Genomic DNA, 288,358 nt, shown 5'->3' with positions numbered 1-288,358 from the left:
ACTGCTTGGGTGACATTTGCAAAGTAGTTGCTTATAATGTCACCATGCACCAAATTCTTTCAGAATTTCCCCCAAATGTGTTTGTATATATGTATGTGTGTGTGTATCTATTATATATGTGTGTGTGTATATATATATATAGTGCTCATTGACATAGATGGATTATTATTATAATTGTTATATTGCTTTTATCACTTAAAATTATAGCCTAGGTATTTACCTGTATTAATATTCTTTAAGGTTAAATTTTTTAATTTAAATTTACATTTTTGTGCTTTAAATGGAATGAAGAGATTAAAAAATTAAGAAAGAATGGTAAAGAGAAAGGAAGGAAGAGAGGGAGGGAGGGAAGTTGGGAGGAAGGAAAACAGGAAAGATCCTTGTCCTTTAAAGAATCCATATAGTAAAATAAGAAAACACTATTGAAGTCTGACATGGTTACTGTATTATGAAGGTATAAGCTACAAGCTATTATTAGGAAGCTACAAGCTATTAGAAAAGTATACGCTATAAGCTACTGTATTAGGAAGGTATATAACAGGGCTTCCCTGTTAGCTCAGTTGGTAAAGAATCTGCCTGCAGTGCAGGAGACCCCTGTTTGATTCCTGGGTGGGAAAGATCCACTGGAGAAGTGATAGGCTACCCATTCCAGTGTACTTGGGCTTCCCATGTGTCTCAGCTGGTAAAGAATCTGCCTGCAATACAAGAGACCTGGGTTCAACCCCTGGGTTGGAAAGATCCCCTGGAGAAGGGAACAGCTCCAGTATTCTGGCCTGGAGAATTCCATGGACTAGAGTTGGACACGACTGAGCAACTTTCACTTCACTGGCAAGTTGTGACAACCAAAAGCATCTCTAGACATTGCCAATAATCCCTGTTTGAGAACTACTTAATGGCTAAAAGTCTGTATGCTTTATCTCTGGATGAAGTGAAGATACAGCAATTGTACGTACAGAATACTGCTACTCTTACAGCGATGGCTCCAAAATATTTTCCCCTGTGTAATAATTTCCTTACGACCAAGTCCATGGCCTTGTCACATCATAGCAATCACCACCTGTGTGCTTAATATTCCTGATGCCTAAGTCACCTCCTTCATGCATTAGATGCATGTGTGGCTTCTTTTCCTACCCATGTACTGTATGTGCTGTGCTGCGCGAAGTTGTTTCAGTCCTGTCTGGCTCTGTGTGATCCTATGGAGTAGCCCACCAGGCTCCTCTGTGCATGGGATTCTCCAGGCAAGAATACTGGGGTGGGTTGCCATCGAAGATCCTCCAGGGGATCTTCCCGACCCAGGGATCAAACCTGTGTATCTCACATCTCCTGCATTGGCAGGAGGTTTCTTTACCACTAGCACCACCTGGAAATTCCTATATATTGTATGTACTGTGGCACAACAAATCTATTAGTTTCAATCTGCTTTTGTAGTACAAGTACAGTCTTTTATAATATGAGTTATAATTACATCTTTATTCTACTTTAAAAAAAATGTTATCTCTGATATGCCCACATATTCATTTACTGTCATGGCATTTCCATTTTTTTTTTTAGCTCCTAGTTTGTACTAGTCCTGAAGGAGAGTTAGAAATGATCATCACTTATAGTCTCGTAAGCTCCTTCCAGGGGTTAGCTGGTAAATCACAGCCAGGCCCCAGACCGAGCTCTGCTAATAGTGTGATGATGGGACTGGAATTCACAGCCACTTCCTACCCCTATTATGAGATATGCTTTTTTCTTTCAAAAGATGAGAGGGAGAGCCCTTTACTGACTTAACAACCCCACAGCACATCTTTAGATGAGACCAGCTATAGGGAATACATTAATAGTAATTAATTGCCTTAACTCTTTTACCTAAAACCCTATCATTTTTGTACCTTCTGGTGGGTTTCTTTTTCAGGTGGACAGTGTGATGGTTCTGTTGAGAGATTTTTTGATGTGCTCTACTAGGGCTTATGGAATAATATATTTCTGGCCGAAAGCTAAATCTATCTTACTTGTTTATGTCGTACAAACTGATATCTATGTGATGATGGTTCATGTTGAAACAAAACATTAACATAAATGTTTCCTAACACAGACATTCTTAGAAACACTCATTGTTTATGGAAGACATTATTTAGTAAAAAATTAGTTTGTCTTTTATATTCAAATAATAAAATTTCAGATTTAGGTTTAAACAACTAGTAAAATATGGTTACAATTAAACTAACATTTGTCACACAGGATTTTAAAACTGTGCAAACTGGAAAACTTGTTAATTCAAAATTTTTTGTACCACTCTACAGTCATATTCTGGATTTTGTTACATACCAAAAGTCTTAACCCTTTTCACAACTCGGTCTATGCAATGTTCTACTTCCCTCAGTTCAATATAAGAATATGTTCTTTTAGGGATTTATTAACAAGTTAACCTTTTTCAGATTTAAATCCAGAAAAATATCCTATTGCACAATTTTTGAGGGGATAAAAATACTACAGTAAGCAAATATTTTGAGAGTCTACTATGTGCAAGAAAGCAAACCTAAACAAAAACCTGTGGACGTTTAAGAAGTATAGGACTATGTCTTACAAAGAATGATGTCCTTCAAAGCGTTTACAGTTTGATTGAAGAGGTGAGATACATATATATGTAATTCATAATTCCCAAGTATGCATCATAAAGCATCTTAGTAATCAGCATAGAAAGTGTTTAAGTCAAGGAAGGACTAGATGACCATACAGTATTGTGTTTTGTATTCGCTCAATTGATTAACTGTGATAGAAGCTTTATGAAAGAGGTAGACTGTGTCTGTACCTTAAGCATGGAAAGGACCTGGAAAAATGGAAAGGACTTGATAGAGCTTCCCAGATGAAGGGAATAATGTGAGCCACGATAGGGGTGGGTACAGCATATTCTTTAGGTAGTGATGCTGTATTAATATCTGGCCTGATGAAGTTAAATGTTTACACTGGGGAGTAGTGGAATAAAGCTTTGTAAGTAGGATTTGGCCAATTTATGGACAGATTTGTAAGCTAATCAGTGGAGTCTGAATTTCTTCCAGGTACCTCTTAGGAGCAAGTAAAGGGAAGTGATGTCAAGAAAGTTGTGTTCAGGTGGTATGAAAGGTAATGTACAGCTTGGGAGGAAAAGGAAGAGATGACACAGAAAAGTCTTGCAGTAAGTCAAGGTAGAAGTGATAAAGACCTCCTAAGCATGCTGTGAGTGAGAAGGAAAATGAAGAGATATACAAACCAGATGCAGCCTTCCCTAGTGGCTCAGTGGTAGAGAATCTGCCTGCCAAGGCAGTAGACACGGGCTTAACCCCTGATCTGTGAAGAGCCCACACGCTGCGAAGCAACTAAGCCCACACACCACAACTACCGAGCTGTAGAGCCCAGAAGGCACAGCTATTGCAACCCATATGCTTTCAACAAGGGAAGCCATTGGAATGAGAAGCCGGAGCCCTGCAGCTAGGGAGCAGCCTCTGCTCTCCATAGTAGAGAGAAGCCCACGTGCAGCAATGAAGACCCAGCACAGCCAAACACAAATTCATGCATTAATTAAAAAATAAGCCGGATGCTTTGAATTTGAAAATTAAAAAAAGAACGAAACTTTTAGATCATGTTCTGCAGGAAGGCAGTGTCTGTGGATTGTCATTTATATAATTTCTTGAAGAACTCTGAGCCCTGAGCAAGTTTTTAAAGCAAATTCTGAAAGTCTGTCTTATAATCTGCTCATATTTTCACTCCTTTAAAAAATCTTTAATAGAGTGCCTGTTATGTGGCAGACACTGTTTTAGGAATACTAGAATGAATGGGGGATATACAGTGAGCAAAACATAAAATCACTGCTTTCATGGAGTTTATGTTCTAGTGGGAGAAATCTCACAACAAACTAAAAAATATGCAAAATATATGATACCATCGATGGTAATAAGGATTATGAATTAAAGCTGGGAAGGGGAATAGGAAATAACAGGTAGGATGTGGAGATAATTTTAAATAGGTTGGTAAAAAAAAAAAAAAAGGCCTTGTTGGGAAGTTGATATTTGAGCAAAAAATCCAGTAGAGGTGAGTGACCAGGTCATATAGTATTTTTGGGTAAAAAGCTGGGCAGGCGAAAGGAACACCTAGCAGTGAGACCCTGAGGCAACCCATTCCTGGTGAGGGGAGAAGCTGGGCTGGGTAAGGGGGTGCTGGAGATCCTTGTAAGTACTTTGATTTTTACTAAATGAAATAGAGAATCATTGGACAGTTTTAATCTGTGACTTAGGAGAGTATCAGTCTATTTGGGTTGATTTGAGCCAGTGCTCTTACTTTTTCTGGGTCCCCGCTGGCTCAGATGGCAAAGAATCTGCTGCAGTGTGGGAGACCTGGGTTTGATCCCTGGGTAGGGAAGATCCCCTGGATAAGGGAAAGGCTACCCACTCCAGTATTCTTGCCTGGAGAATTCTAAGGACAGAGGAGCCTGACGGGCTATGTAGTCCATGGGGTCCCAGAGAGACAGACACGACTGTGTGACTAACACTTTCAGCCAGAAGAATGGCTTCCCTGGTGGCTCAGACTGTAAAGTTCCACCTGTGGTAGGAGACCTGAGTTCAGTCCCTGCATCAAGAAGTTCCCCTGGAGAAGGGAATGGCAACCCACTCGAGTATTCTTGCCTGGAGAATCCCAGAAGATTTGAGTTTCTATTGCTTTTCCTGTTTGAAAAAGATCCTAGTTTATTATCTTCTGCCATGTATTAATTTTATCTGAAATTTAGCTTTACCTGTGGCACTGGGACTATATATGATAGATAGAGTGCGTGAGGAACTATGGATGGAGGTTCCTGACATTGTACAGGAGACAGGGATCAAGACCATCCCCAAGATAAAGAAATGCAAAAACGCAAAATGGCTGTCTGGGGGGGCCTTACAAATACCTGTGAAAAGAAGAGAAGTGAAAGCAAAGGGGAAAAGGAAAGATATAAGTATCTGAATGCAGAGTTCCAAAGAATAGCAAGAAGAGATAAGAAAGCCTTCTTCAGCGATCAATGCAAAGAAATAGAGGAAAACAACAGAATGGGAAAGACTAGAGATCTCTTCAAGAAAATTAGAGATACCAAGGGAATATTTCATGCAAAGATGGGCTCGATAAAGGACAGAAATGGTATGGACCTAACAGAAGCAGAAGAGATTAAGAAGATGTGGCAAGAATACACAGAAGAACTGTATAAAAAGGATCTTCACGACCCAGATAATCATGATGGTGTGATCACCCACCTAGAGCCAGATATCCTGGAATGTGAAGTCAAGTGGGCCTTAGAAAGCATCACTATGAACAAAGCTAGTGGAGGTGATGGAATTCCAGTTGAGCTGTTTCAAATCCTGGAAGATGATGCTGTGAAAGTGCTGCACTCAACATGCCAGCAAAGTTGGAAGACTCAGCAGTGGCCACAGGACTGGAAAAGGTCAGTTTTCATTCCAATCCCAAAGAAAGGCAATGCCAAAGAATGCTCAAACTACTGCACAATGGCACTCATCTCACGTGCTAGTCAAGTAATGCTCAAAATTCTCCAAGCCAGGCTTCAGCAATACGTGAACGTGAACTTCCAGATGTTCAAGCTGGTTTTAGAAAAGGCAGAGGAACCAGAGATCAAATTGCCAGCATCCACTGGATCATGGAAAAAGCAAGAGTTCCAGAAAAACATCTATTTCTGCTTTATTGACTATGCCAAAGCCTTTGACTGTGTGGATCACAAGAAACTGTGGAAAATTCTGAAAGAGATGGGAATACCAGACCACCTGACCTGCCTCTTGAGAAATCTGTATGCAGGTCAGGAAGCAACAGTTAGAACTGGAGATAGAACAACAGACTGGTTCTAAATAGGAAAAGGAGTATGTCAAGGCTGTATATTGTCACCCTGCTTATTTATCTTATATGCAGAGTACATCATGAGAAACGCTGGACTGGAAGAAACACAAGCTGGAATCAAGATTGCCAGGAGAAATATCAATAACCTCAGATATGCAGATGACACCACCCTTATGGCAGAAAGTGAAGAGGAACCAAAGAACCTCTTGATGAAAGTGAAAGAGGAGAGTGAAAAAATTGGCTTAAAGCTCAATATTCAGAAAACTTAAGATCATGGCATCTGGTCCCATCGCTTCACAGGAAATAGATGGGAAAACAGTGGAAACCGTGTCAGACTTTATTTGGGGGGGCTCCAAAATCACTGCAGATGGTGACTGCAGCCATGAAATTAAAAGATGCTAACTCCTTGAAAGGAAAGTTATGACCAGCCTAGATAACACATTGAAAAGCAGAGACATTACTTTGCCAACAAAGGTCCGTCTAGTCAAGGCTATGGTTTTTCCTGTGGTCATGTATGGATGTGAGAGTTGGACTGTGAAGAAAGCTGAGCACCGAAGAATTGATGCTTTTGAACTGCGGTGTTGGAGAAGACTTGAGAGTCCCTTGGACTGCAAGGAGATCCAACTAGTCCGTTCTAAAGGAGATCAGTCCTGGGATTTCTTTGGAAGTAATGATGCTAAAGCTGAAACTCCAATACTTTGGCCACCTCATGTGAAGAGTTGACTCACTGGAAAAGACTCTGATGCTGGGAGGGATTGGGGGCAGGAGCAGAAGGGGACGACAGAGGATGAGATGGCTGGATGGCATCACTGACTCGATGGATGTGAGTCTGAGTGAATTCCAGGAGTTAGTGATGGACAGAGAGGCCTGGCATGCTGCAATTCATGGGGTTGCAAAGAGTCAGATACAACTGAGCGACTGAACTGAACTGAACTGTGGCACCCAAAAACATTTCCTCAGTGAACCACTATCTTTTAAATGACCCTCCTTCAAAGAGTAGTAAGCTAGTTTCTATTTTGAGAATGAACCAGTGGTCTTTCATATGTTTTTTGAACAAGTACCCCAAAAGTAACATATGGACTCACTTCCACATTTTAAGATAGATATTGAAAACTTTTCATTATAAGTTGAAACATTTTCCAAGGTTATAATTTCTAGAATATTATAAATAGTGACTTTTTAGTAGGCTTTAAAATAATACTTTAAAATCTATTTAGTGAAAGCTAACTATAATTATTTGAAACTTACCATAATTCCTTTAAAAATACGTAAACAAGTTGTTCTTTAACAGTGGGAAATTTTTATCTTATTCTTTTTAAAGATTTATTGTTTATTTTTGGCTGTGGTGGGCCTTGGTTGCTGCATGCAGGCTCTCTCTTGTTGTGGCAAGGGGGGCTATTTTTCATTGTGGTGTGTGGGCTTTTCACTGCAGTAGCTTCTCTTTTTTGGGGGCAGTCTTCAATAGTGGCAGCTTGCAGGCTCTCGAGTGCTAAGTAATCATGGTGCACAGGCTTAGTGGCTCCAAGGCATGTGGGGTCTTCCCAGACCGGAAATCGAACTGGTATCCCTTGCATTGCCAGGTGAATTCTTATCCAATGGACCGTCAGAGAAGCCCTCTTTTTTTTTTTTTTTTCTCAAGCTCATATTTCTATTCCACTTCTCCCAGAGAATGTTGTCCTACTGAAAATATAGGCAGTCCTCATATGAAAATTTGCAAAGTTATCATCCAAAATAATCTTTATAATCAGTAACAACAACTGTGATTGTCCTGTGACCTCTAGGTTTTTTTGTCAGAATATTAAAAACTGACTTGTATAGGAAGACAGTTTCTATACATTTCCTATAAATGTATAGGAAAATGAAAAACAGTAAGACCAGTATTTACTTGGTACACTTCCCTGGTGTCTCAGACAGTAAAGAGTCAGCCTGCAATGCAGGAGACCCGGGTTCAGTTCCTTCTCCTGGAAAGATCCCCTGGAGAAGGAAATGGCAACCCACTCCAGTATTCTTGCCTGGAGAATTCCATGGACAGAGAAGCCTAGTGGGCTACAATCCATGGGTAGAAAGAACCGGACACTGACTGAGCAACTGACACATACACACTGCAATTAGAAACATTGGAAATAAAAGTGTGATTTTTTTTTGGTAAAACATTTATTAAGAATAAAGTGTTTTCACCACCTTGTTTTTGTCCTATAACTTACAATAGAGAGTGATCATGTTTCTATGCCTTAGTGAATTGTCATACTTCTAAATTTGGATCAGCTTCTAACATTTTTTTTAAATTACCGAAACATAAAAAAGTTTATTCTAGTTCAATGAAAAAAACAGTTAACTAAAATTTTTATTTATTTATTTTTTTTAGAGATTGACTTTTTAATTAATTTATTTTACTTTACAATACTGTATTGGTTTTGCCATACATTGACATGAATCTGCCATGGGTGTACATGAGTTCCCAATCCTGAACCCCCCTCCCTCCTCCCTCCCCATACCATATCTCTGGGTTATCCCAGTGCAGCATCCCCCAGCATCCTGTATCCTGTATCAAACCTAGACTGGCGATTCGTTTCTTACATGATAGTATACATGTTTCAATGCCATTATCCCATATCATCCCACCCTCTCCCTCTCCCACAGTGTCCAAAAGTCTGTTCTATACATCTGTGTCTCTTTTGCTGTCTCTCATACGGGGTTATCATTACCATCTTTCTAAATTCCATATATATGTGTTAGTATACTGTATTGGTGTTTTTCTTTCTGGCTTACTTCACTCTGTATAATCAGCTCCACTTTCATCCACCTCATTAGAATGGATTCAAATGTACTCTTTTTGATGGCTGAGTAATACTCCATTGTGTATATGGACCACAGCTTTCTTATCCATTCGTCTGCTGACATTTTATCCTTTGCACTTGCAATGTTGTGACATGTCTCCAAGAGTTCTTTTGAAAGTGGAAATTTTTACCAGCGTTACTTCTTCTAGGACACTGTTACCCTTTTTGTCAACAACAACCACTTTCCTCTTTAAGTCAAAAGGTTCACCTGCACCAAGTTCAGCTGGCTGCCATCTAGTCTTCACTGGTGGCACTGTCAGCGTTCCCATGCTCAGCTCTCTCTCCTAGAACTTCATTCTGCTAAATTCAAGCTCTACTTTTGGCAATATCACTTTTAGTTCTTTGCTACATTTTCATTTTCGTTGTCCAGTGCCCTCTTTCAATCATCTATTTTTGTAAAATACTGTGCAGACTTATCACAGACAGGAGGCAAGACAACTAGAAGCTTTGTCGTCTGTCTGTGAACTGAATAACAGATGCACAGTGACCAATCACCATGGACTTTGAAAGAAGAGACGTGATTGGTCATCAACCATGGTGCTCATCTGTTATTTAGGCAGTGATTTGTGGACTGAAGAGCTAGAGGACAAAATTTCTATTTTATGCAGTTAAAGTTATTAAAAATACACAAGAGTAATTAAAATTTGAACCCTGTTTGATGGATTGGTGTTATTTAACAAAATGGTGGTAACTGAAATTTATGCATATTGGAAACATTCAAAGAAAGGATCATCTATATATTTTTTTACTTGAAAATCTTAGTACCGTTTAAGCTTCTCTGAAACAAAAATTAGAATTAGCATTTAAAAAATTAGAATTTAGTACATAAATTAGAATTTTAACTATTTTAACTATTTTATGTTCTTGATTCTCAAGTAGTAAAAAAGTTTCTAGGCTGATTAAAAGTCGGACACGACTGAGCGACTGAACTGAACTGAACTGATTATTATATTTAACCAAACAATGCTTAAATGTGCTTAAATTAAATCAAAAGTAAAAATTTATCAAAAATTATTTCAGTCTGATGAGTTGGGCTATTTTCCTTTCATTTAGACCATGTATCTTGGCTAAGTATTGCTTCCTGCTGGCATGAGACAGACTTTAGGATCAGTGATATTCCTGTTTTTCATTTCTATAGATATAGTCCCTGAGAAAATGTGTTCACACAGACAACTAGATAGGAATGAGAGGAATTTTATTATAGCAGTGCTATTCATTTCATGGATTCTTTCCAAGTTATTTGTCAAAAATGCTCTTTGACTTTTGTTGAAAACAAGGAACTGGAAACCTTCTGACTTGTGAAAGCACTTGTTGCCCAGTCATCAGAATGTTTATTTTCCAGGAAGCATACCAAAAAGGCTTTGCCAAGACATAGCAACTCCAGGGCAGCCCCATGTACCTGTGCTGGTTTTATACCGTACAATTCCTGAGACTGTTTACATAGCAATCTGAGTGGAATGAGTGGGAATTGTGCAGTGCACAACTTATACAGCTGTATTCAGTGGCTTTATAAATTATACCTTTTTTTTTTTACACTTAACATCAACTCATCCTAACGAGTAGCTTAAATGAAGTACACAAAATTTTCTGTATACATTGGCACGTTTACATGTATTGATAATGCTATCACAATTAGCATACCAAACATTTAAGGATGTAGCAACATTTAGTGGAAAGATGTACTAATAAGGTAAAAGCAACAAACAAAATTGTTATTTTTAGAAACTAAGTGTCTTTTGAACAGTACAGTGTGATGTCCAAAGGATTCCAAGTCCATGCCAATCTCAGGGTCTGCCACGAGTCTTTCATGTCTCATCTTATGGCGGCTCTTTATTTCCCTAAGACTTGGATTCACAGACAGCATGGTTGTTTTCTTGAAGAGTGTCATTAATTTATTTGATTTATGAACGCTAATTATATATTTCTGAGTGCATCGCATCTATTAGCATTTGCAGTGGATTTCTGATAAAGCGAGGAACTGCTCCCGCCCATACCCTTCTGCTGGCAGGTTGCTCTTCTTCTGGCAGGTTAAAGCAGTCTACTCTATACTGATATGCACTTTTTTGGGTCTTTTCGTTTAGTTATAGTAGACATGTAGCTGATATATACTTTAAGCAATAATTCAAAACCAATGAATGTCAGGCAATGAAAGCAAAAGTATTAACTGGGCTCTGCAGCCATCTGAAATAACTACACAAATGACAATATAGTAGTGAATTCGGTTATTCAAGAATCATTTGTTACATGTTTACAAGCTATTATGATTCTAGAAGCCCTTCTTTGAGTTAGATAGAGCCTATACTTACTGTACAACAAACAGCATCATGCCACAAACAGCCACACTTCCGTCTTCAATCAATCACAATTATGTCCTCGAATGACAACACCAACAATGACATCACTTCTCATTATGAAGGACAAACTGTAATTACAATTAACTACAAAGTTTGTCATTTTGGAAGAAATGTTAATAAGATACTAATTTTCAAATTGAGGTTGTGATAGAGGAGTGTAAATATCCTTTCATTGTGGGCTTCTCTGGTGGCTCAGATGGTAAAAAATCTGCCTGCAATGCAGGAGACCTGAGTTTGATCACTGGATTGGGACGAGCCTCTGGAGAAAGGAATGGCAACCCACTCCAGTATTCTTGGCTGGAGAATTCTATGGTCAGAGGAGTCTGGCGGGCTACAGTTCATGGAGTTGCAAAGAGTTGGACACGACTGAGCGACTAACACACATACTCACAGTCTTTCATTATAATAGTTAATATTTATATACCATATCCTAAGTACTTTCATGGTCATTTGATTAGTTGCTAAGTCATGTCTGATGCTTTGCACCCTGTAGACTGCAGCGCACCAGACTTCCCTGTCTTTCACCATTTCCCGTAGTTTGCTTAAACTCATGTTCGAGTCGGTGATGCTATTCAACCATCTCATCCTTGGTCTTACCCTTTTCCTCCTGCCCTCAATCTTTCCCAGCATCAGGGTCTTTTCCAATCAGTTGGCTCTTCGCATTAGGCAGCCAAAGTATTGGAGCTTCAGTTTCAGCATCAGTCATAATTTTGCTTTATCTTTCCAGTAACTTTATGTTAGTTGAGAAAGTACTGATATTTTCTTTTACAAGACAGAAAATTAAGGATCGGAGAAGCTCAGTTAAGCTACATGATGGATAAGTGACACAGGAGAATACTAAGCCTGAAAAAGATCTCATGTACTTTTCTTCTCTACTAAACTGTTTACCAAATGTTGAGATAGTAAATCTTTCATCTTTCTCCCATTTTAGGTCCGAGATTCTAATTGTGCAAAAGAATCATCTGATGCCCTTGATTAAAATGCAGATTCTAGCATCCCACATAATTGAATTGAGATGGTCTGACTTGTGGAATTAAACTAAAATCACTCAAATGAGAACAGGGGCCATTTATTCAGATCTTGCTATAGCCAGAGAGTCAGAGGGTCATTTGCCTTTGATAGAAGCTCAAAGGCAGGTAGGGGAGTGGACAAGCTTTGTAAAAGAGGAAGAAGAGGAAGGTCTCCAGTATGCTTTATTGGAGGTTGTTGGCCTGGCAAATAAAGCTCCTGGCCAACTACTAGAATCAAGGAATATTTTATGCGATTGGTATGAGGAACAAATTGGCTTTCTCTGGTTGGTCCTGAGTTGGAAGTAGGGGTAAAAATCGGTAAGCTGGCTGTCACTGACCACTTCCTGGGTCAGAAAGATCCCCTGGAGAAGGAAATGGCAACCCACGCCAGTAATCTGGGCTAATTGCTGGTCTAATTATTCTAGTCTAATTGCTGCAGAAGTTGTGGTTTGGCTTCTTGGGCTTTTTGGGTGGTTCAGAGTTCTGTTGTCATATACAGTCTGGTCATTGTCTGTTTGTATATGGTCTCTCAGACCATATTCTGAGAAACACACTGGGCTCTGGTGTTCTTTCATCCTGGTCTCCTTCCTCCCTTAAGCTGGCTACACTGTTGTTGCTGCTCCTGCTGCTGCTAAGTTGATTCAATCATGTCCAACTCTTTGCAACCCCATAGATGGCAGCCCACTAGGTCCCTTTGTCCCTGCGATTCTCCAGGCAAGAATACTGGCGTGGGTTGCCATTTCCTTCTCCAATGCATGAAAGCGACAAGTGAAAGTGAAATCGCTCAGTCGTGCCTGACTCCTAGCGACCCCATGGACCGCAGCCTACCAGGCTCCTCTGTCCATGGGAGTCTCCAGGTAAGAGTACTGGAGTGGGTCGCCATTGCCTTCTCCGCCTGAGCCACTAGGGAAGCCCATTAAGTATACTAGAGGGCTTTAGCTTCAGAATCCTCAAGGCTAGTGGGAAATTAACAGTGCTTAGGCATTTACCCATCACCATAGTCAAAATTCTCCAAGCCAGGCTTCAACAGTATATGAACCGTGAAATTCCAGATATTCAAGCTGGATTTAGAAAAAGCAAAGGAACCAGAGACCAAATTGCCAACATCTGTTGGATCATCGAAAAAGCAACAGAGTTCCAGAAAAACATATACTTCACTGTTGTTATTATTGTTCAGTTGCTAAGTCATATCCCATTCTTTGCGACCCCATGGACCGCAGCACACCAGGCTTCTCTGTCCTTCACCATCTCCCAGAGTTTGTTCAAGCTTGTGTCCATTGAGTTGGTGATGCTATCGAGCCATCTCACCCTCTGTCATCCCCTTTTCCTCCTGTCTTCAATCTTTCCAAGCATCAAAGTCTTTTCCCAATGAGTTGGCTGCTTGCATCAGGTGGCTGGAGCTTCAGCTCCAGCAGCAGTCCTTCCAATGAATATTCAGGACTGATTTCCTTTAGGACTGACTGATTTGATCTCCTCGAAGTCCAAGGGACTCTCAAGAGTCTTCTCCAGCACCACAGTTCAAAGGCATCAGTTCTTCTGCACTCAACCTTCTTTATGGTCCAACTCTCACATCTGTACATGACTACTGGAAAAACCATAGCTTTGACTAGATGGACCTTTGTTGGCAAAGTGATGTCTCTGCTTTTTAACACAGTCTACGTTTGTTATAGCTTTTCTTCCAAGAAGCAACTGTCTTAATTTCATGGCTGCAGTCACCGTCCACAGTGATTTTGGAGCCCGAGAAAATGGTCTGTCACTGTTTCCATTGTTTCTCCATCTATTTGCCTTGAAGCAATGGACTACACTGTAAATTCCATGAAAGTTATGGACCATCTTTTACTACATCGTTAACCAGTGCCTATGCCTAAGCAGGCACTCAATACACTCTTGCAAATGAATGAATAAATGGAAATATTTGATATTAGGTTTTGTTGGAACAAGAAAATGAACTTTCTGGTATAGCATATAAACACCTTTCCGTGATTGGACTGGCTGCCACCAGAAGAAAGACTGGAGGCTGCTCCTTCCAGCTACTCTAAATACTGGAAACGGAATCTTTGGCCCTGGCTGCTTTCAGTGTTTCTCAAAGCTCCAAGTTAACCCACACTGAACAAATTAGTGCCCGGGGCTCCAGAGTACTCTCCTAAGGGTGGGATGGAGTACATGGGAAAACAGCCCCTACTTCTGGCATTTGGAAGGTAACCTCAAAATGAACCCCAGACCTTCAGCTTTGTTGCTTCTCTCCAACATGCACCCGCAATTCCACTCCACAATTAGGTCCTGGGCTGGGGAGAGCTACTGAAGGAGGGAGAAAGGAGGTCCCCAATCCCTATATCTGGTTCTAATTCGGGACTTAGAGAGTTTGTCTAGAGAGAATACTCTCGGGAGTGTCTGCGTGGGGGTGGGGCTAGGGAGACAGGTCTAAGGAAAGAGGGAAAAGCGGCCCGGGCGGTCTCCTCGCAGAAGCCTCCCCACCTGCGGCAGGGGGAGCCTCGGGTAGGAGTGCAGCCGCGCGCCCGCGCGCCCACCCCGCTCCTGCCCGCAGCGCGGCCCCGCCACCCGTGAGTTCCCGCGAGTGGCCCCGCGCCCCAGCCGCGTGGGGGGCTGTTCGGTTGGAGGCGGGGAGCAGCCGGGGCACCAAAATAGGAGCCGCTTGTGGGCTGGAGCTGCGCTAGCAGGCAGCCGCCGCCGCGCCTCTTCCAAAGATGGTCAGAGGGTCCGGAGGCGCCCCCGCCCCCGCTCGCCGCTAGCCCGCAGGTCCGCACCGCGTCCCGGAGCCACTGCCGGAGGTAGGTGCGGAACGGACCCGCCGCCCGAGGCCAGCCGGCGGGGAGCGAGCGGGGCCGGACGCGGGGAGCGAGGCCACGCCGCCTTCCGAGCCCGCCTGCGGCAGCGGCGCGGAGACAATGGCCGCGCGGGCGGCGGGCCGGGCCGGGCGCGGGGCCGTCCGCGACGCCCTCCCCACACCTGTGCCGCGGCCCGGGACAGAGGGACGCGGCACCCGGCCCAGTGGACGGCACGCGGCGCCCTCGGAGCGAGTCCCCGCGCCGGCCCCCGGGCGGGGCGGTCCCCGGGCGGGAACGCCGGCTCCGGGCCCAGGCGCGCGGCGCGCGGAAACCCCTGCGGCAGTCCGCGGAGCTGGCGCGGGGATAGAGGGGCCGCCGTCCGGCCGCTTTCCTGTCTGTCCTTCCTTGAGCAGAAAGGCACAGGGTTTCCCTTTTCCGAGATTTCTTCTAATCTGTTACATTTCTATCATCCCTTTCCTGGCAATCGATGCGACTTGAAGACGGAGCTCGGGGGAAAGGTTGAATTGGGGCCGGCCAAGGTCCAGCCTCGAGTGAGGTGATCTCTTGGACGCTTGGATTGTCAAATGTGAGCTCTCTCTAGGACCGCTAACTCGGGGCAGATTGAAGACATTGGGTGAATGGGGTAGCAAATCAGTATCTCTTCTTGAGAGGACCACTGAACAATCTGGGGGCCTCATATCAGACTACGAGCTACCCTGAAATTAAATTGACCGTCATATAAATTATGAAATAGTCTATCCACGTTTTGCATTTGTGACTTAGACTGCTAAACTTAGCCTATCTAGTTTTGTATATTCGATGTTAATCAATCATTGTAATGACAGGAATATTGGGCACTGATTACCTGGGATAATATACAAAATTGAAAACACGTTTGTTTCATGTTTATTGCAGCCATGGCGCTAAAAGGACAAGAAGATTATATTTACCTTTTCAAGGATACCACGCATCCAGTGGATTTTCTGGATGCATTCAGAACATTTTACTTGGATGGATTATTTACTGATATTACCCTTCAGTGTCCTTCAGGCATAATCTTCCGTTGTCACCGAGCTGTTTTAGCTGCTTGCAGCAATTATTTTAAGGCAATGTTCACAGCTGACATGAAAGAAAAATTTAAAAATAAAATAAAGATCTCTGGCATCCACCATGATATCTTGGAAGGCCTTGTAAATTATGCGTACACTTCCCAAATTGAGATAACTAAAAGAAATGTTCAAAGCCTGCTTGAAGCAGCTGATCTGCTACAGTTCCTTTCAGTGAAGAAAGCATGTGAGCAGTTTTTGGTAAGGCACTTGGATATTGATAATTGTATTGGAATGCACTCCTTTGCAGAATTTCATGTGTGTCCGGAACTAGAGAAGGAATCTCGAAGAATTCTGTGCTCAAGGTTTAAGGAAGTATGGCAACAAGAAGAATTTCTGGAAATCAGCCTTGAAAAGTTTCTCTTTATCTTGTCCAGAAAGAATCTCAGTGTTTGGAGAGAAGAAGCTGTCATAGAGCCAGTTATTAAGTGGACTGCTCATGATGTAGAAAATCGAATTGAATGCCTATATAATCTATTAAGCTATATCAACATAGATATAGATCCAGTGTATTTAAAAACAGCTTTAGGCCTTCAAAGAAGCTGCCTATTAACTGAAAATAAGATCCGATCTCTAATATACAATGCTTTGAATCCCATGCATAAAGAGATTTCTCAGCGATCCACAGCCACAATGTATATCATTGGAGGCTATTACTGGCACCCTTTATCAGAGGTACACATATGGGATCCTTTGACAAATGTTTGGATCCAAGGGGCAGAAATACCAGATTATACTAGGGAGAGTTATGGTGTTACATGTTTGGGACCCAATATTTATGTAACCGGAGGTTACAGAACTGATAACATTGAAGCTCTTGATACAGTGTGGATCTATAACAGTGAAGGTGATGAATGGACAGAAGGTTTGCCAATGCTCAATGCCAGGTATTACCACTGTGCAGTCACCTTGGGTGGCTGTGTCTATGCTTTAGGTGGTTACAGAAAAGGGGCTCCAGCAGAAGAGGCTGAGTTCTATGATCCATTGAAAGAGAAGTGGATTCCTATTGCAAACATGATTAAAGGTAAGTGCAGACCGTGTTTATTCTGTATTTTTTAGGTGTTTGAGATTAGACAAAGGGTCTTTCACAGATAACATTATAAAAAATTTATCACTTTGGAATGCTACCTTGGAGCTATAGTTGGATTATACAAATCAAGTAATGCTACCTAGAATGTTCTAAGTAAAAATATAATACAGCAGTCCTCAACTTGACTGAGAGTTATTTGGTCAGAGTATGCTACCCAGGCTGGAAAAGAAATGTTATTTTTATAAGAAAACAATCTAATTCATTGTACCTACTCTAGAGCCTCTTTGAATCTACATCTTGCTTTCAGTCAAGAATTTATATTTAAATCAAAGGCTAAATGAAGAGAAAAGCTGGGTAGTTTTATTCATGTTTATTTATTATTATTATTATTTTGTTTGCTCTTGAAATCAAAGCTTTTTGAGTCTTGCTTTTAAATATTCACCTTTTTTTTTTTTTCTCATTTGATCGTCTGTCTTTTAAAAGGTCTTTCATTAAAACCTTGAAAGGTTTGGTCCCTGTAGGGTATAACAAATTACATTCTTTCAAAAACTAGAGGACACATAGCCTCTGCTCTTTGTGATTCCAGTCATATCTTAGAGGGTAGAGGAGAGGGGCAGATCCCCTGTCTTCTGCACGCGGCCCACACAGCGATGCACACAATTGGGTCTCAGTATTTGTCTGATAGGCACTGTATTTTTCGCTGTGTTTGGTACCAGATTAGCCTTGTTGTTGTTCCCTCCTACTGGAAGAAAAGTTAAGCTGTAATCTCATTTATTTCATTACATATATTCATCGGTGCTGGGGAGTTGCACACAAACTGGTAGGTTGTAACTAAATTTGAGTCATTTTATCCCAGATGTTTCTTCCCAGGCCTTTCTGTTTCTTTTTTAATGCTAGCGAGGGTGTGGGAATCTGACCTGGCCTGGGAATCTGACCCGGTGTGATCCTTGGATGAGAACAGGAAGCCTGAGACACAAAATGGTCTTGTGACCAGGCACACTGCTTCTGAGGCCAAGCTGCCTGGGTCTAAATCTTAACCTCTCACTTACTTGCTGGTGAGCTTAGGCAAATGGTTTAATCTCCCTGTGCCCCAGTTTTGCCATCTGTACAATGGGGGTAACAACATTACATGGTTTAGGGTTTGAGAGGATTAGTTTAATTTATGCATGTGAATCACTTAGAGCAGTGACAGGCATAGAGTAAGCACTCAGTAAGGGTTAGGCATGATGGTCATGAACACTTTAAGATGCTTATTTATTTGGCGTGCTGGGTCGTAGTTGTGGCACGTGGAATCTTTGACCTTTATTGCAGCATTGGGATCTAGTTGCCTGACCAAGGACTGAACCTGTGTCCCTGCACTGGGAACACAGAGTCTTAACCACTGGACCACTAGGGAAGTCCTGTCATGACCATCCTTATAGAAGAACATGTCAGCTTTGATAGGGCAGAAGTATCTTTCATATTCAATTCCAGCCTCTCTCCTGCATGCCCAAAGTTTCCGCAGTAGTTGGCAGCATGGGAGACGTGGCTTCAAGCTCAGTGCTGTTGCTGCTCTGGTTTTCACTCTGCCTGAGCTTGACTCCCCCATTTACTAATTCTCCTCCCTAGAGTGGCTCTAAATATCCTAACTCCTTTCCTATGAAAGAAACAAAGAAAGTTCAGATTATTTTAGCAGCTGTTGTAAACCTAGCTATATTTCTGCCTCTGCTTCTTAATGATAAGATCACAGATTCAGTGGTTTTGTAGTTTAGAGTATATTTCTTTGAGGGTTGAAATGTATTACTTTATGAAATGTTGTTAAACCTTATTTGAAACCATGTTTCTGGAAAGAAAAATGCAGCAAGGGTGTCTACACCGTAAAGAAAGCCGCAAGTGTTCTCACCTTAGCCTTGAGTGGAATGGAAGATCCTCTTACACTGAAGTCCTCCCCTACCTCCTAGCTGGGTCTGAAATTCCAGAGTTTTATATATATATTTTTTTTAATTTTTCTTTTTACTTTATTTTACTTTACTTTACTTTTTATTTTTACTTTACTTTATTTTACTTTATATTTTTTAACTTAAATTTTGATTCTTGATTATATCTGACCATCCCCGGGAAGGGTAACACTTTTGTCAGTTATGTGCACTTTTCGCAAGTGCTGGTTCTGATGGGTGGACTCGTGCTGAACTTTAAGTTTCCCATTTGTCTCTAGGAAGAATAGCACTATGTTCCCCAACTTGTTTTATTTTGTAGTCATGAAGTGAACTAGCAGCTTTCCCCAGTCAGGAGCACCGAAATTGGGCAGAGTCAAATTTCAAATTCATTTCCTTTTTTAGTTTAGTCATGTACAGAGAAGAGATAAATACTTGACTGTTTAGGACTTCCCTGGCGGTCCAGCGGTTAAGACTGCAAGCTTCCAGTGCACGGGAGGTGGGTTCAGTACCTGGTGGGGGAAGTAAGATCCCATGTGGGACTCGGTACAGCCAAAAAGATTCATTAAAAACAAATACTTGGCTGTTTAGAAAATCCTAACTTTTTTCTCCTTCATCATAACTGCACTGCTTACAAACTCGCTTTTGTTTTGGAGTAGAAATGTACAGGCAGATTGAACTGCACCTTGCTCAGAATGGGCTACGTAAAATGTTGCTTAAAAGACTAACCTGGCGTTTTCAACTAAAATGAGCCTCCTCATCTTTCTCCCTTGGAGAAGGAAATGGCAACCCACTCCAGCACTCTTGCCTGGAAAATCCCATGGACGGAGGAGCCTGGTAGGCTACAGTCCATGGGGTCGCAAAGAGTTGGACATGACTGAGCACTTTCTTTTCACTTTTTTCTTGCTCGTGTCTTCTTCCCCTGATGAATCCACTTCCTCTTTGTTTTTCTGTGGCATCGATGTTTCCCAGTTTTCTGCGCTCAGGACCTCAGAATGAGTCTTAGATGCAGTCAGTCTTTGAGGCCCATCTGTTCCTCTGTGTCTCTTACCTCGGTATCCTTCCCGCATACTCAAGGCCCAGTCTAAGTCAGACCCTCAGTACTTTGCACCTGCGCCAATACCTCTCTCTTTCTGACTCTTGCCCTTCTATTTCTGTAGTCCCTCTCTTCCTCTGTTTAAAATGTCCTGCCGAATTAATTGTATGTTTCTTAGTCAGGCATGAGGACCTTTTGCCGTGTCAGCTTCAATTTACCACGTCAGCTTTAATTCCCACACGACAGCACCAGAGTGCCACCTACCTGCTCAAGTGCTGGCAATCAATCCGGGCTACATGACATTGCCCAATGAGTCTTTATGTTCTCCTTTCCCTCCTCTTCGGATGGCTTTCTCTTACCTCTACCTGCCAAAGGCTACCTACCAAGGCCCAGGTCAAATTCTGCCGTGATTCCCCTAGACAAAGCAATGTCTCCTTGCTCTGAACACTCACAGGAGTTCTTTACCCTGCATTCTAATTATTTGTATTAATGTCTCACCTCTCCCTTAAAAAAAAAAAAAAAAACTGAGGAAGCTTTAAAAAAATTTTTTTTCTATCCTTCATAACTCCTAGGCTAATGCCTTGTGTCTAATGTCCATATTAACAAAAGCAATAATAAACTTAGTCCAATATTCATTGCAAAACAAAAAGACCAATCTGAAGACGTGATTTTAATTTAACACACAGGTGTGGGAAATGCTACTGCTTGTGTCTTGCATGAAGTTATCTACGTCATTGGCGGCCACTGCGGGTACAGAGGCAGCTGCACCTATGACAAGGTCCAGAGCTACAATTCAGATATCAATGAATGGAGCCTCATCACCTCCAGCCCGCATCCAGGTAACAAATTACTGTCTCAAATTGCACATGTTGTGATGCCGCTTATCAGCATAAAAGATGGCTAAGAATATGCTGGAAGTAGACGGGGGAGCCTGGTGGGCGGCAGTCCATGGGGTCGCCGGGAGTCGGACCCGACTGAGTGACTTCGCTTTCACTTTTCACTTTCATGCATTGGAGAAGGAAATGGCAACCCACTCTGGTGTTCTTGCCTGGAGAATCCCAGGGACTGGGGAGCCTGGTGGGCTGCTGTCTATGGGGTCGCACAGAGTTGGACACGACTGAAGTGACTTAGCAGCAGCAGCAGCAGACAGTGCTAAATTTATAGTAGACTACACTTGGGTATAATTAAAAAGCCCCAAATAGTCACATGTTATCTGATAACAATCATAATTAACTTATTCCAATTTGAGGACATCTACAGATACTTTCCCTGATGTCTTTACATGACAAATATTTTAAGCCTGTGTGGTTAAAAGTATTAGTTCTTTAAAAAAATTTTTTAACAAAGCTTCTTTTCTTCTGTTTCCTATTCCTTAGTTGTATTTTTTTTTCATTTAATACATGTGTTACAGAAAACAGAATTTTTATGGACAGGTAAAAACACTAGTCTGTCAAATAGTTGGAAAGGATATCTGTTAATTCCTTTTAGGAGATGATTTTTTTTTTTTCTTAAAGAAGCATGTCCTTTCTGGGTTTCAATAGGTGTGAAGCACTTACTCCTGTGATGAGCAGGGCTGTCTGTCGGCCTTAACAGTCATCCCAGGATCTTGTCTGCCCACAAAGAATGGCCTGCCTTCTGTGGTGTCCTTTGTTCTTTGGCTTGTCTCTTTGGGTAAGGCTCAGGGGAAAGCATAAACTTGTTACAGTTATACCATCTGGTTAAGATTCTTTTCATTAGGAAAGTTTCATGTCACCGTATCACTTTACTACTTTGAATCATTTTCCATATGGCATCAGGCTGCTATGTCAGTCACTGGAGAGCATAATCAAAATTCACAAGCTTGACCCATCCGAGAATAATAGTAATAGCTAACATTCTTGAGCACTTTCCATAGGTCAAGTACTGCCTAAGCACTTGGCATGAAATACTACCTTAAATTCTAACTACAACCCTGTGAGTTGGTATTGTTTACCCGTTTTACATATTTGAAAATGGAGGCTTAGAAGGGGTAAGCAGCTTTGCCAAGGTCACGGTTTGGAAGTGGTGGGTCAGGATTTAAAGTCAGGAAGTTTGAGCGCATTAACCTGTGGCATAACCAGTAAGTGGTCTGCCTCTCTGGAAGGGAGCAAGCTCTCCTGCTCTTAACCAATGCAGCTAGTTCGACCGTGCATCATGTGCGTCACCTCACAGTTCAGGGCGAGCACACCTGAATCTGGGGCTGTGTCTCCATGTACAGGAGGACTTTCGCAACAATCAGCCAGACGCTGTCCTGGCTCTTGAAGACATCGTGGAGGTGGTGATCCATCTCCTAGTAGTTCAGATATATTATCCTAGAATCCCCACAACTTTCTGTGATAACTAGTGAAATTATAGTAGAGAATAACATCATATTGAATACAGGCATGCCTTGTTTTTGTGTGCTTGGTAGATATTGCATTTTGTACACATTGAAGGTCTGTGGCAACCCTGCCTTGGGAATTCTGTCAGTGGCATTTTCCCAGCAGCCTTTGCTCACTGTGTCCTGTCACATTTTGGTAATTCTCACCATGTTTTCAAACTTTTTTGTAATTATTATATTTGTTCTGGTGATCTTTGATATTCTATTCTAATTGAATTGGCATTTTTAGCAATAAAACATTTAAAAATTAACATACATTTATTGTTTTTCTAGACATAAAACATTATGCTATTGCACGCTTAATAGACTACAGTATAGTGTAACCATAACTTTTTATGCCCTGGGAAACCAAAAAATACATGTGGACCCTTTATTGCGATGCTCACTTTATTACTATGTTCTGACTGAACTTCAGTTTCTTCAAGGTATGCCTGTAATAGCTAAGTTTAGATGCTTTACCCTCTGAGCCACCAGGGAAGCCCAAGTATGTGTCAGGCACTAACTTTTCTGGTACTTTCACATGTATTAATCCAGTGAAAGTGTTAATCACTGAGTCATGTCCAACTCTGTGCAAACCCGCGGACTGTAGCCCATCAAGCTCCTCTGTCCATGGGAGTCTCCAGGCAAGAATACTGGAGTGGGTTGCCATGCCCTCTCCAGGGGATCTTCCCAACCCAGGGCTCAAACCCAGGTCTCGTGCATTGCAGGCATATTCCTCACCATCTGAGCCACAGCAGTCCTGTGAACTAGATACAACTTACTGTTTTATAGGTCCCTGAGGCACACAGACAGTGAATAGGTTGCCCATGGTCAGCTAGCTCAGGCTGTTGTGAGTTTCAGATCCAGGCAGCCTGGCTGGGAGCCCATGCTCTGCACAACTACACTGTTACTTCATTTGATCCTCATGTTAACCTTATAAGTTAGATATTATTCTGACTTACCTTTACAAAGAAAATCCAACATATGAAAAGTCAGATCAACAAATCAGAGGGCAGTTGTCTAAATTAGAAGCTTAATTTATATTTCATAAAGGGATTCCTTTAAAAATAAATCTTCCATAACACAGTTAAACTGGATATGGCTGTTGACTGATGGAGAGCCACTCCAGGTGGCTTAGTAAGACTTAAGCTAAAGGATGTAAAGCCATGGCAAATTGAAAAATCAGTCAGAAATGAATATTAAATTACAGTATCAATTCCTGGGAACATAGAATTCCACATGGAGCATTTTAATTCATGTTGAACATAAAATGAGAAATGAAGATATCATATTATCACCTATGTTGTATATCTTCTGTTTGGCTCTCACAGTGTTCAAAATATTTTTTAACTGGCTTGTTATCAATATTTAAAATTTAGGAGATTTCAAATAAAAATCATTATTTCTGGCCTTTAGGAAAATTGCAAGATCTGTCAACCTTGGATCTTATTCCTTCCTGGCAGCAATCACTGGGGCCAGGTAGTGGCTATTCCCTTCAGATGAGGCTTCCATTTCACCAGAGTCTATTCCATGCTTATCACATCATAGACCTTGCGGGGGTGGGGGGGCTGCTGTATTTCTTACCCCTAGCCTGCTTCATTCGGCTAACCTGTTATCTCCTTGGCCCTGGGAAGCGTTTGGATCTACATCCTCTGAATTATAGCAACTCATGCTTCCTATGGGGCTTCCCAGGTGGCTCAGTGGTAAAGAATCTGCCTGCCAATGTAGGAAACGCAGTTCCATCCCTGGGTTGGGAAGATCTCCAGGAAAAGGAAATGGCAACCCACCCCAGTATTCTTGACTGGGAAATCTCATGGACAGAGGAGGACTATGGGGTCGCAAGAGTCAGACGTGATTTAGTAACTGAACAACAATAACATGCTTCCCATACATTTTAGGAGCACCTCCTGAGGACTGTAAAATGCCAGTCATGAGTCTACCTAATAGATATGTAGCATAGACTGCAACTAAATGACTGTTATTATTTTTAAAAGGTAATATAAATGTTATCTTTTTTCTTAATGCTTTTAAGTGTGATTGCTTTGTATAGTTGAAAGACAGGGGAGTATAATTCCATCAAATTCAAGATAACATTCCCTGGTGGCTCAGAGGATAAAGCGTCTGCCTGCAATGCAGGAGACCCAGGTTCGATCCCTGGGTTGGGAAGATCCCCTGGAGAAGGAAATGGCAGCCCACTCCAGTGTTCTTGCCTGGAGAATCCCATGGGCAGAGGAGCCTGAGCAGGCTACAGTCCATGGGGTCGCAAAGAGTCGGACACGACTGAGTGACTTCACTTCACTTCACTTCACTACCTTGGGAAAGATACCATTCTATTGATAGTTATTACGTGAGATATTAAAGATGATTAATTTTACTGCCACAGAAAGTCAGAATATAGTAGTAAATACACATACGTAACAGGAACACAAGACAATCTTACAAATGAGTGCTTTGAGATTGAGGGTAGAGAGAGCGTCAGTCTGGTTAAGGGGAATCTGACAATCTTAGAAGGCTTCCAGGAGTAGGTTCTTATGAGTTAGGCTTTCTGGCAGAAAGTTAGCCAATGAAGGAATGCTGGTGGGAAATTTCCAGGTTTACTCCAGTTCTTGGGAGTAGAGGTGTGCGTGAGGTGCAAGAGGGAAGAGTGAGAGACTGAGTGACAAAGTTCATTTGAAAATCATGTCACGGAGGGCTTTGAGTGGCCTCCGTAAACTTTATTTATTTATTTATTTTAACATTTTCAAAGATTTATTTATTTATTTTTTTTACTATAGTAACATTTCCTTCTAAAACACACTGCATGTATATCTCTACAAGTGATCTTTTTTTTTTTTAATTTTTATTTTTACTTTATTTTACTTTACAATACTGTATTGGTTTTGCCATACATTGACACGAATCCACCACGGGTGTACATGCGATCCCAAACATGAACCCCCCTCCCACCTCCCTCCCCACAACATCCCTCTGGGTCATCCCCGTGCACCAGCACCAAGCATGCTGTATCCTGCATCAGACATAGACTGGTGATTCGATTCTTACATGATAGTATACATGTTTCAGTGCCATTCTCCCAAATCATCCCACCCTCTCCCTCTCCCTCTGAGTCCAAAAGTCCGCTATACACATCTGTGTCTTTTTGGCTGTCTTGCATACAGGGTCATCATTGCCATCTTTCTAAATTCCATATATATGTGTTAGTATACTGTATTGGTGTTTTTCTTTCTGGCTTACTTCACTCTGTATAATTGGCTCCAGTTTCATCCATCTCAACAGAACTGATTCAAATGTATTCTTTTTAACGGCTGAGTAATACTCCATTGTGTATATGTACCACAGCTTTCTTATCCATTCATCTGCTGATGGACATCTAGGTTGTTTCCATGTCCTGGCTGTTATAAACAGTGCTGCGATGAACATTGGGGCGTAAACTTTAAAAATAGAGAACTGCCCAAGTTTCAGAGCAAGAGAAGGCTGCACTGTCAGTTTTAGTTTTAAGAAAAGAGTTCCTTTGAGAGTAGACTGGGAGAAAGATGGCAGGGAGGCCTACTAAAGCTATAATAGGCCAGGGGAGAAGTACTGAGAGCCTGCAGTGGTAGGAGTGGAAAACAGGCAGGTGTGAGGAATAGTACAGGTTCACCACTGATTGAATGGTAGTGATCACCCCCCTTGGGTGATTGGACATTGGAGATAAGGGCAAGACTGTCTGGCTCATTGACTGGCAGCACTGAAGTAGCAACCAATGGGAGGGGAGAAGTGGAGGGATGACGAGCTCAGTTTTGAGTGAAATGTCAAGAACTAGTTACTCAGACAGTAAAGAATCTGCCTGCAGTGCAGATCAAGGTTCAATCCCTGGGTTGGGAAGATCCCCTGGAGAAGGGAATGGCAACCCACTCCAGCACTCTTGCCTGAAGAACTCCATGGACAGAGGAGCCTGCTGGGCTAGAGTCTATGGGGTTGCAAAGAGTTGGGCACGACTGGACAACTAACACAACTTAGAAGAGCTGTCCAGAAAGCAATGAGAAGTGTGGTTCTGCAGTAGGAGGAAGAACGTGGGTAAATACAGAGACCTGGGCATTGTTTGCTTAGAGATGATGGCCAGGTGTGGAGGTGAATAAGATGCCTTGGGAGGTTGGGACTAACAACACATAAATGAGCAGAATCTTGAGAAACAGCGTTAGTTAAAGGGTGAGCTGAGAAAGAAAGAAGAATGTGTGAAGAACCCAGGAGAAGCAGTAAGAGATAGGGAAGAAAAATCCGTGGAGAGCTGTGTCCAGTGGGGAGAATGTTCTCTCTTGGCTCTGCCGGTTATTTACTTGTCTAATCTTGGGCAGCAGCTTAAGCTCTTGGGTCTTACTTTCCAGCAAAATAAGGAAGTTAGATTAGATAAGCTTTACAGTTCTTTTCAGTGAGAAAAAAAATCTTAGGTAAAATTTTTAAAGCATTTTTTTTTAAGTGGATATTGAATACCTGAAAATATTATGGTTGTTTCCAGATGCCTGCGTGGCTTTGTTCCGATCACTCTTGTAAAACTGAATATCGACTGCCATGTTTTTATAGTGAACATTTGTGTGTAAACTCTGAGCTATTTTCATACTGGGTTTGAAATTGCTCATTCATTCGTTTGTCCAACAGATATTTGCTGAGTGCTTTCTAATACTGTGTATAGTGCTAGGAGCTCGATAAACAAGATACAGTACCTTAGCCTCAGTAGCTTCATAGAGTAACCAATAAGAAAAAAGTCAGTTACAGCTGAGCAGGTCTCCACCAACTATAATAGAACATTATGTTGCATTTGGGTAATGGGAAAAAATACCAGGAATCACTTTATTTTTATACTTTTTAAAAACTGAGATGTAGTTTATGCACAATATAAGTTCTAGATGTACAACAGTGATTTATAATTAAAAAATTTTTATACTCTAGAGTTATTATAAAATATTGGCTGTATCCCCTGTGTTTTACAATATATCCTTCTAGCTATTTATTTTATACATAATAGTTGGCACTTTCTTAGTCTCCCGCCCCATCTTGCTCCTCCCCCACTCCCTTTCCCCACTGGTAGCCACCAGTTTCTTCTCTAGTCTGCGAGTCTAGCTCTTTTTTGTTGTAGTCGCTAGCTTGTTTTATATTTTAGACTCCACATATAAGTGATTCGTGCAGTATTTGTCTTTGTCTGCCTTGTTTCACTTAGCATAATATTCTCCATGTGTGCTAAGTTGCTTCGGTCCTATCTGACTCTTTGGGACCCTATGGACCATAGCCCACCAGGCTCCTCCGTCCAAGGGATTCTCCAGGCAAGAATACTGGTGTGAGTTGCCATACCCGCCTCCAGGGGATCTTCCCAACTCAGGGATAGAACCTGCATCTCTTACATTTACCTGCATTGGCAGGAGAGTTCCTTACTGTTAGTGCTACCTGGGAAGCCCGAATACTTTCCAAATCCATCCATTGTTGCCAATGGCAAAATTTCATTCTTTTTTATTGTGGAATAGTATTCCTTTATATATATATATATATATATATATATATATATATGTATATATATATATATATATATATACACACACACACCATATCTTTTTTATCTGTTCATCCATTGTGTTTTTGGCTTTGTCATTTAAAAAATGTTTATTTGTTCATGTTTAATGAAGTTTAATTGATTTACAATATTGTGTTAGTTTCAGGTATACAGCACAGTGAACCAGTTATATACATGTATGTCTCCACTCTCATTTAGATTCTTTCCCCACATAGACCATTCACAGAGTATTGAGTAGAGTTACCTGTGCTATCCAATAAGGTCCTGTTGTTCACCTGTTTTATATATGGTAGTATGTATATGTTCATCCCCAAACTCCTACTTATCTCCCCACTACACTACCCGCTTTGGTAACCATAGTGTGTTTTCTGTGTCTGTGAGTCTATTTCTATTTTGTAAATGAGTTCATTTGTATCATTTTTTTAGATTCTACGTGTAAGTGATATCACATGGTATTTGTCTTTGTCTATTTTCCTTCACTTAATATGATTATCTCTAGATCTACCTATGTTCCATTATTTTATTCCTTTTTATGGCTGAGTAATATTCAATTGTATAAATATATCACCTTTATCCATTCATGTCTCCATAGACAGTAAGTTGCTTCTATGTCTTGGCTATTGTAAATAGTGCTACAGTGAACATTGGGGTGCATGTATCTTTTCAAAGCATGGTTTTCTCCAGATGTATGCTTAGGAATGGGATTTCTGGAAGATATGGTAGTTCTATGATTAGTTTTTTAAGGACCCTCCATGCTGTTTTCCCTAGTGGCTATACCACTTTGCATTCCCACCAACAATATAGGAAGGTTCTATTTTTTCCACATCTTCATCAGCATTTATTGTTTATAGATTTTTTGATGATAGCTATGCTGACCAGTGTGAGGTAATACTGCATTGTGGTTTTGATTTGCATGTCTCTAATAATTGGTGATAATGAACATCTTTTCATATGCTTTTTAGCCATATGTCTTCTTTGGAGAAATGTCTGTTTAGATCTTCTGCCCATTTTTTGATTGGGTTGTTTGTTTGTTTGATATTGAGTCACATGAGCTCCTTGTGTATTTTGGAGATTAATCTTTTGTCAGTTGCTTCATTTGCATATACTTTCTCCCATTCTGAGGGTTGTCTTTTCATTTTGTTTATGCTTCCTTTGCTGTGCAAAAGCTTTTAAGTTTCGTTAGGTCCCATTTGCTTATTTTTGTTTTTATTTTCATTACTCTAAGTGGTTGCAAAGAGTCGGACATGACTGAGCGACTGAACTGAACTCTTTAAGTGGTGGATTGAAAAAGATCTTGATGCAATTTATGTTAAAGAGTGTTCTGCTTATGTTTTAAGAGTTTTATAGTAAATAGCCTTACATTTAAGTCTTCACTGTATTTTGAGTTTATTTTTGTATATGGTGTGAGCCAACCTTCTGATTTCATTCTTTTCCATGTAGCTGTCCAGTTTTCCCAGCACACCACTTATTGAAGAGACTTTTTTTTTCTCCATTGTATATTCTTGCCTCATCTGATGTAGAGTAATTGCTCATAAGGATACAGGATTAACATATAGAAATCTATTGCATTTCTATACACTAACAATGAAAGAGAAATTAAATAAACAATCTCATTTACCATTGCATCAAAAAATAAAATAAAATGGCTGGGAATAAACCTGCCTAAGAGGTAAAGACCTGTGCTCAGAAAACGGAAGCACTGATGAAAACAATTGAAGATGACGCAAACAGATGGAAAGATATACTGTGTTCATGGATTGGAAGAATTAATATTGTTAAGATGACCACATTTATCCTGAGGCAGTCTACAGATTCAGTGCAATCCCTATCAGAACACCAAGGGTATTTTTCATAGAACTAGAATAAATAATGTTAAAATTTGTATGGAAAAACAGAAGACCCTGAATAGCCAAAACACTCTTGAAAAAGAACAGAGTTGGAGGAATCAGTGACTTCAGTCTATACTACAAAACTGCATTAATCAAAAGAGTATGGTACTGGCACAAAACCAGATACATACATCAATGACTCAGAATAGAGAGCCCAGGAGTCACTTTATTTTGGACATTTTTGTTGCTATGGAAAGATTGAGAGTCTTCTTTAACCTGAGTCACAAAATGATGATTTTTTTTGGCAAGATCTGAATAGTTTAAAAATAGCCTACTAAGCTCACTGTTGAATCATTTATACCAACTGATAAAATTTTTGTATCATCATTAATTTTCACAGTAACCATTTAACAGAATGACTCATAATTTATATAAATAATATGTCACAAGTACTCAAAAACTAATGAAGTCCTATAAAAATTCTACATTTATTTAACTGAAAAGGAATAAATGGGTTTTCAGAAGTGGGAGAATTCTTGGATGTCAGAAACTGGAGAACATCAGCACGTGGACTCAAAGCAGAAATACCAATCTTCTCAGACTTATCCTTATGGTTTGAAGCCTAAATAGCAACAGCTTTACTGATAAGAACCTGTCTTCCCTACTTACAGGGGAAATCAAAGAATGGTTGTGCATTCTTTCTTTTTAAAGAAGGCCTTATAAGTTTTTTTTCCATGAAGTATTGGGAGTGCATATTTGGGCACAGAGGGTACAAGGTACAATTCATTCATTGATCCAACAAGCGTTTACTGAGTCCTTACAAGGTGCCAGACATTTGCCATCCTCCAAATAGGATGGAGCATTGGGCAGGACACAGTTCCTGCACTGCTGGAAGGAAGAGAGAGACTGTAAACAGGAACCACATCAGATCGTGGGACATACTACAGAGAGAATTAAAGTAGGGTGATGTGGTAGAGACAGCTGACTGGTTCCTGCAGGTTGGATGACAGGGGAAAGCCCAGTGAGGAGTTGACAGTAAGATGAGAACTGCATGACGAGAAGCAGGCAGCTATGCAAAGGAAAGACTTCCAGACAGAAGAAACAGCTCAGCAGTGGAAAGCTAACTCTTCATTTGTTTGCTATAATATTCATCCCACTGACAACTCCTGCTCTTCCTTCAGGTCTGTAGTTGACATTCCACAGAATGAACTCCCAGGCTGGGAGAGATGTGAGCACTAAGGGCTGGGATGTTAGAAACAGGGCTGGGACTAGCGTCAGGCAAGTGAGACACCTGAGGCCCAAAACGGAAGGAGTCACTCGGAGAGGAAGCACCTCGTCATGGTTTGTGCTCTAGGCACATCACTTGCCTCATCCTAGACACAGCCCTGGAAGAAGGGAGAGGAAGTGAGGTTGCCAGAGATCCCAGGGCCTTGAACAGCCAGCAGGTTTGAATATGGAGGGGGAGATAAAATGAAGAAATTGAAACAGCCTGGAAGGCTCAGCCCCAAGAAGTGGACTCCCAGCTCCAGGAGACAGACTTCACACAGCAGCCTTCTGCCTTTGAGCACCTTCCACAGCTTCTCAAGGTCACAGACTGTAGTTCCCCTAGCAAACTGGCTTGTGTTTCTCTAACTTCTTGTGTCCTAAACTTAACCAGCAGTATGAAAGAGGCAAGCATCTGTGGCAGCACGTACCAGTTGAGGGTTAGCTGCTAAGGCCCGAACGATCCTACACCGGTTACCTAGGACATGTTCATGGCAGAGGGACTCTGCTGCTACACCTTTTACACACAGGCATAGAGAAAAGGTGCCTGTGCTGGGAAGTTCCCAGAAGGGTAGTGGTCTGAGGATGAGTTCTTCCCAGCACCCTGAGAAGCCAGTTTAAGGATAATCTGAAAGACAGTGGCAGGAACTAGTCATCTGAACCTGGGAGCAGATTTTAAGGGTCCATGTTGCAGTAGTGTGTGCTGGAATCAAAATGTCACAACTACTCTATTTTTGTAAGCCAAATTGTAAAGCATTATTACATCACTACCCTGAGGTATCTCTTCTGTTTGTTTACCCTAATAAAAATGTGCTTTCTTTTTTCTTTTTAATAGAATATGGACTGTGTTCAGTCCCATTTGAAAATAAGCTCTATCTAGTTGGTGGACAAACTACAATCGCAGAATGCTATGACCCTGAACAGAATGAGTGGAGAGAGATCGCGCCCATGATGGAAAGGAGGATGGAGTGTGGTGCCGTCATCATGAATGGATGCATTTACGTCACTGGGGGCTATTCCTACTCAAAGGGGACGTATCTTCAGAGCATTGAGAAATATGATCCAGATCTTAATAAGTGGGAAATTGTGGGTAATCTTCCAAGTGCCATGAGGTCCCATGGGTGTGTGTGTGTGTATAATGTCTGATCACGTCCAAAGAAATGACCAAGTAGTCACTGTTTCATGGGGTAGTAAGAAAAGAATGTAGGGTTTGGAGTCTCTTACTTGTTACTGTGGCCTGGCACATAATAGGTAAATTCTTATTCCTAACCCCCACTCTACACCTCAACCTAGTGATTAATGGTCAAGAAAAATCTTTTGTATATTTACAGTTGAATAAATCAATGGAGTCAACACCTATAATCTTTGCTCATCAAAGGTGATTTGGAATGCTGGACACTTGGTCAAAGGTGAAATGCCTTTGTAGCAAATTTTTTCTCCTGGTAGCAGCAACACTGGGTGTAGGTCAAAATCATTCTGTGGAATGAGGTATCTCTTACGATCCTGTAATGTAATAGTGTACATTGTTTCCACTTAGCTAGCAAGGAATTTGAAATACAAGGAGGAATATTCTCTACCTCTACAAAATCAACACTTAAGCTTTTTTTTCACCTTTAGAATTATTTAGAATGGACTTTAGTGTTTTTCTTTCATAGTATGTATTATTTATTGTTATGATTATTTACTGACAACAGAGATATACAAGATACTGTGCAGAAGATTATTACTATTCATAGAGTTTATAAACTAAAAGAATGAAAATACGAAAAACTGCAGAGAAAGTAGTTGAATATCTGCTGATCCTAAGAACTATTTTTAATTTTCAGCTTTGATGTAAATTGCTAGTTTAGGTATCTTTAATTTAAGCATGTTAGAAAATGCTCTTTGTTCATAAGTATAGATATGTGTCTGCATATGAAATTGAACTTTGAGCTGGAAAGCTTGTAGAACATTGTAATATAGTAGAAAATACATTAATGAAAAGAAATTTGAATTCATTTTCCACTAACTAGATTTTGTGAACTGGATTGAGTCACTTAACCCACTGTCAGTTAGAGCTTCCCTTCCCAGGCACACTGGTACTTTGGGTGACAGAGGTGCCTAGACATGGATCCCACATCTCTTGGGGTTGCCTGAGGTGGTCTGGGTGGCTGCAGCTTCTGGGCCAGAAGCATCTTGGTCCATTTTCTCCATCATACCCACCATATCACTTTCCAAGTGTGCCATGACTTGAGAAAAGTTTGGAAGGAAGCATTGCTTAACTCACCTAAACTTAGTAAAATCTGTTAGATCATCTACCCACACTCATCATTTTTTAAGAGGCAATACTTATTTTTAACCTTAAATATGTAACTGTAAAACTACCTAATTCTTCTGACTTATTTTTAAATTTTAGAAGGAACCTGTTTAATGTATTCATTTCAAAAGGCATTTTAAAAAGATATAACCCTTTGGGAATAAATATGGTACTACATAAAAAGGGCCATAATAATGACCATATCTTTTCCTCATAAATTTTACTCCTTGATATTGTAACCTAAAGCATAACAAACAAACAGAAAGATAAATGCATGAGGCTGCTTACGTCTGCATTATTTTCAATAACAAAAAATTGGAAATAATCTAAATGTCAAAGAAGAAAGTTGGGTTAATAAAAAGAGTGAAGTCTTATACTGCCATTAAAATAATTGTTCAGAATACTGTATAGAAACGTGGACATGTCTGTGATATGATAAGTAAAGTAAACACAATATAAAATGATATGTACACTATCATTATGACTATAAAATCTTCATGCATGTGGAAAGTAATATGCAGAACTGAAATTCACTGTGTTAGTGTAGGGGATATGGAATGATTTTTAAATTATTTAAATACTTTTCTTTAATATTACTTTGTATTTTCAATAAAAATAAATAAATCACTGTATATATGGTAAAGCTGCTTGAATTGGGGCCAGTTGAATTGAAGAACAATTAAGCTTCTGAATTAATGAAACAACTGAATTATAGACTATTTCATCCTGTAACTGAATTATAGACAATTTTATTGCCTTTAAGAATATCTGCATTTAATGCTGAACCAATATTTTTTTTTATCCAGTAGTACTTTAGAGAGCTCTTTTATGAACAGATGAGAACAGTTAGGATCATCTTTACCTCCCTTTTCAGCTTGTCCAGGTCTTATAAAATCCTGACTTAAGCCTAACCACTGGAAATTCTTTCCTAACGGTTTCAGCCGCAGTACAACTCCCATTGTCACATTTAAAGAATTTAACATTTATATGTGCATATTATGTCTCTCGGCTAATTTTGAGATCATGAATCCCATCTTAGTCTTCTCAGGGTCTAACATTTCTGGAGGATGATGGTATCAGTTTTACAGAAAAGTATCTGGAGGTGCATGAAGGATCTTGAAAAATAGTTTGTGATCTGAGATGTTTTATTTCCAGCTCCTGTTTTCTGCAAAATTTCTTTTTTTTTTTTTTTTTTTTGCTCTTGATATATGTACCAAGAATGGATTAAGAAGGATAAACATTTCAGCTGGAATGGTTCCAAGTTCCAAATCACTGTTGTATGACTGAGAAATATTTTATTGTAATTAAATGTAAGCCATTGCTTTTGAGGGGGCGGCAAACACTATTTTACAAAATAATTAAAGTTGTGGAGATGATTTTAAGTATGACTTAATTAAGACTCTAAATATCAAAATTTTGAAAGTTGCTGTTTCTCACAAATCTTATTTTTAAACTGCAAGTGAAATAGGATCAAGATCTAGGCTACTTGCTTAAGGGCACATTAACCTTTATTTTCACATGCATGAAAAACTTTTTAAGGTCTCTTCATCTATAAGTTCCCCAGCTAGCTCTTCTTTCTTTATTTTTTTAAATTAATTAATTTATTTATTTATTTTAACTTTTTTACTTTATTTTACTTTATAATACTGTATTGGTTTTGCCATACATTGACATGAATCCACCACGGGTGTACATGCGATCCCAAACATGAACCCCCCTCCCACTTCCCTCCCCACAACATCCCTCCGGGTCATCCCCGTGCACCAGCCCCAAGCATGCTGTATCCTGCATCGGACATAGACTGGTGATTCGATTCTTACATGATAGTATACATGTTTCAATGCCATTCTCCCAAATCATCCCACCCTCTCCCTCTCCCTCTGAGTCCAAAAGTCCGCTATACACATCTGTGTCTTTTTGGCTGTCTTGCATACAGGGTCATCATTGCTATCTTTCTAAATTCCATATATATGTGTTAGTATACTGTATTGGTGTTTTTCTTTCTGGCTTACTTCACTCTGTATAATCGGCTCCAGTTTCATCCATCTCATCAGAACTGATTCAAATGTATTCTTTTTAACGGCTGAGTAATACTCCATTGTGTATATATACCACAGCTTTCTTATCCATTCATCTGCTGATGGACATCTAGGTTGTTTCCATGTCCTGGCTATTATAAACAGTGCTGCGATGAACATTGGGGTACACGTGTCTCTTTCAATTCTGGTTTCCTCGGTGTGTATGCCCAGCAGTGGGATTGCTGGGTCATATGGCAGTTCTATTTGCAATTTTTTAAGGTATCTCCACACTGTTCTCCATAGTGGCTGTACTAGTTTGCATTCCCACCAACAGTGTAGGAGGGTTCCCTTTTCTCCACACCCTCTCCAGCATTTATTGCTTGCAGATTTTTGGATTGCAGACATTCTGACTAGTGTGAAGTGGTACCTCATTGTGGTTTTGATTTGCATTTCTCTAATAATGAGTGAGGTTGAGCATCTTTTCATGTGTTTGTTAGCCATCTGTATGTCTTCTTTGGAGAAATGTCTATTTAGTTCTTTGGCCCATTTTTTGATTGGGTCGTTTATTTTTCTGGAATTGAGCTGCATAAGTTGCTTGTATATTTTTGAGATTAGTTGTTTGTCAGTTGCTTCATTTGCTATTATTTTCTCCCATTCAGAAGGCTGTCTTTTCACCTTGCTTATATTTTCCTTTGTTGTGCAGAAGCTTTTAATTTTAATTAGATCCCATTTGTTTATTTTTGCTTTTATTTCCAGAATTCTGGGAGGTGGATCATAGAGGATCCTGCTGTGGTTTATGTCGGAGAGTGTTTTGCCTATGTTCTCCTCTAGGAGTTTTATAGTTTCTGGTCTTACATTTAGATTTTTAATCCATTTTGAGTTTATTTTCGTGTGCGGTGTTAGGAAGTGATCTAGTTTCATTCTTTTACAAGTGGTTGACCAGTTTTCCCAGCACCACTTGTTAAAGAGATTGTCTTTACTCCATTGTATATTCTTGCCTCCTTTGTCAAAGATAAGGTGTCCATATGTGTGTGGATTTATCTCTGGGCTTTCTATTTTGTTCCATTGATCTATATTTCTGTCTTTGTGCCAGTACCATACTGTCTTGATGACTGTGGCTTTGTAGTAGAGCCTGAAGTCAGGCAAGTTGATTCCTCCAGTTCCATTCTTCTTTCTCAAGATTGCTTTGGAAAACCTGACAAAGATACTACAAAAAAAGAAAACTACAGGCCAGTATCACTGATGAACATAGATGCAAAAATACTCAATAAAATTCTAGCAATCAGAATCCAACAACACATTAAAAAGATCATACACCATGACCAAGTGGGCTTTATCCCAGGGATGCAAGGATTCTTCAATATCTGCAAATAAATCAATGTAATTCACCACATTAACAAATTGAAAAATAAAAACCATATGATTATCTCAATAGATGCAGAGAAGGCCTTTGATAAAATTCAACATCCATTTATGATAAAAACTCTTGAGAAAGCAGGAATAGAAGGAACATACCTCAACATAATAAAAGCTATATATGACAAACCCACAGCAAACATTATCCTCAATGGTGAAAAATTGAAAGCATTTCCCCTAAAGTCAGGAACAAGACAAGGGTGCCCAGTTTCACTGCTACTATTCAACATAGTTCTGGAAGTTTTGGCCACAGCAATCAGAGCAGAAAAAGAAATAAAAGGAATCCAAATTAGAAAAGAAGAAGTAAAACTCTCACTGTTTGCAGTAAAGACTCCACCAGAAAATTACAGAGCTGATCAATGAATATAGTAAAGTTGCAGGCTATAAAATCAACACACAGAAATCTCTTGCATTCCTATACACTAATAATGAGAAAGTAGAAAAAGAAATTAAGGAAACAATTCCATTCACCATTGCAACAAAAAGAATAAAATACTTAGGAATATATCTACCTAAAGAAACTAAAGACCTATATATAGAAAACTATAAAACACTGATGAAAGAAATCAAAGAGGACACTAATAGATGGAGAAATATACCATGTTCATGGATTGGAAGAATCAATATAGTGAAAATGAGTATACTACCCAAAGCAATTTACAAATTCAATGCAATCCCTATCAAGCTACCAGCGATATTTTTCACAGAACTAGAACAAATAATTTATTTCTTTAACTCCTTGCAATTTATTTGTTGAAGAAGCTAGATCATTTATTCCATTTTTCCAGGGTTGAGATTGTACTGATTGTGTTCCTATTGTGTAGTTTAGCATATTCCTCTGTCCTCCATGTTTCCTGTAAGTCTGTAGTTAAATCCAAAAGCTTAATCAGATTCAGATTTCATTTTTCTTTTGTTTTGGTCAAAACTGCTTCACAGGTGGTGGTGTGTTCCTTCATCAAAAGACATAATTGTCTCAGATGTTAGCAGCCACAGATGCTCAATACGCAATCCTTAATTCATTAGGGGTTGCAAAATGGTGATTTCCAGTGCTCTCTCTTCTTGGTGTATTTGTTGAAATATTTCTATAAAGAGAAATCTTCCTTCACTTACTAGTTGTTTATCTGGAGGTATAGTTTGTATGGGAAAGGTAGAAGAAATGGCTTGATTCCTAACTTTATGTATCTGTTTGCAAAATGAATAGTTGTTAGCATCCTTCAAAGGTGATTTATTAGATTTATTGGTTTTTTAAATCATTATGAACTCATGGATTTAAATACACTTAGCATCTTTCAGTCCATTGCAGTTACTCTTATTGATGCTCTGTTTATCATCATGGGCCAGTGAAAGGCTCTGAAGATAGCTTCCCAGTTCCTTTTGGCACAACTCCAGTAGTTTTTGATGATTCCTTTGCTGTCTGGTGTGACAAGATTCTCCTGATTCATCTTGAACATTTCCTTCCTCAAACCTTTAATCAGCCATTTCTCCAAGCAGCCCTGATTTCTTGCAGTGAAAACTGGTATTTCAAGACCATAGTCTGGATACTACGGATGCTTATTGCTACTAGATTGTCCCATGTTTCTAGGCCTAAAATTAAAATGCATAATAATAAAAATACTAAATGCAGGAGAGAAATAATTACAGTTAAAAATTTCTAAGGTCCCAGCATTGTCAGGAAGTGGTAAAAGCTCCACAGGGTATTTACCTAGTCTTTTTTAGCCCAATATCTATATCCCTTTTTTTCACAGAAAGTATCCTGGTTTTCAAAGTCACCTGGCATAACAGGATTAAAAAAATCACTTTATAATTCGTTTTATTCCACTTCTTTCTCTCTCTCTCTCTCTCACACACACACACCCCATTCTCAGAATAATAATACTGACAAGCATTTTGGGTATAAATTTTCAATAATTTTGGACCTCTTCAAAATTCCAGATAGTAAATGGGGAGGTGAGGTTGAAACTGACTAACTACCACCTGAGACTTTACATCAGACAGAAGAAAAGAATGGTAAATAATCCCACTCGGGAATTTTAAACATACATTGAAAGTGAAGTTTTAGAGCACTTTGTTCTTCATAATTTTTAAAAGTTTCTGAAATACAGTCCTTATTAGAGCTTCTTTCTGCTTTTATATCCTCTAATTTCTAGTAAAAGACATTTATTTTTGGAGGCTCAGCCAAGAACTTATAAGACTTTTTTGGATAACATTTCCCACTCGGCCTAACAGCAGGTCCAGAAAACACAGAGTTCAGTTCAGTCACTCAGTCGTGTCCGACTCTCTGTGACCCCATGGACTGCAGCACGCCAGGTCTCCCTGTCCATCACCAACTCCTGGAGCTTGAGTAAGCTCATGTCCATTAAGTTGGTGATGTCATCCAACCATCTCATCCTCTGTCGTCCCCTTCTCCTCCCACCTTCAATCTTTCCCAGCATCAGGGCCTTTTCCAATGAGTCACTTCTTTGCATCAGGTGGCCAAAGTATTGGAGCTTCAGCTTCAGCATCAGTCCTTCCCATGAATATTCAGGACTGATTTCCTTTAGAATTGACTGGTTGGATCTCCTTGCAGTCCAAGGCACTCTCAAGAGTCTTCTCCAGCACCACAAAGGACACATACAATTATTTTCCAGTGGTCGTTAAATAGGAATGGAAACCCAAAGTTACTGGTTTAACAATGTATCCTTTTTTTTTTTTTTTTAATCTTTGCTTTTAAAAGAAGTTAGAAAGGCAACACGACAGTGTCCATAACCTTGGTCTCTTAAACAAGAAGGAAGCTCTCTTAGAAGGTTTGGGGCTGAAACTGCCCACTGTTTAGAAGCCCCACTGTGTCCAAACATTTCCTCAACTCCACCAAAATCACAGCACACACTTAGTTCACGGAACTGTTAGAAAGTTTAAATCAAAATTGTGCCCATATAAATTATCATTATTCTCTTGGCTGGACACAACTTCAGTCTTTCAGTGCATTTTGTGGCTTTGTATTTCCTATTTGTGTTTTTCATCAGTGCACCTGTAATGTTTTAAAAAGTAGTTCTAACTGGGCATCTTTCCATAATGACATCCGCCTTCTGTGAACCTACTTTTTAAAAAATGTATTTATTTTTGAACCTGTGTTTTTACTCATAAGTAATAAATAAAGATGTTCCTGGCCATTGCAGTAGATGAGCTGAAGCTTTGAAATCTTTTTCAATGAGGAAGCTCAAAGTTTTATGAGAAAACAACTGCCAGAAAGTAAAACAACATCTCTGGAAGCAGCATAGCATCCTGTCTCATAAATCTAAGATCCAAAACTCTCATCAGGCTCCTTCCCTTTCCATTCCCCTTCCCTTTCTGTAAAACCCAAACGTTTAGAAGAACCGGAGTGAAGCGAAGGGAGAGCCACCCACTCAGTTCTCTGTCATCCTAGTCTCAACCTGTAGAGCAGCTTTAGTTCTGATCTGGTTCTATTTGAGAAATGCCTTGCGTTGTACTCACCAGGTTTTGCTGATGAGCAAATAAATCCCTGCTGACAACAGAAATAGCCCGATCATGTTACTCCTCTGTGCAAATCCCTGTGATGACTCTCCATTTTATTTGGAATAGAGTCTATGTCCTTCCAGTAGTACACATGTGTGCTGTTGTAGGTGGACACAAAGATGGAGAGTCACATGCTCAGGTAGAAGCTTAGAGTCTTGTTATAGACGGAAAGAAGGGGGTAACAGATACTGGAACCATTAACAGTCTCTGCCAGATACTAAAATGCTATAAAGCTATTGTAAGCTACTATAATTAAAATCTGGTGTGCTATATTTCAAGATAAAGAAGCAAGGTTAAAACCTCAGGTACTGAAACGTGAGTAGAAAACCAGATAATTGGAAAACTTTTATAGTACATTTTCATGTGTGTCTGGGCCTATACTGGTGCTCACCCAGAAGGAGTTTTGTCGTTGTTCAGTCTCTCAGTCGTGTCCAGCTCTGCAATGTCATGGACTGCAGCACACCAGGATTCTTGGTCCTTCACTATTTCCAGGAGTTTGCTCAAACCCATGTCCATTGAGTCAGTGATGCCATCCAACCATCTTGTCCTCTTTTGTCCCCTTCTCCTGCCTTCAGTTTTTCCCAGCATCGGGGGTGTCTTTTCCAATGAGTCATCTCTTCACATCAGGTGGCCAAAGTATTGGAGCTTCAGCTTCAGCGTCAGTCCTTCCAGTGAATATTCAGGGTTGATTTCCTTTAGGATTGACTGTTTGGATCTCCTTGCAGTCCAAGGGACTCTCAAGAGTCTTCTCCAACACCACAGTTTGAAGGCATCAATTCTTTGGCACTCAGCCTTTTTTATGGTCCACCTCTCACATTGGTACCTGACTACTGGAAAAACCATAGCTTTGACTATATGGACAGCAAAGTCAGGAAATAATGTCTCTGCTTTTTTAATGTGCTGTCTAGGTTTGTCATAGCTTCCAACAAGCAAGCGCCTTTTAATTTCCTGGCTGCAGTCACCATCCACATCGATTGTGGATAAGGCAAAAATAAAGCCTGTCACTGTCATTGTTTCCCCATCTATTTGCCATGAAGTGATGGACCTGGATGCCACGATGTTTGTTTATTGAATGTTGAGTTTTAAGCCAGCTTTTGCATTGTCTTCTTTCACCTTCATCAAGAGGCTCTTTAATTTCTCTTCTCTTTCTGCCATTAGAGTGGTATCATCTGCATATCTGAGGTTATTGATATTTCTCCCAGCAATCTTTGTTTAAAATTTATTTATTTTTAATTGAAGGATAATTGCTTTACAAAATTTTGTTGTTTCCTGTCAAACATCAAAAATATGGAATGCTTTATGAATTTGCATTCTTGGGCAGGGGCCTTGCTAATCTTCCCTGTATCCCTCCAATTTTAGTATATGTGCTTGGAAGCAAGCACTCAGCAACCTTGATTCAGACTTGTGCTTCATCCAGTCTGGAATTTCGCATGATATTCTCTGTATATAAGTTAAATAAGCATGATAACAATATACAGCCTTGATGTATTCCTTTCCCAATTTTGAACCAGGCCATTTAACCTTTCTTAAAAAGCAGAGACATTACTTTGTCTACAAAGGTCCGTCCAGTCAAGGCTATGGTTTTTCCAGTAGTCATTTATGGATGTGAAAGTTGAACTATAAAGAAAGCTGAGCGCCGAAGAATTAATGCTTTTGAACTGTGGTGTTGGAGAAGACTCTTGAGAGTCCCTTGGGCTGCAAAGAGATCCAACCAGTCCATCCTAAAGGAGATCAGTCCTGGGTGTTCATTGGAAGAACTGATGATGAAGCTGAATCGCCAATACTTTGGCCACCTGATGCAAAGAGCTGACTCATTTGAAAAGACACTGATGCTGGGACAGATTGAGAGGAGGAGGAGAAGGGGACGACAGAGGATGAGATGGTTGGATGACATCACCGACTCAATGGACATGGGTTTGGGTAGACTCTGGCAGTTGGTGATGGACAGGGAGGCCTGGCGTGCTGTGGTTCATGGGGTCGCAAAGAGACATGACTGAGTGACTGAACTGAACTGAACTGAACCTGAAGTATGTTTAATTTACTATGTGCTATTATCAAGTGTACTGCAAAGTGATTTAGGATTCCCTGGTGGCTCAGATGGTAAAGAGTCTGCCTGCAATGCGGGAAACCTGAGTTCGATCCCTGGGTCCGGAAGATCCTATGGAGAAGGAAATGGAAACCCACTCTAGTATTCTTGCCTGGAAAATCCCGTGGACAGAGGAACCTGGGAGGCTACAGCACCAAGAGTCAGACACGACTGAGCAACTTCACTCACTCACTCATCCTGTGTTATACAGTAGGGGCTTCCCAGGTGGGGCTAGTGGTAAAGAATCCACCTGCCAGCTGAGAAGTCATGAGACTTGGGTTTGATCCCTGGGTCGGGAAGAGCCATGGCAACCCACTCCAGTATTCTTGTCTGGAGAATTCCATGGACAGAGGAGCCTGGTGGGCTCAGTCCCTGGGGTTGCAAAGATTTGGACACAACTGAAATGACAGCATGCAGGCACGCTATATAGTAGACCCTTGTTCATCTATTTTATATATAATAGTGTATTTATGTCAATCCCAGACTCCTAATTCGTCTCTACTCCTGCCTCCCCACTATCCTATTTGGAAGCCATAAATTTGTTTTTTATGTCTGAGTCTATTTCAGTTTTGTAAATAAGTTCATTTTGATCATTTTTTTTTAGATTTCACATGTAGTTGGTATCACAAGATATTTGTCTTTCTCTATCTACTTACTTCATTTAATATGACTGTCTGTAGGTCCATCTTATGTTACTACAAATGTCATTAGTTCCTTCTTTTTTGTGGCTGAGTAATATTCTATTGTATATATATCATGTCTTCTTTATCCATTCATCTGTAGATGGACATTTAAGTTGTTTCCATGTCTTGGCAGTTGCAAATAGTACTGCTAAGAACACTGGGGTGCGTGTGTGTTTTTGAGTTGGAGTTTTCTCCAGATTCAGGCCCAGCAGTGGGATTGCAGGGTCACATGATAACTCTCTGTAGTTGTTCAAGAAACCTCCATACTGTATTCCATAGTGGCTGTACCAATTTACATTCCCACCAACAGTGTAGGAGGGTTCCTTTTCCTCCATACCCTCTTCAGCGTTTATTATCTGTAGACTTTTAAAAAATAATTTTATTCATTTATCTACGGCTGAGCTGGGTCTTTGTTGCTGTGCAGGCTTTTCTCTGGTTACAGTGCACAGGCTTCACATTGTGGTGGCTTCTCATGCTGCTGAGCACAGGTTCTAGGGTGCACGGGCTTCAGCGGTTGCAGCACATGGGCTCAGCTGTGGCTCCCAGGTTCTAGAGCACATTCTCAACAGTTGTGGCACGTGGGCTTATTTGCTCTGCAGCATGTGGGATCTCCCCAGATCAGAGATCAAACCAGTGTCTCCTGCATAGGCAGGTGGATTCTTTACCACATGACCCACTAGGGAAGCCCTGTAGACTTTTCAATGATGGCCACTCTGACTGGTGTGAAGTGATATCTCATCGTAGTTTTAATTTGCCTTTCTCTAATAATTAGCGATATTGAGCATCTTCTCATATGCCAGTGACTATCTGTATGTCTCCTTTGGAGAAATGTCTATTTAAGTCTTCTGTCTGTTTTTTTTTTTTTAATTGGGTTATTTGTTTTTTAATATTTTGTATATTTTGGAAATAATCCCTTGTCAGTAGCATCTTTCAAATATTTTCTCACAGTCTGTAAGTTGTGTTCTCATTTTTTTATGGTTTCCTTTGCTGTACAGAAGCTTTTAAGTTTAATTAGGTTCCATTTGCTTATTTTTGCTCTTCCATTACTCTAGGAGAAAATTTAAAAAAAATACTGCTGCGATTTATGTCAGAGAGTGTTCTGCCTATGTTTTCTTCTAGTAGTTTTATAGTATCTGGTTTTACATTTAGTTCTTTAATTCATTTTGAGCTTTTTGGTATATGGTGTGAGAAAATGTTCTAATTTCATTCTTTTCCATGTAGCTGTCCAGGTTTCCTAGCACCACTTATTTTAAAAAATATATTATCTTCTCTTTTTGAGAAATATTAATTAGTTAATTTTACTTTTTTGTGCTGGACCTCCGTTGTTGCACTCGGGCTTTCTCTAGCTGGGGAGAGTGGAGGCTGCTCTTCATCGCTGTGCTCAGGCGCGGCATTGCAGCAACCCCTCTTGTTGCGGAGCATAGGCTGTGGGTGCATGGGCTTCAGCAGTTACAACACAAGGGCTCGGTTGCTCTGTGGCGTGTGGACTCTTCCTGGACCAGGGATCAAACCTGTGTCCCCTGCATTGGCAGGCGGATTCTCATCCACTGAGCCCCCAGGGAAGTCCTCCAGCACCACTTATTGAAGGGACTGTCTTTTCTTTTTTTGTATATTCTTGCCCTCTTTGTCATAGATTAATTGACCATAAGTGTGTGGGCTTATTTCTGGGTTTTCTATGCTGTCTCACTGATCTATAATATAAGTGCAAATCCTTTCGGGTCAGAAGACTTCCTTGTTAGGGTGGGAACACTTCTTCCCCTCTCCCAGTGGCCCTTCCACGTGGAAGTAGCTCTACTAGCTTAACACCCCCACTTGCTTCTTCCTAGAGAGGGAGGAATGACTATCATTGTGCTGTTGTTCGGTTTTAAATTCCTGTGTTTTTGAGATATGTGACACGTGACATACAGCACTGTGTAACATTAAGATCTGCGACACAAAGACTTGACCTACATCACAGAACGATCATCACAGTAAGTTTAGTGACCACCTATCATCTTATATAGATAAGCATTTAGAGAAATACATAAAACCTTTTCTCTGTGATGAGAACACTTAGGATTTACTCCCCTAAAACTTTCACATCTAACATACAGCAGTGCTAATTATATTTAACATGTTGCACATTGCACATTACATTCCTAGTACTTATTTACCTTGTAAATTAAGTTTGTGTCTTTTAACTGTCTTCATCCAGTTCGCCCACCCCACCCCCTCTCTCTAGTAATTACACATTTGACCTCTTTTTCTGTGAGTTTGTTTTTGAAGTAAATTGACCCACCACACTTTATTACTTCCTGATAGACAACATAGTGATTCCATATTTCAAAATAATCACCACAATAAGTCTAGTTATATCACCATACAAAGTATTACATTTATTGACTATATTCCCCACACTGTATTTTTTATATCCGTGACTCATTTATTTTGCAACTGGAAGTTTTTACCTCTTAATATCCTTCATCTATTTCTTTCCTCCCCTCACTTCTCCACCCTCTGGCAACCACCTGTTTGTTCTCTATATTTACAACCATTTTGGTTTTGCTACATTTATTCATTTGTTTCTTAGATTGCACATATAAGTGAAATCATACAGTATTTGTCTTTCCGTGACTTATTTCACTTAGCATAATACCCTCAAGGTCCATTCATGTTGTCACAAATGGCAAGATTTCATTCTTTTGGCTGAGTACTATTCCATTATATTAATATATACAAAATCTTCTTTATCCATTCATCTATTGATTGGCATTTAGACTGCTTCCATATCTTGGCTGTTGTAAATAATGCTTGTGTCCTTTCTAATTGATGTTTTCATTTTCTTCAGATAAATACCTGCAAGTGAAATTTCTAGGTCTTCTGGTCATTCTGTTTTTAATTTCTTGAGGCATCTCCATACTGTTTTCCATAATGACTGCACAAAAGGGATGACTTTTCTATTATAATTATTACATTTGTAAAGAATAAACAGGGAAGGCTCCACTCAGCCCTTTCTCTCTCCAAAACCTATTCTGAGAGGCCTGTAGGTGACCAACATTACCTATGATTAAATGGAGAGATTCAGAATTAGGAAGCCCTCTTATGTAAGTAAATGTTAAGTCACATTCTTTAGTATCAGATCTTATCAGTAATAAAGGTCATAGTTTTGATCACCTGTCTGCCTAATGCTTTTGATTTATGTCTCAATTGGCTCAGAAACCTGGGTGAAGATGAAGAGTGTTGTTTATCACTCTAATATCTAGGGATTTATCTTACAGATGTATTTACATATGTGTGAAATAACATGTATACAAGTTTATCCATTGCAAGATTGTTTGGAGCAGGAAAAGACTGAGAACAATCTACATGTCCATGTAAAATTATTTAAATCATGACACTACTGCACAATGGGATATTATACAGCCATAATACATGAGCAAGCTCCAAGATAGAGTAAAAAAAGTGTATTGTGGTAATCATTTCATGATATATGGAAGTCAAATCATTATGCTGTGTACCTTAAACTTATACAGTGCTGTATGTCAATTATATCTCAGTAAAATTGAAAAAGAAGTTGGTGATAAATGTTACCAAAAAATTAAATCTGGATGAAGATGGAATGGCAAAATTGTGAGAGAGGTTCTATTTATATATGGTGGTCAGCAAAGTTCTCTCTGATATGACATTTGTGCTCAGGCCTGAAGGAAGAAAGACTAGAACTTTGAAAACAAATAGTTCAAAGGCCCTGAGGTATGTATACTCTGAGATCTTTTGTATACTTACTATGTAAAAGGATTTTCCCTAGGCTTAGTTAATTCTTTTAGAATATTTTGCATCTACAAAATCCAGGAACAATTATAGAAAGAAGTATATGCACTCATTAACCAATAATTCTTAAGAAATACAAAGGGTGAATTTTCATGAAAACAAGTTCATTTTCTTCAGATTAATCTGGAATTTGAGATTGTACAAAGCCTACTACTGGCTGACTCACATGTCCACATTTGATCTTCCACAATACACTCCTGAAATCCTAAAATGATGAAGTTCTGTCTGTCTCTGTCAGTGATCCTTTCTAGCACTCTAAGAACTAGAATAAATCTCTGCATATTCTTGTGAGTCTCCCAAAGTTTGCCTTAGCCAGAGACAAAGAGGAATCAATCTTTCAAGTTGATAACCCTCAGCTCTGTTTTCAGGGCTTCCCAGGTGGTTTGGTGGTAAAGAATCTGCCTGGAAGTACAGGAGCCTAAGGTTTGGTCCCTGGGTCAGGAAGATCTCCTGGAGAAGGAAACAGCAACACATTCCAATATTCTTGCTTGGGAATTCCATGGACAGAGGAGCCTGGCGAGCTATAGTCCATTGGGTCTCCAAGAGTTGGACATGACTTAGCAACTGAGCATGCACACAGCCTTGTTTTCAGAGTAAACATATCGAGTTAATGAAAACAGACACTGAGTATTATTTTAGGGGAAATAGCAGAGGACAGAGGGATAGGGGAAAACCAAAAGAGATCAAAAGGTTATTAAACAACCTGGAATTAATGATAATAAACTTGAAAAAAAAGTTTCAAACCAGTGTATCCTGTTTTTTTCCTGTCCACCCTCCGTAAAGTAAGGGTCTTAGAGAAAGGCACAATGAATTTAACAAGACTCCAAGCTTTCCTAATACAGGAGGCAGGGGCTGTTTCATTTACTTTTGTATCTTCAAACACGTGGTAGGCAGGCCATCTATATTTGTGGAATTAACAATTCATGTTAAAACTAAGCAATAGCAACCATAATTTTCTATATATTAATACACTGCTTGATGATGAAAGTGAAAGTGAAGTCGCTCAGTCATGTCTGACTCTTTACGACCCCATGGATTGTAGCCTACTAGGCTCCTCCATCCATGGGATTTTCCAGGCAAGAGTACTGGAGTGGGCTGCCATTTCCTTCTCCAGGGGATCGTCCCAACTCAGGGATTGAACTTGGGTCTCCCGCACTGCAGACAGATGCTTTACCATCTGAGCCATCAGGGAAGCCCTTGCTTGATGATACTTGGGTTCAATTTCATGTATGGGTTTCCTATTGTTTTTCATAAGGCCTGCCCATGAAAAACCCAAAAAGATGCAATGGAGCACTCCCAGGCCCTCTCTTGTACTCAGAGGAAATGGGAGACCGTCTGACTGTGGGCATAAGAATTTCAAGGCCCAGAGCATGGCAGTTAGGCCTGGCCATGGCTCGCTGAGTCTCAAGGTAATTACCTTCTATGATAGTCTAAGTTGTTCCTGAGGCTTTGCCTTGAGGGGTATCCCACCTGCAGAATTGCTAAGAAATGCAAACTTTGGGTGTCTTCTGAAAGACACAAGAGAGGCTATGGGAAGACACATTCACTCTCTGGCATGTACATCTTGTTTGTATCTTTCACTCTGCTTGTTAGCTTATTCAGAACAAAATCAAAGTAACAGCAACTTGAGTGGAGGCTAAGTCTTTAGTCTCTATTCCCTGAACCCAGGCCAGATTCAGTGGTCCAGTTTTCAGCTTACTAAATTATATCATCCACCACTGTTTCTACAGTAAACATATTTAATGTGTGTGTGGTGGGTGTGTGTGTGTGCTCAGTCATGTCTGACTCTTTGCGATCCCCTGGACTGTAACCCACCAGGCTCCTCTGTCCGTGGGATTTTCTGGGCAAGAATACTGGAAAATATATTTAATAAAAGAAGATAATTTATGCACAGTGAGTATTAGTTTAATAGAAGATTGAGGAATATGCTTGTGTCCTCAAAGAGTTGACTTTCCAGTGAGAGAGACAAAAAGTATAGAAAGCTTTACTATTGAAACCCATGTCAAATCTATGGGAACTGAGAACCCATATGATGAATCAGGAGGCATTCACTCCACTGAATGTAATAGTATATAAACCTGCCTTTTCAAGTTACTTATTTTTTTAATAGAATTTTAAAACATAAAAGATTATCCAGTATAGAATTATTGAATCTATCTGAACCAGACCTTCTGAATGAGTATACCACAGTATGACACCCTTCTGCCTCTGATACAATCTTTCTTTGGGGTCAGGACAGAGGGCCGGAAGTACCTAAGCTTGCCATGGCGCCTGCACTGGCTCATTTGCCACCTTGTTAGGGTGGATTCTTTCTCCGGCAGCAGCCTAAGCTGTCCTCATGGCCTGGATGTGGTAGGAGGGGTCTCATGGAAATGAGCCCTTTGTTAGACCAATCTCAAGGAGATTTATCTTCTTTTTAGTTGATTACCTGGTTTCTTTAAAAATTTATAATGTGGAAATATACATATGACTTTACCATTTTAACCATTTTCTTTACTCTTTTTAAAATTGAGGTGTACTTGATATGTAACATTGTATTTGTTTCAGGTGTAGAACCTCATGATTATATATATATATATATATATAGCAAAATGTTTACCACAAATCTGGTTATCATTAGTCACCATACATAGTTACAATTTTCCCCTTGTGATGAGAACTTGTAAGATTTGCTTTCTCAGTAACTTGCAAGGTGCAATACAGTATTAATGCTATCCAAGCAGGTTCATTTGTCAGACTGCAGCAAGCCAAACGTGGGGGCTCCAAGCTTTGCAGCAGAGAAAGGGTTTATTCACAAAGCAGGCAAGCAAGGAGTGGGTGGGAGAACAAACCTAAAATTCACCTATTCCAAGGCAAGAGACTCGGGATATTTATGGGATAAAGAAGCAGGGTGGTCTGGGGTATGAGAAAGACCATCAGAGTCAAGAAAGAAGGGAAGTAATCTATGTTCTGTGCAGATGTATCTGGATGACAACCTTCTTCAGAGGATGTACATTCAGAAAACAGGGGTGGTAGCATAATCCGAAGGTGGAATTTTAACCCTTTGACATCAAAATGTCATCCACTGGACACTTATGCAGGACTAGTTAAATGGTCAGTGGTCTGAACCGGCTTGAACTGGGCAACATAGGTCCATTTTACCTGAGAAACAACTTATGCAGCCACTACTATAGCAACCTGTATGTCAGTGGTGGTGCTTTAGTCGCTAAGTTGTGTCTGACTCCTGTGACCCCATGGACTGTAGCCCATTAGGCTCCTCTGTCCATGAGATTCTCCAGGCAAGAATACTGGAGTGGGTTGCCATTTCCTTCTCCAAGGGATCTTCCCGACCCAGGGATCGAGCCCAGGTCTCCCGCCTTGCAGGCAGATTCTTTACCAGCTGAGACACCAGAGAAACCAATCTATGTCAGAGATGTTAGATAACATAGGGGCTGGTTAAAGGAATCTTGAAAAATGTTATATAACCATGGTGGCGCTTAGAAAGTATGCAATTTGTAGAAACAATCAAGGCGAGTTTAATCAGTGAAGGCAGGTTACAGGATACTATTTATTAAGTAAATTATAGGGTAAGAGATCTAACTGATGATTGCCCTTAGTGTCATTACTCAGTATAGTCACTATGCTGTGTGTTGTGTTCCCTTGATTTCTTTATTTTATAATTGAAAATTTGTTCCTTTGACTCCTTTCACCCATTTTACCTATCTAGCACCCTGCCTCTGGCAACCATCAGTCTGTTCTCTGTACCATGAACTGGGTTTTTAAAAAATTATTTGTTTTGTTTTTTTAGATTCCACATTATTAAGTGAGATAATACATATTTGTCTGTCTCTATCTGACTTATTTCACTTGGCATAATGTTCTCAAGGTCCATCCATGTTCTCACCTATGTGAAGATTTCTTTTATTGTGTGTGGCTGAGTAATATTCCCTCTGTGTGTGTGTGTGTGTGTGTGTGTGTGTGCGCGCGCACGTGCATGTGAGTGTGTGTATGTAGTTGTCCCTTGGTATCTGCAGGGGAAATTGGTTCCAGGACCCCCTGTGGATACCAAAATCTACAGATGCTCAAGTCTGTTACAAAATGTCAGTATTTGTATATAATCTACACACATCTTTTTATATACTTTATGTCATGTCTAGATTAATTATAATACCTAATTCAATGTAAATACTATGTAAATAGTTTAAATACAATGTACTTGACTATGTGCGGCTTCCCTGGTAGCTCAGCGGTAAAGAATCTACCTGTCAATGCAGGAGACACGAGTTTGATCCCTGAGTTGGGAAGATCCTCTGGAGAAGGAAATGGTAACCCACTCCAATATTCTTGCCTGGCAAATCCCATGGACAGAGGAGCCTGGCAGGCTACAGTCAGAAATCATCAAGGAAACGCAAATTAAAGGCACAATGAGAAACCACCATCATTAGAATGGCCAAAATTAAAAAGAATGATAGGGTGTTGTCCAGGATACTTAGCAGATATATTGCTGGTACAAGTGGAAAATGATCTGAGCACTTTAGTAAGCCATTTGGCAGTGCATGGTAAAGCTAAACATATGCCTGCCCAGTGACTCAGTAATTTCGCTATTAGCTATAAATCACAGAAATGAGCACACACATCTACCCAAAGACATGCACAGCACTGTTCAGATCAGCTTATTCATAACACCCAAATATCCACCAACAGAAGAATAGGTACATCAATTGTGGTACATTCATATCCCCGGAGAAGGCAGTGGCACCCCACTCCAGTACTCTTGCCTGGAAAATCCCATGGTTGGAGGAGCCTGGTGGGCTGCAGTCCATGGGGTTGCTAAGAGTTGGACACGACTGAGCGACTTCATTCACTTTTCACTTTCATGCATTGGAGAAGGAAATGGCAACCCACTCCAGTGTTCTTGCCTGGAGAATCCCAGGGACGGGGGAGCCTGGTGGGCTGCCGTCTATGGGGTCGCACAGAGTCAGACACGACTGAAGCGACTTAGCAGCAGCAGCAGCACATTCATATACCACATATATATTTACTACATGATTCCAGTTACATGACTTTCTGGAACAGGGAAAGCTAATCTGTGCTGGTTACTTTTAAGGAGGTATTGACTGGAAGAGGGAACTTTCTGGAGTGCTGAAAATGTTCTCTTGGTTTGGGTGGTGTTTACAAGGTAGTGTTCATTTGTGAAACTTCATCAAGTCATACCCTTGAAATTCATGCACTTCACTGTTTGTATAATTTTTGTTTTTAAAGTTAAAAAAAAATTTACAGCTACCTGCCCCCTGCCCATAAAAGCTCCTTCTTTTCCCTTTATGTGTCACAAATATTTTATTTTAAATGAAATCTTAGTATAGAACCTGTGCTGTTTTATGAATTTCCATATGTTCGATTCCTGGGTCAGGAAGATTCCCCTAGAGGAGAGCATGGAAACCCACTCCAGTATTCTTGCCTGGGAAATCCCATGGACAGAGGAGCCTGGTCAGATATAGTACACAGGGTTGCAAAGAGTTGGACAGAACTGAGCGAATCTCTGTATGTCTCTCTCTGTTGCCTATATAAGGTCTACTTACAATTTACATATATGTCAACCTGTGCATTGGGTCAAATGTAAAAAATGACTCAAGAAAACTTGGTTACTCACAATTAGTAGATAACTGAGGGGATATTAGAGGCCTCCAATTATCAGACATAGGGTCAGGCTCTAAGTCTCCCTCCAAGAATCTCATGCTCAGGTGATCTCTTATATATCTGTTATATAATGGCAGGTCTCAGACAAGATTCTGTCATATATTAAAAAATCTATTAGCAGGAAGACAGAAAAAAAAAAAAAGTCCTACAACCTATTCCCAAAGCTCAGAGAGACACTGGATTTCTGGCTTTTAGGCATTCTGACACATCTTACACAAACACAGAAACATAAAGGTCTAGCACAAGCCAAGCAGCCTCAGAGTGGGGCTCTTGGCCTGGAGCTTTGATTTATTAGCGTATTCTGCCACTTAGTGACAGATCTGTTGCTTAACTCAGATCTAAAATCTAGCAATCTACATTTTTGTGTCAATCTAGCAAAGACATATCTGCTTTTTAAAAAATTTTGATTAAGTGGTATATCCATTCTAGGAGGCCACCAGGGTTGGTTTGGCACTCTATGCTATTAGGGACTTCAGTTCAATTCAGTCGCTCAGTCGTGTCTGACTTTGTGACCCCATGAACCACAGCACGCTAGACCTCCCTGTCCATCACCAACTCCCAGAGTTCACCCAAACTCATGTCCATTGAGTCAGTGATGCCATCCAACCATCTCATCCTCTGTCATCCCCTTTTCATCCCACTCTCAATCTTTCCCAGCATCTGGGTCTTTTCAAATGAGTCAGCTCTTCACATCAGGTGGCCAAAGGATTGCAGTTTCAGCTTCAACATCAGTCCTTCCAATGAACACCCAGGACTGATCTCCTTTAGGATGGACTGGTTGGATCTCCTTGCAGTCCAAGGGACTCGCAAGAGTCTTCTCCAACACCACAGTTCAAAAGCATCAATTCTTTGGCACTCAGCTTTCTTTATAGTCCAACTCTCACATCCATACATGACCACTGGAAAAACCATAGCCTTGGCTAGATGGACCTTTGTGGACAAAGTAATGTCTCTGCTTTTGAATATGCTGTCCAGGTTGGTCATAACTTTCCTTCCAGGGAGTAAGCGTCTTTTAATTTCATGGCTGCAATCACCATCTGCAGTGATTTTGGAGCACAGAAAAATAAAGTCAGCCACTGTTTCCCCATCTATTTTCCATGAAGTGATGGGACCGGATGCCATGATCTTCGTTTTCTGAATGCTGAGCTTATTCTAGTTCCTGTGCATGCTTCTCCTACTTTATCCAATATCCCAAAAGTTGGAATGCTAGAAGGTTCAGTCTTGGGCTCTTATGACTATGCCAAAGCCTTTGACTGTGTGGATCACAAGAAACTGTGGAAAATTCTTCAAGAGGTGGGAATACCAGACCACCTAACCTGCCTCTTGAGAAATCTGTATGCAGGTCAGGAAGCAACAGTTAGAACTGGACATGGAACAACACACTGGTTCCAAATAGGAAAAGGAGTACGTCAAGGCTGTATATTGTCACCCTGCTTATTTAACTTATATGCAGAGTACATCATGAGAAACGCTGGGCTGGAAGAAACACAAGCTGGAATCAAGATTGCCAGGAGAAATATCAATAACCTCAGATATGCAGATAACACCACCCTTATGGCAGAAAGTGAAGAGGAGCTAAAAAGCCTCTTGATGAAAGTGAAAGAGGAGAGTGAAAAAGTTGGCTTAAAGCTCAACATTCAGAAAACGAAGATCATGGTATCTGGTCCCATCACTTCATGGGAAATAGATGGGGAAACAGTGGAAACAGTGTCAGACTTTATTTTTGGGGGCTCCAAAATCACTGCAGATGGTGACTGCAGCCATGAAATTAAAAGATGCTTACTCCTTGGAAGAAAAGTGATGACCAACCTAGATAGTATATTCAAAAGCAGAGACATTACTTTGCCGACTAAGGTCCGTCTAGTCGAGGCTATGGTTTTTCCTGTGGTCATGTATGGATGTGAGAGTTGGACTGTGAAGAAGGCTGAGCGCCGAAGAATTGATGCTTTTGAACTGTGGTGTTGGAGAAGACTCTTGAGAGTCCCTTGGACTGCAAGGAGATCCAACCAGTCCATTCTGAAGGAGATCAACCCTGGGATTTCTTTGGAAGGAATGATGCTAAAGCTGAAACTCCAGTACTTTGGCCACCTGATGCAAAGAGTTGACTCATTGGAAAAGACTCTGATGCTGGGAGGGATTGGGGGCAGGAGGAGAAGGGGACGACCGAGGGTGAGATGGCTGGATGGCATCACGGACTCAATGGACGTGAGTCTGAGTGTACTCTGGGAGTTGGTGATGGACAGGGAGGCCTGGCATGCTGCGATTAATGGGGTCGCAAAGAGTCGGACACGATTGAGCGACTGAACTGAACTGAACTGATACTCTCTCTAGGAGAAGTCATCTAATGTCATGACTTTAAATGTTTTCTTTATGTTAATAACTCCAAAATTTGTATCTCCAACCTTGCCTTCTCTCCTATGTTGCAAACTCATCTATCAGCTGTCCACTTGACACCTCTACCTGGATGACTAACAAATAGTTCAAACTAAATGCCTAACTAAGCTAGAATAATGCCATTATGCTAGACTAATTGTTCTCAGTATTGGAGAAAAGGAAGGGGAAAAGCAATAACCATCTCTTAGTGTTTAGAAATGTAGAGGGATTTTTCATTGCCACAATGGCTAGGGGTGCTACTTATATTTCTTCTAAAATTTTTTTTTCTACTTAGCATCATGTTTGTGAATTTCATCAGTGTTAATGCACGCAGTTTGGTTTATGTGTTTTCATTACTGTATAGTTTATTAGTTCATTGTTTAATTATACCACAATTTAGTTGGCCATTCTTTTTTTGGTGGCTCTTTAGTGTACTTCCAATTCTTTGCATTTATATATCATGCACTTATGAATATTCTTGAACATACCTTCTTAAGCACATTTGTAAAAATTTCCCTAGAATACACTTTTAGGAGTAGACTTTGGGGGCATCAACTATGCATATCATTAACTTTAGCACATATTATTACCAAGTTACTCTCTAGAATATTTTTACTAAGTTGACACTCAAAAAGATGGTCTTTAATATACTATCCTGCACAGTTATGGTATGAGAGAAATGGATATCAGCATGAGAGAGTCTTTTTGGTTCTTCATCTGAAAAAACAACTTTCCTTGTGTGCAGCCAGGAATCCATTCTCCCTGAAGGGTGGTAGCTGCATAGAGCTTGGCCCCTATAAGAGAGAGACAAGGAAGAAGAATGGGAGTGTAAAGGACCAGGGGCCTGATGGGAACAGTAAATATATCTTCTGCAATAAGTGTGGTTTCTCTTAGTAGACTGTATCTGTAGTTTACCCAGACATTGTGGGGGCATAAAGGAGCAGGGACATTTGTTCAGGTGTCACTGTCTCTAGGCAGAGTCTGGGTCTTCTTTTTATTCCCACTGCCAAACTCCATACCAGGACATTAGTAGGCATGGAGTAAATAATATTCAGAACCACTGAGTGGGGCTACCCTGACATGCATATGATTTGTCCTATTAAATACTTATATTCTAACTTGATCAAAAAGTGAATTGTTTTTATTTTGTCTGGCACAAAGTAGAGACTTGATAAATATTTGTTGAGTGGATAAAAGTGAACATGATTAATTTGAATTTAAATTATCTCAGCATAACTCAATTTTTTCTCATTGGCTTGATGTAATGTCTGGACTGAATCTATAACTGAATTTTTTTTTTCAGATAAATTCATTTGATCTGTTTTGGAACTGCCAAAAAACTCTGAACTCACTTAACAGACTATTTCACCAGACGTTTTAAATTTTCAAGAAAATGCTGGAAAGATTTGCTTTACCACAAGAAAAAACTCCTTTAAGTGAATAAAATTATTGTGCAAAAAGTATACTAATAGAAAGGGGCTCTTGGGAATTCCCTGGCAGTCCAGTGGTGAGGGTGCTGGACTTTCACTACTGAGGGACAGAGTTCAGTCCCTGGTGGGGGAACTAAGATCCTACAGTCTTTGCAGCTGGTTCAAAAAAAAAGGCCCTCTAATAGAGCAGTAGGTTTCTGCACTATTATGGATGGCATTTTGGTCTCTTAAAACGTTTCTTGTTTTAGATTAATATATGCTGACTTTATTTGGGGGGGCTCCAAAATCACTGCAGATGGTGATTGCAGCCATGAAATTAAAAGACGCTTACTTCTTGGAAGGAAAGTTATGACCAACCTGGACAGCATATTCAAAAGCAGAGACATTACTTTGTCCACAAAGGTCCATCTAGCCAGGGCTATGGTTTTTCCAGTGGTCATGTATGGATGTGAGAGTTGGACTATAAAGAAAGCTGAGTGCCAAAGAATTGATGCTTTTGAACTGTGGTGTTGGAGAAGACTCTTGCGAGTCCCTTGGACTGCAAGGAGATCCAACCAGTCCATCCTAAAAGAGATCAGTCCTGGGCGTTCATTGGAAGGACTGATGTTGAAGCTGAAACTGCAATCCTTTGGCCACCTGATGTGAAGAGCTGACTCATTTGAAAAGACTCTGATGCTGGGAGGGATTGAGGGCAGGAGGAGAAGGGGACGACAGAGGATGAGATGGCTGGATGGCATCACCGACTCGATGGCTGTGAGTTTGGGTGAACTCCGGGAGTTGGTGATGGACAGGGAGGCCTGATGTGCTGCAATTCATGGGGTTGCAAAGAGTCGGACACGACTGAGCGACTGAACTGAACTGATGCTGCTCCTATTATTATACGCCAGGCACAGTTCCCGACAAAAGGTATACGTTGTACCATGTTTTATACTCACGACAGCTATATAAAGTGTAATATAGTTATCACTGGCCCCATTTTATATATGAAGGATAGAGAGGTTGAGTACCTTTCCCAAAGTCACACAACCTGCAAACTGGAGAGCTGCTGACCGCAGGCAGTCTGATTTCAAGAGTTCCAGCTCCTAAAGTCTCTACTATATTTTTTCCCCTCAACTTTAAGATTCCATGAATTTTTCATTTAAAAAATGAAATGTTTTACTTGTCATTTTTTAAAAATGGGTTAACTACTACGGATAATCAAAACAATTTTTTTTTAAAGTACAGTCAACCACTTCATGTGAATGGAGAGCCCACGGAAGGTCTGGAAATACAAATGCTGTCCAGAAATACTTAAAAATAAATATTTACCCTAACACTTCCAAAGTGCTCCTGAATATCGTAACTCAATCTCACCGAAACAATGCGCAGGACTTCTCAGACCTTGGGGAGCTTGCAGCCGAGGCGCATGCTCACAGGGCGGAGCCGGCTCGGGTGCGCCGGAAGCCCCGCCCACTTTGCCCGCAAGGGTTGCCGGGACGGCCCCCATCTTCTTTACGCGAGGTGGGAAAGCCGGTGGCTCAGAGGAGTGCAGACGCTGCTTGGTGACCCTGTGGCGCGTCTCAGTGGGGACAGGAACTGAAAGGTGAGCAACTGTCGGTGGCTAAAGAGAAGAAAGTACAAAAGGGTCTGTTTTGCGTGTTGCGCGACGGCGCGTCCCTTTCATTGCTGCCTCACGCTGGGTGCGTCCGCTCCTCGCCTTCCTCGCGTTCCGGGCGAGCGCCGCGTGGGCCGCAGCCCGTGGTGGCAAGCTGCGCTGGGGGCTAAGGGGCGCGGGCCGCTGCGAGGTGGGGAGTCGATTCTGCGTTCTTCGCGGTAGCGAGGATTTCCTCGCACGTGGCTGGGGCCCAGGCGACCAATTGGTTGCTTTGGGACGGGCTGTGGCGGATTATTTGGACGCAGGCTGCCTGCATCCCCACTGCGTCTTTAAGGTTTCGTGTCTTCACCGTTTTGCAGTGTCGCCGAAAGCGAATGTTTGGTTGGGCTGTATAAGATTCCGGGGAGGTTGATGTGGGTTAAACGCAGAAGGGTTTCTTGGATCATACGAGGCAGACTGGGGTCAGGGAATCGGGGCCGCAGATGTTCTCCTGGCGTCACTCTGTTGGATTTTAACGGTCATTATTCACTCACATCAGGGCTTCTGAGCGAAATTGAAAAACGTGGGTAATGTTTCAGTTGTACATTCTAAGAGTGTATCTCATGAAATGAAGTTCCAGTTTTGAGTAGGCCAAAGAAGTGTTACAGGGACTAAATAGTTCTTTCATGTCACCCTTTTCTTTATAGAAGGCTCTGGAGTACAGTAGGGCTTCCCTCGTGTCTCAGTGGTAAAGAACTCGCCTGCCAGTGCAGGAGACGCTGGTTCGATCCCTGAGTCTGGAAGATCCCCTGGACAAGGAAATAGAAACCCACTCCAGTATTCTTGCCTGGGAATTTCCGTGGACAGAGGAGCCTGGTAGGCTGCAGTCCATGGGATCGCAAAAGAGTCGGACACGACTAAGCGACTAAACAACAACATATCACGGTAATAACTTAGGAATCGTGGTGGAAAACCCATTGCGTAAGATTGACCAAATTTTGTTAGTAAGGTGTTGCACCATAGGAGAACTTCCAGTGTGCATCCATGTTATTGCATGGTAATTACAAGTTATAAAGGGTTGCCTCCAACAAATGTATCACTAGAGTTAACTAATGGCAGATAGCCTTGATGAATTCTTCTAAATATACTTTTATACAGTGTGTTTTGATGGCTTAATGGAGTACTAGAAGCAAATAATTTGAAGTCAGGAGACTGTTAGTCCTAGCAAACCAACTTCACAGACTTACACGATTTTCTTGCAGTGTTATTGTGAGTGATGTGAAACAGGAATGTGGCTGTAAGGTTAACCAATGTTAGTAGGCATGTGTATGTGCGTGCTCAGCCAGCTTCAGTCATGTCCGACCCTGTGACCTTATGGACAGCAGCCCAGAAAGCGGCTCTGTCCATGGGATTCTCTAGGCAAGAATACTGGAGTGGGTTGCCATGCCCTCCAGGGCTGTCTTCTGCACTGGTAGGCGGGTTCTTTACCACTGGTGCTGCCTGAGACGCCCAAATAGTAGGCATACTCCAGTTTAATGTTGTTTTAGTGTTCTCAGCTTCTCAAATGAGCATTTTCATATATTCCTTAATATTAGCATTAATTTATTTAACGCTGTGTAACATTTTTAAAATTTTGTTTCACCCAAAAGTTTTGATAACATAATCTTGTTTTTAGTAAATCAACTGTGGCTGATTTTTAAGAAATTCAGTCACACCAAACAAGACAGATCCATGATATTGACAACTGACATGCTTAAATGCATGGAGTTTTTTCCCTCAGACCCTTCTGGATCAGCTAAATGAAGATGACCCACTCACTTTGTTATAGAGGATAGAACAATGATTGACTGAAAAAAGTGAGGATCGTTGATAGTTTTCCATCACTTATTTCAAAATTTTTCTTTTGTTGAAATTAGAAAATTGAGTAGAGAAATTGAACCTGTGAAATTGTTTTTTATTTAGGAAAAGAGTGGGATATTGATAATTAAAACATTCTTTTAAATGTCTTGAGTTCTCTGTAAAAGGTAAATAACTTTTACGCCAATTTGGAAATTTTTGCAGATAGCCAGAATGGCTGAAAATGGTGATAATGAAAAAATGGCTGCTCTGGAGGCCAAGATCTGTCATCAAATTGAGGTATGATTCTTGTGGTATTACAATGTGAAAACACACTCTTTGAGAGGAGATTTAGGACCTTAAAGATAGAGCATTTAATTTTGATATATTGACCTATTGAACATTCTGGTTTGTTTTTGGTTCTTGGTGTTAAGGTAGGTGCACAGTAGTGTACAGTTTTATATTGGTGGGGCCAATTTCTAAAACCCATTCAAAAGGTAACACTACAGACCAGCTTAACTTAACTTCTTTACTGCTTTTGTTTCCTGGTCTATAAAGTGAGGATAGAATTAGTACCCTCATAAGATGGTTGTGAGGTGTACAGTAGTTCATAAAATGTTAAACATTTTTGAATAATATGTAGCACATAGAAGGATAATTTAAAAATTCTTTGTGAAATACCTTCCCTGTTAAATAGCACTTTATTCTTGAAGGTCCTGATAGTTTTTCTACTCAATTAGGTCTTCTCAGTCATCATAACTTTTAAGTGTCTGTTCTCAAAGTTCTCTTAAACTTTTTTTTAAATTTAGGTATTGTAAAAAGTTGCACTTCTCTGTTATTTTGAAGTGCCTGTGTTACAACTTTTTTTTTTAACTAATTTCTTTGTAATTGTGAAGAAAAATTATAAATTACTCTATTTCAGTATTTGGAATAGTACAAAAATGTATGTGGAAAAGGTCAGTAATGTCCCTTCCACAACCTACCCCTTCTCAAATCTCATGCTCTTGAGGTAGTCAAAGTTAAAAGACTGATGACCCTTTCACACACTGGTCTGTACTCACGATAACATAATTTTTTTCCCTTTCCCTCTTACCAAAAATAGGATGCATTTTGGGGTAGTAGTTTCATATCATCAATAATTTATACCATTTACTATTGATATGTAGGATATTTCCAATGTGATGAGTATCTTTATAAATAAACACTAAACATGTTTACTGATTGCTGCCTCGAGGGTATGCACGATTTTTCTTAATAACTTGATATTTGATATTTACTGCTGGTTAATCTCTCTCTACCTGCATGACCATTTCTCTGTGTTCAAGCCAATACTAGGTATTCTTGTTTTTAGAATTCTTGGCAAACTTGTTAGGTGAAAATGTTTTTCATTGCTTTCAATTATAAGTTTTGATAAATTTTTTGTATCCTGTGAATATTGAACACAATAATTTGTAATTTTCTTCACAATTGTAAAGAAATTAGTAAAGTTGTAACATAGGAAATTTAATACACTTTTAGATTTTTCTAATTTTTCAAAAATTAAAATTAGAGTGATTAACAAGTTTATTCCAGTTTTTATAACAATCTCTTCTTTCCACACTGAAATGAGGCTTTTCATTTATTAAATCCTTAAATTTGTTTTAAGGCTTTCTATTATCATATCTGCTAATTACATTGTTTCAATAGTCATTTTTAGTTTTAATTTGTATTATAAGTATTTTATTAAAGTGTATTTAAGGGAAAATGTTTATTGCCAGTTAACTTTTGACACATATTGCTACTTTTAAAAACTAGAACTTGGTGATGTAATGGTAATTTTGAAAACTCCACGATTAGAGTCGGATTCTACAGTGCTCTGCAGTATATTGTAATTATCTTGCAGTATTATTTTGGAGACTTCAATTTGCCACGGGACAAATTTTTAAAGGAACAGATCAAACTGGATGAAGGCTGGGTACCTTTGGAGATAATGATAAAGTTTAATAGGTAAAAACATTTTTAAGTTATTAGATTTTCTGTTAACAGCAAGGGCTTTTCCTAAATCTTACAATGCTTTTATATGTATTCTTTCAGGTTAAACCGTTTGACGACAGACTTTAATGTAATAGTAGAAGCCCTGAGCAAATCAAAGGCAGAACTCATGGAAATAAGTGAAGATAAAACTAAAATTAGAAGATCTCCAAGCAAACCCCTCCCTGAAGTGACTGATGAGTACAAAAATGATGTAAAAAACAGATCTGTTTATATTGTAAGTGGGCCTTTAATTGTATCTTAAAAGTTATTTAGAAATAACATAGATTCGTATTGGATAAGAATAAGGACTCAGGAATCATAGCTTCACCACTTGCTGTATATTCTTGGGCAATGTTCTTAACCTTTCTAAGCCTTACCGTCCTACGTGGGGATATTTTTTACCTTATAGAACTAATGTTAGAATTAAATGAAAAAAAAAAAAAAATCCATACAACATAGGGCAAAATCTTTGACATACTGTAAGCACCCAGTGCATATCAGCTGTTATTTATCAACAGTTAAACTTGATAGCTATTTTCTTTAACATTGATTTTTAAGTAGATTTTTTTATACTGCAAAAATTCAGACATACAAAAGTAGACTGAATATGTAATGTACCATTATCCAACAGTTATTAACGTGATTAATTTGGCTTTATCTTTGCCCTACCTGGATTATTTTGAAGTGGATACCAGTAAATGGGTCACTTCTATTGCACTGGTCAACAACGGCTTTTAACTAGAGCTATTAAACATTTAAGAGACAGAAAGATAATATGTATATCCTGGCTTTATTTCAAGACACAGTAAATCAGAATTTCTGAGACATTGTTTACTTGAGATGCCATTTGTGTGTTTCTTCTTTTCATAGAAAGGCTTCCCAACTGATGCAGCTCTTGATGACATAAAAGAATGGTTAGAAGATAAAGGTCAAGTACTAAATATTCAGATGAGAAGAACGTTGCACAAAGCATTTAAGGTATGCTTGTATGTTGTTACTTTTTCTGGTTGAAAATTATTTGGGATGTAACTTAAAAAAATTTTTTTTCTTCCTTTTTTCAAAGGGTTCAATATTTGCTGTATTTGATAGTATTGAGTCAGCTAAAAAGTTTGTTGAGACCCCTGGCCAGAAGTACAAAGACACAGACCTGCTAATACTTTTCAAGTAAGTCTGCTGACTTTTTTGAGGGGAGGGCACTTAGTTATCTAGAATTGAAACACTGGGGTAAGACCAGTATTTTTAGTATCCTTAGGCATTCTTTGAGAAATACTTGAAGTTCTTTCAGTGGTACTATTAGTCCTTTGACTGTAAGGAAGGGTTTATTAGGACCTTCTCACTGCTAGCAATGAATAAAGAAGGTTAAGTTTCAGTACTTGTTTTGTATGTGAAACTTATAATTAGGCTTGATGGTAAAATCGGAGCTTTTGTTGTGGTTAGAGAATAGATCACTGTACAGTCATTATCTATTTGTATTTCTCATAGTCTATATGCCTGTGTTTTCATACAGTACAGAGGATTAATAAATAGGTTTGAATCACATTCTTGTGTATCTCCCTTTGTGTCAAAACTAGCACAGACTTGACATTTTCATGAAAAGTGAATTGCAGGCCCATAATCTCCTCCTTTGGATTGTACAGTCTTCTAAATACTAAGTACTTAGAATAAACCTGACAGACCTAGAAATGCATAGTGATAAATCATGCTCTCAGTGTTATACTGTAAGTCATTGAATTATGTACTTTAAAAGGGTGAATTTTATGGCATGTGAATTATTTGTTAGGCTGTTATTTTAAAAATAAGAGTAACTTTCTTAGTGTATTTTGAATTTATAGGTAATTATCTTAATAGAAAATGTAACATTTATTCTTATGTGATATCTTAAATCATTCAATTTAACTGTCAGTCTTCGAAAGTTCTCATGAACTTAGCCTTTACATTTTGTGTCCTTAGGGAAGATTACTTCACCAAAAAAAGTGAAGAAAGAAAGCAAAATAAAATAGAAGCTAAATTACGAGCTAAACAGTAAGTATGTTTAGCTAATCACATTTTAGTTCCTTAAAGCTTCGACAAAGGTAAAGTTATTGGTTCTGGGATGTGAAGCTGATGATGAGCTCTGAAATATGAGTAGCAATAGACCTTTCTTCTGCTAATGAACTACTGAGGTCCTAAGCTGCCTTGATAAACCTAGGGCCACATTCTGTTGCATTCTAGCATCAGTCAGAAAACCCAAGGACTGGCTTTTGTTACTAAGTAGTAACATGATTAGTAATCATGATTAAGGTTAACTTTATCAGGGTTTAATTTTCTTATGCATAAAGTAGATGGAAATGTTCTAATGATATTTTTATTTGTAGAGAGCAAGAAGAAAAACAAAAGCTAGCAGAAAATGCTGAAATGGTAAGTATATATTACTAGTCTCTTAAGAAATCTGTAATTCAAAGTTAGAATAAAAAGCTCTGGGGACTTTTTAATGAAAATATGTAAGCAGGTCTGCAGTTGTCAATGCACTGAAGTACTAGCCAAATATTGCCTAAAATTACTACTTATCCCGAGCAATAAGATTTATATAATAACTAGTGATTACTTGCTGGAGAAGTTAAAATAAGTTAAAATCAGAAGCCATGCAGAACAAAAGATGATAAAGGAAAACACACCAACTACTTAACTTCAAAACAGCATTTTAGCTTCTAGTTATTCCTTATATATGTAGAGAGTGATACATGCCATGTCTGGTTTGTGGTTGCTTTTAAGAAACTTTATATTGCCTTGTATATTTTTACAGAAATCTCTAGAAGAAAAGATTGGCTGCTTGCTGAAATTTTCAGGAGACTTAGATGATCAGACATGTAGAGAAGATTTGCACACCCTTTTCTCAAATCATGGTGAAATAAAATGGATACACTTTGTCAGAGGAGCCAAAGAGGTTTGGAGATATTCATATGCTTTCTACCAATCAATTAAAAAACCCATAGAAACTTTTATCTTAAGATGACATTAAAGAAGAAAGCAATTGTTTTATTACTGTTGTAACTGAACATGATGTCTGACTGATATTTTTGAGATTGTGCTGTGAATAACTACTGGAAATTAGTGACTGCAAGTTTTTTAATAACTTCCTTCCTGATGTCCAATGTTCAGTAGAATTCCCTGGCTTTTGTTTTCTGTCTTTGGTGTAGGGAATAATTCTATTTAAAGAAAAAGCTAAGGAAGCACTGGATAAAGCAAAAGAGGCCAATAATGGTAACCTACAACTAAGGAACAAAGAAGTCACTTGGGAAGTACTAGAAGGAGATGTGGAAAAAGAAGCACTGAAAAAAATTATAGAAGATCAACAAGAATCTCTCAACAAATGGAAGTCAAAAGGTCTGGTTTTCTTTTACAATTTAACTCATTTACTTGGTTAAAAATTTATAATTGGTGTTAAAAGACAATGACAAGAGATTTAAAAGATTGATGATTTCTTAATTATGTCTCTACAGGCCGCAGATTTAAAGGAAAAGGAAAGGGAAATAAAGCTGCCCAGGCTGGGTCTGCTAAAGGAAAAGTACAGTTTCAGGGCAAGAAAACTAAATTCGATAGTGATGATGAACGTGATGAAAAGGGTGCATCTGGTAAGTTTTCCTAAGTTCTTTGGTACTTTGATGAAAAATTATTTGGGCAAGAACAGCAGTGTGGTTTTGTTTAAGTGATATCATCAGATTGTGATTGACCTTGGTTATGGTGTTACATGTGGAAAACAAAAATATTTGGAAGCTAAATTTAGAGAGCAGGTCTGTACTAAAGGAAAAGCCTTTCCTCATTAGTGTAGGGAAGTTATTGCTAATCTTTTTAAACAAAATTATTTTTGATAATTATGCTCGAGAGTAGTGCTTTCAGTGCCTGTAACGAAAGTTTTTATTGTATAGGAACAGTAAAAAGAGCAAGAGAAGAAACAGACAAAGAAGAACCTCTGTCAAAACAACGGAAAACAGAAAATGGTGCCGGAGACCAGTAGTTTAATAAACAAATTTTTAATTCATTTTAATTAGATTTTAAGCTGCTTTTGTCTTTGGAAGCTGTTAAAAAGAAAACCGAATTAGATCCACTTCGATGTCTACCTGAAAGAAAGGAAGATTTTGTTGTTGTTGTTGAACTTGTCTTTTGTTATCGAAATGTTTTTTAATGTGCACTTCTGTTTGTGTTCTTTTGGATTATTCAAATACCAAAAGAAACATTCTTCCATTAAGAATTGCCTTTGTAATATGAGAATGTATCAGTACAAAGTAATAAAATGTATACTGCATAAAAATAAACTAAGTTTATTTTTTTTTATTTTTGTGCCCAAAGTATTGGAGAAAGAATTCATGTTAAACCAGCATATTGGCTGTTGTGATTATAGGCCCATTCTGTTTTAGCAAAATATTTATCTTCTACGCTGGCTTTCTGTATTTACTCAAGCAACTTGATAACATTAGAAATAATTACTTATTGTGAAGTTTTTCAGTACTGAATGTGGATAAATCAGAATCAAGAGACTTACTGATTTTTTTTTATGAAACTTGTATGATGCTGGCAGGTCGTATCGCAGCTCTATAAAACAAAAGCCACCTAAGGATGAAAATTATACTTCCAAACATTTACCACCCTTGATATAGTAGTACCGTCTTATTTGTAATTTCCTAAATAATCTATAGCTACCAATTTCGTAATAACCATGATTATCTTAAAAATTTCCGGTTTGGATTTTAGTAACGGTAGTAAGTAGCTATTTATCTTCCTACTAAGCGCGCTCTCTAAATCACAGCTCTCAAATTTTAATGTGTAAACAAATCACCTTCAAATCAAATCCTGTTCAAATGCAGATTGTAATTCAGTATGTCTGGGTGGAGCCAGAATCCTGCAAGTCTGACAAGCTCCCAAGGGATGTCAAGGCTGATGGTCCGTACTTGACAACCACACTTGGGAGTAGCAAGGCTCTGGCTTGGTATACTACTATTGGAACTGTTCTAAGGTCTCCATGTTGCATGTTATATCTTAAACTAAGTAAGGACTGACAGTACTGAATAGGAATACAGACTTGTACACATTACTAATTATTATGAAGGTGACAGTTCTAGTTGTTAAATCCAATCCAAAAAAAAAAAATTCCCCCTTATTGTATATTCTTATTTCAGACTTTTCAGAATTATTGGGGTTATAGTCAGCTTCTAGTTATATGCTTTTCCCATTTTGATGTCTGTGAGTATTATTATGCAATTTCCTAATAAAAATGATTTACATGATTTACATAGTGTGGATGATTATATTCTTCCCCCCATTAAAAGAAAAAGCTTCATGTTATTTGACTCCAGGAACAATTAGAAAATTGAAATAGAAAAGTAATCCAAGCATAGTCTGGTGGTATGTTTCAGGAATGGATTTCAAACAAAGACCTAACAAACTCTTAAGCCCAAGCTCTTAGATCACTTAAAAGTTCTCAGTAAAATGCATAAATTGGGATAATCTTGAGCAAACACTGATACCCTCCCTTTACTCCATTTGCAACCCATTACCAAACAGATAATTATGGTTGAGATTTGTTTTGTGAGAAACTTAAAAATCGTCTTACCTGCAATAATATCTATCTTGACTTTCCACTCTGCAGCTTTCTTTTGAATATGCTGAACATAAACATGTTAATGTGAGTTGGTCTTAAAACAGTTATACTCATACTTGATTGTAAGTTTTCAAGCTTTTAAAATTTCATTGGAATTTAGACCTTTAAAATTTTTTTCAACTGGATGGATAATATTATAGTAAGCCAAGCTATTTAATAATCTGAACTAAACTATAATTCAAGTAATAAAGCTGTTACTTCAGAAGTCCTTTGATGGACTTTGATGTGCATAAAAATAAAGATAAATACACAGCTCTCCCAAAAACCAGCAGAGATCTGTGTCCATGGGCAATTCAGTGGCAGTATGGTATAGAGGTTAAGGACATAGTTTCTGGAATCAGACACCCTGCATTTGAACTAAAGCTCTGCTAGCTATGTAACCCTGAGAAAATTATGCTTTCTGTGCCTCAGGTCCCTCATCTGTTAAATGAAGATAGTAATGGTTTCTCATCAGATTGTTGTAGACTGTGAAAAGTGCTTTGAACTGTGGTAGCACACAAAACAAGTACTAAATGCTGGTTTTAGCTATTTAAATTCCCCTAAATTTGAGGTTCACATACTTAACTATGAGCCAAGAACTTAAGTTCTCATAGTGCCTAATGAAAGAAGATAAGGCAACAACTTTTAGAGTCATCTAGCTTATTGGAGTCACTGATGGGTTCTGTCTGAGCCTGCAAAGAACAAATACTTGGGTGCCGGTAGCAGTTTTCAGTAAATTATATAAGTCTTCCAGGACATGCTTTCTATCAAATTTTCTATCAAAAAGTTGTATCAAATGCACCTATATTATGAATAGAGGGCCAAGTACTTAAAAGAGACAAGGGTCTATAGTTAAGGGGTCTGTCTGAAATAAGCTTCAATGATAATGATACTAGTTACAGTAGAATACTTAAGCAAAATTATCACAAAGCTTATAGCAAATATATCTATAGCATAATCTAAGGACTTTAATATTAAAAGTCCATCATCACACCTCCTTCACAATATGCATAACACACACCAGATTAATTTCTCAAACTATTTAGTTACTCTGCTAATGGAAATACTGATGCATTGCCAAAATAGAAAACTGTATTTAGGTAAATATTTGCTTCAGTTCAGTTCAGTCACTCAGTCATGTCCAACTCTTCGCGACCTGATGGACTGCAGCACGCCAGGGTTCCCTGTCCATCACCAACTCCCAGAGATATTTGCTTAAAATTCTATTAAGCCAGCCTAGACAATGCTGATACCGCTGCCTCCTGGTGGTGGAACATGGCACTACCAAACAATGAAGACAGACATTCCCTGGTAATGTGACTATAGCAGTGTATTCAAGTTATTAGACTTTGCTGCTTAGTTGCACTCTTTATTGGCATATTTTACTTGGTTTTCATGAACTATGTATGAGTAATATAAGACCTATGCCAGGCTGTGCAGAAGAATCCACAGCAGGCCTGACTGCTTATCCTTGGAAGGTCTACATATTAGTCTGGCCTTTGGCTGGAGTATAGGAACTTAGATTTTTGAGAGTTTTCACTCCCCATTCCTTAATAACAGTGGCTTACTGTACTTAAACTGTTTATGCTGAATACCTGTTTTGCTTCTGAGAGTCTGGAATTTGGGTATGTGCCAGGCAAAGGGGTGCATATGGGATCAGTCCCCAGTAAAAACCCTTGGCACCACGTCTCCAGTGACCTTCCCTGGTTAACAACATTTCACGTGCCTTGTCACAAAAATTCTTTGCTGGAAAAATTAAGTGCATCCCATATAACTCCACTGCGAGGGAACTCTGGAAGTTTGCACCTGGTTTTTCCTGGACTGTGACCTACACCAACCAACCAACCAACCAACCAACCAACCGAGTTGCTCAGTCGTGTGTGACTCTTCGCGACGCCATGGACCATAGCCTACCAGGCTCCTCCATCCATGGGATTTTCCAGGCAATAGTACTGGAGTGGGTTGCCATTTCCTTCTCCAGGGGATCTTTCCAACTCAGGGATCGAACCTGGGTCTCCCGCATTGTAGACAGACGGTTTACCATCTGAGCCACCCCTTTTTGCTGATTTTGCTCTGTAACTTTTAGCTGTAATAAATCACAGTCATGAGTATGACTATACGCTCAGTCCTGTTAGACTTCCCTGTGAATCATCAAACCTGAGGATGGTCCTGGGGACCTCCTCAATACAGGCTTTTTTAGATATCAATAATTATTGGTGTTTGGTCTCACTGAATGGGGATTTATTTACCAGTAAAGTTATATTGCGTTCTGCTGTGTACCTACAGGTATCACTACAAATTGTTTAGCAGTATTCAGGCGTACCTCAGAAGTATTACAGGCTTGGTAACAGACCCAAAATAATAAAGTGAATATCACAAGAGTAAGTAACCTGAATAATTTTTGTTTCCCGTGCATATAAAAGTTCTGTTTCCACTATACTGTAGTCTTTTAGTGTGCAATAGCATTCTGTCTTTAAAAAGTACTTTTTTGGGGGCTGGAACTCACAGCATGTGGGACCTTAGTTACCTGACCATGGATCAGACCATGCCCCCGGAAGTGGAAGCACAGATTCTTAACCACTGGACCACCAGGGAAGTCCCCCAAAAGTATATATTTTAATTAAAAACTACTTTCTTGCTGCTGCTGCTCCTGCTGCTAAGTCACTTCAGTCGTGTCCAATTGTGCGACCCCATAGATGGCAGCCCACTAGGCTCCTCTGTCCCTGGGATTCTCCAGGCAAGAATACTGGAGTGGGTTGCCATTTCCTTCTCCAATGCATGAAAGTGAAGAGTGAAAGTGAAGTCGCTCAGCTAAACAATGCCAAAAACGACTATAACAGTAATATCAAAGAGCACCAACACCCAACAAATACAATAAAAAAGTTTGAAATATTGCAAGGATGACCAAAATGAGCAGAGACACAGTCAGTAAATGCTGTTGGGAAAATGGTGCTGACAGACTTGCTTGATGCAAGGTTGTCACAAACCTTAAACCTGCAAAAGTGCATTATCTGTACAGTGCAATCCTAGGCTGCGCTTAGTGGCTCAGTCGTGTCCAACTGTGCGACCCCATGGACTGTAGCCGACCAAGCTCCTCTGTCCATGGAGATTCTCCAGGCAAGAATACTGGGGTGGGTTGCCAGGCTCTCCTCCAGGGGATCTTCCCAACCCAGGGATCGAACCAGGTCTCCCGCATTGCAAGTGGATTCTTTACTGTCTGAGCCATCAGGGGAAGCCCCACACAATAAACGGCAGGTATGCCTATATATATTTTTAGCTATGTAATTTTATGTATTTTAAAGGTTATTAGATTACCATATAGTCATAATTTGTCTCCAACCAAATTCCAGTACACTATTTATACAAATATTTTTCCTACAAAATCTTAAATCTCTTAATACATATATCACTTAAAAATAACCGCTAACATAGCAATTGCCATACACTATTATAAGTGCTTTGTAAACATTAACTCATTTAATCCACACATCAACCCTACAAAGTATAAAGTACTCTTAGTTCCTTATGCTATAAGAGTATAGGTGAGTACAGGGTAAGTGATGAAAGTGAACTCGAATGAACTCAAAATGAACCTTGACCAAAAGAAGACAGTTGTGAAGCAGCAGATTTGAACCTAGGTAGTCTGGCTCTGCAGTCTTGAGTTCTTGATGACTATGTTAAACTAACACTAAAAAACTGTGCCACCCCATCCCCAATTTTCTAGAATATGTCTTATGCACCTTCATGTGTCATGTGCTGACAATAAAAAATAAGAAATGGGTTCTGAACTCAGATTAGTTTAGCTTCCCAGGCTCAGTGTTAAAAACCAGGCTGTTCTTGCCTCTCTTAAGTACTGTAGGCCATACAGAGACACTGGGATTACAGGCATCAACCAGGACTTACCCAAGCAAACCAGGAGATACTATAACCACAGTTACACCATACTTCTCTATTCCTGAATTACATAATCTCTTTCCTGTTAATTCCTGCCTGGACAAATCTTTGGCAAATAAAGCTACTCATAAATGCTAGTTAGTTAAGGAGAAAATTTAGTTTCCAAGTGCCAGATGTTTAAAAATTTCAGGAGAATTAGATACCTTGGTATTTAGTACTGATAGTAAATCCCTCAAACACTGTCATGAATTTAAAAGTAAATGACATGGAATATTTTGATGATTTGAACTTACTTCTCTAGTTGAGGATTTGTGTAAAGAATATACTGCGGTTCTTGCCATTTCTAAAGCAGTCTTCAGAAATGCCATATCTGTCCCTGTTAAAAGTAGAAAAAACTGTTATCAAAATAGAAGATTAAAGGAATACTGGGGATTTGGAAACATTTTTTTTTCAAACTCCAAAATAGCTGTTTCAAATTCTTTCTGTAACAAGACAGGGTACAAATATCTAAGATGTCTAAATATCTTTTAAGGTTGATGGAATAAAATCAGAATTATACTGTCTCATTTAAATGAGGCTAAAGTAAAAATTTTAATATATTCCAAATTAACAACTTTCAAAGAGGGCAGAAGAGAACAGGTAAAGTAGTAATCAGAATGGTGGGGGCAGGTGGAGGGAGGGCTTTTAAAACTATGTATATCTTTTCCTCTGTTACTCACTCCCTACCCTCCTTGCCCACAAAACAGACAAAATAAATAGCCACAGTAAGTCATTGTTACTGAAATCTTTGAATGTTGAAGCATTAAAAAGAGGTTTTAAAAGTATAAAACACTTTATAGGAAATCTTGAAAAGAGTTAGGTAAATCATTCTAGAAATCAGATGAAGAATAAATAATAGGTGAATAAATTTGTTCACTTAGCACAAATTTATGAAAACAAAGATTGAAAAATTGAGATTGAAATTATCATAATTATACAGGTAAGAGACTGGCTTATTAATGAACAGTGATAAAGTCAATTAACCCAACAATCCAATGAGAAAATGGTTTTCAAAACTTGCTTTTTTACAAAGATACCAGCACAGCTGATTCTTATTACTAACCTTTATTATTTTTGGTCCCAAAGGGAGGATTCATAATTACTGTATCAAATGATTTGGACAGTCTGTTAGATAATGAGCATACATCACATTGAACCATGTCTACATTTGTTAACTCAAACTCTTCTACATTCCTATTAAATATTTCCAATGCATCTTCATCTATGTCAAATCCAACACACAACCTATAAATATAAAACACAAAGTAAATACTTATAGCTCCTAAATCAAAACAACAAAACCAAAACCATGTACGATCTTAACCCAACTGGCCAAGTGACAGTGAGTAATGCCTTTCAACAGCATGATTTCCCAAAATGTCAGGGGTTGGAAACTCAGGTTCATATAAAATATAGGCTTCTAATTGCTGCTGTTACTTTTTTTTTTTTTAAAGTTTGTTTTGATGTTCTGCCCATTCAAAATGTACTCAGTGTTGGATTCTGGCTCCTCTCATCATGTACTATAGAGTCTCATAAATATAATTCAGTTGATTTTATTTACTCTTATTAAAACTACCCCATACTAAAATAGAAATATAGTGGATCACATACCCTGCTCCTAGCATTGCAGTTCCAATGCTAAGCACTCCACAGCCACATCCTAGATCTGCAATCACTTTATTTTCAATGTCATCATATGTATTATGGATTGTATAGAGCATACATGCTGAAAGATCAAAAAATATATTAAAGAGTAAGTAAGTGGATGACCAAAATCCAATTTGTGCAAATGACCCTTTGTAAAACAATTTTTCCTCTTGCATTAAGCTCTCCCCCAAATTCATGTTCCAGGTTTAAAAATAATAACATAATTAAATTTTCTTTACACAAATCCTCAACTGGAGAACAAAGTTCAAGTCATCATAATATTCTGTGTTATTAAGCTAGAATAGGAAAGGAAAAGACCTACATCCACAATATAGCCTTTACACACAAATATTCACACACATATACTTATGATCTGCAGAAACAATATCTACTAATGAAACCTGATAAGAGAACTATTGAGGAGCAGAACAGAGGCTGCTGAGATGGGAAAGGGATCTTTTAAATACACGAAAGTGGGGAATATATGGAGGTTAAGCATGAATAATATCCACTGATACCTCCCTGCCTATCTCTGAACCTACCAAAGGTTGCTGGCCATCACTGATGCCCCAGGATCCAGAGGTTTTATCAAAACACACAATTACAGGGATGTCTCCGAGTGACTGCTGTTGATTACTGCTGCAGGTGTTAATGTCTTTGGAGATAGTATCTCAAAGAACTAGCACAACTATGTGTATGTTCACACTGGGTTTGAAACAACTGATTGTTATTTGGGGGGAAAAAAAACACGATTCCACCACAGCCAGAAGACACTAAAGAAATCATTATCTACACTGGGAAAACTGGTCTTACCCCAGACACAATTTGATTGGAATTATGACAATACGTTGGAGCAAAGTGTGGGTACACACGTTTTTTCCCTGACCTTCTTCAGCAGCTTAGAAACAGAACTATGTCGAAGTTAAGGGGATTCCTCCCTGCTGGTGTTCCCAACAACTTAACCTTCCAAAGACTCTCTCAATGACTTTGGTAATATGTTTATTAAATATAATGGTTTTTCCTGTGTTCTTTTACTTCTAGCACCAATCCTTATTAAGCAACACTGCTGATTCTCAGATCATTTGTTAAAACTGAAATTCATCCTCATTTTTAATATTGCACCTATTCTGAATTTGTTAAAACTCAAGTCTTTCTACTACCAACTTTAGTATTCATTTCTAGGGCAGAGTATAGCGCGTAGGAATCCTTGCACCGGTAAATTCGTTGCACTAGGAAATTTAGCAAATGTTTACTGAGCTCCTAAGTAGTATAAGGGACTCTAGACACTGGGAATTGTGTGAACAAAACGAGCACAGTTTTGCCTTCAGGGAGTTAATTGTGTAATGAGATTAATAAACACACTAAAAAGATGTCTAACAGTATTAAGGGGTATGCAGAAAACCAAACGGTAAAACGACAGTGTGTCCTGTGCGTGGGATGTTTTCAGCTGCAGTGTCAAGGAAGTCCTCTCCCACGCAACGTGAAATCTTAGAAAATTTCTTTAGACATTCTTGTATCCAAATAACTGTCTTATTTTCATTATAAGAACGAGTAGACAGGACTAGCCCGCAAAACAAGGGCGTGATCAGCAGCCGCCCTACCTGCAATGTGCGGCCTGGTTGGATACTGTTCTAGAAGGAGCTTGGGCTTTTCGAATCCATCCACTTGTTGCAGGCGACTCTCTAGCTCCTTAAGCCTTAATTTTTTCATTTTTAAAAAAGTGTGCGCAGGGTTTAAAGGCACTGGATCTGTAGAGAAACCTACTTCACCTGCATCTCCTCACCGACCCCTTTCCCCTTATCTTTTTCAGCGTCGCTGGCTGAGGGCCAAGCTGAGGACACCCAGCCCGAGAGGTTCCCGCTCTTCTCCTAGCGGCAGCGGCGGGTGGAGTCCGCGACCAGGCTTCAACCCGCCTACAAGGTATCCCGCACGGTTACTCGACTGGAGTCGCCAAGGGATCCACACGCCACATTCCTGCACTTCCAGACGCTGCTCCTGCCTCTGCCCGGGCCGGAAGGGCCGCCACGCACGCGCACACGCGTCCGCCCCCCAGCGGCCCCGCGCCGAGCTGCAACAGCGGCCTCGCGCATGGGTTCCGCCGACACCCGAGCGCCGCCCCCGCCGCCGCCAACTCGGTGGAGTCCGCGCCACAAGGAGTGCCCGCCATTCTCGCAGCCTAGCGGCCGGCCCCAGCCGTCTCTCGAGTGGTCATTACCCTGTCGTTTTTCCTTGAGTACCGTCAGGCCCTTAAAGGAGGAGGGGAGAAAGAGGATGAAGCTGATAGTGAAAATCTCTCTCACTTTGTTTTAGCGCCCACGGTGGCCCTTTCTGCGTACTGTGTCCCAAGCCCCCGCTCAAAAAGTAGCAACCTCCCCTCACCTTTTCTTTCTATGCCAGTCTCTTGTCCTACTTTGTTTCCCTCTTTTTAGGTCAACTGTGTCACTTACTTCAGCTCTCACAGGGTGGTGATGTCAGAGAAGCCCAAACAAGAGAGGATTTAGATAAAAGAATGGGAAGTGGTGTCAACTGCTGGAAAGAAACTAGGCTTTCATGGGGTAGGAGCAGAAGCCAGTTTGTAGTGGATTAGGGACTAAAGTTAAGGAAGTAGGAAGAATACATAGGAACAGTTTGAAAGAAAAGTGGCTGCAAGAAGAGTGAGAATGGTTGATGTTTAGTTAGGTTGCGGGAAGCTTTTTATTTTTTAATTGATGGGAGTATTCGTGAACATATCTAAATTCAGACAGAGTAGGAGTAGTTGAAAGGTAGGGGTTCAAAATGCAAGAACAAGGATATTGGATGGAGTCAGGATCCTGAGAGGGAAGCGTACAGTGCTTAAGTGAAAAGTTTGCCCTTAGTTTGGGGAGTGGACCCTTCTTTTTATTTTCAATGGAAGAAAAAAAGGTCGAGGAGGCATGTGGATGAAGTAGAGAGAGTGGTGTCTGAAGTTGCTACTTAACATGAAAAATAGAATTCGAAGTTCTCTGTTATGAGGATTAAATGAGTAAAGTTCTTAGCAAGTAAAGGTAGTTCATAAAGTTCTTGTCACATAACAACTGCCTAATAAATATTTGTTGATGGTGGTATCTGTTGAGAGAAAGGAGATAGAGTAAGCAGTTTGAGCTAAATAGATGATCCAGACTAGCCGGATACCTGGAAGAACAGTCGTGTTCGACTCTTTTACGACCCCGTGGACGGTAGCCCGCCAGGCTCCTCTGGAGGCAAGAGTACTGGAGTGGGTTGCCATTTCCTTCTCCAGGAGAACTTCCGGACCCAGGGATTGAACCAGAGTCTCTTGTTTCCTGCATTGGCAGGTGGGTTTTTTATCTCTAGTGCCAGCTGAAGTATTTTTGCTGTCGTTCTATTTTTAAAAACTGAATTTAAAATTTTATTTTGAGGTAATTTTAGATTCATGTATAATCATGAAAAACAGCACATGGAGATACTGTGCATCTTTTACCATTTCCCCTTACAGTTACAGTTTGCAAAACTGTGGTATAGTATCACAACCAAGATTGACAGATACAGTCACGACAGCGTTTCCATGATCTCCAAGGTCCTTCCTGTTACTCCTTTTGTAGCCATACCCACCTCATTTCAGTCCCCACTAGTTTTTAACCCCTAGCAACTATTAATCTGTTTTCCATTTTTAGAATCTTGTCATTTCAAGAATTTTATGTAAATGGAGGTATAGGTATACAAACTTTTGAGAATGGCTTTTTTAAATTTAGCATAATTTTCTGGAGATCTTTCTAAGTTGTTGTATCAGTAGTTTGTACCTTTTTGCTGCTGTGGTATGGATGTACCAATTTGTTTAAATGTTCGTTCATTGGAGAACATCTCGGTTCCTTCAAGTTTTCATTTATTACAAGTAAAATTGTAGAAACTTGTGTACAGAATCTCATGAACAGAGGAGCCTGGTGGGCTATCGTCCATAGCATTGCAAAGAGTTGGATGTGACTGAAGGGACTGAACACACACACATGGTGTTTAGTTAGAAGCTTAGCCCCCTTCCCTAGGAATGTCCATTTGCTTCTGCACCGTTTGTTTAAAAGGCTATACTTTCTCCAGTATTATTTTTGCACCTTTGTGAAAATTCAATTGAATGTATTTGAGTGGGTCAATTTCTGGATTTTCCTAATCTGTTCCATTGTTTTATGTGTCCATACATCCTCTAGTACCATGCAGTCCTGATTACTGAAGCTATACAATGCATCTTGAAATTGGGTAGGCCAGTTCCTCCCACTTTATTCTTTTTATAAATTATTTTAGCTATTTGAATTCCTTTGCCATTTCATATAGATTTTAGAGTAATATTGTCTATATTACAGAAAATGTTGGCTATTAAGCATAATATTAGCTATGTATATTCTTTTCCCTATAGATTATTATATAATATTGAGTAGAATTCTCTGTGCTTTACAGTAGGTCCTTGTTGGTTATCTATTTCATACATAGTAGTATATATATATGTTAATCCCAACCTTTTAATTTATCCCTCCCCCTACCCCCCTTTCCTCTTTGGTAACCATAAGTTTGTTTTCTGTGTCTGGGGGTGTCTTTCTGTTTTGGAAATAAGTTCATTTGTTGTTATGTATCGGAGAAGGCAACGGCAACCCACTCCAGTAGTCTTGCCTGGAAAATCCCATGGATGGAGGAGCCTGGTAGGCTGCAGTCCATGGGGTCGCGAAGAGTCAGACACGACTGAGTGACTTCACTTTCACTTTTCACTTTCATGCATTGGAGAAGGAAATGGCAACCCACTTCAGTGTTCTTGCTTGGAGAATCCCAGGGACGAGGGAGCCTGGTGGGCTGCCGTCTCTGGGGTTGCACAGAGTCCGACACGAATGAAGCGACTTAGCAGCAGCAGCAGCAGCAGTTGTTATGTATAGTTTGCCGCAATTTTTTTTTTTTCTTAAAGCTGCTAGTTTAGCTTACAACATTGCACATATGCTATTTCCTGGAGACTACAAATATTTCAGTATACAATAAAAGTGCTTTATGTGAAATCACTAAGTCATTGAGAATTTTAAAGTGTATCCTCATGCATCAAAATGTAATAAAGTTAATGTTTTTTGCTGCTTTATTGAGGCATTTTAGAGGGAATTGAGGCTATGGTTTTTCCAGTAGTCATGTATGGATGTGAGAGTTGGGCTATAAAGAAAGCTGAGCGCCGAAGAATTGACGCTTTTGAACTGTGGGCTTGGAAAAGACTCTTGAGAGTCCCTTGGACTGCAAGGAGATCCAACCAGTCCATCCTAAAGGAGATCAGTCCTTGGTGTTCACTGGAAGGACTGAAGTTGAAGCTGAAACTCCAATACTTTGGCCACCTGAATATATATATATATGTGTGTGTATATATATATGTTACTCTGTATGAAATAGATAACCAACAAGGACCTACTGTAGAGCACAGGGAATTATACTCAATATTATATAACAATCTATAGGTGATGCGAAGAGCTTCATTTGAAAAGACCCTGATGCTGGGAAAGATTGAGGGTGGGAGGAGAAGGGGACAACAGAGGATGAGATGGTTGGATGGCATCACCGACTCAATGGACATGGGTTTGGGTAGACTCCGGGAGTTGGTGATGGACAGGGAGGCCTGGTGTGCTGTGGTTCTTGGGGTCGCCAAGAGTAGGACATGACTGAATGACTGAACTGGAGGCCATTTTAGAGGGAAGCTGGCTTGTTTTTCTGCAAGTATTTAAGAGAGACAAATACATGTCAACTAGATAGTTCAGTGCTATTTCCTTGATTTATATTAAGTTACAAACAGTTTTATTCATTGTTAGCTTTTGCAACATCAGTGCAAATGTCATTGCAGTTGTTGGAGGATAAACCATGAGATTCAGGAAAGTTATTCAATACTCTGAATGTTTAACATGAAATGTGTTTACTGCCTAACATTCACATTGAAGATCCTGTTTGATGATTATATGGCACTGCTGCTGCTGCTGCTAAGTCACTTCAGTCGTGTCCAACTTTGTGCGACCCCATAAATGGCAGCCCACCAGGCTCCCCCGTCCCTGGGATTCTCCAGGCAAGAACACTGGAGTGGGTTGCCATTTCCTTCTCCAATGCATGAAAGTGAAAAGTGAAAGTGAAGTCACTCAGTCGTGTCTGACTCTTAGTGACCTCATGGACTGCAGCCCACCAGGCTCCTCTGTCCATGGGATTTTCCAGGCAAGAGTACTGGAGTGGGGTGCCATTGCCCTCTCCTTTATATGGCCCTAAATCTGCCCAAATACAAGGAAAACAGCAAGTCTAGCCACTTGTAGATTTCATCTCCCCTCTTTTAAGCCAAAGAGTCATTCTTAAATGTAAATCTTCTATTTTGGAAAAAAAATTATTAATTTCTTAAAAGCAACAGTTTTGCATAAAATTAAAAATTTAGAAATGTTTTCAAATTAAAATTGTTGAAAACTGAAACAGCAAATAGTACTATTTTTTGTTTGCATGGGTGTGATAACTTCATAATTTCTAAATAACAATTTAGTCCATGATAATGAAGTTGCAGAGACCATAGTAGAAATAACTGAATATAGCTAGTAAGAATATGGTAGAAGTACTGAGAAAAAAACTTAATCTCTGAAAATACACATATTTAAGTTCTAATCCTACTAGTGTACTTCAGAATGTTCTAAAACACATAAGAATACAAAAGGACACATTTCATGGCCTGAATGATGACATCATGATATATCCTGTACCATTTGGAAAATTTCACTCTATGCTTCTGAAATAATGAGAAATTGAAAAGCAAATAATGTATTATTATTACAAAAATAATCTTGACTTCCTGCAAGGATCTTGGTCCCCTTAAAAGTCTGCAAGCTATACTTTGAGAATTGATTACTGACTGAAATTTAAGTATGAACTATTCTAATATTTCTAATATTAGAAAGTATATTTCCTAATATTTCAATTTAAGTGAATTCATAATCACATTTAACCTTCAAATCTGGAATGTTTCTTTTTCAGTGCTGAACATCTATTTCAGTTCAGTTCAGTTGCTCAGTCGTGGCTGACTCTTTGCTATCCCATGAATCACAGCACACCAGGCCTCCCTGTCCATCACCAACTCCCAGAGTTTACCCAAACTCATGTCCATCGAGTCGGTGATGCCATCCAGCCATCTCATCCTCTGTCGTCCCCTTCTCCTCCCACCCTTAATCTTTCCCAGCATCAGGGTCTTTTCCAATGAGTCAACTCTTCGCATGAGGTGGCCCAAGTATTGGAGTTTCAGCTTCAGCATCAGTCCTTCCAATGAACACACAGGACTGATCTCCTTTAGGATGGACTGGTTGGATCTCCTTGCAGTCCAAGGGACTCTCAAGAGTCTTCTTCAACACCACAGTTCAAAAGCATTAATTCTTCGGCGCTCAGCTTTCTTCACAGTCCAACTCTCACATCCATACATGACCACTGTTCACGGTTCACGTATTGCTGAAGCCTGGCTTGGAGAATTTTGAGCATTACTTTACTAGCGTGTGAAATGAGTGTAATTGTGCAGTAGTTTGAGCATTCTTTGGCATTGCCTTTCTTTGGGATTTGAATGAAAACTGACCGTTTCCATTTCTGTGGCCACTGCTGAGTTTTCCAAATTTGAAGATCCGTTTACTTATTCATAAATTATTACGTGCAAAATATGTATCTTCCTTACAAGTAGTACTAATTATAAAAAATTTGTTGACATGTCACATGTATAGTTAAAAGACGCTTAGTCCTTGGAAGGAAAGTTATTATCAATGTAGATAGCATATTAAAAAGCAGAGACATTACTTTGCCAATAAAGGTCCGTCTAGTCAAGGCTATGGTTTTTCCAGTGGTCATGTATGGATGTGAGTGTTGGACTGTGAAGAAAGCTGAGTGCCGAAGAAATGATGCTTTTGAACTGGTGTTGGAGAAGAGTCTTGACAGTCCCTTGGACTGTAAGAAGATCCAACCAGTCCATCCTAAAGGAGACCAATCCTGGGTGTTCATTGGAAGGATTGATGCTGAGGCTGAAGCTCCAATATTTTGGCCACCTCATGTGAAGAGTTGACTCATTGGAAAAGACCCTGATGCTGGGAAGGATTCGGGGGAGGAGGAGAAGGGGACGACAGAGGATGAGATGGCTGGGTGGCATCACCGACTTGATGCACATGAGTTTGGTGGAACTCCGGGAGTTGGTGATGGACAGGGAGGCCTGGCATGCTGCGATTCATGGGGTTGTGAAGAGTCGGACACGACTGAGCGACTGAACTGAACTGAACATATATAGGCACAAATTATAAATGAACAGCTCACTGAACAAGTGAATACAGGGAACAAATCTGTTTAATCACCATCAAGATTAGAAAGGAAGAGATAGAATACTATCAACACCTGGAAAGCATCCTCCAATCACTCGCCTGCCCCCCTCTCCAAAAGTAATAATTCTCCTGACTTTTAAAGCCATAGGTTAATTTTACTATTCTTTTACTTTATATAAGTATAATCATATCCACTATGTCATATTTCTTTTGATCAACAGCATATATGCAAGATTCTTCCGTGTCTGCTCATTTTCATTATTGCATGCAGGCTGAGTGCTCAGTCCCTTTAGTCGTGTCTGACTCTTTGTGACCGCATGAACTGTAGCCCACCAGGCTCCTCTGTCCAGGGGATTTCTCAGGCAAGAATACTGGTATGGGTTGCCAGTTCTTTCTCCAGGGAATCTTCCTGATCCAGGCATCCAACCCAAGTCTTCTGCATTGGCAGGCAGATTCTTTACTGCTGAGCCATCTGGGAAGCTATTATATGAATATACTATATTTATTTTACTTTAAAGAGTATTTAGTTTGTTTCCATTTTTAAAATTAAGATGTAGTTTACACAAAATGCACAAATCTTGTGTATAGTTTGATGAAATGTGAATAATATACAACGTAAACAACACCCCAATTAAGATATAGTTCCATTCATCCCAGTAATTCCCCTTCTGATCCTACCAATCAATTACCGCCAGTCCACAGGCAACCATTGTTTTGATTTTCATTGTCACAGATTACTTTTGCCTGTTGTAAGACTTCATATAAATCGAATCATGCAAACATACTTTTTTTTGCTTTTTTTCACTTAGCATTACGTTTTTGAGCTTCATACCTGATGTACATCATTCATTTCTATCATTGAGTAGTATTGTACTGCATGAAATATACTACAATTTGTTTATGGATTTATTTATGTATTTTTGCCACTGTCTGTAGCATACAGGATCTTAGTTCCCTGACCAGGGATCAAACTCACATCCCTGTATTGGGAGTGAAACACAAGAGAAGTCCAGTATTTATACATTCATTTTTGATGTACATTTGAATTATTTCCAGTTTTTGGCTACTATGAATAACATTACTATGAATATTCTTACTTATGTTTCTTCTGGATATGTATGTTTTTGTTTCTCTTAAGGGTAATTTTTGGATCATAGAGTAGACGTTTGTTTAACTTTATAAGAAACTGTGGAACTTTTTCCCAAAGTCGCTGAACCATTTTGTACTCCTGCTGATGCTAGTTGATAGTTCTAGGTGCTCCACATCCTCACCCTTATTAGTCTTTTAAATTGTAGCCATCCTGTTGAATGTATAGTAGTACACTCAATATGGTTTTAATTAGCAGTTCTCTGATTATTAATTTCACATGTTTATTTTGCCATTTGGGTATCTTCCTTTATGAAATGTGTGTTGAAGTCTCTTGTTCAATTTTCTATTGGGATGATTCATTTCCTTTTTGGTTGGTAGGAATTCAATATATATTCTAGAAGCACATCCTTTTTGGGTCAGACATGTTGCAAAGATTGTCTCCTACTCTTTAGCTTGCCTTGTTACTCTTAGTAGTCTCTTTTTATTAACAGTTTTCTTGAGATGTAATTCACATGCCATACAATTCACCAATTTAAAGTGTACAATTCAGTGGTTTTTGTTATATTATGCTATTACTTTTTAAAAATCATGGTAAGATACATATAACAATTTGCCATTTTAACCATTTTTTTAGGGTAAAAATCAGTGGTAATAATTATGTTCATGACGTTGTTTAACCATCCATTTCCAATTTTTTTTTAATCATCCCAAACAGAAACTCTTAACTGTTAATGGTATCTTTAAAGAACAGAAAGTTAAAATTTTGTAACCCATTTTTTCAGTCTTCTCTTTTGCTGTTAATACTTTTTGTGTCCATTACAAATGTTTTCTCATGTCAAGATCAGAAATAATAATTATAGCAACAGTAATAATGCATTTGTAGATTAGATACCAATTCATAATACGCTTCCATCAGTCTATAAACTCTGTGGCAGGACCACTGTGTTCTGTGTGAATGGTGCCCCCTGGAGTTGTGTCATGCCAGGCCATGCCATGGACCATGTCTGTTTTGTGCACAGTGCTGTCCTCAGCTCTTGCAGAGAGCAACTGGTAGTGTCTCAACAGATATGTGTTGAATTATTTTGTTGCATGAATAAAGCAATGAATTTGTTGCATGGGTGAAAATCTTACAGTCTTTAGTAAAGGTGCATGGAAGGAAACTTTCCTTTGTTTGAAAAAAGAGGAGGAGGAAATTAGGACAACTTGTAAAGGTAGTAAGTGAAGTGAAGTCGCTCAGTCGTGTCTGACTCTTTGTGACCCCATGGACTGTAGCCTACCAGGCTTCTGCGTCCATGGGATTTTCCAGGCAAGAATGCTGGAGTGAGTTGCCATTTCCTTCTCCAGGAGATCTTCCCGACCCAGGGAGTGAACCCAGGTCTGTAACGGTACTAAATGGTAATAAAAAAGATCGCAGAGTTGATAAGCATTTATAACCTTGGAAAAGACCAGTTTGTAGAGGAGCTAATATAGGTCAAAATCCTTTATGTACTGTCATGCTTTTTTCCCCCAAATATTTCTAAAGCATGAGTTGAGAAACTTGTTAAAAATGACCTTGTTTCAATATTAAGCAAATGAGAGAATCACAGTTACGTACAGTTGCAAAGTCTTCAAGGACTCAGTTTTGAAGGAAGGAAGGGAGGGAGGGAGAGAGGAGGGGAAGGGGGTAGAGTGGGTGAAAGAGGAGAAGGGAGAGACAGGCACATGTAGGAACAATGAATGGATGCTCTCCTAGTGTTCTTTTTTATGTTTTGAAGGCTATGAAATGAAGGGTATCATTGCTATTTGTAAAATGGGGATAATGATGATTACTTCTCAGGGTTGTCATGAATCTTAAATGTGATCATCTGGCAGAGTTCCTCATACATGGTTGGCACAGTGTTTCTTATGGTGTGAATTTCAACAATTGTCATTAAAGCTGGGGAACTGGCTATGCATATAGAGAAAGTTTGGTGTGTATTAAGATGCTAGGCAGAAATTGAGAAGTTAATATAGTTGTAGGTATCTTGTATGTTTTAATTTCCCAGCAGGTATCTCCTCCTACTTCTGGTGATAAGGGTGGCTTCGGCCTTGAGTGGGCCATGAGTTCCTTCCCAGGGTTTTAAGTGGATCTGGCAAAGAAGAGACCCTTTTTCTCTGTTGTGAGGTTGTGGAGATGTGACCTAGAGCTGGGGACAATGGAGCTAATGCTCACTGAAAGCAAATGTGGAGATGTATCCCAAATTCACTTTTCCCTTCCCTCCATTGTTTATATGATCTAATATGATGCTTTTTTTGGCTTAAGCTAATTCAAGTTTTTGTCTCTTGAAACCAAGAGAGTCTGGATAAATACAAAAATAACTTTGGAGGGCATTCCCTGGCAGTCCTGTGGTTAGGAGTCTGTGCTTCTACTGCAGGCAGTATGGGTTCCACCCCTGACCAGGGAACTGAGATCTCACATGTAGTGAGGCCAACAAACAAACAAACAAACAACAGCAACAAAAACCAACTTTGGAGAGCTTACATTGATTTAAATTCTCTTTCAAGGGTCCCTAATTTTGGAAGCAACTGTTATTTATAGCCTTTACCTATGTGTGTGTGGTTTATTTTGATTTGAAAAGCCAGTTTAGAAATATCATAAGATTCTTATTTGCACAAATTAAGATGGGATATATAAATACACATAGTTTTTAAGATATTATTTCTTGGCTTTTTGTAATGCAGTATGTTGCATTGTTATTTATTCAATGTCTTCTGTAGAGTAACAGCATGATTCAATGTAATCTCATAAGGTATAGCCTTTAAATGTATTTAAATGAGCACAGACTTTTCAGCTGAATTTCAATCGGCTTTCCCTCAAGGAAATATGATAGTTGTAGGAATTTCTCATGACACAGCACAGTGACTTGAGAGGTAATTCAGAAGAATAGTTTTTATTTTACACTAATGAGTTGAAAGAGAAAAATGGCAAACTTTCTGGATCCAAACAATCCAAACCCCAGACATCCTAGGAGAGGCAAAGATTTGAGAGCCTGTCACATGGATTTTGAAAGCTCAAGCAGTAATATAGTTTCCACCTGGACAGAAATTTGATTATTTCATTCATCTCAAATAAGAAGTAATATTAATTATATTATTGACTTTTATTGCAGTATGATTTCATACCATAAAATCTACCTACTTTTAGAGTAGAAATAAATGATTTTCAGTAAATTCACATAGCTGTGCAACCATCAACATAAGCCATCTTTAATACATTCCTGTCATCCTAAAAAGATATCTTGTGTTAACTTGTAATTACTCCCTGTTCTTAACTCCCAGCTTAAGACAACTGTTAGTCTATCTTGTGTCTCTATAAATGTACCTTTCTGGACAGTTCAAATAAATGGGACAATACAATACATATTTTTGGTGTGTCTGATTTCTTTCATTGACATAAGATTTTTGAAATTCATCCGTATTGTAGCATGCACTTCACTTCTTTGTATTGTTAAATAGTAACCATTATACAAAAACATCACATTTGGTTTATCCATTTACAAATTGATAGAGCCTTGGATCTCTTCCAGGTTTTTTTTTTTCTTTCTTTCTTTCTTTCCAACTGTGAATAATACTGCTGTGAGTATTCATCTACAAGTTTTTGTTTGGATATATATTTTAGATTCTCTTGGGTAGATTCCTAGAAGTGGAATTGTAGAGTTATGTGGTAAAGTTATGTTTAACACTGTAAGTACATAACTGCCAAACTGTTTTCCCAAGAAGCTGTACCATTTTACATTCCCATCAGTGTTGTATGAGGAGTCCTATTTTTAACATTTGTTATTGTCTCTCTTTCTGATTATTGCCAATTGGTGAGTGTGTGTAGTAATATCTCATAATTTTGACTTATATTTTCTTAATGAATAATGATGTTTAGAATCTTTTATATGTCGATTTTTAATGTCTATATATTTTTATATGTTACATGTATTTTTATACGTCTGTAATCCCATAACATTCTGAAGGAGATCAGCCCTGGGATTTCTTTGGAGGGAATGATGCTAAAGCTGAAATTCCAGTACTTTGGCCACCTCATGCGAAGAGTTGACTCAATGGAAAAGACTCTGATGCTGGTAGGGATTGGGGGCAGGAGGAGAAGGGGATGACAGAGGATGAGATGGCTGGATGGCATCACCCACTCGACGGACATGAGTTTGAGTGAACTCCAGGAGTTGGTGATGGACAGGGAAGCCTGGCGTGCTGCGATGCACGGAGTCGCAAAGAGTCAGACACGACTGAGCGACTGAACTGAACTGAACTGAATCCCATAAGAAATAAATTCAAGGGATTAGATCTGATTGTCCACTTATGTATTTTCTTTGGTAAAATGTCTGTTCACCTTTTTAGCCCATTTTTCACTTGGGTTATTTCTATTTTTGTTATTACTAGTTATTCTTAATGGTTCTCTGATGTTGACCATATCTGCTATCCTCACAGAGTAGGTGGGAAATCTAGCACATGTCCAGGTTTCTGTATACGCATGGCAGTGTCTATGTAACTAAAATAGGGGGTGATATTTAAACTTGTTTTTGTTTTTGTTACAGAAAGAAGGCACTGGTGGCAAGTGGTGGAATTTTGTAGAAATTTTGCAGAGCATGTGGAGACCACTGAGGCGTGCTGAAAAGGCTTCATTTGCCAGCATGCATCGTCATGGTCAAGCAGAACAGGCGCCCTTGTTATTCTCCACAGGCAAGCCATCCTGGTGAAATACCAGCACACTGCTTCTACTGCCAGAAACCAAAAACACGGATTAGTGAATACACACGAGTTCTACCTTCATTTGAAATGTTTCTGGATTTTATTTGGTTTACGATTTGGTGATTCATAAAGGGAATTATTGAATTATTAGTCACTGTTAAATGATTGTGAAATGCTTTATTAATGTCGAGTCTGGTCAAGATGTGTGAAATAGTATGTTTTTGTTATGTTAGATTCATTTATTTCACTGTTTATGAATTGGAAATACTTATTCTACTTCTTTGGATTGCTTCTCCTAGAGTTTTATTCCTTCTTGGTTGTCCTTTGTTATATATTCCTAAATTACTTTTAATAATACATCCAGTTCTCTGGAGATGAGCTATGGAAACTTAATAAGCTGTGGTTTTTAGTTCTGGAAGGACTGTTAATGACAATCTCTTTTAAGATTCAGATTTTGCCTGATAGGACAGTGTAACTTCTAGAGATTTTGATACCTTGGGTCTGGGGTAGAGCCTGGGAATATATTTTGTGGGTAAGAACTTCAGGTGAGTCTTAGGATCAGGAAAGTTTGGGAAGCATTGATGTAATAGAAAAAGTAGGACTTTGGATTCAGATGAACTTGGTTTCTAGTCATATTTAATTGCCAGTTGTGTGTTTTTGGGACACATAAACCACCTCTGTAAGTTTAATTTCTTTATAGGATTATTGAGATAGTTAAATAACATACATAAAGAATGGGGCACAATAAATATGCAACAAGTTATCTATTCTAATTATATTCCATTTAATGACAATAATCGGCCAATATTTGAACACTTATGGACAATGATGAAGACTCATTCTTTGCCCTCAGAAAACTTACCAATTAGTAGTGTGGTGGGGATGAGGTTTTTTTTTTACAATGAAAAGCAATGTTATATCATCAAATAAGTTCAAAACCATTTTCTTTGGAAGAAGGAAAATGAAACACACAGACATTGCTAGGAGTGTAGGGTGATTTTATGGGGTGGAGTATGGGTGGCACTAGGAGCAATACAGACCAGGGGCAGGAAACAAGAAAGCATCTTTCAGAAAACACTGAAGAGTCCCATTGATTTCTTTCAAATAGAAAAATTAGAGTAGCACCAGGAGATAATGATAGAAAGACAGGTTAGTGGTGGACTTTAACAGAAGATTCAAGTAGTGTTTGAGTTTTGCTTCCACTAAAGATTTTGAACAGGAGAGAGAGTAAGAATATATCCTAGTCCTCTAAAAAATGTATTAGAAGTTGAAACTGATAGTAGTGCGAAGGTAGGAATTGATTCGGGGAGGAGGGGAGTTAGTTTTTTTTTCAGTAATAATAGTAATTCAATAGTAATTAAGGGTTTGATAATAGTGGAAATCTGTATCTCAAAACGAAATGGAGATGCCGAAATACATCTGAAAGAGGCTGTCTTTTATAGTTCAGGTAAATAAAGGGAAAAAAGGTCCATATTAAAGGTTTTCTATATTACCCATATCAAATTTTTAAAGAAGGAGAGTCCCTTCTTTTAGTGGTTTTCAACTACAAGAGAGCCAAAAGGCTGAAGAAAGAAACGGGAGGACTGTCCCAGACTAGAGGGTCGGGAAGCCCGCACCCCAGCGGGAGGGGGCGTGTGCATGGGCGGCGACGCAGGCGGAGGTGCGCGGCAGCCCCGGGGTATCGCGAGAGTTGGGCGGACCGAGCAATCGCAGCAGTCAATTCCCCCACCCTCCCGGGAGGAGCCGCCGGCCCTGGACTCTCCAAATTCTGAGCTCTCATCATGGCGGCGGCGGCCGCTGCGGCCGTCGGGGGGCCGCAGCCACCCCAAGCCGAGGTGCCTGCTCCCGGCCTGGCCCTGGACAAAGCAGCCACCGCCGCGCACCTGAAAGCGGCCCTCAGCCGGCCGGACAACCGGGCAGGTGCTGAGGAGCTGCAGGCGCTGCTGGAGCGGGTGCTGAGCGCCGAGCGGCCGCTGGCAGCGGCTGCGGACGGCGAGGAGGCGGCGGCGGCCGGCGGCGGGGGCGGTCCGGGGGCGGCCGAGGAGGAGGCTCTGGAGTGGTGTAAGTGCCTTCTGGCGGGCGGCGGAGGCTACGACGAGTTCTGCGCGGCGGTGCGGGCCTACGACCCCGCGGCGCTATGCGGCCTGGTCTGGACAGCCAACTTCGTGGCCTACCGCTGCCGGACGTGCGGCATCTCCCCCTGCATGTCGCTTTGCGCCGAGTGCTTCCACCAGGGTGACCACACCGGACACGACTTCAACATGTTCCGTAGCCAGGCCGGGGGTGCCTGCGACTGCGGAGACAGCAACGTGATGCGGGAGAGTGGGTGAGTGGAGCCTTTCCCCGGGGCGGGGGACACCGCGGGATTGCCCAGGCCGAGTCTGGAGAGGCCTCGGGGAGGGGAAGCTCGGAGCCGACTCCGAGCTGTCAGGAGAAAGAAGTGGGGGAAGGTGCAGCCACATGGGGATGGAAGTGACTGAGCTGTCAGCGGTGGAAAGGGGATGGGGAGGAGGGGAGAGCGGAGAGCGTATTTAGAGAACGAGGCTGGGAATTTCGGGGTAGCCGGGGCGAACGAGTGATTGCGAGAAAAGAGCCAGTGCCTAGAGTAGGAGCGGAGGGAAGAGGAAAGGATTCTTCAGGAATCTGGTGTCGAGCTGTCAATTGTGTACTTGCTGGGGAAGGCTTTAGAGCCGCCCGTTTCTTGGGAAGAAACTGATGATGTGATTTGGATTATTTGGGAGAGCGATGATATTGGGGACTAAATTGGGTCGCGGGATGATGAGAGTGGGGGAAGTGGTCTTGCAGCTGCAGCGGAGGACAGCTTGTGGAAAGGGGCTTCTGAACTGTCAGTATGTCAGTGTAGGGAAGGAGCTCCTGAGCTGATGGGGGTTGAGAGGGGAGGGAAGGGGAGGGGCCTGAATGAAAAGTGACTGTTGAGCTGTCAGTGGAGTATTTGGTGTGCTGGAATGACAGCTAGAATTGAGCTACTGAGCGAGCAGTCAGTTATAGAATACCCTCCACACCAGAACAAACAACACACTGAGCGAATTAGGAATCAAGTGCTAGGTCTTCTCTAGTTAAAAGGGCACTTTATTCACGGACTAATACGCGAACCTCTATCTAAAAGGAAACACTCAACAGATGCTTTTTCGATAGGAGTGTTGTACCAGGGTGTTGGGATTTGCCAAAAGACGTTTCAGAGATTGCAGGGAGTTAAAGAGTTGGTACATGTTGTGTCTTGGCTTGGGACATGATGTCTGGGGAAGTCCTGTGAGAAGAAAAAAGCTCAAAGAGAGCTTTTTGGTTGGGTAGTATCTGAAAGAATGTTAGCAAATCCAGTTATTCAAGTTTTTCGATTTTCAGGACTTATAATTAATGGTAGAGTATAATCCCTTTAGCAATGGTCTCTGTTTTCCTTGGAGTAGGTTACCATTACCTGTAGGTTACTGTTACTGCAAGATGTTTGTATCTATTAGGTAGATACATGACCTATGTCTTAAGCAGCTTATGCAAGAGTAGAAAATGGTAAGTTCCTTAAACAGTCTGGGAGTTAGTTAGAGGAGGCTTCTGTGCAGAGGGAGTAAGAAAAAGCTTCAGAAAGGAGCTTGCTAATAATGGTAATACTTGTAATTCTGCTGCTGCTGACGACAATAGTAATAATTGCAGCTAACATTTGCTAACTTTAGAGTGTGTGCCTAACACTTAAAAAATACTTTCAAAATTGATAATTGAATGGGTAAAATTTTTTTAGCTAAAAAAGCAAAAAAACAAAAATATACACAGTTTTAAGTTTCCCTCTCATCCTGTCTCCTGTCTGTCCAGATTCTTTCCGTCGCTTTTAGTTTCTCTTAGTGTGAAAACAAGGGTGAATATGTATTTTGATTTTTCAATCTCTTTATATCGTATACATTAGTCTATGCATCTTGCATTTTTCACTTAAGAGGTTTATGTCAGTAAATCAGTGTACTCTGTTAAAAAAAGTCTGCATAGTGTTTCATGTCATAAATTTGCCATTCTTAGTCATCACTTTTGATGGACATTTTGGTTCCAGTATGAAATTACAAGCTGATATACCTTCTTTTCACACCTGTGCAAGAGTATCAATGGTATAAATAAAGTGAAATTTCCAGATTGCCCCGCATAAGGCTTAGTAGTAAGCAGAGCACGTGACTGTTTCACAACAGCCTCATCAACAGAATGCTATTAAAATTTTGAATTTTTATCCACCTGTTTGGAAAATAATGATCAAATATTAAAACCTGCTTTACATGATTAGCTGATTTAATCAATAACTCCAAGACTGTTACTCATTATCCCCATTGTACAGAAGAGGAAAGTAGGGCACAGGGTTTAAGACACTCGCTCAGGATTACACAAGTAGTTGGCTGTGCGTCTTTATGCCAGAGCCTGACAGCTTCACCATTCTATTGCCTTTACAAATAACATTCTTATTGGTACTTTCATTCGTTACTGTGTTCTTTTTTTAAAATATGCCATTCTTAGTTACTCCTTTTTTTCTTTTTAAAATCTTACCTGTTAAAAACATTTAAGAGGGATTTCAAAACAGAGGAATTGGAACAGATAATTAGACATTTTTACTTCTTAGTCAAGGTTAACATTTAAGAAACCTGCAGAGTACATAAAGTAGAAGATAATATTGATTCTTTCCTGAATTTTAGAACCAAGGGGCATAATTATCAGGTTCATTTGGATGAGATGCATATCTGATCTCTCATTGTGATGCTTCATTGTGGGAGCAGAAATATCTCAGTGAGTTGCTTTCAAGGTCCTTGTACAGTTTTAGGGCATCTGGTCTGCAGCCGGTCCATAGCTTAACCTCATAGCATTTGCCTTTACTGACATCTTGTAGATTCTTATCTTTCCCCTAATCAGGCAAGCCTCCCCTTACGAGATGATACACGCGTGTGTGCTCAGTCGTGTCTGACTCTGCGACGCTATGGACTGTAGCCCACCAGGCTCCTCTGTCCATGGGATTCTCCAGGCAAGAATACTGGAGTGGGTTGCCCTGTCCTTCTCCAGGGGATCTATAGTACTAAAATTATTATTGTCTGTCTAAAATGCATGGCTAGTGTCTGTACATGCCAGCAGTTGCCATGCCGTTTCATGACGGGCAAGAGTGAACAATAAACAATAATACGGCCATGAGATTATTCTGAAATTTTTACAACTCTTTGGGTTGGACAGGATAATTCTTTTGGGCTATGCACCTAATTACTGCCTTGAGAGACACAGGATGTTAACCAGTGGTGCAGGTTGAAAGGCTGCCTCTAGAATCTTTTTAGAACTGGGAATCATTAAAAAATTCCTGGTGGGCAAAGCTGGACTACCCTCACATGGATGGAATGTAACTTTTTTCAGTGTTTGATATTTCTTAAAAATATTTTTGGTTGCTAAAGATCGAAGATGTGTTGATTTTGGTGGTGTTTGTTATTTTAATTGTCATAGAAGTTTGTATATCGTATTCAGTAAATTTTAAAGGAAGGATTCTATTGTTCTCTGTATCTTGTTCTTAATAAAAGAAAAACCCTGCTGTGCCTTAATCCTTTCCCCAAGTGTCTGACTGTTTTGGGTAGGATGTTGTATGATTGGAGATGGGAAGAATCAAATATTTGGTCCATTACAACCTGTATTACTGTTTAATTTTCAGATTTATAATTATAGAAATATGCAAGGAGGATTGAGTATTCTTTGATTAGTAGTAATAAATGTGGCATATTAACAGGTATACAAATCAAAGGAAGAAAACAGCTGAGAATTCATTTGTGGGAAGAGATTACAAAGCCTATAGAAATTGTGTATTAGTAATTGTGTCTTTGGACTTCCTGCTTCCAATGCTAGAGGTGTGAGTTTAATCCCTGGTCAGGGAACTAAGATTCCGAGCTTTGCAGCATGTCCAAAAAATAAATAAATAAAAAGAAATTTAAGTAAAAATTTTAAAGATAAATAAATTTTAAGAATAGTAATGGAAAATATAAAATAATGTTTGACTGGTTTGGGGTTCTGATGTTACAAACCGGAAATTAGAATTTTAAACATTTAGTTTTCAAATTTTGATGCAGAGGATGACTGTTTTCATATTCTATTTTGCATTACAGATTTTTTTTTGCTACCTTCCTTATTCTTCCTACAGATTTTAAACTCTTTAAAAATTAAAAAATTCATCTTGCTATTATTATTCAAAGGCTTTTGCGCTTGCTTACAAGGTAGATAGTATGTGTTGAATTAAATTGGATAAACTAGTGACTGTTTTACCTTAAAGTTTACCCTGAAGTCACATTGCTTTAGTTATTCAGGAGGTGGCATGGATTATTAAATCCACAGCATCTTTTTTTTTTAGGAGAAGAAATTTTATTTTCAACGATTTGTGCAGACAGTGGTGAATAAAAAATTTTATTTCAGCTATAAAAAGCTGACTTCATTCCACCCTGGCATACAGGGTTTATGGTGTGCCAGTTTGAATCTGAGGCAGTACTACTATCCCCATTCTTCTACCCTTAAAAGACTCTTTTAAGGGAACAACTTCCTATGATTTTCATTCAAAAATATGACATACCAACCAAAGCATCTTTTTTCAGTGTGCTTCAGAAATTGTTATTATTTTTCAATTTCAAAAGTAATACTTACTGATTATAACATAAAAATAGGTGGATAAAGTAAAAAGTAAAGTTTCCTCTTTGCTCCATCCCACTTCTCAGTGAGAGATTTCCCTTTCTTTGGAGCTTAATTGTAACTAAATTATAACTCAAATTATAATTTAACTTAATTATAACTGAAAAGATTTTACTTATAATTTATTCAGCATTTCTAGATGTTTTGTTGTGGAAAGTTTTTAGGTTATTTGGTGTGTGGCAGTGCTAGAAATACTTTGGCCACCTGATGCGAAGAGCTGACTCATTTGAAAACACCCTGATGCTGGGAAAGATTGAGGGCAGAGGAAAAGGGGACGACAGAGGATGAGATGGTTGGATGGCATCGCCGACTTAAATGGACATGGGTTTGGGTAGACTCCGGTAGTTGGTGATGAACAGGGAGGCCTGGTGTCCTGTGGTTCATGGGGTCGCAAAGAGTTGGACATGACTGAGTGACTGAACTGAACTGAGTGCTAGGAATTGAAGCCGTGGATGTCTGGATGAATAGTGTTACGCTCTCTGTACCTTGCTTTTCCCCCGAACATACTTATTGAAACTGTCTCTTATTAGTACATGGAGAACAATTTGATTTTCTTTTTAAATTGTAATCTATTGCATTTTGATATTTTTGTATTTTACTGTAATTTATTCAGTCAGTTCACTACGGATAGACATGTAAATTAAGTCTTGGGCTTAATATAAGCATAACCATAGTCAGTATTCTTGTATACACGTCTTTGTGTATGTGTGAGTATATGTGTGAAGATAAACTCCCTGAAGTAATATCTTGGTTAATGGAAATGTGCATTTTAAACTTTGATAGCGCCCTCCAAAGAAATTAATTTATACTTTTACCAATAATGTATGAAAGACCATGTTTCCCAACATCTTGGCCAGTATATATGGTGTTACCAGTTTTTCTGATCTTTGTTAATCTGATAAGTGAGAAATGATATCTTTTTCATCTGTTATCCCTTCCCCCACTGCCCTCTCCTCCCACACTGAAGTATTTTGAAGCAAATCTCAGCTATCTTACAGTTCAGCTTATAAATATTTCTGTATTTCAGTAAAGAGATATGAACCCTTAAAAATAAAATAGAACCCAAATGTTTATTGACAGATGAATGGATAAACAAAACATGGTATATTCATAAGAAAGAATATCATTCAGCCTTTACAAGGAGTGACATTCAGACACGAGCTACAATATAGATGAACCTTGAAAATCTTATGCTAAATGAATAAACCTGCCATAAAAAGACAAATATTGTATGATCCTATTTATATGAAGTTCTTGCAGTCGTTTAATTACCAAGAGAGAAAGTAGAATGGTGGTTGCCAGGGGCTTGGCAAGATGGAAGTGAGGAGTTGTTTAATGGGTAGAGTTTCAGTTTGGGAAGATAAAAATGTTCTTGAGTTGTATGGTGGTGATGGTTGCATAATAATGTGAATATCCTTAAAACCACTTAAAATGGTTAAAATGATAAATTTTATGTGTATTTTATCACAAAGGATTGTAGTACTGTTACCACAATTATAGTACTAAAATATTCATAGTTATTTTTTAATATCTTCAGCTATCCAGTGAGTGTTCAGATTTTCCCACTTGTCTCATAAATGATTTCTTAGGGTTGAATTAGGATTAGGATGCAGAGTTCTACTATTGTACTTGGTTTCCAGTTCTTAGAAGAATCTTAATTTATAGTTTTCTCCACTCTTTTTTCCTTCTTTGAATTTATTAGTTGAAGAAATCAACGTTCTGGGATTTAATGATTGCAGCTCTGTGATATTTAACTTGTTCCTGTGCCCATTATTTCCTGTAAACTGGTAGCTGGATCTAGAGTCTTGATCAAATTTTAGGTTCTGTTTTTGGAGAGGTGGTGCAAGAAAACTTTATAATGGTGTCATACTTCCTGTTGAATTGTAGCAGGAGTCACAGAATATCTGCTGGTCCCTTCTTGAGTAAATGTGAGGCTGATCAGCGTGTTCAGGTTTGTCAGCCCAATCCATATGTCGTAAAGCTCCATATCATGTCAAAGATTTTTGCAGCTATTGACTATCACTGTCTAGATCCATTATTTCATTAGGGGCTACAAAATGGTAATACTCTAATTGTGTTATCCTTTCATATATTACTGAGTTCTTTCTAGAATACTCAAAGTTTCAAGGATCAGCTATACTTACTTATACCTATATCTCTAGACATGTTTTACAGAGATCTACTGAGGGGTGTACTGTGGTCAGACAAACTTGGGAAATATTACATGTTGTGTATTTTTGGCTATCTGCAATGTATAACATTTTAAAAAAATCCTGAGGTAAAGAAATCTGTAAATTTGAATAATCAGAGATTCATTGATTAAATCTAGGAAGCTATTATTTTTGAGTCATACCAGTTTGGAAAATTTTGTCCACTTGACTACCCTTCCATTACCTTAATGTCAGCATGTCGAAAACTGAATCAGCTGTATATCTCTCCAAAAAAGATTTTCCTTTTCTTTCTTTTTGTTTAAATTAGTTTAATTTTCCCTCCTTGTCAGAAATCCCAGCTATTAGCGGCTTAAACTTTGAAGCATTTATTGTTTTGCATCTCAGGACTAGTTCAGTGTTACAGGGACACTGTCTTTTTATAAACTTTTGTTTCATCACTCAGTTTGTTTTTATTTTGTCTTTGTTGTCTCATGGCTGGGGAAAAACAGAGGAGTGGATTTTGGGTGGATATCTAACAGTGTCTGCTTGTATCATTATTGATTCTTTCCTTTTCCTCTCCTCACATGCTTGATACTAAGACCTGTTCCTTTGTTTTCTCTTAGATTTGTTCTTTTCATTCTCTGCTGTTACCTTAGGCCAAGACTTCATGACATAATAATCTATTCCATGATAATTACTACTTTCCTGCCTGTAATAATTTCACAGTTCAGTCTGACCTTCACTCATACAGAATTATGCTTCACATATGTCACAACTTTGCTTACAGTAACTTCTCATATTTTATAGGCTAATGTCTGAAGCCTTTAGCCTGGCGTCAGTGTTTTCCACAACATGGCCTCTACGTACATTGCCAGCTTTATTGTCTCCATTGCAGTAGGACCCTCTCTGTTACTTTTTTTTAATTTTAGTTCACTGTTTGTATTCCTGTCCTTGAAGTCTCAGTTTGTATCCTGTGCTGCAAAGTCCGGTTGCAAGTTTTATTTTTACTGTCAAGCTCATGTGTAAGGGCAGCACTCCTATAGCATACATACAGTGTGAAACCATACTGCAGGATTTGATTTTCTGAATTAACAGTTGTTTTTTTTCATTTTTAGTTTCTATCCCTACAAATAGCAAACTTTCAATAAAGATTTTATGATGAGGACCTTGCCATATGTATCTCTTTTATTTGTGTTTTCTTTGCTCATATTCAGAGTTTTATTTGTGTATTTACATGGATTTCTTGTGAAATTTTCTTCCCTGTGAATCTGGAATTTTCTCCATAGCAGTATCCATCTAACTCAAGTCACAAATTCAAACAAAGGAGCACAACACTCCTCCTGTACTAAGAGCTTGGAGGAAGAAGAGTTAAAGAAATCTTTGTCCTCTGTTCTGTGTTCATTGTACTTTTTGTCATTGCTAATTTACTAGAAATAATGTAGACAGATTCTGCTTAGTGGAGAAGATTCTACTTGAGCTGAGTGTAATTTCTAGTCATCTTTATTGTTATGAGGTTTAAGTACAACAGCAGTGTGGAAGTCTGGTTAAATTGTAATTTTTTTCTAATTTGTATTTCATATTAAAGTCTAAAACTATTTTCAGCTATGAACCATTTTCAATATACATAAAAGTATAAAAATATAACAAGTACTTTTATACTCACCATTAAGATTAATAGAGGTCAACTTTGTTAAATTTGCCTTAGAGCTTTTTTCAGTCAAAAAAATGAAAGATCCTCTTCTCTCTATATCTTTTCCTCCCTAAGAATTACCATTATCCTGAAATTCCTGTGTCATATGCATGCATGTTTTACTTTTATATTTATTCAATATGTTTTACATTTGCTTAAATGTACTACATTTAAACTATATATGTGTGTATAATTCTTTTAGTATGGAAAATTGACATAAATTATTTTCTATTAATCCTTCTTCATCTTGCCTTGTTCATTTACTATGTTACTAAAATAGACTAGTTTATTAATTTCTAATTGTTATTAAACATTCTATAGTATGATTAAACCATAGTTTGCTTATCTTTTTCTTTGCTGAGGGGGCAGTTAGATTGTTTACATTTTTCATTGTTTCCGAAAGGGCTTCAGTGAACATCTTTGTATGTGTCTCTTTGTGTAGATATACCAGAACTTTTTTTAGGCTGGAGTCTGAGGAGAGGGATTGCTGGATCATAGGCTGTGCGTTCTTCAGCACACCTTACTAGATAGCTGAGAATTGATTTCCATTGCTTTATCCAATTTACTTCCAGTTACTCTTCCACCAGGAATTTGAGTTCCCGTTTTTCTATTTATCAAGAGTTGCTGATACATTAAGAAAATAAAGAATATATTTGAAAAATTTTGCCAGTCTGTTGGATATAAACAAGCATGTTTTCACATGTTTTTAGGCCATTTAATGTCTTCTTTTGTGAACTGCAGGCTTTTCTCTAGCTGTGGAGAGCAGGGGCCGCTCTCTAGTTATGCTGTGTGAGCTTCTCATTGTGGTGGCTTCTCTTGTTGCTGAGCATGGATGGGCCCGCACAGCAGCAAGGACCCGGCACAGCCAAAAATAAATAAGTAAATAAGATAAAATAAAACACAGTTACCCTCAATTAGATTTAAAAAAAAGCTATAAGCATTTTTTAAAAGAAAGGTAAAGAGGATTACTTTAAAAAGACACAAATAATACAGACTAGAGTGGACATTTGTGTGGTTTTCTATTTTAAATATAACAGTGTATTCCTGTCAGTCCCGAACTCCCCAAATGCCCCCCTTCCACCCCGCCCCCAACTCTGGTAACCACAGGTTCATTCTCTAAGTCTGTGAATTTGTTTTTCTTTTGTTAATAAGTACATCTGTATTATTTTTTGTCTTTAGTTTCTACAAATAAATGATTTCATATGCTATTTGTCTTTCTTCACTTGGTATGATAGTGTCTAGGTCCATCTGTGTTGCTGCTGATGGCATTATTTCACCATTTTTAGTGGCTGAGTAATATGGCATTGCGCATACCACATCTTCTTCATCTATTCATTTGTCAGTGGACATTCAGGTTACTTTCATGTCTTGACCACTGTCAATATCTGGCACCATTTATTAAACAATCATTTTTTTCTTCATTGATCTCACTGCCGCTATATGACAGATCTTGTATCAGTTTCCTGTATATGTCTTAAACCCTTGTATTGGTATGTCTCTTGTAACAATATCATACTGTTTTAATTATTATAACATTAGAATAAATCTCAATATGGCAAGATTTTCCTTATTGTTCTTCAAAAGAATTTTGGCTATACTTGGTCCCAACTTTTTCGTTTCAATTTCAGGGTCATCTTGTCAAGTTCTGTGGAAAATTCTGTTAGTTATTTATTGGAATCACATTACATTTTAGGGCACTGCAGAAGGAGGCTCTAGAAGGATGTTCATTATACTATTTGTAATAGGAAAAAAAATAGAAGCAATGAGATTAGTAAACTGTGGTTTAATCATGCAGTGGAATTCTTTTCAGTAGAAAACACACTTTGTTGAGTAGTATTAAATCTGCCTAACCATGAGAGTAATCCAAATTGTTTTTTCTGTAAGTAAAGTAATTTCCTCCATGAATTGTGTAGCTTTTGTTAGATTTATTCCTGGATAATTTATTTTTATTTCTACTATAGATGCTATCATTTAAAAATTGCTTTTCTAATTTCTTTTTTATTGCTTTTTCCTAATATTTTGTATTATAAAAGTATTCAAATGCTATTAATTTTTTAATATAGATCAAGCAATCTTTGAAGTCTCTTCTAATAGCTAATCTGTGTATTACAGTAATCTGTGTATGTGTATATAAATGTGATTAAGATTTACGTATTTTTTGGGTACGGTGGGTCCTCACTGCTGCACATAGGCTTTCTCTGGCTGTGGTGAGTGAGGGCTGCTCTTCCTTGCAGTGCGTGGGCTTCTTGTTGTAGTGCCTTCCCTCGTGGAGCACAGGCTCTCGGTGCGCGCGGCTTTCAGTAGTTGCAGCTCCTGGACTCGGGAGTGTGGGATCAGTTGTTGTGGCACACAGGCTTAGTTGCTCCGTGGCACATGGGCTCTTCCCAGACCAGGGATTGACCAGGTGTCCATTGCATTGTGAAACGGATTCTTAACCACTGGACCACCAGGGAAGCCCCTCGAATAATATTTTAACTGAGTTGAGAGTTTTAGTTGACGTTTCTTTTCCCTTACACTGTGAATATACTTTTCTGTTGTCTTCTGGTCTCTGTTGCTGAGAGCTTATATTCCGTCTAGTTGTTCTTTTGTGGTTAATCTGCCTATTTAATTGGTTTCTTTCAAAGTTTATTTTTTGGTAATCTGTAGTTTCACTGTGATGTGTCTGTTTGTTGGACTGGTTCTAGGTGAGGATTTGTGCCTCTCATCAGTTCTGAAAATTCTCAACCATCATCTCCTTGAATTTTGAGTCTCTACTATCTTTATTTTCTGTTTTGGATACCATGTTATTGTATTTATTGGATCTTCTCATTCTGTCTCCTAAAGAGAGCTCACTCACTTTCTATCCATTTATCTTTTTTTCCCCCCTGAATTGAGGTAATTTCCTCAGATCTGTCTTCTTGGTACTTCCTTCTTCAGTTCTATCTGATCTGCTGTCCAGTGTGTCTATTAAGTTTTTAATTTGAATGAATGTAAATTTCATTTCTAGAAAAATCTTTAAGGAAAATTTTACAGAGAATTTGAGTTTTATCATTGGTCCAGTGTCGATTTTAAAAATTGATTTTTAGTTTGGGGGTTCCAAAGCTGCAAGAATAATATAAATCCCAGACTTGCATGAAGCCTAGATTTGTGGTTTTGACTTCTTAAGGGAATTTTAAATCTTACCCATTGCTCAGGTAGAGATAATTCTGCTTTTGTAGGTGATTTTATTGGGAGAGTGGGGACAATTTAATGGAATATATTCTTTAAAGAATCTTGGGAAATCTAACCTGTAATAATGGAAAGAATTCCTGGAATGCTGGTTGGCATGAATATATTTTTGATTTATTCAGTATGATATTTTTACTACCACAAAACTCCAGTTAGCTTATCAGTCATCTCTGAAGAACCCTTATATTTTGACAGGGGACCTTTGATGTTGGTCTTGCTAACTGTAAGGACTTGTTTCGGTTGCTCTTCCCAACGTTTTTTGTCTTTTTGTCCTTTGGTAAATCACTCAGTTTTCCTAGGCTGTAGTTTTTCTCACATGTAAAATAGGGATGGTAGGCAGATCAAAACCTGCCTACTTCAGGTTTTTTCTTTTAAACTAAATGTGACACTAAACACATAAAATAGAATGGTTATTACTCTAATTGATTGCCCAGGACTATGAAACATTGGCGTACTGTAATGATATTCTATTACGCTAGTGCTCTTACAGATAGAACTGTTAAGCATACCCTTTTATCAAAGTGTTGAATTGGAATGCTTGACCAAGGCCATTGCATATGGTTTTGAGGGCATGTTTTTGGAATAGCTTGATAAGAAATAATTGGCTCAGTGGTAAAGAATCTGCCTACCAATGCAGGAGACTCAAGAGTCATGGATGGGTTCTATCCCTGCGTTGGTAAGATTCCCTGGAGAAGGAAATGGCAACCCACTCCAGTATTCTTGCCTGGGAAATCCTAGGGATAGAGAAGAGCCTGGTGGGCTACAGTCCATGGGGTCCCCAAAAGTCAGACATGACTTAGTGACTAAACAACAACGACAGCAGTAAGTTGCACAATTTAAAGTACAGTAAATTTTCATGTGTGTGTGTGTGTGTGTGTGTGTGTGTGTGTGTGTGTGTGTGTATCAGTCAGTTCAGTCGCTCAGTCGTATCTGACTCTTTGCGACCCCATAAATTGCAGCATACCAGGCTTCCCTGTCCATCACCAACTCCTGGAGTTAACTGAAACTCACGTCCATGGAGTCGGTGATGCCATCCAGCCATCACATCCTCTGTCGTCCCCTTTTCATCCTGCCCCCAATCCCTCCCAGAATCAGGGTCTTTTCCAGTGAGTCAGCTCTTCGTGTGAGGTGGCCAAAGTACTGGAGTTTCAGCTTTAGCATCATTCCTTCCAAAGAACACCCAGGACTGATCTCCTTTAGAATGGAATGGTTGGATCTCCTTGAGTCCAAGGGACTCTCAAGAGTCTTCTCCAACACCACAGTTCAAAAGCATCAATTCTTCAGTGCTCAGCTTTCTTCACAGTCAAACTCTCACGTCCATACATGACCACAGGAGAAACCATAGCCTTGACTGGATGGACCTTTGTTGGCAAAGTAATGTCTCTGCTTTTGAATATGCTGTCTAGCTTGGTCATAACTTTTCTTCCAAGGAGTAAGCGTCTTTTAATTTCATGGCTGCAGTCACTATCTGCAGTGATTTTGGAGCCCAGAAAAATAAAGTCTGACACTGTTTCCACTGTTTCCCCATCTATTAGCCATGAAGTGATGGGACCAGATGCCATGATCTTCGTTTTCTGAATGTTGAGCTTTAAGCCAACTTTTTCACTCTCTTTCATTTTCATCAAGAGGCTTTTTAGTTGCTTTTCACTTTCTGCCATAAGGGTGGTGTCATCTGCATATCTGTGGTTATTGATATTTCTCCCAGCAATCTTGATTCCAGCTTGTGCTTCTTCCAGCCCAGTGTTTCTCATGATGTACTCTGCATATAAGTTAAATAAGCAGGGTGACAATATACAGCCTTGACGTACTCCTTTTCCTATTTGGAGCCAGTCTGTTGTTCCATGTCCAGTTCTAACTGTTGCCCCCTGACCTGAATATAGGTTTCTCAAGAGGCAGGTCAGGTGGTCTGGTATTCCCATCTCTTTCAGAATTTTCCCCAGTTTCTTGTGATCCACACAGTCAAAGGCTTTGGCATAGTCAATAAAGCAGAAATAGATGTTTTTCTGGAATTCTCTTGCTTTTTCGATGATCCAACAGATGTTGGCAATTTAATCTCTGGTTCCTCTGCCTTTTCTAAAACCAGCTCTAACATCTGGAGGTTCACAGTTCACGTATTGCTGAGCCTGGTTGGAGAATTTTGAGCATTACTTGACTAGCATGTGAGATGAGTGCGGTAGTTTGAGCATTCTTTGGCATTGCCTTTCTTTGGGATTGGAATGAAAACTGACCTTTTCCAGTCCTGTGGCCACTGCTGAGTTTTCCAACTTTGCTGGCATATTGAGTGCAGCACTTTCACAGCATCATCTTTCAGAATTTGAAATAGCTCAACTGGAATTCCATCACCTCCACTAGCTTTGTTCGTAGTGATGCTTCCTAAGGCCCACTTGACTTCACATTCCAGGATGTCTGGCTCTAGGTGAGTGATCACACCATCGTGATTATCTTGGTCATGAAGATCTTTTTTATATAGTTCTTCTGTGTATTCTTGCCACGTCTTCTTAATATCTTCTGCTTCTGTTAGGTCCATACTGTTTCTGTCCTTTATCGAGCCCATCTTTGCAGGAAATATTCCCTTGGTATCTCTAATTTTCTTGAAGAGATCTCTAGTCTTTCCCATTCTGTTGTTTTCCTCTATTTCTCTGCATTGATCGCTGAGGAAGGCTTTCGTATCTCTTCTTGCTATTCTGTGGAACTCTGCATTCAGATGCTTATATCTTTCCTTTTCTCCTTTGCTTTTGGCTTCTCTTCTTTTCACAGCTATTTGTAAGGCCTCCTCAGACAGCCATTTTGCTTTCCTGCATTTCTTTTCCATGGGGATGGTCTTGATCCCTGTCTCCTGTACAGTATCACGAACCTCAGTCCATAGTTCATCAGGCACTCTATCTATCAGATATAGTCCCATAAATCTATTTTCTCACTTCCACTGTATAATCATAAGGGATTTGATTTAGGTCATACTTGAATGGTCTAGTGGTTTTCCCTACTTTCTTCGATTTAAGTCTGAATTTGGCAATAAGGAGTTCATGATCTGAGCCACAGTCAGCCCCCGGTCCTGTTTTTGCTGACTGTATAGAGCATCTCCCTCTTTGGCTGCAAAGAATATAATCAGTCTGATTTCAGTGTTGACCATCTGGTGATGTCCATGTGTAGAGTCTTCTCTTGTGTTGTTGGAAGAGGGTGTTTGCTATGACCAGTGCATTTTCTTGGCAAAACTCTATTAGTCTTTGCCCTGCTTCATTCCGCATTCCAAGGCCAAATTTGCCTGTTACTCCAGGTGTTTCTTGACTTCCTACTTTGGCATTCCAGTCCCCTATAATGAAAAGGACATTTTTTGGGGGTGTTAGTTCTGAAAGGTCTTATAGGTTTTCATGGAACTGTTCAGCTTCTTTAGCATTGCTTATTGGGGCATAGACTTGGATTACTGTGATATTGAATGGTTTGCCTTGGAGACGAACGGAGATCATTCTGTTGTTTTTGAGATTGCATCCAAGTACTGCATTTTGGACTCTTGTTGACCAAGATGGCTACTCCATTTCTTCTGAGGGATTCCTCCCCACAGTAGTAGATATAATGGTCATCTGAGTTAAATTCACCCGTTCCAGTCCGTTTTAGTTCGGTGATTCCTAGAATGTCAACATTCACTCTTGCCATCTCCTGTTTGACCGCTTCCAATTTGCCTTGATTCATGGACCTGACATTCCAGGTTCCTGTGCAGTATTGCTCTTTACAGCATCAGACCTTGCTTCTATCACCAGTCACATCCATAGCTGGGTATTATTTTTGCTTTGGCTCCGTCTCTTCATTCTTTCTGGAGTTATTTCTCCACTGATCTCCATTAGCATATTGGGCACCTACCGACCTGGGGAGTTCCTCTTTCAGTGTCCTATCTTTTTGCCTTTTCATACTGTTCATGGGGTTCTCAAGGCAAGAATACTGAAGTGGTTTGCCATTCCCTTCTCCAGTGGACCACATTCTGTCAGACCTCTCCACCATGACCTGCCTGTCTTGGGTGGCACCACAGAGCATGGCTTAGTTTCATTGAGTTAGACAAGGCTGTGGTCCTAGTGTGAGTAGATTGACTAGTTTTCTGTGAGTATGGTTTCAGTGTGTCTGCCCTCTGATGCCTTCTTGCAACACTTACTGTTTTACTTGGATTTCACTTACCTTGGACGTGGGGTATCTCTTCACGGCTGCTCCAGCAAAGCGCAGCCACTGCTCCTTACCTTGGACGAGGGGTATCTCCTCACCCTGCCCCTCCTTGCCTTGAACATGGGATAGCTCCTCTAGGCCCTCTTGCGCCCGGGCAGTCACCGCTCCTTGGACATGGGGTAGCTCCTCCCGGCCACCGCCCCGACCTTGGACTTGGGTAGCTCCTGTCGGCTGTTCCTGCGCTGTTGCAGCCTGGCACTCTTGGCCGCTGCCCCTGACCTTGGACGTGGGGTAGCTCCTCTTGACTGCCGCCCCTCGGGCATGGGGTCCTCCTGGCTTCTTCCCCTGACCTCGGACATGGGGTAGCTCCTCTCTGCCATGCTTGTTGCCGTTGCAGCTGCCTGCGCTTGTGCTTCTTATAAGGCATCCTCAAAGACAGGGCAGATTAAGTCATCCTGGCATGGAAATATGTATATATATATTTGATCTGGTGTTCTTCACTCAGCATAACCATTTTAGGTTCATTTATTTTGTTGTATGTCACTAGTTCATTCCTTTATTGCTCAGTAGTATTTGACCATCAGGTTATAACACAATTTGTCTATCTGTTAATCTGTCAATGAACATTTGAGTAGTTTCTAGTTTTTGAGTATAACAAATATAGCTGTTATGAAATACTCATATTCAAGTCTTTATGTGGATATTAACCAGTTTTTATATGGATACTTTCCTTTGGTAAATACCTAGGTGTGTAATGAGTGGATCATATGATAGATGTGTATTTAACTTAAAACATTTTTAAAACATTTTTATTGTGGTTTTATAGATATATATATAAAATAAATGAAGTGTGCAGTTCAGTGGCGTTAATTACATGATGTGTAGCTTTTAAAGAAACTTTCAAAATGTTTTCCTTTGTGGGTATTCCATTCTGCATTCCTACCAGCAGTGTGTAAGTTCCAAATCTTCTGCATCCTTGCAAATGATTGCTGTGGTCAGTCTTTTTAATTTTAGCTGTTCTAATAGGTGTGCATCACTATGAACAAAGCTAGTAGAGGTGATGGAATTCCAGTTGAGTTATTTCAAATCCTAAAAGATGATGTTGTGAAAGTGCTGCACTTAATATGTCAGCAAATTTGGAAAACTTAGCAGTGGCCACAGGACTGGAAAAGGTCAGTTTTCATTCCAATCCCAAAGAAAGGCAATGCCAAAGAATGCTTAGACTACTGCACAATTGCACTCATCTTACATGCTAGTAAAGTAATGCTCTTCTTTAAGCAGGCTTCAGGAATATGTGAACCGTGAACTTCCTGATGTTCAAGCTGGTTTTAGAAAAGGCAGAGGAACCAGAGATCAAATTGTGAACATCCACTGATCAGCAGGAGAAGGCAATGGCACCTCACTCCAGTACTCTTGCCTGGAATATCCCATGGATGGAAGAGCCTGGTAGGCTGCAGTCCATGGGGTCGCTAAGAGTCGGATACGACTGAGTGACTTCACTTTCACTTTTTACTTTCATGCATTGGAGAAGGTAATGGCAACCCACTCCAGTGTTCTTGCCTGGAGAATCCCAGGGACAGGGGAGCCTGGTGGGCTGCCATCTGTGGGGTCGCACAGAGTCGGACACGACTGAAGTGACTTAGCAGCAGCAGTAGCTGGATCAGCGAAAAAGCAAGAGAGAACATCTATTTCAGAAAAACATCTATTTCTGCTTTATTGACTGTGCCAAAGCCTTTGACTATGTGGATCACAATAAACTGGAAAATTCTGAAGGTGATGGGAAAACCAGACTACCTGACCTGCCTCTTGAGAAACCTGTATTCAGGTTAGGAAGCGACAGTTAGAACTGGACAGGGAACAACAGACTGGTTCCAAATAGGAAAAGGAGTACCTCAAGGCTGTATATTGTCACCCTGTTTATTTATCTTATATGCAGAATACATCATGAGAAACGCTGGGCTGGAGGAAGCACAAGCTGGAATCAAGATTGCCAGGACAAATCTCAATAACCTCAGATATGCAGATGACACCACCCTTACGGCAGAAAGTGAAGAGGAACTAAAAAGCCTCTTGATGAAAGTGAAAGAGGAGAGTGAAAAAATTGGCTTAAAGCTCAACATTCAGAAAACGAAGATCATGGCATCTGGTCCCATCACTTCATGGGAAATAGATGGGGAAAGAGTGGAAACGGTGTCACACTTTATTTTTTGGGGGCTCCAAAATCACTGCAGATGGTGACTGCAGCCATGAAATTAAAAGATGCTTGCTCCTTGGAAGGAAAGTTATGACCAAGCTAGACAGCATATTCAAAAGCAGAGACATTACTTTGCCAACAAAGGTCTGTCTAGTCAAGGCAATGGTTTTTCCACTAGTCATGTATGGATGTGAGAGTTGGACTATAAAGAAAAGTGAGTGCTGAAGGATTGATGCTTTTGAACTGTGGTGTTGGAGAAGAAGTCCCTTGGACTGCAAGGAGATCCAGCCAGTCCATCCTAAAGGAAATCAGTCTGGGGTGTTAATTGGAAGGACTGATGTTGAAGCTGAAACTGCAATCCTTTGGCCACCTGATGCGAAAAGCTGACTCATTTGAAAAGACCGTGATCCTGGGAAAGATTGAGGGTGGGAAGAGAAGGGGACAACAGAGAATGAGATGGTTGGATGACATCACCGACTCAATGGACATGGGTTTGGGTAGGCTCCAGCAGTTTGTGATGGACAGGGAGGTCTGGCGTGCTGGGGTTCATGGGGTTGCACAGAGTCAGATATGACTGAGTGACTGAACTGAACTGAATAGGTGTGTAGTGGGATATCATTATAGAATTAATTTGCATTTCCCTCATGACTGATGATATTGAACGTATTTTCTTATGCTTATTTGCCATTCATTTCTTTTCTTTGGTAAAGTATTGATTCAAATATGTTGACTGTTTTTTCCTTGTTAGTTTCCTTTGTTTGTTTCTAATTACTAAGTTTTGGTAGTTCCTTATCTATTGTGGATATAAACCCTCTATCAGATATATAATTTAAAAATATTTTCGCCTGGTTTGTGGCTTTGTTGTTTAGTCACTAAGTCATGTCTGACTCTCATATCTATATTTATGAGTCTCCTAAGTGTACTTTTCCCCCTTTATAAAGGGACTTAGTTTCTTTGAAATCTGCGTGAATTTATGTTTGTTGTTGGTGTGTATATATATATATATATATATATATATACACACATATATATGTGTGTGTGGAGGAGAGAATAAGGAAGAAAGAAAAAGAGAAATCTATTAAATAATTGTGGTCAGAAGATCCCCTGAGATATAGATTTATTTTTTAAACAATAATAGAAAAATAAGGTAGGTGTTCTTTATCTCTGAAATTATTAACTTAATGTGTTATAGTTTTGTTAATTATATTTCTCATCAGGTACTTAATTATCCATCTTGCAGTTTGGTACTCTAAGAGAAAAGAAGTTTATTTTGGTTTCTATGAAACTGAAATTTAACACTGGCGATTAAGTTTAGAAAGAAGGAAGTGATACCCTGGCTTAGATTTATTTGAAGTAATACTGAGTATTACTCACTATTATGAGTATCTGTATCAGTAAGTCTTAGGTTTTTTATGTTATCAAATTTGCATACACAGGAACTTATATATAAAGTGTATATATACAATATAAATAATTTTAATGGGAACATTCATGTGCCACTATCTACATTAAAACATAGATCTTTAAGTATTGATAAATATTTTATATTATTTTAATTTTAATAGAAAATGAATTCAGGTTAATATGAAACTTAAAGGTGATAAGTTTTTTTTTTTTAAGACTAAAAAAGGCTATAGAGAGTTATTAGGGTATTAGGCATTGAGATTAGGAAGAGATGAGAGAGGATTAGCCTTAATCCTGATATTAAAATACTATATATAATAGATTCTTAAACCAATATAATTTTTTATTGTCATATTATTGGAAGGACCATGAAGCCTGGTTTCTCCTCTCTAGCTTTATTGAGGTATAATTGACAAAATTATATAAATATAAAATATATAACATGACAATTTGATATATGTATATATTACGAAATGATTATCACAAGGTTAGTTAACACATTCATCACCTCATATCCTTTTTTCGTGTGTTAAGAACTTTTAAGATCTACTTTCTTAGCACATTTCAAGTATATAATACAATATTGTTAACTGTAGTCACCATGCTATACATTAGATCCCCAGAACTTATTTACCTTATAAGTGGAAGTTTGTACCCCGTGACCAACAATCCATTTCCCCCATACCAAACCCCTGACAACTACCATTCTACTCTCTGTTTCTCTGAGTTCAGCTTTTTTAGATTCCACTTATAAGTGAGATCACAAAGTATTTGTCTTTCTCTGACTTATCTTCCTTTGCATAAAGCTCTCTAACTCTTAAGTTCATCCATATTTTCACAAATGGCAGGACTTCCCTCTTTTTATGGCAGATAACTTTTCCCATTATATATATGTATATATATGTATATATATATCTGTCTCACATTGTCTTTGTCCATCATCTGTTGACTGACACTTGTTTCCATGTCTTTGCTATTGGATAATGCTACAGTAAACATGGGGGTGCAGATATCTCTTTGAGATAGTGACTTAATTTCCTTCAGATATATCCAGAAGTGAGGATTGCTGGATCATATGCTAATTCTGTTTTTAATTTTTTGAGAAACCTCATACTGTTTTCCATAATGCTGTGCCAGTTTACATTTCCGCCAGTGAATGAGTCCTCTTTTCTTCACATCCTTTTTAACAATAGTTCTCGTCTTTTTGATAAAAGTCATCCTAACAGATGTGAGGTGATAATCTCCCTCTGGTTTTGATGTACAGTTCCCTCATGATTAGTGTCAAACCAGTTAATCCTAAGGGAAATCAGTCCTGAATATTTATTGGAAGGACTGATGCTGAAGCTGAAGCTCCAATCCTTTGGCCACCTGATGTAAAGAACTAACTCAGTGGAAAAGACCTTGATGCTGGGAAAGATTGAAGGCAGGAGGAGAATAGGATGACAGAGGATGAGATGGTTGGATGGCATCATTGACTTGATGGACATGGGTTTGAGCAAGTTCTGAACATTGGTGATGGACAGGGAAGCCTGGTGTGCTGCAGTCCATGGGGTTGCAAAGAGTTGGACATGACTGAGCAACTGAACTGAACTGAATAATTAATGATGTTTAGCACCTTTTAATGTACTTGTTAGTTTGTATGCCATCTTTGGAAAAACATGTATTCAAGTCCTCTGCTCATTTTAAAGTCAGAATTATTGTTGTTATTATTTTTTGCTATTTCATTGTATAAGTTCTTTGTATATTTTGAATATTAACCTTTAACTTGGTTTGCAAGTATTTTCTTCCATTCCTTATGTTGCCTTTTCATTTTGTTGATTACTTTCTTTGCTGTGTAGAAGAAACTTTTTACTTTGAGATAATTCCACTAGTTTGTTTTTGTTGCTTATATTTTTGGTTTCATATAAAAACAAATAATTTCCAAAGCCAGGGTCAAGAGTTTTTTCTTTTTCTTTTTTATTCCCCCTCAAAGTTTATGATGGCTTACATTTAAGGGTATATAATTCATTTTGAGTTAATTTTTGTGAGTATCTGAGATAGGCATCCAGTTTTATTCCTTTGCATGTGAATATACAGTTTTCCCAGCACCATTTATTGAAGAGATTATCCTTTACCCCTTGTGTGTTCTTGGCTTCTGTGTCAGATTTTAGTTGACCAATATGCATGAGTTTATGTCTGGAGTTTCTATTCTGTTTTATTGATTCATGTGTCTGTTTTTAGTCAGTATCATTCTGTTTTGATTACTGTAACTGTATAGCACAGTTTGAAATCAGGAAGTGAGATGCCTCCACCTGCCTTTTTTTCTCAAGGTTACTTTGGCTATTTGGAATCTTTTGTTGTTCTGAATGAATTTTGGGATCGTATTTCTGTGAAAAATGCCTTTGGAATTTTGAGGGGGATTGCATTGAATCTGTAGATTGCTTTGGGTAGTATGGGTGTTTTACTATTAATTTTCATCCATGAACGTGGAATATCTTTCTATTTATTTGAATTTTCTTCAGTTTCTTTCATTAGTATTTTGTAGCTTTTAGCACACAACTCTTTCACGTCCTTTGTTAAATTTATTCCTGTGTATTTTTTTTTATTGTTTTTGGTGCTATTGTAAATGGAATTTCTTCATTTATCTTTCAGGTAGTTTACTGTTAGTGGATAAAAACGCAGTTGATTTTTGTATGTCCGTTTGTATCCAGTAACTAGTAGTATTAGTTTTAACAGTTTTTTTTGGTGTAGTCTTTAGAATTTTCTGTATATAGTGGCATGTCATCTGTGTACAGAGTTTATTTCATATCTTTCTTTCTGATTTGGACACCTTTCATTTCTTTCTGTTGTGCAGTTGCTCTAGTTGAGACTTCCAGTGCTGTGTTGACTAGAACTAATGAGACTGAGTATTCTTGTTCTTGGTCTCAGGGGAGAAACTTTCAGCTTTTCACTATTCAATATTATGTTTCTGGACTTGTCATTTATGGCCTTGTTTATGTTGAGGTGCATTCCATCTGTACCCAGTTTGTTGAGAATTTTTATCGATGTTTACTAATTTCATCAGATGCAGGATTTGCGTCTGTTGAGATTATCATGAATTTAATCCTTCATTTGTTAATGTGGTATATCACATTGACTGTTCTGTGTATATTGAATCATCCTTACATCCCAAAGATAAATCTCACTTGATTCTGGTGTCTAATCTTGTGGTGTACTGTTGAATTTGGTTTGCTAGCATTCTTTTGAGAATTTTTGCTTTGCTATTAGGGTACTGCTGCCTCATAAAATGAATTTGGAAGCATTCTTTCCTTAAATACTTGTAAGATTTTGAGAAGGATTGGTATTAATTCTTTAACTGGTTGGTAGATTTTGGTAAGAGACTCTTAATCTCTTCTACTTTTGTTAGATCCTTACCATTTCTGTCCTTTATTGTGCTCATCTTTGCTTGAAATGTTCCTTGGTATCTCCAGTTTTCTTGAAGAGATCTTGTCTTTCTCATTTTATTGCTTTCCTCTATTTCTTTGCCTTGTTCACTTAATGCTTTCTTATGTCTCCTTTCTATTCTCTGGAACTCTGCATTCAGTTGGGCGTATCTTTCTCTTTCTCCCTTGCCTTTTGCTTCTCTTCTATGCTCAGCTATGTGTAAAGCCTCCTCAGACAACCATTTTGCCTTCTTGCATTGTCTTTTCCTTTGGGATAGTTTTGGTCATTGCCTCCTGTACAGTGTTACAAACCTCCATCCATAGTTATTCAAGCACTCGATTTAACAGATCTGATCCCTTGAATCTATTCATCACCTCCTCTGTATAATCATAAGGGATTAAATTTAGATCATACCTGAATGGTATAGTGGTTTTCTCTACTTTCTTCAATTTAAGCCTGAAGTTTGCAATAAGGAGCTTATGATCTGAGCCACAGTCAGCTCCAGGTCTTGTTTTTGCTGACTATATAGATCTTCCCTGTCTTTGGCTGCAAAGAATATAATCAATCTGATTTTGATATTTTCCATCTGGTTAACAGTTACTAAATTATGGTTATTTTTAATACACTCATTTTTTGAAGTTTCATATGAGTTGAAAGTGATTTACACACCACTTTTGCAATATTAGAGAATATGACTTTGACTATATATTTACCTTAACTGGTGAATTTTACACATTTATATGTTTTTTAGTTTATTAATTAGCATCTTTTCATTCCAGTTTAAGAATTTCTTTCAGCATTTTTTTGTAAGTTACATCTACTGATGATCTCCTTCAGGTTTTGTCTGTTTGTTTAGGAATATCTTTATCTCTTTTTCAATTCTGAAGGCACTTTTGCTGGGCATAGTTTCTTGGTTGGCAGTTTTTTCTCTCAGTATTTTGAGTATCTCACTCTGCTTTTTCCTGGCTTGTGAGATTTCTGTTGAGAAATCCCCTTGCAGATATGGGAGCTCCCTTATGTGATGATTCACTTTTCTGTTGCAGCTTTCAGATTTCTCTCTTTGTCTTTGGGTAACTTAATTATAATGTGTCTCAATGTAGCCCTTTTTGGGCTTAACCTATTTAGGAGCTTTAGGGTCTCATGAATCTGAATGTCCATCTATTTCCCCAGCTTGGAAAGTTTTCAGCCAGTATATCTCTAAGTAAACTTTTGATCCCCTTCTCTCTCTTCTCTTTTTGTAATTCCCATAATCCATATATTTGTTCTTTGAATGTTGTCCCATTAGTCCTTTTGACTTTATTCATTAGTTCTCATTTCTTTTTGCACCTCTGACTGGGTAATTTCAGGTGATTTTTCTTCAAGTTCACTGATAACTTTCTGCTTCATTGAAGTCTGTTGAAGTTTTGTCTTAATTTTTTTAGTTCAATCATACTGTTCAGCTCTAGGATTTCTGTTTGTTTTAAAAAGTGGTCTCCACGTGTTTGTTTATTTGGTTGTGTCAGGTGTTCATTGCAGCACGTGGGATCTCCATTGCATCACACCGGATCTTTCACTGCAGCACACAGACTCTCCAGTTGTGGCGCATAGGCTCAGTAGGTGTCACACGTGTGGGCTCTCTGTTTGTGGTGCATGGGCACTGGAGAATGTGGGTTTAGTAGTTACAGCACACAGGCTTAGTTGCTCTGTGGCCTGTGGGATATTGGTTTCTGGACCAGGGATCAAACTTATGTTATCTGCATTGCCAAGAAGATTCTTCACCATTGGACCATCAGTTATGGTTTCCATATCTTTTTCTTTTTTTTAAGACTTCTTTCTGTATTTGTTTTTATTTTTGGTTGCACTGAGATTGTTGTGCACAGACTTTCTCTAGCTGTAGTGAGTAGGGGCTACTCTTTTTGGGGTGCACCGGCTCCTCATTGCTATGGCTTCTCTTGTGGCGGAACTTGGGCTCTAGGCATGTGGGCTTCAGAACTTGTGGCTCGTGGGCGCCTGTGTGCCGCCTCAGTAGTCGTGGTGCACAGGCTTAGTTGCCCCTTGGCGTGTGGGATCTTCCCAGACCAGGGATTGAACCCGTGACCCCTGCATTGGCAGGCAGATTCTTTACCTTTGGTCCACAGGGATGCCTTCCGTATCTTTTTGAACTAATTTTATTCATGTATTTCTCCCATTTTCATTTAATTGTTTATTTGTATTTTCTATAGTTCACAAAACTTCTTTAACAGTATTATTTTGAATTTCTTATCATTCAGTTCATAGATCTCCATTTCTTCAGGGTCCATTATTGGAGCTTTATTAATTTCCTTCAGTGATATCAGGCTTATTTGATTTCTTCGTGATCCTTCTGTCCTTGTGTTGGCATCTGTGCATTTGAGGAGGTGGTCTCCTTAGGTTCCCTTTGACAGGAAAAGACCTCTAGTCAACCCACTTTGGGATTCTGGATGGGCCAATTGGTAGTGTTTACTAGCAGGCAGCATTTGCTTTCAGCATGTCTAGTGAGGTAGGGCCACTGTCCTACTTTGAGGTTGGGAGGGGCCTGCTGGCGAGGGCCTGTGGTTGGATGAATTTACTAGCTAGGCTTCCTGGGTGGGTGGGGCTGCTGGCTGGGATTCATGGTCAAGCGGGACCACTGTCTGGGCTCCATAAGTGCTTCTAGTTGGGCAGGGTCACAGACTGTTCCCTGGCTGGATGGTGTAACTGTTTGGTCACTGATTAGGTAGGGTCACAGGCTGGACTGTTAATCACCCCTGATTAAGTGGGTCCCAAGACTGTGCTCCCTGGCCAGCTGCCAGTCTAGACTTCCTGTTGAATCAGACTTTTTGAATTAGCCGTGCTTTTGATATTCTCTTTGTTTCTTAAAACCATTGAAAGCTAAGGGAATTACAGTATGTTGGCTGGCCTACATCTTCCAGTTTATCTCTTTTACTTGGACAGCATATGGGAATTTTTTCTTTTAACTGTGGTTTGAGAAAATGTCTTCACAGGTATGGTGGATAAGAGCTCCAGATTAAAAATTAGACTGTCCTGATTCTAACCTATGGATTACTGGGTCAAATGATTGTGTGGTTTTACTTTTAATAGTCCTCATATTTGGTGTGTTAATTTACACCTTTCCCAACAGTACAGTGAGGATGTCTGTCGCTTTACTACCTGACCAGAACAGTATACCATCAAATTTTTGGTCTTTGCAAATACTATAGGTTTGAAACAATTGTCCCAGTGTAGTTTTATTTCTTTTTTTTGGTCCATGTGTTATTTACAGGCGTGTTATTTAATTTCCAAATTTGGGGGACTTTTTTAGATATGTCTGTTACTGATTTCTTAGTTTAGTGTGTGGCCTGAGAGCATACTTAACGTGGTATAAGTTTAAAATGCTTCAATTCCACAAAGTTGGTAAGACGCATATATTCTTTTTTATTTTCTGCATGTCAGTATTGCCATGAGTCTTTGGTCTGGACTAATTTTGGTGCTGGCAATAAGCCTGGCTCCATCGTGTGTTTAGGAGTCATGTCTTAATGAGGGTGTATAGTAGTCTCACTGCTGTAGCGTGTTACCGCAGATGAGGGGGCTTACATAACAGAGATTTCTTTCCTGAGGCTGGATCAAGACGCTGGCAGGTTGGGGCTCGATCTCACCGGGAGCCTCTCTCTTTGCCTTGCAGATGCCCGCTTTCTCTCTGTCTCCATATGGCCTTTCTTCTGTGTGCCTGTGTTACTGGTGTCTCTTTTCTTCTTAAAGGACACCAGTCTTATTGGACTAGGGCCCCACCCTATGACTTCACTTAGCTTTAATTACCTAGTCAAAGGTCCTGTTTCCAAATACAGTCACACTGGAAATTAAGCCTTCAATGTATGAATGTTAGGTGGCCTCATTTCAGTTCATAACAGAAGGGGCATGGAGAGTGGGTATATGCATTAGAAATATATGCCTTGTGCTAATTCTGTGCACTGTATATGTTGATAAATATACATGATTATTTAAAAATACTATCTGATGTTTAAGTTGGTTTCTATGATCTGTTGGATCATAGGGAAAGCAAGAGAGTTCCAGAAAAACATCTGTTTCTGCTTTATTGACTAAGCCAAAGCCTTTGACTGTGTGGATCACAACAAACTGTGGAAAATTCTTAAAGAGATGGGAATACCAGACCACCTTACCTGCCTCCTGAAAAATCTGTATATAGGTCAAGAAGCAACAGTTAAAACAGACATGGAACAATGGACTGGTTCCAAATTGGGAAAGGAGTATGTCAGGGCTGTATATTATCACCCTGCTTATTTAACTTATATGCAGAATCTATCATGTGAAATACCAGCCTAGATGTAGCACAAGCTGAAATCAAGATTGCCAGAGATATCAATAACCTCAGATATGCAGATAACATCACCCTTATGGCAGAAAGCAAAGAAGGACTAAAGAGCCTCTTGATGAAAGTGAAAGAGGAGAGTGAAAAGACTGGCTTAAAACTCAACATTCAGAAAACTAGGATCATGGCATCCGGTCCCATCACTTCATGGCAAATAGATGAGGAAGCAGTGGAAACAGTGAGAGACTTTATGTCCTTGGGCTCCAAAATCACTGTGGACGGTGACTGAAGGCATGAAATTAAAAGACGCTTTCTCCTTAGAAGGAAAGTTATGACTAACTTAGACAGCATATTAAAAAGCAGAGACGTTACTTTGTTGAGAAAGGTCCGTCTAGTCAAAGCTATGGTTTTTCCAGTAGTCATTCATATATAAATATGAGAATTGAACCTCAAAGAAGGCTGAGCGCTGAAGAATTGATGCTTTTGAATTGTGGTGTTAGAGAAGACTCTTGAGAGTCATTTGAACAGCAAGGAGATCAAGTCAGTCCATCCTAAAGGAAATCAGTCCTGAATATTCATTGGACGGACTGGTGCTGAAGCTGAAACTCCAATACTTTAGCCACTTGATGCAAGCAGCCGACTCATTGGAAAAGACTCTGATGCTGGGAAAGATCGAAGGCAGGAGGAAAAGGGGACAACAGAGGATGAAATGGTTGGGTGGTATCACTGACTTGATGGACAAGAGTTGAGCACGCTCTGGGAGTTGGTGAAGGACAGGGAAGCCTTGCGTGCTGCAGTCTATGGGGTCACAGAGAGTCGGACAGGACTGAGTGCCTGAACCGAACTGAAGTTGGTTATATAATTCTGTGAGTTGATAATATCCACTTGCTTCTTAAACATCTAAAAAGAAATTTTTGAGACATATTTTATGAGCAGTGAAATGAGTGTCCAGCTGCTGTAGGGTGTAGTGTTCAGTTAGGTGTAATTGATTGATAGTATTTTAGTAGTTATCTATTGCTGTGTAACAAATCACTTCTAAACTGAGCAGCTTAAAATGGCAGACATATATTTTCTTATACTTTTTGTGTACCAAGGATTCTGAAGTGGCTTAGGGGTGTGGTTATGGCATTGTATGCATAGTATCTCTCAAGGGGTTGTAGTTAAGATTGTGGCTGGGGTTATAGTCTTCTGAAGGCTTCTTGGGACTGAAGGGTCTACTTCCAAGATGGGTCACTCACATGCCTGTTAATGGGAAGGTAAGTTTTTCAAAATGTGGGCTTATCATAGGGCTGCTTGTAAAATTTATTTTAATTAATTTTATAATGACAATGAATTCTCCTAGACTTTGTCTAAAAAGTTTTTATTTCTCAGTTTTAAAAGTTATTTCTGTTAAGAATTCTGGATTTGCAGGGCTATTTTGTTTTAGCACTTTAAATGTGTCTCTCCATTGTGTTCTGGATTCTGTGATTTCTGATGAAAAGTCTGCTTTTATATATTGGTTGCTTTGTGAGTTCTTAGATCTGTAATGTTATGATTTTCAGTACATTTGGAAAAAATTTGACCATTCTTCACATATTTGTTCTGTTTCTCTTTCTCCTCTTTTTGGGATTCCAGTGTAAGGCAATATTGCTTGTTTTTAATCCCACTCTTCACTGAGATGCTCTTTTTTCGCGGTCTTCATGCATTATTTTGCATAGTTTCTTACTGCTTTGTCAGTAAATTACTAATCTCTTTCTAGTGTCTTATATACTGTTATCCCATCAGGTGTATTTTTTTGTTTCTAACGTATTTTTCATCTGTAGAAGTTTGATATGGGTCTTATTTATTATCATGGTATAAGATGTTAGGAGATTCTCTTTCCTGCCCCTAAACTGCCTGGTTATTCAGTTATCTCAATACCATTGCTCTGAATGAGCCAGGTTTTTCCCATAGATTTGAGATCTACCCATGTCATGAATTAAATCCCACGTGTACCTGATTCTGTTTCGGGACTCACAGTAGTTTACATGCCCATTGGGAATATCTTTTCAGGTACCGGTGCTGCGTTGTTTTCTTTCTGCCTTCAGGCATTCAGTTTATAGTTTATTTGCTATCTTAAAAGTTAAATGTGCGTACGTCTCTAATTTTACCTTCAAATTTTCTAATTTTATATGCTTTCTTTAAGTAAATTTAGAACTTTTTTGTTGTTCAGCCAATCAGTTGTGTCCGATTCTGTGACCCCATGGAATGCAGCATGCCAGCCTTCCCTGTCCTTCACTATCTCCCGGAGCTTATTCAAACTCATGTCCATTGAGTCAGTGATGCCATCCAACCATCTCATCCTCTGTCATCCACTTCTCCTTCTGCCTTCAATCTTTCCCAGTCTCAGGGTCTTTTCTACTGAGTCAGCTCTTCGCATCAGGTGGCCAGAGTATTGGAGTTTCAGCTTGCATCAGTCCTTCCAATGAATATTTAGGGTTGATTTCCTTGAAGATTGACTGGTTTGATCTCGTTTCAGTACAAGGGGCTGTCAAGAGTCTTCTCTAGCACCACAGGACAAAGGCATCAATTCTTCGGTGCTCAAAGTTTTTTCTTGTCCAGCTCTCACATCTGTACAAGACTCCTGGAAAAACCATAACCTTGACTAGATGGACCTTTGTTGGCAAAGTAATGTCTCTGCTTTTGAATATGCTGTCTAGGTTGGTCATAACTTTTCTTCCAAGGAACAAGTGTCTTTTAATTTCATGCCTTCAGTCACTGTCCACAGTGATTTTGGAGTCCAAGGAAATGAAGTCTCTCACTGTTTTCCATTGTTTCCCCATTTATTTGCCGTGAAGTGATGGGACTGGATGCCATAATGTTAGTTTTTTGAATGTTGAGTTTTAAGTCAGCTTTTTCACTTTCCTCTTTACCTTTATCAAGGGGCTCTTTATTCTTCTTTGCTTTCTGCCATAAGGGTGGTTTCATCTGCATATCTGAGGTTATTGATTTCTCCCAGTAATCATTTTTTAAATTTAATTTTTAATTTTTAAAAGTTTATTTTTCATTGAAGGATAATTGCATTACTGATACCAGTAATCTTGATTCTGGCTTATGCTTCATCCAGCCAAGCATTTCACATGATGTACTCTGCTTATTTATAAATTAACTAAGTAGGGTGACAATATACAACCTTGATGTATTCCTTTCCCAATTAGAACTTTTAATTTTTATTAATCTTTTGCTTTTCTAGTACTTTAGGCCCCAGTAAATAATATTAAACCTATCTAGATGGAATTTAAAATGTTTCCTTTTATTTCTTAACTATTCATGTAATAGAACAGTTTTAGACATGAGGTTAGTCTGTTCTTTACTGAAGCCATGCATGAGAAAGATGTAAAAATACAGAGATACAAGGTAAGAACACATAGAGGTGAATTTCTGTCCCAACTCCCTCTTTGTTTATTTTATAGTTTACTTAATTGCATTTATCATTAATGTCTGCTCTCTAGAATGTAAACTGCCTAAAGGCTGGATAGCAACACTGTTTTGATTATTCTAACCTTAAAATAAATTAGTACCTGATAAAACTACTCTACTCTCATTACATTTATTTTACAGAGGATTCTTAGCTTTTAATTTTCCATTGGAACTTTAGGATCACCTTGTTTATTCTTTATTGATATTTTTACTGAGGTCATATTATGTATGTAGATTTGCTGCATATCATATATATCTTTATGATATGCCTTTTGTGATCTTCAGGAATCTTTTAGCAATTTTATTAGGTAGGTCATTTAGTGGTTCTTTTATTTCCCTATCTGTAAAATGAAGAGATTATTTCAGGGGCTTTTAATTTGGGATGCATGTCTTTCTAGGGATCTCTATAAATTGTCATTGTTTAGTTGCCAAGTTTAGTTGCTAAGTCGTGTCTGACTCTTTTGTGACCCCATTTATTGTAGCCCGCCAGGCTACTCTGTCTATGTCATTTTCCAGGCAAGAATGCTGGAGTGGGTTGCCATTTCCTTCTCTAGGACATATTCCCAGTCCAGAAATTGAACCCGGCATCTCCTCTATTGTCAGGCGAATTCTTTACCACTGAGCTACCAAGAAAGCCCTCTCTATGAATTACCTTAGATTATATGTGAAATTATTCTTTGTATGTAATTTGTGCTGAGTTAGGAATGTAATGTACATGCCATAGTCTAATTTTTAGGGGAGCTTATCTCAGATGCTTTTCTAATTTTTAAATATGTGGTTGAGTTATTTGAGCTGGCTTCTCCTTGCCCTTCTTCCCCCCAGCCAAGTCTTAGTAATTTGCAAATGGATGACCAGAATCCTGTGGTCCTTTTCCTTTCTTGTCATCCTATCCCTTTCCCTCTTGTCCTGTTCTGCCCCCTCTCTTTTTTTCAGCATATAAGAACTCTGTTTTTAGTCATTTAAATTTGGTAGTAGGGGAATCACACAGAGGGCATCTGGGATGCTGATAATATTTTGTTGCTTGATCTGGTTGCTGCTAAAATGGATGTGTTCAGTTTGTGATACTTTATTGAGCTGAACACTTGGCTTTTGGGCAATTTTCTGTCAGTTCAATGACAGAACTTTTTTTCAAGTTGAGGTAAAATAAAATTTGGAGATGCTATTTTATCAACAGTTTCTATAGTTCTATTTGACTATCCTATTTATTGCCATAACATCTTGTTTCACTAAGAAATATTTAACCTTCTTACTCATTCAGAACTGTTGGGTTCCTGGAAGAAAAAATCTGTGACCTATGAATTGCAAATGCAAACACATTACTTCCTGCCATTTTTCCTTTGGAGCCATACTGATTGTCTAAAAGCCCTCTCTCTATTCACCTGGGGAGAGCTTTAGAACCTGATTGTATGTAGTCTCATTTGTCATACCTCTTGACAATATGCTCAACCCACAGAGCTTTGCATGCCTAGCCTAGCTCCTTCATTTCATTTGGTCTGTAGCCCAGATGTCAAGTCTTCAGAAAGGCCTTCTCTGACAAACCCAATTTAAAGGTGCCTAATAGACCCGTTCTATAAATCATGCTGTGGTATTATTTCGTAGAGCTTATTTTTCATATTAATTTGTTTCTCTATCCTCTGCCTCAACCCTCTTCTCCCCTCGATAGAAAGTTAGCTGCATGAGAGCAAGGCCTCTATTCCTAAGGCCTAAGTGCCAGTCATATAGTGGTTCTTAAAAACATGTTTGAAAACTGGGATTATTAAATGAGTTCTGTTTTTTCTTTAATTCGATGCCCTTGAAATCATTTTTGGAATTCTACTATTAGATTAAATCTTTGTTTCACCAAACCTTTATTGAGCACTTCCTATGTAATATGTAAGATGCTTTAGTTCCCCATATTATTTCTCAGACTAAAATACAAAAACCAATTTTTTTTTGTCAATCTCATAGTGTCTTATTGGAGAAGGAATTGGCAACCCACTGCAGTATTCTTGCCTGGAGAATTCCATGGACAGAGGAGCCTGGTGGGCTACAGTCCATGGGGTCGCAAAGAGTCAGACACGACTGAAGTGACTTAGCACACACGTATAGTATCTTATAGTTATTTTTGTAACCTCAGTTTCTAAGTTGCTTAGACCATTCTTGCTGTTCCTTCACCTTTGTTCCAGGTTGAAATGTTATTCCTCAAAGCCATTTGACACTGACCTGACCTGCCTCTTGAGAAACCTTTATGCAGGTCAGGAAGCAACAGTTAGAACTGGACAGGGAACAAGAGACTGGTTCCAAATAGGAAAAGGAGTACGTCAAGGCTGTATATTGTCACCCTGCTTATTTAACTTATATGCAGAGTACATCATGAGAAACGCTGGACTGGAAGAAACACAAGCTGGAATCAAGATTGCTGGGAGAAATATCAATAACCTCAGATACACAGATGACACCACTCTCATGGCAGAAAAGCGAAGAAGAACTAAAGAGCCTCTTGATGAAAGTGAAAGAGGAAAGCAAAAAAGTTGGCTTAAAGCTCAACATTCAGAAAACTAAGATCATGGCATCTGGTCCCATCACTTCATGGCAGATAGATGGGGAAACAGTGGAAACAGTGTCAGACTTTATTTTTGGGGGCTCCGAAATCACTGCAGATGGTGACTGCAGCCATGAAATTAAAAGACGCTTACTCCTTGGAAGAAAAGTTATGACCAACCTAGATAGCATATTCAAAAGCAGAGACATTACTTTGTCCACAAAGGTCCGTCTAGTCAAGGCAATGGTTTTTCCAGTAGTCATGTATGGATGTGAGAGTTGGACTGTGAAGAAAGCTAAGCGCCGAAGAATTGATGCTTTTGAACTGTGGTGTTGGAGAAGACTCTTGAGAGTCTCTTGGACTGTAAGATCCAACCAGTCCATCCTAAAGGAGATCAGTCCTGGGTGTTCATTGGAAGGACTGATGTTGAATCTGAAACTGCAATCCTTTGGCCACCTCATGCGAAGAGCTGACTCATTGAAAAGACCCTCATGCTGGGAAAGATTGAGGGTAGGAGGAGAAGGTGACGACAGAGGATGAGATGGCTAGATGGCATCACCGACTCGATGGACATGGGTTTGGGTGGACTCTGGGAGTTGGTGATGGACAGGGAGGCCTGGTGTGCTGCGGTTCATGGGGTTGCAAAGAGTTGGACACGACTGAGCAACTGAACTGAACTGAAATGTTCTTCACTCTCCATTCAGTAGTTCTTTTGAATTCATTTCTTTCGTAAACAGAAAGCGTCTAAGAAAGCTTTGTTTCTACATTCATGCTTATAAGCACTTCAGTTAAATTATGTTAGATTTAGGGGAGAATTTTAAAAGTTTCTTTGATTTTACTTAGATTTTGTGTACCTTATCTGAAAGAAGTTCTTAAGTTCCTATTTCCCTTTAAATAAAGATTTGAACTTTTAGGTGTACTGAAAAGTGAAAGTGAAAAGTGAAAGTTGCCCAGCCCTGCCTGACTCTGCGACCGCATGGACTGTCCCGTCCATGGAGTTCTCCAGGCCAGAATACTGGACCGAGCAGCCACTCCCTTCTCCAGGGGGTCTTCCCAACCCAGGGGTCGAACCTAGGTCTCCTGTACTGAAGGCGGATTCTTTACCAGCTGAGCCACCAGGGAAGCCCTTTTAGGGTGTAACTTTTTTTTTTCCTAACTTTTTTCATTCTATGATAAATATGGAAATGATATTTGGATGGGAAACAGAAGCAGCTGAGGAGGCTGCTCAGACCCTGCCTGTCTATCTGTGTGAGGACTGAGGCAGTCTACCTATCTCTACACTATAATCTGTTGACCTGATGTTTGGAGGCTCTGCTTTAAGGGTAGATAGACTTAAGTAGTATGTGAGCACTCTGTTTTATTTTTGTGTGTTTGTGTATATTTCTCCTTAAGAAAGAGTTATAACTTTCATTAGAGTCTGAAAAGGATCTATTAGCCAAAAAAGGTTAAGAATGAATGTTCAAATTGTGGAACTAAAGCCAAATGAATGGCATAACTTATTGTTTATTTTGGGGGTAGGTTTTTTCCTTTTGATTACACAGTATACATATATTTATCTTACAGATTTTAAACATTGTAGGTACAATTAATGTAGACAGTAAAAGTATGCTGTATCCCATTTTCAGTTAATTTCTACCAAGTTTGGTGTATATTTTTCTAAATATTTTTCTTCTTACAGATGTTATATTCTTTTCTATTCTTTTTCCAAAATTTTATTTATAAAAGATTATTTTATATATATGTACATATATATGTATGGTGTACAATTCTTTTCTCACTTATTTTAAATATAATTCCACTTCAGTACTTGTTGATCTACCTCATTCTTTATAACAAATTCAGTGTTTTTTATTGATCTACAAAATTTTGGTTAATCTTTATTCTATTACATGAGTAATTCCTAACATTTTTGCATTACAAACTGTGGTACAGTGAATATATCTGTAGATATATTCTTGCAAATTTAGAATTATTTCTGTGTAGTTATAAGAAAGAGAAATGCTTAGCTAAGGTTATGAATACTTAAAGTGTTGATGCTGCACTGGGCTTATTTGTTGCTCATTTGTTGCTCATTTGTGTCTGACTCTTTGCCACCCATAGAATGTAGTTCACCAGGCTCCTCTGTCCATGGGCTTCTCCAGGCAAGATTACTGGAGTGGGTTGTCATGCTCTCCTTCAGGGGACCATCCCAACCCAGAGCTTGAACCCACGTCTGCTGCATTGCAGTCGGATTCTTTACCGTCTGAGCCTCCAGGGAAGCCCAAAGTATTAATAGATATTGTTAAAATGTTATCCCAAACTGGATCTATTTACTCTTCCATGTGTATGATAACAATTTTCTGAACATGCTTTCCAGTGAGTTAATAAAGTGAATTTTCCCTAATCTGCAAGATGAAAAAACACTTTTATGTTATCAAAAATTTCAGCCATACACAAAGGTAAAGATAGAACTTTGAACCCATCATCGGACTCAATGTTTATCAAGATTTTTGACTCATTTGCCTCCTTTGCCTCTTTTTTCTGTTTTGCCAAAGTGTTTTGAAACAAATTCCAAGCATATTTGATCACCCCCCGGTATGCTTCAGTATTCATCTTTAAAAAAATGTATTTTCTTTCTTAAAAAAATTTTTTAGCCCTTTAGTGGAGAAAATTTCATACAGGTCTAAAAGCAATGGGTGTAACTTAATTGATACAATATTTTATGAGGAAAAAACTCCTTTGGTGATGTTTTGTTAAGGACCAATTAAAACTACATTCTTTTTTCTTGATGTCTTAAAAATCTGAAACTGGTGGTACTTTATTGGCTTTGACATTGGCCCACATTCTGCTTAATAAGCATAATATAACAAAACCCCTTATCAGTCTCCCAGTTTCTACAGTTAACAACTCAAGCTGGGCTTGGTATACTCCTACTTATTTTCCTTCACACAACCAAATTATTTTGAAGCTAGTCTCATACATTGTAGCATTTTATTCATAAACATTTATATAGAGAAATCTAAAAGATAAGACTGTCCTATTCAGTGATAACCACAATGCTGTTGTCATACCTAAACAAAGTTAATTCCTTACTACTGTTAAATATCCATGAACATTTTCTTACATAACCACAATGCCATTATCTTACCTAATAAAATTATTTAACAAACTAGTACTCAGTTCTTTTTTTTTTTTAGCACTCAGTTCTTAATTGGACTTCTGTTTTCTAAAACCTACCCTTTTCAGGCTGGTTTAGGTTTCTCATGTGACATTTGGCTGCTGGGTCTTTCAAGCTCTTTAGCTGGTGCTCCTTCTCTCTCCTTTTTCTCTCAGCCACTGACAGGTTGCAGTGATCAGCTGCAGTGGAGTCACTTGTCCTATATAATGTTCTACTTTCATGATTTTTCTGTTCGCTTTCTTATGGTGTCATTTAACTTGTTTCTTTATCTCTTAGCTCTAGAGACTTCACTGCTTAGCTCTAGTGTCATTTAGGTTCAACTTGTTTGGTAAAAACTCTTGTATATGGCACTGTGTACTTCAGAAGCATCATAGCATCTGATTTTTTTTTTCCCCTCCTCTGGTGATACTAAGATTGATATCGATGTAACAGTCTGTTCTCTAAGTGGAAAATTTTTCTTTAAGCCTTTCTTTAATGACTCTATTGCATGGGTCAGTTATTTTATAGGTATAAAAAATGGTGCTTTTCGAATTGCTCATTTTTTGTTTTAATAAACTTCATTCATTTGATTATTGCACAACTTGAACATCTTTTCATATGTTTGTTGGTCATTCACTTCTTTTGTGAATTGCCCATGACCTTGGTTGATTTTTTATGAATTATTTTCTTTTGAACCCATTTTTCAAGAGTTTAAAGATCATATATATCAATCTTTTATATGTTATAAATATTTTTTCCAGTTTGTAATTGTTTTCTGCATAGAAACTTTTAATTTGTGTAGCCAATTTTTATCTTTCTTCTATGACTTTTAGTTTTAAATCTTACTTTGACTTCTGTTCTTTGAGATAATATAAGTAATATTTTATTTTCTTCCTGGTAAATTTTTTCCTGCTTGATTTTTCATCTATGTGGAATATAGTTTGTATATGGTATAAGATAAGGATCAAATTTATTTCCTGCATGTAATCAATTAGTCCTTTAGTAATTTATTGAAAAACTTCTACCCCCCTACATTAAGTCACTTAGGTATTACATAGTCTGTTTCTGGAATCCATTGTGGTTTATTGATATATTATCACAGATTTTATTTTGTTTTTATTAAAAAATTTTTTTTATTGGTGTATAGTTGACAGCAAAGTGAATCAGTTATATATATATGCTTATATCCACTCTTTTTTTGGTTCTTTTCTCATATGGGTCATTATAGAGACATTACTACATATTTTAAATTATATTGGATTTGTCCTGTTTTAAAGTGTAGGTCACTGTCATTAATCATTTTGTCAGACGTTTTACTTATTTTCTTTCACACATATGATTTTCCATTTGAACTGTAGAATTAGTTTGTGATTAGTCCCATTGAAATTTAAATCTAATGTCATTGCGTTTGGTGAGAGAGACTTTTTTTTAAAAGGTTTTTCCATTTGGGAATGTGGTTTTTCTCTGTTCTCTATTTTTTATGTTTTTCAGCTAAAATAGTTTCTCCTTCTGTTGTAATAAGTTTCTTTCTAGGTATGTTTTATGTTTAGTGTGTTTACTTTGTGTTTGGTCACAAAATATCTTATTTATGACTATTCAGATTATAAATATAAAATAGTTTACTTCAGTTTTGCTCAAATATACCAGTCATACTTTAAAATTACTATAAATAAGATCAGAAGTAATGTGCATACTTGTGTATATACTTTTCAAATAAACTTTAAGTATTTGTATCACTTATCTATTCATTAATGCAATAAATTCAAAATAGTTAATGAAAAATGCAAGTTTTTAAAATAATTCCAAGTTATAATTCCCAAGTTTGGGAAATAATCAATTTGTACTTAATGATTTATAAAGAGTGAAAGTAATAAATTAATCCTTGAAACTAATAAATTGCAGTTAAAAAGTATAAAATTGGTAATGAGATTTTCTTTTTGTATTCTAGTTGAAATGTAACTGGTATGATGTTTTACTAGGAAGAAATTTTCCTCAGTGCCAATTTTTATTTAAAGACCAGTTAAAACTATATTCTTTTAACTTGGTGCCTTAAAATCATAAAAAGAGTAATATTCCTTTTGATATTGACCCACATTCTTTTTATGGATATTGTAAATAGAATTAATATATTCTTAGCAGATTTGACAGCATCATTAATTTTTTTTTCTTTTTCCTATTACAGGTTTTGCAAAAGGCATCAAATTAAATCAAGTTCAAATATTCCCTGTGTCCCCAAAGACTTACTGATGATGTCTGAATTTGTTCTTCCAAGATTTATTTTTTGTCTTATTCAGTATTTAAGAGAAGGCTATAATGAACCAGGTATGTTTAATCTACTTTTTGTTAGTACTCTTTTTAAGTTCTCAATTAACAGAGTTTAGCGTTAACAATGAGGTGAGTTTTTTCAGATACCTTTTTTTTTGGCTTAATGTTTTTTATGTGATGACTATGATATACTAAATAAAAGCACACTAAATATCAATTATATGACCTCATAGATAACCTTGTAGTCGGCACAGTATGGCAGTCTCTTTTGCTCGGTTGTAAATGTCTCTGATCAAACTTATTTGGCCTTCTGCAGAAGAGGAAATAATTATTTTATGGGATTGAAGTGATTTGATTTGTGATTGTATTGTGATAGAGCAGAATTAAGAAGTCCTGAAAGTGTTTGACTTTAACTTAGATTTTTAGGAGATAAACTATTTCACCAGTCTCTCTCCCTCCTCCTTTTTTTGTAGAGGTATATATATTCCACTCTGTATAGAACAACTTAGGGAACAAATTGCTTATTCCCATATTGTTGGTAGAATGTATCTCTCTGAGTATCCTGATTGTATTGAAAAGAGAAAAGAAACATGCAAATTACTGATATTATTCTTACTTTTTAAGATGTAGTCACAATCTTGATTAATATGCTTTAGTTAAATGTCTCGATTTAGATATCATTTATTAAAGTTCTTAATCTGACATTGTGAATTACAGATATCAATTAGTGATATGAACCAAACATTAACTTTTTATGATGTCTTTGGCCTTTCTAGAGATATTTGCATTTTTATCATTTAAGGGACTGCATTTGCATTACTTTTAGAGCTTTTAAATTATTTAATTCTGTAAGTAATTTTAAATCCAATTTGAAACTGTGGCACACATGTTTTATCTTCTCTCTTGCATCTAGAAGTGCGAAGAATTATAGTATCGTCATCATTTCTAAAACTATTATGTTATTTGCATTGTGAGCAAATACTTATAGTTCCTCACTTCTACATTTTAAGCAGAATATACAGTCTTTTGTCAAATACTTCTGGTATGCATTAAAATAGAGAAAGGAATATTGTTTTGATTTAGTCCCAAACTGCTTTCTCTTTGGAATGAAGGAACTGGAGACCAGCAGTGTTATTGAAATTTCCTTCCATTTTATTTCACATATGTTAGTTAACAGATTTTTTTTGGACATTCACATTTTATGCTGCAAGTGTCCTATTTTAGAAAAATAATAGGTAGAAATCACATTATGCAAATCTTAAAGCTTACCATTAGTTTAATCAAAGAGTAATTAATATGAGTATATATTATATTTATATTTTCCTTGGTGACACTTAGCAGTTACAAGAGGTGGATGACATAGGTACATAGCTTTGATAATTATGTTACCATTATCCGAAAACATAAAGGAATGAATGGAAGCACTTTTTTTGTTTTAAGATGAATTTTGAGAACTTAGGTTCATGAAGCTTTTCTCTCTGTATTACTGCTTGTACTCAGCATTAATTTCTTATGTCTGTGCAAAAGTAAACTACTACATTCATTTGTGCATAGATCACTGTTTGAAATTAAAGAGAAAAAGATTAAAGAGAGTACTTGAAATCATCTAATCTGAGATAATGGAAGCTGAGATAATTTTATGGTTTGACAGTTACCTGGAGTTCTGTTTTTCATTTCACTTTACCATCCTTTCTGTCAGAGCTTGTGTTAGAGCCCCTGTAAATCAAAAACAAGTGTTAATTAAATTTCTACTATGTTGTGACATAAGTCATTGGGGAGAATAGAAAGAAGAATAATACACAGTATGGTTTTCCACTGAGAAAGTAAGGTTTTTGGTTTGGATTCCATGACTCGGAGTTATCTGGAATTTTATTCACAGATTATCTTTGAACTAGGTTGGGGGTTCCTTGGGGGTAGGAACTGTGTCTTACTTAGTTTTGCTTCTCAGTGCCTGTCATATAGTAGATACTCAGTAAGTGTTTAAGGAACTTGATGTCTCCTTTGGGCACACAGGCCACCTGTTAGCTCCCTTATATGCATTCTTTTAACCGGTTGCGATTAAGCTCTAAATCTCTCTCTCCATTTCTTTCTTTTAGGCCTCAGTTTTTCTCAGACATCTTTTTTTTCTTTTCCTCTTAACTGTTCTTTTTAAGTTGCTGTCCAGATTTCTAGATTTCTTCTGTTCCCCTCTACCAGCATATCTTGCCTGGTATTTTAAAATTGTTCTGGTAAAAACATCCATATTTTTCTAATTAGTTGCTTTGACCTTTAGCTAACATGAGTCTTTATTTTTGGAATATGATAAAGGATGGATTATTTGCTACACAGATTTTAATTTAGAACTGACATATGTTTGTCCTGATATTCTTATAATATCTGAATATATTTGATTTCTGTCTTGTTTTGTTTTAGAGAGTAATCTTAACTTTTTCTTAAACTCTGTTTATCTAATTTTGAGATGATCTTTTGATTACATGTATATATCTGTAAGCATAGAACCCTAAGTTGAATGCATTTTACACAGATTAAGTGATTAATACTTTATGAGTGAGTGTGTGAGTGAGTGAAAGTCACTTAGTCATTTCTAACTCTTTACAACCCCATGGACTGTGGCCCACCAGGCTCCTCTCTCCATGGAATTCTTTAGGCAAGAATACTGGAGTAGGTTGCCATTTCCTTCTTCAGGGGATCTTCCTGACCCAGGGATTGAACCTAGGTCTCCTGCATTGTAGACTTATTTTCTACTGTCTGAGCCACTTGGGACATCCAGTACCTTATGAAGTCATCTCTTTTCTCCATCAGTCTTTTCTCAGAGGACTGAATTCCTAAACAAGTCTACCCTAGCTGGGTGCTGAGTAGGTGCCTGCTTTCTGAAGAGTTCTTAAATTAACTTTTTGATTATAAAATGCTGTTATCTAAGTTACTGTGTTTTTAAGGGAATAAAATATTATTCTTAGCAAAATATATTAAAGAAAATTGATTGCATTTTTTTTTTTTTTTTTTAGCAGCTGATGTTCCATCAGAGAAAGACCTTAATAAAGTCCTTCAGCTTTTGGAACCTCAAATTTCCTTTTTAGAAGATCTAACTAAAATGGGAGGAGCAATGCGGTCTGTTCTTACTCAGGTTTTAACAAACCAACAAAACTACAAAGATCTGACTTCTGGTGAGTAAAATTTCAAAGAGAAGAAAGTTAAAATTTACTTATGTTACTGTAATAATGAAAAATTATGTATTTTAAAATTTAAAAGTAAAATGTAGATTTTTTAGTAGAATGCTAAAGCTAAAAGTTATTAAGAATACGTCTTATATTATGGATAAAGAAACTGAACCCCAGAAAGATTAAATGACCAGTTTAAGACATCACGATTAACTGATTTTGGAGTTGGGACTAGAACCCAGACTTCCCAAGTTGGGTGTGACGTATTTGTAATTATACTCTACCTCCCTTTCTCCAAACAGTAATAGCCATCATTCTTGTGTCTTCATGTTTGGTATCCCTAAACTTTTGTGTGTATAACTTCGGATTTTATAGTGATGTAGAATTTAAGTTATGAAACTTAAAGTTGTTAAATATGTTTGTACTGTAATGTAAAATAGTTTTTACATCTTGGTAACTTAGCTCAAATTTATAGTTTGGTAAATATATCAATTACTTTAAAATCTTATGAATATTTTAAATAATGTTCTTTGTGCTTTTAAATAATATTTTTTATGAACAGCATATTTTGAAAATTGAAATTTATCTTCCTTCTTTAGAGTGGTGAAGTTTTTATGTGTATTGTTAATCATGTGTTATTTATAGATAGTCTTATCTGATTGGCTTTGGGCTACATATTAGAGCTTGGGTGGGGAAGGTACATAGTAAACCAAATATTCCTATCCCTGCCCTTACAAAACTTATGGTCTAGTGAGGGGAGGTGACATTAACAAAACCTCCATACCAAAAAATTGCTAGCCCTTATGTCATAACATAAAACCGGAAAAAAATGTGAGGCAATTGTTTTCAGACATTAGACAACAGGAAACACAGGACTATAAAACCTTTTAGAGAAACGAAAAGCATGAGCTGGGCCTCACAATTCTCTGAATCTCTGTCTGGGGAAAACTTTCTGACTGTAACGTGGAGGGCTGGCATTGAAGCAGAGTGTGGTGGTCCAGCTGAGTTAAGGGGCAGAGGTCACAGTGTAGGGCATCTGTGGAATCTTTGGGGCAGAATAGCAAGTTTGTGGGTCAGATGTATGAGGAACCTGAAAGTGCTTGGCTGAGAACTGAGATACACATATATAGGATGAGACTACCTAAGACTTACTAAAGAGTGCTGTGGGGTTAATGGCAGATAGTAAAGATAAATATAATAGAGATAATGGAAATTAGGCAGTGTTGGGAGACACTGGAGTATCAGCTCAACTGAACTGGTGAGACCTTATTAATACACTAGGCATCAAGTTGACACACCAGAAGGCCATATACCTTAAAGTAAGTTCTACTCCAGGTCAGCCTTAATGAAGCCTAGAACCTTGACAGAGTTTGGAGATTATTCCTGCCAATTTATAGGGCTTTTAAAGAATCTTGAAAGTGAAAGTGTGAGTTGTTCCATCGTGTCCGACTCTTTGCGACCCCATGGACTGTAGTCTGCCAGGCTACTCTGTCCATGGAATTTTCCAGGCAAGAATACTTGGGAAAGAAAGGGATTGGGTTGCCATTCCCTTGTCCAGAGAATCTTCTCAACCCAGGGATCAAAGCTGGGTCTCCTGCATTATAGGCAGATGTTTTTACCATCTGAGCTACCAGGGAAGCCCAAAGAATCTTGGGCGTTCCATAAATTTGCCCCTTCAGTTCAGTTCAGTCACTCAGTCATGTCTGATTCTTTGCGACCCCATGGACTGCAGCACTCCAGGCTTCCCTGTCCATCACCAACTCCTGGATCTTACTGAAACTCATGTCCACCATGTCGGGGATGCCATCCAACCATCTCATCCTCTGTCGTCCCCTGCTCCTCCCACCTTCAGTCTTTCCCAGCATCAGAGTCTTTTCCAGTGAGTCAGTTCTTTGCATCAGGTGGTCAAAGTATTAGAGTTTCAACTTCAGCATCAGTTCTTCCAATAAATATTCAGGACTGATTTCCTTTAGGATGGACTGATTGGGTCTCCTTGCAGTCCAAGGGACTTTCAAGAGTCTTCTCCAACACCACAGTTCAAAAGCATTAATTCTTCAGTGCTCAGTATTCTTTATAGTCCAACTCTCATTCCATACATGACTACTGGAAAAACCATAGCTTTGACTAGATGGACCTTTGTTGGTAAAGTAATGTCTCTGCTTTTTAGTATGCTGTCTAGGTTGGTCATAGCTTTTCTTCCAAGGAGCAAAGCATCTTTTAATTTCATTGCTACAGTCATGATCTGCAGTGATTTTGGAGCCCCCCAAAATAGAGTCTGTCACTGTTTCCATTGTTTCTCCATCTGTTTGCCATGAAGTGATGGGACTATTACTTAGTTTTCTGATTTTTGAGCTTTAAGCCAACTTTTTCACTCTTCTCTTTCACTTTCATCAAGAGGCTCTTTAGTTCTTCGCTTTCTGCCATGAGGGTGATGTTATCTGCGTATCTGAGATTATTGATATTTCTGGCAGTCTTGATTTCAGCTTGTGGTTCATCTAGGTTGGCATTTCGCATGATATACTCTGCATATAAGTTAAATAACAGGATGACAATATACCACCTTGACGTACTCCTTTCCTGATTTGGAACCAATCTGTTTTTCCATGTCCAGTTCTAACTGTTGTTTCTTGACCTGCATGCAGATTTCTCAGGAGGCAGGTAAGGTGGTCTAGTATTCCCATCTCTTTAAGAATTTTCCACAGTTTGTTGTGATCCACACAGTCAAAGGCTTTGGCGTAATCAATAAAGCAAAAGTAGATGTTTTTCTGGAACTCTTTTGCTCTTTTGATGATCCAGCGGATGTTGGCAATTTGATCTCTGGGTCCTCTGCCTTTTCTAAATCCAGGTTGACTATCTGGAAGTTCATATACTGTTGAAGCCTGGCTTGGAGAATTTTGAGCATTACTTTACTAGCGTGTGAGATGAGTGTAATTGTGCAGTAGTCTGAGCATTCTTTGACATTGCCTTTCTTAGGGATTGGAATGAAAACTGACCTTTTCCAGTCCTGTGGCCAAATTTGCTGGCATATTGAGTGCAGCACTTTCACAGCATCATCTTTTAGGGTTTGAAATAGCTCAACTGGAATTCTATCACCTCCACTAGCTTTGTTCGTAGTGATGCCTCCTAAGGCCCACTTGACTTCACATTCAGGATGTCTGGCTGCTAGAGAGTGATCACGCCATCGTGGTTAGCTGTGTCATGAAAATCTTTTTTGTATAGTTCTTCTGTGTATTGTTGCCACCTCTTCTTAATATCTTCTGCTTCTGTTAGGTCCATACCATTTCTGTCCTTTATTGTGCCCATCTTTGCATGAAATGTTCCATAGGTTATGTCTAATTTTCTTGAAGAGATCTCTAGTCTTTACCATTCTGTTGTTTTCCTCTGTTTCTTTGCATTGATCACTGAGGAAGGCTTTCTTATCTCTCCTTGCTATTGTTTGAAACTCTGCATTCAAATGGGCGTATCTTTCCTTTTCTCCTTTGCCTTTCTCTTTTCTTCTTTTAACAGCTCTTTTTAAAAAAATTATTATTTTTTAAATATAAATTTATTTAATTGGAGGTTAATTACTTTACAATATTGCACTGGTTTTGCCATACATCAACGTGAATCTGCCACAGGTATACACGTGTTCCCCATCCTGAACCCCTCTTCTCCTCCCTCCCCGTTGTAAAGCCTCATCAGACAATCATTTTGCCTTTTTGCATTTTTTCTTGGGGATGGTCTTGATTGCTGCCTCCTGTACAGTGTCACGAACCTCCGTCCATAGTTCTTCAGGCACTCTGTCTCTCAGATCTAATCTGTTGAATCTGTTTGTTACTTCCACTGTAAAATAGTAAGGGATTTGCCCCTTACAAACTATAAAACTGAGTCTTCAGAGATTCTATGTGATCAGGCTGTAAGTCTTGCAGAATTAAAATTGACACTCTTCAAAGGAAGATAGCAGAATCCAAAATCTTTGATAATGTTTCATCAGAATGTCCAGTATACAATAAAAACTGTTAGACAAAAAAATAAGAAATTGTGCTGTATAGCCAAGAAAAAGGCCACTAATAGAAATTGACCTTGAAATGGCCTAGATGTTGAATTTAGCAGATAAAGAGATTAAAAAACTATTACATATATGTTCAGGAAGTTAAAGGAAAATATGATCAACTAAATTAAGAAATAATTAAAGGAAAGTTTTGTGTTCTTTTGGCCACACTGCCTGGGATGTGGGATCTTAGTTCCATGACCAAAGAGTGAACCTGCACCCCTGCCAGGGAAGCAGGGATTCTCAACCACGGGACCACCAGAGAAGTCTCTGCAGTATATTTTGTTAATTAAAAGCATTACAAAAATTTCATTTATCGTTACTGAGATAAACATATGATTTTTGTTTTTCAGGAGATATTTAGTCATTTCTTATGTAGGACCCTTGAAGTCCTTTATTTTTTATAAACTGTGGTTGCTTTTAATTTTGGACTTGAATTGAAGGATAGATGTATTCCTGTTTAATCTGTGCTGAAAGTTTTATTTTCATTTTTGTTTTTAGTTTTTTAATTAGGCCAGAGATTGGGCAGAGATTTAAAAAAACAAAGCTATTCTATTCTAATTATTGAGACTAGCAAAGAGAGGAAATTGAGGAAAGCTCAGCAAATATTAAAGAAACTCATTTACTATATATTTTTATAATCAGAGAGATTGAAACCTTAATTAAAGATGTGTAGTCTCCGTTTGTGTGTGTGTGTGTATATGTTTGCTTAGTCACTCAATTGTGTCTTGACTCTTTGTGATGCCATAGACAGTAGCCCGCCAGGCTTCTCAGTTTAAGAGGTGGCAAATGACATGGTAACTTGGCTTCCAGAGAATAATTTTTTCTTTTAAAGAACTTTCAAATGTCAGTCTTTTTCTTTTATTATTTTTCTATTCTCCATAATATATTAGAAATCAAAATAGAAGACAAACTTGTCATTAATATGATCAAATACTAAGTGAAATGTCTAGGATTGTTTAATTCTAGAACCTAAACTACTCAAAATTTTGGAATAAATTTGTTTAAAGTGATACTTCCGTACAAGTTATGCTTTTGATTACTTCAGTGTCATTATAAAAACATTTTATGCTTGGCAAAACAGAAATGAAGTCTCAGTTATAACATTTGAAAATTCCACTCTTTTCCCTAGGAAGCCTTTCCCAAAACTTTGCTTTGGGTAAGTCTGGTTGCATGGTATTATAAGAGCACAGATTGTGAAACCCAGTGGTGAAGTGTGCTACAGATTTGTCACTTACCATATTATCTGCCTTTCTTCACAATAAAAGTTCCTTGAAGATAGGAATCATGTTTTATTGATCTTTGAACCCCCTGTGTTTTGTATATAATCTCTGGCATCTTTAAGATGCTCAATTACTTACTGGATTTCATTATTTGCTATAAACATGCTGTATATTATTAATACCAAACATGAGCACAGAAGTGACTGATAGCTATTTTATGTTACTAATTCTAGGGTTTCCCCTCCAATTAGAATAGTCATATATTTTATATGTGTATACATTATTTATTGAGGTGGCTGTACTTATGTTTTGAACGGAATATTTTTTTTTCTGAATTTTAAATGTACTTTAAAATATTAGGTCTTGGAGAAAATGCTTGTGCAAGGAAAAGTCATGAAAAATACCTTATAGCTTTGAAGAGCTCTGGACTTACATATCCTGAGGATAAACTTGTATACGGTATACAAGAGCCATCTGCTGGCGCTAGCACTTTGGCAGTTCAAGGTTTGTTTAAATACTTAATTTGAACAACGGTAACTTTTCTGTATTAAAACAAGAAACCCCTCAAGCTTTACTCATTGAAGAAATTTAAGTGCTGTGTCATTCTTTGTAAGGAAAGTAATAAAAGTAGTAAAAATTTGTAAGCAAGAAAGGATAGATTAGTCAAAGAAGATACTCTGTTTTTCTTCAAAGGGATGCAGTTAGTTTATCAAAGGTTCTAATTTGAACTCATGAAAAGTGTAGCAGTTGCTATTTAAGAGTAGCCCAAAACTTTAGTAGTTCAATGTTTTAGTAAACCATGGTTTAAAAAGAAAAGAAAGCAGTCCTTCTGAAACATTATTTGTGATTATTAAATCTGGGTTTTCACTGGAGGTTTCCTATTGATATATAAACTGATTGGGCCCAGATTTATTAAAGATGAATGTTGAATTCTGCCAAGATAACTGTTAGAATGAGTTGTCTTAACAAAACTTTAGCTTTTGATATTGTTATGTTTTAAAGTAATTTTAAGGTTAAAGTAACATATAACGGTTATGAAGGACAACTTTTTTTCTCCTTTCCAAAGGTTTTGCAAGTGCAGCAGGAACATTGGGACAACTAGATTCTTCAGATGAGGTGAGTTAACATTTGAAACGTTTAAAAAGTAGAATTTAAAAGTTTTAGAACTACCATACAAATTTGTGGATATTTTGTAGTTGAAATTCTTCATTTTGTAGACATGGACACTGAAGCCCAGAGTGGAATAACTTAGTCAAGGTCACAGAATTACTTAGTGACAGGATGAGGACTGCAGCTAGATTTTTACTTCTTATTTGTAAATTCATTTCTATTTTCATAGTTTAGAAATGAGAGCTAGAAAGGCATAGATATTTCTCCTATGAAAATATCCCCAGATTTATCCAAGTGGTGGTCATATGTACAATGAAATTATTTTTTTAAAAATTAGCTAAGTCTAGAATAATTTGTTAGAAGAATATGAAATGTGCTTCTTTTCTAATCTCATAATAAAGTTATATCTTATATCTCAAGAGTTATTGAAAAAAGCAAAGTACTGAGAAATAGACTGTCAGTTTGAAATGTCAATTTTTATAGTTTATTAATATTTCTAATAAATTACATATAACATTCCTGTAGTTTGTTAGTATGCAGTTTATAAGGAAAAATTCCTTTTTGATCTATAGTTGTTTATAATCTTGGTTTTTATAAAACTTAAATTTCATATTTTTATTGATTTATACATTTAATATTGGACATTTTAAAAACTAAATTGTTTTTAAGCATTTACATTTTTTTCTTTTGAAAAAACCCATTTTGATGTGATAATGTCATATGAACTAAGCCAAATATCCTTCTTTTGAAAGCATGATTTCTTTTATGGATATGTTACAATTGATCTGATGCCTTATAATTTAAAGTTTGTAGTAGCATATTTCCCCTATAAGAAGGCTCCTACAAAATGTACCATTTTGTGAAATCTCATTTAGTTAACAATTAACAGGAACTTGTTAATTTTCAACAAATTGGATAGGCAGTGGTGACTTTAATTGTACATAGGTACATTGTAGCATCATTCCTTCCAGAGAAATCCCAGGGCTGATCTCCTTCAGAATGGACTGGTTGGGTCTCCTTGCAGTCCAAGGGACTCTCAAGAGTTTTCTCCAACACCACAGTTCAAAAGCATCAATTCTTCGGCGCTCAGCCTTCTTCACAGTCCAACTTTCGCATCCATACATGACCACAGGAAAAACCATAGCCTTGACTAGATGGACCTTAGTTAGCAAAGTAATGTCTCTGCTTTTGAATATGCTATCTAGGTTGGTGATAACTTTTCTTCCAGGGAGTAAGCGTCTTTTAATTTCATGGCTGCAATCACCATCTGCAGTGATTTTGGAGCCCCCAAAAATAAAGTCTGACACTGTTTCCACTGTTTGCCCATTGGAGATCCAACCAGTCCATTCTGAAGGAGATCAACACTGAGATTTCTTTGGAGGGAATGATGCTAAAGCTGAAACTCCAGTACTTTGGCCACCTCATGCAAAGAGTTGACTCATTGGAAAAGACTCTGATGCTGGGAGGGAGTGGGAGCAGGAGGAGAAGGGGGGGACCAAGGATGAGATGGCTGGATGGCATCCCTGACTCGGACATGAGTCTGAGTGAACTCCAGGAGTTGGTGATGGACAGGGAGGCCTGGCGTGCTGCGATTCATGGGGTCGCAAAGAGTCGGACACTACGAGCAACTGAACTGAACATTGTAGCAACACCATATTTTATGGTAGGGTGCTGGAAGGAGATCCTTCTGTGTGAGTGTGCACCCAGGGTCGGGGGGTGGTGCTTTTGAATTTCTTCTAGAAGTAACTTTGTGAGGGATATCACAGGATTTGAAATAGGGCCTTTCTTTGTTTATTACCATTGCTTTTACTCTGTTCTTTAGGTCCTCTCTGTGTTCCTTCTGTTCATTTCTCTTGGATTCTTTGTTTCATCAACTTCTATGTGTAATATAATTTATGTAATCATTTACTCCTTAATTATGATTATGTTACAGTAAATACTTGTTGATGGTGACAACTTCAAAATACTTCATTTCAATTTGCATTCTCATAAAATGCTATTTTTGTGATAGTAGCTGAGACTACCTAGAGTTTGTGAAGTATACTTGATATTTATATTTAAAGGCAGTAAGATCTTTTTGATCTTTAAATTGTATTTTATAATTTAACTTTTAGTTTATTTAAAAGTACTTTTTAACTAACAATAAAAGCTATGACCCAGCAGTCCCACTGCTGGGCATACACCCTGAGAAAATCATGATTCAGAAAGACACATGCATCTCAATGTTCATAGCAGCGCTATTTACAATTGCCAGGACATGGAAACAACCTAGATGCCCATTGACTGATCAATGGATAAAGAAGTTGTGGTACATGTATACAATGGAATATTACTTAGCCATAAAAAGGATGAATGTGAGTCAGTTGAACTGAGGGGGATGAACATAGAGCCTGTTACACAAAATGAAGTAAGTCAGAAAGAGAAAAAACAAATATAGTATATGAACACATATATGGAATTTATAAAAATGGTACTGATGATCCTGTTTGTAGGGCAGGAATAGAGATGCAGACATAGAGAGTGGACTTGTGGAAACAGCAGGGGAAGGAGAGGGAGGGATGAATTGAGAGACATTGTGTATACATTGACATGTATATGCTACCATTTAGTAAAACAGATCACCAGTGGGAAGCTGCTGTATGACACAGGGAGCCCAGCCCGCTGCTCTGGGATCACCCAGAGGGGTGGCATGCGAGTGGGGTGGGAGGGATATATATATATATATATGTGTATATATACTTAATGGCTGATTCACATTGTATGGCAGAAACCAACACAACATTGTAAAGCAGTTACCCTCCAATTAAAAAAAAAGTACTTTTTATACTTTATGTATTTATCATATCCTTTAAATGGAATGAAAATGGGGTCATTTGGACATCTGAAAACTTAAAAATTTGAAGTAGAATTGTTCAGCTGGATGTAAGTTGAAGGGATATCCACTGTGGTTTTTCTTTAAAAGGAACTTGAGCTCTTGTTAGACAGATCTGAGTTTGAATATTGCCTCATAGTATCGCAATGCTTTCTGCCAGGTTTGAAGCTTCCTAGTATGAATTTTCTCATGGAAAAAGGGTGATTATTCTAGTGTTAGGATTAAAGGGAATAACATATGTATTATCTCTCATGAACCAGATACAAATTAGGCTCTTGATAAATGTTTTTTGTCCTAATGCTTTGTATGTGGAAGGGATTGAAATACTGAAATTTTCAGCTACCATGGGTCATATGATAAATATTTTTGCTTGTCTTTCCAGAGAAAATAAGTTTATTAAAACATGGATTAAGAGTAATGAAGTTTATCTTTAAAATTTTAAATTGAAAGTTTACTCAAATATTACACATTGTAGTTGTTTTACCAGCATTCTGAAATATGAGTAAGCACAGTTTATCCAGTCATTTTTGTAATTTCCAATTTTTTATTATAAGATACAGTGCTTGTATTTCTTTTCGAGCAGGTAACTCTGTAAGATACGGAATTGCTTGACTACAGGGTGAAAAGTGCAAGTGTTAGTTGTTCAGTTGTGTCTGACTCTTCGGGACTCCATGGACTGTAGCCCGCCAGGTTCCTCTGTCCGTGGGATTTTCCAGGCAAGAATACTGGAGTGGGTAGCCATTCCTTTCTCCAGGGATCTTCCTGACCCGGGGATCAAACCTGGGTGTCTTCCATCTCTTGCATTGGGAGGCCGATTCTTTACCACTAGTGGCATCTGGAAAGCCCCAGACTATAGGGTAGGCATATCTTAAATTTTATGAGACTGTATTTTTCGGTTTAAAAAAGGCACACACACATATTTAAGATGACAAGTATGGAAAAGTACCAAGATAAGACCATTACCCAGGGCCAGTCATAGAAGGGTTTTAGTGATAGGAAATTTTCTATTTTAAGATTGTGATCATAATTTTTTAAATCAAAAATTTCATATATGTTTTCTTGACTTACATACTAACAAAGTCAAGTCTTGAGCTAGAAATGGAAAAGTTGTGAAGGAGGCAATTTGAAGGTTTAAAAAATTATGAATTCTAGAGCGTTCCTCTTGCCTAACTTTCTTATAGATGAGGAAGCTGAATCTCAAATAATAAACTGATCCACTCGACAAGTGAATTCCATCTCGTTAGTAGTAGAGTTGCAAATGGATGCTAAGTCTCCTCTCTGTTGGTCTAGAGTTTTTAGTGTAAGGTGGATAAACCCAACCATTCTTATTATTTCTGTGCAGCAAATTTGTCCTAAACTTTGTTGCTTACAATTACCATTTTTTGTTTTGTTAACAATTTTATGACTCAGAAATTTGGGAATGGCAGCTGGGCAGTTCTCACTTAGGTTATCTCACAAGATTCCTGTTATTTGTTGGCTGAGAAACTGCAGTCATCTGAAGGGTCAGCTGAATTAGAGATATAAGATGCTTGAACAGGGCTACCAGTTGATGCTGGCTGTGCACAGGGAACTCAGCCTGCGTGTGGCTTCTCCAGCATGGTGGTCTCAAGTTGTTGGGCTTCTCATACAGTTGTGGCTTTTCCCAATGTGAGTAACCCAAGAGCAGCAGCTGTGGAGCCGTTTCTGTGTTAGCCTTGGAACTTTACATACTATCACTTCCACTGCATTCTGTTCCTTATGAGTTGCTAAGGTCGGTTCAATGCAGAAGGAGGCAAATTCCACCTCTCAGAAGGTAGGGATGTCAAAGAATTTATAAACATGTTTCAAAATTTCCACAACCAGGTTGTGAAATTTGCCATTCTTTTTCCTGGATTCTCTTGGCAGCCTAGAAATGACTGGTGATTATAGCTAAATACAATATAGTGATTGATTATGTAATTTCCTGTCTATTTAAGTGGTACTTGTCTGTTGGGAAAAACCATTACATGATAATGAAATACCACTTTAGCCAGAAATGGCAACTGTAGGGTTTTAAAGAAGATCAAAGTTTTCCTTAGTATAATAGTTGTATTATTATATCTCAAGAGAATGAAAGCTTATATTTAAAGTTATAAGAGAGTTTTAAAAAAATTGATCTTTACCTTGGTAGAATGAAAAGGGACATATTAAAATTTTACTAGGATTCATTGCAACTTAAGGAACAGAATACAGTTTTGAATTTGATTAAAATGGAAACTAAAATTACCATAACTTTTTTGCTAATCTCTACTTGGGGTCTCTACTGTGCTTTTATTTCATAATGAGAAACATTATTTTATTAGGACCAGTGATTTGGATGGAAAAGGCTTCCTTTTGTGCCTAGGTAATCATAAATAAGTAAGTTAACTGAGTTTTAATGTGATATATTTAGAGGGAAAATATAAGAATTTCCATCCTCTTTCTTAAAAACCTTATTGTAATATATTGCTTTACAATTTTGTATTATTTTCTGCTGTGCAGCAAAGTGAGTCAGCCATGTATATATGTGTATCCCCTCTTTTGGGGATTTACTTCCCATTTAAGGCACCACAGGGCATTAAGTAGAGTTCCCTGTGCTCAGTTGCTCAGTCATGTCCGACTCTTTGCAGCCCTATGGAATGCAGCTTTCCAGGCTTTTGGAAATTTCCAGGCCATGGAAGTCTCCAGACAAGAATACTGGAGTGGGTTGCCATTTCCTACTCTAGGGGATCTTCCCGACCTAGGGATCAAATCCATGTCTCTTGCATTGTAGGCAGATTCTTTATCTATTGTGCCACCTGTGAAGCCTAATGATGTTTGAAAAAACTGATTTAAAACTATTTTAAATTTGTGTTATAGTTCTTTTCAAAGCATTTTTACATATATAAATGATGAAAATGCAAGCAGTAATTTAATAAGGATGGAATAAATAAAGGAGAAAGTAGATGAAAGGATAAGGAGATAGAAAATGTTAATATAAGTGTACCAGAATTGAGGCTTTTTAACTGTGGTGTTGGAGAAGACTCTTGAGAGTCCCTTGGATTGCAGTGAGATGGAACCAGTCCATTCTAAAGGAAATCAGTCCTGAATATTCATTGGAAGAACTGTTGCTGAAGCTGAAGCTCCAGTACTTTGGCCACCTGATGCAAAGAACTGACTCATTAGAAACGTCCCTGATTCTGGGAAAGATTGAAGGCAGGAGGAGAAGGGGACGACGGAGGATAAGATGCCTAGATGGCATCACCAAATCAATGGACATGAGTTTGAGCAAGTTCTGGAGGTTGCTGATGGACAGGGAAGCCTGGTGTGCTGCAGTCCATGGGATCACAGAGTCAGACATGACTGAGTCACTGAACTGAACTGATACAGATGTTCTTAAATCTCTATTTTATGCCATTTAAAAATTTCTTTAAAGCTTTTAAAGCCATATTACATTTTGTTTTGCAACTGCAGTCACAAATTATATGTTTGCTTTTAGCATTTATATTTGAAATTTAGTGAAGAGCTGAATATGGCTTAAGGATTGGAATTTCTACATCCTTACTCTACAGGCCCATAGGGTTATTGAACAAACCCCTTTCGTGATTTTATTCTTATAATTTAGCAAAGTATATGAAAAGGGAGACAGGGTGAGAAGAGGGCAATGACATCTCAAAAACTGCTATAGAGAGGGAGTTATAACAATTAAGAAAATGTTGTAAGTTTGAATTGGAAGAGATCCTAGGCGTAGTCTAATTCTGCCAGTCTGAAAAATGAAGAAACAGGTTTGAAACTCTTTAACAGCAGCAAGATTTTTCCTGTTTAAAGTTTTACTTGAATGAGCATACTGCTGTCTACTTAATTTTATTCATACAAGTTGTGTCAGATATTTGTCCCTGCTGTCCCTAGAGTAACAGAACATTATGTACTCAGCAGGGCTATTTATACACATGACATTCTTCATACTACTACTACTTACTGTTTCTTTTTTTTTTGGTGTGTGTAGCTAATATGTAATAAGAGTTGAAAATGTTCTTTGTGTTGAATGAAGCCGAAATAAAATAGAAACACATTTTAACTTTATGAAGTACTTTAAAATGAGAATTTAATGTTTATTCATTTTTTGTTTTGATTTGTTCAGTCATCAGATAATTCAGTTCAAAAGAAAATTATCTCCAGTATTATATATACATGGGTGTAATAGAGAGTTTCTTAGAGAAAATAGTACTGTTTAAATCAAGATAACTTTTCAAGGAAAGATTATTTTCACTGAGGCTATTACCATAAGCAGTGTCCATTTATCTATGTGTATTGACCAGATCATTAATCTTTGTGACTTTGATACATTTAACTGTTAATACAAATTAAATAAATAAATAAACACATTTTCCCTCGTGTAACCATAAAATTTGAACGTCCATTATGGAAAAATTGACAAATAGAAAAAAGAGAGCATTTACCTCCAGCTGTGCTGTCCAGAGATTACCACTATTTATTAATTTGTTTGCCTCTAGTCTTACGCATTTCATACTCTTACATAAGAGAAATAATCACTTAACAAAATAAGTTACTATGTAAATGTGCTGTCAATATTCTTGCTTTTATTCAAGAAAGAATCCAGTGAAGAGTTAAAACTAATTTGCTCAGAACTTGTAGCAAAAGCACGATTATTGCAATTGAAAGCTAAAATAACTTTTCATAAATGAATAAGTAAAAGAAAAATATGACTTTACTTTTAGAGGTACAAGGTTTGATTTTAATTAGTTATAAATTACATTAATGGTAAAGGATAGAGTCGGGAATCACAGAAATTTTGGTGAGGAGGCCTTAGAAATATTTAAGACATTTCTTTGCCAGTTTAGCGTTTGATTTTATGACATTGCTCACAAATGATCAGCCTCTCCATAAACACTTCCAGTGGTTGAGAGATGACCTAGCTAATGAGGCAACTTGATCCTTTCTTTGATAGCTCCAATTATTAGGAACCTCTTCTCAATACCGTGTTAAATATTATAATTTTCCCACCTTTCTTGTTTTTCCCTATGGAAACATTTTAATTTTACTCCCATTAGACACCCCTTTAACTTTTTAGCTTTAGTTATACAGTATTCTCTGCTGTTCATAGCTCTTTCACCTCTTCATTCCCTTTTAAAATTATGATCTGATTTTGGTACAGAGTCACAAGGACAGGTTCTCATGAAGCATGTTATGGCTTCCTTTAGGCCTAAGATTTTTTGTTAGCATTTTAGCAGCAGTGCTAAACTGTGGCAGAAGCCCCAGTGGTCAAATGAAATACTCAGGTCCCTCACTCACTCACCCCTTCAGATTTACAGCTGACAAGTTTGAGAGCTCCCTCTCTGCTTTGTATTTGTAAAATTAATTTAAAGCAAACAGTCTCATGTTACAGTGGCTTACATAAATGTTTTCACTTTATTCTAGTTTCTCAAGACCTCCTTTGGATTTTATTTTTATAATCTGCTATGTTAAATGTTCGTTTTAGCCTTGTGTGTTTTGTATTAACATTGAGTATTGTTTTAACCAACTGTGAATTTAACTTGACTTCTTTTTACGGAGCTCATGTTTTTTCATCTGTCCAGTAAATCCATCAAAGAAAGAACGATTAATTTGGGTTGAAAACCACCTGTAAACTTTGCAGGCTAGGAGTTTGAATCTGTTTTCTGGGGAGTTGGGGAGGGCAAGGTGGGGTAAGAGTCTTCTCTGCTATTGGACATAGATATCAAACTCAGCTAGGAAGGGAGTCTGCCTGTGCCTGAAACACACCTGCAGTGTTGTCTATTTCTCTGCTCAGGAACCTAGTTAACGTTTTTTGAGAGTGTTTCTGAGAGCTGTATGAATGCTGTCTCAGTTGAGGTTGTTTATTTCCTCTCTTGTTCACTGGACCCATTATTTTCCCCCAGGGTTCTATACTGTTTTCTCGTGGATAAAAGGGAAGAACTCTACTCTCCATCTTGAGTTTGGGGTGGGGTTTTGTTGTCATCATAACTAAATTGTTTTCATCATCCTTAATGCCTGAATATCCCACCACTGGAAGTTATTCCTGTTCGTTGAAACTTTTGTTCTTTCTTGGTATTTCCCTGGTGGTCCAGTAGTTAAGACTCCATGCTTCCACAGCAGGGGCGGGTGTTCTATCGCTGGTTGGCGAACTAAGATCCTGCATGCTGCGAGGTGCGGCCAAAAAAAATAGAACTTGAAATAGATAACACACTAATCCATTATCTTGAGTAGATTGTTGTAGTTAGGATTGGAAATCATAATTAGTATTAAAAACATTCATTCAGTTCAGTTCAGTCGCTCAGTCATGTCCGATTCTTTGCGACCCCATGCATTGCAGCACGCCAGGTCTCCCTGTCCATCACCAACTCCCGGAGTTCACTCAGACTCACGTCCATTGAGTCAGTGATGCCATCCAGCCATCTCATCCTCTGTCATCCCCTTCTCCTCCTGCCCCCAATCCCTCCCAGCATCAGAGTCTTTTCCAATGAGTCAGCTCTTCGCATGAGGTGGCCAAAGTACTGGAGTTTCAGCTTCAGCATCATTCCTTCCAAAGAAATCCCAGGGCTGATCTCCTTCAGAATGGACTGGTTGGATCTCCTTGCAGTCCAAGGGACTCTTAAGAGTCTTCTCCAACACCACAGTTCAAAAGCATCAATTCTTCGGTGCTCAACTCTCACATCTATACATGACCACTGGAAAAACCATATAGCCTTGACTAGATGGACCTTTGTTGGCAAAGTAATGTCTCTGCTTTTGAATATGCTGTCTAGGTTGGTCATAACTTTTCTTCCAAGGAGTAAGCGTCTTTTAATTTCATTAGCTTAAAGCTATAATTCATTGTCATCATTGAATAAATAGAAAATTAATATTAGCAAAAAGATGATGAAATTACCTATTACTCTATCATTTGGAGGTGACTTACTCTAACCATATATATTCTAACAGATTTTATACATGGTATATTTTAGAGACTCCATGCTATATATGCTATTCTGTAACTTGCTTTTCTTACTAATGGTAGTTTTAAATATCTGTAACAAAGAGTATATTTTAACATATTTTATTTGTGTGTGGTATCACTACTTAAATGATTTCATAGTCTATATGCTATCCTTCATAGCATGCTTTTTTTTTTTTTCTAATTTATAGTAATAGGTTTTGAACATTTACCTGGTCATAATGAATATGGAACTCTAGTGTTGTTTTTCTTTAAAGAGTATATTTGTGCTATAATTTATTTCCCTAATTCCCTGCTCTGCTGTTGGAAACCAAAGTTTTTTTTTTCTTTTTTTTGCCATTGTAAATAAATAACAGTGTGATGAGTGTTATGCAGATAGTCCCTATTCACTTGTCTGATTATTTCTTTAAGATAAATTCTTAGAACTGGAATTTCTGTTCCAGTGATAGATATACTTTAATGACTTTGCATATGTGTATTGACAAATTGCCATTCAGGAAAATTGTTCTGTTATATACTGTCTCAAGTGTAGTACAAGAGTACCCATTATCCCACCTGTTTAAATGGAGGCAGACGCTCTTCCTAGCTGAATTTGGTATCTATGATGATGTCAGGTTAATCTTCGTTTCTAGACTTTCGTCTTTATGCCTTCTTGGAATGACTTTTCTCTCCCTAGCTTGACTAATTTTACTTGTCCTTTAAAGTGTCAGTTTGGGAAATTTTTAAAACTTTGTATTGTCAAGGCCATTGCTTGACCAAGGATACACTTTTCATAGAAAGTTTTTATTTGAAATTATGAAATAATCCTACCCTGGATTATAATATTAAAAGTTTTGGTTTTTTTTTTGTCTTTTTCTCTGGCCAGAAGAACAGTTTCATAAATGACTATTAGCTAAAATCTCAAATTTTACAGTCTTCTGGGTCTTGTGGCATGGTTTACATTCGTATATCTGTCTTTTATGGCTCCACATTTCATACTGGCTGGGTTTCTCTTTGGACAAGGTGGGGGTGGCAAAGGATGAGGCAGTATAATTTGTTTGACTGTCACTATTGTTGCCAAGTAGATGACCATAGAGGCCTGGCTTCGGTGGGGGTTAACAGAGGGCATATCGAAGTGCTTAGTAAATGCTGAATGACTGAGCTCTGAGGTATCTTTGGGAACCTCCAGACTGGTCCTTAGGGCTGATGCTGGACTTGTCAGAAACTTGCAGTTAAGGCTTGGTATATAGGCCAAGAATACTATACCAGTGGGTTGAGCTGTAGCATAAAGCTGAGGCTTTTCTGCTTTGGAGGTTTGATTTAATTGAGAAAGTGTCTGGGAATTTGTACCATGGTTCTATCCTGCCATCAGTGTAATTGGTTAGCATAACAGACAGTATGCCAAAATACTACCACGCATGTCTTTATAATACCAGTTGATTCATATATGTTTGGAAAATAGGAAAAAGATGTCAGTATAACATGGAAGTTTTGGATTCCTGTGTAATCTTCCCTGAACTATGTAATAGTTCAGGAGATCTGGGATAATGGGGCATAGTCATGTCCTTTATCTGGAGAGAAACACACCCTCATCTGTGAAGGGAGAAGGAACCTTTTCAGCAGCATTTGAAGGAAATTAGAACTGAGCAGCTGCACCCATGGCTTCCTGCTTTAGAGGCACATTCCTAGCTTCACTGTTGGTTTCCCTGCTAGCAGGCTGCTTCCTTTGCTCCTCTTCCCTTTATGTTGTCTCGGCCAGCTGTCTTCTCACTCTGTTGTGGTGGTATGTTGTTAACAGCCCGTGAGACACACTCAAACCACTCCAAGATGTTTGCCTGGGCATCCAAATGATCTCCCCAGGTACCAATTATTCTTTTGTTATATCTTTGGTTATACACTTCCTTGGTTACAGAATAGGTTGTGGATGGTCTGTCCCTCACTCTTCTATTCCCCATAAGCCTTGTTATTTTTAATGTGAGGTATTTTTTTCAGGAATGGATATATCACGTGTGAGCAGAAATACATATATTTTCTTCTTGGGTTTTCTTTCCTAGTAAAAGTGAAAGTGAAGTCGCTCAGTTGTGTCCAACTCTTTGTGACCCCATGGACTGTAGCCTACCAGGCTCCTCAGTCCATGGAATTTTCCAGGCAAGAGTACTGGAGTGGGTTGCCATTTCCTTCTCCAGGGATCTTCCCGACCCAGGGATCAAACCCCAGTCTCCTGCATTGCGGGCAGATGCTTTACCATCTGAGCCACATAATAATTTGTTTTTATTAATGTTTTTTTGACCATCAACTCCAGCTTCTAACATACTGTGCTTATTTTTCAGAACTTGATCTCTTGAACTCATTTGCTTGTATTAGACTCTTCAAAACTTTTCCTCTATTCATTGCTTTAACCCCCTTCTCCTTCTCCTCGTCCTTCCTATGCTAATCTTTTCCCTCCTCCCCTTTAGCTTCTTTGTGCATTTAATATTTTGTTTATAAGTTAGGAAGATTTTTATTTTGGGATTTTGCGGCATTTGAGAGTCTTTCATTAGAGGCACAGATTAAGTTTAAGAATTCTTACATTTTAATCCTAAGAATTTTCATGATATATTCAATTATAATGCTAATTTTAAATTAAATTTCAATTAAAAGTTATCAGTATTAAAGTATATTTTATTATAGCAAATACATAAGAGTAAAATTATTAATAATATGTAAGCACACCTGTATTTTATATTTAATATAATTTATAAGCATATTTAAATTTACAAAAAATATATAAATTCATGACTAGGACTACAGATAATGCTAATTTTGTTTTTCTCCAGGAGGATCAGGATGGGAGTCAAGGTCTGGGCAAGAGAAAGAGGGTCAAACTAAGCAGTAACACCAAAGGTATTTATATTTTGTTTTTTTTCTTGTGTTAAAAAATGCTTAATTACTAAGAGCACTTGGTTGGCTGGCCATCAAAGCTGTTTGAAGAGAGAGTTATGTTATTAGATGTGTTCAATATGGAGAAAGAGTTGATAGGGGATGGTTGTTGGGGACCTCAAAAGCAAGGGAAACCCTTACTGTTGGGATTTTTATTCATTGTTTTCTTCATAAAATGAGCAATATTATATTTGAGCCAGAAAAATAGTCTTCTCATTGAATCTTTTGATTTGGATCCAGCGTTTTTGGTATAAAGCTTAAATTTGATTTGTATCTTTTTGTAATCTGGGGTATGCAATTTCTAGAATGAAAAAGGATGAGCCGCAGGGAAGTAGTGTGGGTATGTATCAGAAGAAGTAACAAGAGTGAAAGAAAATGAGAATGAATGGCACTTAACACATATTAAGGGCTCAGTAGGGACTCAATATATATTGATGCAAAGGAGAAAGTAGATGTGCCTGTAGTGAGGGAATAGATTAGTAATATTTATCGAACTTTTGTATATGCTAGACATAGTGCTAATCACTGCATGTGCATTCTGTCATTTCATTCTCACAGTAACCATATGTAGTAGGTTTTATTGTTACTACTGTTTTATGAATGAGGAATGAAGGCATGTTAGGCATAACAGCTAATGAGAGGTAGGTCCTTAATTCAAATCCCAGAGTTTAAATGCTTTATCACTATATTTTCTTGACCCTCCCTAAAAGCTTTTCAAGAGTACTTGTTATTAGCTGGTAGCCTGTGCTCCATTTTTGAAATGGATTTCTACATCTTAGCATGGTCTTATTTTCTGGGTTAGTATGATCTGTTAGAAAGTCTTCAGAGGTTAAAATATTTTCATGAAAAGATTCTTTTTTCTACTGCCAAGTGTGTCTTTTGGAAAGTTTAAGACTGCTTGGAAAGGTGGAGCAAGCAGACAGTTTCAGTTGAGGCTCATTTTGTAAGTATGTTCTTAGTTACTCACGTTGCTGCATTCAACTTATGGACTGTTAGCAGAGGGCATGAAATTTGATTTGCTGTCCAGGACGCACGCCTGCTTCATGTTCCCCTTTTTCTTGGCCCTGAAGAAAATCTGTAATGCCTGAAAGAAATTAGAAACCCATTTGGCTACCTGGCTTTTTGACTTAACCAGAATTATGCATGTGCTTACCTGAGTCCTTGAGATACATCTGAGTTGGAGGAGATTGTTAGGCATATACTTGAGTTTAAGCTTCAGGGATGTTCAGAAAATAACCTCTCGTGGTGTTAAGAGGTCATTGTTTTCCTTCAGCTTGGTCAAACTCTGGCTTAAGACATTTTTTATGCAGATTTCACGTTGAAGTTTATTTTCTTTTATACCTGAATTTTTTTGCATTTGAGATAGATTGTTGTCTTTTCCTTCCCTTTACTGGTAAGAAGTAGTAAAGAGATTTTAGACTTGATTAGTTATCATGTTTGGTTTGAGTATGTACATTGAAGAAATGGCTTTTTCAGTTAGTAGAAACTCTTTTCAAGAAGTGATTGTTGCCTTTGAAAATGTCTGAAGTCCAGAGTGGTTTAGTTTTTTTAAGAATTTGATTCAACAGTTTGAAAGCGAGCTGAAAATAAAATATGTAATGATGGACAAGAGGAGAGGCACTGTGCTAACAAACACATCACTGCCTATTTTCAAAAGTTCAGTTTTAAGGATGAAAAAGCTTAGGCCTAGAGGATTTCAGCTAACATGGTCAAGATGAGCTGGTGAGTTGCAGAGCCTGGACTCTACTGTCTAAATTAAAAGCTATCATTCATTTATGCCACATACTAATTCAGAAATTTTGTTTTACAATTTCGCTTGAAGTGGTTTTAGGTGTTGTGAAGGTCATGATAGTTTAATCAAGATTTTAAAGGTAATAATCATACATGACTAATGAAAGCATTTCTAGCCAGATTTCTATAACATAACATATAAAACACGTAACACATGCTTTAAATATCTTGGCAAACTGGTATCTTTTAAGAATAACAGTGAAGACATTGTGGTTCACCCCTCACCCCCACTTTTGTGTCTGAAGATAGAAAAATTGGATTGTACATAATAGCAGCTATTTTCATTTTAATAGAAGGCAGAGCTTTTCTGGGGTATTTGATTATTTTATTTATTTAAAACGAAGTTAATATATCTAATTTTTAATACTTGATATACAATTATGGTAGCTTCAGACTTTTCTTTGGCTAATATAAACTTGCAGAGAGTTATAACTATGAATTTAAGAATAAATACTACTAGTTTAAAAAAAAAGAATAAATAGTACTAGTTTTGTTCAGCTTTGTAATTATTTTCAGAAGCACTTATCTGGCAGGGATATTTTTTTGGTAGTCAGTGAAATTCTCAGTCATGTTAGTACCAAGTGAATTTTGAGAAATAAATTGGCTTCAGCAATGTGTGCTGTAGGTTATATTCTAATTTTTAATTATAATCTTTTTATTCCTGTCACCTAATTCATTTGGCCCCTAATTTTGTTACTTTTTGACTTTGAATCTATCAATGTGACCTTTGAATATATTTTACCTCATTTCTTGCAAAACTGATCATTTCTCTTTTAAATCATTGCCATATCCTGGAAGTGGCAGGAGGAAGAGATTTCTGTTGTACAAGTAGAAAATTGTGAGATTTGAAAAATAAAAAATTTTTATTTCCAAATAAAAGCTGTATAGTATAATTGTATTTCTATGTTTAGTCCTTCTGTATATGGCTTATACTGAAGGCTCCACTGAAAGGGAGTTAGATGGGGGATTAGCAGATATTTTTGTCTCTGTATAGTTTAAATTATAGTGTTTCTAGATTAATGAATTTGTTATTCTGAAAATAGTGGTTGTTAATTATTAATGGAAAGTTGGATTAAAGTTATATCTGATATGTCTTATTAAACTCAGTGTTTTACAAAAAAATCAAGAGAGTGATTAAATATTGAGGTTACTCTTTTAGACTCATTACCTGAGGAGATAATGATGTTATTGTTTAGTCGCTAAATTGTGTCTGGCTCTTTTGCCACCCCCTGGACTGTAGCCCGTCAGGCTCCTCCGTCTTTGGGGTTTTCCAGGTAAGAATACTGGAGAGGGTTGCCATTTCCTCCTCCAGAGGATCTTTCTGACCCAGGGATCAAACTTGCCTCTCTTGTTGAGTCTCCTGCATCGGCAGGCAGATTCTTTACCACTGAGCCACCTTATGATATGAACACATTACTCAATAATAGAAGAACTGTAGCACGGGGATAGGATTGGGATAGGGTTAATTAAAAATTCTGCAAGATTACCCTGGAAGACTACTTGGCATGTAATTAGTTAGGGCTGTACCTGAGTATTTTGATTCATGGGATACTGGTTTTTCAGATCTCTCCTCTAACTCTAGTTCTTGCTTAAGCACTGAACCAGTCCATAGTTGATACTTAATGCCCTTATATGGAGTTGATGATTCAGAGCAGTATCCCAAGATAGTTTGCTTTAGTAAAGATTAATAGAATTTTCTAGTTCGTTTGGAGGGGTAAAAGAGAACTAAAGTATGAAAAACATTCAATTCACACTTTGCTGTACACCTTGAAACTAACACAGCATTGGTAATCAAATATACTCCAGTGTAAAATTTAAAAAAATTCAGTTCCTCACGTACCAGTTGAGACCTTTCTGTTGATTCAGCAAGGCAAGGAGGCAGAGATAGGCAGGAGAGAGCCTAACCCTCAAGAAGTGGCACTTGGCTTTAGAAATAGGCTTCTAGGAGATAATTTATTCCCCCTTCGAATACCTTTTAATTCAAAATGGACATCCATTTCCTGTTTCCTGTATGTCTGAAGAGGACATCCTGAGTCCAGTGCATGTAAACATAGCTGATTTTCTATATGTTTCCTGGTATGTTCCTACCAGAAGAGAGTAAATGCTTTTGTATATTAGAGTAAGCTGTGCACTAATGATATTTTCTCTAGTGAAGTTAACATTTCATTTATGAAGGATAATTTTAAAGAAATAGATAAATTATTCTATAAATGCTTTTTAAAACAAAATTGGAGTTTGTCCTTAATAGTATGTTTTTAGTTTAAAATTATTACTATTTAAATTATGTGCCATGAATATTGTCCTTGTAAGATAATTGTTCTAAATGATAGTAGAAGTTTTAGATAAAGGGCTTATGCTTCAGTTCAGTCACTCAGTTGTGTCTGACTATTTGTGACCCCATGAACTGCAGCACTCCAGGCGTCCCCGTCCATCACCAACTCCTGGACCTTGCTCAAACTCATGTCCATCGAGTCGGTGATGCCATCCAACTTTCTCTTCTTTCATCCCCTTCTCCTCCTGCCCTCAGTCATTCCCAGCATCAGGGTCTTTTCAAATGAGTCAGCTCTTCGCATCAGGTAGCCAAAGTATTGGAACTTCAGCTTCGGCATCAGTTCTTCCAGTGAATATTCTAAAGGACTGATTTCCTTTAGGATGGACTGGTTTGATCTCCTTGCAGTCCAAGGGACTCTCAAGAGTCTTCTCCAACACCACAGGTCAAAAGTATCAATTGTTCGGCTCTCAGCTTTCTTTATGGTCCAACTCTCACATCCATACATGACTACTGGAAAAACCGTAGCTTTGACTAGACGGACCTTTGTTGGCAAAGTAATGTCTCTGCTTTTTAATATGCTGTCTAGGTTGGTCATAGCTTTTCTTCTAAGGAGTAAGCTTCCTTTAATTTCATGGCTGCAGTCACCACCTGCAGTGATTTTGGAGCCCAAGAAAATTAAGTCTGACACTGTTTTCCATTGTTTGCCCATCTATTTGTCACGAAGTGATGGGACTGGATGCCATCATCTTAGTTTTTGAATATTGATTTTTAAGCCAGCTTTTTCACTCTCCTCTTTCACTTTTATCAAGAGGCTCTTGTTTCTGTTCGTTTTCTGCCATAAAGGTGGTGTCATCTGCATATCTGAGGTTATTGATATTTCTCCCAGCAGTCTTTGATTCCAGCTTGTGCTTCATCCAGCCTGGCATTTTGCATGATGTACTCTGCATATAAGTTAAAATAGCAGGGTGACAATATACTGCTTTGACATACTCTTTTCCCAATTTGAAACCAGTTCATTGTTTCATGTCTGGTTCTTTTGTTTAAGGATAAGTAATTATTTTTCTAGTAACTACTTTATGCTGAATTATAAGGACTACGTATTTTATTGTACTGTGGACATTATAGAAACAACTTGATATTGTTAGTATTATCATTTCAATTATTGAAAGGATAGCCTTGATTTTTAGGCATATTCAGATATTTGAGATTGCTGGGTTGTTATAGTAAGGTTTAAATGAGATGAGCAACTTAAATCATTAGGGTGAATTTTATTTTTCTTATGTAGATCAATCCATAATGGATGTTTTGAAACATAAAAGTTTCTTAGAAGAGCTATTGTTTTGGACAATAAAGTATGAATTTCCCCAGAAGATGGTGACTTTCTTACTCAACATGCTTCCAGATCAAGAGTATAAGGTATCTACATTTTTTCCTTCTTTTCTGAACTTTGGTCACCTTTCTTTGCCTTTTCAACATTAAATCTTTTTGATATATTTCTCAGCTCAGTTGCCAAAAGAGGGCCTACACAAAAAGCACAGTATTTTAGATCTGAATCAAAGCACTTTTAGAGAGCAGGATTCTTAGGGTTACCCTTCTGCATGAGACTTGGTCCAGAGAAATTGCTGGGGGACAAACAAAAGCACAATTACACAAATAAATATGTGGTTAAAAATTGTAGTAAATTCTCTAAAGGAGAAAGATGCAACATGCTTTGAGAAAATGTTTAATGGGGACAACTGAATTTAGATTGTGAGATTCAGCATGGCAAAAGTACAGAGTTAGTAGCTTCTGGCCATAACTGTTAAAGACACAATAGTATTGACTCATGTACACAAGTAGATGAGTGAAGTCTCTAGTCTCAGAGGGTGTGGACCCACCAGTTACTCTTCTATGTTTATGGCAAAGTTATACAGCCTTGTGTCTGAAAAGACAGTGAATCATGGTTTAGCTCTTCTTATGGTTTAAGAAGTAAAGCCTCTTTAGGAGTGACACTTTAATAATGCTGTTTTGTATGTTTATGTCTCCTTGAGAAAACAATGGATGAAGTGTATATGGTACCCAAAAAAGAAAACTTAAATATTGGTTGGCTTTCAGATCAAATAGGAAAAAATATCATTTCTTTTGGAGTAGTCACATTGACTCACTTATTGTTTAGTTGTGTAAACAACTCGATTTTCAAATGAGACTTTAGATTTTATTGCTAAAGTAGTTAGCACAGGACAAAGACATACTTTGACATTAGTGAATTGATACCTTTGTGCAAAGTGAAGATTTGTGTTTTTAAACCATCTTTGTAATTGCTTTAAAAATTTAGTAATTTAAAATGCATATTGAATATTTTTTTAACTATCAAACTATTTTGCAAATTTTCAAAAAAGGGACAAATGTAAGACTACCATCATTGAAATTACTTTTCCAGTTGTCTTAGACATTGTCATAAGCTAATCATAGCTTAGCTTTATAAATTTTGTACTTTATAATTTATACTTTATGCTTTTTATACTTTATACCATTTTATACTTTAAAATGCTAGTATAATATGTTGAAAATGTGCTAGCAAACTTAAACTGTGTTTTTTTCTTCCTGTTTAAAATATTTTACAGGTTGCTTTTACAAAAACTTTTGTTCAACATTATGCTTTCATTATGAAGACACTGAAGAAAAGTCACGAATCGGACACTATGTCTAACAGAATTGTGCATATTAGTGTTCAGTTGTTCAGCAATGAAGAGCTAGCCAGACAGGTAACAGAAGAATGTCAGCTGCTGGATATTATGGTCACTGTGCTGTTATACATGATGGAAAGTTGCCTTATTAAAAGTGAGCTACAAGGTAAACTCAGAATTATTTTCACTGGTTTTATAAGTACACTTTGCATAACTAGCCTTAAAAACTTAGCTTTTAAAAATATTATAATACATATTTGTTAAAGCTTGAAAAGTTTTTAGCAAAATTTAAAGAAAAACTTTAAATACGGTTCTGTTATTCACAAATAACTTGTTAACATCTTGGGATGTTTCATTTCTTTTTGTGAGCTGAGTATTTTTATAGATAAGAATATGTACTGTAAAATATTCTGTCAAGTGTACACATTAAGAACATGTTTTTTAATGATTGCAGATAGTACTATCATATGACTTTACCGTAACTTATTTAACCATTTTCTTATTAGATATAGTTCTATTTTTGCAGTCATGAATTTGTTACTGTCAGCTTTAGACGTTTTATATGTGTATACTTTTATAATTTAAAAGTTGAAATAAATCTTGCCTTTTATATGTTCCTTTAGTGTGATCTTTAATTTTCTTGCTTTATGCCTTTTCATATTGCCATAACATTTTTAGGGATTCCTCCCATTCTTACTTGTTTGTGGTCTTTTGTCTTGACTTTACCTCCTCATAATAATTTATATTATTTGAGTATTTGCTATGTACTAGGCACTGTGTTTTTTTGGCCTCCAAAATCGCTGCAGATGGTGATTGCAGCCATGAAATTAAAAGACGCTCACTCCTTGGAGGAAAAGTTAGGACCAACCTAGATAGCATATTCAGAAGCAGAGACATTACTTTGCTGACTAAGGTCCGTCTAGTCAAGGCTATGGTTTTTCCATTGGTCATGATGGATGTGAGAGTTGGACTGTGAAGAAGGCTGAGCGCCGAAGAATTGATGCTTTTGAACTGTGGTGTTGGAGAAGACTCTTGAGAGTCCCTTGGACTGCAAGGAGATCCAACCAGTCCATTCTGAAGGAGATCAACCCTGGGATTTCTTTGGAAGGAATGATGCTAAAGCTGAAACTCCAGTACTTTGGCCACCTCATGCGAAGAGCTGACTCATTGAAAAAGACTCTGATGCTGGGAGGGATTGGGGGCAGGAGGAGAAGGGCATGACTGAGGATGAGATGGCTGGATGGCATCACTGACTCGACGGACTTGAATCTGAGTGAACTCCGGGAGTTGGTGATGGACAGGGAGGCCTGGCGTGCTGCGATTCATGGGGTCGCAAAGAGTCGGACACGACTGAGTGACAACTGAGTGACTGAACTGAACTGAGGCACTGTGTTAATATTATTTATACATTGTTTCAATTAAATTTCTGAACAACTCCCTGTGTATGCTCAGTCTTTCAGTCCTGTTTGACTCTGCGACCCCATGGACTGCATTCTGCCAGGCTCTTCTGTCCATGGGATTATCCAGGCAACATACTGGAGTGGATTGCCATTTCCTATTCCAGGAACAACTCTCTAGATTGGTGTTATTATTTCCAGTTTCGGTTCAGTTCAGTTCAGTCACTCAGTCGTGTCTGACTCTTTGCGACCCATGAATTGCAGCACGCCAGGCCTCGCTGTCCGTCACCAACTCCCGGAGTTCACTCAGACTCACGTCCATCGAGTCCGTGATGCCATCCAGCCATCTCATCCTCTGTCGTCCCCTTCTCCTCCTGCCCCCAATCCCTCCCAGCATCAAAGTCTTTTCCAACGAGTCACTTTAAAGATGAGTAAATTGAGGCTTAGAGAAATTGAGTCATTTGTCGTAGAATATATAGTTAGTAGATGACAGAACCAAGAAGGACTTTCTATCTCCTGATGTCAGAATCTTTGTTCTTAGCCACAGTATAGGCAGGCCAATTTTAATAGGACTTTGTCTTCACTTGTTGACACTTGGAGCTAAATTTAAAAAATAATAACAAACTGCATCAAATTTAATCTTAGGACTTTTCCATTCTCTGTGAATGGGAGATCTTATGCTTGAAACGTGCCTTCTACTGTTGTCTCCTTTTGCATACCAGCTCCTGTTTTCTCTTTATACTGATAGTCTGCCTATTCTCAGGTGCAGTACCATAGCCTGAAAATTTATATAGGGGTCAATAAATATATAGGCAGGCATGATGCCTTCTATGTAATAACTCACTAATAATGATGATAGCTGCCATCTTTTGAGCGCTCACTGTATACCATGGTTTCTTTCCCAGTGCTTTAATATGTTTTATCTAATTTAACCATCAGTAATTCTGGGGAGTAGATACTGTTTTTTTCCATTTTAGAGATGAGGCAACGATGAGGCAACTGTGGCTTAGGGAGTTGAGAAGTCAGTGATCTATGGTTTTATAGCTGTGAGTGTCAGTCTAGGTGTCTGACTTCAAAAGTCATACTCTGCCTCACTATGTACAATAACTCTGATTCCCATTGTAAATATAATGGGAGAGTAATATATTATTTACATAAAGCAGTATACTTCTTTACCTTTTTGATGGAAATATTAAAAACTGATTTGCATTATTTTTCTATCTTTGTGTAGGATGCCCTTTTCTTTATTAGATACTTAGCTGTGTATATTCAGTTCAGTTCAGTCGCTCAGTCGTGTCCAACTCTTTGCAACCCCATGGACTGCAGCACGCCAGCTCCCTGACCATCAACTGTGTATATTACTCTTTTTCTGTTTTGAAATAGTATCTGTCAACGTTGAACTGTATCAATGATATTCTTATACATAGAATTATATAATTAGAAAAGGACTTTTCACAAATATAGCATTTTTAATTTATAAACTGACAAACTTGAAAAAATGAAAAGTATCTACTCTTTTCAAAAGAATTGAATCTTTTTTCTTGACTAGGTGGTTTAGCTATGCTTATTATGTATGGCTTGCGTTTTAGAGAAGACTGTTTGGGAAGATGATGTATATGAGTCTGCCTCCCATTCTTTTTTTCTAGCCTGCTTTCCTGAGAGAGTTTTTGTGTTTGTTTCCTTAACTTCCAGTCTCTCATTAACCCACCTCCATCTAGTGTTTGTTCCCATCGTTCTGTTGCTTCTCCAGAATTGTCCAGGACTCTGTTAGCCACGTGTCCTACTTTTCCTAGAACTGGTCCAGGTTATGCCTGTTATTTTGACATCAATTTTAATACAGTCTTTTTTACTCTCAAAAGTGTTCCAGTTTATATAATTAATTGTATGGTCACCCTTTCTATGACTACATGATAAGGGAGCTGGTGATAAAACACTGGACCTTATCTTGCTTGATTTTCATTAGCATTTCACACTGTTGCTTCTCCGTTGTTTGTGTGGTGTGGAATGATTTTCTGCTTATTCTGTCAGTGTTGTTGTTTCTTGGCACTTGGTCTTGCTATCCCTGTGTTTCTTACTTTTCCCGTATTTTCTGAAATTGTATTACATAGTCTTCATTGCTTTCTATGTATGCTTTCTTCTACTGCAGTTAGTCTGTCCTGGAAGTTCTTACACAGATTGAATATTCCAAAAGCTAAATAGCTATAAGTAGCATTGCTAAGATCTTTAAATATAAATGTATTTTTTTCTAGCAACAAATTACATTATTTCTAAGCCAAGTCTAACACTATCTTTAGCTCCAATGCTGGTTTTGTTTCCTCTTTCTAAAGTATGTAACATTTCATGGCACATATTTACTGGTTTTCTAAAAACACCATGTGTTTTCCTTGTTTTTACATGAAGAGTATTGGAATGAGCTTTAAATATATTGAATTAGCCACAGATATTACCCAAGTTCTGTACGCTTTTTAGTTTGTAATAGCCTCCGTCTAGCCTTTGTATGCATTGTCATTAGACAGTGTTTGAAAATTTTGTCTATACTGTTAGTAAATGTAGGAGCTGATACAGTGAGTATTCACATGGCCACAGCAATAACTGAAGATTGAAAGAAAAAAGCCTCTAGTAGTACGTGACCCCTTCCTTATACTTTTACTTTCTTATACTTTTCCATATCCCTGAAATGTTACAGTTTGTCCTGTGAAATTGTCTGTGTAGAATGGAACTTTAAACCATGTGTTGCATAACTGTAGGAATGTCTATAGTTGCTCATAATGCCAGATTGATCATCTGTCTTGAATATCATATTATTTATTGAACTATATTCTTTGGATATCTGCAAGCACCTCACACACACAGTGTCAACACCAAAAACTCATTCTCTCTCTATGAAGTTCTGCTTTTTTCCTATTACATGTGTGTGTGTGTAAGTGCTCAAGTAAGTTTGTGTGTGTTAGTGCTCAAGTTGGTGTTTTGGCACCACACTAACCATCTACAGAGCTGCCCAACCTAAAACCTAGGAGTCAGTTTTGATTTCTTACTCTTTGTAGATATAGTGACCATCACCAGATCTGTCATTTAAATCCTTCTAAATATATTAGAATAACCAGTTCTTTTCATCTCTGCTCTTTATGCCAGCACCATCATTCAAGCCATTGCCATCTCTAGGCCTTCTGTTACTGGTCATCAGCACTCTTCTATAATCACTCTCCACACTAAACATCTGTTCATGTCCTCTCTTGCTTAAAACCCCCTCTGTGGCTTGCCATTCTCGTCTCATGAACTGCAGACTCCTAAAGCTGATTTATAAGGCCGTCTAGACTCACTGGTGCCACGTAACCTCTGCATTCTTTGTCCAGTAGTTCCAATCTTTTTTATACTGCTTCCTCTACCTAGAATACCCTTTCCTCCTTGTGTGTAGTTTGCTTGGCTAATCACAATTTCTACATCATTCTGTAAATCTCAGTATAAACATCACTTCCTCAGGAAACTCTTTTTTCCTAAATTGTAGACCAGCTTTATTTGTTCTTAGGACTTCTTGTACTCTTTCTATTACAGCGCTACCATGCTGTGTCTTCTTATATTAATCTCAGCAGAGAAAGAGACTGTATAAAATCTTGATGTACTGTCCACTTTATTTTCAGAGCTTACTAGAATGCTGGACTCTCTGTAGGAACTCAGTAAATATTTGTTGCTGAGTGACTGCAAGGAGATCCAACCAGTCCATTCTAAAGGAGAACAGCCCTGGGTGCTCTTTGGAAGGAATGATGCTAAAGCTGAAACTCCAGTACTTTGGCCACCTCATGTGAAGAGTTGACTCATTGGAAAAGACTCTGATGCTGGGAGGGATTGGGGGCAGGAGGAGAAGGGGACGACAGAGGAGAAGGGGACGACAGAGGATGAGATGGCTGGATGGCATCACTAACTCTATGGATGTGAGCCTGAGTGAACTCCGGGAGTTGGTGATGGATAGGGAGGCCTGGCGTGCTGCAATTTATGGGGTTGCAAAGAATCGGGCACGACTGGGCGACTGAACTGAACTGAACTGAACTGAATATCATCTAACACTGAATCGCTGCTCTCTCTGTATCTATATTTGGAAAAGTATCAGTTGGATAAAAATAGAAGTTCTAGTCATTTTGTTTCATTGTAGATTCCAAGGTATTTTTCACAAGGACAGTAGTATTTAAAGCAGTGTCAGGAAAGTAGTGATTTTGATTAATTGTATTTTGCTTATTCATCCTCTGATTTCAATTAAACAGTGATTCTCAATGTTTATAAAAGGTAAAAAAATCTCGGCGTCCCTAAGCACTGTCCCATCAAAATCAACTGCTCAGTCACTCATAATGGCTGGTCTTCAGTTCAGTTCATTTGCTCAGTCGTGTCCGACTCTTCGCGACCGCATGAACTGCAGCACGCCAGGCCTCCTTGTCCATCACCAACTCCCGGAGTTTACCCAAACTCATGTCCATTGAGTCGGTGCTGCCATCCAGCTGTCTGATCCTCTATCGTCCCCCTCTCCTTCAGGCCCTCAATCTTTTCCAGCATCAGGGTCTTTTTAATGAGTCAGCTCTTTGCATGAGGTGGCCAAAGGATTGCAGTTTCAGCTTCAACATCAGTCCTTCCAATGAACACCCAGGACTGATGTCCTTGAGGATGGACGAGTTGGATCTCCTTGCAGTCCAGGGGACTCTCAAGAGTCTACTCCAGCACAACAGTTCAAAAGCATCAGTTCTTTAGCACTCAGCTTTCTTTATAGTCCAACTCTCACATCCATACATGACCACTGGAAAAACTATAGCCTTGACTAGATGGACCTTTGTTGGCAAAGTAATGTCTCTGCTTTTGAATATGCTGTCTACGTTGGTCATAACTCTCCTTCCAAGGAGTAAGCGTCTTTCAATTTCATGGCTGCAGTCACCATCTGCAGTGATTTTGGAGCCCAAAAAATAAAGGCTGTCACTGTTTCCAAATCTTAGGTGTGGGTAATCTGTAAACCTTCCCTTATCTCCATTTCCTCATTCAGCTATACCCTCTCTCATTCTGTTGTGGGTCCTGTTTCATATGTTGTTAAGTTTGAGTTGGGTGAAATAATTTCATGGACTGAAACCTAAATTTAATTTATGAAAATATGAAGTACAGTAGAAGCCCTCTTCACTGATGAGTTTGACAATAGAGTGGTTAGTTAGAAAGTTGATTAGAGTGAGGAATTGTAAAAAATGATACATAGATATCTGAAACAGAGGATTTTAACTGAAATCACAAGAGTGCTTGTTTGTTCTCCAGTCTTTTCATTTTGGGCAAAGCATTTGTAAGTTATTGTATTCTTTACTGGAATTCTCTCTTATCCTTCTTGTATATACTACGTTTGTAAAGCAGCACTTGTGATTTCCATTTTCAGTTTCTTTAAAGTAGAATAAGAACATAAAAATTTTTATGAAACAGTCTGAGTTTTGAAAATCTTCTGTACTCTTACGATTTTTCTTCTCCAAGATTTTCTTAGGCACTTTTATTGTCTTTCAAAAGCTTATGATCCAGTTTTTATAATAGCTCTATTTATGTATTCGTGTTTTATCAGATTATATACTTGTGATTTAAATTTTATGGTTATAATACACAGAACAATTAGTATGAACAGAAACAAAAACAGACTCTGGATAAGCATATACCTTGGGTCTTGTGTAGTCTGAAATAGGCTCAACTTTGAGCATGCTGTGTATTATGGGTGTTAATTTGTTTTACAGGGGTAATGGGGGGCTTGTTTGTCCCGTGAATCAGTTAAGCTGGAATAGGGAAATAGGTCAAGAGAGCTAATACATACATGCTATAACTTCTAATACTAAAGATTTTATACAAGCCTAATCCTCCCTATCGCTTCCTTCCAATGATGTGTTTAAACTTTGAGGCTTTTTTTTTTTAAGGCTTTATGTTTTTTATAGTTTCATAACTCAGTATCGTGTAATATGTTTGACAGGTAGTAATAATAATTATAATGATGTGCTAAGTGTTATATTAACGTTTCATTTAATTCCCTTGATATATGTGTTTTTTTCCCATTTTTATAGGTGAGGAAATTGATTCAGAGTTATGTAATATACCTGAAGCCATATAGGTATTAAATGTCAGGTTGGGGTTTGAATTTAGGTGACTCTGATTCTAAAATATATAATCTTTATCATTGGTAAGGCTATCTTTTTTAAGCTAATTTTTTCTGGGTGTATGTGTTTCTGTCTGTTTTAGATGAAGAAAATAGTTTACATGTTGTAGTGAATTGTGGAGAAGCATTGCTGAAGAATAACACTTATTGGCCTCTTGTCAGTGATTTTATTAATATCCTTTCTCATCAAAGTGTGGCTAAGAGATTTTTGGAGGACCATGGCTTATTAGTGACATGGATGAACTTTGTATCTTTCTTTCAAGGTATGAATTTCAGTCTTTTTCTTATTTATTTATTTTAGTTTGCAAAATTACTACTAGTAAACTATCAGACCCTAATTGAAAGAAAAGAAATAGCACATCATTCAGTTACATGTGAAATGTCTCATTTTAATTGATATTTGTAAGTATTTAATAAAGTGCTCATGAAACATATCAGAGTTATGAAAAAAGTCAAACAATTATATAGAAAATAGCAGTGTAATTTTAAAAAGCATTTTAAAGCATTTATCTAGAAATTTTCTTATAAGAACGATTGTTAACACTTCCATAAAAAGTTCAACCAGTACCGATTAAAATGGTTTTGAGTTTATTTAATATATTCAATTATGTTATATAAGAAAGATAGTTCACAAAATGTTTTTAAGAAAGTCTTGTTTATGAAGAATTCCGAAAGGACCAGACTATTTTATTTTTAATAATTTATTAATTTCTGTATATATTTTGTCATTTATGCCATCTGTGAACATTAAAATCTGTTTGGTATGAGGAAGTATTTTACTTGATTTTGAGTATGGGTGTTTGTTTCCATTTGGCATGGTTTATATCTGTTTTAATTTTTGTAAGGTATGAACTTAAATAAGCGAGAACTAAATGAGCATGTGGAGTTTGAATCTCAGACCTACTATGCTGCCTTTGCTGCTGAACTTGAAGCCTGTGCACAGCCAATGTGGGGACTCCTATCACACTGTAAAGTTAGGGTATGTTGAAAATATTTTTGTTAATTTCTGTATTTACCTTTAAAATAATTTTAAGAAGAAGATTTATGGAAACATTGACTTGTTTACTTGTATATAATAATATGCAGTGTTTAATTTTGAATTCAGCTCTGTGAAAATTGACCTAAGACAGTAATGATTATTCTTAGGTAGGTTGGACTTGATGTATGTAAATGAATTATCAGATCTTTCTAACCTTCCCTTATTATAAATAGTCTTTGTAGCTGCACATTCATCTTTATTGTTTCATTTTATCCATTATCAGTTAGTTACCTAATGTTTCTTATCTTTCAAGGGATGAGGATAAACTTAAAGTTTACACTTTTAAGATTCCAAGAACAAAATCAATATACATTTCATACAATTCCTGTTTGTGAAAAGAACCTAAGAGTATATAACAACAACATAAATTCTTATAATTGGTTAAGAAACATGAAGTCGTGTCCAACTCTTTGCGACCCAATGGACTGTAGCCTACCAGGCTCCTCAGCGCATGGAATTTTCCAGGCAAGAGTACTGGAGTGGGTTGCCATTTCTTTCTCCAGGAGATCTTCTCAACCCAGGGATCAAACCCGGGTCTCTCGCACTGCCGGCAGACGCTTTACCGTCTGAGCCACCAGGGAAGCCCAGCTCACTTATAATTGCATGTGTTTTTGTCTTTCTATAAAAATACATATATCTACCTTTGCATTTTAAAGTATTGGTTTGATGGGTCTCCAGAATCCTTGGATAGTTCAGAAAAATGTTATCTCCTGACCCTACGAAACTAAGGACTTAAAGATTTTGCTGTTTGGATCCCATGAAGTCCTACCTGCTAGCCTGTTCCAGTAAGCACGCTGCAAAAGGTTGTATAGTGCTTTTGGTTCTGCCTCTTTCAACTTAGGTGACTTGGTCAACTCATTTAAAACCATTTGAACTTCTCAGACTTTTTCTTTTAAAAACCTAAAGGGAACAAAACAGAAATGGGACAGCAAAGCCTGCTCTTACTCACAGGGTTATTATGAGACTCTTTTACATATATTCTTTAAATATATGTGTTTCTTTAAGTGGCTTTCTATTTTCTCTCATGACTCCAGCTTTCTCTTAATGCAGATGACTCACAACTTTGTTACAGGCTAGCCAGGTTCAAATTTCCAATAGCTCTGGTTATTCAGGGTAGAATGTCAGAATATTCTGGTATTCTCCTTATAGGTACATGAGTTTTCTCAGGTTCCTAACTAACTTTTTAAAAACCTGTGTCTATACTGTGTCCTTTATGTCATTTTATGTATGCTGTTATAAATGATGCAGGTTTCCAGTATAGAAACCTCCCCAGCTGTGTTCAGACTGTAATCAGATACCGTGAATTCTCCCTTTTGTCCAGAAATGTCTCTCTACCACTTCTTTCCTCTGTTTTATTTCTTTATGTCAGTATTTTTAAAATCTTGGTTGTTAAGGTAACTTCTTAACTGATTTTTCTGCCTCTAGATTCTTCCTACTCTAGTCTTTCCTAATATCTAAGTCTCTGAGCTCTGTGCTTATTTCTCCTTCGCTTAAAAATCATTCACATTCCTTTCTGTCTACAGGATAATGTCCTTATTTCCTGTAGAGGCATTTAAGAACTTCCACAATTTGTCTTCAACGTATTTGTAATAATTTGCCTTCCTATACCCCATCTACCTCCATGCTTTCATTGGCTTGATTAGTATTCCTCAGCATGCAGTTCCTTTCTTGATTTCAGTGGTTTTGTTCAAATTAGTCCTTTTTTTTTTTTTGACATACACACTCATTCTTTCTGCTTAGTCCAGTGCTTCTGTTATATGAGAATCATCTGGGAAGCTTAAAAAATATATATGCTTAAGTGTCACTGCTAGAGATTTTGACTTGTTTGGTGTACAGTAGGATCTTGGCAGCAGTTCTAACTGGAATGAAAAGCCATTAGTATTAGCTTTTCAAAGATTGTATTCAAAGACTCAGCTGACATGTAATCTGCTCATTTTAACTTCTTTCAGATTTATGATTCTAGTCTCTGTTTTTATAGTACTTCCTTTAATTTCCATTGTAGCATTTATTAAAAAAAAAAAAAAAACCATGTCATCTAATATGAGATTTGTTTGTTCATTTATTAAAAAAAAAGTCTATTGAACGCTCTTCTATGCCAGATGCTATGTAGATGTTTGGGTTTCGGGTGTCAGACAAATCAAATAGATGTTCTTGCTCTATGGAGCAGTCTAATAGCAGAGATAGACATTAAGTAAGTAGGCATGTAGACTTGTTTTATAAGCGTTTGTAAATATTCTACAGGAAAATATCAGGTTACTGTGAGAATGATGAGTGTGGAGATTGATGGTTTTGAGGATCAGGGAAGGCCTTTTTGAAGAAAGAATATGAAGAAGCCAGCTATATGAAGAATAAAAGTGGGATTAGGGCTGGTAGTAAGGGAGACGGTATGGAATAACCTACCCCCAATGAGTAGGTGATTGGTCTTTTTAAGGAGTTTGTGGCTGGAGCCAGAGAATAAGATGGAATTGGAGAGATAGGCAGAGAGTAGATTATTAATGCAGGTTCTTATAGATCATGTTAATGAGCCTTGGATTTAATTTTAAGGAGAAGCCAGTGAATATTTTAAAGTAGGGGTTTGATGTGATCAGACTTACATTTAAAAGTTCATTCTGTTTGTTTGGAAAGACTGGATTGAGGAGAGTATGGGGAGCATCAAGACTAGTAGCAAATAGACCAGTTAAGATGCTGTGGTGATATTGTAGAAATTTCAGGTTTGAAATTCAAGATGTATTAAAGGTGCATTTTGAATGTTAAAGATGTATTTTGAAGGTAGAATCAAGAGGGTTGGTGATGGATTGTATGTTATTGATGAGTTAGATAAATTTTTGAGTAGCTGTATATGGAGATAATTTTACAGAGGTGAAAAAGATAATAGAAAAGCAGGTTTAAAGTTTTCAGAGTTAGATAAGTTTGAGATGCCTCTGAAACATCCAAGTGGAAATAGTGAATAAGCAGTTGGATATATGAGTTTTGTACTCAAAGAAGTCTGGGCTAGGGTATAAATTTTAGACCCTTGAGAATAAAAATGGCATTTATTGCCAGGGGATGGAATGTAGTCAAGTTGGGAGAAAAGGGAAATGGACTTTGAAGAAAAAGTTAACATTTAAATGTCAGAAAGGGAAAGGAGAAAATAAACAGAAGAATGCAGCATCATATAAGCCAACAGAAGAGATGCTGCCTTTGGAGAGAGGACTGATCTGATGTTGATATGAGAAGATCAGTATTTTAGGAAGATTATTCTGACAACTGTTTAGAATGAATTTGGATTATAAGACTGAAGCTATGTTTCTCTCTGTGATGAAGAGAAATCATTGTTTTCAGGCAGTAGTTATTTTTCACTTTTGAAGGCCAGGATTTCATTGTATTTTGGGTCCCTTAGAGAAAAATGAGCTCATGTTATCTTGTAATAAGAGAGGAGTTTGTCAGCTAAAGGGACATCTGGTTCCTAGATAAGATGTTCTCTTGTTGAGAACCTATACTATGCCAGACTTTATTCTTACACTATATTCCTCATGTTATGTTCTTATCTAATCTTCATAGCATCTCTTATAAAGTAGAGAGTATCATCCCTTTTTTTTCAGAGGTTGAACAACTCTCCCACATTTACACAACTACAAGTAGAAGCTTGAGTTTGAAAACAAATCTATCTGATTTCAGAACCAGTGCTTTTTATCACTTTGCTATAATTGTCTCTTAAAGAGGAATGTCTAGAGATTTTTAGCAGCAGTGTTGAGGTTTTAGAAATGTAAACTAGAAAAAAAGAGTATTTAAAAAGCTGTTTCTTTATGTTTTTTAATTATAAAATGTAAAACTAGAGGATTAGCAATAAAAAAGAAAACTTCACCTCATAGCTTACTTTCTTTGTATGATTGCCTTGTATGCTATTTGGTTCTTAAAAGTGCTAAGGGATCATTGAACAAGTTATACTAAATTAATAATAGCTAGCTTGGATAAAGGGATGGCACATTTCTAGAATGTCACTAATTTTTGCTTCCTAAACGGGAACAAATAAGCTGTGAAATTTCCATCTAGTGGCAAGCTTTAGATTACTGCAAGCTAGACATAAGTTGAGTCTGGCGGTGACTCTTTGCAGAACTTAACCAGCACTTGTCAGATGTAGTGCTAGTATGACATAGAGCGTTGTATGCACCTTGTTTCCATTTGCTTCTTCAATAACAGGAACCTGTTTGACCGTGATGGTACCTTTTGTTGACATTGATGCCCCAAAATGTTTTTCTAAAACCTTTTTATTGAGAGCCATTTTAATCTTCTTAAACTATACAATTAAGTAGTTTACAGTGTATTCACAAAGTTGTGCTGCAGTCACCACTAGTTCCAGAACGTTTTCAACACTGTGCCCCTACCCCCTGCCAAAAAAGAAAACGCAGCCTCTCCGTTCCAACCTCGTCTCGTTTCCTGGAAGGCGCTAATCTCCTAAATAGTATTCCATAGCACAGGGGTATCACACTTATTTGTCCATTTATGGGTTGATTTCGGTTTTTGGCTCTGTGGGTAATGTTGCTGTGAACATTTGTATAGGTTTTTGTGTGAATGTATGTTTTCAGCTCTCTTGGGTATATGAGAGTAGAATTGCTTGGTCATGTGGTAGCTCTGTGGGCTTCCCTGGTGGCTCAGCTGGTAAAGAATCCACCTGCAGTGCGAGAGACCTGGGTTCTATCCCTGGGTTGGGAAGATGTGCTGGAGAAGGGAACGGCTCCCCACTCCAGTATTCTGGCCTGGAGAATGCCATGGACCATATAGTCCATGGGGTCGCAAAGAGTAGGACACGACTGAGCACTCTTCATTTTCACTTTCATGGTAACTCTGTTTAACTTAAAAACGGCTGCACCGTTTTATATTTCTACCAGCTATGTATGAGAGTTTGTTGCTCTGTATTCTTGCCAACACTTATTTTACATTTCAAAAATTACAACCATCCAAATAGGTATAAAGTGGTATCTCATTGTGACTTTGATTTGCATTTTCCTAATGACTGATAGTATTGGCATCTTTTCTTGTGCATATTTGTCATTTGTAGATCCTCTTTGGAGAAATGTCTATTCAAATCCTTTGCCTAATTTTTTAAAGAGAGGGTATCATGATTTATTTTTCCATGTTTAACTTAATACTTTCCCATTTCACTGAATCAATTTCTCCGTAAAACATTACAGTATTCTTTCGTGTGTGTGTGCTAAGTTACTTCAGTCATGTCCTACTCTTTGCGACCCTATGAACTGTAGCCTGCCAGGCTCCTTTGTCCAAGGGATTCTTTAGGGAAGAATACTGGAGTGGGTTGCCATGCTCTCCCCCAAGGGATTTTCCCGACCCAGGGTCAAACTTGGGTCTCTCTATATTTCCTGCACTGGGAGACAGGTTCTTTACCACTAGCGCCATCCAGGAAGCTCACAATATTCTTCCACAGTACCCTTATTTTAAGGGGAACATAGTCATTTGCAAGCTAAGATATTCACAGGCTGTTTATAGTACTCCTATGTTCTGCCCTCTTTTTTTTATTGTGGCAAAATATGCATAACATAATTTTTCTTTTTTACTGCTTTAACCCATTTTTAGGTATATAATTCAGTGACATTAAATACATACATTCTCAATGTTGTGCAACCATCCATTTCTGAAACTTTTATTTTTATCATTCTAAATGAAACTCCATCCAATAATAACAGTAGGGAACTTACATTTTTAGGATCTCTTGAAATGGAATCCAGTTTACATCACATAAATTTATTTCAGCTTTGATTCATTTTCAGGAATATATTATATAGAGGGTGATATATTGTGTTCTTTAATTTTTATGACTATCACTAATTTTTACTATTAGTTTGTGAAATGATTTCTTGAAATGGCAAATGTGGTTATTTTGAACATATGTATATTTTATTATTTTACATGTATATAATACACATAACTATTTTTATACATTGCATATATTTTGAAGTTGAGCATATATATACTTATATACTGTAAATTTATAAGGCTTATTATTTTAGGAAACTCAAGAATATACCCGAAATGTTGTTAGATATTGCCTTGAAGCTCTTCAAGACTGGTTTGATGCTATTAACTTCGTAGATGAGGTATGTATATTTTTGATTATGTAAAAGCATTTAAGAAAAGAAGTGTAGATCTCATTTAACCTTGAAAATAATGAATGTCTTTTCATGGGATAAGGGAAAGATGTCAGAATAAGCATAAAATCACTAGGCTTTAAAAAAGGAGGAAGTAAGAGACCAATCATTTGTTATTTAGGGGATTCTACAGTATGTTAACTGTATTTGCTTATTTCCTAGAGAAGGATATATTTTTTAATGTTATTAAATGTGTATTTCTCAGGAGTGAATATCAGTTTCTTTCAGGGAGGAAAAAGTGGCAGTGCAAATGTGAATAGAATAGAGGAGATTGATGGAAAATGCACCACAGCTTTATCAATTGGTCACTGCTCTGTGGGTATGAGCAGAAGTAATTGTCATTGATAATGAACTGAGAAGAATTAAATAAAGAATGAAAGAAAAAAGAATGAAAGTTTAAGTAGCATTTGGGAATCAAACAATATGTCTTTTACGATGTTTAAAAGTTTCTTGTTTCTTAAAGTGCTTTGACATATTTGTTTCTGAAAACAACCCTGGTTAAGTAGGGAAGATATTGTTATCCTTTCCTTTTTCATAGATGTAAAATGGAGATAGAGATATTAAGTGACTTGCCTGTAGTTTTATGGCAAACTACTAATAATTCTGGGTCTAGAGCCTACATCTCTCAACTGCTTGTCTGGTAGTATTTCAGCTGTACTAGCTGTTGGCAATGAAAAGAGCTTTAGAATTAGGCATACCTGAGTAAAAACTGTTGCTCTGCCACAAATCAAATAGCTGTGTCTTCTTGACAGTGTTTTTGTTTGTTTTAAAGCATTACCGAGTCTGTCTACTCATTTCTTTAAGATAATACTATTAGCTAGTGAGGATTGACCAAAAGGCATGTATTTCGTATGTGATAAATATTTGTTCTGTCAGCCTGAGTATGGAGGTCAGAAGTTATTGCAGTAATCCAGCACAGATGAAGTAAATAATAATTTTTGAATTGAATTAAGACATATCAAACAATCACTTAGAACACAGGATGGAATAAATTTTTCCCAAAGTGTAGACTGAAATTCTAAAGAATCCTGAAATTCTAAATATCATTTATGAGTGTATAGCAGAGCAACATTTATGAGTATATAGCAGAGTAGTTAGAGTCTTCTCTCATGAGAGAAAAGTAGAACGTGTGTTTACCCAGCAAATATTTATTGAATGTTTACTATGTTCTAAACACTGGGGTTACAGTGATGAAAGGGTTCCTAATTTGGGGAAATGGAAGACAAGTAAATGGCTAATATGATCAGAATGCTTCTGTATAAAGTTCTGACGAGGGTGCTATAGGGGAGAATAGAGTGGAGCATCTGATTTACCCTGAGGGACTCAGGAAAAACTTCCTAGTAGAAATGTTATTTCAGCAAAGTCTTATGGTACATTAATCCAGCGGGAGCAAGTATATATAGCATTTGAGGCCAAGGGAAGAGCATATACAAAGGCTCTACTTATAGTGTATGAGTTTATATGACAATAGATAAGGCCGGAGAGTCCTATCTCTCAAGAGTTGGACAGTTAAAGGAGGTTAAAACTATAGGGAGCCATTAAAAGATGATAAATGGAGAAGTACAGGGTTAAAGTAATGTTCAGTAAGACTATCTCCTGGCAGTATGAAAATTTAATATGCATTTAAAAACAGATTTAAGTAGATGTATTAATTAAGCTTCTTTTTAAAACACTTTTAAGGCAGCCTGATTTAAAGGAGCGATACTTTATTATGAGTACAGAGAGATCGTTCAGGGATCTTATGGCATTCTGGACTTCAGGAACTGAGTGGAATGCTGAACAGGAGCTCTTGTCTCTTGCTTTTCCTTGCTCTTTCTGCCTCATTTTTTTCTTCTCTTTCTGTAGATTGGTTTTTCTGTGCTTTTTTTTTTTTGCCTTTGTTAAACATTATCTTCCTATAATTGTCTTATATTGCAGTTTCAGCCATACTCCAAGAATCTCCACAGATGTCTTTAAATCCCAGTTCAGTTTTCAAGTGAGAGAGAACCTCATTGCCCATGATGGGATAGGGATCCCCTGCCCTGATCTAGTCAGATGTGACTGCTCTAAACTTGACTGGCAGGCTCCAATTCCTGTGTGTATGTATTTGGAAAGGGCGGAGGAAGGGACATTCTGAGAAGAAGAGGGAGGTTTGTGAGCTAGACAGATACCACAAAAAGCTTCTTATAGAGGGTAAGAATAGAAGCAAAGGTTAGCACTGAAATCTGGGCACTAAATGTTGAGAGCCTGAGCTAAGGTTGGTTAGAGGCAATGTGGAAAGAGGAAAAAGTAGAATTAAGAGGTACTTAGAAAATCAAACACACTTTGACGCCTTAGCAAGTGAGGAGATTTGAGAGAAGGAAAGAGTTTACATTTCAGATTTCTATTACTGGGAATTTGCAGAAGAAACATTGAGAAAGATTGAGTTTTAGGGCAAAGATGCTGAGTTTGATCTGGACACAGTGTATTTGTGGTCCCCATGGGATGTTAAATAAGTGTTGATGTTCGGTAGATACTTGAATGTAGGGTTTGGAGTTCAGGAGTGAAATTTCTGCTGAGATTTAGTAGTCATCTTGTGTTGGCAGTTGAAGCTATAAACTGAACGAAGTGTCTCAAATGGGAACAGTGGAAAGCTGAGAATGGAATCTAAGAAACACCTCAGTATATTTGGAAGGAGTGTTAAAAGAGTTTTTCAAGTAGCTTATTTGTGACATTGGACAAAGGGAGATTATGGAATGTAAAGCTGCAGAAGAATGTGTGTTTAACATATGCTCAAGCCTTAAAAGACAAGATAGAGCCTATGGCTTAGCAATTAATAGAAATGTGTGTTGAGTTCTGTGTTCTTTTACTTTATCCTCACAGTTGTCCATCTGCTTATTATCTTCACTTTATGGATGGGGCAGCTTAGGCACAGAGAAGTAACTTGCTCTCAGTTTTATAGCTATAGGTGGCAGAGTCTGGATTTGAATGCATGCAAACCCAGCTTTTAAGAGCCTGCTCTTCACCACTGTTCTTGATGCCTTCAAAGGAAATTGAAGGAGATTCTGATTTAGCTAGTTAGTATATGTTATGTTACTCAAACGATGATAGTAATATAGGGCAAACTTGTTTGATTTTTATTTTTGATTATGGTGAAATGCACATAAAATTTACCACCTTTTAAACCTTTTTTAAAGTATACAGTTATTCACATTCTTGTGCAACCAACCTCCAGAACTTTGTTTAGTAAAACTGAAACTCTGTCCCCAGCAAACCCAATAATCTCATTTTCCCTTACCCCCAGCCTCTGGCAGCCATCATTATACTTTGTGTCTCTATGATATTGACTGCTTGGCATACCTAAGTGGAATCATACAGTATATGTATTTTTGTGACTGGTTTATTTCACTTAGCATAATGTCTCAAAGGTTCATCCAAATTGCAGCATGTGTCAGAAATTCCTCCCTTTTTCTGGAAGTCAGACATTTATTAGAACAACTTTCTATAGATGGTTATTCACATGTTAAAGAGGATTTTTTTCTCATACTGGTTTTGGAAAAAACTCTTTCAGGGATGGTGACATTTCAAATCTTTATGACTCAATATGATACTATATTAGCATAATTATGAGAATGTTTTGGCTAGATTTTTTTAACAGGAGAAAACTACTAAAAATTTATAGAAGCATTAAAAACAAATGATATCTTTTAATGTTTCATTTTTCTTGTTTAAGAAAAACAACAATTTGTGTTTGCCCTTTAGCAATAGTGTGACCCATGGGAGTCACAGATTTAAAATACACTTTTTATAATATCCACAAGGATATCAAAGATCTCTGACGTGTACTGTACTAAGCTTTCCTATAGAGTCTGTGTTCACCACTGATATGGGGAGCATCTCATCCAGCTAGGTAAGCCCTTTAACTGCACTTCAGGATAGGGCTGTAGTCAGACCCTCAGATAATTCTGAATATAGCAGACTAGCTTCTCAGTTCACTACATGTTAGCTTTAGGAAGTTAAGTTTTTTAAAATTGAATTTCCCTATTTATAAAATTGGAATATTCAATTTCTACCCCATAGGGGTCTCCTAGGATTAAATTAAATATGAATAAAGTGCTTATCAGCACGGTGACTGGCACACTCAGTGAATGTTAGCTGTGATTATTGTTTTTGTTATTATCATCACATTTGTTGTGCATGCATTTGAAGATTCTGAAATGGCCGACTGTAAAGGGAAACGTCTTCCATCCCTTATTCTGTACGAGATGCATCAGAGGATTGAGTATATAGTTTGAGTATATAGTTTCTGCCTTTAAGGAACTTGCATTTGGGTCTTTAAATTGTAATACTTTTTTCTACAGTGGGGTTTTTAAACTATAACGTCTAAAATCTTACTTTTTGATAAAAAAAAGTGTAGGCCAATAAATCAAGGTGGAAGTGTTGTTTTAGCATTTTAAAACCTTTGAATTTGGTAAAGTATTATTTGACTTCTGGATTTTCTTTCTTTCCAGCCAGCACCTAACCAAGTTACTTTTCATCTGCCACTACATCGTTATTACGCTATGTTTTTGAGTAAGGTAAAAGTTTTCATTAAATACTCTGTTCATCTGTTTTATGAACATTGGGAAATATGTATTAAATTAGTAACTTTTTTAATAACAATTTTTAGGCTGTGAAATGTCAAGAACTAGATTTGGATTCTGTTTTGCCAGATCAGGAAATGTTAATGAAACTAATGATTCACCCACTACAAATTCAGGTATGTATTTAGGCTTTTGGGCTGGCTGGAGTCCCTAGTGGCTCAGACGGTAAAGAACCTGTCTGCAATGCAGGAGACCTCATTTAAGGTTTCAGTGAATATTATTATAAATGTACCCAGGAGTCATCATGGCAACTTAACTCATATATAAGCTCCAAAAGAAGGAGTATATAAAATATAGTGATTATTTTAAAATTATATATTTGAACTGACTATCCTGAATACTAGATAGAATATCAGGCTTATGCTCTGATTAAGCTGTAAAATATTTTGAAATGATTGTTTATCGTAACATGATTTTATAAAGGTTGACTATAGATGACTTGTTTGTTCAATTAATTTTTGTTTTACTAGGCAAGTCTTGCTGAAATCCATAGCAATATGTGGGTAAGAAATGGTCTGCAGATCAAAGGACAAGCCATGACCTATGTCCAGTCTCATTTCTGTAATTCCATGATTGATCCTGACATTTACCTGTTACAGGTAAGCCAGTCTAGTGATGGAGATGTTGAACTTCAGAAGTATCTCATTTGTACCTGTGGGATTTTAATTTGTAGAGGTGACTAAATGAGGACACAGAGAGGTCAGTGCTATTGAAAGAAGAATTTTATTACTTACATTTTCCAAAGGGAGAGGGGCATGCCATGCCACACAGGACCAAAGGGGAAGCATTAGATTTTTGTCAGGGGACAGAGGAATGAGGGGAAATCCTAGATCAGAAGCTTTATTGAGGTTTCCATAGGAAAGGCAAGGCAGGGCTAGGGAAGTAGTTTAGCATTGGCTGGTTTGAATCATCTTGGTGGGCTTTGGGGCATAAAGGCCATCCCCAGCTCTCTGGTACCTGCCCTGGCCGAGGGGCCTGCGGATGTATTGGGTTGGTCTGTGAGTTAAATAAAGGGCGAGAGTGACTTGCATATGAAAGACTTGCTTCCAGGTAAGCTGTTGGAACAAATACGATACAGAAAATAAGAGGAATGATAAACACAAGAAATAAAACTGGGGAATTTCCTCATGGTCCAGTGCTTAGGACTTGGTGCTTTCACTGTCAAGGGCCCAGGTTCAATCCCTAGTTGGGGAACTAAGATCCTGCAAGCCATGTGCGTACCCAGAGGTGGAAAAGAGGAAGAAAAAAAGAAAAAGAGGCATTGAACCATGTCTAATATCATATAGGAAACGAATCGCCAGTCTAGGTTCGATGCAGGATACAGGGTGCTCGGGGCTGGTGCACTGGGATGACCCAGAGGGATGGTATGGGGAGGGAGGTGGGAGGGGGGTTCAGGATTGGGAACACATGTACACCCGTGGTGGATTCATGTTGATGTATGGGAAAACCAATACAATATTGTAAAGTAGCCTCCAATTAAATAAATTTAAATTAAAAAAAGAAGAATACTGAATAAATAAATACTACTGAGAAATAAACCTTGTGGGTTTTATTTTTATTTATTTATTTATTGATCTTTTAAAGGTTTGTGCATCTAGACTTGATCCAGATTATTTTATTTCATCTGTCTTTGAAAGGTAAGCATAGTTTTATTAATACAGGTATTAGGAAGTATTTGGAATTTAAGTTAATTTTGTCTTAACTTTAAAAAAATCTGTCTCAAATATTTTTTTAATAGATTTAAGGTAGTGGATTTGTTGACAATGGCTTCACAACATCAAAACACAGTACTTGATGCAGAGCATGAGAGATCCATGTTAGAAGGCGCTCTTACATTTCTTGTGATTCTTTTGAGTCTTCGTTTACATTTAGGTAAAAAGCACTAATACAAATACTTGGGTACCTCCCTTTCCTCCCCTTACCCTGTGGTAGTAACTGGTTTATGGAAAAAAAGGAAAGGATGCATTTCATACTCTTGACACAATATGTTTTACTGTTAATACTCCTTTTAGAATATTCTTTGAACCCTTACTTAAGGGAACTGCAAATAGCAGGGCAGTTAAACTGCAGTTATATTGGGGCATTGTTTTCTTTGCCCTATGATTTTTGAAGCATCTCATTTTTGGTAAAATAACTTAATTGTGTGGTAAGTTGTTTCTTTATAATATATAAATATTCAGATATATTAATTCTATTTTTAATTTTAGGAATGTCTGATGATGAGATTCTCAGAGCAGAGATGGTAGCCCAGCTGTGTATGAATGACAGAACACACAGTTCATTGCTGGACCTCATATCCTTTTAAGAGTTTAATTTTCTTTTAGTTGTAGGATCTAAATTACAAGTAATATTTATGGATTAAAATATATCACTTTCTGATTAAAACTTTTTTTTTTGAGGTTGGAAAATAATATGGAAAAAAACTCCCAATTTTTTTGTTCAATTCTGTGTTCAAGACCAGTGGCAGATTTGCTTCTAATCATCATCTCTCAGGGTGCCCTTGTTAGACTTTGTTTAAGCATCAGGACTCTGCTCTGGGCACCCCAGAACCTGACCTAGGATAGCAGTAGTAAAAGGGAGCTGGACACTTGGTAAAAGGCAGCTAGGTCTACTATATTTGTATAACCAGGATGGAATTCATCATTAAAATTTAGAGTTATGTCTTATAATTATCAGAGTTTTAAACATTGAGTATTTTTTTCCTGAGAATTCAGTTTTAAACCAAGAGGCTTTGAAGGGCAAAGGCTATTGTCTACAAACTTTAAAACCTTAAGGTTCTCTATAGGACTGAGGATTCAGTGGACACTTTATTATGTTTTTAAGGTATTCTTCATAAAGTTTTAGACAAAGGTTATCATGTTATTTAGTGGTAAAATTTGCTTTGTGAGTTTTTGAATTTACTTTGTACATTATGATTTTGTTTGAAATAATTGACTAAAATTTTATGAACTGGCTCCTATTAGAAAGTCTATTTGATAACCTTGAAGATTTTCTTAAGCAAACAACAACTTGATACTGTTTGATGATTTCATTCAGCCTTTATGTGTATCACTGTGTATCAGTGCTGTAAAAGAGCAAAAGAATTCTCCATAACTTTGAATTTAGAAAAAATTATATAGCTTTAATGTGAAACCAATAGGAAAGGATCTAGGGTTTTCTGGTTTTCTTCTTTTTGAAAAATTTGCTTAGTATTTTTTCATTCTTATTTTGAGGAGGATATTTTGTGTCTTTTATGAAATAATCTTTGCTCGTAAAAATCTGGGCTGATATTTAGTATACTGTCTTTGATTTTCGAAGATGAAATATATAACATTATTTGCAAATTGTTGAAAATGGAGATTAATTTTAAAAGGTTTTTTTTTTCATTTCCTGAAACTGTATTCTTTTGTTTTGGGGGGAATATACATCAGAACTACTTCAGCATATAATTTATTAGTAAGCTATTAATTAAGCTATCTTAAAAATAAGCTATTTTAAAAATTAAGCTGCATTAAGCTATTTTTAAAAATCACAGTTAAAAAAGTTATTATTGAACTGTTGTATTATGTAGCCCTCTTGTGGCCAGCTTTATATATTACAGCCAATTCAGTTCAGTTGAGTTCAGTCTTAGTCATGTGAGACTCTTTGCGACCCCATTGACTGCAGCACACCAGGCTTCCCTGTCCATCACCCACTCACTGAGCTTGCTCAGACTTATGTCAGTTGAGTCAATGATGCCATCCGACCATCTCATCCTCTGTCATCCCCTTCTCCTCCTGCCTTCCATCTTTCCCAGCATCAGGGTCTTTTCCAGTGAGTCAGTTCTTAGCATCAGGTGGCCAGAGTATTGGAGCTTCAGCTTCAGCATCAGTTCTTCCAATGAATACTTAGGACTGATTTCCTTTAGGATTGACTTTTTAGATCTCCTTGCAGTCCAAGGGACTCTCAAGAGTCTTCTCCAACTCCACAGTTCAAAAGCATCAATTTTTCGGTGCTCAGCTTTCTTTATGGTCTCATATCCATACATGACTACTGGGAAAACCATATCTTTGACTAGATGGACCTTTGTTGGCCAAGTAATGTCTCTGTTTTTTAATACTGTCTAGGTTGGTCATGGCTTTCCTTCCAAGGAGTAAGCGTCTTAATTTCATGGCTGCAGTCACCATCTGCAGTCATTTTGGAGCCCCCCGAAATAAAGTCTGTCACTGCTTCCATTGTTCCCCTTTCTGTTTGCCATGAAGTGATGGGACTGGATGCCATGATCTTAGTTTTCTGAATGTTGAGTTTCAAGCCAACTTTTTCACTCTCCTCTTTCACTTTCATCAAGAGGCTCTTCAGTTCTTCTTTGCTTTCTGCCATAAGGATGGTGTCATCTGCATATCTGAGGTTATTGATATTTCTCCCAGCAATCTTGAATCCAGCTTGTGCTTCATCCAGCCTGGCATTTTGGATGATGTACTCTACATATAAGTTAAATAAGCAGGATGACAATATACAGCCTTGATGTACTCCTTTCCCTATTTGGAAACAGTTTGTTGTTCCATGTACTGTTCTGACTGTTGCTTCTTGACCTGCATACAGGTTTCTCAGGAGGCAGTAAGGTGGTCTGGTATTCCCATCTCTTTAAGAATTTTCCACAGTTTATTGTGATCCACACAGTCAAAGGCTTTGTGTAGTCAGTAAAACAGAAGTAGAGTTTTTCTGAAACTCTCTTGCTTTTTTGATGATCCAAAGGATGTTGGCAATTTGATCTCTGGTTCCTCTACCTTTTTTAAATCCAGCTTGACCCTCTGGAAGTTCACTGTTCACATACTGTTGAAGCCTTGCTTGGAGAATTTTGAGCATTACTTTGCTAGCTTGTGAGATGAATGCCATTGTGTGGTAGTTTGAGCATTCTTTGGCATTGCCTTTCTTGGGGGTTGTTTGGAAAGAAAACTGACCTTTTCCAGTCCTGTGGCCACTGCTGAGTTTTCCAAATTTGCTGGCATATTGAGTGCAGCACTTTCACAGCATCATCATTTAGGATTTGAAATAGTTCACCTGGAATTCCATCACCTCCACTAGCTTTGTTCATAGTGATGCTTCCTAAGGCCCACTTGACTTTGCTTTCCAGGATGTCTGGTTCTAGGCCAGTGATCACACCATCGTGGTTATCTGGGTCATGAAGATCTTTTTTGTATAGTTCTTCTGTGTATTCTTGCCACTTCTTAATATCTTCTGCTTCTGTTAGGTCCATACCATTTCTGTCCTTCATTGTGCCCATCTTTGTATGAAATGTTCCCTTGGTATCTCTAATTTTCTTGAAGAGATCTCTAGTCTTTCCCATTCTGTTATTTTCCTCTGTTTCTTTGCATTGATCACTGAGGAAGGCTTTGTTATCTCTCCTTGCTATTCTTTGGAACTCTGCATTCAAATGAATATATCTTTCCTTTTCTCCTTTGCCTTTCACTTCTCTTCTTTTCGCAGCTATTTGTAAGGCCTCCTCAGACAACCATCTTGCCTTTTTGCATTTCTTTTTCTTGGGAATGGTCTTGATCACTGCCTCCTGTACAGTGTCACGAATCTCCATCCATTGTTCTTCAGGCATTCTATCAGATCTAATCCCTTGAATCTGTTTGTCACTTCCACTGTATAATCATAAGGGATTTGATTTAGGTCATACCTGAATGGTCTGGTGGTTTCCCCCTCTTTCTTCAATTTAAGTCTGAATTTGGCAATAAGGAGTTCATGATTTAAGCCACAGTTGGCTCCTGGTCTTGTTTTTGCTGGCTGTATAGAACTTCTCCATCTTTGGCTGCAATGGATATAGTCAGTCTGATTTCGGTGTTGACCATCTGGTGATGTCCATCTGTAGAGTCTTCTCTTGTGTTGTAGGAAGAGGGTGTTTGCTGTGACCAGTGCATTCTTTTGGCAAAACTCTGTTAACCCTTGCGCTGCTTCATTTTGTACTCCAAGGCCAAACTTGCCTGTTACTCGAGTTATCTCTTGACTTCCTACTTTTGCATTCCAGTCCCCTGTGATGAAAAGGACATCTTTTTTGGGTGTTAGTTCTAGAAGGTCTTGTAGGTCTTTATAGAACCGTTCAACTTCAGCTTCTTCAGCGTTGCTGGTTGGGGCATAGACTTGGATTACTGTGATACTGAATGGTTTGCCTTGGAAACAAACAGGGATCATTCTGTCGTTTTTGAGATTACACCCAAGTACTGCCTTACAGACTCTTCTGTTGACTATGAGGGCTACTCCATTTCTTCTAAGGAATTCTTGCCCGTAGTAGTAGATACAATGGTCATCTGAGTTAAATTCACCCATTCCAGTCCTTTTAAGTTCATTGATTCCTGAGATGTCGACATTCACTCTTGCCATCTCCTGTTTGACCACTTGCAATTTACCTTGATTCATGGACCTAACATTCAGGTTTGTCGGCAATACTGTTCTGTCGACATTCACTCTTGCCATCTTGTTTGACCACTTGCAATTTACCTTGATTTATGGACCTAACATTCAGGTTTGTCGGCAATACTGTTCTTTACAGCATCAGACTTTACTTTCATCATCAATCACATCCACAGTTGAGTGTTGTTTTTGCTTTGGCTCCGTCTCTTCATTCTTTCTGGAGTTATTTCTCCACTGATCTCCATTAGCATATTGGACACCTACTGACCTGGGGTGTTCATTTTTCAGTGTCCTGTCTTTTTGCCTTTTCATACTGTTCATGGGGTTCTCAAGACAGGAATATTTTAGCAAAGAAAGTTGGAAACTAATACCTTAATAAGATTATAAATCTGACTTTTAGTTATTAATTTTTTTTCTTGACACATGCATCATATTCCAGAAAATCCAAATCCTAAAAGTGGTATTATTCCAGGAAGTTATAGCTTTGAATCAGTTTTATCAGCGGTAGCTGATTTTAAGGCTCCTGTTTTTGAACCTGGAGGTTCTATGCAACAAGGCATGTATACTCCTAAAGGTACGTTTATATCTATGAATATATTTTTCAAATATCAGGTTTTTTGAAGGCTCGTTGTGTATACTGAAACAAAATGTTTGCCTTTTATTTCCTTAGCTTTGGTTTCCCCCTCAACTTTCTTACATGTATGTTTCTCTTTTTCAGTATACTGTGATATTGATTCCTTTTATTTAAAAATCTATGATTTATGTTATAGTAAGACTTCTGAGATGAGTCTAAATTATAAAAGGAACTTTATCTATGAACACAAGTTTATGTTTGTAAGTGAATGAGCTTGAAATTATGATGTAAAATATATACTTAAAAACACTCTGAGTGTATTTGCCTTTTAAATTTGATTTTGAAATAGTTGTCACTACCCTAAGTTTAATTTGAAACAGTTAAAAATCTATATGGAATAGTGATAATGTTCTCATATGTTTTAAACCTTCATAAATACATAGAAACCTTTTCCTTAAATGATTGGTTTTCTAAGGTTTTCTCCCTGGCTTTGTAGAGACATGCTTGATAAAAGCCAGAAGTAGGTGAAATTTTTATCCATGATCTTTTCTTCTTCACTGTCACATATTCATTAAATTGAAATTTTGAAGAAAGTAGAGGTTACAGGTTTCTTGCACCCCTGACCCCTGACATTGGTTGTCTAAGTGAAAAAATGATGCCCACTTTGAAGTTGTAAATAACATGTACTGTGTTTGATAAAAGGCACCAAAATAAGCCTTATCTTGTGGGAATTTTCAGAGAGTTCACAAAGGAAGCAAGAACAATCCAGGATCTCTGGTTGGAATGTATTCCATTAAAGGAAAAGCACAGTATTTCTTTATTGTAGAGAACACTTTGTATCTAAAATTTAGATGCGCTTAGAAGTAGGATGATGTTCTTGTATAGTGCTATGCTTATTAATAACGTGTGATGTGAGCATTACCTTTGTCAGACTTATTCATGTTGGGGTCCTTATTAAAATACAATTTTCTATCCCTAAACCCCAGTCTGCTCTCGTCTAGATTTCTGGGGATAGATTGTGGAAATCTGCTTTTTTACCAATCTCTATAGGATGGTTGTCACACAGTAAATTTTGAGACACTGAGGCAGAGCACTGGACATTTGAAATTAGAATCAAGAAACTGAGTGTCACATTCACATAAAATACTGAATTGTATCAGCTAGTTGTGTGACGTTGAGAAAGTCAGTGTTTTATCTTTGGATTTGACTTCTTCTTTGTAAAATAAAAGTTGGAATGGATGAGTTGTTTTTAACCTTTTTTTAAAAACTATTTAAAATAAATTTGCAGTTTTGGGGAATTAAGCCTTAAATGAATTTATTTCACAAAAGCAATGAAAGCAGGCCTACTCTTGTTAACATGAGTGTGGGTAGTGGACATCGCTTCTCATCTGTTTTACCATTTCCTTGCTCCAAAAGTTGTTGTTTGGTTGCTAAGTTGTGTCCTACTCCATTGTGATCCCATGAACTGTAGCCTGCCAAACTCCTCTGTTCATGGGATTTCCAAGGCAAGAATACTGGAGTGGGTTGCAGTTTCCTTCTGTAAGAGATCTTCTCAACCCAGGGATTGAACCTGTGTCTCCTGCATTGGCAGGCAGATTGTTTACCCTTGAGCCACGAGGGAAATTCAGTCAAATTAAACTTTACCATCTTTTAAATTTAAGATATACTGAAATGTAATTAGTCATTAGAGACTCAATTGTAAAGAATCTCCTGCCAGTGCAGGAGACAAGGAGACATGGATTCGATCTCTGGGGAGATCCCCTGGAGGAGGAAATGGCAACCCACTCCAGCATTCTTGCCTGGAAAATTCTGTGGACAAAGAAGCCTGGTGGGCTACAGTCCATGGGGCTGCAGAAAAGTCAGATACTACTGAGCGACTCAGCATGCACGCACAGTCGTTAGGGATCGACTTGATTCCTAAGAAGTCATCAGTGTTTTCTTTCTGCTCTCTTTTGAATGATAGCTGAAGTCTGGGATCACGAATTTGACCCCGTCATGGTCATTCTTCGAACAGTTTACCGTAGAGACGTGCAGTCTGCGATGGACAGATACACAGCATTGTAAGTCTGTTATATTGATTAGTATAATAATGGATATCTTCTGTTTATAAGAAAAAATTCAATTATAACACAAATGTGATAATGCTCTCATTAAAGTATACTTTAAGTCTTTAGAGGAAAGAAATATTTTAAGATTAAAAAAGAATGTGGCTGAGATTTATATTCTCTAGATCTTGATCTAAAATCTGACACTAATCTGATAAAAATAAATTATAGAAAGCACTAATAAGCATAAAAAATAACAAACGTGTATAGTTGCTGTTTGACCAGTGGAGTGCAAAGCTGGATTTTGTGCTGTTCTGCTTTTAAACCAGTAGAGGAGGCACTAGTTAAAAGAATGAAATGGTCTCATGTCAGAGACGGTGGGTAACTACAAAAAGTGTGGTAACACTGCTGTATTCTCAACAACTGGGAAAATAGCCAAAGTAAAGTGAATTTTCTATGTAAATGTTTAACAAAATAGTTAAAATGTTGATAATTGCAGAAAAGTTTTGAGGCTATCTTTTTAATGGAGAATTCAGTCTAATATATTATTGTTGTATATTGCTTTTTAATGTAGTATTGTATTGGCCAAAAAGTTCTTATGGGGTCTTTGCTGCTGGTCACTGGTTGAGAATCTGTCTTCAGTGCAGGAGATGTGGGGACGTGGGTTCGATCCCTAAGTCAGGGAGATCCCCTGGGGAGGAAATGGCATCCCCCTATGGTATTCTTGCCTGGGTAATCCCATGGACAGAGGAGCCTGGTAGGCCACAGTCCATGGGTTGGCACAGAGTTGGACACGACTGAGCAACTGAACAACAGCAAGAACAAAAAATTTGTTCAGGCTCTTCCATAAGAGTTTACAGAAAGACCTGAATCAGTGTTTTGGCCAACCCAATATTTCCTCCTGTTTTTAAACATTAAATGGTTAATGTATTGCTGAGCATTATAGAATATCATCTTTTCATTTGTGCTCAGTTCATTTGTGTGCAAACATTTTGAAAACAAGTTTGAAATGATTTAAATGTATTTGATCTTGAGAAAATATTTGTTCATATAAGTATCAAAGTGTAAATACAGATATTGGGTATAATTGAAACTTCTCTTTGCCAAGAGTTTGTAGTAATAGATATATGTTGAATTTAAGAACCATAATAGATACATCTGAAGAAAGTTTATAATGCAGAATTTTAGCATGCTCTCCACTCCCTTTGGAGAAGGCAACGGCAACCCACTCCAGTACTCTTGCCTGGAAAATCTCATGGACAGAGGAGCCTGGTGGGCTGTAGTCCATGGGGTCACTAAGAGTCGGACACAACTGAGCAACTTCACTTTCACTTTTCACTTTCATGCGTTGGAGAAGGAAATGGCATTTCTCTCTACTTTTCTCTAAAACTCTTGGGGAGATAGCCTTAGATTCTCCTTTCTTAGCAACTTCTTTATATAGTTTTTGTATAGTTGTGTAACTATTTGTTTGCTTTTTACAACTATTTTTTTGCTTTTTTTTTTGTTTGTTTTCTTATTACTTGAAGGAAGTTATTTTTGTCTGTTTCTCTTTTATATCTTCAGAATCTGTCTCATTGCTGGCACATAATTGACATTCACAGTGTTGTTCATTGAGTAAATAAATTTGAAATTGTTTATGCTGAAAATGAAAGATGGGTGGGAGGAAGCATTTCCATGGAAAACCTAGTCTGGCCTTCATAAATACTGTTTGTTGTCTTAAGTGGCTCTGCTTTTTTTCAGGGGGAGTATGTGGTAGCTTGTCATTGAATATGTAAGAAGTAAATATATAGTTAATTTTATTATTCTGCTTTACTTTGTAATACATAGCAATTTGGACTAGGATTGGCCTGAAGCTTTCCAGGCCTTGAAAGAGTCATTAAATACTTAATGTAATCAGTTTTAAAAGTGAAATTCAATTTGACAATGCACATTTATTGAGTAAGGGCTTCCCAGGTGGCTCTGTGGTAAGGAATCCATTTGCCAGTGCAGGAGATGCAGGGCATGTGGGTTTGATCCTGGGGTTGGGAAGATCCTGTGAAGGAAGAAATGGCTACTAATTCCAGTACTCTTGCCTAGAGAATCCCATGACACAGGATCCTGGCAGGCTACAGCCATGGGGTCGCAGAGTCAGACGCGACTAAACACACACATGCATTTACTGAGTGCATTATTAAATACCAGGCACTGTGTGAAGCAAAGAGAACTGTGGTCTTTTATTTTTCAAATAGAAGATTTTTACTTGAGCTTTGAGAAGTTAATTTCCTTCATTTAGACCAGTGGTTCCCAGTCAGAATGAATTTTGTCCTCCAGGGGACATTTGCCATTGTCTACGGACTTGCAGAGGGCTAAAATTAACATGTAGCATAGGCTAAGTCTGGTCCCCACGACTAAGAATTTCTGGCCTTGAATGTCATTAGTGTCAAGGTTGAGAAAGCTGGTTTAAACCTATACTGACATACAGGTAACCTTTTCTGTTTGTAGGTACCTTGTATTTTCTGACTTATTTTGTGTTATTAGTTGTTTAGAACCATGTCATATTTTGACTTGTAACTGCTTTGCATAGAGAAAACCATATTCTTAGAACTGTTTTTATTAAATTTCCTCTCTCCTGTTTTGCTTTATATTTTTTCTCATTCTCTCATTCTCCTCATTTTGTTTTTGAATTCCTGTACAATGCCTTTATAGTTTCTTAGAAATATTTCTGAAATGTTGTGATGTTTCTTGACAGTTTGAAAATCTTTGTTTTAAAGAAACAAAGAATAATAACAGAAATACATGTTAGCTTCATATTAAAATCATTGTCATGTAAATCTGTGAAATTTTATGTACAAACTTTAGTAACCCAATAGTATTTTGTATATTTAAAATAAGTATGGATATGAATATGTTTGTATCTATGTAAAACTTATTTGTTTTAAAATTTATTTTGTATATGAAATATAACATCTCTTTCTTTTATTGATATGTCTTATATGATAGCATAATTGACTGGTTCACTTTTTATTATAACACAACTGGGAAATAACCCTAAAGTGTGGGGCTTATTGGCTATTGGTCATTTTCATCTTATTTTAGTTTTAAGGAACAAAAGTGGTGAAACTGATTTTACCTAGTGTGATTTTTTTTTATTTCAAGAAGGTAATAGAAAGGTGTTTTGAAGAATTATGGAGAAAATGAGTAGGTAAATTAAGGCTGTTGTGTCTCCAGAATCTACCTGGTTACTAGGCACTTTGTAGATAATCAGTAATTGCTAAATGAATGAAAATAAAGTTTCTTAAATTTTTTTGTGCCAAGAGTTTAAGTGAAAATAAGCCATTTTCTTTGTGTGATGCTTCAATCTTTGCTGGAAAATTGCTGTAAAAAGCCTTCAAGATCTTCTCTCCAGCTTCTGTAGAAATGTCTTGGGGGCCATCACTGCAAGAAGGAGCTGGGCAGTAGCAAGAGGAGGGCTAAAAAAGCGAAGGTGGCTCATCTCGCTCTCCTGACTCCCTTCCAAAATACCCTTTAGTGGACAGTTCAGCTTTTAAAGTGAAAAATCAAACAAAACCCAACAAGAACAAAACAAACCAACAGTTGGAAAAACATTTATTCAGTTTAGTATTATATTTTATATACGAGGACATTGTGGTCCAGAGAAGTTCAGTTAATGGCAGTGTTGGAACTATAATCTAGGCCATTTCCAAAAGACAAATGTGGTTTTTATATAGTGTTTATTTTAAATTCAGCTGGAAAGCAAATTTTTTGAACTGTAATTTCTGATACTTATGTTGCTTCCCATCTTGAAGGTTAACGGTTGTTGGCCCATGTTTTAAAGTATGTTGTATGAGTTTATACATGTCATTTTTGTCTCAGACTAGTCAGTAATTAGGTGTTGGTTTGAGTCACTTAAAATTTTTTTTCTGTCATGTAGCTTTTTGTTTACATTATTCCATTAATGATTTTGAAAAGAGCAGTCAAATGATGTTACCTGCTGCCGTAAACAAATATATAACCTTTATGTCAGAACACTTTATTAATCTAGGCATTGCATATTTAGGGGCCTAGTGCTTAAAGCAAACAAAAGCTAAAAATTGCTTTTCTGTGCTAAATGAAATATAATTAAAACATTTTATTATATACTATTGGAATTATTTTTAAAATTATGCTTATATGTAGCCACTATAGTATTATATAGAAACCAGTTTTTTTCTTTTTTTTTTTTAAGCAATGTAATGACACCCTCTTCTTGAATCATAGATGCAACTTATTTCTCTGGTATGTTAATGGTAATTTTTTTTTGTTTAAGCAGAGAAGGGTTTATTGCAGGACCAAGCAAAAAGAACAAGAGGCTTGTGCTCTAGAAAACCCCAAATTCCCCCATGGTTTTTAGAGAGAAGTTTTTATAGGCAAAATCTGGGGGGAGGGCTACAGGATATGCGACTTTTTTCTGATTGTTTGGTGGTAAGGTAATAGGGGGGTGCCCCAGAAACCTTGAGCTCATCCTGAAGTCACCATTCTCCTCTTGGGTGGTAGCCCCAGTTCCTAGATTTATGGCTGTTGTCTCCATTTCCTTCATGTCCCAGGGATCCTTCTTTTGGTCCATAAAGGTAACCACGTCTGGCTTACAGACAGGACCTAGGGAGACCAAGTGTAGTTCCCATTGAGTGATGTCCATAAATTCCCACTCATCCTGAGTAGGTTCTATGGCTACATCCTGGAATATCAGCAGTTTCCTGAGAAGCTGCCATTTCCTCTTCTTTCTCTTGCCTGTATTGTTTTTTCTCATCAATATTATGTTGAGGAATCACATCAGCATCTTTAAGAGTGTGCCTTTGCTCTCAACATACCCACAGACAGAAGGATCTTGAAATGCCTAAAAAGCCAGCTTAGCCTATCCTTGTCTCAGAAGATATTCAGGAAAAATCAACTCCTGTATGGAGACCAGACTATGAGTTAGTTGTTTCCTTTTTGTCGTGTTCTTGTCTCATTCGGATGTCAGGAAATTCTGCTAATATGGCTATGTGGGCTGCACTAATTTTCCCCTTGCAAACCTGTGTTATATAGGTTTAACAGGAAAGCATTTTGCCTCTTCTTGTAATTTTTATCTTTAAGACTTTCTTTCCCCTAGCTGCATAACATCCTTTTCCCTTTAGCTGAGTCTTCCACTGTTAGGTCTCTAGCTTTCATGTTGGAGACGTTCCTAGGATAGCTAATGATTCTGGCTGCTTGTGAGGAAGAGCTAGCTCTCAGTGCCTTGGTGGATGTTGTGGATCCTACAACACTCTGGGGTGATTTGAGCAAGCAGGTTTGTTGAGAAGCCCCTATGTTAGTCTCTTTGAAACTTTCTTTTTGGTGTTGTAAGATTTCTCAAAGAAGTATTTTCAAATATTGCCCAGAATATAGTGGTCTGACTGCCATTATTTTGTAAATGAAATGGAGTCAAAGCCTAAGTATTCTGAATCAAAATGCATTTGATGACTTTAACCGCATATCCTCCTACCCTAAACCATGCTTGTGTTTTACCTTCTTCAGAGATGAATTCTCCAGCCAGAATTCTGTTGGGATGGGGTGAAGCAGTTTTCATCCAGTCCTCATTTTAGCCTCCTATCTCCTCAACTCCAGCTTCCTAGGTGGCTCAGTGGTAAAGAATCCACCTGCCAGAGCAGGAGACAGGAGAGATGCGGGTTTGATCCCTGTGTTGGGAAGATCCCCTGGAGGAGGAAACGGCAACCCCCTCCAGTATTCTTGCTGGGATAATCCCATGGACAGAGAAGCCTGGCGGGCTACATACAATCCATGGGGTCGCAAAGAGTTGGACATGACTGAGTACGCAAGCACACGCTCAACTCCCAATTATTGAAGTACCAGGTGCTTCCAGTTTCTGAGCCTTTTAAGTATTCTGCAGAGTAATTGGGGTTGATTTTCAGCCGTCTCCCTTGCCTTCTTGTGATTTGGCTTTCTTAGGTTTACTAGAATCATCCACATAGCCACTTGCTTTCCGATTAACAAAATTTTTGTTTTCTTTTCCTTTTTGGATTTTCCTCATCCTGTGTTTTTCATCTTAAAGTTACTGTTTTTCATCTTAAACTGTTAACTTTATTTTCATTGGAGTTTTGAGTGAAAGTAAAATTAAATATTTATGTTCATTATGTCATTTTAACTTTGAATGCTGAATGTATGACATACATTCTCTGGATTACTGGGTGAAATTGAGCTTTTAAAAAAAACTTCTTAATTTCCCTCCATGATTCTTGCATTGAAAGTGGTGTATGGGTTATCTTTGATGGTTTTTTGGTTAGATTGTCTAAATTTTATTAGTTCTCAAGTTTTATTTTTTTATATTTGGATCTTTAATCCACCTGCAGTTGATTTTTATAGAGTGAAGTAGTGGTGTATTTTTTTCCCCGTGCAGAAAACCAGCTCCAGGACTATTTACTGAAGAATCCATGATTTTCTCACTGATTTATAATGCTAATTCTGTCATATACAGTTGATCCTCATTATTTTCAAATTCTATATTTGCTAATTTGATTACTTGGTAAATTTATTTGTAAACCTTGAATCAATACTCAGAGCACCTTACTGGTTATTTTCAGATTTGAGTGGATGTGCAGAGGGCACCTAGATTCAAGTGGGAAAAAGCAAAACTCTGCCCTCTTGTTTCAGCTCGTACTATAGACAAGTGTCCTTTTCATGGTCAATTCAGTGCTATGTTTTTGAATTTTTGTCCTTTGGTGATTTTGCTCTATAGAATGTCTCCCACATGGCGTACCAGAGTACCGTGTAGTGTTGCTGAGGGTAAGAAGGCTTTGATGTGCCTTACAGAGAAGATTTGTTGTTAGATAAGCTTTGTTCAGGCTGTTACAGTGCTCTTGGCTGTGAATTCAATAGTAATGAATCAATAGTATGGTATATCCAGAAAAGATAGAGGAAATTTGCTGGTCTGTACATAAAGTTATTACAAAAAGTGCTAAAGTAGCATGTAATGTATATGATTGAAGCTATGGAATCACCATTTAAATCACAGTTTAATCTTGTGTCTATCATCTAATTTTGGTTTTATTTTATTTTTATAGTTTAAAACAGAGTGGAAAATTCCCTGGAAATCCTTGGCCACCCTATAAGAAAAGGACACCACTCCATCCCAGCTATAAAGGTCTCATGAGACTTCTGCACTGTAAAACTTTGCACATTGTGCTCTTCACTCTGCTTTACAAGGTACAGTAGCGATTTGACTAAGAAGACTAGATTAACGCTTATTACCATAATTCTTAAATAAAAATGCCAAAAGAGAATATTAACATAAAAGTACCATTTATAAAGCAAAGTATATTTATATATTTAAGATGCGTGAGGATATGTCATAATCACATGTATGTGAATTGTATTCTTGTAATTTCAAATCTAAGTTGGAAAATAACAGAGTTACACCATTTGTTATGGGAAACTATTCATCTTTTCAGTTTCAGACAGGAATTATTATACAATTAGATATAAAGGAAAAAAAAACTTGTTTCTTCTAATTAGAATTTGAAAAATTAAAAATTAACTTAAAAGTAAAAATTATGCCTATATGTTAACAAATTTCTAATCACTACATATATGATTTAAATTATTTAAGAAAATTAATATATTAAATTTAGTTAGCAGACATTTTTGTTTTTTTCTTAATGTTTGAGATATAAACAAATATAGCTTTTAGATTTCTGTACCGTCTATTCTTTTTAACTCTACCCCATGATCAGTTTTTCATTTTACTTGCAAAAATTACTCCTGTTAAAATTTTAGACATGGGCCTCAAAAAAACCAATTGAATGGTTTATTTTCATTAATTTCTAAGCAAATTATTCAGTAAAGTAATTTAAGATGTTCTTTTTTTAATTAAAATAGTAGAATATTTTTCTTATTAAAAGGATATTTGTAGTTTTGATCTTTTATAGACATTTTTCAGTGTTTACTTAGTGCCAGATTTTGTTTCAAATGCCTTGTATACACATATACTCATTATTTTAATTCTAGTGGAAATCCTCATGAGTGACAGTTCTATTTTTATTCTCGTCTTTCAGATATGTTTTTTAAACATTTTATTATGTATTTTTGGTTGCACTGGGTCTTCATTGCTGCATGTGGGCTTTCTCTAGTTGGGGCAATTGGGGACTAACTACTCTTGGTTGCGGTGTGTGGGCCTCTCATTGTGGGGGCTTCTCTTGTTGCAGAGCACAGGCTCGGTAGTTGTGGCTCATGGGCCTAGCTGCTCCACAGCATGTGGAATCCTTCTGCACCAGGGATCGAACCTGTGTTCCCTGCCTTGGCAGGCGGATTCCCATCCACTATACTACCAGGGAAGACCTCAGATATGTTTTTTTGAGTTTTAGAGGTTAAATAACTGAATAAGGTTAAATAAGTGAATCAGTCAGTAAATCTTGATTTAAAAATTAAAGAAGACTACTGCAAATGATTTGTGTCCTTTCAAGTTATATTTTTTCAACATTTTCGTTTGCTTACTATAAGAATATTTCCTCAAAAATAGAAAGGCAGTATTTAGTTGTTACAAGATTACTATGAATAAGTTTTAAAAATCTCAATTTTGTAATATCATTCCTGACTTTATGAAGAACCTTTAATTGACATTGCATTGGCAGGTCAACTTTCTAAAAATCAATGTCAGTAAACCATTTCATCTCCTGCCATGTTTAATATTAAAAAACTTTAATATAGAACATGTTAATAAAACTCTCCTGAAACCATCCTCTCTTTTATTGTAGTACCTAAAAAAGTTTTTTTGCTTCCTTAACCTTAAAGTTACGCATTTGAAGCTGTAAGATGTAACGCCACAGGTTTTCAAGCTAAAGTTTATTTGATTTTAGCTAATAATGCTTTATTTATTAAAAGGAGGCAGAATAGTAATGGTATGCAGTCATTGGAAGTCTGAATCTGTGTTCTAGTGGCTTACGCTAGCTGAACCTTGGTTTCCTCCCTGTGAAGTCTTGGGTTAGAAAGGATCACCTCTGTTGCCTGTCAACCTTCAGTCCCCTCTTACTGCTCTCCTGTTCTTCCCACCGTCCGCCTACCCACCTCCCTACTATTTGTTGAACACCAGTTGTTGGATACTATTTGAAGCAAATTAAAGATGTTGATCGTATAACCCTCACAATAATTCTGGGCTATTATTCCAGTTTTAAAGATGAGGAAACTTAAGACCAGACGTTGTTCAAGATCAAATAGCTTAAGTATATTCAAAATTTGTTTAAAAAATCAGGTTTTTAAAAGGTTTTGAAAGTCTGTTCTCCTCATCATTGTGCCACACAAAATACGAATGGAAAAGTCTTCTCAGTAGTCAGATTGAGCATTAGAAAATCAGTGCACTGAAAGTCTTAAGTTTTTAGTCACAGTAGATTAGCTCCTAAGTGACTAAGGCCTTTCCAAGCCCTCTCTGCTGTCTGGGCAGTTTCTAGGAGGCTCAGCCTAGACTGGCCTCCCTCTTGTTCTCCCTAGTCTCACCTGCGGCTGACAGTGCCGCTCCCCACAGAAGCTCTAGTTTGACTGGCTGGCTTTTTTTTTTTTTTTTAAATAATGAAGACAACAAGATGGCTGCCAAGCTGGTTTTTCCTTACGGTATTTTATGTGTCTTCTGGTTAATCGTTTGTTGCATTATACTGAATGAGTGATTGGGATAGGTTAGCCCACCGAGTCCTGCATAAAATGTGTAAGGCTTGCATAATCCATTTATAAGGTCAGATTTGTCAGTATTTCCTCAGCGCAACCTGTCTCCTAACCACTTTATTCCTTCTTCCTTTCTTGAATAAACCACACGTTGCATACACATGCACACAGTGTGTGCCAGAACTGAGCAATGAACACTGAGTGCAGAACACTCAGGCTCAGGACTGTAACTTTAGAGACAGATTTTAAGAATATTAGTGTTCCATACACAATTATTTTGCTCCCAATTATATACCAGGTGCTATGCTAAACACATTTGCATGAACTATTCTATTTAACAAACATTTATCTGATATCCTTGTAATCAGGAGAAAAGTGTCAATCACTTAGGATGTAAAATATTCCTGTTAAATTACTTTATTAGATACTGGTATTTTTATAATAATTGTTTTAGTGGATTATTTAATGTGTTAAACTTGAGCTGATCAGTGAACTAATGATTCTGAATATTGCCTAAAATACTGTGTAATCCTGGGAGGGGAACCTGTTTTTTAGGTTTTAGTTTGTCTTTTCACCAAGGTATATGTTTACTTACTTACATATCTGATTATGATATGTATAACACACATATGTATATATAATATGTATAACATGTATGTATTATATATAACACATATGTATATATAACATATATATATTATGTTACATTGGTCTATAAGATTAAAATACTTTTTGATATTTAAGTGAAATATGTTTTATGGAAAAAAGTAATATGGGGCATTTTTTTCTCTATTTTAAAGATTTTGATGGATCATCAAAATCTTTCAGAACATGTACTCTGTATGGTTTTATATCTGATTGAATTAGGACTTGAAAATTCAGCTGAAGAGGAATCAGATGAAGAGGTAAGTAGTTTTTTATATTTTTAAATGTTAAAGTTGTGATATGCCTTAATGAAAGGTTGCATGTCATCTTGAAGGTATTTATTTTGTCTGAGTATCATACTTAGAAAAAAATCTTCTTAGGAACTTGGAAAAGGCCCTTTTAATTCTTCAACTACATATGTTCTTTTAGAGATTTCACTAATATATAAAACTCCCATTTATAGAATTATTGAATTTGAAATTTGTAATTCTTAATATGTAGATCTAAGAAAAGTTGTTAGTGCATATTTGTGCTGTGCTCAGATGCTCAATTATGTCCAACTTTTTGTGACCCTATGGGCTGTAGTGTGCCAGGCTCCTCTGTGCTTGGGATTCTCCCAGCAAGAATACTGGGATGGGGTGCCATTTCCTCCTCTAGGTGATCTTCCCAACCCAGAGATTGAACCTGCATATCCTGTGTTGGCAGGCAGGTTCTTTACCACTAGTGCCATTTTTGTAGTTACTGGTCAGGAAGATCCCCTGAAGAAGGAAATGGAAACCCACTCCAGTATTCTTTTCTGGAAAATCACATGAACAGAGGAGTCTGGTGGACTACAGTCCATGAGGTCAGAAAGAGTGGGACATGACTGAGCAATTGAACTACACACACACACACATACACACACACTGGTAAATAATTATGTTAGGACTTCAGTCTAGAAATTCTAATAATTTGATTAGGGATTTTATTTTTGAATAGCAAATTCTTTTTGTAAAGATTTTAAGTTAGTGGAGTAAGATTTGTTGTAAAGGAGAATGTTTACTTGAGAATATAAGTTGTTAATGTGTTTCAGGACTTTAAAAGTATCATTTCCATGAAAGTAATTGTTAGTTACTACAAATTGATTTTACAGTTAATTGATATTTTTCTCATTCCCTCCATACAAAAAGACAACAGCAATAGACAGACAAGTGAAAAGGCTAGGCAGTACTTAGTAGTCCTAAGCTGAGTCAACATATATTCTTTCATAGATACTAAAAAAATCATTAATATTCCTCTAAGTCAGACTTTTGATAGATTTTTCAGACTTCCTTCCACAGTTAGTCCAAATTAGCGTTATTTGACTGCATTATGAGTTATTTTTAATGCGTGGTGAAAAGTATCCTGTACTGCATATTTCCAAATTGAAAAATGTATTTTCTTCTGGAGAAGTTTAGCTGACTTCCATGTTGGCATCGAGCAGTTTGTTTTTAAATTTTCTGTTTGCATTTGGTTTTATTCGCACTTCGTAGTTCGTAAATGTGACTTTAAGGGATTAAGGGATATAACAGGCAGTGAACTATTATTTGGGCTTGTCACATCTCCATTGTGCCTTGGACCTGACTGACAAGATTTGTATTCATTATGTTTATGTTTCAGGCATCAGCATGTGGACCTGAACGTTGTCATGACAGTTGGTTTCCTGGTAGTAACTTACTATCGAATATGCGACACTTTATAAATTATGTTAGAGTGAGAGTTCCAGAGACTGCTCCAGAAGTGAAGAGAGACTCACTTGCAAGTACCAGCTCTGACAGCTTGGGATCTTTACAAGTAAGTGTAAAAGTGAGAACAAAAGAGGGAAAGACTTCATTATGTTAGGGTGTGTCATTTAGATCATCTTATCATATCCTAGGGCTTTCCTGGTGGCTCAGTGGTAAAGAATCCGCCTGCAATGCAGGAGACGTGGGTTTAACCCCTGGGTTGGGAAGATCCCCTGAAGAAGGAAATGGCAACCACTCCAGTATGCTTGCCTGGGAAATCCCACAGACAGAGGAGCCTGGCAGGCTGTGGGTCTATAGGGCTGAAAAGAGTTGAACACGATTTAGCAACAAAACAAGAACAAAAACAGTCATATCCAAAAAAAACATAAATGTGGTTATAGATAACTTTAAATTGTCCTTTATATCTAAGCAACTCTGATATATCCAAGCAACGTCTGCCTCACCCATCTTTTTCCTTTAATCTGCCAGAGTTCACGTCGGCCTAAAGTTCTTCAAAGAGAGGTAGATGTATATGATACTTGCATTAACTAGCAATGTGGCTTTAACTGGAAATGGGGGCAAATGCTGAAGTATTTGTGTGTATATGTGTGTGTTTAATTAATATGGTTAGAATAAAAAACATTTAATGTATGTGTGCATTCTTTTTAAAATGCAGTAATTTAGGCTTTATTTTTAAAGAAAATCCACATTATTGAACTTAAAAAATAATACTGCATATTTAATAGTGAGCTTTTCTTAGTAGTGTTGGTATTTTGGATCAATTATAAGAAGCACATTTTGTTCTGTTTACATTTAGCATTGTTACTAACATCTTAAAAATGAATGTTTCTGAAATCAAAATAAATTTTATCTTTAGTTGCTGGTGGCATGCCATTCACAACCCCCCCTTTTTTTTTTTGCTTATATGATAGTTAATTAACTGATAAAATAAGTCCACAAAAAGCTTAAACTTCTTATGTTGTGTATTTGGACTCATTTAAAAAATAAGCTCTCTTATTGCATGTAGCTTAATTAACTTATAAAAAGCAGAAATGAAGAATCTTGAAATGACATGGCAAATAACTAAACTTAAATACTTCTAATTCATACAGTCTAGATTTTTGCAAGTAAAGAACATTGAATCATAGATTTCTTATTGAAAGAGTTCATTTGTAGGAACTTTGTCTTTGACAGTATGCTTTTTCTGTGAACACCATAAAGAATTTTGATTAAAATATTGCAGTCTGTAAGAGGCAGCTTTTGCCTCTAATGCTGGCAGAGGGAACTTTGACAAACAGCTTGGACATTAAAAAAAAAATGTATATGAAGTTCATAAAAGCTCAGCTGATTGAAGCATTGTTTCTCTGCTTGCTTAAAAAAATTTAGTGAAATCTATTAAACTGACTTGTATCTTAATTAAAAGATGATTTCTAAGAGCCCTAATGTAGTTTGATTGCTTTAGCAAAAAGGCTATTTTGAAGATTAATTATTGAGAAAAATAGTTTTAAAAAATCTGTTCAATAAATATATTAAATATGAAAGATTAATTTTCATCTTTTTATTTCATTTTAGTAACTTAAAGCATTTATGTTAGAAGTAATTTTCAAACTTTTAAAGTTCTTAAAAAATGAAATTAATTAGCATTTGAGATTCATTAACTTGGAAAAAAATTAATTTATGATTTTCTTAAGTGGACGATATCATGGTCTTCTAGAAGTTAGTCAGGAATATAGTATTCTTGATGAATGTCGGATTGCTTTGATTCCTTAAAACTGATGAAAGTCTTAGTTTATGATTCCTTTTGAATATGGCTGTAGATACTACTGAAGCTTTGTCTGTTTTCCCTGATAGGCTTAGGGGGGTTGCAAAGGAAGTGTTACTATGGATAATCTCCTTTTTCCTCATTGTTGTTTCCAGATTGAGTGGGACTAAGTATATTTGAGAGAAGTCAAGGGGCAAATTTACTTAAAGAACAAATCTATTAAATAAATCTTTGGATGAAACTTTGATCGTATCCTTTGGAAAATGTAATGCTAATGTATTTTAAAACTGACCCTGAATAACCTTCTCTTGATTTTTCTTTCTTTCTTGTTTGAATGGTAGAATTCTGGTACAGCTCAGGTTTTCAGCTTAGTAGCAGAGCGCAGAAAGAAGTTTCAAGAGATCATCAATCGCAGTAACAGTGAAGCAAATCAAGTGGTTCGTCCAAAAACCTCAAGTAAATGGTCTGCGCCTGGTTCAGCTCCACAGTTAACTACAGCCATTTTGGAAATTAAAGAAAGTATATTGTCTTTGTTAATTAAACTTCACCACAAACTCTCAGGAAAACAAAATTCCTACTATCCTCCTTGGCTTGATGACATAGAAATTTTAATCCAGCCAGAAATTCCTAAATATAGTCATGGAGATGGTATAACTGCAGTAGAAAGAATTTTACTAAAAGCTGCATTGCAAAGCAGAATGAACAAACGCATCATTGAAGAGATATGTAGAAAAGTGACCCCTCCTGTGCCACCCAAAAAGATTACTGCAGCAGAGAAGAAAACACTGGACAAAGAAGAAAGGTAATTTTTATTTTTAGTGCTTTAATGTATGATGCAGTTGAAGATTTTATATTACCACCCCCACCCCCGCTTTTGTTCATTTGAGGCTAGCTATAATCATAACTGAATAGTTTGTAAGAAGAGGAGAATCAAAGATAGTCAGTGCTTGTATGTTTAGCATGCTTGAATTGGTTGAGTTTCTGTTCAGTGGGTCAGTTGCGTCTGACTCTTTGCGACCCCATGGACTGCAGCACGCCAGGCTTCCCTGTCCATCACCAACTCCCGGAGCTTCCTCAGACTCAACGTCCATTGAGTCGGTGATGCCATCCAACCATCTCATCCTCTCGTCCCCTTCTCCTCCTGCCCTGAATCTTTCCCAGCATCAGGGTCTTTTCCAAAGAGTCAGTTCTTCACATCAGGTGGCCAAAGTATTGAAGTTTCAACTTCGGCATCAGCCCTTCCAATGAATATTTCCTTTAGGAAATATTGAGGAAATAAAAAAATTTAGAACAGGGCTGATTTCCTTTAGGATTGACTGATCTCCTTGCAGTCCAAGGGAATCTCAGGAGTCTTCTCCAACTTCACAGTTCAAAAGCATCAATTCTTCAGTGCTCAGCTTTCGTTATAATCCCAACTCTCACATCCATACATGATTTCTGGAAAACCGTAGCTTTGACTAGATGGCCTTTTGTCAGCAAAGTAATATCTCTGCTTTTTAATATGCTATCTAGGTTGGTCATAACTTTTCTTCCAAGGAGCAAGCATCTTTGTATTTCATGGCTGCAGTCACCATCTGCAGTGATTTTGGAGCCCCCCAAAATAATATCTCTCACTCTTTCCATTATTTCCCCATCTATTTGCCATGAAGTGATGGGACCAGATGCCATGATCTTAGTTTTCTGAATGTTGAGTTTTAAACCAACTTTTTCACTCTTCTTTTTCACTTTCATCAAGAGGCTCTTTAGTTCTTCACTTCCTGCCATATGGGTGGTGCCATCTGGGTATCTGAGGTTATTGATATTTCTCCTGACAATCTTGATTCCAGCTTGTGCTTCATCCAGCCTGGGACTGACCCTGACATTAAATTACTACTCTAGACCTGAAGACCCCTTTGGAAAAGTTGCTGTTATTTCTGTGAGGAACCTAATAATTCTCCTGCTATTTTATTTTAAAGTATTCAACTTTAATATCTTCCCTGTTAGCTCAGACAGTAAAGTATCTGCCTGCAATGCAGGAGACCCAGATTTGATCTCCGGGTTGGGAAGATCCCCTGGAGAAGGGAATAGCAACCCACTCCAGTATTCTTGCTTGGAGAATCCCATGGACAGAGGAGCCTGGCGGGCTATAGTTCATGGGGTCACGAAAAGTCAGATACAAATGAGCAACTAAGCATGCATGCACAAACCTGTAGATCCCTTTGGAAAAGTTGCTGTCTGTTACTACTGTGGGAAATCTAATAATTCTCTTGCTATTTAAAAAAAATTAATTCAACTTTAAATGATAGTAGAAAATAAAAGAAAAATTTTACTAATCCTTAAAAATTTGTTTTAGTTTCTTGTAGTGATTTCCAGTCTTTCCTATATATGATCACAAATTGTTAAACAAGCAGTGTTTTAAAACTTTGATGGTTTTAGCTTTCGAAGCTTTAAGTTGCTTTTAATTTGTTGTTAAATCATAATAAAACTTCTCCATTTTTCTCTGAACAGTGTTCTGTTTACCAAGATAAAGGAGGATAGGTGGCTCAGGATTAGCGGTAAAATTGACTTGCTCAGTTTTGTATGTTACTGAGTTTAAGGAAGGCATCCAGGTGAAGATGTCCAGTTAGATACAGGGTTAGAGACTTAGGTGAGAATTCTTGAGTTAGAGCTACAGATTTAGGCATATAGGTAATAGTTAAGAGCCTTGTGTATGGAAGAATATGGACAATAAAAAGATGAGAACATTTAGTATGAAACTCAAGGGGAAATCATAAAGGGGAATAACTAAGGAAGGAGCACCTATAAAGGTAACTCAGAACGGGATGGTTAGAGTGGAATAAGAGGAAAGCTGCAGAGAATGGCATTAGGGAGGCAGAAGAGGAGGAGGTTCAGAAAGGAAAAAAGATTGTTAAATGCTATGAAAGTTTAGTTAAGATTGGCAGTCCCATTTGATTAGTTAGGAGGTTATCCTTTGGTAACTGTAACAGAAGCAGATTTAATCATACATAGCTGTTCTTCATTTTTGCTGTAATTTTGTTACAGATAATTTTAATAAAAGTATGCACAAAACTTTTAGTACATTAAAAATTTAGGAGAGTTCTTATTTCTCACAGTATTTGATAAATAGAAGTTATTATATAGTAACATAATTTAGGTGAAAGTTCATTAACTTTGAATTGGTAGCTACCTAGAATTTAATGGGCTTCCCTGGTGGCTCAGAGGGTAAAGCGTCTGCCTCCAGTGCGGGAGACCCGGGTTCTATCCCTGGGTCGGGAAGATCCCCTGGAGAAGGAAATGGTAACCCACTCCAGTATTCTTGCCTGGAAAATCCCATGGACAGAGAAGCTTGGTAGGCTACAGGCCACGGGGTCGCAGAGAGTCGGACACGACTGAGCGACTTCACTTTCACTTTCACTAGAATTTAATAGATATAATTGGAAAGTTAAAAATGAGGTAAATTTTTTTGTTGTTAACTAAAATTAGTCCTCTTCTAAATTGGTCTTCTTTTGTTTTGGTTATAGAATAATGTCATTTTATTTTTTAAGGAAGATAAAAACATTCAGTGAATCAAAACTTATACTATTTGGTTAAAGGCATTTTGTCGTTATTATTCATAACAGATATAGATACTAGAGGACATAATTCAGATGCCTTTTTTTTTTTACAAAGGCTCTAATGCTGTTGTAATAAATAGTAACCTAAAAATTTGAGGCTTTTTTTGTTATGGGCCTGTTTCCTTTTCGTGATGGTATTATTGACAAGGACTTGAAACTAATTCTGTAGCAGACAGCTAATGATTAAAATGAATCAGTTTGAATCTCGCTATGCGTCTCACTTTTTTTTTTTTTTCTCAATTTATTTAGGGTTTTGGGTTAAATTTCATAATAAAGGCAGAATAGTTTATATACACTTAATGATCTATTCCCAGGTACCTCAGCTATAGATATACTTGACATCAGTTTCATAATAGATTGATGGTGGTTTAATCCCTAAGTCATGTCCCACTGTTTGCAACCCCAGGGGCTATAGCCCACCAGGCTCCTTTGCCCATGGGATTTCCCAGGCAAGAATACTGGAATGGGTTGCCATTTCCTTCTCCAGGGGATCTTCCCAACCCAGGGATTGAACGCGAGTCTCTTCCATCTCTTGCACTGGCAAACGGATTCTTTACCACTGCACTGCCTGGGAAGCCCTCATAACCTATTAACTCCATAGAAAACTAGAAACAAATAGAAAACTCTAGATGGTTGTAACCGTATGCAACCTTAGTATGTCCACGTCTTAGGTCATAAGGGAAAATTGCTGAGTTGTATGAATGTGCTAGAACTTGTGTCTTTTGGTTAATGGTCTTTATGCACATTTATGTCTAAGTTTAGAAAGGAATAACCTGAATTATTAAAAAATTCACAAGGGAAAAATAACAATACTCCTTTTCTAGAAATCATAGACAACTACTAGAGAAATGCATTGTTAAGAACACAATTTAAAATGATACCCATTTAATTTTCTTGTTTCTGTTGAAGTCACCTGGTGTGACTGAGTCTGTGCTCAGAGTCTCACAGACTAAAGTTGACAGACATAATTATCTATAATTTACAGTAATTCCAGAACAGAAATGAATTCTATTTTAAAAAGTTATTTATTTATTTATTTTTGGTTGTGCTGGGTCTTTCGTTGCTTTGCTAGTCCAGAGAGTAGGGGCTGCTCTCCAGTTGTGGGTTGGGAGTCCACACCGCGGTGGCTTCTCTCGTTGCGGAGCACCGGCTCTAGGGGCGTGGACTCTAGTAGCGGTGACTCGCAGGCCCTAGAGCCAGGGCTCGGTCGTGGTGGCACTGGGGCGTAGTTGCTCTGTGGCATGTGCCGTCTTCCAGGACTAGGGATCACACTTGTGTCACCTGCATTGGTAGGCAGAATCTTATCTACTGTGCCACCAAGGATGTCCTCAAAATGAATTTTAATATCAGTGCCAATCAGTTTTCTTAAGAAAACCTCAAGTATAATTGATTGGCACTGGTATTAAAATTCATTTCTAGGACTTCTGTGGTGTCACAGTGGATAAGATGATTCCGCTTGCCAGTGCAGGCGAGATGAGTTTGGTATTCAGATTTGTTACTTGAAATAGTATTTTGTGAACCTATATATTCTAAATGTAAATGTACATGTACATATTTAAAGGTCAGCTGTAGAGTGCATAACTCATTGTTTTAATTAAAGAAATGGTGAAACTTACTAGTTTATAAAGGAGTAGTATGAAGACCAAACACATATTCTATCACTGTTACTAATATTTAAATATTTTTGGAGGTCTCATAGGTCTTTGAGCATCTATAGTACATTTTTGTTTGTTTCCGTTTCTTCCTTAGTGACAAATTTTAGTCCTTTGATGATGGGTTTAATTTTTAAAACCTTTTTATTTTGAAGAAATCTTAAACTTACAGAAATGTTTCAAGGATAATACAAAGAACTTTCTGGATCATTTTAGAGTAAGTTGTTTTACAGTGGAATATTTTAGTGTAATACTTCAGTGCATAGCTTTTAGAAATAAGGGCATTTTCTTATATAATCACAATACACCTTTCAAAATAAAGGAATTAGCATTTTACTTAGTATGATAAAATCCTTAGATCCCAAGTTTTAACAGTTGTTCCAGTAATGTTGGTTATAGCAGAAAGATTCTGTCCAGAATCACTCATCATGTTTTCTTGTTGTATCTCTTTGATTTCCTTCAATATGGAATAGTCTTCCCTTTTCCTTTATTTTCTTGACCTTGGCACTTTTGAAAATTACAGAGCAGTAAGTGCTGTAGACTATCCCTCAGTTTGGGCTTGTCTACTTTTCCATTATGCTTGGATTTGGATGATACATCTTTGAGAGCAACATCAAAAAAGTGTTGCTGGGGAGTTTCCTGGTGGTTTAGTGGTTAGCATTCTCGGCTTTCGTTGCTGTGGCCCAGGTTCAGTTCCTGGTTAGGGAACTGAGATTCCACAGCCCCTGTGGCCCAGCCAAAGAAAAAGAAGGCAGAGGGGAATGTTGCGGTTTTGTTTTGACTGCATCCCGTCAGTTGTCACATGATTTTAATTTGTTTCATCACTACTGATTAACTTTGATCACTTGGTTATGGGGGTATCTGTTAGACTTCACTGTCAATTTACTCTTTGTAAATATCCTCCCCTTCCTCACCTTTGTAATCAGTATGTTAATAATTTGTGGAGAGATACTTCGAAATGCTGTAGTATTCTGTTCATCGTTTCAGTTCATTCATTTATCTGCTTGTATCAGTTTAGAGTTACAGATTTCTGTTTTACTCTATGAGCTATAATCTGCTCATTAGTCATCTTGATGCTCAGATTGTTTTATTTATTTATGTTTTTAACTTTGCAGTACTGTATTAGTTTTGCCATACATTGACATGAATCCACCACAGGTGTACGTGAGTTCAGATTGTTTTAGATTTGACCAGTGGGAGTCCCTTCAAGCTGGTTTCTGTAGTCTTTGTATTTCTCTCCCCACCATTCTTTGAGCATTTTCTTATTTTCTGGGCCAAGAAGATAGCCCAGCTTCATCTTGTGTTCTATATTAGACATTTGTCTGAAGAGTCTTGGTTACTGTTGGTAGAGAATGTTACTTAGAAACCAGTCTATGCACTCATTCTAATGAGCTCATTCACAGACTCTCTTAGTGGGCAAAAAGTGTGTGCACAAGAGGGGGATATAGTGAGGGGAGAGAGAGGTATTAAAAACTATGACTGTGAGTTCAACTTGATAATCCCAGTTCTAATCCAACACCATAGTATTTATTCATCTTTTCTCTCTTTTCAAATTATAATCTCTAGTCCCACAGTGAGAAACCTGATCCCTATAATCCTTAATAGTGTTAATTTTTTATTAGTTCCCTCATATGTAACCAGTTCCTTATAACTTTTCCCTGCAGGAATGCCCTCCTGTGCCAGGCTATTGGGTCTTGACACCCTGTCCTAGGCCACTGTGTCACCTTCCATATTCAGGAAGGAGGGAGACAGGAGTGGTTTTTAATATTTTTAAATGGCTAATGTCTTTGGGAGTCAAGTTTGATGAGTAGACTGAGTGATCACCCTGGATGACAATATTTTGGCTTAAATAAAAATATAAGAGTTGTTTTTACAAAATAGATAATAAAATAAGTTTTCTTATGTGGACCCTAAATTATATTTAAGGTAAATATTAGTAAAGGAATGTTAAAAATCTCTTGAACTGTATTGGCAAATATATGTAACTTAGGGTAAACTGATACATAGTACTTGACTTTATAGATGTTTGTGATTATCTCCACTAAATGGGTGGGAGGAGATGTGTGAGTAATCTTAAAATTACTATTATCATTCCATTCTTCTAAATTTTATCTTTTGTATCTTTGAATCATTTCAGATTAATAACTGAATTCTTTTAGGATTTCCATAGAAATTACTTCATAGAATCTCAGTTTAATAAAATTTGTTTGTAGTAGATAGGTACAATGAATAGTCATTAAAAGAAACTGCTGTAGTGTATTGCATCCATCATGTTTTTAATATCCTTTGTATCATGGGCTGTAATAAATTCCTTTTTGAGTTTTGTTCCAAATGAAAAATTTGTCTTTCCCGATGAGTTAATATATAACGCACCTTTTAATCTTTTTTTTCCTTCCTCTTCCTCCTCTCTTGTGTTGAATTATTTTATTGCCCTTACCTTGCTGGGGGTAGAATTTTATGCTTATTAGTATTGCTAGCATCTTTAAATCTGGGGAAGCCTCTCTCCTGTCTTTATTAGTTTACTTTTATTTTTTTTTATACATAAGTTACACTCTTTTTTTTTTTTTTTTTTTGCGGTTAACCTCAGATTAAAATGCTCTTTGGAAGTAGATAAGGGATAATTAATAAATAGAATAAAGTGAATTTATTGATTTTCTTTTACTTCAAGAAAATAAGCCAAATTTGTACTATTGTGTAGTAGAAACTAAAAACTTCCTGGCTCTTTGTTAATCCTCTTTTAGGAGAGACCTTTTTTTAAGGTAACAGTAAATCTGACTATTTTTACCTTTTAGATTCTATTCATAGCTTAACATAATAGTTTCTTCTAGCAACGAGCTTGCTATTATTTGTACCTGGGGTTAAATTATGAGTGTTAGCTAAAGCTCTTCTTGCTCTTGCTATGAACTGACATATACTTAGGAAATTGTGTAGTTGGAAAATTTTTTGTCGACTTTAATTATTATTTCACATTGTAAAGTAAATTTTTTCTTTAATTTTTACCTGTTACACCTAGTGATTTTCAGACCATTTTAAAGCATAAGAATCCTTTAAGAACAATAAAACTTTACATGAAGTTTAAAACACAATACAAAAATTTGGTTGTTCTTAACTGTGTGACAGGGACCCTTTCATACATTATTTACTCCTGAAAGATAGTAGATATGTCTTAAGTGTTTCTGGTACTTAACACTTCATTTCTGTTTAATATAGGCGACAAAAAGCTAGAGAAAGACAGCAGAAATTGCTTGCAGAGTTTGCATCACGACAGAAAAGCTTCATGGAAACTGCCATGGATGTTGGTAAGTCAAAATTTATTAGTTTAGAACACTCATACTTACAGTTAGTACCATAGTACTTATCCAGTCCAATTATCCGTCAGTTTTTAACATTGTAGACAGGTGATTTCTGGTCTTTATTTAAACAACGGAGTGATGGAAGATCAGACCTAGGTGGTCCATTCTATTGTTGAGTTAGCTGCAGTTGTTAGAAAGTTCTTGATGGTAGTAATACAGTAGTATCTTGCTGCTCTCTTCTGTTAAACTGCCCTTTAGATTTATAAGGTTCATCGATATGAACTTACTTATTCTGATTTTTTTCCTGTGAAATTATTCTAAGATCCTTAAAGTAGTTTTCAGATACTTTGAGTTTCTCTTGTTTATACATTCACTTTTTCTTAAAATCAGGTGCACCTCTCATTTCCATTAGGATTAGTATTAGCATTTTACAATGAGAGAGGATGCCATTTTCCTGTGTGATAGTAGATTGCTGTGAGTAATCTTTTACAGACATAGGAGAATTAGATTAAATCTCGACTAATCTGTCTTCAGTTAACAGGATACTCCTTTCCCTGACTACTGCTTGCATTTCAGTGATTTCCCTCTCTCTTTTTTTCAATTTTAGACAAAAATGCTGACATATAAGAATGTACAAACATGCAAATACATTCTCATGCACATAAGCACACATAACTGATGTTCAGAAGAGGAGGGTCAGTCCAGATTTCGCATGTGTTCTAAACCATCAACAGTGGAGTTTATGTTCAGGATATAACTTTGATGTAAAGTATACTAAGTTCTGTTTATTGGATTAACCGATAGCAAATCAGTTCTTGTGCGAAAGATGACGATTTAGTTCATGATACTGCTTTTCTTTTTTCTATGTTTTCTCTTCCTCCTTCTTTCCAGAAATGGATACTTAAAATTTTTTGGTTTTTACACATTAAAGATAATTATAATGTCTATTAACTGTTCTATCTATAGCCAGTTTCTTCATATCTCTTCATATAAAATGAACTAATAGGCACCCCTATCTTTCATTTTTCTTTTCATCATCACTACCTTCTGCTTTTTAGGAGTTACTTGTTTTCTTTTTTAACATGCCTTTTTATTTATTTATTATTTTTGGTTGTGCTGGGGCTTTGTTGCTGTGTGCTCGCTTTTCTCTAGTTGCAGTGAATGGGGTCTACGTTACGGTGCATAGGCTTCTCAGTGTGGTGGCTTATCTTGTGAAGCATGGGCTGTAGGCACACAAACTTCAGCAGGCAGACTCAGTAGTTGTGACCTGGCAGGCTCCAGAGCGTGGACTCAGTAGTTCCTGTGCACAGACTTGGTTGCTCTGCGGCATGTGGAATCTTCCTGGACCAGGGATCAAACCTATGTGCCCTGCATTAGCGGGTGGATTCTTATCCACTCTACCACCAGGGAAGTCAACTTGTTTTCTTTTAAATGAACATTGCTAACATTTTATTTTGCAATTGCAGTCAAGTCTTCCATTCAAAGGTTTATTCTAAATGTTGAAAAACATTCAAGATAACTTTTTGAATGCTGTTGATTTCAGGGCTAAATAATAGCCTGCTGCTGCTAAGTCACATCAGCCGTGTCCGACTCTGTGCGACCCCATAGACGGCAGCCCACCAGGCTCCCGTCCCTGGGATTCTCCAGGCAAGAATACTGGAGTGGGTTGCCATTTCCTTCTCCAGTGCATGAAAGTGAAAAGTCAAAGTGAAAGTGAAGTCACTTAGTCGTGTCTGACTCTTTGCGACCCTATGGACTGTAGCCTACCAGGCTCCTCCATCCATGGGATTTCCCAGGCATGAGTACTGGAGTGGGGTGCCATTGCCTTCTCTGAAATAGTAGCCTAGTATTCATTTATTTTTTTTTGACTCCAGTGACCTGACTCCTAGACCGCATTAAGGAGATTGTATGTAGTACATAGCCTCTTTTCTTACAGTCTTGGAATTGCTTAAACTATACCGCCCTTTACTCATTTCTGTTTGTTATAGTCTTTTATTTTTCCTGAAGTTTCCAACTACCTTTTTTTCTAACATGCCTTTGTGATATCCCTGTTATTCTGCCCACTCAATCATACTGTCCTTTGCATAGAATTCTGTCCCAGTCTGGTCCATTTGCTCTGTAGGCATGCTGTACAGCTATTACCTTGGAATTTTCCTCTTACAGGGTTTATCTGATGTTTCCTGCATCTGCTCTCTTTTTGGAGGTCTTGTTTTATTGGAGTGCAAGTATATTCCCAGAAATGCTTGTGCTGGAAGTTAAACTTTCTAATTCTTTTTATTTCCAGATGGGACTCTGGTTTGCTATCATGCTTGATTGTTCATTTGGATGAATGTAAAATTCCCTGTTAATACACATTTTTTGTTACACCTGATAAAGGACTACTCCCTTGTCTTTTACCGTTAATTTGATAAAAAGTGTAGTGGTAATTTGATTCTTATTTCTTTGTGAGTTAGCATTTTTTTTCCCTTTCCTGTGACACTTTTATAACTTTGATTCTTAGAGATATGAAGTTTTATGATATGTATCTAGGTGAATCTTTTTCATTCTCCTTAGTACTTAATGGACCTTTTCAGGCTGAAAAGTCATGTATCAGAAGCTCTGAGAAAAATATTTCCTAGGATTTTCTTGATAACCAGTATAGCCATCTTCCAAGATGACCCTCCATGATCCATACTGCCTAGTTTTTACGCCCTGCGTGCTCTACTCTGACATCGTGTCAGAATTGGTGTTCATGACCACTGGGGCATGGCAGAAGTGATGATATGTCACTTCCGAGATTAGGTTGTGAAAGATACGGTGACTTCTGTCTTGACGGCTTTTCTCTCTCTCAGATTACTTATTCTGGGGAAAGCCAGCTGCCATGTTGTTAGCAGCCCAGTGGAGGAGCCTAAGTGGTTAGGGACTGAGGCCTCTGGCCAGCAGTCCTGTGAATGAGCCTGAATGTGAATCTGGCAGCCCCATTCACGTTTTTAGATGATACTGTCCAGCTGCTTGTTTAATAGCGATCTCACAAGAGATCCTGAGCCAGAACCATCAAGCTAAATTGCTCCCAGATTCCTGACCCTCAGAAAACTATTGTTTTAAGCCACTGAATTTTGGGTAATTTGTTAAACAGCAGTAGAAAACGATTATAATACTTTTCCCCATATATTTTCTTTATTCTCTTTGATGGGACTCTTGATTATTTGGATATTGGATCTCTTAGATTGATGTTTTAATCTTCTGTGTCTTTTTTATATCTTCTTGCTTTACATGCTTAGAGGTTTGTTCTCTTTAACATCTTGGTCTTTGTCAGAAGAATTTGTTCTAAAATCTTTCTGAATGTTTTAGCGCTCTCTCAATTATCCTTTATCCTTCTGAATTGCTTAGAAATTTAAGTTACTCTTTTATGTTGGTTAGTTTCCCTCGTTTGCCTGATAATTCTTGATTCCTCTGAAAAGATCGTCTGTTACCCTGCTGAGGTCTAAATAGGTTTGATCCTAGTAGTTCTCTTTAGCCTATGTATGGATGAGGCGGGTTGACTCTCAGACTTAGATCTCGGTGGGAGGATTGCCGACTACTCTCTTTAGGCCCCCAGATGTTAACATTCAATTAGAAAACCCTCTTACTCTCCAAGCAGCATGTTCAGTTCCTTGAGAAAGTCATTTTTTTTCTCCTTAAGGTAAATGCCAAATTATCTGAGTGCTGTATCAGTCAAAGTTGGGGAGGGAATGGGTTGCTGAGTAGTGAAGTTTTGTACTTAGACTTCTGATTAATTATTCTGCTTTCAGAATCGCTTGATGCTTAAGACTCCTATCCTCTGCCTCACTGACTGATTCTGAGCCCAGATTTGGCATTCTTCTAGCGGACCTATCAGTTCTTCCTCTCTGTAATTTCTCATAATACATACGTGGTTGTAGCTATTATGACTTTCTTGCATTGTCAGCGTGTCTCCGTCTCCTCTAATCTTTTGGAAATTTTACTGACGTCTCTTATTTGTTGGTTGGTGAAACTCTTTCATGATGCCATCATTTTTCTGTATTCTTATGGGAATATTTCTTTATGTATACCTTTACTTTTATTTCAGTGATTTTTTAAAAGGAGTGGAGATAAAAGTATGTGCTCAGTCTTCAGTCTTGATTAGCCACTCACTAATATTTGCTATTATAATGTATAAAGTTAAAATTTCTGTTATTATAAAAGCATTAACTTTTTATTATGGAAACTTAGAAAACACATATAATCAAAAAGAAAATAATACCTATATTTTTACTATCAGATTTCCTAATCTAGGCTATATCCTTACAAATCTTTTTCTGAGTATATTTGTGTATAAAGGTATTTTTTAGCCAAAATGAATTAATTTCATACGTGCTGTTTATTCTTATGAAAAGTTTCAAATATACAGAAAAACTGAAGGAATAGTGTTACAAATTACCATGTGCCATGTGCCATGTCACCTAGTTAACATTCTCCTTAATTTGTTCTTTCACTCACTCTCTTTCTTCCTCTACTGGATGAAGTAAGTTATAGACATCATGATACTTTACTCCTGAATACTTCAACATACATGTCCTAGGATTTAGAATATTCTCCTACTCAAGCACAATACACCATATGCAAGCAAATTACTTTTTCTTTCAAGTAAAGAAAAGAGCTTCAAAATACCAACCTGGGTATTATGTTAAACAGTGAAATCATTGAATTAAAATTTAAAAAATTTGAAATTGTTTACAGACCATTTTATCCGTTGTTAATTCTACTAAAGGTAATAGTCAAAAGCTCTGTGTTCTGAAGTCACTTGAGAGCAGCATTTTGGGGGGAGTTAATGTAACGGTTTGATAAACAGTTTGATTTCTTTGCAACCTTAGGAGCTAAGAAAAAAAGCTTAGTGAGTACTGTTTTTAGAAATTGTTTTTATCTGTTGCCTCCCACTCCCAACTGAGATAAAACAAAAACAATTTTCTGAGGAATTGATTAAGCAAAGTATCCAGAAGAGGTTAGGTAGTACTGTCTTGAATAGGAGAATGGCCACCTCATTCCCTGAGCAGATGGGAGAGGAGAGGGAAAGCATGGATGGAGATAGAGGTAAGTTCTTTTAGGGGTAGGGAAAGTGGGAACTTCAGGTGATCACTCAGTTGCTTCAGTTCACAGGGCCAAGTAAAAGGTGAGTTTTGCTGAGTGAAAAGAATACCATCTGAAGTTGGGAGAAGCTGCCAGTGAAAGTGGGAGATGTTGCTCATCCAGGCTAAGTATGAAAATTGATAAGCAATCCTTAGGGTCCAGTTATGTTCAAGATCATAAATTTGAATGTCATTAGTCTGCAAAGTTATTGACTTGCTGTCCTAAATCTTACTACTTTTTGGAAGGTTTGATCTTTTTTGGCAGTAGCCAGGGCACAGGAACAGCAATTGAGGGATCAGGCAGACATGATTGCTAGCAAACAGAGGCAATTCACAGAAGTCATCAGGATAAAGGGCTCCGCTCTCGCCTAGTCCCGGTTCTTGCATGCTGCAGTGGTGACAGGTGAGGTGATAGAGATTCATGAGCATTTGGTTTATTTGTGTTGATTATGGCCATGCCAGTGGGATTCTGGACCATTCAGATTTGTATATTCCTTTTATTTATAACTCATTCCCTTCCCAGAGAGATCTGTTTGACCCCTAAAACCTGTTTGAGATCTCATTTTCATACTTCGCTCAAGATAAAAATTGCAGAGTTATATGTCTCACTGCCTCTGATTACTCTCCGCATTTACGTGTGACATATATATTATTATGAACACATGAAGCAGAGTCCACACCTGAGGTAATATTTATCTTTAATATAGACACAATTTAATCTCAGTCCAGTCCTCTGCTTTGTCAGATGCCTTTTGTCTTTTTGCCTTATTTCCCATCTGTGTTACTATTGTAAGCATTCTGTAGTTGTTTCTTTTTTTCTTTTTTTTTTAAATTTTTAATTTTTATTTTTACTTTATTTTACTTTACAATACTGTATTGGTTTTGCCATACATTGACATGAATCTGCCATGGGTGTACATGAGTTCCCAATCCTGAACCCCCCTCCCACCTGTTTCTTTCTTATTTGGGCTTTATTTTTGTGTGTGAGAGATCTTCTCCTGAGATTTCTAGCCTCGTAACTTAGTATTTAAAGTATTTCAAATTTATAACATGCAGTACTTTATAAATCCTCAAATCAGTATTGTACATTAGTAGGTAAAAATTTAAGGACAGACACTTTTCTCTCTGAATGCAACAGATTTCTACTTTGTGATTAGTATTCTCACTTATCTGTTGATAATTCCTTTTTGTAGTTATCAAGTTTCCTATATGAAAAGACTCAACCTCTGCAGTTCCTTCTCTCCTGATCACTATCCCTCATTGTTTATTTTTACTGGCCATCTAGGTGTAGAAGTCATGGGCTTCCCAGGTGGCACAGTAGTAAAGAATCTGCCTGCCAGTGTAGGAGGTGCAAGAGACATGGGTTCAATCCATGAGTTGGGAGGATCCCCTGGATCATCAAGTGGCAACCCACTCCAGTATTCTTGCCTGGAAAATTCCATGGACAGAGGAGCCCGGGGGGGTCTGTAGTCCATGGAATCGCAAAGAGTCGGACATGACCTGAGCACCATTACCACCACAGGTGTAGAAGTCAGGTTGTTAGACCTTGATTCATTAAGGTTTATCAAACAGATATGGCTGAAATCCAACATAGTTGTTCAAGGGAGAGTTTAGATGCTTAATATAGAGTAAGAATGTATTTTGGAAATTATTTTCTGATCTTGAAGTGAAAGTTGCTCAGTCATGTCCGACTCTTTGCAACCCCATGGACTATACAGTCCATGGAATTCTCCAGGCCAGAATACTGGAGTGGGTAGCCTTTCCCTTCTCCAGGAGATCTTCCGGACTCAGGAATCAAACTAGGGTCTCCTGCATAGCAAGCAGTTTCTTTACCAACTGAGCTGTGAGGGATCTTAAACATACAATATTTAATCGTACAAGTTATATGGTACAGAAAAGCATAAAGAAGGATGAGTTTTATCCCTAATCTCACCATCGAGAAGACATAGGTATTACAGATGATACTGTGTAATACAATTTTTTATCATGTCTTTTTGTCCAACATTTTAGCATAAACATGTTCCTATATTATTATTAAAATTCCTAGTAACTGTGGTTTTACTGCATTGGAGAGGTAGCATGTTGTGGTTATGATCATGGACTCTGGAGCATTACTGCCAAGTTCATATCACAGCCATTCCATTACCTGGAGTAATTTACTCTCTGCATTGGTTTTCACATAGTTAAAAAGAGATCATTATACTACCTACCTCATACGGTTGTGGTGAAGACTGAATGTAATGGTGCACATTTCAAACATTTAAAACAGTGCTTGGTGCATAAGTGTTTTTAAGCATTGGTTATTACTATTATTATTTTTATTCTATAATTTAATCATTCCATCATAATTTAATTTTAGTTTTTTTAAAAAAATGTAATTATTGTAAACATTGTGTACACAAAACCTTTTCTGTATTTGAGTCTGGGTCTAATAGTATGAATTTGGGGGGATGATGATATATATGTATTTGTATGTTAACTATGTAACCAGCGCTGTGCTAAACACATTCTGTATATTGACTTATTTGTCTTGATAGACACATGAGATAGATGGCAATATTCCATACCTAAATTTAAGTTAAGAAATTTGTCTGAGGTTATACAGTGGTAAATGGTAGAGTCTGGGCTACTGATCAGCAAGCTTTGCCTGCTCTTTGCTGTTTCTCATATGTGAAGCAAACTGAGGAGAGTGAAGTCTCTCCCCTGCTTACTCCCCCAAGTTGGTAGCTTGGAGACAGAAAGGGACAGTTATGAGAATAGTTGCAAAGTGAGAATTAATAGACTGACGATTGATTGATTGAGGCTTAAGGTATAAGATAGAAGGATAGTCATCGTGTTTGCCAAGTTTTATTTATTTATTTTTAAATCAGAATGAAAAGAATACTTCTTTTCAAATAACTGAAGCAAAAATCCTTGGTGTGACTCTGTTGGTCTAGCCTGATTATAAGGTTAGCTCCACTCCAGTCGTATGAATCAAAAGTGGCGATGGTATGATTCTCTAAGCAAGAATTGAGTCCTGCTGTTAACAGATGAGATAGTAAATACCAAGTGATAGGCTTCCCTAGGGGCTCAGATGGTAAAGGATCTGCCTGCAGTGCAGGAGACCCAGGTTCTACCCATTCAGTCCCTGGGTTGGGAAGATACCCTGGAGAAGAGAGTGGCTACCCACTCCAGTGTTCTTGCGTGGGAAATCACATGGACAGAGGAGCCTGGTGGGTTAGAGTCTTTTGGGGGGTCACAAGGAGTCCCACATGGCTGAGTGACTAACACTTTCACTTCAGATAGAAATAGTAACTGTCTACAGTACCCATCCTTTAAGATTTCATTTGGAAACTGGGGTAGTCCAAGCTTGAGCTGGCATGTGTCAGGATTTGGTTGACTCTTATTGTTGTTAGTTATGGAAAGAGCTGTTTGTTTCATTATTTAATAATACAGTTTAATTTGAGGTTTATCCTTCCATTTTTTAAAAACAATTTACATAAGAAAAAGAGAGGGTTGGGGATATAAATATATATTGAAATATAAAAATATTTATATCCCTAGTGTCCCCTTCTTAGGTAAATGTTAACATACTATGTATGTATGTTAACATACACTTCTTCTGCCTTGCTTTCTTCATTTAATGTTATATCCCATCATGCAGCATATAGAGATATTCTTTATTCTTTTTTCTACCTGTATGGTAGATCCCCACCCTCACCTCCCCCATCAATAGTTTATTCAAATGGTCTTCTATTATTGGACATTTGGGTTATTTCCAGTCTTTTGCAATATAAGTTGTACTGCAGTAAATATCTTTGTGGCATGTATCTTTATATATTTTGGTAATATATATGTAAGATACATTTCTATATGTGGGATTGCTGGGTCAGGGTAAACACATATGTAATTTTGCTACATATTGCCAAATTACCCTTTTAAGGGTTGTACCATTTAGTATTCCCATCAACAGTGTGTCAGAACAGCAGTTTACCGACATCCTTGTTATTAGGATATGTTGTCAAACTTTTGTATTTTTGCTAATCTTGTTGGTGAAAAGAAATGGTATCTGGTCTAGTTTTAATTAGCATTTCTCTTATTATGAAAAAGGATGCTCTTTACATCTTTAACTGTTTCTTTTTCCCTGACACTTTTTTTTTTTTTTTTTTTTTTTTGCTACTTTAGAGTTTGGTTGTATCATAAACTAGCCTCTTTGATATTCTTATATTTCCTTGGAATCAGGCACAGTTGTAGACTTGCTTTCTTTTAGGTAAGACTGATCTGCTTGTGGCATTGGAATGCATAGAGCACACTAGTCCTATTTATCTATTGCTGTTGGATCTATGTTATTCTTTTATAAATTACTATAAACTTTGCCCTGTCACCTTGTGAAATTCTTATTCTCTCAACTGAATAGAAACGAACTGAATTTCTTTTCACTTAAATTAGAAAGCAGATCTTGTGGATAGAATACTTTTCTATGTTGGTTGTTCTGATCATAAATTTGTTCACTTTTGAGGGATAGTGCTGTATCTGTCATTTTAAGTCAGTCATCTGTGATGTGGTGTATTAAACAATACAACCCACAAATATAAATTATGTTTTGGTTATTTGTTCCATAAATAAGACACACACTGATATCAAGCCAAAACATTTAAAAATATATATGCTTAACATATACAAAGCTGTATGAAAGCAAAGCTGATCATTTCTTCCTACCTTCTCTTTTAAATCTCAACTCTTTGGGGTAAACCATTATAAATAGGCTTTCTTGTTTCATATGAATACATATAAAAATATGTAAATGGATTTGTTTCTATTTGTCTTTCCTGAAATAAAATTTTACTATATATAATGCTATGCAGTTTGCTTCGCCTCCCCTTCTTTTCTTTTTCCAAGAGGCAGAGCATGTGGGATCTTAGTTCCCTAACCACAGATTGAACTGCCACCTGCATCAGGAGCAAGGAGTTTTAACCATTGGCTCACCAAGGAAGTCCCATGTTTCCTTTTTAAAATACTTGAAATATAGTTGGTGTACAGTATTATATTAGTTTCACGGGTGTGTATGTGTGTGTGCATGCTCAGTCGCTCAGTCGTGTCCAGCTCTTTGTGACCCCATGGACTGTAGCCAGCCAGCTTCCTTTGTCGATGGGATTTTCCAGATAAAAATACCGGAGTGGATTGCTATTTCCTCCTCCAGGGGATCTTTCTGGCCCAGAGCTTGAACCCACATCTCCTGTGTCTCCTGCATTGGCAGGGAGATTGTTTACCACTGAGCCGCCTGGGAAGCTCAGTTTCAGGTGTACTACTTTGTAATTTGGTATTTGCATACATTATGAAATGACCATAATGCTACCCAAATGAGATGGTTAACGTCCATATAAGCAATAATTGATCATATTGATATTATATACCATTGATATGATGTTGATAAGAATGGTACTTTACCTTTGTGGTCCTCCTAACTTATAACCATAACCTCAGACTAATCTTGAGAAAAGTATCAGACAAGTTACAGTTGAGGAATGTTGTACAGAGTACCTGATCAGTACTTCTCAAAACTTTTAAGGTCATCAAAACAACAGTTTCTTAAGAAACTGCCACAGCTAAGAGTAGCCTAAGGAGACATGACAACTAAATGTAATACGCTGTTCTGGATGGGATCTTCAAAAAAAAAAGAGGGGGCATTAGGTAGAAACTAAGGAAATCTGAAGAAAATATGGACTTTAATTTATCAGTATTATATCAATAAAATTGCTCAATAATATATCAATATTAGTTCATTGTGATAGTCATATCATGCTAATGTAAGATTTAAGGGGAAACTGGGTGTGAGGTTGATGAGAACTCTTTGTAGTGGCTTCAAAACTTTTCTGCAAAACTAAAATTATATTTAAATGATATGTTTTTAAAATGGAATGAGAAGTCCCTCTCTATACCAAGTTAAAAGAATATCAGGTTGTTGGATTTATGGTGAAATACAAAGAGCCAAGCAATTCTTGTAAAATGAATCGGTGAAAGCAATGTGTCAAGCTGTGGATTTCTTTAGCCCTATGTAGTAGAGAAAAGTAAGTTAATAAAACATTCTTCTGACACTAACAAAAAAAAAAAAAAAAAAAAGGCAGAGGAAAGTAAGAATGTTAGTAGTAAAAATGATGACCAGATCAGGACAGTACTGTACATCTTTACCAGAATTAATGATATTGCACAGCAGGAGTTTTGCAATTGTGGCAGTTGTCACGGGCTTCCAGCAGAAAGCAGTAAGCTCCAGTAGCATGTTTAGTTTATGAGCAGTAATTCACCTAGTAAGATCTGAGCAAATACTCAGTTGTAGTTAAAAGTTAAAGTGTATTATATGTTCTTAAAACCAAGGATCAATTTATGCAGTAAAGAAGATTATCTGTGCCTGCCCCTAGGCTGCAGACCACACTTTGCCCTGTGATACTTCTTTTTTTAATTTGTTTATTTTTAATTGGAAGATAATTGCTTTACAATATTGTGTTGGTCTCTACTATACATCAACATGAATCAGCCATAGGTATACATACGTTCCCCTCCCTCTTGAATCTCCGTCCCACCTCCCATCCCATCCTAGCTCTCTATGTTGTCACAGAGCACCTGATTTGAGTTCCCTGCGTCATACAGCAAATTTCCACTGGCTAGCTGTTTTACATATGGTAATGGATATGTTTCCATACTGCTCTCAGTTCATCCCACCCTCTCCTTCCCCCACTGTGTCCACAAGTCTGTTCTTTATGTCTGCATCTCCATTGCTGTCCTGCAAATAGATTCCGTATATATGCGTTAATGTACAATATTTGTTTTTCTCTTTCTGACTCACTTCACTCTAACAGGCTCTAGGCTCATCCACTTCATTAGGACTGACTCAAATGTGATCGTTTTATGGCTGAGTAACATTCCATCGTATATATGTACTACAGCTTCTTTATGCATGAACATGGGTTGTTTCCATGTCCTAGCTACAGGGAACATTGGGGTACATGCGTCTCTTTTAGTTTTGCTTTTCTCAGTGTCTGTGCCCAGTAGTGGGATTGTTGGGGCGTATGGTAGTTTTGTGTTTAGTTTTTTAAGGAATCTCCATACTGTTCTTCATAGTGGCTGTATCAATTTACATTCCCACCAACAGTGCAAGAGATTTCCCTTTTCTCCAGATACTTGTGTTTTGCAGTTGTCTGTTCCCCAGCATAGGCATAAGGTTTCCAAGCAAAAACGTATTTCCCACGTTCTGAGGGCACTAAATATATCATCCCTATATCATTTTCTCATTCTTTCCTCCTTTCAGCCACAAAAATCCATAAACACAAAAACAAAGCATATTCTAAGAATGATCTGATAGTTGGTTGGTTGGGACTGGCCTGAGCTGGTAGGACAACTGGGCTCTGTTCCAGGTGGGCTGTCTCCTTCTCCAGTAGGCAACCCCAGACTTATTCTTAAATAAGTGGTATGATTGAGAGGGAGAGATAGAGAGATACTAGGGGAGAGATACTGAGGGAGAATATGCAAGACCACTTTAAGCTTTAGATCTCTTCATTGGCTTATTTAAAATTTCCATTAATCTTGCACATTATCCAAAGTTCTATTTTAGGTTTCCCCCCTTTTCCTGTCAGTCTTAATAAATATCTGATATATATTTATCTGCAGGAAATCTTATTAAAACATATATAAACTTGACATCTTTCTTTTTCTGTTTCTTTTTTTTTTACATATTTATTTAGATATACCTCCATCTTTTAAACATGTCATAAATAATTTCTGCTTCTTTGATCTTCCCAATCCCCTCTACTCCTTTCTTTTGCCACTATGAATTTTTATCTGAAATGGTTATTGACTCAGTATTTTATTTCTTGCTGTTAATGACATATCACCAAAGGATTGCTCTTATTTTCTATTATAGTTTTGTTTTATTATATGTATGGTCATATCGAAATGTTTATCCTATATAAATACATATTGATAATTATTATCACTAAGATATAATCACTACAATTAAAAGAAAAAATAAAAAGTTTTTTCCCCTTTTATCTCCTAGTAAATATTGCCATTTCTTTTCAAGAGCTGCCATGTTATTATAAATTTTCCCTCTGAAGTACTTCAAAGAAAATTAAAGCAAATGACCTCTTCCTTATTTCCTTATTATAATATTAAAACAGTATTTTTAGATACAAATACCTTTGCATCTGTGTTTTTCATTTTAATTTTATGTATAGATACAACATTAGAAGAGTTCTTGTTGTTTTAGTCGCTAAGTCACATCCAACTCTTTGTGACCCCATGGACTGTAGCACACCAGGCTTCTCTATCCGTGGGATTTCCCAGTCAAGAATACTGGAGTAGGTTACCATTTCCTCTTCAAGGGGATCTTCCCAACCCAGGAATCGGAAGTCTTTCATAACATCCATTCTTTGTAATTTTGTCTTTTATGAGTAAACATTTTATTTTAGCAAGATAATTTTCCCATAGTTTTATTACTATATAATTTATTGATACTGAAGTTCCAAATTATTTGAGCTTGATTTGTTTTTTTTTTCATAATTTTATTAAAGAGAGATTTTCTTTTCAGGAATTAAGATTGCAACTTTTTTTCCTCAGATTCTCCAGAGAATGATATTCCTATGGAGATCACCACAGCAGAACCTCAAGTTTCTGAGGCAGTATATGATTGTGTTATTTGTGGACAGAGTGGGCCCTCCTCTGAAGACAGACCTACAGGATTGGTTGTCCTGTTACAAGCATCCTCAGGTAAAAATCAAAGTAATTTTTAGTGGGAACTTTTTTAGAGATGAAGTATTTGCAACAGATTAGTAAATCTGTCAAATAAAAGCTAGATTTTTGTTTAGATATAACTGTAGATCTGTATAGCAAGGATGTTTTTAGGTTTTTTTTTTAGCAAAGATTCTTAATCTGGTTTTATCTCTCTTTCTTGGCATGTTGAAAGAAGCCTTTAAGAGAGATCTCTCTGTATGTTACATAGTCTTTTTCTTTTTAGTGTGATGGAATCTTACCAATGCCGGGTGGCCAAAAACTGAGTTCAGCTTTCTTGGCAACTTGATTGTTCTAATATCTAGAAACATTTAAGTCCAGAAATAGTCAGTTTAAATATTTTAATTATATAAGACATACTCAAGAAACTTGCCCTTGTTTCTTGAGCATAGAAGCAGTCATTCTTGTAACAGCCTGCCAATTGACGTTTGCAAATCTTAGAGTTAAAATAATGTTTTTAAAAATTTGAAGGATTTGACTGAATATTCTCTCTTCTCTGCCATACTGAAGTATTTTTAGGTAGTGATAAATATTACACTCCAGATCCAATGAGAGTACTCTTTTTCAATAAGAGTATGTGTGAAGCAAAGTAAATAAAAGACTTATATATTTCTCCAGGGCATTTTTTTTTTCTAGGGTGTTTACTCTGAATTAGTAGAGTAGAAAGAGTTAGGTATAAGAAATTCCTCTGAACTCAGATACAGGTTCAGTTCAGATGCTCAGTCTGACTCTTTGCAACCCTATGGACCACAGCATGCCAGGCCTCCCTGTCCATCACCAACTCCCAGAGTTTACCCAAACTCATGTCCATTAAGTCAGTGATGCCATCCAGCCATCGCATCCTCTGTCATCCCCTTCTCCTCCTGCCTTCAGTCTTTCCCAGTGTCAGGGTCTTTTCAAATGAGTCAGCTCTTCGCATCAGGTAGCCAAAGGGTTGGAGTTTCAGTTTCAACATCAGTCCTTCCAGTGAACACTCAGGACTGATTTCCTTTAGGATGGACTGGTTGAATCTCCTTGCAGTCCATGGGACTTTCAAGAGTCTTCTCCCACACCACAATTCAAAAGCATCAATTCTTTGGCGCTCAGCTTTCTTTATAGTCCAACTCTCACATTCATACATGACCACTGGAAAAACCATAGTCTTAACTAGATGGACCTTTTGCTGGCAAAGTAATGTCTCTGCTTTTTAATAAGCTGTCTAGGTTGGTCATAACTTTTCTCTCAAGGAGTAAGTGTCTTTTAATTTCATGGCTGCAGTCACCATCTGCAGTGATTTTGGAGCCCAAAATATAAAGTCTGTCACTGTTTCCCCATCTATTTGCCATGAACTGATGGGACCGGATGCCATGATCTTTGTTTTCTGAATGTTGAGCTTTAAGCCAACTTTTTCACTCTCTTCTTTCACTTTCATCAAGAGGCTCTTTAGTTCTTCTTCACGTTCTGCCATAAGGGTCGTGTCATCTGCATATCTGAGGTTATTGATATCTCTCCCAGTAATCTTGATTCTAGCTTGTGCTTCATCCAGCCCAGCGTTTCTCATGATGTCCTCTGAATAGAAGTGAAATAAACATGGTGACAATACACAGCCTTGACATACTCCTTTTCCTATTTGGAACCAGTCTGTTGTTCCATGTCCAGTTCTAACTGTTGCTTCCTGCCCTGCATACAGATTTCTCAAGAGGCAGGTCAGGTGGTCTGGTATTCCCATCTCTTTCAGAATTGTCCACAGTTTATTGTGGTCCACACAGTCAAAGTCTTTGGCATACTCAATAAAGCAGAAGTAGATGTTTTTCTAGACCATTCAGGTATGACCTAAATCAAATCCCTTACAATTATACAGTGGAAGTGAGAACTAGATTTAAGGGACTAGGTGTGATAGACAGAGTGCCTGATGAACTATGGATGGAGGTTCATGACATTGTACAGGAGACAGGGATCAAGACCATCCCCAAGATAAAGAAATGCAAAAAAGCCAAATGGCTGTTTGAGGAGGCCTTACAAATAACTGTGAAAAGAAGAGAAGCAAAAAGCAAAGGAGAAAAGGAAAGATCTACCTATTTGAATGCAGAGTTCCAAAGAATAGCAAGGAGAGATAAGAAGGTCTTCCTCAGTGATCAGTGCAAAGAAATAGAGGAAAACAACAGAATGGGAAAGACTACAGATCTCTTCAAGAAAATTAGAGATACCAAGGGAACATTTCAGGCAAAGATGGGCTCGATAAAGGACAGAAATGGTATGGACCTAACAGAAGCAGAAGAGATTAAGAAGAGGTGGCAAGAATACACAGAAGAACTGTACAAAACAGATCTTCATGACCCAGATAATCACAATGGTGTGATCACTCACCTAGAGCCAGACATCCGAGAATGTGAAGTCAAGTGGAACTTAGGAAACATCACTACAAACAAAGCTAGTGAATTCCAGTTGAGCTATTTCAAACCCTAAAAGATGATGCTGTGAAGGTGCTGTACTCAATATGCCAGCAAATTTGGAAAACTCTGCAGTCGCCACAGGACTGGAAAAGCTCAGTTTTCATTCCCAAAAGAAAGGCAGTGCCAAAGAATGCTCAAACTATGGCACAGTTGCACTCAACTCACATGCTAGCAAAGTAATGCTCAAAATTCTCCAAGCCAGACTTCAGCAGTAGGTGAACAGTGAATTTCCAGATGTTCAAGCTGGTTTTAGAAAAGGCCGAGGAACCAGAGATCAAATTGCCAACATCCACTGGATCATGGAAAAAGCAAGAGAGTTCCAGAAAAACATCAGTTGCTTGACTTAATCTGGCCAAGGTTGTTGCTTTCTTTTAAATATAGAGGTAATAGTGACTTTCGAGGATTGTCATGTTGGTTAAGTAATGTAAGATAGGTAAAAGGGTCTAATATGGTGCCTGGTAGATTAGTTTTTTTGTCTTACTACTCTTGTTTAAATATGAAATTGATCTGTGAAAAACAGGACAATAGAGCCATCTAGGTGAGAAATGCCTATTATAAGTAAAAGGAAATGTGTTGGAGTACTGACTAATTTCACAGCTGCTCATCTTTGTCTACTATTTTAAGGAATTCAGCTTATTAGATTGTCGCCACTTACTTGTCCCTCTGCAGCGTATTCACCAAGTACTGTATAATCATCAACTTAATGCTTTCTTTCACTCATTCGTTCATTTCACGTGTATTTATTGGTCATCGCTATTACAGTAAGAAGCAAAACAAAATGTTAAATCTGCCCCAGTGAAGCTTATGTTATTATTTTGGACTGTTATCTGTTCATTGTTTTATATTTTTAAAGTTGCTCTGAGTTGTTACTTCATTTAATTCCTTTTTAGCAATTTTTTACACTAAACTAGTTAACATTAGATAATTCCACTGTTCCAGAGCTCTTTTGTCATTTCAAAATAGGAGGAAAAATATAAGAAACTAGTATTAAAAGCTATTAAATCTCAAGAGTGATTTTAACTAGGAATTGTAGCAGGGAACATCTCTGGCTGTCTCCTTTCTTTCTGAGCCTCACCACCCTCTGAGATCCTCTCACCTTTTACCCTTCTTTACTTTTTCCTTACTTCTGAATTCTTTTTTTATTTTGTCTCTTTCCTCTTTCATCTTTGAATATGGAAAATTTTAACTATGTGGTGATGTAAAGAGACTAGTAAAATGTACCTCCATGTCCCCATCAATCTCTAACAGTGATTAACTTGTGACTAATTTTTCCTCCTAGAATTACTTGGGAGCAGATTCCAGACATCATTTTATTTCATCTATAAATATTTCACCATATCTGCTGAATAAAAAAGACTCATTTTTTTAAAACCACAGTCACTCCTGAATTACTTAGTTCCTCAATATCATCAACTATCTAGTCAAAATTCAAAATTCCCCAATTGTTTCTTATTTATTTTATTTTATTTATTTATTTATAGTTGTAGAGACTCCTTATAGTCTTTATTTTTTTTCTTTTATTTATTTATTTATTTTTTTAAATTTTAAAATCTTTAATTCTTACATGTGTTCCCAAACATGAACCCCCCTCCCACCTCCCTCCCCATAACATCTCTGTGGGTCATCCCCATGCACCAGCCCCAAGCATGCTGTATCCTGCGTCAGACATAGACTAGCGATTCAATTCTAACATGATAGTATACATGATAGAATGCCATTCTCCCATATCATCCCACCCTCTCCCTCTCCCTCTGAGTCCAAAAGTCCGTTATAGACAGCTGCGTCTTTTTTCCTGTCTTGCATACAGGGTCGTCATTGCCATCTTTCTAAATTCCATATATATGTGTCAGTATACTATACTGTATTGGTGTTTTTCTTTCTGGCTTACTTCACTCTGTATAATCGGCTCCAGTTTCATCCATCTCATCAGAACTGATTCAAATGTATTCTTTTTAACGGCTGAGTAATACTCCATTGTGTATATGTACCACAGCTTTCTTATCCATTCATCTGCTGATAGACATTTAGGTTGTTTCCATGTCCCTAGAGTCCCTTCTTATCTTTTCCTGTGCCTGTTGTTCTGCCCCGCCCCCACCACACACACTCCCAAATGCACTTTGCTATTTGAAGAAATTGGGTCATGGAACATTTTTTTATTAGTATCTTTAATTGAAGTATAGTTGATTTACAATGTTATGTTAATTTCTGCTGTACAGCAAAATGGTTCAGTTATACACACACACACATATACACACACATTCTTTTTTAAAAAATATTCTTTCTGTTATGATTTACCATGGGATATTGAATATATAGTTCTTTGAGCTATGCAGTAGGACCTTGTTGTTATCCATTCTATATATGAAGCTCATATCTGCTAACCCCAGCCTCCCACTGCAGCCCTCCTTCAGTCCTCTCCCTTGGCACCCACCAGTCTGTTCCATTTCTCTTTCATAGATAGGCTCATTTGTGTCATGTTTTACATTCCACATATCAGTGAGATCACATGGTATTTGTCTTTCTGACACGCTTTACTTAGCATAATAATCTCTGATTGCATCCATGTTGCTGTAGGTGGCATTATTTTGTTCTTTTTTATGACTGAGTAGTATTCCTTTGTATATACGTACCGCATCTTATTATCCATTCCTCTGGTGACGAACATGTAGGTTGCTCCACATCTTGGCTGTTGTGAACACTGCTGCTGTGAACACAGGGTTGCATGTATCTTTTTGAATGATAGTTTTGTTTGGGTATATGCCCAGGAGTGGGATTGCTGGATCATATTGTAATTCCACTTTTAGTTTTCTGAGGACCTTCATAATGTTTTCCGCAGTGGTTATAGCAGTATAACTATACTGTGTATAGCAGTGTACCAATACTATATGTAGCACTATACCACCAACCTTGTAGGAGAGTCTCCTTTTCTCCACACCCTTTCCAGCATTTGTTATTTGTAGACTTTTTAATGATGGCCATTCTGACTGGTTTGAGATGGTACCTCACTGCAATTTTGATTTGCATTTCTCTAATAGTTAGGGATCTTGAGCATCTTTTCGTGTGCCTGTTGGCCTGTCTTTGAATAAACGTCTGTTTTGGTCTTCTGCCATTTAAAGAATTAAGACTATTCCTCCTTAGATTTGTCAAGAAGAGAAAAAAAATGAAAAGAGAGAAGGGAACACTTCTTAACTCATTCTCTGAGGTCAGCACTACCTTAATACCAAAGCCAGATAAGGATTTCAAAAGAAAAGAAAATGATAGACCTGTATCCCTTATGAGTAAAGATGTAAAAGTCTTTGACAAAATTCTAGCTAACCAAGTTCGGCAGTTTATTAAGAGGATTGCACATCATGGCTAATTATATTTTAGTTTCTAGCATCTACTCGCTTTTGTCTATTCTTTCTGCTGCTGCTGCTGTTATAAATCTCCCCAGACCTTGGGGCCCACAGCTCTGTGCCTGATATTTCCTTCTCTAAGAATGACTTATTGAGTCTTAGAGTAATGTGTGGCACTTCATGCTTATACCCACCCCCCTTCCTTGTTGTGTGGTATGTGTTTTACAATTATAAAAATACCTCTTTTCCCAACTTTTCATTTTGACCAACTTTTACATCTACAGAAAAGTTGAAAAGCCTTCACCTGTACTCACTGATTGCTAGCATATTTCCATGTTTATGCTTTCTTTCCCATACTTTTCTATACACAGACACACACACACACACACACACACGGACATTTTTATCCCTAAATACTTCAGGATGTATCACCTAAGAATAAAGATATTCTTTTATACAACCTTAGTACCAATCATACTGAATAAATTTAATAAGAATAAAATCAAATATTCTGTGTTCAAAGTCTCCCAATAATATTTTATATACCAGATATATGTTTTTCTTGTTCCAAGAGCCAAGTGAAGATCATGTGTTGCAGTTAGTTATCATTTCTTGTTAGTCTCCTTTAATCTGAAACAGTTTCTCCAGGCATTTAAAAATATTTTGAAGAGTTCAAGTCTATTCTGTAGACTGTCTCTTTTTCTGGATTTATGTGATTGTTTCCCTGTTATTGGGCTTCCCTTGTGGCTTAACTGGTAAAGAATCTGCCTGCAGTGCGGGAGACCTGGGTTCAGTCCTTGGGTTGAGGAGATCCCCTGGAGAAGGGAACGGCTATCATCCACTCCAGTATTCTTGCCTGGAGAATTTGATGGATTGTATAGTCCATGTGGTTGCAAAGAGTCAGACATGACCGAGTGACTCTCACGTTTGCTTTCCCTGTTATTAGATTAAAGTTAAACATTTTTGGCAATGGTAGTATTATGATGCTGTTCCTTCCCATTACATCACATCAAGAGACTCATAGTGATAGTTTGTTCCATTATTGGTGATGTTAACCAAGTTTAATCACTTGGTTGGTATTCTGAGAGTCTAACATTATACCCTTTTACTTCCTGTTCCCTGCCTGAATCAATTAACGTGTTACCTGTTTTTGTCGTCATTCTTGAATTTGGCTAGTCAGAATTCCTTTAGGTCCCCGCTCAGTGCTTGAATACCTCTTTGCTCTTTACACACAATTCCAGGCTTACTTTGCCCTTCTTGCCAACCCTGATGTTATTTTAAAAAAGAAACATTCACATATTAAAAGTTAATTTACTCTGTAGAAGAAAATTAGGATATCACTTTTTTTAGGTCTTTAAAAATATTATAATAGTGAAAAATTAAGAAGCCTATGGTAACTAACTCTGCTTTTCTTGGTGAATAAAGTCCATGTTAGTTTTTTTTAACGGGTTCTTATCTCTGTTGTTAATATAGTTTTGGGGCAGTGTCGTGACAACATTGAGCCAAAAAAGTTGCCTATCTCTGAAGAGGAGCAGATATACCCCTGGGATACATGTGCAGCAGTTCATGACGTGAGGCTTTCATTATTACAACGTTATTTTAAGGATGTAAGTATTCTTTTTATTAAATGGTATTTTTGTCTGTAAAATTGATGGATATTTCTCTCCAAAGTTTTATATTTTTCTTCAACCAAATGTCTTTCTGACTTGGAATATGGAAGTTTATTAGAAAAAAATTAGTATGTGGATAGAAATAAATAGAAGTCAGTTAACACATAAAAATTTCAGGTTTCAAATATTATGCCTTTGTTTTGAATGTTGTTTATTATAAGATATACAAATTCAGTTCAGTGGAATGATAAGTTTATATTATCATTTTATACACTTTTATGTATTATTTTATACATGTTATAAAAACTTTAGATGTGGCACTTAAGTTTTATGAAGATTTTTGCTTCTGCCTTTTTCATTTAAAGATACACAATAAAGTCTCATGATGCTTTGATATGCAGAGTAGGGCAGATTTATCATGGCTTCTATGATTTCTTGTTGTGAACTTGGTGGATTTTTTTCCCCTGGCTCTTTGTACTTTGTGGCTCCAGCTCTCAGGTATTCATAAGACTTAGATCAACTCAGTTTATTTAGTAGCGGCAACATTGTTAACTTCTTTGTAAAATTTTGATACAGTTTTTTAAATTTCCTGAGGGGTTATCAAATGGGGATTCCTTTCACCTGTTGTTATTTGACTCTGCTGTATTTTGAGTTAAGTAACATCTGTTAATAACTTAAAATACTTAAAATATAAAATGAAGCATTATTTTTAGTTATATATATACACACATATATATAAAAATGTGTATTAGATTTCCAAATATAATTTCTTGATGTACATGATGTAATAAATTAAATGGAAGCAGCTAGTAGGATATGTGGCAGACAGAATACTTACATAGAATAAACAGTAACTGATCTAATGTGGTAAGAGTCAGAGCAGAGTGTGGGTCACTAGTCTGGATTAAGGATGTTTCCAGTGGATTCTGGAGGAGATGGTAACTCTAGATAGGGAGGTGTTAGGTAGAGTAGAAAGAATTTCAGATGAGGAAAACTGGGGCTTGGTTCTGATTCTGCTATTTCTTAGCAATGTGAGCTTGACCAAACACTCTGTCAGTTACCTCATCTGTAAAATATGGCTCATAATGGTCTTTCATGCAGTAACCCAAAAGATCATTTTACATGTTATAAAGGTCAGTATAAAGGTAAAGTGGTATTTCTAATTTTCAAGTTACCTATTTAGGAGGGCTTGTTAGGCCTTATTAAGCAGTTTGGGTTAGGTAATGCGGATAATGCTTCTGTATATTTTCAGAGACTTTAAAATGAAATCATTATTTGGAAATAAGAAGTCTTTGTATATATACATGCATACATATATGTATACACAGACACACTTCATACATTTCTTTATTGTTTCTTCAGGTTTTCTGCAGCATGTGTATATATGTATATAGCTTTACTAACTGGAGACCAATTAATATCTTCATTTTGGAGAAAATTGTGCTGAATTCTACTTTTGCAGAAATTTAGTGCCAACTTTATTTAGTTTTTTTTTTTTTTCCTGATGTAATCCTGGTTTTAATGTCAGCATTTTGAATCACTTTAGAGTAAATGAGTAAAGATGGATCCTAAGGCCAAATAGAAAATAAAAATAACTTAGTCAAAAGATAACTCACACCTAAGGTCATAATAATTTGAGGGAAGGGGAGATCTAATAAAGGAGAGAAAAAGTAGCATATCTCTTCTTGCAGTCAGAAAAGCTATTCATTTCTAAGGAAAAAAAAAACTTTTTTTAAAAAAAGCTGTGAACTGATAGTTGAACTGGATTGAATCTGTTTTGTTTTCGTGGGTGATTGTGAGGTTTTATTTCTTCTTCATAAGTACTTTCGTGTACTTCATAATGGCTATTTTAGTTATAAATAGTGTGTTCCCTGGACCTCTGGAGGTCTAGGGCCATTTTTTTCTATTGGTTTTATAATCCCTTCAGGGCTTCCCAGGTGGCTCAGTGATAAAGAATCCTCCTGTCAATGCAGGAGATGTGGGTTTAATCCCTGGGTCAGAAAGATCCCCTGGAGAAAGAAATGGCAACCCACTCCAGTATTCTTGCCTGGGAAATCCCATAGACAGAGGAGCCTGAAGGGCTACAGTCCATGGGGTCATAAGAAAATCATGTGTGATTTAGTGACTAAACAACAACAGGTGTGAAGGTGTGGAAGTTGCTCAGTCGTGTCCAACACTTTGTGACCCCATGGACTATGTAGCCCGCCAGGCTCCTCTGTCCATGGAATTCTCCAGGCAGGAATACTGGAGTGGGTTACCATTCCCTTCTCCAGGGCATCTAACATATGCTTGGGTATTGTGGATGCTTACTGGATTTCAGTTTTGTAGCCAGACCACATAGAGAAGAAGAGTTGTTACCAGTAGATACTTACTGAATATAGAATTAAACTGCATAAATTCTGCTCTCTTCATATCAAATGCATACTTTTTATAAAGTTGACCTGTAGAATTTCAGTCATATAAGAGAGTGTGTTTACTAGTGAAGTTGAAAGTGTTATATATGAGAGCTATGACACTCATGTATAAATAGGGAAGGAGGGAACCTGAGCTTTGGAGTCAGATAGATCTGGGTTGAACTTGGGCTTTACCACTTTTAACTGAGTGCTCTTGGTCAGCTTTCAGTCCCTTTTTATTAAAAGAAATAAGACTGCTTACTGCAGCAGTTCAGTTCAGTTCAGTCGCTCAGTCGTGTCCGACTCTTTGCGACCCCATTAATCACAGCACGCCAGGCCTCCCTGTCCATCACTAGAGTTCACTCAGACTCATGTCCATCGAGTCAGTGATGCCATCCAGCCATCACATCCTCTGGCGTCCCCTTCTCCTCCTGCCCCCAAGCCCTCCCAGCATCAGAGTCTTTTCCAATGAGTCAACTCTTCACATGAGGTGTCCAAAGTACTGGAGTTTCAGTTTTAGCATCATTCTTTCCTAAGAAATCCCAGGACTGATCTTCTTCAGAATGGACTGGTTGGATCTCCTTGCAGTCCAAGGGACTCTCAAGAGTCTTCTCCAACACCACAGTTCAAAAGCATCAATTTTTCGGTGCTCAGCTTTCTTCGCAGTCCAACTCTCACATCCATACATGACCACAGGAAAAACCATAGCCTTGACCAGACAGACCTTTGTTGGCAAAGTAATGTCTCTGCTTTTCAATATGCTATTTAGGTGGGTCATACCCTTTCTTCCAAGGAGTAAGCATCTTTTAATTTCATGGCTGCAGTCACCATCTGCAGTGATTTTGGAGCCCCAAAAAATAAAGTCTGACACTGTTTCCACTGTTTCCCCATCTATTTACCATGAAGTGATGGGACTGGATGCCATGATCTTCGTTTTCTGGATGTTGAGCTTTAAGCCAACTTTTTCACTTTCATCAAGTGGCTTTATAGTTCCTCTTCACTTTTTCCTATAAGGGTGGTGTCATCTGCATATCTGAGGTTATTGATATTTCTCCCGGCAATCTTGATTCCAGCTTGTGCTTCTTCCAGCCCAGTGTTTCTCATAACGTACTCTGCATATAAGTTAAATAAGCAGGGTGACAATATATAGCCTTGACGTACTCCTTTTCCTCTTTGGAACCAGTCTATTGTTCCATGTCCAGTTCTAACTGTTGCTTCCTGACCTGCATACAGATTTCTCAAGAGGCAGGTCAGGTGGTCTGGTATTCCCATCTCTTTCAGAATTGTCCACAGTTTATTGTGGTCCACACAGTCAAAGGCTTTGACATAGTCAATAAAGCAGAAATAGATGTTTTTCTGGAAAAAGTTTTAATAAATAGTGAGGTGAAGTTTCAGTGTTAAACAGTACAGAGGTGGGCACATTATTGAACGTTGGTCTTTCTGAAATGTAGGTCTCTTATTAGTAAATGATCTCTTGCTTTTTTTGACTCTAGCAAATTAAAAAAAGACATCTAACAGTTACATAGACAAATGACATACTATTTTCAGTTTTAAAACTAACAGCTTATGTATTAAAAGGAAAGATTAATTATATTTTGTAGTACATTGTCAAAGAGAATAGCTTATTTGCTGCCTACCAACCATTCTAAAATGATCTAATACCCAAATCTGCTTCTACTTAAAGTGGCTCCAAAACATAAAACAGAGATGAGCAGGTCTCCTGTTGTTTTTCTGATAGGTAACAGCAGAAACCAGCTCACCTGCTGTGAGAATTTGATTTGTGCTGTCTTCTAATCGGCTAGAAAGGCATTTTATACTGTGTGATGCTTTTAACTTTCAGAAGCTCGTGAAGAGTCTTGAGTTAATATTAGAATTCTGTTTACTATTATTTAAGATGGTTTGGTCATCTAATAGGCTATTTTCCAACATAAAAGTAAAATTTAATAGTTTGCTCTGTTTTGATGGCTCTCAAATTTTTCATCATGTGCTGTCACTCATGTTAGACCTCGTACCTGATATTGCCCTGACTTGGCCATCTATTTGCTATAGACTCTAGAGGTCTTCCCTGGTGGCTCAGATGGTAAAAAATCCACCTGCAGTCCATGGGTCAGGAAAATCCTCTGGAAAAGGGAATGGCTACCCACTCAGTATTCTGGCCTGGAGAATTCCATGGACAGAGGAGCCTGGCAGTCTACAGTCCATGGGGTCGCAGAGAGTTGGACATGACTGAATGATTTTCACTTTCACTAGAGGGTAAACTCAAGGTCAGGCTGAAATGCTGTTTGGCAGAGGCCAAATGAAAATTTAAAGAAACTTACTTTAGGAGGAAAAGTCTAGACTGTTTATACATTGAAAAGAAGGAATTAGCAGAGAAGAAGTTTAAAGAGAAAGAGACGATGAAAGCAATTAACGTTCAAAATGCATTTCCAGAGGGTATGTAGTTTGCTTATATAATCTGGGTTCCTTTTTGTATTGTTTATTATATTAGACCCATATAAATGTTTAGGCAGTTTTTAAATTCTCATGAACAGATTTGTACTTTAGACAGATGTGTGCAGGATGCATCATGGAGTTAAGAAAATTTATTTAAGAATTCTCTCCCCCACAACAGATCACATAGGCTTGACTGTTACAGTGGGAATAAAGAGAGAGAGGCCAAAATCATAAATTGTATAGGAGATAGATTTCATATAGTTTGGGAACTAATTATGTGGTATGAAGGAAAGGATGTGATGTAAATAACTTGTAGCTTTCTGATTTGGTGACTAAAACAGATGTAGAGTTTTTAAGCCAAGAGGAAGAGAAAGATTCATAGAGAAAATGAACATTTTTGACACATTGGTTTTATTTTATCTGCTGCTGCTGCTAAGTCACTTCAGTCGTGGCCGACTCTCTGTGACCCCATAGACGGCAGCCCACCAGGTTCCCCCATCCCTGGGATTCTTCAAGCAAGAACACTGGAGTGGGTTGCCATTTCCTTCTCCAGTGCATAAAGTGAAAAGTGAAAGGGAAGTCAAATTGGAGATTTCTGGTTGCCAACTGAGTATTTGTATCTGGAATGCAGGCAAGAGACCCAACTTGGAGAATAGTTGAATATGCTGATTAAGTTCACTCAGGGAGAATAGTTTTAATAAGAGGAAAGCATTAAGAATTGAACCTTGAGGAATTTAAATATTGAAGGGGCAGATGAAGGAAAAAAAAAAAGTCTTAAAAGGAGGCTTAAACCAAATGGTTAGAGAGACAGGAGAGAAACCAAAAGAGAGTGGCATTAAGGAAACGAGGGAAGTAAGCATTTGAAGAAGGCAGATGTTAAGGTTAGGTGTCACAGAGAAATCCAGTACCATGTAGAACAGGTAAAATAATCAGTAGCAGTATACTTTATTATATTTTATGAGGTAGAGAAAGGCTGATTCACAATATTTCCCCTTTTTTACAAGTATAATTATTTGGAAGCTAAAACTATCTTCCAGATTTAAAGATATTGCCTCAGGGTTATCAAGTCAGGTGTTCCTTTATATCACAGAAATACAAAGCCCACATAGGTATAACAATATGAAATGATTGAGAGGTTTATGTCGATTTGTTTAGGTATGTTTCTGCTTCTTTAAAATTAATTGTATCTTGTCTTTTTTTTTTTAAGAGTTCTTGTCTCTTGGCAGTATCAATTGGCTGGGAAGGAGGTGTTTATGTACAAACCTGTGGCCACACATTACATATCGATTGCCATAAATCTTATATGGAATCATTACGGGTAAGTTGATTGAAACATGTTCAATAAAGATGTTTGTGTCTTTCAGGGTATTAAATATTTTTTACAGCTTATATATCCTAATTCATCTTGGGTGATTATTATTGCCATTAGAACTATTCAGCTTCACAGTTCCTTGACCTCTTCAACTTCAGGGATTTCATTTTTTTACTTCACATTGGCAACTGACTTCCATGACTGTAGTTTTAGATTTTGCTACTTTAGCTCTAAAGTAGTAAGCTTTAATATACTACCATACCATTATGGTAGAGCACTTGTCAAAGTCTCTGTCTTTACTCTCATTAGTGTGTTTTGCTTCTGACCTCAACATCTCTAGTCCTTTGTTGTTCAGTTGCTAAGCTGTGTCCAGCTCTTTGAGACCCCATGTACTGCATCCTACCTAGTCCTTCCCTGTCCTTCACTATCTCCTGGAGTTTGCTCAGATTCATGTCCACTGAGTTAGTGATACTATTTAACCACCTCATCCTCTGCTGCCCTCTTCTCCTTACACTTTCAGTCTTTCCCAGCATCACGGTCTTTTCCAATGAGGGGGGTCTCTTCACATCATGTGGCCAAAATACTGGCACTTCAGCTTCAGCATCAGTCCTTCCCATGAATATTCGGAGTTGATTTCCTTTAGGATTGACTTGGTTTGAACTCTTTGCAGTCCAAGGGACTCGCAAGAGTCTTCTCCAGTACCACAATTTGAAAGCATCTATTCTTTTCACCCCTTGCATTTGCCTAGTACACTAGCACTTTCCTCACCTCATTTTCTTGTACTATGTCCATTGTGCTGTTAATACTAGTCATTTAATACACCTCCTTTGACTTCATACCCAGGTAGCTGGCACTGTTAGAAAAATTGTAAAACTAAGCAGACTAGTACATATACACATCTGTGATTTCTTCAAATAGTGGCTCAGCTGGGGTCATGGACTGTGGATATTACTTATCAGTTAATTTACCTGTCTTTGATCAATTCCCTCTGCTAGTCTCCTTAGCAACTATTCCAAACCTTTGCCTCCTCTATCCCAGACTCTTTGTCTAAATCCTAAGATGCCTTTCCCCTCATCAGAGTCTGTTTCTTCCTAACTTGAGAATTTTTAAAATGATAGATCATGGTGTGTGGTAGGATAGGAAAGGCCATATAAACTGAGGGAAAAGGGAGGGACTAAAAGAGATAGGAGTTGACAGTCAAAATGTAAGGTGTTTGAATTTACTATTTTCTGATATGGACAGTTCTTTGTCCTTACAAGATAAGGGTGTGTCATGGTAACAGGTTCTAGGATAGAGTAGAGGTTGAAGCCATTGGAGCTGCTGACGTCAAGTAGCTGATGAGGTCGTGAAACTATGTAAGATTGGTTGTCTGCATGCACATTGAAATTGTATAAGAGGATGGCAAAAGTTGGAGTGATGAAGAACACGAATCTAGTTACTGAAGTCTTCGGATATTAAGGGCAATGAATGACAGTAAAAAGGAAGGAAAAGGGGTGATCTCTTTAAATGACCTGAGCCACACAGGGAATGCAAGAATAGTGATCTTGAGCCAGCACTGGAGGTGAGAAGGATACCGGTGTTTGAGGAATGTGAGAAAATGAGCAGTGCCTATTTGAGAGGGCTTCTGGGGGTGCTTTAGGAAGAAACCTAGTTTCACTCGAGACTAGGATGAAGACCTAGCAGTTTTAAAAATTATAGCTACAGAGAAGCTTGTCAAAGAATGTCCTTCAATTACTAGTACCGTTGTCTCAAACCTTTTAGTACACTCTTGTATATCTTTAAAACTCACCTCACAAGTCTCCTTCTCTGGGAAGCCTTGTTTGTTGGATTTATCACACTGTTGTTTCTGTTTGCTTTTAAATCATCAGTAGCTTAAATGAAAATGTCTCTTAACTCTTTTTGCAGTCACATGGTACAGCATTTGACACATGATAGCAGTTTAGTATGTGTTTCTAGAATTGAATTTAAGAAGACATAGTGTTAGATTTTTAAGGTCTTGAAGAAATGAATGTCACAAAGTAAAAAAGGTAGAATTCAGTTCTTTGACCAAAGTATTTGAGATCCAAGATACAGTGGAATGAATAATATGTTAAAGAGTTGGGAAACCTGACTTCATTTGGACATTGTCATTAACTATCTTTGTGAAAGTCTTTCAATCGTGTCCAACTTATTGTGACCTCATGGACTGTACAGTCACGGAATTCTCCAGGCCAGAATACTGGAGTGGGTAGCCTATCCCTTCTCCAGGTGTTCTTCCCAACCCAGGAATCAAACTGGGGTCTCCTGCATTGCAGGCGGATTCTTTTACCAGCTGAGCTACCAGGGAAGCCCAAATATCTTTGTAACAGTGGGCAAATAAATTCATTTTTTTCTTTTTTGTATCCTTTTTTCTCATTATTTTTGTCTTGTTAGTAATAATGTTTATACTGTAGCATTCATGCATTTATTTTAGTACATTAAAAACATTTTGAGATTAAATCGTTAGGTTAGTGGCAAAACAAGAGAGACTACTGGAAAAAAGAGTAAGATAGTGGTTAGAACTACACAATAGCAACAGCCTAAAAGAGCAGAATAGATGAAGGTGGTGTCAGGCAGAAGAAGGAAACAGATGTAGCAACCTGGATTCCTTCCTTAAACTCTGGTTGGCTAGCATATGTTGTAATCTCATGAACAAGAGTTTCCTCCTAGGCATATTTGCATTATGTATCTTTGTTTCAACCAATTTTTCTTACCCCTCCTATCAGAAACATCTGAAGGGATGCTGAATTAATTCCCCTCCTTATCACTTTTCTGAGTATTTTAACTAAATCTTTTCCCTACCTGTTAAACCTAAATAAACCTAATGCATCAAGTCCAGTCAGTTTTATTCAACTGTTAGAAATGTTAGAAGGTGTATCACATTTTTTTTTTAGACTTTCAGTCAGTTCAGTCGCTCAGTTGTATCCGACTCTTTGCAACGCCATGGACTGCAGCATGCCTGGCTTCCCTGTCCATCACCAACTCCTGAAGCCTGCTCAAGCTCATGTCTATCAAGTTGGTGATGCCATCCAACCATTTCATCCTCTGTTGTCCCCTTCTCCTCCCACCTTCAATCTTTCCCAGCATCAGGATCTTTTTCAAATGAGTCAGTTCTTTGCATCAGGTGGCCCCAGTACTGGAGCTTCAGCATCAGTCCTTCCAATGAATATTCAGGACTGTTTTCCTTTAGGATTGACTGGTTTGATCTTCTTGCAGTTCAAGGGACTCTGAAGAGTCTTCTTCAACACCACAGTTCAAAAGAATCAGTTCTTCGGCACTCAGTCTTATGGTTCAACTCTCACATCCATACATGACTACTGGGAAAACCATAGGTTTGACTAGATGGACCTTTGTTGGCAAAGTAATGTCTCTGCTTTTTAATATGGTGTCTAGGTTGATCATAGCTTTTCTTCCAAGGAGCAGGCATCTTTTAATTTCATGGCTGTGGTTACCATCTGCAGTGATTTTGGAGCCCCCAAAATAAAAAGTCTGTCACTGTTTCCATTGTTTCCCATCTATTTGCCATGAAGTGATAGGACCAGATGCCATGATCTTAGTTTTCTGAATGTTAAGCTTTAAGCCAACTTTTTCACTCTCCTCTTTCACTTTCATCAAGGGGCTCTTTAGTTCTTCTTCACTTTCTGCCATAAGGGTGGTGTCATCTGCATATCCAAGGTTATTGAGATTTCTCCCGGCAATCTTGATTCCAGCTTGTGCTTCATCCAGCCTGGCATTTTTAGCCTTATATACTCTCAAAAGCTTGTCTATTCTGCCTCCAGTGACATGAGCACTGGGATAATCTTTGCAATAGTCACTTATAGATGATGAAAACAGAGCATGGTGTAAGTAGAAGGTGATTCACTTTAATGTGACCTGCTTTTGAGTTACTCTTTATCTTAAATTCACATTTCACATTGATTGCATCATTATTTGAACGTTTCCTCCTGAGAGAAAAGTAGGATACTTAAGCAGTTCGTTGGTGATGGCAAGTGTTGCTTGATTGCTATGATTGTAAGAAGTGATTTGATAAGCTCAAGAGTTAAGTGACTTTGTTTTTGTGACATGCAGTAGAGATCTTTTTTGTATGGTTTATTTATTTACTCTAAAATATAGAGATGTTAATCTTGTTTTCTGTAAAAGTATGCATCATATAACTGTATGTTTGTTTCATCTTTTAGAATGACCAGGTTCTTCAGGGCTTCTCAGTGGACAAAGGAGAATTCACATGTCCTCTCTGCAGGCAGTTTGCTAACAGTGTTCTTCCTTGTTATCCTGGAAGCAATGTTGAAAACAACCTTTGGCAGCGTCCTAGTAACAAAAGCATACAAGATCTCATAAAGGAAGTGGAGGAGCTGCAAGGACGTCCGGGAGCTTTCCCAGTAAGCATCAGTGTAAGGCAGAAATATCCTGCTTAACTTAGCTCTGCTTTTCAGCTTTAATTTTTGTTCCATTTCTAAGTTACTCTGGACCTGTACACATTTAATAGAAATTGCTTTTAGAGGTTTTTCTTTTCCATTGGTGGTTATTAAAAACAAAAATGAGAGTAATAGAACAAATGATTGCTAAAGGCTATACTTTTCCTTAATATCAGTTGTTATAATTTTAGTATATGCCTTCCAGATCATGAAATTCTATAAGCTTAGATATGGTTATGTTGAAATATTTAAAAATGAAGTTAAACCTTATATATATCTTGCAATGTAAAGCACAAGCTAATCTTTTAAAAATATTCCCATTAGGTATATTAGAATTAAGGTGATACACACACACACACACTTTGTGTGTAAGTATAGATTTACACACATATTTCTGTGTATTAGAGAGGTCAGATATTGTGTATATGATCGAAGCATCTAGCGTAAGTCAGTCTATTTTACTGTGAAATTTGATATGAGTGAACTCATCTTTTATCTCTTCCAGTAGGATTTATTTTTTTGATTTAAATTCCCGAATATTTTACTTTTATCACAGATTTATGTTGTGATACCTGAGAGAAGTGAGAGCTGTGCAAAGTAAATAGTGAAACCTATGAATATGTGATTTTTTAAACAAATCCGTATTTCAAAGCTACTCGTTTTTCTCAATTGAAGACTAAGATTTGTGTCTGTGTGGTTTTTTCTTTAGCAAATCCAAATTTTTATGTATTTAAAATATGCTTGAAGTAAGAGGCACATTAGTATTAGTCCTGAAAAAAATGTGTTTAAATGAAAGATTTTTTATAAGCATGGGAACTGTTCTATGGTTCAGTTCAGTTCAGTTGCTCAGTTGTGTCCGACTCTACGACCCCATAGACTGCAGCACACCAGGCCTCCTGTCCTTCACCAACTCCTGGAGTTCACTCAAACTTATGTCCATTGAGTTGGTGATGCCATCCAACCATCTCATCCTCGGTCGTCCCCTTCTCTTCTCACCTTCAATCTTTCCCAGCATCAAGGTCTTTTCAAATGAGTCAGCTCTTCCCATCAGGTGGCCAAGGATTGGCATTTCAGCATCAGTCCTTCCAATGAATATTCAGGACTGATTTCTTTTAGGATGTGCTGGTTGAATCTCCTAGCAGTCCAAGGGACTCTCAAGAGTCTTCTCCAACACCACAGTTCAAAAGCATCAATTCTTCAGCACTCAGCTTTCTTTATAGTCCAACCTCCCACATCCATACATGACTACTGGAAAAACCATAGGTTTGAGTAGATGGACCTTTGTTGGCAAAGTAATATCTGTGCTTTTTAATAAGCTGTCTAGTTTGGTCATAACTTTTCTCTCAAGGAGTAAGCATCTTTTAATTTCATGGCTGCGTTCACCATCTGCAGTGATTTTGGAGCCCCCCAAAATAAAGTCAGTCACTGTTTCCCAATCTGTTTGCCATGGAGTGATGGGACCAGATGCCATGATCTTAGTTTTCTGAACATTGAGCTTTAAGCCAGCTTTTTCACTCTCCTCTTTCACTTTCATCAAGAGGCTCTTTAGTTCTTTGCTTTCTGTTCTGTGGTTGAATAATAGTATAAAATTAGGATGCCTCTAAGATAAGAGAAAATATTTCTTGATCTGTTTTATTTTGGTATACTAAATATATTTTTAGCTGATAGCTAATATATATATCTGTTTTGATTTTAAACCTTAATTTCATAGTATGCTTAAATGATAAACACTGTAGTGTTAGACTATTATTAGAGAAAATGAATATACATAAACTTTTAATATATGTTTGTGTTTTTTTTACAGTCAGAAACCAACTTAAGTAAAGAAATGGAATCTGTAATGAAAGATATAAAAAATACCACTCAGAAGAAATATAGAGATTATAGCAAGACTCCAGGCTCACCAGATAATGATTTTCTTTTTATGTATTCTGTTGCTAGGTAGGTATATATAGTATATAGTTTTATATTTACTTGAGTAATAGTAGTTGATTTTATTGTTTTGTCATTCATATTTATATGAAGAAAGGTTGCATATTTTTAATGTGGTTGACATTATGGCTAGTTTTAGAACCTCCTTGGAAGTCTATAAAAGTGCAGTTTTCATTGCCTTAGGTGTTTTTATTTTAATAAAATATTGGTTTAAGTGTTATTAATCATCATAGAGTATGTGAGGAAAAGTATACTATTCACATTTGGGGACAGATATCTACCTCAAAGCGTGTGAGTATTATATACAAAGTATGTTGTTAAGAAATCACTGTTCAAGTCCTGTCAAAAAGCAATAATACTAATAACTGAAGAATTATAATATGTTAAGTACTTTTAATTTCTAAAAAAAGAAGTAAGAACAGTAAGAAGAACTTATTTGGTTTGTTTTAAGCTTGTTAAAGATCTAGTAATGTTCTAGAAGACTATAGGTTGTTTAGAAAGTCAGATAAAGGAGAGGAAACTCCTGTTTCCTGATCTCTTGATCAGACATGTTCTAAACCTCTATGAGTAGCTACCAGAGACTCAAGGAAATGGAGGTAAATAGTTCTCATCTTTCAGATTAGGTAGAAATAGTCTATAATTAACTGAGTAGGTGTTCAGTACCTAAAAAGTAATTCTAAATAGGAATTTTAGAAAACTTAGTTGAATGAAATAGAGACACATTAAAAAAAATGGGAGAGAAACAAGTACAGTTAGGAACTTATAAGCACATTCTGCTGGATCTGATTTTGTCAACCCTTGAATGTCTCTAGAAGCATACTTGGTATTTTGCCAAAGTAATATTGTAATAGGTAAGATTCAGAGAAGTGATATGGCTTGAAGTCATGCAACAAGTTAGTGGTAGAGTAGGACTAGAACTCAGGGATAGCGTTCTTTCCGTTAGTGTTCTTTTTGCTTTCCTTTGTTCAGATTCTTTAAGTCATATGTGCAGTTCATCATGGCCATTCTCTGCTCCATTCCTGAGAGGAGGGTAAGGAAAGAGTGAATGGTCTCTGTGCTCTTTTGAACCTAGGGAAAATGGAACCAAATTTAAGAAAATTGCAACAAGTGAGTTAGACCTCAAGATAAGGAAACATTAGTTTTTGGTCTAAGAATGCAAATATTAGACAGGGATTGATGTAAAGGGATCTAATGGTTTGGGAAGTAACTTTCTAGTCTGCCATTCTTAAGCTGTTGTTGATATTTATCCTGAATGCTTTCAGGAGAGATATAACAGTTAATCTAACATTTTGCCTCTGAAGGGTTACCAATTGCATACTTGCAATAAAGTATACTTTATGTGAAAACTAAATTGAATGTAATTTAATTTTGCCATGTTTCAAGGTTTTGTAAAACTTCTGTATGATATTGTAATAATGTAGATTGGGATGGATGTAGACTTTATGCTCTCTATATATCTATATATGTATACATATAAACATACACACATACTTATGTTGCTTGTGTATTCATGCCTTTGATTTTATTAGACTGATCTTAAAAGAAAATCCTGGTTCAGTGGGAATAATCTGTATGTGGAATTTTGCCATATTATGATAAATCAAATAATTTGATTTAATTTGGTAGAAATTTTGGAATTCCTATTTCTTGGTTTTAAATATATAAAGTATTTATAGAATATATTTATATAATTTTTAATAGAAATATTTAGAAAACTTACTGTGATAATGGGAAACTTTTGGAATCAATGTATTTTTTTTTTCTTTTTTCTATAGAAGCAGGGACAGATATCAAATGTTGTTTCCTAAGGCTGCATGTAGAGAAATGTAGAAAATATACTCTCCTATCGCCCCTTCCTTCTCTGATCCTTATTGATAAACTCTAAAGCAATGATATAGTGATTCCAAAAGTGAAAGTATATAACCTTTAAAAACTTTATCCTTTGGTTAAAATTACCCAGGCTGTTGTAGTGTTCTCACAGTGAGATTGCATGCCTTCTCTAAGTTTTACTTAATCATTAAAAAGAAACACATAAAACAAAGTGACTGAAAAATTAACAAAAACATGAACTGAAGGAACAAAGCGTGTTGTATTCTGTTTGAATAAGATGTAACTTTTTCAAGGTAGTAAACCAGATCTTTGCAGTTATCTTCTGCCTAGTGTATAATCTCGGTTCATTAAATACTTATGATTATAGATTATGATCATTTTTATGCCTAAAAGGTAAGCATTGAAATATTTAGCAGATTTAAAATAGTTTAAAAAAATGTTTAGAAATAAAATTAATTTCAGTTAACTTTTGAATTAAATGTTGTGATTCTTAAATGTATAGTCATTGTATAATGTATAGTGTGAATGTGTGCGTTTTTGACATTTGTAATTTGAATGAGATACAACCCTAGTTTCCCAGAACTCAGTTTCTTGTATCTATATAAGTAATTTTGTTTGCTCTTTGGGGAGCTTAAAGTTTTTGATGTTTAGAAACAAAATACTTCTAGTAGGTAACTAGCATGTGAAGCTTTTTCTTTTAATAATTGTTTTCAAGCTTTGTTTTTGGTAGGACAATATGTTTCTCTTTGTTTTTAATTTTATTTGCATGGTAAAGCATTGGAGGATTTTCTGAGGGCAGCAGAGAAGAAATTGTTGGAATGGTCTTTTTTTATTGCATTAAAATTAGTCAAAATTACTGTATTCAAATTTTAATGTATTTCTAAGAAGCATTTTGTTACAGTTATCAGTCATTCAGATGGATTATGGAAAGTTAATTTGGGGGAAGAAAGCTTTCTCCATTTCAGTGTCAATTAATTATTTCTTTATTGAAACAATGAATCACACTTATTTGAGTAATTGATTTTTCTAAAGATTTTGGACCCAAAGTTATATTTAGCTTAGAGTTATTAGTGAGTAGTCCTTAGGGTGTATATAGTGAGAAACATGGAAAGAAGGTGATATATGAGTAATTGCAATGTAGATGGACAGATACCTTTAAGATTTGAGTGGATAAACTGTTCAGTAGAGTGAATGCACCTTGCTTTATACATTGGTTGCATTGTAAGTTTAAACTTTTTAAACTAATTATATTTGAAGTGAAAAGAATGATTACTAAAACACCAAATTGTGAATACTTATTTTTAATTGGAAGCATTTAAAAAAATTTATTTTTCTTGGAGTATAGTTGCTTTAGTGTTGTTAGTTTCTGCTATATAGCAGAGCTATATAGCAAAGAATCAGCTATATGTTTACATATATCCCCTCTCTTTTGGATTTCCTCCCATGAATCCTTTTAAAACAAAAGGAAGGATTAATAAGATAGAGAATAAATTACAGAGACTAGAGAATATTATCACTGGTTACATATCAAAACAAAGTGAGGGCCAGTTCCTGGGAATTTTTTGAACACTTCCCTAGGTACCATCAGGGATTTAGAAGCTCTGTTTGAAATGGCTCCTGCTCTCCAGGAATTTACAGTTTAGTTGGAGAGACAACTGTTTAAAATGGAATATATTTTGTTTAAAAATATATATCATATTGAGAAAGTGCTGTAGAACTTCAAAAGGGAAGATGAGCTGATTGAAATATAAAGTATGTAGAAATGCTTCCTTCCTGTTCCAAGAAAAGGGAGTTAGTTCTCCCTAACTCCTGCAGAAGTTAGAGCTTGAGCTGAGTATTCGATAATATAGGCCATGCCATGGTATGATGTTTTCTTCTCTGAGAAATTGAATTACTTGGTCAACTAGTAGAGGTAGGCCCAGGCCTTGCACCCACATTATACAAGTATGTATTTCAGTGTCTCTCTGTGTGTATGTGTTTATACATACATTTATTTTTCAAATTATAGCTCCAAAAATATGTTAGTGCCAAAAACGGGGTAAAAGGGAAAGCATACTTGGAGAAGCAAAAAAAAAACTGGAGCATAGTTGGAGTTTTTATATGGGTATGTCTAGGTGGCCATCATGATAGGCTTTAAGCAGTCTTTCTCATTTTTCTTTTAAATACAGAGATTCTCTCTTTTTTTTTTTTCTCCCTTCCAAACTAATTTGAACGTGTTTGTGTTAGGAAATATAGAAAGTTGTGTCTGCTTCTCTCCAGGAGCAAAAAAGCTTGAAAAACTTCTGCTTCCAATACATCTTTATTTTTATATCATCCATTCAGGACGGCAGAGACAGAATACTGTTTTGATTTTCAACAGTGAGGGAAGGGCAGACATGGGGACATGACACATTTGTGCGTTCTTTTGTCTAGCAAGACTTAAGGGGCCAATTTTGTTATAAATTAGATAAGGAAAAGCTGATTGATAGGGCTTCTGACATAGTGATTTTTTAAAATTCTAGATACTATACTAACCCTTTAGATAGGTAGTTGTTTTTTTTTTTTTTAACTCGGAAGAAATGTTGTACAGGAGATCTTACAACCATAATCTGAAGTTAACTAATTACATTTGGCAGTTTTCTTTCAAGTATCCCTTAAAAATCAAATTTCTGGTAACATGTTTATCATCCTTTCAAATATCTTATTTGATGGCACAATAAATAGACTTGTTCTTGTACTTATTTTTTAATGAATACTTTTGCAAATTATGCTGAAATAAAAGTTGACATTCTGGTTCTGAGTTTCATTTGTAAGAATTAATTGTGTTTCTGGTTAGCTCTGTTAAAAGTACTAACTAGGAAATCTTAGTTTTTATAAGAGAATATAGCCATTAATTTTTTTCTACAGATTAGGCAACTGAAGATTTGTGAAAACAAAATGTATTGATCTCATTTATATTCCCTTGATGAAGGAACACATGCTGGTCTCCGCTCGCTTTCTGTCCACTAATATGAAATCCTTGTCCCTGCTTCCTTGCTGGTAGGTTTTTAGAAGTTCAGTGAGCAATGCAAATCGCCTGAAGGGTGGAAAATTCCCTTGTCACACAGATGCCCTTATCAGCAGCAACCAGATGGAGCTCTGAGCAGGAACATTATCAATGTTAAATTGCTTTTTCTCCCCCCTGAGTAAAAAGGATTAAAGCATTTCTTTAGAAATGGGTGGCAAATATACAGATTTAGAAATATTAATATTTTTAACAGTTTGCATTTATAAGTAAATACATGAAAATAATGTTTCGAAACATTCTATGTTCAAGATACAGCCAAAACCATCTCAAAATGTTTTGTTTTAAATAAAACTGGGTATTATTCTTTCCTGAATTTACTTGTAAAGAGTAAGCTTGAAATGTTGCTTTTTTTTTTTTTTTTAAGATAAAGGATATTTCACTATTAGTGTCATATACATATCTTGGATATAAACTTCATTTATTCAGTTTTAGTTGTGGAAAGTAAAGGTGTGTTTAAGTTTGTTAATAACGTTGAAGTAAAAATACACACAATCACTCAATTTTCATTTATTATCAAAATTAATTGGCTATTTTACTGTTACTGCTTTTGAGTAAATCTTTAGATTCTGCATCAGTTTGATTTTTGAAATGTCAATCTACTAATTATTGCTATTCTTTAAGCTAATAGTTGCTGAATATATTGTAATTCCAGATCTATATGAACAATACTATGTTTAGCAGTGTCAATAGTTATATATTTTAATAAAACTATAATTTTAGAAGTCTATAAAAGAAACTGCTGTTAATTATATGTGTTGTTCATATCCACTTTGATGTTAGTGATTTTGTTTCTTAATATTGGTTTCTATATGCCATCTAGGCTCCAATGAATGATAACCATTTCTCTGATAGAAAAAATTGGTGTGCCCTTGTGTTTTATATGCCAGTAACCACCTAATCAGTGGCTGACAGAGTACAGATTCTTTCATCAGATTCATATGCAGGTTTTTGAAACGTGTTGCAGTTTTTTTCCTTAAGGCATAGTTTTTAGTATTTGCCAACAGCTGGGATTTTGCAACAATTACACTGTGACATGTGCAGTTTTGCAGGTATAAATATGAACATATGAGTAAGGGTAGATAAACTGTTCCCCTTTTTTATTTCTAAGTATCAGAAAAAATATGATTGTTACTGATACTGCATAAACCATAATTTTGCAAATAAAAAAGTTGAAGAACTTTATTTAGGTTAATTCAGACATGCCAATAAAACAAAAGTATTGCTTTAACCTAATGACCGAGATGCATTTTAATGCTTTGCTTACAGAACCAACTTGGAACTTGAATTAATTCATCGAGGAGGGAATTTATGTTCAGGTGGCGCAAGTACAGCTGGTAAAAGGTCCTGTTTAAGTAAGTATTAAGCAGTGCTAACTTTAAAAAAAATTCTAATTATGTCATGAAAGCACATGCAGGCAAAGTGGTCTTTTAGTGTATTTTCAGATTCTTTTTATGTTTTGTATAATCACTTTTAATAGTGATTCTATGCTTTAAATCATTAATCATGTACTTAAAAGAATCATGAATATTTAGCTCTTTCTATACTGTGATTACTCAGTAAGTAAATGTAATTAATCAGAATTACATTGGTTCAAAATTAAAAGTGTATTCTTCTCAACTATAGATTGTCCTCAAACTTAAATTCCTTTAAAGAATTTTTATGTTGTGTGGACTTAAGAAAAACTTTTTATAAAGACAATTTGTGTCGCCTATGGATTATAGCTGCTATTATTCAGTAAACAGATTTGTACTGTATTTTGATGTATACAAATATATTAAAATGGTAGATGTTTGCTCTTATTTATGAATATGTTAAAATACTAGTAATTATTTAAAATCAATATTTTTTTAAAAATTTGTGTATTATTTTAGAAAGATATATATGTAATTTTAGAATTATTTCAAAGCAAAGGACTGATCAAAAATACCTTGCAATTTCTAATAAAAAGAGAATAACTTGTGTTAAACCAAGTTAATTTTGAAATTCTTACTAGTTGTATTAGATTTTTGTGTTATCACTTTGTACTTAGAAATTTAAGGTTTTGAAAATTATTGTTTACTAAGTATGTAATCTTTATTAACCCCTTGATGTAGGCACTTAAACACTACTTACACCTAGTGATTTAATATGTTTTATAGGGGAAACTGTTAATAAATCGGAGTACTAGCTTCTAGTCTGTTTCAATTGGTAGAAACTATAATTTCACTTTTATTCTTTCTTGTTAATTTGTTGTTTAGTATTGGTTGATGTAATAGTTCAGAAACTGTTATATTAGAAAGTGTTTAGTAAAGGAATTTTAGTTTTATGTTCAAAATCTACTTTTTTTTCCCCTGAGGTACTTAAATTTATACAGAGGCTTGTAAATGGTGAATTTATCCAGAATGCTAAAATTAGTAGTAAAAGTCTTAACAGCATCCGCTTCAATTATCACCGTCAATTTTACTTTGAATTATTAAGTTGATAGCTGTTTCCAGGCTTTTGTTCTTTTTGTTTTCTAATTTAGTGAATATGAAATTTCAGTGTGACAGTATAGAAGCAGCCATGATGAAGCTTATCCTAAATATAAGTTAATACTGTTTTTAGTTTTCTTCTTTTCCTTATCAATTGTGTTAGCTTCCCTCCCAGCTTTATTAATATATGACTGACAAAACAATTTATGTATTTAAGTTGTACAACATGATGGTTTTGATTTTAGTTTTCATCTGACTTTTTATTGTGCAGCTACTTATGCGTTACTTATCCTATTTATTTGTAAAAGCAGCTCTGTGAATCATATGTGCAGAAAGTTATATGTTCTATAAAATCCCACTATATTGCAAGTATATAAACTTAATGTATTTATGATTTACTCAAGCCTAACTCAAACCTAATTTAACACAAGAACGTATTGATGGTGTTTCATAGATTCCTATGAAATATTAAATCAAATATCTCATTTTTTCATCTTCCCAGTAGTTCTCTAAGGGTATTAGTAAATAAAAATTCTCTTTTCTCTGGAGTCTGCTCACAAGTCGATATTTTCCTTTTCCCATTCATTAGTTTCTATCCCATTCATTAGTTTCCCTCTTAAATATATTATTTTAAAAAGTCTTGTCTTTTTTTCATAATATTTTGGTGAAAGAGAAAATACTCCACTAATTAAGCGAATGATAAGGAAAGTTACACTTTTGGAATAATGTTCCATCACAAATTCCTGATGAAATTTAAGTTTAGTCAAAAAAACATTTAATAAATTTTATGTGGAATGGTTTGTGTAATGCCTGATATATAATTGGGCTTCCCTGGTGACTCAGATGGTAAAGAATCTTGCCTGCAGTGTGGGAGACCTGGGTTCAATTCATGGGTCAGGACAATCCCCTGGGGAAGGGACTGGCTACCCACTCCAGTATTCTTGCTGGAGAAACCCATGGACAGAGGAGCCTGGCAGATTACAGTCCATAGGGTTGCAAAGAGTTGGACATGAATAAACAACTAACACACTGAGAGATAATTATGAATGGAGACACACACACACACACACACACACACACACACACACACCCCCCACACACAGTGGGGGTAGGTGGAGAAGAAGATTGTTCTATTAATAACAATGAAAGCAGAAAATATTATCAGCCAAATTTATACTGAAAAATCAAATAGTCTTGGAATAATGCTTTCAGCACTTTCATATTCAAATAAGTTTTTTTAGTACTGAGCAAAAGTGACCAGTACCCAGTCAGAGTAAAGGTTCCTAAATATGTATCTGGGAAATTTTCCGCAGTAAAAGATGAGCATTATTAATTCACATAGCAATATACTATGGTATTTTAGTAATACTTTACATTTGTAGTTTTAAAGTTTATAAAGTACTTTCACAGAAATTATTGTCTTTAGAATGATCATGTGAAATAGATGTTATCTCTTTTTCATAGAAAAGGAGACTGAACTTCAGAGTGATTGCATTGCCAAGTCATACAGCGGAAAATGTCAAAGCTTGCAGTTGAACTCAGCTCTCTGACATTAAATTCAATTATGTAAGACATACCTCTTACCCTTAAGTGTCCCAAAGGATGCAGTACCCTTACAAACATCCATCCATGCGCTTAGTCACTGCACACTGTTACTGCACGCTGTTGCCTTGGGCTCTTTTCAGGCTCTGCCATGCTGTCTGTCCTGTTAACTTGCTTATCTTTGCCAGCCTTTCACTCTGAATCTTATTTTTGTTTTGGACCACTCCTTTAGACATTTTCTCAAATCCTTGTTCCTTCTTTGGATACCAGTTGGTTCTCCTTTATTTTTCACCAGTTTGCTGGCTGGTTCCCTCTTACTTCTTCCCGCTTGATCCATCTGGATCAGCTCGCACATACAGCTCTGCTCCTGATTCTTGGGTCAGAACTCTGGACCTCCTCTTTATCCACTGGAAGCTCAGGCATTAAGGGCCTTGTATTCAGCAGATAAGACTGGTTCTAGATAATGTAAGATATAAAGTGTTAAGTTCTAAAATAGAGTATGGAAAAAGTTCTAGAAAATTTGGAGGTTTGGGATCATATCTAGCTTGTAAAATCAGTGAAGCTTTTGGTGTTTCTGAACAAGATTTTTAAAAATAAGTGAATTTGGAGTTTTTGTTACAAATTAGTATATATACAGATAAGTACCACAAATTTGGTTAGCAAGCAGATGTAAAATTGAAGGTATAACTTTCTTATTAAGAATAATGTTTTATTAAAGTTACTGGGTTAATTTATTCATTCAAGTGATTTGAAAAGAGACATGAGACTCCATAGATTCCAGTGAAGTTCACAGGCTTTCAATGCTTTTTTCCCATGATATTCTTAGTGTATTTCTCAAGTAGAAATTGTTGGAACAGTGACTGTGGTGGGGGGTGGGAGGAAGCAGCATCATTGATAAATTATTAATATTGGATAATTTAAAAAAATTATCTTTAGATAATTTTTGTAGTTCAACATTTTCCATATCTTTGGGTCTTAGCTTTCTGCTTATTACTGTAGTTTAAGCTGCAGTTCATATCACAAATGAATTTCATGATTTAGTAGAAATAAAAATTAAACTTCAGTCAAGAAAGCGTAAGGCAAACCCTTGCTTTGACCTTTTCTTTTTTTTTTTTTTTGACCAACAGCACATAAGCTTGTATTAATAGAGCAGAAAACTGAGTTCAACCAAATTTTTTTTTTCGTGCATTTAATCTGACCATCAGTTCAGTTCAGTTCAGTTCAGTCGCTCAGTCATGTCCGATAGGCCAGAGAAATTATTCTTTATGAGAACTTAGGTGAGAACTGCCAGTAAGCCAGTTCTGTAAAAAATGGCACACTGGAATATCTAATAAAGTTAGGTAAATGAAATTAAGAGAACAAATTAAATATTAGAAATCACAGGAATTGCTCCTTCAAATATCAGGGGCCTCCTTTAATAGTCTTCAGTGTAGCTCACAGGCAATAATCAAAATAGTTCAACCATACTGCACAACTCCCAAAGGAAAAATCTGAGGGAACTCATGGGTAATCTTCACAGCCTCATTGTAAAGTCCAGGATCAAAAGGATGATTATCTTCTCTAAACTGGACATAAGATGCACACATAATGGTTGCCTTGGCCGTTACTCTTCCAGCTACTTCCATGATTCCAGAGATTCCTTCATCAAGAGGCTCCATCAACTCAGTAGTTCCATTTTTTCCTTCATCATCTGAAAGAATAAACATTTTCCCAGTGGGATGAATCTTCTCCAGCCTCTCTACGAAGCAGACCGGCTGGTCGATGAACTGAGCTAGCATGCTGGCGTTGATTCGCGCCTTGGGCAACTCCATCACATCCACCATGATTGCAACTCAAGGCAGGCCTGACATTTTCATTTGAGGAGCTTTAACTTAATTTTTACATAATATATAATCTTTTTAAGAAATGATGCATACCGTGGGGGACTGCCCCCTGTGTTTGTTATTCCTAGAAAGGAATCCAGCTTAGACAGTGTCCATGCAGCTCAAAATAGTTGCTCAAAGATAAATTTTTGGTGAATTCAGAGTTAAAGAAAATTATTTTGATGTTAATTTCACCCTGTAGTAACACTCTATAAGGATATTTTTAAATACTGTCACAAAATTGCTATTCAGTAGTCTCATTTTTTAGCAGTGGTAAAATCGTGATATCTATGGCTTAGTAAGGTCTTTTTCAGGTTGAAAAACTGTGAATTCTACAAATAGGTTGAATCACAACTTTTGTTCTGTTCTTTTTTGTTACCTTGTAACAAGAAGAAAATTTGGCCACCACATTATTATAATGGTCAAAATGCATAAATGAATGTAAAAATGTAGAAATTGCCTTCAGAATCCATTCTTCATGAGTAGGCAGATAGTTTAATGGCAACCTCATTTAATCCCATGGATTCTGTTCTTCATAGTATCCAACCAGAGAACTGTTGTAAGAACCTAGTTGTACCATAGACTATAAATCTCAACACTACTGTTTCTACTACTGCAGTACTACCACTATCAAATTGGGGGTGGGGGTGGTTAAGGAGACTGCAAGCAAGGTGAAAGTTAATTTTCAGCCTAGTCTTTTTTAAGCACCTCATTTATTCTCTTGGCCTGTTAAAAGGGGAGGGGGGGTGGTTAGAAGGAGAAAATGGGTTTTATTCCCAAAGACTGATACAACTTTACTGAAAACTAAATACATTGTTAATGTGGGGAGGCCTGGGTTAGAGATTTTGAGGTTTAAGATTTTGAGGTTTAAGATTTTGTAGTTTAAGATTTTGAGCTAAGAGCCTTAGAGTGATTTCACCTATTCTTCAAAGTCTTTCTGCAGGTCCTGTACTTTGTGGCACAGGTAGCTAGGCCTTTCTGTGTTAATGGTTATTTCAGGAACTAAGTACCACTCATTTCCACTATCAGGCCATAGGAGTCCTAAGATCTTGCTTGGATTATGGCAGGGCAGTTCCTCTTCAGCAGTGCAATTAGAACCCTCTCCCCTGTCCGTCAGCTTGAAATGGGATGCTTAAATTAGACGTGGATTCATGGAGTATGTCTTCTTTGGTAAGGAAGAGATTAGGAGTCCTAAGAACTGACCTTTTTCTTTACCCTTCGTAGGACTACCTATGTGTGGAGTCAGAATTGTGCACCTCTTCATATTGTCCTATGCCATGCTGTAAAGGTGAAGGGGGAGGCTGGTCACTTAAACCTGAGGGTAGGAGAAGAAAATTCCATGAAACTAATACTGTGATGCTTGAGGTAACCAGAAACAATGGCATAATGTGCCTGGGAGTTTTGGAGGCATAGTAACTGCAGGAGAAGAACCCAGCATGAAAAGTGGGAAGTACTAAACATAGCCTTTTCTTTTGGTATTTTTGAATTTTCACAAGGGATAATTAAAGCAAAGCTCATATACTTTAGCTTGTAAGTATATCCCTTTACTAACTAGGAGCAACATAGATAGAAAATAAAGAGGTGGGGTTGGAAAGAAGCAACATAGAATACAGTGTTGGAAGGAACACTGGATTGGAATTAGAAGATCTGAATTCTAGTCCTATTTGTTATCTGTTGGGCTTCAGGAAACTTGCCTGACTTTTTACCTTGTGGTGGAAATGATGATTATGATACTTGTGCTGACCATCTACCATATCTGTCATGATTAATGACAGATGGTATTAAATAGCAAATGTTATTAGCTACGTGAGCTAAAGTATTTTATATATGTGTGTGTGTATAATACATACACTCATATATATAATTTTATTATTATTGATTTTTTTCTCAATCCTTAAAATTCCTAACGTAACTGATACTTTATTCCCTGTCTGCCTTGCCTGAATTGGTGAGTGGTGGGGCGGGAAAAGCTTAGTCAGCTCCTGTTACTCAGTGGCATGAATTGCCTGTTTCTACAGAGCTACAGATCTTCGTCTTACAGTCATTCCCAGACCTCTCCTGCAAGTTCTCTCCATCTTTCCACGGGTAATTTCTTAGGACTGTGTAAAGGAACCAAGGAAATCTGACTCTTGTATGAGGCATATACCAACACCAATTATATTCACCCCAGGATAAATGGGTCAGAACCACTTCTTCACTTTGATTATTCAGTTACAGAGAAACTGAGATTTAGTTTTTCATGGTAATTTAGAGTTATTTGGCTAGTTGAAATTTTTTTTATTCAGTTCGGTTCAGTCACTCAGTCGTGTCTGAATCTTTGCAACCCCACCAACTGCAGCACCCCAGGCCTCCCTGTCCATCACCAACTCCCGGAGTTCACCCAAACCCAGGTCCATTGAGTCGGTGATGCCATCCACCCATCTCATTCTCTGTCATCCCGTTCTCCTCCTGCTCTCAATCTTTCCCAGCATCAGGGTCTTTTCAAATGAGTCAGCTCTTAGCATCAGGTGGCCAAAATATTGGAGTTTCAGCTTCAGCATCAGTCCTTCCAGTGAATGTTCAGGACTGATTTCCTTTAGGATGGACTGGTTAGATCTCTTTGTAGTCCAAGGGACTCAAGAGTCTTCTCCAACACCACAGTTCAAAAGCATCAATTCTTCGGTGCTCAGTGTTCTTTATAGTCCAACTCTCACATCCATACACGATCAGTGGAAAAACCATAGTCTTGACTAGACGGACCTTTGGTTGACAAAGTAAATGTCTGCTTTTCAATATGCTGTCTAGGTTGGCCATAACTTTCCTTCCAAGAAGTAAGCGTCTTTTAATTTCATGGCTGCAATCACCATCTTCAGTGATTTTGGAGCCCCCAGAAATAAAGTCACTGTTTCCACTGTTTCCCCATCTGTTTCCCATAAAGTGATGGGACTGGATGCCATGGTCTTCGTTTTCTGAATGTTGAGCTTGAAGCCAACTTTTTCACTCTCTTCTTTCACTTTCATCAAGAGGCTCTTTAGTTCTTCTTCACATTATGCCATAAGGGTGGTGTCATCTGCATATCTGAGGTTATTGATATTTCTCCCAGCAATCTTGATTCCAGCCTGTGCTTCCTCCAGCCCAGCATTTCTCATGATGCATTCTGCATAGAAGTTAAATAAGCAGGGTGACAATATACAGCCTTGATGTACTCCTTTTCCTATTTGGAACCAGTCTGTTGTTCCATGTCCAGTTCTAGCTGTTGCTTCCTGACCTCATATAGGTTTCTCAAGAGGCAGGTCAGGTGATCTGGTATTCCCATCTCTTTCAGAATTTTCTACAGTTTATTGTGATCCACACAGTCAAAGGCCTTCTCACTACTGCACTTGACTAGTCTTTTGCAGACATGCCCCCCCTTCTAGGTATTAAATACATTGTTCTTATCTTGATTTTAATTTTAAAAATTTGGAAGTCAACACTTCATCATTGAGACAAGAGCTGGGACTTTATTTTGGGAGGCTCCAAAATCACTGCAGATGGTGACTGCAGCCATGAAATTAAAAGATGCTTGTTCCTTGGAAGAAAATTTATGTCCAACCTAGGCAGCATATTAAAAAGCAGAGACATTACTTTGCCAACAAAGGTCCGTCTAGTCAAAGCTACGGTTTTTCCAGTAGTTTTCTTACCTTTGTTCCAGCTTAGAGTTCTTATAATTAAGTCTTTGGTTTTTTCCAAGGACAAACTAGTCTTTCACTGTGTTTCCTGTTTTAGTAATGATATGTTTCTCTTGTGATTAAATACATTTCAATATCTTAGACTTGTCCCAGTTGTATGGATGTGAGAGATGGGACTATAAGGAATGCTGAGTGCTGAAGAATTGGTGCTTTTGAAATGTGGTGTTGGAGAAGACTCTTGAGAGTCCCTTGGACTGCAAGGAGATCCAGCCAGTTAATGCTAAAGGAAATCAGTCCTGAATATTCACTGGAAGGACTGATGCTGAAGCTGAAACTCCATTACTTTGGCCACCTGATGTGAAGAGCTGACTCATTTGAAAAGACCCTGACGCTTGCAAAGATTGAAGGTGGGAGAGGAAGGGGACTACAGGGGATAAGATGGTTGGATGGCACCACCGACTCAATGGACATGAGTTTGAGTAAACTCTGGGAGTTGGTGATGGACTGGGTGGCCTGGCATGCTGCAGTCCATGGGGTTGCAAAGAAATGGACATGACTGAGTGACTGAACTGAACTGTCTTCATGACTAGTGTGAGTTATACTAAGAAATAATCTGCCAGTTTAGAATTCTCAGGTGTTTAGAAATAACTGACAAACACACAGAATTTCCAGGCTGGTGCTGAGCTCTTTGTGTTCAGTTTCCTTAACTGGATACTTCTCAAGTCATAAAAATTGTTTATGGTGTCTTGTGTATATGTGTGGTATTCTTAGCCATACATGTGAAGGTCTAATTTTACAGTAAAGTTGGAGTTACATTTTTAATTTGTAGATTTTTTGGTATTATAATTTTTAAAGATAGAACAGATTGCTAAATCTTACCTTTTGTTCCAGCTGAGAGTTCTTATAATTAGTCTTTGGTTTTTTCCAAGGACAAACTAGTCTTTCAGTGGTGTTTCCTGTTTTAGTAATGATATGTTTCTCTTGTGATTAAATACATTTCAATACCTTAGACTTGTCCCAGTTGTAAAGAATTTGATTAGGTGTTGGAGAAAATAGAGTTCATTTTCCCAGGTGAGTTGTCACAGCAACCAGCATTGGGAAGGAACTAGTGGGAGCAAGTAAGTCAACCACTGCTTTAGTAGTCAGAGTTGAGAGGTCACTTCTTTGAGGAGGTGAAATTAGGGCTGGTGAATTGGCCTCCTCTTGGTTAGTAAGTCAGTGTGTCATTACAGCAGAAAAGGAAGAGCATAAGTCCATCATGAATATTATGCTTATATTGTGTGATTTTTAAAAACAAAGATTATTGACAAATTCGTGAAATATTCAGTGTACTTAAAAAATCCTGTTAAATGTCAAACACTGTGCTAGCCTGGGAAGTACAAAGAGGAAAAGAAGTAGTTATCTTTTTTAGGAAAATTTCACTGTCTAGTAGGAGAGGAAAATGTGAAAAAATAATTACAAGGCTGTATTAGAAGTGCTAAAATAGAGGTAATTCAAGTGTAGAGAATGCTTAAAGCAAGGGACGATCACATCTGTCTGAGGTAGGTATTAGGGAAGACTTTGCAAAGGAGCGCTTGAACCGCCTCTGGAAAGATGAAGCAGGTTTGCTTGGAGAACAGGAGATGCCATTCTCAGCTGAGAGGACACCTTGCGAGGACACGCGGGGGAATACTTGCTAAAGGAAGGGAGGAAAGAAGTTTAAGTAATAAACCTGAAGAAGAATTAGGGCTTATCTCTCTTTCAGTGACTTTTAAGGGCTTTCTATGACTCTTCGTTCAGTGGTTCACCAACCAATTATGAGACAATATGAATAGGTTTATTGCTATAGGAATAGGAATTGGAAGTGGTTGAAACAAAAGACTTAAAGCTAAATGAGGACTTCGTTATCTGCTTGAGAAATGATACAGGGGGTAGAGTGGAGTAAAAGAGGATGGGTCATAGGAGGCAGAACCAATAGGATTAATTGGTTTAGTAATTAAACCAATAGGCCAAGTTTTTCCTTGGATGTTTGCATGGGCAGTGATGTCATTCACTCAAATGGAATTGTAAGAGGAAATGAATATCAGAGCTAGGCTGGGCTATATAATCAGTTTAGTTTTGCATATATAGATTTTTGTGGTGCCTGTCAAACATCGGAAGTGCTACAGAGATCTGTGAATTGTAAACTTGCAGGTAGAAGTGGAAGTTGAGCTTAAATGAAGTAGTATATGGAGAATGAGAGGGAAAGAAGGCTAAGAAGAGATCCTTTTCCTTTCTTATGGAGAATGCCACCTTTTAGGGCTCAGCAGAGAAAGAACACTTATAGGTGACTGAGAAGAAGCTGGGCAAGAACCAAAGAAGCATAGTACCAAAAGTTCAGGGGAGGAGAGAGATGAAGGTTAAAAATATATGTTAATATTTGTGTAGAGTGGTATTTTTATGTGGAGATCTAATGTTTCTTATGTAGTTGTAATCTCTAATTTTGGCTGTATTATCTCAAGTTTATAAATATTAAATTTATTATTTGGAATTTATCCATAGAAACCATATGTGTATGTACATGTATTTAAGCACACTGTCTGCACACTACAGATATGTGTTCCTACTATAATTACTCATCACATAAAACAGCCCAGAGAGTTGGACTTATCCTCAGTTTACAGATAATAGAACTAGGATAATTTGCCCAAGGACACATGGCCAGTACAGAGCTTGAATTCAAATCTAGGACTTCCTTAGTCCTGCTGGACGGTGTTGCCTGTTTATTGAAATCACAGTTAACTTCAGTTCAGTCGCTCAGTCATGTCCGACACTTTGCGACCCCATGAATCACAGCATACCAGGCTTCCCTGTCCATCACCAGCTCCTGGAGTTCACCCAAACTCATGTGCATCGAGTTGGTGATGCCATCCAGCCATCTCATCCTTTGTCATCCCCTTCTCCTCCTGCCCTCAATCCCTCCCAGCATCAGGGTCTTTTCCAATGAGTCAGCTATTTGCATGAGGTGGCCATAGTATTGGAGTTTCAGCCTCAGCATCAGTCCTTCCAGTGAACACCCAGGACTGGTCTCCTTTAGGATGGACAGGTTGGATCTCCTTGCAGTCCAAGGGACTCGCAAGAGTCTTCTCCAGCACCACAGTTCAAAAGCATCAATTCTTCGGTGCTCAGCTTTCTTTACAGTCCAACTGTCACATCCATACATGACCACTGGAAAAACCATAGCCTTGACTAGGCTGGAAGAAGCACAAGCTGGAATCAAGATTGTTGGGAGAAATAACAATCACCTCAGATATGCAGATGACAGCACCCTTATGGCAGAAAGTGAAGAGGAACTAAAAAGCCTCTTGATGAAAGTAAAAGAGGAGAGTGAAAATGTTGGCTTAAAGCTCAACATTCAGAAAATGAAGATCATGGCATCCAGTCCCATCACTTCATGGGAAATAGATGGGGAAACAGTGGAAACAGTGTCAGACTTTATTTTTGGGGGCTCCAAAATCACTGCAGATGGTGATTGCAGCCATGAAATTAAAAGACGCTTACTCCTTGGTTATGACCAACCTAGATAGCATATTAAAATGCTGAGACATTACTTTGCCCACAAAGTAATCATTAAAACCTCAAGGAGAACTGAAGTGGTAGAAAAAACTAAGAAATAGGAAATCTTGAAGTCGGATTCCCTGGTAGCTCATATGATAAAGAATCTGCTGAGAATGTGGGAAACCCTGGTTTGATCCCTGTGTTGGGAAGATCCCCTGAAGAAGGGAATGGGAACCCACTCCAGTGGGGAATCCCACTGGACAGAGGAGCCTATCAGGCTACAAGTCCCATGAAGAGAGGAGCCTGGCGGGCTATTCCATGCGTGGCAAAGTCACACGACTGAGTGACTGTCACTGTCATCAGGAATCTTGAATTCTGTTCTTAGCTTTGCTAATAAATATTTAGGGTGACATGGCAAGGTACTTCCTTTCTCTGGGCCTACTTCCTTATCTGTAGAATAAGGGAATATAAGAAAATGAGAAGTTTTCTTCTAACATTTGTATTTCTTTAATTATGATAAAGTCTAGGAAATTAGACATTTGCAACATTACTTTTATGCTGGCCATGGTTTCAGTGTAAAACAGGTTAGTAAAACTGCCATGTCTATGTTTTTGATTAAATCAAAGCTTCAAGTTAATTGATTTTTGTCTTGAAAAGAGATATTAAAAGGAGACCTTTTATTCACTTAAAAACTTATATAAGAATGCCAAACTCCCCACTTGGCAGCTAGAGGATTTTTTTTTTAAAACACTTGGTTTTAGACACTTTTTAAAAAAATGATGACTTATATATATACTTCATAAAAATCTTATGTAAAATTGAGTTGAAATAAAATGAGAATAAGCAGTGTATCTTTATCATATTATTTCACTGCTGAAAATGTCTCTTGTTCTTATTGTTACTGATGGAACCAGGTTACTAGAAAAACTGAAAATTTGGGAAACTTGTCTCAAAATAGGGGATAACTGTATTATCTACCTTACAGTTTTTGTGAAAATAAATTGGGACAAATCTATGTAGGTGATTTAAATAGTGCTTGGCACTAATAAATACTCAGCTAGTCTTAATCATTAATAGGATGAAGAAATTTTAAGAGGAGATTTAGACTATACATTGACCTATAGGCAGAAGATGAATAAGAATAAGGTGTTTAAACTCTTCTGTTCGTTATACAGAGATTAGATTGAAACAATTGTAGGTACAGTGTTAGGTTCAGCTCCTCCCCCACCTCCCGTTTCTACTACAGTGCCCCACAGGGTGGAACGTTTATTTTGTTCATCTTATAGCTCTCATGTCTTACAGATGATTTCTTCAAACTACTACCACCACTAATATTACTAATACTTACATGGATGGATCTCAAGTTATTCTAAAGTGTAGCTAATTTCTAAGTCACTTGCTCAGAGATACAAAATGTTGTTTAGTTTTGAGTATTTTAATTCAGAGAGTAAGTGACAACAATATGTTTATGTCATTTGGCTTTTTTGTTTCTGGCTTTAGGAATTAATTCTAATCATATGTCAAAAAGTATTATCTGACTTTCTAGAAAGGGACTGTTGATTTATTTTAATTCAAATATTTTGAGTATTTAAGAGAGTAATTTAGTCCAGTCCTTGTCATTTATACCAGAAAAAGGACATGTGATATGAAAGCAAAATTTTAAATTTTTTTCCCAAATAATTTAAAAATTTTAAACAATTCTTTTTCTAAATGTTGTAGCAGAATTTTGTCAAAAGTTGAGACTGGTAGATTATTGTCATGGTATCTGTCATAGATTTGTCAGAAGAAATGAAAATAGCAGAATAGTTTTTCTAAATAATATTCTCATTTCCATTATTTTTTTCTTCGTGTTGAGTCTAAAGATGAAATCACAATTAAATCTAAAGAATATTTAGGAGAAAAAAATTAGGTAAAGGAAGAACTTCACCTAACAGTGGTTTATATGGATGTTATTCTCCATATTACTCAGAGAAGGGTATTGAAGATAATAGTGAATTTTGGTTAGGAGATCACAACAGTGAAAACTGCAGGTTACCAAGATCAAGGCATAAAGCCAAGGAAAGATAGATCTCTGACAGAAGATGAGGAAAACAAACCACTTCTGTATTAAGACTGAGCATAAAAGAACAGTCCAAGTGCTGAATTTATTTGGATATGTATCTCAGTGAAAGTTGTGTCTGGCTCTTTGTGACCATATAGACTATACAGTCCATGGAGTTCTCCAGGCCAGAATACTGGAATGTGTAGCCTTTCCTTTCTCCAGGGGATCTTCCCAACCCAGGGATCGAACCCAAGTCCCTTGCATTGCAGGAGGATTCTTTACCAGCTGAGCCACAAGGGAAGCCCAAGAATACTAGAGTGGGTAGCCTATCCCTTCTCCAGGGGATCTTCCTGACCCAGAAATCGAACCAGGGTCTCCTGCATTGCAGGTGGATTTTTTACCAACTGAACAATCAGGGAACTCGTCAGAGTTTACCTTAAAAGAGAGCATGAAGTTGTTGGTACTTATACTTGGTGAATTATAAGGAAAGGAAACATTTCTTTAAAAATTACTAGAAATTTTGCCTGAATATTGTTCTGGACAAATTGTGTGAACTTTCTAATTACTTTTCCTTCAATTTATTTAGATCAGCTGTTCCATGTATTAGCCTTGCATATGCGACTTTACAGCATTGATTCTGAGTATAATCCTTGGAGAAAGCTCACACAGTTACTAGGAGAGATGAGTTCGCAGTAAGTATTATTGAAAGATTAAATTCAGTCAAAACTTTTTTGAAAATGATTAAGTATAAAAATAAGATTAAAGTTCTTTTTAATATGTGAATTTTCCTTATGAGACAAAAATACATGATAAAAATTGAAAACAGTTTATTATACTTTTATACCATTTATATACTATTTATTATTATTACTATTTACACTATTATACTTTCTGTTAAATTTGCATAAAAATTCCTACTAAGTGAGAAAATCTTTTGAAGAATTTCATTGGTTTTTATATAGATAAAACATTCAGAGGCACACGAGGGCTGGTTGTTCTTTTCATGTCATAATTGATCAAAGGGTTCAAGTAACCTTAGACTTATTCCTTCATTGTAAAGTTCCCCACAGCTTTTCGCCTGATGATGTTTGAAACCTATGATCAGTCTTGCCTTCATTAGGTGCTACAGAATAGTGGTTTAAAAAAAACCCCACAAAAACCTGCTTTATGATTTATTAGCTAGAAACACACTAGTTTTAGAATCTGCTTGTTAAAAATAACACATGACAACCAAATTCCCACTTCAGTAAAATTTTTGAAGTGATATGCCTAATTTATTTTACTCCTAATTTACAGAAATACAGAATCTGTACTTTATGTTACCACTTGTGTAATCAGTGGTAAACCATTTCTGAGGGAATTTGAATAATAGGTGAGGAAGTGGTGACTCCTAAATTTTTTTCTTCTCAAGAACTTTGGGCTTGTAAAGAAGAGATACCAGGGAGACTTAAGAGACAATAATAGGATTCATAGCATTAATGGAAGTTTTATCTTTGGAGAGAAAGACAAGTATTAAAGAGATATTTGTAGAGAATGGAGATATTCAAAGAGCTGTCTTCCTTTGGCAGTTCCATAAGCATCATAGAAGCAGGGATGGTTTACTCACATGTATCCAATGCCTGGCCAACAATTAAGTAATCGCTGTTTTGTTGAATGATGAAGCCTTATAAAAGATTTCGGTTTTTATTTATCCCAAATCTAGTCTGAAATGTAGCTTCAGAATTTAGCTGATTCTGAACGCTTAAGATTTACTTTTGTTCTCTGACATGAAAAATTAAACCTGTGATCAAAATATTTAAGTTTCTAAAGGAGTTTTAATTCTTTTAGAATGAAAAGAGCTACTCTATAATATATTCTGTGTGTTTTATGGTACTATACATACCTTCAGTTCAGTTCAGTTCAGTCGCTCAGTCGTGTCCGACTCTTTGTGACCCCATGAATCGCAGCATGCCAGGCCTCCCTGTCCATCACCAACTCCCGGAGTTCACTCAGACTCACGTCCATCGAGTCGGTGATGCCATCCAGCCATCTCATCCTCTGTCCCCTTTTCCTCCTGCCCCCAATCCCTCCCAGCATCAGAGTCTTTTCCAATGAGTCAACTCTTCGCATGAGGTGGCCAAAGTACTGGAGTTTCAGCTTCAGCATCAGTCCCTCCAAAGAAATCCCAGGGCCGATCTCCTTCAGAATGGACTGGTTGGATCTCCTTGCAGTCCAAGGGACTCTCAAGAGTCTTCTCCAACACTTCGGTTTACTGTTTTGTCTTTAATAGTATATTTTAAGTTCTTCTTTGGTTATTATATCTTTTTTAAACTTTGAAAATGTTAAAAGATTTTCTTTGAATTTTATATTAGTCCTAAAGTTGAAACAACTTTTAACAAGGGATATTAACCATGCCTTTTCAATGTAACTTGTTTGTGAACAGATTTTTTTTGTAATGCAAATATTTATTCTTTAATATGAAGTTGGTGATAGCAAGTATACTAAGTGCCACCCCATTTGTAGTGAAGCTAATTCTCTTCAATTCCATTTAATACTTTGTTTGATTTCTGTAATCTGAGAGATCAGAAAAATTCACAGTCAAGTTAATGTGTCCCAGTTGTTTAAGTTAGTAAGACCTAATAAAGTTTCTAGGTAATTTTTTCCTATTAGGCAGAATCAAAGAAATATGTGAGCCTAGAATATTATATTTTTAGGCAAAAATGTGGTCCTAACTTTTTCTTTTGAGATTTCTTAGTTGCTTACGAAAGTTTGGTTTGTGTTCCATACACATATATGTGAAATATACAGTGAGTTAGAAAATACAATACTGTCTAAAGTGATTATGCATTTTTCTTTTAGACTGGGAAATGAGGAACAACAGCCTGAGGTTCCAGTTCTTTATCATGATGTTATATCCCTTTTGCTCATCCAGATCTTAATGATGCCTCAACCCTTACACAAAGGTATGTCTTTACAATTTACATTCTTAGATTATATTGCATATATAATGAGTATTCTAAAAATTACAGGCATAAATATAACGTTCAGTCTGATGGAAATGTTCTGAGATAAATAGCATTGAATCATGTATTTCTAAAGATGAGAGTGAAATAAAGAATTTTTTTCCCTTGTGGGTCTGTTTTTAGCTCTTTAGTCAATATTTAGGTAAAGATATGGGGGAGTCACTGAAAATCTTTAAGAGATTAAAATGATAGTACAAAAATGTGAAAAATAGAGCAAACTGTCAGCTTTAATGTCTTTACCTATCTACATGCATAGATATTTTGATATACGAGTATCATAGAGTTATTAAAAATGTGATGACCGATTATTTTTAATTAGTGTTAATATCATACTGTTAATTTTTACATATTAATTTTTACTAGTATGATATTGATAGCATTCATAATTATTGCTCCCTAGTTGCATGAGTTCTAGAGTTTTTAATATATTTCAGATATTAAACCTTTCTGGATATATTATTTGCAAATATCTTCTTTCATTCAGTAGGCTACCTTTTTTGTTTTATTGGTAATTTCCTTGCTGTGCAAAAGCTTTTTAGTTTGATGGAGTTGTATTTATTTTTGCTTTTGTTTCCCTTGCCCAAAAAGACATATCCAAAAAAAAGTCGCTAAGAGTGATATCAAAGAGTGTACTTGCCTTCATTTTCTTCTAGAAGTTTTATGGTTTCAGGTCTTACATTTAAATCTTTAATCCATTTTCAAGTTTATTTTTGTATATGGTCTGAGAAGGTGGTCCACTTTAATACTTTGGCATGTAGCTGTTCAGTTTTCCTAGCACTGTTTGTTAAAAGAAGCTGTTTTTCCCCAGTCTTATATTCTTGCCTCCTTTGTCATAAGTTAATTGACCATATACATGTGGGTTTATTTCTGGGCAGGAAAACCAGTTTAAATGCTAGATTTGTTTACCAGTTTTCAGAAAAATAAGTAGGTTTTTTTTTCCTTTCTTAGCATCCTCCAAAGGTGATTGCTTTTTTGTTTTTTGTAATTATTATGAACTACTGAATTTTAGCAAATGACAAAAGACATTTAGAGATATCTTTTAGTTCTTGTGTAGAATAATAACTGTTTAAACACTTGTGTTTGGTTTTTAGTTGGCTTGTGTCCTGATGATATGACCCCAGCAATCTTTGGTAGCTTCTTCAAACCAAGGCATTTTAATCTGTGGTTTAGGCGTTCATTGGAAAGAACATACATTTAAATAAAACACTCACCATTAGGTGATGTGCACAATTATTGAAAATATGAAAAAACTCCTTGTAAGTTTAGAATGCTTTTACCCTAGACAAGTAGAGTTGAAAATTAATTTTTATTAAAATAGGCTAATATTTGATTAAATAGAATCTCTATACTTGATTGAAGACTAATTCTACCTCATATTAGGAAAGTATTTTGAACTCCAGAGTATTGGAGAATGTTTATTGGAGTGCTGAAATTAGTTGTGTTTCTAGACTTCCTGGAAACCATTCTAGTAAAGATTATTAAGGTAGCTTTTTGTTTTGATCACAGACTTCCATAGTGACTCAGAATATCACATTCACATGATTTTTCTACTTCCATATTCCTTGAACTTACTGTACTGAAGAGGCAACTTTATCGTTGCTATACATACCTTAAAAACATACTTGACATTATTTTTAAGCAGTTAATCTATAGCTTGCACACAGAAATAAAGATTTCTTTCAGGTAATTTCACTGTTTTTGAAATGTCCCTTTTCCTCATTTCAAATGTATCAAAATAGCTTTGGTGGCCTAGAATGTTTAAGAAGTGTTTTTTGAATGGATTCAAGACAAAGACTGTTGGGGCTTTTGTTTTTCCACATCCTTCCTTACATTATTAAAAGAGCTTAATTTGGAACTCCCTGCTGGCCTAGTGGGCTTCCCTGGTGGCTCAGGTTGTAAAGAGTCCACCTGTGATGTGGGAGACCTGGGTTGATCCCTGGGTTGGGAAGATCCCCTGGAGGAGGAAATGGCAACCCACTCCAGTATTCTTGCCTCGAGAATCCCCATGGGCAGAGGAGCCTGGTGGGCTACAGTCCATGGAGTTGCAAAGAGTCAGACACGACTGAGTGACTAAGCACAGCACAGTGGCCTTCAAGGAATTCATGAATCTCTTTAAATAATGTGAAAAAATTTTCTATGTATATGTACTTTTTTTATGAGAAGTTCCATAGCTCCTACCATATTTTCAAATGAATCTTGACCGCTAAAACTGAGTTATTTATAAATTCTCCTCAGAACTCTTGGTCATAAAGCAAATAAATAGTTCTGTAATAAGGAATGGCAGTAAGAAAATTGCTTTTGAGTAGTTGTAGAATCAGATACAGATTTTAATGGGATGAGAAATGAGAGGGAGATAAGAGAACAGCAATAGTGAGTAGAGAGTTATCAAGAGTGAATGTGGGGAGAGAATAGAGGCTGTATGTGGATATAATTCAGAGTTTTTTTTTTTTTTTGAGCAGGTTTTGAGCATATTTAAATGTTTGCCATTTCTCCCTTATGCACTTGATAACACCTGGTGCTCCTTTACTGGGAAGCCATTTTCTTGGCTGTCCCTTTTCCCCTTTCTCAAATAGCTTGTTCATAGTTCTATTTCAGTACTTGTCTCTTTGTCATAATAGTAGGTTTTCTTTAATATTACTCTCTCGAGACTATCAGTTCCTCCAGGACTGGCACCGTTTTGTGTGTCCCTTGTGCCTACCTGATGCATAATGTACTCAATAATGTGGAATGAAGGTGTTGAATATCCAGTTATCTGATTTTCTGGTAAATTGCTTATTTTCTCTTGAAATTGAAGAAAGCTGTTGCTTTAGTTGAAATCTTTTTATCTTAAATTGTGATCACTTCTGTATAATGTTCTTTAGTAACGTTGGCAGTTTATTAAACCTAAACCTCAATTGCCCTGAAGTATACCCAAGGGAGCAGCATTAACTGCCTTATTCATTGTTAGATGGATGTGGGATCTTTTCCCAGTTCTGTGTTGATTAAGGCAAGGAGAGTCTTATTAAGCTGTTTGTGTTCATTACTCGTCAGAGGGAAAATAGGCTGAAGCTTATCACAAGGAAAACCACATCACAAATTGTTTTTTGTTGTAGACTAGACATTTTGAAGAGGATCAGAGCACATTAGTAACTCAGATCATAAAATGGAAGACTAAGAAGATTTGATATTTTCATGGATATGTGCAAAATGCTTTATGGAAGAGTATAATTTTCTTTACCAAAAATATTCATGATAATTTTAGGAAAAGAATAAGTGTCTGATACTGTCTTCATTACGTTGTGTTTATTACTTCTATGGTTTTTCACATTTGTGTTTTATTATTTTATATATACTCTACCTTGTAAAGAAGCTTGGAGCATTTGGTATCACCTTAACTCTAAAACAGTTTATGGAAAGAAACTTTTGCAAACATCGCAGTCCTCTTTGTCTTTTTGTTTATCACCTACCCTAAGCCTGGTACTTATAGGCAAGCCAGTAGATAAATGGGTGTTAGTTGAATAACTGTACCTTTCCAGGAGGATATAGATTCCCTGGATTACTTTTGCAAAACACAGCGCAAATATCGTTGGATAGAGTGCATACTCATTAAATATTTAGTTGTCAGATTTTTAAAAATTTCTTGTGTATTTTTGCCTTACCCACTGAAGAAAATCTGATGTACTCATATTTTCTTTGTATCATTCCAGAGTCAAGCTGTCATTTCAGCTTAATGTCAGTATTCTTTGAACTATATTACTGTTTCAGGATCTTTATCTTGATGAAAAAAATCAGAAATATGGATAAAGATTTACATGTGATGTCTATTTTAAAAAGTTGCTTTATTGCCTTCCCTGGCGAGACCATGGTTAGGAAACTCGTGCTTCCACTACAGGAGGCATGGGTTTGATTCCTTGGTGGGACACTAGGACACCATGGTGTAGCCAAAAGAAAAAAAATATACTTGTATGTTTCCATTTTTTTTTTAAGTGATGAATTGCATGCTGATAACAAAATGATGACTTCATCTTCTGAAATAGTGTGATGAGATAGATGTGGCAGCTACTTAGTAGTTCAAGTCTCACACCAATTTAAGTAAAGAATTCATTTTCATTTGTGATTCTAAGGAAAAATTCACTTTTTAAAGAGCTTCAGGCTTACATTTCTACCTTACCAAACTTATCTCAATGTGATCAGTAGGGTCAACTTTAATTATTGAACCCTTGAAAGTGCCTTGTTTCCCCAACCCCTTCCCTTTTTCCTGTCATGCAGTAACACTATAAAACTTAAAATATGTACTGTTGTTTAAACTCTGTTTGCTTCTAACACATTTTAAATTAATATCAATCTTCGTTTGTTTACCGTCAGGTGGTTTGATAGTGGATTTTTGTTTTTCTAAAAAAAAAGACATTGAGAATAGATGTCCAGTTCTTTTTTCCTCCATTTTAAATTTTGGTTATTATGTTTGAAGGGCTTTGCTCTCTGTTTTAACTTTGGAAGATAATAACCTGTTGACTTACTATATACCTCAAATGGGCGATTCCTTTGTTTTTTTCCTGAGTCTCTAAAAGATGTTGATTTCACACATGGCAAGTATTCAGTAAATAAATATTTCTTAAATAAATGAGTGAATGTGATAATTTAAGTTTAATCTGTAACTTTAAACTGCCAGCTTAAATATTTTAGGTATGATGATAATCAAGGTAGACAAAATAACTTAAAAAATGGTACTTTGCTGTAACAAAAAGCTAAAATTATGCTGAAAGTGGCTGTTGTTTAAGTACATCATTTCTTTTAAATTAAAAATTAATTTCTGTAGTTTATAATGAGAAGAAACTATGTATGAGTAGTGTTTCTAGGCAGTATACTTGACTTCCTGGTTAAAATCATTTTGTTTGTGCTTAGTAGACAAATTCTGTTATTTTTATCTTTCTATTAAAACATTTAATCATTATGAGTTTTTAAAATTTTGATGATACTATTCTTTCCTATTTTTTGATGATTCCAAATATCTCCTGCCAGTCTACAGCTTCCCGGTGAGCTGCAGACTTGTACACTTGTACACATAATGTTACATATTCCTCAAACTCAACATATATAACATTAATTCATCTTCTTCCCATCCATGCTTGCTCTCTTCCTCCATTTTCTATTTTAGTCAATACTACTACTGTTGATATTTACCCTTTGTAGAATGAGAGACTATCATTTTCTACCTCAAAAGCTCTACCAAATTCTATAATTTTTGTCATTTAAATATTTCTCTAATTCAGCCCATTCTTTTCATCAGCCCATTCTTTTCATCAGGGCCTCTAATTTGACGTGTGCTAGAGTGCTTTTGCTATCTGCTAATAGGTATTCTTGCCTCTAGTCTTCTTTTAGTGCCCTTCTCCTAAGAAGCAGCAGTGAGTATTTTAAAATTCAAATCTAATATTATCATTGTACTGCTTAAAATTACTTTTCATTGCCCAGTCTAAGTTCTGTAAATCAAAAACTTACAGATATGAAACAAGTAACATAGTAATAATAATAACAGATATTTACTTATTGCCATTGCCAATCCACTATTTTAAGCTGAATCATCATTTCACTTAACCCCTTTAAAGTAGGTATTATTACCCACCTACTTTAACAGATGAAAAAGCAGAGTGTTTAACTAACTTGCCTAAGATCAGAAGAGTCAGAATTTAAACCTAAACAATTTAGGCTTCATAGCCGAAATCCATTGTTAACATTGATGTCTTTGGTTTGATATAATTGGGGATTGGGGACTGTGGCAAGTATGCTTGGCCAAAGAGGGCAGTTACTATTCAGCGCCAGAGAATCGTCGGCATGTAAGAATGTGGGCCCAATACTGTCAGATCTTCCTATAAGTGGAAATTTGGACTTTGACAAGAAGTGTCCAAGTTTAAATGTCAGTAACTAAAAACAAAGCAAGATAAACATCTCTGCAGGTTGCATTCAGATAGGTAGCCTTCAGTTGACAACCAATCTTCAGCATACAGGTTACATTTCTAGCTTCATCTCTGATGGATCACTTCTTACAGTCTAGTTACACTGGGCAGTTGACAGTTCTCTTCCTATTGGTCACATCACACGCTGAACATACATATGGCCATCTGTCTCTCTCACTGTCCAGACCTGAAGTCCTTATTGTCTGTAACCTGGCATGTGTTAGCTACCTAGGTATTGGGGTGTTTAGAAATCCATTTAGAGCTAGCTTATAAGCACAAAGAGGGCATGAATGGACTCACATAACCATACTGCCAACTTCCTTACATACTGCTGCTACTTCCTTACATACATTGCAGGTAGTTAAAGCATCTACCTGCAATGCGGGAGACCTGGGTTCGATCCCTGGGTTGGGAAGATCCCCTGGAGAAGGAAATGGCAACCCACTCCAGTATTCTTGCCTGGAGAATCCCATGGACAGTGGAGCCTGGTGGGCTACAGTCCACAGGGCCGCAAAGAGTTGGACACGACTGAGCGACTTCACTTTCACTTTTCAACCATACTATAGGAATTAGAATCCTAAGGGTGATCAGAACAAGGGCTTCAGATGCTGGCAGAGTTCTTGCCATCTTGGATCTATCCTTCCAACTCTGTGGGTCTGCTTCATTCACTTTGGCCTTAGACAGTCTCTGCCATAGACTAGGAACATGATGCCTGATATTTCCAGACTCACATCTTTACACTTTCCCTCTACCTCCAGTTTAAAAATCCCAAATAGGTACTCTGACGGGCTCAGCTTATATCCAGTTCCCACCCCAACCCATCAATATTGGTAAGAGACAGCATGTGTGTGTATGTATGCATATGTGTGCAGGCACACTGCACACATACACAGAAACACACACAAATTTAAAATCAGGCAAGATTCTTCCTTAGGGCATGATTTTAAGGTGTCATCTGACTAACTGAAGAGTTAGCTGGGCTCCAAAGAGGGAATGTTTTCATTTGTACAGAGACCCAGTGGAAGGATGCTGAATACTTCTTTTTAAAAGATCCATCTTGCTATAACAAACAAACAAAAAAAAAAAATTACAGGGGGCAGGTCATGCAGATAAACTACTGTGCAGAAAAGAGTTCATAAAAGAGAAGGCCTGACTGCTATCCTTTGGAAGACCTGCCTCCAAGGTCAGCCCTTGACTGGTATCTGGGATCTTTGATTTCAGGAGGGTTTCCATCATCCGACTGATAAAACTGGTTCTCTACGCCCAAACTGTACAGACAGTGTAGTTTACGATGAACGTACTTGTTTTCTTCCTGGGAGGTATGTGCCAGGCCGTGGGTACCTCTGTGTGATCGTCTCCCAGAAAAAATCTTGGGCAGAGCCTCTTAATGAATTTGCTGGCTTTTATTTCAGACATACTGTCACAGCACATTGATGAACACGTCCTGTGTGACTCTGCAGGGAGAGGACTCTTGAAAGTTTCCTCTGAACGTCACCCAACATGCCTTTTTCTTTTCCTTTGTATTTTTTGCTGTAATAACTCATAAGACTGTCTGCTGTATCTTGTGAGTCTTCCTAGTGAATCGTCAAGTCTCGAGGTGGTCTTAGGAACCCCTGACACAACTATTTAGGCTGAAATTAATAGGTCTGGGCAAGAAATGATGGACACATGGTCCACGGTGTTGGGACTCATTTGAAAGATATTTAGAAAGAATTGATGGGATTTGGTGATTGTTTTACTGTGGGGAGAAAGACATAGGGAAGTATCAAGGATGTCTACAAGTTTCTTAATTTAACAACTGGTTAAGTGGTAGTAGCCATTTACTAGAGGAGTAGTATAATAGGAATAACTGAAGGGTCTGTATGTATTCAAGTTCAGATGTGAGTGATTATTAGCTTTGTTATCACAAGCACATCTTTTGAAGCTCAGTTGTCCAGCTGAGACTGTTAACGAAGATTGAAAGGAGACATTTGAAGAAATTTTGTATGTTATTAGGTTTATATAAATGTTCATTATGATGGTTAAGCTACCATTTTTTTAAGTACCTAATGTGTGCCAGGCATTTTACATATTGTTACCACTATTTTTGCATTATAACAGTTTTCATTGTTTTAAAATTCAGAGTACTTAAAATATTGGGGTTTTTTTTCTTTTCTTTTTTACTTTAGAAGTTCTGTATTGTACTGTTCTTCATAAGAAATTGGAAGCAGGGAAATTGTTGGTTTTAGACACTCGGACTCCCAGACCTGGTTATTAAGCACACAATGTGCAGTAAGGAGATTTGCCAAGATTACCGCATTATTCTGAGGTTGAAACAGAACACACTTCCCACTGTGCTAAAAGCCTCTTCTTTGTATATTATGTAGATGAATAAAGGAAATTTGATTCCGTAATTTCAGGTCTGTTGGGTCACAAATATAATACCACATTTTATTGTTGAACAACAGCCAGTTACACATGCAAGGAAAGGCATGTATTTGTGAGGTTATCTTGAGTATAAGATGTCTAGATGTCAAAGAAATAATGATCTTCTCTTCTCTCATAGACCACTTCACCTGCATTGTGAAGGTGCTTTTTACCCTACTGTACACACAAGGTCTTGTGGCACTTGCTGTTAAATGCAATGAGGAAGATAGGTCAGCCTGGAAACACACAGGAGCCCTCAAAAAGGTTAGTGTCTTGTCTGAATTTATCATTTAGTAGTTTGGTGAACTCATTTAAATTGGTGGCATGAATGAATGAGCAGGTGTTTGAAAAGCAAAGTAAATTGTTAACAGTATTTTAATTGGAAATGGAGCACCGTCAGGCTAAAACAGTTAAAAATGTTTTCCTTGCACAATGAGGTCTTTTATATCTATCTATAAACCTTGGCCTTTCCCTTTTTGTATCTGGACAGTTTTGTTTTGCTTTTGATGCCAGCCTTAAACTTACAGAAGTTATAAAACTTACATCATCACAGTTGGCAAGTAATAAAATGTATGTAGGCCTAATTGTTTTATTTACCTGTCATCTTTTCTTCTCCTTGCCTCATTCCCAGTCACAATCCAAAAATCACTTTTGACTCACTACTTCTAGATTCAAAAATCCTTCCCTTTCTTGGGGCTTCCCCTCTGGCTCAGAGGGTAAAGAGTCCACCTGCAATGCAGGAGACACAGGGGATGCAAGTTCTGTCCCTGGGTCTGGAAGATCCTCTGGAGTTCAGTAGAGTCTAGTCGCTCAGTCATGTCCCACTCTTTGCAACCCCATGGATTGCAGCACGCCAGGCCTCCCTGTCCATTGCCAACTCCCAGAGTTTACTCAAACTCATGTCCGTTGAGTCGGTGATGCCATCCAACCATTTCATCCTCTGACATCCCCTTCTCCTCCCGCCATCAATCTTTCCCAGCGTTTGGGTCTTCTCCAATGAGTCAGTTCTTTGCATCAGGTAGCCAAAGGATTGGAGTTTCAGTTTCAGCTTCAGCATCAGTCCTTCCAATGAGTACTTAGGACTGATTTCCTTCAGAATGTACTGGTTGGATCTCCTTGCAGTCTGAGGACTCTCAAGAGTCTTCTCCAACACCACAGTTCAAAAGCATCAATTCTTTGGTGCTCAGCTTTATTTATAGTCCAACTCTCACATCCATACATGACCACTGGAAAAACCATAGCTTTGACTAGACGGACCTTTGTTGGCAAAGTAATGTCTCTGCTTTTTAGTATGCTGTCTAGGTTGGTCATAACTTTAGTTCCAAGGAGCAGGCGTCTTTTAATTTCAAGGCTGCAGTCACCATCTGCAGTGATTCTGGAGCCCAAAAAATAAAGTCTCTTACTGTTTCCACTGTTTCCCCATCTATTTGCCATGAAGTGATGGGACCAGATGCTATGATCTTAGTTTTTGAATGTTGAGTTTTAAGCCAACTTTTTCACTCTCTTTCACTTTCATCAAGAGGCTTTTTAGTTCTTCTTCACTTTCTGCCATAAGGGTGGTGTCATCTGCATATCTGAGGTTATTGATATTTCTCTTGGCAATCTTGATTCTAGCTTGTGCTACATCCAACCTGGCATTTATCATGATGTACTCTGCATATAAGTTGAATAAGCAGGGTGACAATATACAGCCTTGATATACTCCTTTCCCGATTTAGAACCAGTCTGTTGTTCTGTGTCCACTTCTAACCATTGATTCCTGACCTGCATACAGATTTCTCAGGAGGAAGGTCAGGTGATCTGGTATTCCCATCTCTTTCAGAATTTCCACAGTTTGTTGTGATCCACACAATCAAAGGCTTTGGCATAGTCAATAAAGCAGAAGTAGATGTTTTTCTGGAACTCTCTTGCTTTTTCGTTATCCAACGGATGTTGGCAATTTGATCTCTGGCTCCTTTGCCTTTTCTAAATCCAGCTTGAATATCTGGAAGTTCATGGTTCACGTACTGTTGAAGCCTGGCTTGAGGAATTTTGAGCGTTAGTTTACTAGTGTGTGAGATGAATGCAGTTGTGCAGTAGTTTGAGCATTCTTTGGCATTGCCTTTCTTTGGGATCCCTCCCCTGGAGTTATACCTTTTTAAAAACTACTTTTTCCCCATGTTTAAGAATTATCTGAACAATCTAGAAAAATTGTGCAAGTTTAGTTAAATGTAAGTATTTTCAATGGCTTGAAGACAAATGAGATGTGTACTGTTGAACCAAAAACTGAGTGAGTAGTGTGATTTAGACACAGGTGAAATAAGAACGCATGCTCAGTCGCTAAGTTGTGTCTCACTCTTGCGACCTGCTTCCTTGTTTATTTGGGAAAGTTGGAAGGAAAAAATAATAAGTGTAGTGAAAATTGAAACTTTTCTTTGTTCTGTAGACTCTTTTTTAAAAGAAGTATTTTTAGCTGATTTATAGACTTTTAGAGAAGTTTTAAATCACATTGAAAAGTTTCTGTTAAAATCATATCTACTTGTATTAAAGAAGAGAAAACCAGTTATAGATACATGAAATATATTCAATATAACCTTCGCTTTTATCATTAGTCTTCCCAAATCATGATGATATATCCAGAAATTTACTGTGGTATCATCGCAAAGTTTGTTATATCTTAATTTAGAAATACTGGTTGTTGGACACTGAACCTGAGTACTAGGCTAAGCTTCTGCCACTGAAAAGAGATACTACTTTTATGTTCAAGACATAAAACTATGAGAACCTCAACCTTCTCATAGGTAAATGAGACGTTTATAACATATGATATATAAAGGCCCCTCTGTTTCTAAAATTCTTTTTAAAATTCCTAAATAACAAAAATGAGTTTCTGTCTTGTCCTTCAGCAGTTTTTCCTTCTTTCTTCTAGCTGATTCTTGGATAATTTTGCCTCCTGAAGTTCTTCCTTTCTTCTAAATATTTTTGTTTCCCTAAATGTACTCTAATCTGATATTTTGGATTATTTATATTCAAATCAGATATAACAGGTTTCTATGAAGGCAATGCCAAAGAATGCTCAAACTACTTCACAATTGGACTCATCTCACATGCTAGTAAAGTAATGCTCAAAATACTCCAAGCCAGGCTTCAGCAATACGTGAACCGTGAACTTCCTGATGTTCAAGCTGGTTTTAGAAAAGGCAAAGGTCCGTCTAGTCAAGGCTATGGTTTTTCCTGTGGTCATGTATGGATGTGAGAGTTGGACTGTGAAGAAGGCTGAGGGCCGAAGAATTGATGCTTTTGAATTGTGGTGTTGGAGAAGACTCTTGAGATTCCCTTGGACTGCAAGGAGATCAGCCCTGGGATTTCTTTGGAAGGACTGATGCTGAAGCTGAAACTCCAGTACTTTTGGCCACCTCATGGGAAGAGTTGACTCATTGGAAAAGACTCTGATGCTGGGAGGGATTGGGGGCAGGAGGAAAAGGGGACGACAGAGGATGAGATGGCTGGATGGCATCACTGACTTGATGAATGCGAGTCTGAGTGAATTCCAGGAGTTGGTGATGGACAGGGAGGCCTGGCATGCTGCGATTCATGGGGTCACAGAGTCGGACACAACTGAGGAACTGAACTGAACTGAACTGATGCTGTGCCATTGTTTAAATTTTTTTTCAGTAAGTTTTCTAATCATGAAAAAGTATAAATTTAAACATTTTCTGATATAATTTGGTTCTAAATCTGTTCATCTGAGTTTTCTCTAAAATGAGACCTGCTGCTGCTGCTAAGTCACTTCAGTCATGTCCAACTCTGTGCGACCCCATAGACGGCAGCCCACCAGGCTCCTCTGTCCATGGGATGTTCCAGGCAAGAATACTGGAGTGGGTTGTCATTTCCTTCTCCATTGCATGAAGGTGAAAAGTGAAAGTGAAGTCGCTCAGTCATGTCCGACTTTTATCGACCCATGGACTGCAGCCTACCAGGCTCCTCCGTCCATGGGATTTTCCAAGCAAGAGTACTGGAGTGGGGTGCCATTGCCTTATCCAAAAATGAGACGTACTGACAGAAAATTAGACAATTGTAAATCTATGATGAAAGGAACACGAAGTAATTTAGGTAACTGTTCTGTCAGTTTTCTTTCTCAATTTGATCATTGTTAGCTGTTTTTAAAAATGCTTAATAAAACCTTTAATATGGAGCAGATTCTTATCAGAACATAAATTAGAAATTTATAGTCCTATAAATTGCTTTAGTGAATGAAAACAAAAAATTGCAATATTCCGTAGGTTGGTTTGCCACATTATTGGCTTTTCCTACCATAGATCTAAGCATTTATGCTCTGATCTATGGTAGGAAAAGCCAATAATCCTGTATATCTACAGGACTGTCAATTACAGCAGCAGTAATATTTATGAATAATGAGATATCACTGTGATTTCTGTTATTATTTTGTATTGTTCATTCCTCTTTTAAAAGATGTCCTTCTTTCTTTAGCTCTTCTTTCCTCTTTTAGTCTCTTCCTTCTTTTCTTTCTTCATTGAATCTCACTTACTCATTTCATCCTTGTAATTCCTTATCGTCAAGTATGATAATTCCAATGAAAAACAGACCTAATCTGGTAAATACATAGCACCTGTGTATTTTTCAAAGAGAGTTTAGAGTTAATTTGATAATGAGGTTTAGTTGGGGAAAAAATGATTATTACAATCAGTATAAATTGTGTTGTTTTGGTTAGTGGGATTTCTGTTAAGAGTATTTATACCAGGATTTCTTAGTCTGGGCTTCTTTCCCTTTGATTTGCTTTTGGGTCTAGGACCATAGCATCTAGCATATATTCAAAGGGCCTGTCACCCCCAAAAGTTAAGAAGCACTATAATTTAAACAAAGCATCTACCCAGCAAAACATCTGTTGCATCTCTCAACCCTTAAATTATTTTCTTTCTTTAATTCACATACATTTGCCACTTCTCTCACAGGATTCTTCTGATCATGATCCTAGGTCTTTCATCCATGGTCTCAGAAATCCTCTTCTTAAGCTTTACTTCTTAGAAAATTAAAGCTTTACTTATTAAAGCTTATCTTCTTAGCTTTACCAAAGAGCCTACTCTTTGCTTTATTCAGATATTGCTGATGTAAAATATGATTTCCTAAGACTTCTTATGCATGAAATAAAGTTATTTTCTTACCTAATACTCTTCTTGTGAGGGAGTTCTCAATACAAAACAATGACTACTACATTATATTTGACTTTCTGATCTGATACATTATTTCTTGTTTGAAAAACAATACTTAAAATGATTCTGATAATAATTTAAAAGCTAGTTATCACTCAATAACTTGCTTCGATGATATGAGTATCATTGGTGGGGGGAATATTTTCCCCCTAAGTAGGAAAGTATTTTACTTGAAATACATTTCTGTTTTTAGGCTCTATAAATCTTTTGCTCCAAGGAGTGCGTTTTGAATTAGACTTTAAGGCTGTCTTGTATATATTCACAACATTAAATATGTCGCATTGATTAACAAAACACAAAATTGTGGTAGTGTTTTCTTTTGAGTTGCTTATTCAAGAACTACTCTTATTAAATCAATTCTAAAAACATAATATGTCGCTGTTTTGATATCCAGTGCAATATAGATTCTTGCAAATTATATGTAAACTACAAATCACATATTTGGCAAGTGATCAGTAATCCTGTTGATTAATTAGGCAAGGGTGAAGTGGGTCACATGATGTCAGGATAGCAGTTGCTGCATCAGAGACTTTTATAGTTTATCAAGACATGATAATACTACATGGCTGCAACATAGCAGAAAGCAGAGGGGTAATTAAAGATAATGTAAATAATTGATTATAAAAAGAGAGACATCCAGTTGGGTTCCAAGGTCAAAAACTCCACTACGAAAATGAATCCTATCAGTTAGCCAGCAAGTGTTTATTACTCAGATTTTTGTTATGTTAATGGTGACGTAGAAGATATAAAGCATAGTTTCTGACATTTTGGAATTTATAGTCTAGTTGAAGAGAGCACAGTAACATGTGAGAAAGGATGTATCATCATATGATAAATTCTGTGGTCCTATCAGCATCTTAAAAATACAGGATAAACGTATATCCCACAGTGCTTGCTCAGTTCTTATATTTTACTATTTTAAAAATGTAGTTAATGAACAGAATAAATAACATCACAACCAAGTTATTACTTTTATTGTAATTTATACTTTACAGTAATTTGCAACACCTTTTAATACTTCAGTGAATGTAAAAAGTACATTTCTTTATGTGAAAAGCATTATTGAAATAAATTTATTAATAGCCATTATTTTTCCTTTCTTATAAAAAGTATAGTCGTTAAGCTTATTTAATTTGTAGACTGTTATTTAATGTTATCTGTAATTTTGTAATAAACATATGGTCCTGTTTATTTTTATATTAAATTGTTTTAACAAGTTCTACTCGAGGAATTTGAGAAAACTTGTAAAAGAAAATAATTTGGGGTCCATATTATATTTCATGCATATATGATTTGTATCATTATAACAATTGTATCATTATAACGATAACTTCTGTTAGCTTTTTTCATATCACACCATAAACACTTTTTTATGTAGCTCAAATTTGTTATATTTGCTGCCTATAAAATAGTCTGATATGTCATAATTTAGGTAACTGCTTCCTTTTGTTAGTCATTTCTAATTTTCCACTGTTATAATGCTTTGGTGATTGTCATGGGCATAAAGTTATTTTTTTCTTTTGAGATTATTTTATTAGGAAAGAATTTCCAGGAGTGAGAATTACTGGGACAAAAGATATGACTTAGATATGTTCATTTACACATATATTATGTAACTTATATTCCAAGGAAGTATTGGAATAGCTTTAATCCCCTACCTGATTTCATTGTGAATCCAGAGGTGTGCTGTTGTACACAGATTTTGAGAAAGTGAACTTTACATGCTTGAGAAGTAATATAGTCATGATTATACTCATTAAAAAGTATTCTTTCCAATGTCAATGTTTTTGTAATTTTCAGTGACTAATGAAATTACTTTTTAATTTTTCCAGAATACTTGTGATGCAGAAAAGTCTTATGAAGTGTTATTGAGCTTTGTGATAAGTGAACTGTCTAAAGGAAAGTTATACCATGAAGAAGGGACTCAGGAGTGCGCAACGGTATGCTCTACAACCAGATGTAGTGGTTATTTAAAAATGTAGATTTCCTTGACATTATGAACAGGACTTTTTAAGCTATGTCTGTTACATTAATAGAATGAATTGTTCTGATTTTCTTTTTTAACTTTAGATTATCCCTGTTGCTTGGTCTCCTGAATCCATGGAAAAATACTTACAGGACTTCTGCTTACCGTTTCTCAGAATCACCAGCCTTCTTCAGCACCACCTTTTTGGGGAAGATTTACCTAGCTGCCAGGTATAAGTTTGGATAGAGAGTAGGGAACCTTTTTTTTAAACAATTAACTAATTTTTAAAAATATACTGATCCAATATTATGCTTATATCAATATCCAGAACTGCCATACAAAGATGAAGGTGAAAGTGTTAGGTCACTCAGTCGTGTCTAACTGCTTGTGACCCCGTGATCTGTAGCCTGCCAGGCTCCTCTGTCCATGGAATTCTCCAGTCAAGAATACTGTAGTGGGTAACCATTCCCTTCTCCAGGGGATCTTCCCCACTCAGGGATCAAACCCAGGTCTCTTGCATTGCAGGCAGATTCTTTACTGCCGAGCCACCAGGGAAACCCCCAATACAAGAATATGTTACTCCAACTCAAAAGGAGTAGATATTTAGAATATTTACTATTACTGTTAATTTTTTATTTGTTAGTATCCACCCATTTTTATGGTAATATTACTAATATTTTATGTTAGAGGAGTTTTTGATTAGATCTGTGATAATAAATCCCTTGAACAAAAGATGGTATTCATATTGATAAATTTATCACTAATCATCACTGGCTTTTAATGTCCTTTTTAAAGGGTATTATGTTGACCAGCAAGCTGGCTGTTTAAAGATCTGATGGCATTTATGTAATTTTAGAATTTAAAAATATTCAATTTGTAGCCAATTAAAATTTGAATGAATGATTACTGATTTAATCTATTTTATAAAACTGTGGGTCAGTGAGTAGGCAAGAAAGTGGAAAAGAAAGTAGGAAACCGGAAGGTAAGTAAATCAAGCTGTGTTTATAGGATTATGACCCTGTCATTATTTGTCATTCATTTTCAGGGAATTTTCTGTGAGAGTTAAGTCACTTATCATATTTACGGTCTTTGAAGCCTGCATGCAGTATAGCAGAATTAAGCCGTTGATTATTCCTTCTCTCTTAAATAATTGACCATTGCATTAAATAGTTTGGATTCATTTTTTTTAAATCAATACAGCAGGAAGATAGAACAGTTCTAAGTATATATGCATGAAACAACAGAACCTCAAATTACATAAAAATTGACAGAATTGAAAGAAGAAATAGACAGTCCACAATTACAGCTGCAAGCTTCAGTGTTCTTTCTTAGTAATCAATAACAAATAGACAGAAAATCAACTGGGATAAATAAGACTTGCACCATACTGTTACTCAACTTGATATAACTGACATCTATAGGATACTTCACCTGACAGTAATAACAGAATGCATATTTTTAAAAATGCACCTGGCCCATTAACTAGAATATACCATATGCCAAGCCATAAAGCAAGTAACAATAAATTTAAAAGAATTGAAATCATAGAACAATTTTCTTACCACACAGAATTAAATTAGAAAATCAATAACAGAAAGAAATATATAAATCCGCAAATATGTGAGAATTAAGTAGTATACTTCTAAATAACTTAAATATCAAAGTAGAAATCACATGGAAACGAGAGAACATTTAAACTGAGTGAAAATGAAAACACAGCATAGCAAAATTGTGAAATGCCACTAAAATATTTCTTGGATAGATACAGCTTCAAATACTTACATTTGGAAAGAAGAAAGGTCTAAAATCATTTATCTAAATTTTTACTTCATGAAAAAAGAAATAGAGCAAATTAAATCCAAAGCAAGTTAAAAAAAATTACAAAAATCAGATCAGAAATCAATGACATAGTAGTGAAACAGTAGAGAAAATCAATGAGTTCAGACAAGATGGGGCACGTTCAGGGTGATATGGCCGTAGACCATCAATGGGTTCAAAATCTGATTCTTTGCAAAGATCTGTAAGATGGATACACTTAAATGTCAGGAGCTCAGCTAAGCTGGGAGAGAGAACTGAGTTGCTAGGTATTGGACTGGCTGATTAAAGCTGCAAGCCACAGGTGAAAGAGTTAAGCCTTTAAATCACTTACCATGATAGTATAAGCAAGAGGCTAAAACCAGGGAAAATGCTGATTCCTCATTCATCACCTCATAGAATGAAATGGTGTACCAGTTTAGGGTCAAATGGATCAGCACAGATGTTAAGAGAGTCTCAAACAGAAGGCTCTTTCAGTGTTATGAACTCTGAGGTGGAGAAGGGGTGCGGGGGTCCGGGCTGGAGTGGAAAGTACTGGTACTGAGTCAGAGTGGGGATAAGTTTCTTCAGGGTTTCACCTTTTTCCCTTCATAAGGTGGCCTTGGCAGAAGTGTCAAAGTGACCCCTGCCCGAGGCCTCAGATAAAGAAGCCTAGGAATAAAGGCACCAGGGCTAGGAATATAACTGGCGAGGAATATAACTATGTGGAAGAGCATGACTCACCAGGGGGCCTGAGACCATGTCTGCAGATCCCTTCAGAGACTGCAGAGCACTATCTACTATTGTGAATTCCATGTTTTCACTATTCTTCTTTATCCACACTGACAGTCTATGTCTTTTTAACCAAAAGTCACTGTCCTTTTGCTCCATATTAACATTTGCCTCCCTAGGGTAGCTAGATTCTATAGACTGTCAGATAGTCTACAGATAACTGACTGCTACTTTCAATATATGTAAATGTATACATGAAGCAGATGCTATGGTACTTAGGAGTTAAATTTCAAAGAGAAATATTATGGGAATATTGGCTATAACAGCTTGGATCCTTTTTCTTTCTTTGCTCCTCTTACTCCCTTTACTTTATTTAGTTGAATCAGTTAAGAAAGTTTTCATACTATCCAAAAGTAATTGATGAGAATGACAAAGTATCTGTAGTGGGAAATGCTCATGAGAAATGTCTTGAGAATTTTCTGTTTTATATCTAAAAGGAAGAAGAAGAATTTTCAGTTCTTTCCAGCTGCCTGGGACTTCTGCCAACATTCTACCAAACAGAACATCCATTCATCAGTGCCTCCTGTCTGGATTGGCCAGTTCCAGCATTTGATATTATATCTCAGTGGTGTTTTGAGATAAATTCATTTACTGAAAGACATGCTGAACAAGGAAAGGTATGTAAAAAGAGTTACACTCACTTGCTATAGTGGTGATATGTTAATAGGTAAGAGAATACTTAATTCATACTTCCTAATGGTCTAGGGAACCTAGAATGGTCAAAGACATTTAGTTTTTAATTCAGTAGAACTGCTAAGATGTCCCTTGATGGAGGATAGTACACAGTTTCCTTATGACAGTACTAAAACCACAGAAGAATCCAGAGTATCAGGCAAAAAACTAAAGACCAAAATCTTAGGTCTAATTATGAGAGATGGCACTCCCTGGTTCCCAAATCTGTGCATTCCATCTATAAGGGAGCAATCACCCTTATGTACTGGTGCTTGTTTAGCTCATATACCTCATTCTGTAGGACCATATACCTCATTCTATAGGTGTTTTCTTCAGTTGGTACCATCTAAAAATTCATCAGCAAAGTAGTTGATTATTAAAAGACCAATGAGTTTTTCAGGTGACTGACTACCAGTTAAGATCAATTAATTCATAGACATCCACCTCTTGCCTTACGTCTTTCTGTATAAAATCCTTTGACTAGAGACCATGTGGTGTATGCTGCTGGGCAATTTACGACCTAATCTAGGTAAGTATCAAGGTCAGTGAGGACAAATTGCTGTTCTTTCCACTGCTGAAAGGGTTCCATATTTAATCAGCTCATTACAGGATATGCAGTTTTTGGAGTCAAGAGTTGGGCACTCAGTATGGCAAATGCATATTGTTAACACGTATATTGTACTTATCCTTGCTTCCATGGCCACTTTATCCATGTACTTACTGATGAACACCAAGCCAGCTACTCGGTTATTACATTGATTAAGATGTATTGTGGCTGTCAGTACTGTGAGAAGATCACCAGGTGAATTGCCAACCTCTATACAGTTTCTTAAAATATAGATTCATACTACATTTTATCTGTTTTAAGTGTTAAGGAAGTAGCATTTAGAAAAAAACATAAATGCTATTTCCAGTATTTTTATATAACTACAAAAAAATGAACAAAATATCCTATAGGGAAATTTAACTGATTTGTTATTTTTTTTCATACTTCCTGACAAAATTTCTGAAAAGAATTATAGCCCTAGCACTGACAGATACAAAAGCTCTTAACAGCTTGAGGTGTAAGATTTTTCATCTTCTAGAAAAGAAACTCCAGATTATAAAGTACTGAAATAGAAACGTAAACTATAACCATGATCTTCCCCAAAAGAAAAAGCCAATGAATTGTTTGATCACACTCGAATCTCCTGCATTGCAGGCAGATTGTTAACCATTTGAGCCACAAGTGTCCTTTTGCTTATCTAAGAAAGGTCCAAAACTTAGTTTTGAAAAATGTGTAACTGTTTAAAATTATGCATCAAGAATATTTAAAAACAAATACATCTACATATATTTTCCTTGCATCCTTAGTTATATTTCGTATTTTTCTTTTAAAGTAATAAGAAATTTAAATGTTCTAGGGTGCTTAATTTAAAATTTATATCATGTAGTAATTGAGAAAGCGTGAAAGTATTAGTTGCTCAGTCTTGTCTTACTCTTTGTGACCCATGGGCTGTAGCCCGCTAGGCTCCTCTGTCCATGGGATTCTCCAGGCAAGAATACTGGAGTAGATAGCCATTCACTTCTCTTCTCCAGGGGATCTTTCCACCCGGGGACCAAACCTGCGTCTCTTTATTATGTCTCCTGCATTGGCAGACGGGTTCTTTACCACTGGTGCCACAAAGGGACTTAAATTAAAATAGAATATAGTAAAATAGAGAATGGTAATTGTTGAAGGACTATTTTAATCTTTTGTAAAACGGAAATGGCAAGAGTGTTAATAAAAAAAAAAGCCACATTCTTGGAGACAGGTTTCTTAAAAAAAAAAAAAAAGAAAACAGCCTTTAAAAAACAAATATTTTGTATAAGTAACTTAAATACATAGAACTAATGAATATTTTTGAATAATGTTTTAGGCATTGCTTATCCAAGAGTCAAAATGGAAATTGCCACACCTTCTACAGTTGCCTGAAAATTATAACACCATTTTCCAGTACTACCACAGAAAAACCTGTAGTGTCTGCACCAAGGTTCCTAAAGACCCTGCTGTTTGCCTTGTTTGTGGTACTTTTGTATGCCTGAAAGGACTTTGCTGCAAGCAACAAAGTTACTGTGAATGTGTATTGGTAAGCAAGAGTAAATAGTATAAAATTTATGGAAATTCAAATTTCATATCACATGGAAATGTGGTTTGTATTACATACACTGTAGTGTGTATTACATACAAAAATATGGTCAAACCAACTTAAAATTTATTCTTTGAGTTAAATACATGATACATATAAGGATCTTGATTTTGTTGTTGTTTTACATCCTATAGAAGGGTAAAAACACAACAACAACAACAACAAAACCCACTTACAGTTTTTTATGAGTCAAACCTTTCATAAGTGCAGCTCCAGTTCCTCTCCCTGCTCCCCTCTCCTGCCCTTTAATGAAACATATGTTTAGATGTTATGTTGTGGAACAGCCCTTAGATATGCTGTTATAGACACTGGCCTCTGAATTAGATTTAGGTTAGCTCTTAATTGATTTCCTAGGTAATCCTTATCCAAATTCTTCCTAATGTATTGTTGATAAAGGATTAAGAAACAGATTATAAGTTTAACTTAGATGAAATCTGATTTTAAAAAATTTTAATATTTCTGTATTATTTAGAAGACAAGGCATCGTTCATTTTCTTTTCTTGTGAAGTCCATTTACATTTTTTTTTATTTTTTAGCATTCTCAGAACTGTGGTGCTGGAACAGGGATTTTCCTTTTGATCAATGCATCAGTGATTATCATCATTCGAGGCCACCGCTTCTGCCTCTGGGGTTCTGTGTATTTGGATGCTCATGGAGAGGAAGACCGAGATCTTAGGTTAGATGTTCATAGATATATCCTTGTGGTTTATTCAACTTTGGCCAGTAAGAATAATGTGCCATTCCTGGCTTTGTAATTGTGTTGATAATAAAAATTATTCTTTATTTTAAGAAATTCTGGCGGTCATTAATTTAGAGCTGTTTCTATTTGGGGAGATATTTTCCCCATATGATGTAAAGGAAATAGAAAATAAACCAATTTCCTAGGTGAGATTTTTGCCATAGAGAATCTGTTTTTTAAAATGTGTGTGAAAGCTTCATTGTATTATATTATTTTAATGCTTTTTTTTTCTTTTCATTCTAGGCGAGGCAAGCCTCTTTACATTTGTAAAGAAAGATACAAAGTTCTTGAACAACAGTGGATTTCTCATACTTTTGATCACATCAATAAAAGATGGGGTCCACATTACAATGGGCTGTGACTCACCACCTTGGCATTGCATTATATCATTTTCATTAAGAATTTATCAACAATAAGCTTTAACTTAATTTGGGGGATTAACGCTTTTGCTGAGGGAAAAAAAGAAAACATACATTATAAAGCCTTTCCAAAATTAGGTGCTTGGTAATCACATTAATGGTATAATAATTTTTTTTTTTTAATATCTGGAGAGCATAACAAGTAACAAGTTAAACCATTCTTTAGTGGTCCTTTTTTTGTTTAAGTCCACAATTAACAAGAAGCACAACTTGTTGACAAAATCATTTTAAAATGATTCTCCCAACAGTGCATATCTGCTTTTCATTGATATTTAGAGTGGATGTGATTTATTTAAAGTTTTACTGCTCCTTTTATCTGTGTGTTTTAATTTGCATCTGCTAAACATAATGCATCCTTTCCCCCTGCCATTCTTATGTTGATTTGAGATTTTTGCTGTATGTAATTAGAAAAAAATGTAAAACATGATTTATGTGAAATATTGTATAGTAAAAGTTGGTCTAATAGTAGAACTTTACAATTTTTTCTTATTGTGAGGAATCTGTTAAAAGTTTAAGGCTTTGCTGAAAAACTTAATTCATTCTCAGGAATTTCATAAATATTCTCCCCAGGTAAATAATTGAAATAGTTGTAAAATAAGTAGATAGCTGCTGTTAATATAATACAGTACATTTAGGGGGGCATTTGTGTGGTTGGGGGAGTCCCTAAAAATCAAAATTTGCCATTTCACTTGGATAAATTACTTGAGGTAATAGCAAATAGATTTTATTATAAAATCAGAAGTTTTAAGAACATACACATGGCAGATTTTGATTATGTGCATGCCCACCTTTTATTACCAACCAAGTTTTTGTTTAAATGATTGGATTGGAAAAAAGCTGTGACCTTCCCCACAAATGGAGCATAGTTTTGGAACTTTCCTTATCAGCTCAAGAGGTTCATCTGTATTGTATTTGTGCAGTGTAATCATTGTTATTTCTGCTTGGATTCCTAAAAGGGAAAAAAAAAAAAAAGGCTCAGTGGTGATGATCCTCATGAGTGAGCTGTACACCTGCATTCTTGTTTGAAGCTGCTGTGAAAAGCAGTTTATGTTTGTAGGATTTTTAAGTCAGTAAGAATGGAAATGATTGAGCTAAAACCTACTCTGTACTTAGAGAAGGAAGATTACAGAAAAGCATGTTATATATTGCTGCCACAATTTTTCTTCCAAATGATTCAATAATTTGATGATTATTTAATATATATAGTACTATCAAGCAATTCCTGGTACTTTGGACTTCCATGGCTTGTTATATAAAATTACATTTTTATGTGTAAAAATAAACTAAAAAACATCTAATGGTAAAATAAAATCACAGATCTGTGTTCTAAAAATTGTTGAATGACATGATATTACAGGATATAAAAATGGACTTTAAATGATGGCCTTGCATTGAAATAGAACAGTAAATATTCAAGTATGTTCAAAAAATCAAAAGATTACCTATGAACCTACAATAAAACACATGGAAATAGCTTGCTATTTTTATATACATTTCCAAAATATTAAGATAACTTTCTGAAAGACTAGAATGATTCTGTTTAATTAAGTAGCTATCCTTTCCAACACATTGCTACTTTTTAAAATACTGTATCATAAGTTCAGCCTGTCATATTTTTTGCATTGGTCATTATGGATACCAGACCATTTGTAAGTGTGATTGAAGAACACAATGCTAATTTACATCTCTAGTAAATACTGTTACAGGATTCATGAACTTGGATAATTCTACAGTTTGAAACTCTGATGCTATATATACATGGTATAATGTATTCAGACTTTGATTACTACATGTTTAAAATGGAATGTTTTATGGTTGTGCATATGGATGTGAAGTGAAAATATTAGCCTTAACATTAAAATTTGGGTATTTGATAGTGTTTATTTTGATATTGGTGAATTAGTCACCAGTTAAATTTTAAAAAGCACTTGGTTGAAAATTGTACTTGAATTACATACATGCATGCTGCTAAACTAGAACCTTAATTTTTCCCCCATAACTTTTATAAGTCCCATTTATAAACCTACTTTTAAAAATAACAGGTCCAAGGTAGAGTGATGTGTGTATATTATTCAAGAAAATGTCCTGGTGTGATATCTTGTATGAATGATCATTTAAATACAGTACATTACTGTAGAAGCTAAATCAATCTTTATAATTAAGCAGAAATTACAAAACTAGGAATAATCAACATTGTAAGATATGTTAATAAAAACCTACTGTCACTTGGTTTGTGAAAGGTCCTTAACATGCTTATTCTTACATGTTTTTATTTTTTCAAAGATATTGACAATAATATATGTGAGTGAGCATAAATGAAAAGATAAAAGCAATCATAACTAATAGTTGCTGTAAAGTGGAATTAATATAAAGGGTTTGCTTTTCCATTAACCTTTTATTTACAGAGCTAGTTCCTGTTCCTCTGTGTCTCATAACTAATGTAAAACCTTTGCTAGTACAGTATGTGTTTTTAGAAGCAGAAAATGG

At 37.2% G+C, this 288,358-nt stretch overlaps 5 protein-coding genes, 1 non-coding gene and 1 pseudogene across 9 annotated transcripts; 4 read left to right on the top strand and 3 right to left on the bottom strand.

Moving 5' to 3' along the window:
- Positions 1-15,736: 15,736 nt before the first annotated feature.
- KLHL23 (kelch like family member 23) lies at positions 15,737-32,061 on the top strand. The gene is made up of 3 exons (XM_052654031.1): positions 15,737-16,949; positions 20,591-20,743; positions 31,751-32,061. Exons 1-3 carry the CDS (start codon positions 15,737-15,739, stop codon positions 32,059-32,061), a joined length of 1,677 nt encoding a protein of 558 aa, XP_052509991.1.
- Positions 24,376-24,447, top strand: TRNAC-GCA (transfer RNA cysteine (anticodon GCA)). The gene has a single exon. It is a non-coding gene; the product is annotated as a tRNA-Cys (tRNA).
- Positions 32,062-41,439: 9,378 nt separating the features above from the next.
- On the bottom strand, positions 41,440-41,540 carry LOC128044001 (uncharacterized; annotated as a pseudogene).
- Positions 41,541-57,699: 16,159 nt separating this feature from the next.
- SSB (small RNA binding exonuclease protection factor La) lies at positions 57,700-66,872 on the top strand. Of its 3 annotated transcripts, XM_052654059.1 has the most exons (13): positions 57,714-57,795; positions 58,494-58,731; positions 59,848-59,922; positions 61,505-61,608; positions 61,696-61,870; positions 62,506-62,613; positions 62,699-62,799; positions 63,586-63,657; positions 63,990-64,032; positions 64,418-64,558; positions 64,812-64,998; positions 65,115-65,246; positions 65,541-66,872. In XM_052654059.1, the coding sequence occupies exons 3-13, from the start codon at positions 59,857-59,859 to the stop codon at positions 65,627-65,629; spliced, it is 1,218 nt and encodes a 405-aa protein (XP_052510019.1). In that variant the 5' UTR covers positions 57,714-57,795; positions 58,494-58,731; positions 59,848-59,856; the 3' UTR covers positions 65,630-66,872. The 3 variants fall into 3 exon arrangements, with proteins under 3 accessions (XP_052510012.1, XP_052510019.1, XP_052510025.1); XM_052654052.1 differs by lacking the exon at positions 58,494-58,731 and having other exon boundaries at positions 57,700-57,795; XM_052654065.1 differs by lacking the exon at positions 58,494-58,731 and having other exon boundaries at positions 57,776-57,795; positions 59,852-59,922.
- METTL5 (methyltransferase 5, N6-adenosine) lies at positions 65,633-74,830 on the bottom strand. Of its 2 annotated transcripts, XM_052654111.1 has the most exons (7): positions 74,431-74,830; positions 72,794-72,908; positions 72,246-72,427; positions 71,437-71,519; positions 67,223-67,274; positions 66,155-66,204; positions 65,633-65,732 (listed from the first exon to the last, which is right to left on the bottom strand). In XM_052654111.1, the coding sequence occupies exons 1-7, from the start codon at positions 74,537-74,539 to the stop codon at positions 65,694-65,696; spliced, it is 630 nt and encodes a 209-aa protein (XP_052510071.1). In that variant the 5' UTR covers positions 74,540-74,830; the 3' UTR covers positions 65,633-65,693. The 2 variants fall into 2 exon arrangements, with proteins under 2 accessions (XP_052510071.1, XP_052510069.1); XM_052654109.1 differs by lacking the exon at positions 65,633-65,732 and having other exon boundaries at positions 66,086-66,204.
- A 13,879-nt stretch (positions 74,831-88,709) lies between these two features.
- Positions 88,710-288,114, top strand: UBR3 (ubiquitin protein ligase E3 component n-recognin 3). The gene is made up of 40 exons (XM_052658353.1): positions 88,710-89,254; positions 127,395-127,534; positions 130,483-130,641; positions 136,249-136,392; positions 136,955-137,004; positions 149,615-149,681; positions 155,066-155,196; positions 156,384-156,612; positions 164,078-164,257; positions 164,840-164,973; positions 171,039-171,125; positions 175,646-175,711; positions 175,804-175,893; positions 176,248-176,376; positions 177,362-177,414; positions 177,516-177,649; positions 177,985-178,069; positions 182,581-182,723; positions 184,687-184,783; positions 191,824-191,965; positions 195,211-195,315; positions 196,694-196,867; positions 197,287-197,319; positions 198,901-199,361; positions 207,015-207,103; positions 220,789-220,938; positions 228,200-228,333; positions 234,370-234,480; positions 238,671-238,883; positions 240,712-240,848; positions 246,982-247,067; positions 261,360-261,465; positions 263,612-263,715; positions 272,251-272,375; positions 279,154-279,261; positions 279,392-279,517; positions 282,311-282,490; positions 284,444-284,653; positions 285,250-285,389; positions 285,696-288,114. The coding sequence occupies exons 1-40, from the start codon at positions 88,710-88,712 to the stop codon at positions 285,811-285,813; spliced, it is 5,715 nt and encodes a 1,904-aa protein (XP_052514313.1). The 3' UTR covers positions 285,814-288,114.
- Positions 251,157-251,530, bottom strand: LOC128065218 (replication protein A 14 kDa subunit-like). Its single transcript, XM_052658366.1, has one exon. It carries the CDS (start codon positions 251,528-251,530, stop codon positions 251,165-251,167), a length of 366 nt encoding a protein of 121 aa, XP_052514326.1. The 3' UTR covers positions 251,157-251,164.
- Positions 288,115-288,358: the final 244 nt, after the last annotated feature.

Source organism: Budorcas taxicolor, chromosome 2 (assembly GCF_023091745.1).
Source record: "Budorcas taxicolor isolate Tak-1 chromosome 2, Takin1.1, whole genome shotgun sequence".
NCBI classification, from domain to species: Eukaryota; Metazoa; Chordata; class Mammalia; order Artiodactyla; family Bovidae; genus Budorcas; species Budorcas taxicolor.
The sequence above is the reverse complement of the archived record's forward strand: the minus strand, read 5'-3'. Positions and strand labels throughout refer to the sequence as shown.

What these genes read in the sequence shown, in the direction of transcription:
- KLHL23 (XM_052654031.1), top strand. Translation starts at nt 15,737, where the DNA reads ATGGCGCTAAAAGGACAAGAAGATTATATTTACCTTTTCAAGGATACC. An exon ending in TATTGCAAACATGATTAAAG is followed by an intron (nt 16,950 to 20,590) that starts GTAAGTGCAGAC and finishes TTTAACACACAG; the next exon opens with GTGTGGGAAATGCTACTGCT. An exon ending in CACCTCCAGCCCGCATCCAG is followed by an intron (nt 20,744 to 31,750) that starts GTAACAAATTAC and finishes TCTTTTTAATAG; the next exon opens with AATATGGACTGTGTTCAGTC.
- METTL5 (XM_052654109.1), bottom strand. Translation starts at nt 74,539, where the DNA reads ATGAAAAAATTAAGGCTTAAGGAGCTAGAGAGTCGCCTGCAACAAGTG. An exon ending in AACCAGGCCGCACATTGCAG is followed by an intron (nt 72,909 to 74,430) that starts GTAGGGCGGCTG and finishes TTGATCTTTCAG; the next exon opens with CATGTATGCTCTATACAATC. An exon ending in ACAAATCCTCAACTAGAGAA is followed by an intron (nt 67,275 to 71,436) that starts GTAAGTTCAAAT and finishes GTTTATGTTCAG; the next exon opens with CATATTCAAAAGAAAGCTGC.
- SSB (XM_052654052.1), top strand. Translation starts at nt 59,857, where the DNA reads ATGGCTGAAAATGGTGATAATGAAAAAATGGCTGCTCTGGAGGCCAAG. An exon ending in AGATCTGTCATCAAATTGAG is followed by an intron (nt 59,923 to 61,504) that starts GTATGATTCTTG and finishes ATTATCTTGCAG; the next exon opens with TATTATTTTGGAGACTTCAA. An exon ending in TAGCAGAAAATGCTGAAATG is followed by an intron (nt 64,033 to 64,417) that starts GTAAGTATATAT and finishes ATATTTTTACAG; the next exon opens with AAATCTCTAGAAGAAAAGAT.
- UBR3 (XM_052658353.1), top strand. Translation starts at nt 88,710, where the DNA reads ATGGCGGCGGCGGCCGCTGCGGCCGTCGGGGGGCCGCAGCCACCCCAA. An exon ending in TAGCACTTTGGCAGTTCAAG is followed by an intron (nt 136,393 to 136,954) that starts GTTTGTTTAAAT and finishes TCCTTTCCAAAG; the next exon opens with GTTTTGCAAGTGCAGCAGGA. An exon ending in CTATTAACTTCGTAGATGAG is followed by an intron (nt 171,126 to 175,645) that starts GTATGTATATTT and finishes CTTTCTTTCCAG; the next exon opens with CCAGCACCTAACCAAGTTAC.
- LOC128065218 (XM_052658366.1), bottom strand. Translation starts at nt 251,530, where the DNA reads ATGGTGGATGTGATGGAGTTGCCCAAGGCGCGAATCAACGCCAGCATG.